Source organism: Mchenga conophoros, linkage group LG7, assembly GCF_057382185.1.
Source record: "Mchenga conophoros isolate Kocher_MC1m ecotype Shallow Benthic linkage group LG7, M_conophoros_male_GT1.1, whole genome shotgun sequence".
Taxonomy (NCBI): Eukaryota; Metazoa; Chordata; class Actinopteri; order Cichliformes; family Cichlidae; genus Mchenga; species Mchenga conophoros.
This window is the reverse complement of record NC_140532.1, coordinates 45,421,759-45,683,453: the sequence shown is the minus strand read 5'-3', so window position 1 is coordinate 45,683,453 and position 261,695 is coordinate 45,421,759. Positions and strand designations below refer to the sequence as shown.

General features: G+C 40.3%; 10 protein-coding genes, 1 long non-coding RNA gene and 1 other non-coding gene across 20 annotated transcripts in view; 6 read left to right on the top strand and 6 right to left on the bottom strand.

Moving 5' to 3' along the window:
• Positions 1 to 23,703, top strand: part of tbx5a (T-box transcription factor 5a) — a 25,405-nt gene extending 1,702 nt beyond the window's left edge. Inside the window, exons 1-9 of one of the 3 annotated variants that reach the window (XM_085279660.1) lie at positions 3,464 to 3,910; positions 4,606 to 4,776; positions 5,568 to 5,662; positions 7,024 to 7,143; positions 8,068 to 8,215; positions 13,801 to 13,953; positions 16,748 to 16,839; positions 18,262 to 18,494; positions 20,099 to 23,703. In XM_085279660.1, coding sequence (XP_085135786.1) covers positions 4,633 to 4,776; positions 5,568 to 5,662; positions 7,024 to 7,143; positions 8,068 to 8,215; positions 13,801 to 13,953; positions 16,748 to 16,839; positions 18,262 to 18,494; positions 20,099 to 20,691 — 1,578 coding nt within the window. In that variant the 5' untranslated portion in view covers positions 3,464 to 3,910; positions 4,606 to 4,632 and the 3' untranslated portion in view covers positions 20,692 to 23,703. Of the gene's footprint in view, positions 1 to 3,463; positions 3,911 to 4,602; positions 4,777 to 5,567; positions 5,663 to 7,023; positions 7,144 to 8,067; positions 8,216 to 13,800; positions 13,954 to 16,747; positions 16,840 to 18,261; positions 18,495 to 20,098 lie in introns of those variants that run through there. The other 2 variants (XM_085279659.1, XM_085279661.1) reach the window with 2 other exon arrangements.
• Positions 23,704 to 63,857: 40,154 nt separating this feature from the next.
• LOC146570882 (uncharacterized) lies at positions 63,858 to 68,053 on the top strand. Of its 2 annotated transcripts, none has more exons than XR_014893037.1 (5): positions 63,858 to 64,210; positions 64,910 to 64,975; positions 65,326 to 65,481; positions 65,934 to 66,026; positions 66,325 to 68,053. It is a non-coding gene; the product is annotated as an uncharacterized LOC146570882 (long non-coding RNA). The 2 variants fall into 2 exon arrangements; XR_014893038.1 differs by lacking the exon at positions 63,858 to 64,210 and adding an exon at positions 64,217 to 64,366.
• Positions 68,054 to 79,705: 11,652 nt separating this feature from the next.
• On the bottom strand, positions 79,706 to 84,885 carry LOC146570881 (ATP-dependent RNA helicase DDX54-like; the record flags this gene model as incomplete). The annotated part of the gene is made up of 6 exons (XM_085279505.1): positions 79,706 to 80,236; positions 80,392 to 80,483; positions 80,599 to 80,709; positions 80,799 to 80,912; positions 81,003 to 81,151; positions 84,730 to 84,885. Coding segments are annotated over 6 exons (864 nt in total), but the record flags the coding sequence as incomplete, so codon positions are not given.
• Positions 84,886 to 96,973: 12,088 nt separating this feature from the next.
• Positions 96,974 to 109,502, bottom strand: ddx54 (DEAD (Asp-Glu-Ala-Asp) box polypeptide 54). Its single transcript, XM_085279658.1, has 20 exons — positions 109,235 to 109,502; positions 108,205 to 108,331; positions 108,050 to 108,120; positions 107,773 to 107,961; positions 107,598 to 107,647; positions 107,466 to 107,507; positions 107,094 to 107,189; positions 106,882 to 107,003; positions 105,805 to 105,866; positions 105,346 to 105,477; positions 105,040 to 105,250; positions 104,808 to 104,939; positions 104,435 to 104,656; positions 104,250 to 104,323; positions 102,317 to 102,517; positions 98,409 to 98,557; positions 98,205 to 98,318; positions 98,005 to 98,115; positions 97,798 to 97,889; positions 96,974 to 97,642 (listed from the first exon to the last, which is right to left on the bottom strand). The coding sequence occupies exons 1-20, from the start codon at positions 109,349 to 109,351 to the stop codon at positions 97,401 to 97,403; spliced, it is 2,556 nt and encodes an 851-aa protein (XP_085135784.1). The 5' UTR covers positions 109,352 to 109,502; the 3' UTR covers positions 96,974 to 97,400.
• On the bottom strand, positions 109,007 to 109,078 carry trnac-gca (transfer RNA cysteine (anticodon GCA)). Its single transcript has one exon. It is a non-coding gene; the product is annotated as a tRNA-Cys (tRNA).
• An 8,043-nt stretch (positions 109,503 to 117,545) lies between the features above and the next one.
• LOC146570878 (uncharacterized) lies at positions 117,546 to 127,389 on the top strand. The gene is made up of 3 exons (XM_085281240.1): positions 117,546 to 118,280; positions 123,965 to 124,105; positions 126,629 to 127,389. Exons 1-3 carry the CDS (start codon positions 118,211 to 118,213, stop codon positions 126,814 to 126,816), a joined length of 399 nt encoding a protein of 132 aa, XP_085137366.1. The 5' UTR covers positions 117,546 to 118,210; the 3' UTR covers positions 126,817 to 127,389.
• A 1,448-nt stretch (positions 127,390 to 128,837) lies between these two features.
• rab14l (RAB14, member RAS oncogene family, like) lies at positions 128,838 to 145,598 on the top strand. Its single transcript, XM_085279655.1, has 8 exons — positions 128,838 to 128,986; positions 135,004 to 135,062; positions 136,177 to 136,230; positions 136,895 to 137,072; positions 139,545 to 139,611; positions 142,555 to 142,642; positions 143,064 to 143,094; positions 143,195 to 145,598. Exons 2-8 carry the CDS (start codon positions 135,011 to 135,013, stop codon positions 143,370 to 143,372), a joined length of 648 nt encoding a protein of 215 aa, XP_085135781.1. The 5' UTR covers positions 128,838 to 128,986; positions 135,004 to 135,010; the 3' UTR covers positions 143,373 to 145,598.
• A 284-nt stretch (positions 145,599 to 145,882) lies between these two features.
• abl1 (abl oncogene 1, non-receptor tyrosine kinase) lies at positions 145,883 to 179,286 on the bottom strand. Of its 4 annotated transcripts, none has more exons than XM_085279651.1 (12): positions 178,741 to 179,286; positions 177,661 to 178,015; positions 155,808 to 155,972; positions 154,196 to 154,491; positions 152,002 to 152,274; positions 151,716 to 151,800; positions 151,274 to 151,451; positions 150,509 to 150,693; positions 150,203 to 150,355; positions 150,024 to 150,113; positions 149,735 to 149,860; positions 145,883 to 149,215 (listed from the first exon to the last, which is right to left on the bottom strand). In XM_085279651.1, the coding sequence occupies exons 2-12, from the start codon at positions 177,785 to 177,787 to the stop codon at positions 147,579 to 147,581; spliced, it is 3,315 nt and encodes a 1,104-aa protein (XP_085135777.1). In that variant the 5' UTR covers positions 177,788 to 178,015; positions 178,741 to 179,286; the 3' UTR covers positions 145,883 to 147,578. The 4 variants fall into 4 exon arrangements, with proteins under 4 accessions (XP_085135777.1, XP_085135778.1, XP_085135779.1 ...); XM_085279652.1 differs by having other exon boundaries at positions 178,781 to 179,286; XM_085279653.1 differs by having other exon boundaries at positions 178,817 to 179,286.
• Positions 179,287 to 181,560: 2,274 nt separating this feature from the next.
• exosc2 (exosome component 2) lies at positions 181,561 to 185,879 on the bottom strand. Its single transcript, XM_085279650.1, has 9 exons — positions 185,716 to 185,879; positions 185,272 to 185,373; positions 185,134 to 185,179; positions 184,907 to 184,996; positions 184,683 to 184,748; positions 184,519 to 184,587; positions 183,795 to 183,971; positions 182,515 to 182,643; positions 181,561 to 181,953 (listed from the first exon to the last, which is right to left on the bottom strand). Exons 1-9 carry the CDS (start codon positions 185,835 to 185,837, stop codon positions 181,873 to 181,875), a joined length of 882 nt encoding a protein of 293 aa, XP_085135776.1. The 5' UTR covers positions 185,838 to 185,879; the 3' UTR covers positions 181,561 to 181,872.
• A 1,206-nt stretch (positions 185,880 to 187,085) lies between these two features.
• On the top strand, positions 187,086 to 232,399 carry ric1 (RIC1 homolog, RAB6A GEF complex partner 1). Of its 2 annotated transcripts, none has more exons than XM_085279648.1 (27): positions 187,086 to 187,704; positions 191,993 to 192,100; positions 210,417 to 210,496; positions 213,991 to 214,098; positions 217,481 to 217,626; positions 217,753 to 217,889; positions 219,985 to 220,073; positions 220,734 to 220,822; positions 221,588 to 221,732; positions 221,816 to 221,864; positions 221,975 to 222,151; positions 222,246 to 222,458; positions 222,678 to 222,716; positions 223,084 to 223,194; positions 223,972 to 224,061; positions 224,175 to 224,335; positions 224,942 to 225,080; positions 225,208 to 225,324; positions 225,472 to 225,879; positions 226,422 to 226,733; positions 226,925 to 227,083; positions 227,332 to 227,468; positions 227,582 to 227,862; positions 228,043 to 228,255; positions 228,340 to 228,517; positions 228,603 to 228,791; positions 229,882 to 232,399. In XM_085279648.1, exons 1-27 carry the CDS (start codon positions 187,564 to 187,566, stop codon positions 230,195 to 230,197), a joined length of 4,332 nt encoding a protein of 1,443 aa, XP_085135774.1. In that variant the 5' UTR covers positions 187,086 to 187,563; the 3' UTR covers positions 230,198 to 232,399. The 2 variants fall into 2 exon arrangements, with proteins under 2 accessions (XP_085135774.1, XP_085135773.1); XM_085279647.1 differs by having other exon boundaries at positions 219,982 to 220,073.
• A 685-nt stretch (positions 232,400 to 233,084) lies between these two features.
• ermp1 (endoplasmic reticulum metallopeptidase 1) lies at positions 233,085 to 251,215 on the bottom strand. Of its 2 annotated transcripts, XR_014893036.1 has the most exons (16): positions 250,831 to 251,215; positions 248,885 to 249,189; positions 247,163 to 247,290; positions 246,932 to 247,037; positions 246,438 to 246,584; positions 245,882 to 245,974; positions 243,312 to 243,524; positions 242,760 to 242,980; positions 240,452 to 240,626; positions 239,415 to 239,605; positions 238,943 to 239,095; positions 237,861 to 238,063; positions 237,653 to 237,768; positions 237,254 to 237,417; positions 235,871 to 236,309; positions 233,085 to 234,874 (listed from the first exon to the last, which is right to left on the bottom strand). XR_014893036.1 is itself a non-coding variant. In XM_085279649.1 (15 exons), exons 1-15 carry the CDS (start codon positions 251,103 to 251,105, stop codon positions 236,133 to 236,135), a joined length of 2,667 nt encoding a protein of 888 aa, XP_085135775.1. In that variant the 5' UTR covers positions 251,106 to 251,215; the 3' UTR covers positions 233,085 to 236,132. The 2 variants fall into 2 exon arrangements, 1 of the variants encoding a protein (XP_085135775.1); XM_085279649.1 differs by having other exon boundaries at positions 233,085 to 236,309.
• Positions 251,216 to 253,556: 2,341 nt separating this feature from the next.
• On the top strand, positions 253,557 to 258,205 carry oaz1b (ornithine decarboxylase antizyme 1b). Its single transcript, XM_085279644.1, is given in 6 exon segments — positions 253,557 to 253,762; positions 256,129 to 256,180; positions 256,182 to 256,268; positions 256,372 to 256,544; positions 256,914 to 256,999; positions 257,124 to 258,205. Coding segments are annotated over 6 exon segments (654 nt in total). The 5' UTR covers positions 253,557 to 253,637; the 3' UTR covers positions 257,255 to 258,205.
• The last annotated feature ends 3,490 nt before the right edge of the window (positions 258,206 to 261,695 follow it).

The following is a 261,695-nucleotide window of genomic DNA, read 5'->3' as shown; positions in this document are numbered from 1 at the left end:
GACCGAGCTTCGAAGTGTTTTTACGTTTCATAAATAGCCTAAAACATAAGAACGTAAGATTATAGCTTTTTTTCTCTTTCACACAGGCTTTAAAATTTGGGTTTCATCTACCTGCAGCTCCTGTATCAGTACCTATCGTTTCAAGTGCTCATTAAAAAGTAAATAAACAACCAAAAAACGTTTCACTTTGCAGAATGATATGCACAACCTCACACTGCTGGGTTGTATTCCCATTGCTGACATTTTAATTCTAAGACTGTTTTAATGGATTTTTGTTAGACTGCATTTCAGTTACTTGTATTTGTCAGCATCAGCGCGCAGACTTCTCTGTGGACGAGGCCAATAAAATATATATATATATATATATATTTTTTTTTTTCACTCTCACACGTGGCTTGTAAACTCGTGGAGTATCCCTGAATAAATTTCCGTCTTTATCATTTATCAGTTATGCAGTAACGCTGCCTGATAGTCATGTCTGCACTGACAACAGCGTCCGTGTCATTTAAAAGTGCTGTCCGGTCTTCTGCAAACTCTTCGTTTCGCCTGCTCGCTGTTTGTGTGCACACCTGCTGTGTTAAAAGTTACCTGCACCCACTCGACCAAGCAAAAAATTCAACTTCGAGGCGAAAAAATGTGTGGCAGCTTCCCAAAATGTTTTGTTTATTTTACATTTCTTTGCCGGGTTGTTTTGTCTTTAAAATGTAAACAAATAAACAGCTTCACGAAATCTGCAAAAACTTCACAGAAATACATTTGAAAACTGGAAAATTATGATTACAAAGTTTAGACGATTCGTTTTTTCTCCGCGGGAAAATGTTGTTACACAAAGGCTATGGCATAAGACTACATCCCAAAAATATGTGTATATTATTTTATCATATGGCAAAGACGAACCAAATTTAGCACTTTTTTCAGTCAAAAAAATGGGGGTAAGTGAGCACATAGGCCCACCTTCGCTTTTATCAGGAACAAATTCAAATTAATTATGTTTATGGCTTTTTCAAAGGCCTCTGTGAGCACTGCTAAAGTAGTGCAAATATCGCCGAGTCGCTACGGAACAAACACATAGCTCGAGTGGTGTCCGTGTGCAACACTGACTGGTGAGGAAAGTCACCCTGGGGGTGACTACGTAATGAGATAACAGCCTAAAATGCAAATGAGACATTTAAGTGGGCACACTGCAAAAAATGATGCGTTTGGAAAGTTGCAGATTACTGCTCCCGTGTTTCTTCAGAACTAAATTTTGTCCTTAATGGTCGAGTTAAATCGTTATTCTTTTCTTCTTCTTCTTCTTCTTCTTCTTCTTTGGTCTTATTTCAGGAGGAACATGAGAATAGAGGGATTTCATCTGCAAAATTCACGCTTAAAAGTTACTAGTTTGGCACTGTAAGTTTGTTGTGTACTTGCAAAGCCATTATAAAGTCAGATAGATACGCATTAGGGTGATGTACAGTATTATGTATACATGGTGCAATACAATTTGATGTAATATAGGGGGAAAATGCTGTTTTTTTTACCATCTAATCCCTCTGTGGTGTGCGGGGTAAACCTGTGTGAAGCCAAAGGCCTAGACTTCCTCATGTTCGCCCCCCAACATGCACACACACACACACACACAGAGGGAGAGAGAGAAAGAGAGATAACTATATCCCAAATGTATTTATTTTTTTCCTCGGTTCTATGAACCCAGCTTGGTTCCTTGTTCTTCTTGAATAATTAACTGAATAGTAAAATAATGGTTTAAAGTAGGGGAGACCGGGGATAGTTGTAACATTTTTGACATTTCTGTCTGTAAATTGGAGCTCTTTTAAGGTAGTGGATTCAAAATGTAATGCAAAGTATTTACATGTCTCGGCTATTAAATAGTGCAGCTATTTTCTCTGCAGCACAATTACCCATTGCATGGTATGGTCTCAAACACGAAGAGTGAAATGTTACAATTAACCCCATAGTCTGGGTTAGTTGTAACATATCCTGGGGTAAAATGTAACACAATGAAATAAGGGTACTAACAAAACATTAACATGTAATCTTTGTTTATTCAACACATGAATGCACTTACATCCATTTATGTAGCTCTGTGTATGTGTGACAGAATGCAGAAATCTAGCTTTTGAACATATTCCAACCCCCCAAAAAAGACAAATTATGGAATTTTCTGCAACTGAATATTTCATTAATTTTGATTGGTCTTCCTTGAGTTTGGCCTCATTGGCTCAGTGGGCATTATAACCTACAACTCTTGCACCAATTTTGAACATAACAATGAAGCTGAAAAAATGTAGTTGTTCACCAGCATCGCAATTCCATTACTTTTTATCATGGCTTACCTTGGTGTGGTTTGCAAAGTGCTTCAGAAAGATGAGGAAATCTGTTTCTTGCATCCATCCTGACTTATTTCCACTACCAGTACTTCCTACTGGTCCATCTCTGACACAGAGGTCTGCATAATGTATGTGTGGGAACACAAACAGTGGAGGAATTGTGTTGCCAATGGCATTAACCACATATACAAAAGCGACCAGTGAACCTCTCTCTGCTGATGTCGTTGCCCCAACTTGTTTAATATAAGTTAAAGTAATAGTGTGGTAAGTTGTAACATCTGCATTATTGTTACAACTAACCCAGACTGTTGCTGTTACAACTGACCCAGACTCCTATAGCCATGAACTAGCTAACATTACAGCCAACGGCTAAAACATTAGCACTAAAGACCTACACAGAATATATCCCCATAGACATACAAATAACACAATTTAATTTTGATGAGTTTAACTGAAAAGCAAATAATGCTATTAGAAACTGAAATAAAGTAGAAAAACTTACTTTTTGGCATACAAATTACTTTTTTTCGTGTCAAATTGTCTGTGTTTGACAAAATGTGCTGATTTTTCACATGTGATAGCAGAACTGAATTGGGCATGCACAGGATGAGTCACATCATTTGAAACTTAGCCCTGATTGGAGAAATTGGAAGTGTTACAACTGACCCACGTTACAACTATCCCCGGTCTCCCCTACCCAGAGACAAAATTCGGTCGGTAAATTGATATTGTTAATTGCCCAGACATCAGTGCAAGCACAGACAAAACATAGCTTATGGTCCTTTTATTAGTCAGTTGTAATAATAAAGAAGGGCAACCTGTTGGCCTATGCCTACTAATGCATGCATGACTGAGCGTCACGCTTGATGAACTTGATTCTATTGTGTGTAGATCTACGGAGAAGAGACTGGTGCTTAACGGCGCACGAATATGTCAATATCAAATGAATTAGAGGCTGGAGACTGGGATCAAGAAGAGGTTTGGAGTGGATAAATAAGAAGAACTGGGGTGTGTACCAGTAAGGAATTATTGCCGCGGACATAAACCAATGCTCTTCCTGCAAAGGCAACACCTCCCCACCTCCCCATCCTCCTCCCTCATAGCCCCACACCGGCACTTCTACGTAGCGGACTCAGTTTCCGCTTCGCACGGTTGGTCAGCGACTCGCAGCGGAGAGTTGGAGAGGGAGCTCCTGAAAAACCAGAGGCTGGGAGAGAGAGGAGGGACGGAGGAGGTGACAGACCTGCTCCGCTGGGAATAGGCTACAGCTTACTGCTAAGTGCCATCGGCAGAGTAGGCTCACAAAACGCACCTCCGCTGTAAAATGCAACAATAAGGCACAGAGCAGCGCCGTGTAGCTGTCAGCGAGCTCCGCGAGGATCTGCGTGGTTTTGACTCCGCTGTGTAGGAACTAACTGAGGGGAGAAACAGTGGGGATTCATGGGGAGTTTGTGCAGCTTCTTCGAGAAAAACGCCTGGATTATCTGATTTTTGATTGATTTCTTATTTTTTGGACGTTTCAAGGCGACACTGCGTTTCTCTGCTGGGCCAGCTGCAGCCTGCGACCTGTTTTTGGTTTTTAGGTAAGCTGATGCTGATCTGAACCGACTGCGTGTACCCACCGTGACTGCATTTCATAACTCGCCCACATCGTAGTAAATGCTACTCCACGTTGCAGGAATCGCAGCTGTCTGCTGAAGTGACACCGTCTGAGTGTAAATGATTTTTTTTTCTTTAGGAGGCACCTCTGCGATTTATTTTTGCTTCGATCGCCGCCTCGCAGGGCAATACAGCTCATGTGTTTAGTTCTGGGAGCATGCAGGGGAAAAAAGGCGAGGGCCTGCTTCAGTGTGTCACAATAAAAGTCCTAATAGTTTAGTAATGTTGTGAATATTGAAGTTATTCTCCTAAGAATAACATATGCAGAATAAAATGACCTGTATTTGTGAAAAACACATTGCACTAAGCAATTATTAAGAGTATTAAAATGCTTTGGGTTTAAACGTTTAGCTCATGCCATTAACATGAAGGCTTTCTATCATGTGTGTTATATTTACATATGTTATGCTTTCATTTCTGAGCTATCAAAAAAGTATTTTCACTTGACAAAATAGTAACAGCAAGAACAATAAATGTGATTACACAGTGCAAATGAAGCTTATTTGTGTGTCTCTAAATTCATATTAACACAATGTCCTGAAAGTCTGTCTTCAGTTATCCGGTTAGTTAAGAAGGTCGGGCTGCACACACTGACATCTCTGTTTCCGTCTCCCAGCAGCGACGTGTAGTTTTCGGAGCTCCGGTCATGGCGGACCAAGAGGAGACTTTTGTCCTCCAAAACTCTCCAGGTGGCTCGGATTCGAGAGAATTACAGAGCGATAATAAATCAGAGAAACAGAACGGGACCTCAAGCAAATCCCCGTCATCACAGACAACTTACATCCAGCAGGTCAGTGCCGGCTTGCAGGCCTCACACTCACTGCTTCAGGCTGGAAGCTGCGGATTTAGGGGTCACTTTCACTCATTTGCAGGAAAAAAATAGCCTAGGCGTTTTTGTCAGAAGCAGGCAGATACCCTGTTGTTCTTGGCGTTAAAAATATAAAATATAAATCATGACTTAAAAACAAATATCCGCACAGTGAATGGAGTATTTCTGCTAATTTTAGTTCTTTCGGCGTATATATTTACGCTGTTTGGAGATAGAAATGTGATTGGATCTGATATTTAGTCCACTAGTGATTTTTTTTTTAATTTGTGAAATGAAACAACTTCAGCAAAGTCTCAGCAAATTTTTAGTTTCTGTTAAGCTTCATAGCGTAACTGTGTGTGTTATAGTTTATAGTCATATAGGGGATACAGATCAATTCTGTGTGGGTTTATGTTCATTGCACATTAGCTTTGACTATTATAAAATCGTGTTTGCTGCTTCAGTTCTCACGGCAAAGGCTGAACAAGTTAAAGGCTACGGTATTATGGCTGGTTTAAACTGTTAATTCATAAGCTTATTATCCTCTGCATTATTTACAGCTTAGCCCTCAGCGTACAACTCGGTTGTCCAAAGTATTTGCATTTTATTTTTTAAAGTGTTTTAATCAAACACTAAATATTAGACCTACAGTTTTGATTTTTTACAACCTCTGAACTCAGAAGGCCTTAAATGCATGCAGACTAGTGCATGACACCTCTATCTATAATGCAACTTTAGAAAAACCATACACACTAGAATGTTTTACTTTGAAGGGAATGGAGGGAATAAAGGTCTACCTGCACGAAAGGGAACTATGGACGAAGTTTCACGAGGTGGGGACGGAGATGATCATCACCAAAGCGGGACGGTAGGAGCATCTAAAACATTTTCATTATTATTATTATCGCGATTAGAAAGATTTCAGTAGAACTAATGGGTTCATTGACTGCGTGTCTGCTTGTTGATGAGGCTTTTAGTTATCTTGGCCGATTTTCGAGCTTAAATATAAACTATAAACCAGACTGGAATTTTCTTGCGTGGGGATCTGGAACCGTACAGAACCACAGAGAAAACACAAGAGCATCTGGCGGACGCTTTAGTGTTCTGCAGCACTACCGATCCATATTTTAGTCTGGGTGGCCTTGTTGGGAAATGCGATACAGCGAGAGAGCCAACGTGCAAAACGTGCCCCCTTGTGTAAAATGTTACCGATTGTTTCTTTGCGTTGAAATAAAGACATTAAAGAGCATAAGGGCTGCCTTTTGCGCCGTTTTCTCTGTATCCGCTGCAGGTGTGTGTGTGTGTGTGTGTGTGTGTGTGTGTGTGTGTGTGTGTGTGTGTGTGTGTGTGTAACTGCGTGCAGACACTTCTTGTGATCCAACACGTGTGCAACAGCATGTTGTGCAGGGACCGCGTGAGTGAATGTGTCCTGCTGTCAGCTCCACGGTCGCCCTCAGACTGTATCCAGTCAAAACAGCTCATGTCGCCTGCGTGTGAACTTTTATATGCGCCCATGACTTTTTATGTCAAATAGCTTCGGAGCACCGCTTGCACAGGCTCCTACAAATGAGGAATATTTACAGTTGAATATTGCTGCATTTCGATGTGCTCTCCAGCGCGGGCAGAAGGCAGTTGTTTTCTTACAGCTGCAAAAAGTCTCCATTATATTCCCGTCAATCATTTCACTCCTGTTTTTGGCAAGAGATGATATTACACAGCATCCATCCTCGTCCGTTAGCCCTTCCCTTTCACTCGTGGGAGAGCTTAGTGTTTCTCTCCGTGTATGTGTGTGTTTTCTGCAATATGACAGCTACCAAATATCCAAAAGATTTACTAGAGGGATGTTGGTCTGGAACATATTGAAAAAAAATTTTTATAATGGCTCTTCTCAGATCCAACGCCCTGCCTTGAAAGTAAGATTTTCCTCTCCAAACACCAAAGACGGATATTTATATGTTTTAAATCCTCCCACTTAACCTTTCTCTATGCTTCAAAATATTATTTACTTTTGGTTTGCTTATTAAAGAGTGAATGGCACAGGCTTTATTACGAAAGCATTTGATTTCATATATACATACATATATATATATATGTGTGTGTGTGTGTGTGTGTGTGTGTGTGTGTGTGTGTGTGTGTGTGTGTGTGTGTGTGTGTGTGTGTTAATAGGTGTGAGTAGTCATGTACTTGTTTTTTTCTCGCGTGTCCACAACACTTTATTTTCCTGTACAGGAGAATGTTTCCCAGCTTCAAAGTGAAGGTCACAGGATTAAACCCTAAAACGAAATACATTCTACTTATGGACGTTGTTCCAGCTGACGACCATCGATACAAATTCGCCGATAATAAATGGTACGTAAAAACATAACACAGCAACGCTTCTCTAAAAGGATTTGCCTTGCCAACATATACTTTTACGCACCGATGAAAATCCGGGTCATTGTTTTTTTTGTGTGTTTTTTTAGTTTTTGATTTAGTTTTTTTTTTTTGGGGGGGGGGGGGGGGGGGATCTCAGCTAGTCTCTCGCTTTCTCGCTCTCTCTGGAGTTATTTGCAGCGGGGAGCGTTATATTGTCGTGATGGACGGGAATCGGAAGTGAATATATTATTTCCGGGAGAATTATTAACTGTGTTTTTTCTAATATTTGCCAAGAAATGAAGTCAGCAGGCAGAAATGTTTCTGTCAGTGCTGAGTTTTCTGCGCTGAAAGCAACGAGATAAACTTTTCCTTGCACTGCATCAAAGATTTTTTTCACACGGCTGTTTGTCTAGAGTCGTTCTCCAAGCGGGTCTTTCTTCTTTGTGTCAGAGCCTTTAATATTGCTAGCTACATGCCAATGATGCCACTGAAGACGCATTAAGCACGGCCTAAAACTAATTCTCCCCTCGTTCCACATATGTTGCAAAACAGTGCCTTTAACGTCTAACGTGACTAGAAGCAATCAATATCCGACAATGGCACGATACAGAAGGCTTCCTTATGTACTGAAGTTTAAAGTTAATAAAGCAAAGTTTTGAAAAAGACGTAATCACCCATAGTTTAGAACTTTAAGTGCAGAAAGTCCCATATTGCGCCATTTTGTGCGTAATAATTAGAAACAGTGCCCCACTAATTTAAGTTTTCCGTTTATAATAAAAATTTAATTTATTATTACATTTTATCCACAGTCATTATCTTCTGCTTCTTTCGACTTGTTAGGACCGACTCAGTTGCGGCTAGCATGTGAGTGTTAGTCCAGCAAGTTTCAAAGCGTGTGACTGTGTTGCTGTGTATCAGGTCTGTGACTGGGAAGGCAGAGCCTGCCATGCCCGGGAGACTCTACGTTCACCCGGACTCTCCCGCCACGGGGGCTCATTGGATGAGGCAGCTCGTCTCCTTCCAGAAGCTGAAATTGACCAACAACCACCTGGACCCGTTCGGACACGTAGGTGCCTGCCTGTCATCAATACTATTTAACCACATGATTGCTAACCTGGTGTTGCACTGACCCAAATCCCGAGAATCCGTTAAGGCCCGACGTGTTACATGATGGCACTAAATGCGTATCTGCAGGTCTCTGCATCGCCATTTATATAAAAATCCCTAACATATTATTATTATTATTATTATTATTATTATTATTGTTGTTGTTGTTGTTGTTGTTGTTGTTGTTGTTGTTGTTGTTGTTGCTACTCGCAGCTAATTAAAAGTACGTTTTATTGTTTTCTTGAGGTTAAATATTTTACACACATTTTAAATTGATTAAAGATAATGCTCCTGCCTGGTCATATTTTTTAAAGAGAGGCAACCAGTTTATTGATTTATTTATTTGCTTAAAACTTTGCATTTGATCTGTTAAATGTGCATTAAAACTTAAACATAATCTTTCAGTCATTCTTTCACTGCACCTGTGGAGCCCAAACTTTATTAAGTTGCTTCTGTAAAGATGTGTTTTAGTGAAAGTAAATCGTTTGATAAATTCCATCTAACCATCCATCCATCGCTTTGGTGGAGGGTATACGTTTTATTATATAGATACGTTTATATTTTTTATGTTTTGTCCTTTTTTTCCATTTTTTGTTAAATGTAACTTGCAGTGTTAAAATGAATACGAAAATAGTAAGTAATGAAATGCATTCTGATGTTGAAAACGTCACAAAATTAATTTTAAATAGTGAAATAGTTGTGGTGTTCAATTAGATGCAAATACTTCTACCACTACTATACTACTGCTATAATAATAACAACAACAACAAAAACAATAATAATAATAATAATAATAATAATAATAATAATAATAATAATAATAATAGCAATAATAATAATAGTAAGCCTGATATACTTTAAACACAAAAAAAGAAATATAGAGGAAATTTTGTGCCATATGAAGGTTTTTTCTACTTTACTTTTCCAAAGTGGAATCTCCTGAGATTACAAAAAAGTTTGGTGATATTCTGTTTTTACTATTGAACATAATGATGTAAAGGTAATGTTTTGAAGAGTCTCTGTGATCTTTAGATAAATATTCCAGATTGAGACAAATATTTCTTTCTTATCGTGCCATCATCTTATTCTTTAATATGTAATATGTTTGCTATGAAGGTGTTAGTAACATACCTTTTGTAGCACAGTGTTATTATAGCACCCCCTAGGTGCATTAGCCATGGACCTCCTGGAATTCAGCTTGCATGAGTAGAAGAGATCAACTGGGAACTTTTTTAGGAAAAAGGAAAAGGGCAATTGCACCACCACCCACCATCTCCTTCACCCTTCTCAGCAGTAAGAGGCTGTATGGTACCTATTTCCTAGCTTTAACTCCTCATTATTCTAAACTCCCTATCTGGCCTCAGGCTTTTGTGATTCCTGTCTTACCCAAAGCAGAAAGTACAAACATCACTTACTTCATCAACAAATGGGCCCTTTGGCAGCAGGTTTTCATGAAGAAAGGTATCTCGATGGGTACATTTAGGCCTAATTAGATGTCTTTTTGTAGAAACTTTCTTACTAACAGGCTTAGCCATTAAAGGAAAATACAATTATAAATTTGGCAAAGGTTACCTCAACAGCTGGTTTGCTTTCATGAGAAAACATTCCTTAACGCAAGCTGTGTTTGTTTGGTTTTGCTTTTAGAGACGTATTACTCCACAATGCTCGATAGTCCACAAAAAACACGATCTCATTGCATATGACCAATTATTATTATGACCACACACCAATTATTATACTATATATTATTGTTGCCATTATACTATATTCTTATGTATACTTCTGCATCCACCTAAGGTGTTGGTTTCAGTGTGGTAATGAATCAAAGTGAAGCTGGTTTCAGCTTTCAAAGTTACCCACGGAAAAATTAATATGAATTCTAGCACACACAAGCTACTATCTGTCCACATGGCACCTAAAGGAACTGCTCCCTTGCCAAAGCACAGCCGGTGAGATGAAACTGAGTCTCAGTCGGAATGTGAGCAGCACTGTGAATTTTGGGTTAAAGTAAAGTTTGATTGGTTGCAGTGGTTCCTGGCTCGGCCTCTTTCGTGCTGGGAGAGAGCTCCATGGGATTCATAAATGAAGCACTGGTGGCTGTCCAGAAATATACTCCATCAGCTTGTTGGTCCAGCTGGTTGAAATAACTTGTAGATGATTTATAATTACTAGCAGTGAGACATGAGACTAAAACATATTGCTGATGCCGATTAAACCAATACAGGACTGGCCTGAGGTTTTCTTCTAGAAATGTCTGTAAAACATACACGTCAGGGGGCCGGGCAGGACTGAGCTCAGCTTAGGAATTAATCTCAGAGGATGTGGTGCCTTTGTCTTAATGCAAGGTTAATTGTTCTGTTTTTGGTTTGTGACAGTTTTATAACCCATTGAACTGTATTGCATAACCGTGGAGTGTAACCCTCACTCTTAAAACAAATTTGTTATAACAAACATTTTAGTGCGAATCATGAAAGAAGGTAGTTTAAGGAGCTTTGGAAATGTTATGAGAAAATCTTGTAGATATGCTATTTTATTAAGTTTTGTGTAGAAATATAGTGAAGAATAGTGGTTTGGAGTGGGCAGAAGGATATTTGCAAGGAACAGGATTTTTAAATTATACACAGTATGTATAGGTTACACACACATAAGTCATTTTTCTGATATTTTACATATTCGTCGTATGAAAGTGTTGAGGCTGAGGTCTGTTTCACTAAGCAGTTTATTTCAATGGTAATGTGTTTTAGTTGTACCGAAGCTAGGTAATGCATTTTAAAGAAGTGTGTATCTTAAAAGAGATCTATTTAAAGATACAATTATTAATCATAATGTTCTAATTTTGTGAAGTAACTAAGTATATATACTCACTGACTTTAGTTATATTACAGGGTAACAGTTTTGGCTAGCTATTTGGTTTTTAGTTTCCATGAGATTCTACTTACATAAATATCTTCTTTAAAAAAAAAGTTATACATTAAACTGCCCCAAAATGTAAAAATTCTGTATTCTTATTAGTTAAAGGTTAAACTTTGCCATCTGCAACATTATAATTTTTGTATATAGCATATTTAGTAACAAGTGCTATTTTGTTGTAAGTAATTTTATTTGTGATTCAAGTATCTTAAATTTAATCCCTCTGTACTTTGGCTTTAACAAAGTGTATTTGCTTTGTTGCTTGTTATTCATATCTGTCGATACATATCAAAACCTCCACAACAGCACTAGTTTGGTCACAAAATTACAGAATTAAGTGGTGTTTTTTCTGTATCTGAATTCCTGAATAGTTTGTTTTTGTTTCTGTTTCTGTTTCATACCAATCTGTAGTTTTTGCTCTGATGTCTGTCTCAACTCCCAGAATATTTCTCAGTGTTATTTGTCTTACCCATCAGTTTGCTGCTGCACTCGTCTCCCAGTCTTCCCACACATGTTTTGTGCATGAGGGTGGAGTGTGAGGATCACACTGTTTATATTTGAATGGCAGTGTGTGATGAGCAATAGATGGTGGTGTACAAAGACTGCTAATCCTGAAGCTTGGGGAAACTCTCTGATGTGGAGGAACTTGAAAGTAAAAGGGCAGCAGCCCGGGACCCAAAGTGATCCTTCACTATCATTACATGCGATCATCCAGAAGCTAGGGGGGGTTGAGGCAGAGATACAGGGAACCAGGCAGGGCAGTGACTGGGCCACGGAGTTGAGGTGTATGCTGAGTCCCCAGTGGGTGGTCTACAGCTACCCCCTCCTCATTACCACATCCCATCCTAATAGCACAAATACTGGACTTTAGGAACCCACGGTTAGTGGGCCATGCTATTTTCCATGGTGAAATGTGCATTTAGACATCTATGCAACTTCTAATATGTCTTCATGACAGACATTTTTAGCCTCTTAAACCATACAGGGTGCTGTATGACATGTTTGCATCAGTGGACTAGTTGTTGTGGTTTGTTCCAATCTTGGACATATATGCAAACTAAGAAATAAGCAGGCAATGAATGCATGAGAAAATCTGCCATTTACCCTGCTTTTTCTTTGCACAGTTTACATAGTTTCGAGTCGTGTTTTGAAGCCTCATTAATGATTCTAAATATTAAGACATAGGGACTGCTGCTTAACAGACACGTGAAAGAAGTTTTTTTGTTTGCTTATTTTTTGTTTTTCAAATACACCATGACAAAACTGCAATACTGCAAAAATCCACAAAAACAAAAAGCTGCGCCTGCTTATGTAACTGAAGTGATCCACTAAACAAATCCTGACTGATGTTTTCTGTCACTTACTTCCATTAAATAGTTTGCATCTACAAGGTGCATGGCAGGCAGCTGAAAAACACTTTCTCCTGCCCATTACAAAAACCTATTCCAGCATGAAATGAGATCAAGTTCAACTGGGAATTAATAATGGATGACTATTGTATTATCTATGTAGGTCTCTATGGTTCATTCGCCTCTGAGAAAAGACTCTGGGTTATGTCTGTGTAATACTGCAGGATGCCCCCATAGGTACTGGAGGTCAGGGCAATCCCCCGGCTCTTCTCATGCTAGCACTGAGACGCAGGTTCAAAAACACTCTTTCAGATAAAGTATAGAGGGAATGGGTATGGCACCGAATGCAGGGATAAGTCAATTAAAAAGCAATTGCCGTCGTTTTTATTAGAAGAATTTAATGGGAATTAAAATAAAATAAATAAATAATATTTCTTCAAGATTGATGGCATTGACTAACAAAAGACAGGTTCATTCTATTCACTGTAGTTCTCATAGGCTGGTTTAGTAAGGTAACAGAATATAAAGGAAGAGGGCATGCATATGTCTATCTCCTGCATTTATCTGTGTGACTGTCATGAGAAGTGCTGTATAAATAACACGGTAAATCACTGTCACTGCACTAATAATTACAGTGAGAGACAATTTATATTTTAAAGGGTTTAATTAGAACATTTTAAATCTTTATTCTATTTAAAACACGAGGAATGTTTAAATGACTGTGCTGTAAAAAAAAAAAACAAGAAGAAGAAGAATGCAAATTGGTCGACTTTATTTTAAATATCTATAAAAAGGTAAAAATAAAACTTTCATTACAATTTGTTGTTCAATGAAAGTGTTTTAGCCAAACAAGTGTTTTTCAGAAACTATAGCTCAGCTTAGACGTTTTGAGAGGAAAAGTGGATTCCATTACAAAGTAGACAGAATTCGTAAAATTACAGGGACAAAAATTTTTTATTGAGAAGTATAAGCAGACCAGTGCGTTGGTGAAAGTACTGAAATAGACCTTTTGCAAAATAGACTGTAATCTTATCATGTCAGCATGTTGCTCATGCGTAAAAATGGCTAATGTCTTACTAACATTTATTATTTTTATTATTTTTATTATAACAAATATATGGTAAAGTGTTTTCTTACAAAAGGAGATTTTTAATCTTTAAAAAAAAGCGCACTCAAAAAAAACCCCACATTTGAGGACTGGTAGAATGTATCTCATTTTGTTTAATTTTATTTTTAGAAATGACGCCAAATATATGTGTGTAACGCCACTTTCTCTTTATTGCAGATCATCCTCAATTCGATGCACAAGTATCAACCAAGGATTCACATCGTGAAAGCGGATGAAAATAATGGCTTTGGTTCCAAAAACACGGCCTTCTGCACTCACGTCTTTCCGGAAACATCTTTCATTGCGGTGACATCCTATCAGAACCATAAGGTAAAACCTTGGGGTATTTTTGGATATTTTTATTCATTTATTGTCGCGAAAGGGGCAGCTTTAGGTTTACGTATTTTATGGGGTGGTTAAAATTACACAGTGTTTCAAACGGAGGTAAATATAAAGAGGGAAAAAATCAGTTGTGCAAACAGAACCATGCAGTCTGTTGCACTCTCAAAAATGCCCCCGGTGCAAATGCAGGATTGCGCAAAGGTCGATTTCACATTGAAGTTATTTTTTAAAATGTGTTTATAATTTTTGCACAAATTATTTTTTAATAATAATTTTTTTGTCAATTTTTTATGCAGCTCTTGGTCTTCTGTTGGATTAAAGGAGAGGGGAAATAATAGCTCTTTGAGAGTTTAAAGTTTTTCACTAAAAATCGTTGATATTAAACTCAGCTGCTCGCAGGAAAACTTCAGATTCCTGACTAGAACACGTTTCACAGACCCAAGTCCGTGGCATGATTTTATTATTAAGGCTTTTGTTGGAGATAAATAACTACCTACTTTGAAACAGTTCTAGTAATTATTTTTTAAATTCATTTGTTGGTGTTTGATTTTCAGTCTATTTCAGTGTAGATGAGACTATCACTGCATGCTTTATTTCGAAGCTCTCCTTACGCATTGCTCGTATATAGACGCGCAAAAAACAGATCTCAGTCTAAAAACTTTGAAGATTTAATTACATATACCCGCACAAGGGAAACCAGATTTTACATATGCTATTCAAATGTTTGCCTTTTTCCATTTATTTTCTAAGCTTCTCTTTCTCGGTTAACGACGGAGCTTTAATTAACATTATTGAGTTATAAATTAAGTTTCTTACCGTGTTTAATTGGAAACAGAAAACCTTGGAATCACCCTTGTTTTTCACGTATCTGGAATCTGGAAACTTATAACATCAGATTAGAGTTAAAGATGTGATTTCTTGAGCCGCACAGCCTCGTATTTTCTTTTTGTTTTTTTGTTTTTTTAAGTCGCCATTGCGTGTTCAGACTTGTGAAAGTAGCAGGAATAAAATTCAATATTTACACTGTCCACATTTCTGGGCGAGGGGAAAAAAATCTTGGGAATACAAATATCTGCAAACAGCATCTGTTTAACATCCTTTAACCATGCAGGCCTATATGTTTTTAGTTTGGGGAATATGGGAGAAAGGGGCGAAAGCTCATAATGTCCCCGCAGCCAATCCAGGTCTCCGGGCTTCTGGGAACAGGAAGCACAAATGACCAACATTCTGTAGAAACCATTCATTATTTTTGAGCCTGTTACTAGGGGCTGAGATCGTAACTGCGGGCTAATTATTAGGGCTTTCCAGACCTGCAGGAAAGAAAGGGGCATTTCGGGTTTCGAGGCTCTTTTTTTTCTTGCCACATTTGTCTAATCAAACAGTTTTAAGCCTGCCAAAAGGAGTGGGCTACGAGCTGCAGGCATCTGTCCAATTCACCTGTTAGACTCTCAGCTAATGAAATGGTCAAAGTCTTTGGTTTCAGCTCTTTCCTGTCGTAGCTGTAATTAAAGCATTTTCTCCAGAAACTGAGGTTTCTGGAGTGGTATGTTTTCTTAAGATTTTTGTGAAACTGGGAAGATGAATTAAGACCAGCTCATATTTTTGTTCTTTTCTTTTAAAAAAAAAAAAAATCTTACTTGAACTACTTCACTTCATTTTGCATCTGGAAATGTGTTTATGTCAGCCTCAGTTATTTTAATGAGAACTGTTTGGACACAGCCTAGTCAAACTACAGCCTTTGAATTTCGACTCTCAAATTATTTTTTCCTTTTTTCCTCCTATCTGCTAATTCTAGTCAGAACAAAATCTTTTGTAAAATATTTAATTTTCTCTCTGTAAACTCAGCTGAGAATAAGATTGTTGGACTGGATAATTATTGGTCTAGGTGTATTTTTGGAAGACATGCAGGGGGATAAAAAGGGCGAAATAGACTCTGAATTTTTAATGCCAAACTTTTAAAATGATGAGACAGTGTATAAATGATCTGACAGACAGCTCGTATTAACAAGAAGCTAGCGAAGTGTCACATGAGAGATTTTACAAAGTTTGCTGAAAGTGTCAGCCAGCGTGCACACAAACTTCCAGTCTTGTCAAAAAGCTGGAAGCACACGAGAGCTGCCAGCTAATTACCTGCCAGAAACCACTGCTCACGAGAGGGATATCCCGGGACTGGGTTAAACCACTCTGGGATTAACTTATTGTTTATGGGTGGCTCTGAAAGTAATTTCTGCTTCTATTTGTTTGGTATTGATAGAGACGTTTTTTACCAAAACATTAAGTCATAGAATAAGTCTTATGATTTGTATCTGTCATGCACGAGCCAGCTATCTCCTAAGCTAGACATCATCTAATGTAACATCATAAATTAAGCAATGAAAGATGATTTATATAGACATGTTTTTATTGAACTATTGCACTCAGGAACTCAGCTCAGAAAGTATCTCAGGTTTCTGGAAATATGATCTGTTATTTCACTCTTGGGTAACTTGTGAACACTTACATGCATCCAAAAAAAACCCTGTAAAGCCCCGGTTTTCTCCAAAAATACATGTTTAATATTGTCATCATAAAGCCCCTGAGTTGAAGAGGACTTGTCTTGTCTGACAGTCTGGCACACGGCGAAATGCTGCTTTTAAATAGCTGCTATTTCAATGCATGTGTGGGTTGGCTGTAATTGGGTGCTTTTAAACGCAGCTGACAATGAAATGACATAAGCAGCACAACAATTGACTCTTACTGCAACAGTGTATGTTACTGACACTTCGTGTGTTTGCTCTTACAGATAACCCAGCTGAAGATCGAGAACAACCCATTTGCAAAAGGATTCCGTGGTAGCGATGACATGGAATTACACCGGATGTCCAGAATGCAAAGGTAAATGTGGGAAAAAAAACAATCAAAATACACGTTATTCTTGCTTGCTTTTCTTTTTCTTTTCTTTTTTTTTTTTTCATAGATCCTGCTTCTGATATATGGAAATACTGACCCATACTAAATGTTGTGAAATGAGTAGATAAATGTTACCTCAATTAGGCAGGGATTACTGACATCCTGGTCACACTGTCACTTAACGAGCCCCACTTTAATCCCTCAATCACCCAAATGCAAACCAGTCGTATGTGTTATTTTCAGTGAGTGTTATTTTCAATGATGTAAGTGTAGTTCTTGATAGTCAGCCAGTTTTCATGCTGAAGACTTTTATGGCTGATCTGGCAGAACCTCTGAAACACAAATGTAACATCTCTCTTCCATAGAGCTCTTTCTACCAGGATGTTCCAACTCCTTATGTGGACTGTGCTGTGTGTGTGTGTGTGCAGTGTATATATGTGTGTGTTGGTGGTGTGTGTGTGGGGGGGGGGCACGCATTTGTGCTGAACTGGTGGTGTCTCTTGGTCAGGCAGCCAAGGCACTACACGACCACATTGATCTCTCCCCTCCCTCGCTCTATTATTCAGTCCAGATGAGGAATGGAGTATGAGTCCGTACTGCGTGGAAAACACTTTTTCAAAGGAGAAAATCTGGTTTTGAAAAAAAACAACCCCCTTTGGGCAACCAGTTCAGACTCTATGTGAATTCAAATGAGGAGGGAAAAAAAATCCCAAATCAGACCAAACAGGAAAGGTTGTTTGGCATTTCCATAAGGTGTTAGAAGAATGCATCCACTCTAAAACCTTTACTCTGATGCACAGAATAATGATCAAGTACCTCACAATCCGTGTTGCAGTAAAAAAAGAAGTAGCTTTATAAAAAACCGCATGCCTGATTGTACTAGACGCACGTTAAATTTCTTTAAGTAGGTGCGTTCCACGAGCTAATGAAACGTTTCAAGTGAAATGCATTTCAGCTATCAAAACTTGTAAATCTATAGAAGCTGGTGAGAGTCCAAACCACACTATCAATCTTTCATGCCTTTGTCCAATCCTGCAGAGGACAGTAAGCAATGCACGTCTGCTCTTGGTTACAATATCAAGGGGAGAGCTTATTGCAAAACCAGGTCAGGTTTTCAACTGAATCCACCCCTGATATCAAAGAACTAGAAGTAGCAAAATGATCTATTGATGGATCCTGAGGATTTATAGGGGCAAAATATTTTGGACTGAATATCCCCCCCACCCCCCAGACGTTTTTCTCTGTGTCCTAAGTGGAAGTAAATCACTGATGGTGATCCTCGTTGGTTGTCTTTGACAAATGATCTTATGATGAAATGCGGAAGATTAAAATAGTTCTGCTTTGTTGACAGCAAATTATAGTTGAAGATAATAACTAACAACTGTGATCGTTTGTGTGTGCACGTAGTACCAAGGAGTATCCAGTAGTGCCTCGCAGTACAGTGCGGCAGAGAGTGGGCTCCAGCCAGAGTCCATTTAGCGGGGAGGTCCAAGGCCTGGCCACACCAAACAGCCTGAGCTCCCAGTACTCCCAGTGTGAAAATGGTGTCACAAGCAGTTCACAGGACATGCTGCCCCAGTCGGGTTCCTACCCCCTGCCTCATGAGCATGGCCAAGAGTACCACTGTATCAAGAGGAAAGGTAGGTGAATCTTTTATTTATAATATTTTTTTTAAATAAATGTTTATTCTTGAACACATCATGTGTGTACATGAAGATTTGTAAACTAAAACAAATGACGTGAGATGTGTTACGTTAAACAAAGAGTAATTTAAAATATAGTGTCTGCTATTTAATATTGCTATATGTCATGTACAACCCCAGTTCTAGAAAATCTGGAATGCCATGCAAATAAACACAAAATGCTTTTATTGGAAAGTCTAATAAAGCTACATTTTCTTCACAGTAGAACATAGGAAACATGTCAGATGTTTAAACTGAGACATTTCAACATTTCATGGAAAAATACAAGCTCATTATGAATTTGATGGCAGAAACATCTCTCTAAAAAGTTGGGATGGGACAACAAAAGGCTGGAAATGGAAGTGTTACAAAAAAGAAACAGCTGGAAAGGAAAATGAGGAAAATTTTACATAAGATCCTAATTAGGCTAATTGCCAGAGGTCAGTAACATGAGTGGAGATTAAAAAAATAAAAGAGCATCCAAGAGAGGCAGAGAAGCCACATCAGCAACAAAATGCATGTACAAATTAGGAGCAATTTCAGAATAGTGTTCCTGAATGTAAGGCTACAAAGACTTTAAAAGTCTCATCATCTACAGCCCTACTGAATCAAAAGATCCGTAGAATCTGAAGAAATCTCTGTGTGCAAGCAACAAGGCAGAAGATCAATTGGATGCCTGTGATCTCCGGGCCATCAGGCAGCACTGCATTAAAACAGGCGTGATTCAGTCATGGAAAAAATTGCACTTCTAGAAATCATTTTCTGTGAAAAGAGTTCATTGCACCATCCAGAGTTAAAGGTCTATCATGGAAAGAAGTACCCATATGTGAACATGATCCAGAAGCATTGCTGTCTTCTCTGAGCCAAGGTTCATTTAAAATGGACCCAGGCAAAATGGAAAAGTGTTCTGTGGGCAGCTGAATCCAAATTTGAAATTCTTTTTGGAAAACATGGACGTCAAATACTGTGAATGAAGGTGGAGAGTGGCTGTAGAGGCAAAGCCTAGGTGTTAAGCACGGTACAAATCTCAGAAGCCTTCATCTATCATCGTATGGACATGCATCACTGCCTATAATTGGCAGCTTGCACATCTGGAATGGCACCATCAGTACTGAAAGGTAGATACAGGTTTTACAGCAATTATGCTCCAATATATTTAGCACAACAATGCTAAACCCGAACTGCATCTATTGCAACAGTATGGCTTCATAGAACAAGAGTCCGGCTGCTCAACCGGGCTTGTTCAGCAGCTGATCTCCTGAATTCCCTCATATGTACAGACTGTCGTTAAAGAAGAGGGGATGCTACACAGTGGTAAACATAGCCCTGTCCCAACTTTTGTGAAACATGTTGCTGCCATCAAATTCAAAATGAGCTTTTCTTAATAGTTTTCTTAATGTGGCACATGTTCTCAATTAATCATTTGATATGTTTTCTGTGTTCTACTGTAAATTAAATACCAGTTTATGAGATCTGCAAATCATTGCATTCTGTTTGATAACAGTTTGTATTTTCCATCTCCTGAATAACACAATTGCTCACCTTTCTAATTCCACCTGCAGTGGATGATGACTGTCACTCAGGAGATCACAGCTACAAGAAAGCATATCTGGAGAGCTCATCGAGTGAGGAGGACCATTACTACCGCCCTGTTGGCTACGCTCAGAGCCTCAGTCTCTCCGGTGGGCCTTACCGCAGCGAGTCTAGCCAGCGGCAGGCCTGTATGTATGCCAGTGCCTCGCAAAGCGCTGAGCCTGTTCCCAGTTTGGAAGACATCAGCTGCAACACTTGGGCCAGTGTATCACCCTATGGTAGCTGTTCTGTCACCACCATGCAGCCCATGGATCGACTGCCCTACCAACACTTCTCCGCTCACTTCACCTCAGGGTCTCTGGTGTCCAGACTAGGTGGGGTGGGAGGCCACGCCTCTCCACAGCTGGGTGATGGCCACCACGCTGCAATGTACCAGAGCTCTATGACCCATCAGACTCTGGGCCGCCAATGCAGTCCCGGGGCTGGGATCCAATCACCAGCAGCCAGTCTGCAGGGAAATGAGTACCTGTATACACATGGCATACCACGTACACTATCACCACACCAGTACCACTCTGTACATAGTGTAAGCATCATGCCAGAGTGGAGTGAGAACAGCTAAAGAAGTTGTTTCTCTCCCCCCCCCCCCCACTCTATAAATACGGTACAAAAAAAAAACACAACAAAGGACCAAAACAAGGCAGTGTGTAGATGAATTTATATTTATATTTTTTTAAAAGGTCTTGCTGTTCATCCTAAAGAGACCAGTGTTGGTTCACAGTGGATGTGCATAGTAGGATGGTGCTGACTAGAAGAGAAGGCATCTTATCACTTACCTTGTTGTGACAGCATGTGCACTTATAAACAAACAAACAAACAAAGAGGAGCTGGACAAAAGCAGAAGCAAAGACTGCTCAAGAGCAGAGCACGCAGACACAAAAGCGAAGGTCAGAAATGCTTCAGAAGCATGTGGTCCGCAGGTCGACTGCGAACTCGTGTGGCGGTGCTTTTTCTTGGATGTCCGGATTTTTAGTCAGACCATTAAATGTGTTTGCAACCACAAGTACAAAGCTCTTTTTGGACTATATAACAAATTTGTGTAAAAAAACAAAACAAAAAAAGGACACTTGTCTTCTGTTATATTAGCCCAAGTTCTCATTTTTAAAATAGTTTTTGTAGTTAACAAGTTACATTGTAAAATTGTTATAACTTAAACCATGAATAAGCAAGTGTGAGCCTTTGTTGTAGCTCTTGCTTACTCTTAAATCTGTCAAAAGGGTTGTTTTTTTGTTTTTTTGTTTTTGTGTTTTTTGCTTTGTTTTGCTTTGTTTTTTCGTTTTCGCATATTTACATGCACTTCAAAAACCTTATATTAATTTAATGATGTGAAACGTGACAGAATAATTGTTCATTCGTGCCCAGACGTTTCAGGCAGAAACTGCCCTCACCACATGCAACGGTGTTACAACCAAGCAGCAGTACTGGAAAAACTGATACTGACCATGTTGAGAAGCAGAACCGCAGAACTTACTCTGGTAATGATTGTGATTGACCTTGGTAGCTAATTAAATCAAGATTTAATCAGGAACTTGTATAATTTCATTGCAATGTGCACAGCACTCCAGTGTTGAGAATTCAGGAAAAGCCCTAAAAAATCTTTACACCCACATTGCCCACAGGCGTGTACTCACTACTATAAACTCCACTCGCAAAAGACAATGAAAATGTATCAACATATCATCCTCTTTTTCCCACGTGGCATGATCGAAAAACTAGCAAAAACAGAACAATGATAAGAAATCCAAAATTCTGTGTCAGCATCCACTAATAAATATACATTTTTGTTAATGATAAATGTAGGTTACATAATATAATTAAAAGAATTTGACCCCGAGTAATCACATGGCCAAAACACAACCCTACAGTATCATTTTTCATTCATGCTGTGTGTTTGTGGCCTTTTTTGTGGAGTTCTTCTTGCCTCAGCCTCATTAATGCATCGTTGAATGTGTTAAATGTTTGATTACAGCTATTTAACAGTTGGAGATCGAGATGTAGTTAGCTCTACAATACGCAAACTCACAACTTCAGACAAAAACAGCATTCTTTCTCCACCAAATGTATTATTACAACAGCAATATTATGACTGATGCAATTAAAGTGTTCTTCTGGACCTACACACTATTATAACTACATTATTACAACTTTCAGGAAAATCATTATGAGTTATAATCCCTGTTGCAGAGGGCTAACATTCTGCCATCAGTAAAGAATGTCCAAAATGTCTTTCCAGTGCTCCGGACACACAATATTATAGTGGAACTCACTCCACTGAATGTGTTTGTATGTTCTCTATATGTTAAATCATACTATTTTTTATTTACATTGTCAAGAAATCAAAAAATGTAAACATTTTCTCCACTCAAGTGTTTGATATTTTACCCATTTGTTACCTGACAGTCAAGAATGGCTCATTCCACAGCACTTTGTTATGCTGCCAAACCCATGCCACAGTCTACGTACTCATGGAGGAAGAGCTCATTATTTATTTGGACTGTGGAGCCTATACTTGGCGTAAGCTACACTACAAAAAATAAGGTTCTTGGTTGATGGTGAACTGTTGTGCCTCACTCACATCCATCACAATCATCTGAATATGTTGAAACTTACTGTAGTAAGCACTACAACATCAGATAATTTGACAAAGCTTTTTGTAACTGCAACACCATCAAATCTTTTTTTTTTTTTTTTGGGGGGGGGTCAAATTTTGATTGTGTGTTTTAATGCACAGTCAACACCATTATCTGGTAAGCGCTTAACGTGTGACAAGGAGACAGGTAAAGTAGCAGTTAGACATCAAATGGAATGTAAATCTGAGAATGCAGATAAAATATACTTGATTTCATTATGAAGCAAATGTCAGTTCCATCATAAAAATGACCGTGGGTTAGCGGCCTGTTTCACATGTGGACAAAGGCTAATTTTTAAGTGCTTGTAGTCGATAGAATGTTATTTGTCAATAGTATTTATTTAACAACTATGGAAATCAGCTTGCTCCTGCATGTATCAAAGATAGATGGTTCAATTTCTTTTTATAGCCGGCTTTTTATGATTGTATAGGATTTTCTAATCATGCTTCTATAGAAAACAGGAGATTACTATACAGCTGTCAAAAAGTATCAAAACAAGAATGGAAAACATGAAAATGTGGATATCTTTGTAAATAAACATGTACATAACAGAATACCTGCAATAAATTAAAAAAAAAAAAAAAAAGAAACTTGCTGGATTGTTTTTAAATTTTTTGGTTGCATTTTGTTTCAGGTGTGGATTTAGGGGCCACCGTATGGATTCACTGGCCACTTTATTCGGTACAGTTTGCTAGTATTGGGTTATACAGCTTTTCTGCCTTCATGGCACAGATTAAACAAGGTGCCAGAAACATTCCTCTGGGATTTTGGTCCAGATTGACTTGATAGCATCACACAGTTGCTGTGGATAGATGCCTGTTCCACCACATCCTAAAGGTGCTCTATTGGATAGAGATCTGATGAGTGTGGAGGTCATTTGAGTACAGTCAACTCACTGCCATGTTCAAGAACCCAGTTTGAGAGGATTTGAGCTTTGTGACATGGCACCATATCCTACGGGAAGCAGTTATGTGGGTAGATTAGATGTTTAAATGATGCTCTGTTCGTATTAAGGGGATGGCCTTTTTGTGTAAGATTTTGCATGGTCTTTCCTGTGCCTCCTGACTGAGTATGTAATGTAGTTTAAGCATTTAAGATTCATAGAATCAAATGCTGTACGAGTGTTTGGTTAAACGTGACTTGAGCACTTTGCTTGGTAAGTATGACTAGGAAAGCACTTTATAAATGTCAGTCCATTTTCATAAATTTTGGTATATAAACTATCCAATCAAATGGTATTTTGTTGTTAGTTTTTTAGGGATTTGCTCTTTCACTTACCGGTTATGTTTAATGTAAGTCAAAGTGTAGGTTTCCTCTATGTACATTTTCTGCAGTTTCCATGTATAGTGATTTTATTGTGGTTGACTTCTGGCTGGTGACAAAAATGTGCAAAGAGTCACATACCTATCCATGTAAATGTCCAAAGAGAAGGGTATATTAACATATGCTTTATTGGTCTAAGAAGTACATACATGGCTTACCTATTCTGTCTGCCTTTAAAATAAATGAAACAGAAATCCCAAACAAAGAATGGGGGAAGAAACTGCATGTCCTGGTGAGATTACTATCAAACAAGCAGATTGGTTGATTTACCTGACAAAGACAGAACAGTTCTTTTATTTCAAATTTGCAAAGCATTTCCAAAATTATATCATTAGCAGGAAACACTTGTTATCACTGAGTCCTCAAGAAAGGTAATTTCTTTTGCAAATTTCATCATAAAGTATTGAACTTTTATTAACCTGACAGAGAAAAGTCAAAGGGTCATCCCAGCTGATTGCATCACATCCTGAGGGGAACATGAATGCCTGAAGCAAATGGCATGGCAAATAATTCTGATAAAACAGAAATGTGAACTTCTTAGTGATAGTAAAGATAAAGTCACCCATCAACATAAAACATTGCTTGTCTTTACCAAATAATGGAAGAATTTCTGAGACCTTCTGATAACGCTACAGAAAAACTGTCAGAAGATGATTGATGTAATTAGAATTCATTATATGGAATATACTGTACCAGTCTTTACTGGTGAAACGTCTTCAAGCAACTTAAAGAAGTCCAGATGCTTTTCTTTGCAAGCTCCTTTGACTACGATGACCTGGATGACTGAGAACTAGAGATGGCACGATACCACTTTTTTATGTCCGATACCGATACCGATATCATAAATTTGGATATCTGCCGATACCGATATGAATCCGATATAGTGTTTTTTAATCAACAAAACTGTTTTTTAAAATATCTTGCTGCATTTTGCAAGTCTGCAAGTTCATACTCAAGTTTAAAACAACAACTACACTAAAGCTATTCTGTTATACCTGTATACAAAAAAAATATTTCATAGTTCAGCAATACTGATCAATCTAATAAACTTAGACCTACACCATCCTCCCTATTCTGGTATTTTAAAGAGTACTTAGCGTAAATATTAAGCAACCTAACTAATAGGGTTCCAACTCCCAGCAACAACAAAAATAAATAAATAAAAAATAGGGAACCACCCCTCACGCGCCACCTCATGATGCTTAATCGACGTAATCAACCTTAATTTGATGCAGTGTGAAAAAAAATGCACAGAAATCAATTATTTTTCAAGAAATATTAAATAGATTCAACATCTTTCTTCAACAAAATTGCAGACTGCACAGATGGTACCTTCCCAAAGGAAAAAGTACTATAGCTTACTAGGGTATATATATTAGACTTAATAGTCACTATATACAGTAATTGACTTCTATTCATTTTAGATCAAATTAAAACTTTGTGTGTCAGATAATTATTTATTAAAAGCTAGACATTTTAAATGAGAATAAGAAAGAAAAGTATGTCTTTGTGCCCCCTTTTCCCAGTTAATGCCCTATCGGCCCCCCTGGCTAAACTTTGCTAGATCCGCCCCTGCACAGTTACCAGCGTCAGCTACGTAGAAAAAGATCCTCGAGTAGAAAGTAATATTAAATAAATTCTAACAACAGCTTATCAAGCTTAAACGTGCTGCTGTTGTTCAGCCGCTGGTTTCCTCTTTCTGGTGCAAAGTGGGCCAAAAACAAAGACGGACTCGCGACAGAAAAGCCGATCAGCTGATCATTTAAGCAGTTTCACGATTGAAGTAGCAGCCGGAGAGCGAGAGGCAGTCGCTCGTTAAGCTTAACGCAGGAATGCTTTACAAACATTCAGAGATGGACTTACACACTTGCTTTACTTCTCTCGGGGATAACTTTGTCGGAGATGAAATGCCAGGTTGCTAGCGAAGCTCCAAATGCTATCCAGACCACCGACAGGTCCCGCATGCCACAGCCGCTCTATCACGTGATGCATACTGCTCCGACATGCTAACGTTCTGAGGTGAGTTACGGCGTGTTGCAAGTTTTGTGAGGTGCTTTCGTGATATTTAATGGATCGGATTACATTTTTTATTTTTCTCCGATATCCGATCCAGTCATTTAGGTCAGTATCGGACCGATACCGATACGTAATATCGGATCGGTCCATCTCTACTGAGAACCTTCACAGACATACCAGTCTTTACATTATAAATCCATCCAATAGTTGTAAAGACTTTTCATAAATATCTGATTAAAGTCAGGGACTCACTTAAGTCAAAAGGCACTTTCAGACTGCAACATTGTTTTTGTGCCCCATGTCACAATCTTCCCATGAGTGGACCTCCCAGAAAATTCACCACAAGATCAGACCATGCAAAATCTTTCTACAGACCTCGGTTAGCAAATTAAAGATTAAAGTAGAAAAAGAGCGAACAAGTTTGGCTTGTTTTGAAGGGTTGGCAGAGAAAAAAGGACAGTCACAGGACCTGGGTACCTTGCACTGAGCCAACAATGAATTCCTCTGTATACCATAGTATTCCCAAGTCCCTCTTGTAACAAGACAATGATCCCAAGCAGCACAGTAAATTTACAGCACAATGAATCAAGGTGTTGCAATGAGCCATTTTGAGTCCAAACCTCAAACTGACTGAATTCATTTTAGCTGGCTAGACTGAGCTTAGTCTGAAATTGATCGCTGTTTGATTGCGTTTATTTGCATCTTCTTCACAGCTTCTTCTAACGGGCCATTGCTCCACCCCCGCCTACAAATCTAAGCTATGGTCTGAGTAACTCTCATCCCTCAGGCTACTCACACAAAGACTCTATATTCAGACCAAGTCCTTTGCACCAAATTCAAGCATTTTGCAACTTGTCCTTTTAATGTGTCCCTCTCTCTTGTTTTGTATACATTCTCTTGTTTTTTATTTTTCCCTATTATCCTACTATTTATTTTTCCTGCACAGCTGGTGTGGAGCACTCACATTTTTATTGTACATGTACAGTGACAATAAAGGGTTTTTCTACTCCGACACAGACACATTTGTACATTTCTGCTTTCAAGTAAAGCAGGGGATTTTCAGACACTTAAGTTGTAGAAATAGAAAGTAATTTTTATTTCAGCGATGCGTGGCCAGTTAGGATGTACAGGACTACCCAAAAGTTGAGCCACTCTTTTTTTCCTTATATTTTCCTTCCAAGCAGCCAGTCATGAGAAATAGTTTGCCAGGGTTTCTGAAGGTCTTTAAAGGTTTTTCTTTTGGACATTAACTGCTTTTTCACTCATTTTCAGTCCGGTTCTTTTACCTGACCATTTTCAGAGAAATGTTTTTTTCTCTGTTGAACTACTTAACATTGGCCTGTGAGTTATTCAAACATAAATAGCATCTAACTATCCGATTGTTCAGTCTGACGTCACTAGCCGTGTCTGGGCCTAAACTCTGCTGCTGGTCCATAAATCAAATGATCACTGTGGCATTACTGAGAGTTAAAACACTGTCTTAAGTCTTTCATCTTTAATAAAATGATCAGCGTTCTGCTCTACCAGGTGTAACAACTGAGTTTAACATCCAGGCATCCATGAAAACGGAATTTATGACATTTAACGGAGTTAGAAGTTAGCAGGAAGTTAGCTCGCTAGCTTCCATCTAAATACAATATAGCATGTCCTGACTGCGGGGTTTTGGAAACAAATTAAAACATACAGCTTTCTTATCACTTCCAACATAAATGAAGACAGAAAACTAAACAGCAGTGATGTTTGTAGGGTTACTGAAGTTTGGCGAGCTTGTATATAATGATGTGCTACGTGACCACTAGCGACACAGCTATGTTAGCATAATATAAACAAGCTAACTTTTTTTTCACTCGATAAAAGTTAACGTGAGTGTTCTCAGTGGTCAGGAACAAATGTAATCGCATGGCAGGATGCTGTAAAAGGACCAAACTTCAGCCAGGAGAACAACTGAGATAATCCATCCACAATACGAGGTTAGTCATTCATATACTGCTGCATGGGCTGGGCTGTAGTTACATCCTAAGGTTTTAAAAACTGAGCTTAAATAAATGATTAGTGGTAATAAAAGCCGAGGGAGGTCAACGGTGATCACTGACTTTTTTTAGGAGCTTTTTGAGATAAAATAGAAGAAAATACAAAGCATTAAACATGTTAACAACACAAAAGCCATATTAAATGCAGACTACTTTAGGCCCCGAAGTAGGATTCGTCACGTCATCACTTAATAATCGAATAGGGATGAACAGTGTAGTGTCTGTGCTTAATAAATATTGCCAAAGTTTTTGCTTGTCTGCCTTCACGGACATGAACTTTAGTGAGATCCCATTTTTAATCCATAGGGGTTTATTATAACATTAGCCCACAGTTTGTAGCTATAAAAACTGGGAAGGTTTTCCATGAGGTTTAGGAGTTTGTTTATGGGAATTTCTGACCATCCATCCATAATATTGATATTGATGATTTATCCCAAAGGTGTTCTGTTGGGTTGAGTCAATCAAGTTCTCTCACACCAAACCCACTTATGCCTTTATGGACCTTGCTTCCAACATGACTGTGCACTGTTACCAAAGAGTAGGAAGCATGAAAATGTCCAAATGTTTCAGTATGCATCAACGGTTCCTTTCCTCCTGAAAAAATATCCCACACCACACTCCCCCATCCACCAAACTTTACATTTGGCACAGTGCAGTCAGACAAGTACCATTCTCCTGGCAACCACCAAACCCAGACTCATCCATTGGATTACTATAGAAGCGTATTTTGTCGCTCCAAAAAACACGTCTCCACTGCTCTAGAGTCCAGTGGCTCTGTGTTTTACACCACTACATCCAACACAGTTGATGGACTGTTTCTGAAAATCATGTCCTCAAAGAAATAAGATAAAAATCTAGCAAAGACCTCACACAAGACTTGAGCCTCATCAGAAAAGGAATAATATTGGTCAAGAAGCCATTTTGAAGAAAGGGAAACGGGGAAAAAGACTGGTGCATGCAAAATTACACTGGACTGAAAATCAGTGGAATGATGAATCCAAATTTATAATTTTTTGGTTAAAATCATCAACAATATGCATGGAGGAGGTCAGGAGAGACGTGCAATAGCGAGTTTCTGCAGCCATCTGCAAAACATGGCTCTGTCATGGTTTGGGGCTGCATTTCAGCCGTGGTGTTAGATCTTGTCAAAAATGATGGAATTATGAAAGCAGAAAAGTACCATCAGATTTTGGTCCACCATGCAGTACCATCTGGAAAGCATCTGAGTGGCTTCATTTTTCCCTGTGACAAAGATACCAAACACACTGCCAATATAGTAAAGGCAAATCTGGATAGAAAAACATACAATGGAACCCTATCAGTCATGGATTGGCCCCTAAGAGGCTAGATCTCAATAGACTTACTTCTAATCCTGTCCCTCTTTGTTACTCCCAACAAAAATTTTAATATCTTCATGTCTGCCACCTCCAGCTCCATCCACTGTCCTTTTGTTGTGCCACAATCTCCATCCATAGCAAGAAGCTATCCTTGTCTCACAACTCTGTCACACAGTAATGCAGTTCTGCACCATTTCTGCCTTCATTGTTCCTTATTCTTATTCTTCTTTTACCCTCGAATGGTAAACATTTTTACCATTTCATCAAATTTTGCCCTTGAATGGTAGTTCTTTATTAGGATTTGTGTCACATTATTTTTGTTCATTTTGCTTTTTTGACATTCAGACCATTTTAGTAGCTGAACAGAACAGGATCTTATCATAAGTCTTAGAGATGTACTAACTGGAGACTAGCAGGCCACAGCTAACGGGAATCACAGGAGAATGGATCTCACTCATAATTAATTACTGATGTGACACAACCCAACAATGTTTCCAAATCTTTCATACTCAGTAGATACATAGTTTGTTAACAAAAGTGCGCAAGTAAGCCATGACAGTGGGCCAGGATGCAGAATCCCTGGACTGCGAAAGGGGCTCACCTAGATGGAATGCAGTCATTTTTAATGTTAACAATTACATATGTGTCAAAACATTTGCTGTGAGAAGGGTCTATTTGGAAACGTTGCTATTTTAGACCTAAAAGAAAAGCTGAGGTGCTTACATTAAGAGAAAGTGAACATGGATGTGGAAGTGAACATGAACAAATGAGACAGCTCACTTATGAAAATGACATGTTTACAGGAAACTAGAAAATACCAAACCTTGTTCCATCACTTTACCCTCCTTATCCTGTTCTATCGCTGCTCTATTTGTCTTTGTTTCTGTCTCTGCCCATCCTTGTGCTTCTTCATCTCCATTAACTCCCTCTGATCCTGCTCCCAATCCCTCTAACTACGCCACCACTCTCTCCACAACCCCATGGCCAAACACACTGACCTAGACTCCCAGCCTCCTTTGATGTGAGTGATGTGACCCCTGCACTCCAGTTGCCCCTACACCGCCAGTCTTATCCTCTCAGAGAGCCGGCACAGCCCACGGAGAGGGCCAGTCATTAACCCCATACAACCCAGGCCTCTCCTCCACCGCTTAAACACATGATGTATCGCAACACCCGCCCCCACACATCCCCCCAAGATTCACCCAAACATGCATGTGTGGGCGAGGGCCGATGATGCAATAGGCTCTTTAAACATTTAAAGAACGGGTCAGCTTTTCAAAGGGAGGACTTGAAACCTTTGGCCACTGCTTCAGTTATCATGGTCAGCAGTTGAAAGTCTGGAGATATGTCAGGAGGAAAACAAATGAATGTCTAATGAATGGAAAGCCTGGATAATAAATGAAACTTCATGCTGGAAAATCACTGGTTTATTTCGATTATGAGTGTATATCTTTGCCATGCTGGGATCGACGGGGTTGGTAGGATGAAAAGAAACAACACTTTTATGCTGATTGAATATGATGAAATGAAGATGATGCATGCATGATGAGATGTATTTATTATAATACCGTCAAGCTTAGATGAGTGCAAGTACATTAAAACATCACTGAATTCCTATTTAAGTATCTTTCAGTTGACCCTAATTCATTTTGTTGCTTCTGGAGAGAGAAAATTAAAACAAGTCATCTCAGAGTAATGATGAGTCATGGCCTCAGTCAACCTTAAAACTTAAACCTAAACAAATCACAGTCTGGGTGCCACGCATGACAAAGGAGAAGAGTGCAAGAACAAGAGCATTCCTAGGAGCAGAAAAACGAGGGATGGAAGGGGGGGGATTACTTTATTAAGATGTACTGAAACACAGATAACCACAGATGGATGAGCACCTCGCACAAAGAGGGGTTTCAGAGAATCAAATCCATCTCTTGCAGGAGTTGCAAACATCTGTTTGAAAAGTCATACTGATGCAACTCTTTGTCTTTTTCTTAAAACAGTGTAGCTCCACTTTTGAAATCTGTAGAAGTCAACATTTAAATGAAGTCTAAATGAACAAAAAGAGGAGGGGGCAAGGAAATTAGCTTGAACTTTGTGCCTCTCTGTGCAGTTCTAATAAAGATGAACCCATGTGGGCTTCAATCGACAGAGCATCTGGACCATCCACTTAAGGAGTAAATGCTAATATTGTTCTTTCTGGCAAATCAAGCAAAGTCTAGCACAAATATCCTGGCACATATCCAGAGCTGATATTTATGCCTAGCTTGAAGTTTGTGGTGGGGTAGCAGTTGTGGTCAGTCTGGATGGAGTAGAGTCCTCCATCAGATAACACATTTTCTGGTTCATGTAAAGATGTTCAGTGTATCAACAAAGATATGCATCAACGAGATGTGCAGTGTGCATCTGTGCACAACAGCCGTTTTTGCTTTAACGGTTAGCTAAGACAAGTCCTGGCAACCAAGTGCTGACATGGGAGAACAGACCCTTCCACCTCCCACCATTCAGTCTTTCAGCACCACTCCTGGCCAGAATCCTGGGGAGAGCCAACAGGCAAATGGGGAGGGCTGGGAGCGTCCTCCAAGAGAGGCAGACAGGGATGTTGCAGTGTTGAAAGGGTGAGAACCAGAGAGTGACTTGGAGCCAGAGAGCAGTGCAAAAGCTGTTAAGCTATGTCCATGCACTAGAGTGGAACTTCCTACGTGCTATTTTGCACATCAGAAAACAATCTAAAACTATCTAAGCTGTCCTAGAATCATCCGTCAAGTCATAACTCTTTGTAAAGCGTAGAAATGTTAGTTTTATGCGTCATAAAATACCACATTGTGGAAGATTTGTTTCAGGGTTTACTGCTGTGCTTAGTTTGGTACATAAATTTGATTCTGATTATTCTCATTTCAGAACCGCTGGTTCTGACCTATGTTGTAGATGCCACGGCCTCGGAGTCTAGTTGGTATCAATAAAAAGCCCTCAGCTTCTTATTTAATGCAGTGGTGACACAATAATCAAATGATTTAATGAAAATATGTAGATAGGCAAACTTGTTGGCGCAGGCAGGATAAACCATCACTTTTTTTCATTTCCTTTTCATGGGTTTTTGTGTCCAATCACAAAATAAATAAACAGTAATTTTAACAAACTCCAGATAGCCTAAAAACATCTATGGTTTCAATATATGCTCTATAAATCTTTTTTCAGATGCTTTCAAATAGTTATTTCTAAACATTGCAGGACTGTTATTAATTTGTTTACACATGCAACATTGTTCTACTATTTACAATTTATTTACAATGGAGCTGTCTCATGCTTATGTAGAGGCCAATAAATTTAAACCAGAAGCTGCTTATTATACTCAAGCCAGCTCATTCTTAAAGTAATTTACCGCTATGAGTTAAAAAGATTTGAAAAAGACTGAATGGTCATCTCTGTCTCTGATATCTATCAGCATTCATGTGTTCTGTCAATATTTTCAACATATTTCATGGCTTTTCGACGTTAACATGACACCAGATGACAGGATTAGTTAGATTTAAAAAAACAAGTCAGACATGGGAAGAACTAGTTTCCAATAGTTTGGAGACCAATATATTAAAAACAACATGTAGAAAGTCAGAAAGGCAAGAGGAGGGAATAATCTTGATGACTTTGATCTTTCAAGAAGGAGATTGCAATACTTTTTTGAGAAAAATTGTTTTGTGTAAAAGAATATTGAGAAACCCCTACTGAATCTAGGGCCAAATCAATTTATAGTAGCTGATGAGAGATCTTTTCATGCCAGGTAAAATATGACTTTGCAACAAGTCCAATCCCAAAAGCCTGTGGACATTAGTGAATTATTGCTGTACCAGTCATGCTATCCAGTTTAGCACAAAGAACACACATCTGTTCATAAACTACACAGTGACATCTTGGCAACTCTTTTTAATCATTGCCTGCATCAATCAGGATTTGCTTTTACCATTATGTTTCATCAAACAAGAACTATTTACTCCCCTCCAATGACAGCAGTTTTTTGTTTTTTTGTTTTTATTCAACCAACCATATCCCTCCTTGGTTGCAAGCAACAACTGAGTGAAACATCGTCATATCATTTGATAACACTGCAGAAGTCCCATCCATCCCCATCACAGAGAGACCAGACCAGGTAGATCATAAGTGTTTCAATGTCAAAACTGAGTCCAACTGAAAAATGGCCTCCAGCTGTCTCATCATTAGAGCTGATAAGGCACCAGGGCCAGGATCCCTGCATGCCTCTTTCAGTCTATGGGAATTACAGGTAGAGGCTTTAAGTACTGGAAAAAAACAACCCATTTTCTCACACACCTGGGTCATAGTTTCTCCATATGGAACACATTTAGACTAGGATTCCCAAGCTCTCTCAGTCTCTGAGAGCTTGGGAATCATGCTTTGTTTCTTTCAAACATTTTTATTCTTACTGTAGCCTTCTGAGAAACAGTCTTCTGGACTGTACATTTTTTAAGGTTATTTAATAGACAAAAAGCATATTGTACTTGCAAATTTAGACAGTTTGTGTTTAATTATGTCTTCCAACCAATTTTTACATTCTCATAAACTTAGAATTAATCTATTAAAAATACATCAGAGCAGGTTTGAGGTTTGTGGAACTTACATCATTATTACTGTCATCAGTCAGAAGTGGGCGTCTTTGAGTCACTGACCTATATTTAACTCCATTCACAAAGTTTTACAGCCTCTTCCAGAGTAAATAAAGGTGGATGCTTCTCACCCGGCATTGACAGCTGAGGTAAACAGGACTGACTGAATGTCACTTTTATATGTACTGCAACCTTTCTTCTTGCACAGGCATGGTATACTTGGTACTTGGTCAGTAATAAGAAAGTAATGTCATCCTAAGGATTGCTTACACCCTCAACACATTCCTTTTTTCTTCTCATCTATTTTATGACTTCATGGTGTAGATGTAAATAAAGTTGTGGTTGTGGTACTCAGCGTCTAGCAAGCAAAGGAGCAAGCTTAAATGAAGAGTAACTTTAAAAAAAAATCAGGTATTTTCAGATTGAATTTTTTAAACATTTCAATATATCAGCAAACAGGCAAACTTTCTGTGCAGTTTGTGATTGTATTTTCCAGGGAAGGAAGAACAGTGAGAGATAGAGAAGGATTTAAGAAAGACAGGAAACGAGAGGAAGATCAGAGAATATGCAAGGACAAATGTAAATGTAAGGACTTCTCTCAAGTGCAGTTTTATGAACTTGTACATTTAAATTTATAATTTATTTTAGAGTTTTGGTTGCATGAAAATACTATGCAGGTTTCCAAAAGTTGATTCTGTTCATCTGGACGTAGCGTTTTGTGGGAGAAACATTTAGTCACTCCCCAATCTTATAAACAGTTTGTAAGTCTGTTTGTAAGTCTGTTTATAAGATTGGGGAAACCTGCAGTCAGCTGAGACTGAAGAAGTCACTTGGATGAGCGACGAAACGTTTCTCCCACAAAACAAAACGACCAGATGAACAGAATCAACTTTTGGAGATTTACTTACCTGGACGATTGAGCATGCATCAAGACCATGCAGACTGGTACAGTTAACAGAACAGGCTAAGCTGCCTGTAAATGCCCCACTGCTGTACTGTGAGGCATTTACAGTGATACACTATGTTGGACAGGTAGTGATTAGATCCACTTACCAAAAACAATATATTGCTCAAAAAAATTAAATGAAGACTTTTTATAGTACAGAATTAGTAACAAGTCAATTAAGCTTCTGGATTTGGATCTGGTCAGTTGACTAGTATCAGCTGCGTTGGTATTAATGAAATTAACAACTAGTGTACCAGAGGGACCGCAATGAGGCAACAGGAATGGTTTTACAGGTAGAGGCTACTGGCATTTGTTCCCTCCTCATCTTTTCTGACTCTTTTATCAATCATTTTGCATTTGACTAGTGTCACTACTGCTGGCATAAGGCGATACCTAGACCCTATAGAGGTTGCACAGCTAGTCGAATTCCTCCAAGGTGGCGCATTAATGCGTGCAAAGGCAAAAAGGTTTTCCAACACAGTCTCAAGAGTATGGAGGAGATTTCAGGAGACAGCAAATTACTCTAGGAGAGCTGGACAGGGTCGTAGAATGTCCTTAATCTATCAACCGGACTAGTATCTTTTACTTTGTTCAAGAAGGAAGAGGATTAGCACTGCCAGAGCCAAATCCCTACAAAATACCTCCAACAGGCCAATGGTGTGAATCTTTCTGACCATAAAATTAGAAACAGACCTGATGAGGGTAGCAATGGCGGGCCCTGTGCTCACTCCCAGCACTGTGGAGCCCGACTTGCATTTTTGCCATAGAATACTAGAACTGGCAGTTCCACCACTGGCACTCTGTGCTCTGTGCTTTTCACAAATGACAGCAGGGTCACCCTGAGCACATGTGATGACTGTGAGAAAATTTTGCTCCCTGTACGGTAATATCATTCAGCATGACTGGTTGGTGGTGGGACAGTGAGGGTCTGTGAAGACATATCCCTGGAGGGAAGCAAAAACCTCCACAGGCTAGGCACTGCCACCCTGACTGCCATTAGTCAGGGTGGCATGCTGGAATGAAATTCTTGGACCCATCGTCAGACTCTGCACTGGTAAAATAGGCCTTGGGTTCCTCCTGGTGCATGACAGTGCGTGGCCTCATGTGGTAAAAGTATGAAAGCAGTTCCTAGAGAATGAAGGATATTATATCATTGACCTTCTTCCAAAATATCATTGGCCAATATGCTCACTTGTCCTGAATCTGAATCTCTGGGACATTATGTTTCGGTCCACCCAGACTCTCCAGGAGCGCAGTGATGCCTTGGTCCAGATCTGGAAGGAGATTCACCATCTTATTAGGAGCGCGCCCCGACATTGTTAGGCATCCATACAAGCATGTTTTTTCTGTTGTTTGCTGTTGTGGTTTTCTTTTTAAAACCAGAAAGTGTTGCATTTACCACAGAACTATCAAATGAGAATAAAAATGAAAAATAAACAGGAAGGAACCAAAGGTTCCCGCACACTGTGTCGCTTTGAGTTATCCAATAGAATCAAGTGAAGAAAACAGCCACACTGTAAATGTTTAACCCTTTAAAACCGGTCAGAGCAGCACGCTCCGTTTTGCGCAACTACTTTTAAATCCTTGTAGAACTGCAACCACATAAGCTAGCGCAAGAATTTTTTTTGCATATGAAACCGGAAGAGTTGTACTTACATCTTGTGCCATCAGCTTGTCCTAGGTCACAGTTTCCTTCCACATATAGCTTTGCAAAAACTGCATAAAAAGCGCTTGCAGAAACAAAAACATAATATTCCAGAAACAGGCTTTGCCGATCCGATCAGCTGATCATAACACGTTAGAATAGACGTCAGCGTGAACTATCGCATGTCCGCCATTACCTGCCCAAAACCGGAAGTGACGTCGTTTTCGCGGAAATGTAGTTTTTTACCATCAGGGCCTCATGAGCCTATACTGGTGTTTTTAAAAGTTATGTTTGAGTTTATGACTTTCTGTGTCATTTCTGGGATGCTTAGAATTAAAATTGCACTGCTGGAAACAGTTTATTTTGATGCATATGCTGCTTTTTTTTTTCATCTTTGATGATACCAGCCCAAACCAGTACTCCACCTCCACCTTGCTGGCGTCTGAGTCGGACTGGAGCTCTCTGCCCTTTACCAATCCAGCCACGGGCCCATCCATCTGGCCCATCAAGACTCACTCTCATTTCATCAGTCCATAAAACCTTAGAAAAACCAGTCTTGAGATATTTCTTGGCCCAGTCTTGACGTTTCAGCTTGTGTGTCTTGTTCAGTGGTGGTCGTCTTTCAGCCTTTCTTACCTTGGCCATGTCTCTGAGTATTGCACACCTTGTGCTCTTGGGCACTCCAGTGATGTTGCAGCTCTGAAATATGGCCAAACTGGTGGCAAGTGGCATCTTGGCAGCTGCACGCTTGACTTTTCTCAGTTCATGGGCAGTTATTTTGCGCCTTGGTTTTTCCACACGCTTCTTGCGACCCTGTTGACTATTTTGAATGAAACGCTTGATTGTTCGATGATCACGCTTCAGAAGCTTTGCAATTTTGAGACTGCTGCATCCCTCTGCAAGATATCTCACTATTTTTGACTTTTCTGAGCCTGTCAAGTCCTTCTTTTGACCCATTTTGCCAAAGGAAAGGAAGTTGCCTAATAATTATGCACACCTGATATACGGTGTTGATGTCATTAGACCACACCCCTTCTCATTACAGAGATGCACATCACCTAATATGCTTAATTGGTAGTAGGCTTTCGAGGCTATACAGCTTGGAGTAAGACAACATGCATGAAGAGGATGATGTGGACAAAATATTCATTTGCCTAATAATTCTGCACTCCCTGTATTTATTTTCGTTTTTCCTGCAGTATATAAAAATTGGTGTATTTCAAAAATAAAACTATGAAGACACTCAAAATAAATTTCCTGTGATGGGAAACTATTTTGTGCAACTTTTTTGTATTTACAGTTTTGAGGGATAAGCCTCTTAAATTTCTCTAACTAGAAATATATGTTAAAAAAAACAAAAATGATTTAAAAAAATTTTTGTAGTTTATTGCACTTTCTTGCAATTTATGTAATTTCTATGCACTTAATGCATGCATATTATTAAAATTTGGGCTATAATGGTTGTATTGATGTATAGCAACTTGAAATGCTCCCAAAAATGACACTACAGCATGTAAAAATATAATATAAGCTCTGGCGGACTTGGTTCTATGGTAGGTCTTAAAGGGTTAAATTGACTGGTGGTCTATGTTAAAGCAAGGATTGTGAACATGTCACACCTAATGCAGAGGCAGCAGGACACACTGAGTATAAATAATTTGATCATACAAATCTGTCGATTAATCATTACAGCGACAACAATGTACCACACCCTGGCACGAAAACCCTGCCGCACTCTGTGCTAACTATGGGACACTACAAGATTGCTGCCATTCATCTATAGAAATACTCAACAGGGAGCTCCGTAACTGCTGGGGGATCAATACTGTGCCCACAGAGTAACTGAACCTAAGGGTACTCAGGCAACAACACTGTCTGACCCATCTATGTCTTGAGAGACAGTGTGCCAGCAAAGCAGGTCAATAAGTCTAGAGGAAGCAGTATGGGGCCATCACAGTTTGGGACGGTAAGCTGGTTTATCAAGTGTGCCACATCCTTGTGAAAGTAGTTCATTTAAATTAAGTTAAATCTGTAAACAAATGTAAATATTGTGGCTTTTCATGTTTATAGTTTGCTGAAGTCTGGGTTTTATTTTATATTTAGATTCACTGTTTTATTTAATTTATGATGAGTTTTTTTCTAAAATGGTTACAAACAACTACTATAAAGTCTTTCGAGATAATTGTATTATCTTTTACGTTTTTAATATTGTAACTACATTACAAGGTGGCAAGAATGGACCAGTCTCTTATGGGACTGGGTCAATTTTGCTTTAAAAACCAAAAAGATAACAGAGAATACCAAATACATCGCCCCTCTCTATTAACACCAGCTGCAAATCGATGCATTTTATCCTCCAGAGGCACTCTTAGCTTCTTGTGGCAAGGTATTGATCTCCCTAAATGCAAGTGTCTGCATGTTGCGCTTGGAGAGACAATATGGCCCGTCTGTGTGCCATGCACCGCCAAGCACACCCTTCCCCTTTTGCCTCTGTGTCTCCCTCTCCCACCAGCCAGGCAAAGCAGCCAGCGTAGCACCTCCACAGAGGCCGACGTGTGACTTGATGCCATCAATAAAACCATCATCTGAGATGGACTTTCATCGCACCCCTCACAGTTAGTCAGGTCCTCTGCGATGAATCACCTTGATAGAGGCGGGCCCTTGAGGAGACAAACACTCAATATCTCACCAGTAGGTTCCCTTGGATCCATACCAGTTTGTGTTTCTGTTTTTGTCTGTTTTTCTGCTTTGTACGCCAAGTCTTGAGGGTTCTCAGTTAGTCAGCAGCAACATTCACCAGATAAAAGAGTGCTGGGTTAAAAAGTAGTGTGGGTTCAAAGTGAGCAGTAGAGGAATGGCACAAAAAGTTAAGAAGAGAGATTGCTCGATCTGAAAGCTTCTGAAAAAGAAAGCTGAGCTCCTCAGGGCTGCTGATTTGGTTCGCGGTGTAATTTAACACCACTGTAAAACTGAAGGCTAGGTTACAGCGCTAATGATTGCCAAGCCTTTTGTGTGTCTGTGAATCAGCTGTTCTGTTTTTATCTTATCACTGACAGGTTGTTTGGTTTTTGTAACAGCTTATTATCTATGCAAGTGGAAAAGGTCACACATTTGTTAACGTATGAGTGTGTATGTGTGTGTGGCGAGCTAGAGAGAGAGAGAGAGAAAGAGAGAGAGTCTTCTTTGATATCATGTTGGTGGTCTTTTTTATTCCCGTTCTTTGCTAACAAGCTGGCCTGTTGGCTAAATGCTTGGTAAATACTCATTTCTTTAGTAACTCCTCAGATCAAGCATGAAGTTATTACTTAAATAACTTTGCACCCACTACTAGAATTTCATTTGCATATTGAAAGCATTGGTTGATGGTTAGGTACTTGACAGCTGACAGTAACAGTATGGAAGACACCCCACGGTTCCATATCTTAAAGAAGCAGCCTATCAAGACAGATGGCTCTGAAAGGACAATAAATGGCTAAACTCACTGATAGGACAACCGACAGACACTACTTATGATAAATAGGCCTTTAAATGCTGCACGCAAACACACGCTAATCTCTACGTGCCATTTAGATTATACTTGTTTGGTCTTGGTGATGCATGTGCTATAAGTGACCAGAGTAGCTAATGAAAGCTTTTTTGGAAGAAATCTGAAAAATGATGGGCTTCTGATTATTTTTTTTTTATTTTTTTTTTAGAAAATCTGGTGATTTATGAGGTCTGCTACCATCATTAAAGTCTAAGTAGAAAGTCGAAATTCCCTGTTATGTCTATGAATACTCTTACTAGTGTAGTTTATACAATCTTTTTTTTTTACCCTCTATTATCCAGACTGTAGGTAACCTACTTCTGCTCTGTTTGGGCTCTCAGAGAGCGAACTTCTAAACCCGGCATTGGCCCAGTATATAGCTGAGATGGATGAGTGTGTGACAGCACTCTCCCTTTAGTCACTCTATGGGAGGCTCACGATGAACTACAAAATGTGTATGTGTGTGTGTGTGTGTGTGCGTGCTCGTCTGTGTGTGCACGTGTGTGTACTTGCTGTATAAACTCACCCAGAGCGACCCCAGGCTTGGGGGAGATAAAGACCTCTCCAAAAATGTAAACACTCTCTGAAGTGGCAAGCGGAGCAGCTGTAGTTGCACACACACATTTAGAGAAATGCAATCCCAATGTCAAGGTTAAGCGATGCACTCTTTCAAGACTCACTTTCCCTCTTGACCCTCCTTCTTGTTGTTGGATCTGCTCTGGAGATTGGGTGCTGAAACATGGGCCACCTTGACAAAAGAAAAACAGTGACAATGTGTAGAGTGCTGGTGTGAGAGAATAGTGATATTGCTGGCTCTCACGTTTTGAGGAAAAAAAAACTCTGACAAGGGTTAGGGGGTTTATCATTTAAAACATGGAACAAAAATGGAAGAATATGGACCTTTAAAACAAATGCATGTGTATTTAGGTTTTAGGTAGATTAAGATAAGAAATGTATGAAGTAAATTAATCAAACGTTTTTGGAGCTGTTTTAGAGTTTTGGGGGTTTTTTAGTAGTAAAATATATTTATCAAAAGCAATTTCCACTGTTAAAGTGCAGCCTTCACTTGAAGATTTTACAAACCTGATAGCTAAGAGGAAGTTGGTTAGTTGGAGTGCAGATCTTGCTAACAACTGCAAAGAACAGCAAGCACAAATATGAACTTAGAGCATAAATGGCTACTTGAGCACCCACAATATGGCAACAGTTTAATGCTCAAAGGTGTATGGTATTAGATCAGGGGTGGGCAATTCCAGGCCTCGAGGGCCGGTGTCCCTGCAGGTTTTAGATCTCACCTTGGGTCAACAAACCTGAATCACATGATCAGTTCATTACCAGGCCTCTGGAGAACTTCAAGACATGTTGAGAAGGTAATTTATCCATTTAAATCAGCTGTGTTGGTTCAAGGACACATCTAAAACCTGCAGGGACACCGGCCCTCGAGGCCTGGAATTGCCCACCCCTGTATTAGATCATTTCAGGTGATGTAGGTAAATGACTGTGAATTTTTTTTTTTAATAGAAAAGAAACAGACAAGCTTCACTGTAACCCAATATATTATAATACTCTTAGTTTATTTGAGATCTAACTTAACTATACATTGTTTTAAATCCAGGGAACCAAAATTCAAATGATTTTATGTCCTTCAATTAGATCGCCAACAGCGATGAACAAACTAAGTTCAATGCATGAAAAAGGTGCAACATAGAGCAAATTAACATGGCAACAAAACCTTCGAGTGCTGTGTGATTACCGAGGTGATATATATGTGTTTAAAGAATAGCACTTTACAAGTAGCTAACAAAGTGCCTTCAAGTTAATGAGGATGCTATGAAAACTAAGAGTGAACTGGGAGAGCTCGCTCGTAATCTTTGCTTGAGTCCATCTTTATTATCTTGGTCAGCAGACAGAAGTGGATCCTGAGGTAAAAATACCCCAGCCTGCTTTCCATCAATGTGATGCACTTATCTGACATGTGAAATACATTCAGCAGGAGAAGTGTGTATACATACAGTACTGTGCAAAAGTCTTGAGTCACCAAGCATTTCTTTATATATTCTAAAAGGAGCCAGACTGGTGTCATTTTTTTAAGTAGTCTTGAGCAATGGTTCTTCAGACTTCCTGAATGTCTTTCAAAGTCTTTCTTTGGATATTGGCTGCTTTTTTTTTTACTCATCCTGATTTCAGTCCTTGTACCAGTCTTTAAAATATACATAAAAATCCAGCAAAGACCAGACCTGAGAAATGAATTGCAACAGGTTTTATGAAGTGATTAAACTGAAATAAAATGTTTTGGTTTAAAATGTCATTAATTAATATGGAGGAGGTCAGGAGAGAAATACAGCTACTGGTGTCTACAGCCATCTGTGAAACACGGTGGATCCTCTGCCATAGTCAAAACTGATGAAATTACAAACAGAGAAAAATACCACCAGATTTTGATCCACCATGCAATATCATCTGGAAAGTGTTTGATTGGCTTCGTTTTTCAGAATAATGGCAATTTTAAACTTATTGTCAACCCCATAAAAGCATACCTGAATAGACCATGGATTGGCCTCCCCAGCGCCTGGACCTCAACATTATTAAAGCAGTGAGGATCATCTTCACAGAGAATGAATAAAAAGGAGGCCAACATCAAAAGAAGAGTTTTGAATGTCTGTAAAAGAAGCCTGGAGAACTATTCCTGAAGACTACTCAAAGAAATTACAAACACGTTTGTCTAAGAGAGTTCATTATGCACAGCTTCATATGCTTAATTAATTGCCATGTTTGCACATTTCAAAAAATCATTGTACCTATCTGCCATTTTCCTAGCTAAATTTCATGAAATCAGGTGTGGCTCAAGACTTTTGCATAATACTGTACTCACAGGCAGAGCGTGGGATCCATAGAAAAATTTAACTAAGGATGAAATGAGAATGGCCACATTAGGCTGAAGCAAGTCACTCTCCATAAATTGTGAAACACCCAGTCTAAATGCACATTTATGGCCTACAAGGTTTAACATAGCTCTTTTGCCTCTTTGCTTTTGTAATACTTGTTACAACCACAATAGCAATCTGTAATAAGTACAATAAATGCAGTTACACAATATGGATACTTTTCTTTGGCCTTTCAATAAATTTATAACTTTTTGCTGGTGTTTTTCAGTTTTGCATGATGGGCAAGCCGGGACAGAAACTTTAAAGTCAAGACACTCCTTAATTTAGGTTTGCAATCGAAAAACAACATCTACATCTACAAGCGCAACAGATATCAATCCAGCACATGGTGGAGATGGGGGCAAGGTTAGCTGGGTTTCAGAACAAGGTGAGAAATTTCAGCTTACAGTCTACAATACTTCCACTCTAGTAAGCAATTGATTTTGTCCCTAGTTTTCCTAAGCTCTGGACACTCTGCTGCCTTTGGTGGCACTCTTTCATTCTCCTGTGGGAATTGTGATAAAAGGACACCGCCACTGAACAAGTTACTCAAATGTGTACCAGGTCATTCAGGAAAACACCTCCAGAGATGAGTGTCCTTGTTTTTAAACTGAGACAATTGTCCTTGCTGACTGCAGCATCCCTAAGCTGCTTAAGGATGCAAACTTGCTTTAAGTGCAAAAAGAAAGAGGAAAAGTCCTGGAAGTAAATAAGATCAGAGGGGAGAAAATAAAAATGCATGTGCAAGTAGACCTTGTTTGTCTTTGCTAACGCATCAGGAAAAATCGGTGACATTCAAGGAAGAGTAAAGACACGAGGAACTGGGACTGGCCACCTCAAACAGAAAAACAAGGACCACACAGACAACTTCCAGCAATAAAAGATATTTCAGCTGCAGGAGTGTCACAGTTTTAAAAACTTTTAACGATTCATATAAATTCGTGGCTTGAACAGATAATTTATAAAACAGGTGAAAGTTTAAATCCATCATTAATAATATGCCCTTAATATATGCAGAGTTTATTCAAATAGTGAATATTAAAATAATAATAATAAAAATTCTTTCATAGTTTTGTAAGGGGTTTGACTTTTTTCCAAAACAAAAAATAGACATTTGGATAGGCTTTTAAACTTACAGACAAAAATGTAAAAATATGATGTTGTTAATGAATTACCACACTCAGTTTTAGTTTATATTTGAATTTGAATCATTAAAAACAAAATCCTGAGTCATACAGCATTGTTGTGGGTATTGAGGTTGTTCAAGTACTCCATTATAGAAACAATAAAAAATGCATTTTGGATTATCTCAGATTTCTAGATGAAAACAAGATTACAAACCCTCATATTATTTTCAATGAGCTTTATTGTGTTATACAGTTTTGTGTTTTTCATCACAGTATAGTATATTGTGGCAACTGGATGGCTGACAAGCATATGATCATGATGAAGTTACTTAATGAAGGGGAATACTAAAGGAACATAATCATTTCAACCGCTGCCTCCGCGGTTTGCCTGACTGGATGCCAACAAGTTATTGCATTTGTCAGTTTCTAACATTCCGAGGCCAATCTCTTTGACATTATCCATGATTTAGACAATCTCTGCTACCTGTGTTACTCTATGTTTGTGATATACAGTGTTAGTCTGAAACATGAACATGTTTCAGATCATCAAACAAATATTGTTTGTATATACTAGACAAAGATAACCTGAGTGAATATAAAAGTGCAGTTTTTAAGTGATGACTTCATGTATTAAAGGAACTGCAGCATATGAAAAGGTTTTATGTGACCTGTCCTGGGACTATAGATGTAAATTAGTAGTTTTGCTATAATCTGGCATGTTTACACTTTATACGCTTGGTATGTTGATGCTCATTAACATGTGTTGTCCCTGCTAAATATAAGAAAGAAAGAAAAAATGTATTGCCCCTAAACCTAATAACTGGTTGTGTTACCCTTGGCAGCAAGAACTGCAATCAAGCGTTTGCAATAACTGGTAATGAGTCTTTAACATTGATGTGGAGGAATTTTGGCTCACTCTTCCTTGCAGAATTGTTTTAATGCAGCCACATTGTTGGGTTGTCAAGCATGAAGGGCCTGTTTAAGATCTGCATCTTAATCAAACAGGATTTTGACTAGTCCACTCCAAAACCTTTATTTTGTTTCTGAGCCATTCAGAGCTGGACTTGCTGGTGCATTTCAGATCATTGTCCTGCTGCATAACCAAAGGGAGCTTGAGTTTCAGGGCGTGAACTGGGCAGAATTCATAGTTCCAACAATTACAGCAAATCATGCAGGTCCTGAAGCAGCAAACGAGCCCCAGACCATCACACTACCACCACCATGTTTGAGCAATGGTGTGATGTTCTTTTTATAAAATGCTGTGTTAGTTTTACACCGGATGTAACGGGGCTCAAACCTTCCAAGATGTTCAGCTTTTGACTCATTTTGCGGTCTTGTGGATCATCAAGATGTGTTTTCTGGCAAAAAATAAGGCATTGCCTTTTTTGTGGTCAGGACTGTTTTCACCTTGGATCTCTCCAATGGATGCCATTTTTCCCAGTGTCTTTCTTATTGTTGAATCATGAACCTTAACTGAGAATAGTGAGACCTGGAGTTCTTCAGGTCTGATGTTCTTTAGATATTGTTGTGGGTTATTTTGTGACCCTCTGGATGAATCGTTGATGTGCTCTTGGAGAAATTTTTGTGGGTGGTTAGTCCGGGGAAGGATCGCCACTATTCCATTTGTGTTTTGTCCAATTGTGGACAATAGCAAAAGATTAGAAATGGCTTTGTAACCTTTTTCAGACTAATATATGTCAATGACTTTGGCTTGTGACATCATGTCTATCATTTTAAAATCTTTTAGCCTACTCCACTTTGTCAGACAGGTTCAATTTTAGTGATTTCTTGAATCAACAAGTGTGACAAGTGAAAAAAGGGGGTTTCCCAAAAATGTTAAGCCTAATAAATGAAATAATTTTAAAACTCTACTGTATTTACTTGGTTTACTGGTGTCTAATATTAAACTTTGTCTGATGCTCTAAAACATGTAAGTCTGACAAACATGCAAAAAGAAAAAAAAGATAAATCGGGAAGGGGCAAATGCTTTTTTGTGGCACTGTACATAGAGCTGCTGAGCATTGTTTTAAAGAAAAGCAGGAATAATCAATCACAATGAACAGATCTTATTGACATTTTTCCAATTGTGCACAGAGGCAATCAGTAGAATGGCAGCAGGAGTGTTGAGGGCATTAAGAGAGCAGGGAGGCATTCAGACGGGCAGGCGGCAGATAAAGAGGACTCTATTAGTCTCGGCTCATTGTGCCACTCTGATTTCTTTCCACTTTCTAATTGGCCGGCTTCTGCAGGCTTGGCAGCCATATTTCAGTTTAAAGGGGAAAGCTTCGCAGGTCACGGGAATAAAGGGGCCTGCTTGACAGGTCACCAGTCTGATGTCTGCAGCATAGTCTTAGGTCAACGGTCAAACTAACATCAAGATAGGCAGCAGCAGAGTCGCTTTGCTCCTGCACTGAAGACTCAGTAAGGAAGTCAGCAGACTCACTGGAATGTTGTTTCTCAGCATTCCACCCAGAATATGTCTGCAGAAGAAATACCATATTTCAAAAAAATTATACTGAGCTTTTGCTCCTGTGACTTTGGTTGCTCCAAGGAAAATTCATACAGCATGTAATCTAAGAAGTAAAACAACTGCCAAATTAAGCAACAGCAATTGCCAATAACTGACTTTGTATCCAGTTCTTGAATTAATGAAGTCGTCCTTCAATCATCACTCTCCTTAAGTTTAAAACTGTGGATTTTTAACTGCAACTTTCAACATAGTATTACGTCCACCATAGCTCACAATAAGTCTAAAAGTATGACGCTCAGTGAATAAGTGTTCTTTCATTTTTATTGCCCCAGCTTAAGTGTTTTCAGCTATTACTATCAAAAAGCCCTTTGCAACTTCAACATTTAGCAGCATGGACGCTGAAGTTAGAGAAAATTTATATGGATATATAATAATTTGTTTTGCATATTACCGGAGCAAACAAAGGCAATAAAATAACAAAAGTAATCCAATTATGAGTAATCCATGAATTGCAGTAGTCGGAAGGATTAAGTAACTGACAACAGTATTTAGGAGGGATTTGCTGTGTGCAGCAGATCACATTGGAAACATACCCTACTAGCTCAAATAGCATTAAAGTTCACCTCAATGAATGAGTAGTCTAAAAACATGAAATTCACAGCGTACATTTGGACACACAAATACACACATATATACAAATTTGTGCACACACGTACACAATGCAGGGCAGCCTGCCTGGCACCAGACAGCAGTACGTGGCCAAATGAGATGTATGAGAGCCCCCTGCTGCCAAGAGACGGACAGGAAGAAGAAACAAACCCTCTCTAATAGAGACATGACATGCTCGCCGGGGCGGAAACTCAAACAAACGATTAATGGGCCATGGAGCCTTTAGTACGGCAGCAAAATATCCTCCACTGCTCCCCCTCTCTGTAGTCACTTGTTCTTGTTCTGTCCCATGTTGACCAAGGGGGGATTGACATTTAAAAACCCAGGCCTCTACCCAGAAGCGACGTATTTTCTGCCACCCCTTTACTCCAGTTCTGCTGAGACACTTCAAGCGATGTAAGCGGACAACACAACTTAATATTGTGACCATCCCAGAGGGATCTCGTGCACTAAAGGAGAGTGTAAGACAGAAATATTGCCTAACTTTTTCTGTACTGTCTTTAATCAGATGTTGGTTCTATGATTTGAAACAAAGGCATTCTTTGGCTGCAAAGCTATCTAAAGAAGCAAAAAGGTCTGTTCCTATCGGGACAAGTGCTGCAATCAAGTCTTACGGCAAAGAGCAGCTCACTGAACGCAGTCTGTAATGATAGTGATGAAGCAAGTACAGAGACAAAAGGTTTAAAAATAGCCACACAGATGCAAACAGACGCACACATCCCAATATATCCCACGTGAGTCCGTCTCAAGTATGATGGAAGCTACTGATGATGCATCTCATTCATAAAGAACTCAGTGAATTTTGTTTAAGCTTTAATAGCAATGAAATGTAACCTAATCTGATTTTGTGGCAATGTTTCTTTAAACCATTAGTTTAAAGCTGGTCAGCCAAGGCACCTGAATGAGTCCAGGAAGTAATAGGCTCAGTGCAGTGTCCATTTTCATGGGGCCATGGAGCTCCATCCAGTCTAGTAGCTGCTCCTGTCTCCTCCTTCGTTTACCAGCACATCTCCTCCAAAGAAAGGCTGGAAGAAGGGAAGCCCCTTATGTTCATGTGTTTTGATTAGCAGGTAATGATCTTTGATCTAATGCGCTGACTGGGAAAGTGCGGCTCCCATTGAAATCCGGTAGATGCTTGGCCGACCTGGAGCCAGTGTCACTTCTCGTTAGGGCCTGCAGCTCCATGACCTCCCCGTTGCCAGTCCCAGGCCCCTCCTCGCAGCATGAGCACCCTGCGTAATGATATCAATAGCAGCAGGGGTGCAATGAATACAAATCCGCGTGCAGAATGTTTGGACAAGAATTCGCTCCCAGCCCTCCGCTCTTCCTGCCACCCCCCACCCACCGTTCAACCTCAATCCCCAACACAAAGGGCGGCAATCTGGACGGTTGATTTCACAGAAAATACTGACAACAAACACCAGTGTTGACTGGCTATAGCTGATTTATAAAGTACTATAAAAACTTTTTTTTAATTCCACCCCCACAGCCAACACAAACAACATGAATAATGGTGGGTGTAAGAAATACTACTTGAAAATGTGTGTGATTGCAGTGAATTGTTTTAATGTATTCATGCATACAGCCAAACCCATTCAGCTGGAAACTATATGATAATGGTTGTTACATGCTTAACTGAAAGAATACAAAACTCAGTTGTTCATTTGCATGAAATGGGACAATTCACAGAAACCTTCAGTTATGTAATGTTTGTTTTTTTGGACTGCAAATCTATTATCTATCCTAGCCGGCTCACAAACTCATCTTACTTTGTCATTAGAGTAAAATTCTATTTTATTTCTGTATATTTTGTAAAATAAACAACAGCTGGCGGAAAAGAAAAACTCCTGCACAGTTCTCATTTAAGGCGCACTATTCCCTATTGAACACTCTGTGCAGTGTTGGACCTGACATGGCAGCCACCAGATTTCCGCCTCTGTTATTGACAGAGCCAGTTAAAGCAGCCTGACCACCGGTGCCCATAATAAAGGTACGTTCATGGAGCTGGCCAACAAGAACCTCAGTTAAAAAGAGGGAGGAAAGAACCAAACATTTCTTTTCTGAATTAACAAGACTGGAAAAGTAATAAAAATCCCCTCTATGAGACCTGTTTATTATCAATTACTGCAGCACAATACAGCCACCTTGTGAGCACACGTACATGTGCTTTAGCCATGCGCCTTTCTGCACAGACTTGTGCACACAGGAGTCCTCTCTTCTTCACTCACCCAGGTCATTACCGCTGTCTGAACACACCACAAACCTTTTCAGCTGCGTTCTTCAATGTTTAATGTGCTGTGAGACGCAACCGTGTGAAGAACAATATCCAAGACCTCATGGTTTTAATTACTAGTGTATGAAGAAGAGGAAACATCCACAAAAGTGATGAACAACATAATTTCATAAAGGTGCTGAAACTCCAAAGTCATGTTTTTACATTTTAGCCTCTAAGTTAAAGGAGAGAGAGATGAAATCAAACGGAGTAGATATAACATGCAGCAACATAACAAAAACATAACAAAAGCCTGTGTCATTAGTTCATTTCCATGTTTTTATCGTTTTTCTTTAATGGGCCCATTCTCTCCCTTCCAAGCGGTTAGGGAAGGGAGAGAAGAGCCTGCTCTGAGAGATGACTCACGGACACGTGAGCGTCTTTGACACTCCCTCACCAATTTTTTAAATAAAATGTGGTTTTGATCATCTTTTTGCAACACTCACACGTCCTGAACGATCCACATATATGAGCCATGCTCCTTGTCAGAGAGCTTTCATAGCCTGTGGTCTGTCATCACTGAGGATGACACCATGTAAACTCTGTTAATTGCACACAACAAGAGTGCATGCTGTCAATATGTGGTGCTAGAGACAAATTAATAACGTCTTGGAGGAACTGAAGTTTGCTGTGTTTTTACTGCGTTCTACTTCCTAAAATTGCCCAGTACCAACACTGTTCATTAGTATTACCATTATTATTTTTAATAGTAGTATTGGTATTATTGTAAGTATTATTATAGATCTGTATTTAAAAACTCACATAAGACTAGGGCAGACAATGAATTAGTCAAATGTGGTGCGTGTTGAATGATTTATGATGTATTATACAGTCGTCTATTTACAATGGTGTGAGGAGCCCCATCTCCTCTGACTCAACACTCAGGCTGTCTTTGTCTCGAAAGGTTTTTCTCAAGTACATCTTAAATGCATTAGCTTGAATATTACTACAGTAAATTAAATCTTTATGTGTACATGAAGCAGCTTCCTGGGGTCACACATCTTTTGTCATACAGCGTCCAGATTATTTAAGTCTACCGCAATTTTTTTTTTTTTGCGGGCATTTGTCTTTTGCTTTGGCATTTTAAACATATGGTGAAAATGTACTCAGAACGTCCCGATTTTTTTTTTCACCTAATAACAACTTGTCCTAATGCTTGATAATTTAATGAAAAGAGAAATGGCATCAAACTTCATCTGAATGAGAGGTAAGATTAAGATAAATAGCTACATCTGGCTCTCACTTGAAACTCTGAAAGGAAGTGAAGATAACTAAAGAGGGTCTGGTTATTCATCAACATCCAGACATGTGCCCATACCCGACTGTAACAGCTTAGAAAAACAGACACAGGCAGACAGAAACTCAGCAGCCGTGCATGCTCGAATGCAGCACCTGACTTTGGCCCATGTTTTTTTTTTTTTTAAACATTCTTAAAGTTTTATTGTTGAGGAGAAGAAGGGAAAGTGATGAATTGACAGCTGGGCCAGGAGGGCACCTGGTTAATGTCACCTGTCATCTAGACTCTTAGTGCCCCACACATCCGCTTGCATCCCTCTCTCTCTTTTTCTTTCCATTCTTTTTCTCAAGGGAGCAACTTTTCCTCCAGATCCTGACTGACATAAACCCCAGAGCCTCAGACCCCAAACAGAATCTGCCTGCAGACTGGGCTGCTTGTCTTCTGTCTACTTCATCTATCTCTTTCTTCCACGATTTCCATCCCGTTAAACCCCCCCCCCCTCCCTTTGTTCTTGCAGTCGATCGATGCGCCATAACTCAACTGGCCTCTGGTGTTTGATGTCTGAGCTCTGGATATCATTTCAACCATTTTTGTTTAACCACTGAGCTACACTGATAAAACCATGTCTCACGAACAAAGGCGCACAAATGATGTGTGCACGCAAACACACACAGGCACAATATACCCACACCTAATCCTAAAAATATATGGAAGCGATGAGATAAGTTGAGAGAAAAGAAAAAAAGACTGCAGTAAGTCTTCAAGCATACAGCAAGCGTGAAAACAGCAGGCGTCCTGTAAAAAGATTTGCCATTCTGGACAGTTCTTGGTTCATGGAAGAGCCAATAAAGTGGACGTGCTGTGTGCTGGTTGTCAGTTGTAAGTCAGTCATTGAGGGGGGAAAAAATGTAAATTAATCTTTATGCAATGAATTTGCTTCTGACAGCATAAAGAGGAACAAAAGCAATAACTTGCCAATCAGAGAAGTAAGGTGTGCTTTGTTATGCGTGTGCACTTTCCAGAATACTAACTTGAACTGATGATTTATGTGTCTCATCTTCTGATCACTTTAATTGGTTCATCTAGACCAGACTTTTGAATAAATCCAAGAATTGCAGTTTATCCAAAAAGACCAGTTTATAAAGTCAGAGATCACGTTTAAAAGCAGAATCTCAAAGTGAAGGCACAACAAAGCCTGTAAATGCTGAAAAGTTGCAGAAATATAATCACTCGTGACAACATAAAAGGTGCAAGAAGAGGGCAGAGCTTTTTTTAACATAGTTTTTTTTTTGGCCTTTTTGACTTTATTAAATAGCGTAGTGAAAAGTAGCCAGGGAAATGGATTAACACATGCAGCAAAGGAGTCAGAGTCAAACCTGGCCTGCGGCATTCAGCCTTGGGGCAAATGGCTGCCTGCTCCCCCTGTAAGCTAAACAGGCACCCACGGGGAGTGCTTCTGAGAGTGAGGGTGACACATTAACATAAGACTTCTTTATTTTTACTTTAATCATTTTATGTATGCAGCAGTGAACAGCAGGAACATAGCAAATGCTGTTTGTTCATTTCTCTAACCCCTCTAACTTATCGGTTCAATCATATTTCATATTCATATATATATATATATATATATATATATATATATATATATATATATATATATATATATATATATATATATATATATATATATACTTGAGAATGTATTTTTGAATGTGACAATTTCTTAGTTAATAATAATAATAATAAATCTCCAGTAACATTTTGCCACCTATAACTGGTTTATAGTTTTATTAGATTAGAGTAGATTACTGTTACATTAAATGCAAAGACAGAGGTGCTGCTTATGGTAAAATTAAATGAAGCATTGTGTAGTTGCTTCTATTAAAATCCCTTAATGCACATTTAAAGTCAACTCATTCAAAATGTTTAAAGATGCATATTGAATCCCACATTGTGTCAAGCTAATTTTTCACAATGAAGTTAAGTATGAGTATGCATTAATGAGCCAGATTTATATGTGTGTTCAATATGGTGCAACCATGTTAGCCATTTTTAGCCATTGGTGTTGAACTTTAAACAACCAACACTGTAGAATTTGCTGCCTGTTAATGTAATGGGCTAAATGCTTTACACCAGAAATTAGATTGTGAGCAGTCTGCTGCTCCAGCACTACTTTGTGTAAGGCCTTTAAGTTCCAGTCACTTATATTTACAGCGATCTCTCTAAATCTGAAAGTAGTGACATTCATTCTGTACATTTTATTGCCTTCTGATATAAATAAGAGGAGTAGGTGACAAAGAAAAAACAAAACTTTAAGGATTATTTTTCCTTTTTTTTCTACAGTACATTTTAATTACAGTACGGTTCAGCTTCACCAAACAGAATCGTGTTTTTTGTAAAGATCCTAATCTATACCACTCCTTTCTCAGCTCCCTTGAAGCGGACTCCAGCAAAAAGAGCTCTGACTTGACCTATCATGTCATGAGATACAGGAGTGTGTTCAGGTGCATTGAACTGGGAGGGAGTGCAGTTGTCATGTTTCCTAACGTGTAGCAGGATGTATTGCTGGCAGAAGCAGCAGGGGAGATCCAGAGTCTCTCCTGAACACTCAGAGCCTCATGAAAGAATGATGGTTGATTACCTGCAAGGAGATGAGCTACACAGACCCTCCAGAGTCACAGGATAGCACGCTGTCACAGCCGAGCTCCATCGCTGAAGACATCAAGGAAACATAAAGGGGGAAAATCAAACCATTTGGGGGGGGTTTGCTGTTTTTGTTGCTATTTTTGAATATCAGCAAGAATATAAGGTCTCACACATTTCATATGCTGTAACGGTTGTGTTTCTTGCTTTGTGTTTTGGCAGAAATGTGTTGTAAGCAAATGAAATTGACAAAAATCTCAAGTTTATATTGTACAAACCTTATTACTTGTTTATCTACAGCACCTGTCAACACTGCTACCTTACACTGACTTTCTACCTTAGAAAACACAGTGAAGTCCCATTAGCCTTTATATCCATCTTTAGATTTCATTGCTAATACACAATTTTGTGCCACAGCCTGGCGTTTTTGGGAGAACAAGATCCAGATGGTTTGAGGGCCCCGTCAGTTTTCCTCCACAAGCCACTCTGGTTATCGGCAAGTTCACTTCACTTCAAGGAACCACTGACAGCCCTGTTAATTAGCACCTTTAGCCCTTTCCCTCCAGACACAGACAACAGTAAGACATCCATATGTCTGCTAACTCTGGTCCTCGTTCTGCATCTTTAGCCTGTTTCTTTGTTTTAGGTTGTATATGTGGAGCAAAGCAACATCATCCTACAGGCAACAAAAGTGTTGCACAAACAAGTAAATCTGAGTTTGAAGATAACAAATGCACAGCAACACTTACAAATGATTAAAATCCAGATGACTGCTGTAATTACCTGAATGAAGGAATAGTGCTAAACCTGTGGGCCACATCTTGCAGCAAAGTTTTTATTTTAACTTTTATGTCAAAATTAACATCAATTAATATAAAATATAAAGTATTGGGTAAAAACTGTGGCATAAGGAAAATAATAAAAAGCTGACTTTTTACCAAGCTGTCATAGCAGTGCAGCCACCGCAGAACAAAAACGTAACCCAGAGTAACCCAAACTGCTTTGTTTGAAAATGAAAGCCATAAGAAGCAGTTCATAGCACAGTGGCATCAGTCCAGGGTCAGTACAGGCCCGTGGCCTCTACCCTCAGCGGAACTGAGTTTCTGACCTGGTGGTCATTTGTCCGAAGCGTAGGCTCAACCCTGGACAGCCTGCAGAGGAGGAGAATCTTTGATCTGCAGTTGCTGTGAATTGGGAGTAATGAAAGTTCCCCTGCTAAATTACAGTGGAGTTCAAAATAATAATAAATAATCGTGTCCAACAGTTACAGGTGACTGATACAGACGTATGTCATACTCTGCTTTTACATAGAAAGCTTGAATTCTGGTGAATCAACACATAACTGCCTGTAATCTGCCCATTTTTAAATATTTAGAGCTCTACTAGCGCCCAATTTGACGAAGTGATCTAAACAAAATGAGGTCATTTATACAAGAGATTAAAAAAAGCTGACCACGGGTGTGATCCTGCCGTGCGTTTGAAGTGGTCAGCTGGGGGCGGGACAAATTGGGTTGATTGATAGTTATTTGGCCTATAGGGTCGGCTGAGCTTCCTCCAGGAGGTCGTGTCCTGTCTGGCCCCTGTCCACTGGACACTTCCACAACATATCCGGGGTCTCGGCCCTCAAAACTGACTCATGCATACAACGCATGCGCGCAAGCACACACACATACACACCCACATACACACATACACTGTACCCTCTTGGCGCCAAGCTGCAGCGGTGGTCAGGGCCTTGCATGCCATCCAGGGTCTGGTGTGACGGCGAGGGGAGGAAGCAAGGGGGAGTGAGAGATGTGAAAATAGTCTTTAACCAATCACAATCCTTAGTTCAACTTATGGAAAAGGTTACAGCACTCCTCATCCCCTCTCCAGGCACCATAACTGTAATTTTAAGTCATTCTGTCTTTTACATCTATATTACTCAACACACCAGATGTAAAGAATATAACCTTTTAACTCTGCACCTGGCTGTACAAATATTAGGCTTCAGGAGACTCCTGCAAACACCCCAAAGTGCATACTGCAAATGAACAGTTGGGGGCCACTTTTCAAAATATTGTTAGCTCTCAGGGATCCCTGATGAATGGCCTCACACACAAACCTTTCCACACTGGACAGTGCCTGAACGTGTGCTCATTTTAAAATCACTCACAAACAACCAGAACTTGTGCCACGGTGGGGGTTCACAGAAATGACTTTCAGTCATCTGAGTCTGACCTGCCATCAATGGTAATACCGCCATCTTTTGGTGACTAAGGTAATAGCAGGAGTGTATGTGCATGTGTGGATATCCTTTCCTGTAAAACATTAACCACAAAAAAGTAATGTAAAGTAAAAACATATACTAGAGCTTGAGTGTATTAGTTTAGTCTTACATCATATTATTATAAGGTGGGGTTAAAAATATCTCAAGATATATATATAATATATAAAGAAACTTCTTGAAAATCTTTTTTTTATAGTTCATAATATGCAATATTAGAGAGACAAATATAGAAAAAGTTCAATTTTTTAAAAAGTTAAATGTGTATCAAATTCATGTTCATCACTTAATAAAATGTGCAAAAACTCTAAACACAATTACACAAGTCAAATGTTTTGAAGCTCTACAACATGAACCACAAGATATTCATGATGTGAATATAAGAGAATGTGCTCAGCGTTTACAAAGAAACCGAGAACTTGATAAATATGGATAACAGATACAACAACTGTCTGGACTGTCCAGATTCTCGAGAGCCTCTGTCTTAACAAACTTTGTCATCTTGTTATCCATGGTTTGCTTTAAGCATCCTACTGCTTCAATGTCCAGTGATTATTTTGATTTTCACTGTTTCTCTGATCCTGTGGAAGACAAATGAAGTGTGGAACCACAGAGAGACAGACAGCTCACAGAGGGTGAAAAGAGAGTCTAGGAAAACATTCCTTAGACAAGGAAAGGAGAGGAGGGTAGAGGGGGGAGGAAAGGATGGAAAGATGTGGTTATGCTATTCTTCAACATGTTAAGTCAAATGCAAAAGGCTTTATGACCTGGATCAGGATGCATAGACGTGAAGTTAACTGTTGAAAGGGATACAAATGCACAAACTGACAGTCTGCAGTTAAAGAAATCAAATCCACAATGGCTCTTCTGAACTAATGTAGGTAAGCAGTTTTTTTAATGCTTACCCACAGATGAATGATGGTATGGGGAGGGATATTGTATGCAAGGAAAAAGGTGCAGGGCCATTGGTCACTTTAGGGAGCCGGGTTCTGTGCCAGAGAGGGGTGGAAGGTGTTGACTAGATGCAAACGAGTCGGCCCCATCTAGAAGCGACAGTGGAGTTGATAACTCACTTTCCACCCACCCAGAGAGGACCTCTTTATAAGGGCTTTCTGACGGGGACCCAGGCACCTGAACATCCCCAAAAATAACCCTCTCTGAGTCCTAATCCAATGGGATGATGAGCTGTGGCTCCGTGCCAGCATGTTTCCCCTCTCCAAAGCACAGTGGTCTAAAAATCAAAATGCAGATGCTCTTAATTGTGCACAAACTAAACGTATGTGTTCGCAGCAGACGTGTGTTGTTAATTTCCAAAGGCCTACAACTGTATATTTAACTAACTATTCAACGTTGGAACACGCACAACCAACCCAACAACCTCTATATTCAGCGTTTGTGGTCAAAGTGACACAAAATAAAGAGAATGTTGGAAGATGCTGAGGGTAATAAAAAAAAAAAAGAAATCCAAATCAGGGAAAAGGCTTTGCATACTGGCTGCATTTTACTATAATAGCACACAGGCGAGCAGTGGAAACACCATCTAGCAGCTTGCTGTAGATGTAATTGTCCTAGCTGGAAAGCCTCTTTCCTTTTTGCAGAGGGTGCACCCAGATTTACAGCTTGTCAGCAGTAACAGATCATAGCAGAGACACAGCTCTGTGGCAGTGACAGATTTTCTGTACATAACAATTGGAAGATCGTGAATTTTAGACGGCATGTCTTTCCAGAGAGCATATACTGAGGCAATTTGAGAAGGGGTTCAGCTTAGACAGCTTATGTCATACATCAGTTAATGTTTAATGTTTCAAATCCACAAAGTCACTGACATATTAAAGTAATCATTGCTGCGGTGATGACAAATTGTTTTCCTGACATTTCATTCAAATATTTCCAAATAACGATTAATAATCTGAAGATAAGCAGAGGACATGTCAGACAGTGCACGTGCAGTTTGTAGCCGGGCTACGAGTGTGATTGGGCTCAGACGTTTTCCATTATCAGGACTGAAGGATTCTAAGCTGTTTAACTCATTTATTTGTTGTTACACAATTTGATATGATGCAAGTGTAAACAGATTTTAGAAGCATCTGAAGAAGTGTATTTCCTTTCACAATATGCTTGCAATAGGTACTGCTGCAGCGCATTTCTGAACTTCAGCTTGTAACACTTCATCACAGTCCTTTCAGATTTTTGACATTCAGATTGGTTTGATGCCAATCTGGTTCCTATTTGTCTTAGTAAAAGGCTTACAGGCACACAATCCCAACAGACCTTTCTATTTTAATTAGGACATTTCTGGCTCGAGACAGCCTGCAGTCCTTCCCTTGTGATCAAGCTAATTTTAGGTTCCCTTTAAGCATCTGCATAGCAGGTTGTTCCAAACATCTTCATAGGCTGCCTGTTTCCAAAACAAAGCCACAGCACTGTAATTATAATTTGACAATAAACCAAGCTAACCAGCATTTGACCCAACAACATCTCAGCTCCACCCAGTCTGCCAGGCCAGACCCTGAAAGCTGTATAAAACAAGAACACAACAACAACAGTCACACACACTCACAGAAAATTCCCCATTGAAGGTATTCATGTTGTTATACTTTTAACGAGTTGTTGGCATTTTTCCCCCCATAGAAAAATAAAATTACTGAGAGCGGTTAATGTCAGTCCTGTTGGCCCTGTCATTCCACAAGTGGCCTTTTGCCTTGTAAGCGATAGCCTGAGAAAGGGCAGCAATCTTATCACTGGAGAGAGCACATAGAGAAGAGAGCCAGACTGCATGCAAAGAAGGCTGCTTGGGAAGGAATGAAACACACACACATCTGCAAAGAGATAATTACACTGATAAAAGATTAAGATTAATGAGATAACTATGGGGGAAAGAAAATCTAAATATATTGTTCTGATATCAAATATGGAGGACCAAAACTGCCAAGATCACAAATAAGTAAAGAACTAACCAAATTAGTCAATGTGTAAAATATTATGCCATTAAATACAACAAATAATATAATCAAAATAAAGGTAGGTATTACTTTACAAAATGTTATATATATTTTTTTTCTATTTATTTAGCCTATTTTGTTTCCCTAACCTCATTTATTTCTGTATATGTTATTTATTTTACTTTTGCACATCATCTATGCATTTAAAGTATTACTAAAGTAACATAAAAATAATTGTATATAATAATTAAGATATTAATTAAAAATAGATTAAATTAAATAGACTGCATTTATTAACATTAATATTTATTTATTTATGTATTTGTTTATTTATTTGTTTATTTATTATTAGGGTATTTTTAGAACAGTTTACAATACAATACAATACAATACAATACAATAGTCAGACTATCCTTTACAGTATCAAGAAGGACAGAACGCAACAGATTGAGTGCCAAAATAATAAGCAGCACTGCTTCAAAGTTTGCAGAGCTAACTACAAATGTAAAAAAAGAAATTGCAGCTTTAAATCAACTACGCTTAATAAAGCAGCATGTCAAATTCTATAATTAAACACATATATGTATAACTGTGTAACATATGCATCCTAGTGTTATATGACTTGCAGCACTCTGATGCTCAAGCTCTTGTCATATCTCAAGTGGATGCTGTGTTAGTCCTGGGAACTCTAAACAAAGATAAAGCTGCCGTTCCTGATGACTGGAGAGCCGCTGTAGCACTAGAGAGTGCCAGGACGGGGAGTGGGGACTTGAGATAGACAAGGTGGGTGAGGGATGGTTTCACAGAGGATGCGGATATGAAGAAAAGGTAGGCTGTGGTTCAGTATCTGTGCATGGGGATTAACTGATATCATAGGCAACATTCTCTCCTCCAGTCCAGATACTTTGGAGACAGACAGTTCAAATTCCTTGTCTGGATGTTATTCTCCATGCAGTAAGACATATTCCTGGTTATGAGCAAGTGGAGATTAGTTAGCTTGACTTTTTTTTTCTAAATTGCTTCATTGTTTAGTTTGTCTGCCTGTACATTTTATTCGGTACTTAATATTGGTCTGTAAACAGTGGACTGCAAAATTTTAATAACACATTGATTAAGTTTGCCCAGTGACACACTTTTGTAAGCCTCATTTTAATCGTTCTTTTAATACAAATATAAAGATCTTATTTAATTCTAAAAGTCCCCTTTTTGTATGTAAGTGCATGAATGGCTTTTATGCCCCGTTATATCTATGATGTGCTGATTGTGAGTTGAATAGACAAGATAAATTCCACACAGTGTACATGGTTATTGTGCATATACATGTAAGTATACACATACAATGAATAATAATATCTGCAAATACATCTACATTTTCTAGAATATGATCATGTTGCAAAGCCCAAAATAAATATTTGTAGATGTGTGTGCATGTAAAAATAAGGTTAATGGACAATTGCTTATATTTTCTTCATATTGCATAATCACGTTTGTACATGCTACATTCAATGTAGACATATAATGCATTTTATTTGAGTTAATTGTTTAGCTAGATTTTATATTGTATACACTGCTTTAGTTGGTAAATTATATGCAGCCTTATTTTCTCTCTCTCTCAAGTAACTGAGCCTAAAAGTTTTACTAACAAATTAAATGCATTCAGGATTTAAATCACAACACGAGTGCCAAGTTCAGTTTTGGCTTCTGTTATAAAAAGTGCATTAAACACAAAGATCTATAAACGGGTGTGATATAAAGAGCCCACTACTGGGAACTATGACAGTGCTCCATCTCCATGGTTACTCTGTTGTGTTTGTTCTTCATCTTCAGCTGCTTTCACACAGACAACTGAAAGCCTCAAGTCTTCATGAGTCAGGAGCCAGCAGCAATGAATAAATGGGTAACTTATTATGGTATGTATCCATATCATCCCGAAACAACAGGAGCATTATAATCACATCCAGATGGACTCCTGCTCTTCGACTGTGTTGTGTTGCTCTTTCTTGTGCTGCGCATGTGGTCATATTTTGCACCTGCCAAGCAGCTGAAGGAATGACAGAAGTCTCTTTGGTCGGATGATTGACTGTTGGATCTTCTGCAGGAAATAAATTACATGATGTATTGAAATACAGTAAAAAAAAAAACACTCACATGTGACAGAAAGAGCGCATCACTGATGAGTGAAAAAAGTCTGCTACATACTATTAGTTATGAATATAACCCCCGAAGATTAGTGCTTTTTAAAAACAAATAAATAAACCTTTTTTTAATCAATTGACTTAATGTAAAAAAAAAATACAATAAATATTAGAGAAAAAGCAGATACTAAAATCCACACTAAGTTAAAATTTCTTTTGTAAATTTATCTAGTAATATCTTACATTTCCAATTTTATTAATAAAAATAAATGTGGATATTGTAGGCATATAAAGTAACTGATGGCTTGGTCATCGTTTCTTTTTATAAAACATTAATTCTCTTTCTTATTTTGTTGGTTTGTTATTTTTGTTGGTTAAGTGAACATGCCCAATACAGTTATAATAAAGGTCGTCAATGTCACCGTTATCTTAGAACATACACGTCAAATTTCCTTTCTTCAAACTTTCCTTCCCTAAATGTAAGTGAATTACAAAAAAAAGAAAACTTTACCAGACAAGATTAAAAATATTTGAAAACTGGACATGTAAATGATGTTTACTATTAGGTCTACACTTCACATAAGCGGAGATGTTAGAATTACTAAATTACTTAAAGAAAAAAAACTTCTATACCAGAGCAATAACTGAAAAAAACAATATACAATAACACAATACAGACCCACTATCCACTAACCTATTCAGCTGCTTCTGAATGCAAATATCTAAACAGCCAATCACATGCCAGAAAAAAAAAGTTGATTTAAGTGACTTTGAAGGCAGCATTGCTGTTGGTGACAGATGGACTGTTTTACGTTTTTCAGACACTCCTGATCTTCTCAAATTTTCTCAGGAATTTACAGAGAACAGTCCAAACTGAAAAGCGAAATGAACATTTCCCTGAGTAAAAACGCCTTGTTGATTGCAGAAGTCAGAGGGGCGTGGCCATGCTGAAGGCAAGAGGAATTCTAAGCCAGTTTCTCAACCCAGCCCATCTGATATCAGTAACCACAACACATTCAAAGTCAATTAAAAGTCGCCTTTCTTGCCCGTTCCGATGCTCGCTTTCAACTTTGAAATGAGACCACTTGGACAACAGTAATGATAAATAATTGCAAATAGAGCATGTTTACAGAATTTAATGTCATTTTTATAGAGCACCTCTTATTTTAAGAAAAGATGGGCGAGACGATTTTTGAAACTAACTGCAAATTAAGCACACAATATTTAATATCTGTATTTTACCATTTTGATAAGACATATTTCAGTACTCCAAAACACTTTTATTAGACTGCCAACATGCTTACAAGTAATAAATCCAGGTTAGTGGATCATAATTAAACATCACTCTGTGGCAAACGCAGAGTTCAGCAGGCCATCAAGGAAGAAGTGACGTGCATTTCTGCAGTGTAAAGATTCACAAATGATTTTCTCCTTAATCTACAGTCACACAAAGCACCAGGAAAATCTTTGGTGATGTTCTCAGATGATTCTGACGCTTATCACCCAGTTCCTCGTGATGTCCTCCACACCATCAACCCTCTGTCCTCCTCACAGTTTCTTCCTCAGCTTGCCTTTCTTATGGCCACCCCTTCCAAAACCTGACTTTTTAACTTCTCCGAGCCACTTTTTGTTCTTGGAGCGGAGCTTCCTCATCCCCCCGCCCTGCAGGAACTGGTGCTTCTGCTTTTTCTTGCGCTGCTTCATGATCTGATCCTTTGTTTTCAGCTCCGAGCGTGCTTTGTGGTCACCGGAGCTCTGTACGTTTGGACCTCGTCGGCCACGACCTGGGAGAGGCACGACACAACAAAGAGGTTGGAGGTTATAGCTCGCAAGGCTGGAAGAGGGACTTGAAGTATTTACCTTTAGAGTTGAGTTAAAACATGGTGGCTGATGGTCTATATTTAACATGTTTGTGCTATTCATTTTGATGCCTTCCTACCTCTTGCTGGCTTCCTGCCTCCTCCGCCTGTTTCTCCATCTGATCCAGATCCTGTATCATCAATCTTGTATTTTTTCCTTCACTCCTCATAACTGACATGTTGTCAAGTGATACAACATCTTCACAGTACAGCTTAATATTGTCATAGGAGTAGAGAAGAGGGTCATTGAGAGCAGCACACAGAGAAGCTTTTTGTTGGAAGGATACAAGTTCTTCCTGTTCTTCTTGTTACTGATAACCTGACCGCTGTCTGTTTTGATCTTCTTCTTCTGGTCTTCTTTTCCCGTTTCTCTCACAAAACGCTTCCTCTTACGGTCCCTAAAAAAAGAAGGGGGAAAAAAGACTTTAAATTATAGTTTGAAATGACCATTTGGTGGATACTGAGTCAAACATAGGGAAATTTGTACCATTTCATCATTTTCTTCTGCTGGTTAAGGCGATCGCCTTCATCTCCCATGAGATCAAGGACAGCTGAAGAGGCCTGCTGTTCAAAAGCACTGCCCTCTCCACCGAGACTCAACCTGTCGACGCATAACACAGGACAAAACAGCATAAAACACAAAGCCATTCACATTTTTTAAAGAAACAGATGCAACAGTTTAATGCCTCACCCTCTCTCAGAGTCAAAGTCTTTAGGTCTGTAAGGGATATAATACTCTTCATCTTTGCCTGACTGCCTCTTTTTCTTGGTCTTTGGTCGCTCTTCGCCATCTTCCTGCTGACCTCTTCTTTTACCACCTACCACCTCTGAAAACACCCCCTGGTGGAAATAGAAAGAATTACATGGCACAAAGTGACAAAGCATGATACAGAGATCCTGCTATCTTCCTCTTCTAGTTTGTATACAACATCATCTACATCAAAACTGCACTTTATTTTGCTTCTTCTTCATCAGACAGCACAAACAACTTTCTCATTTTGACTCAAATATTGGTTTTGAATGAAAATGATGAAACAATCCTGGGTGTTTATTCAACTTGTGAGCAGGTTTTCTAATCCACCGTACGATTATTATTGACACTAGTACATGTTCGTGCTGCTGCACTCAAAAAAATGAATGAGGTGGATTGTTCAGTGTATATTAATTATTTATTTTCATTTTACTTAAAATATATGTTTTTGTTAAGTTAACATATGTTTTTCTAATCAAGTCTACGTAATTGTGTCTATTATTCAACGTACATAATACTAATGTGTTACTTGATCGCATAACATTTAAGTTAAGTCAATTAGGATCGATATACCTTGTATATCCACAAGGTGGCAGTAATGCAAAAACAGTTGTAATGAAACCGCGCAGAACAAGAAGGTTTCACGGCTTGTGCCTGCTCATGCGCAAGACTTCAAATTTAACTGAAAAAGGCTGTTTTGGCGCCAAGCTGCTGTTTCTTTGAGAGGTAAGACCACTTTTTTCTTTGACTATGTTGTGTAGTATCTATATGTCCAGCATGGTTATATTTTGCGTTTGTCTTACAAGACATGTTATATCGTTTGCGTGCGCTTGTTTTACATTAGTTTTACTGGGTCCTGGACATGCTTATTTTGTGGACTGTGTAAGAAACATTTTTATTGTTTTTTGTTTTATTAAGGGATTAGCTACAGGGGTTCATGGGGTTATTCTTTCAAGGGGTTATTTTTCCATTTGCTTTCTTGGGATTCCTTTTCTGTAATCCGAGAGTCGGAAATATCGAATAGGATAGCAAGGATAGCATAAAGTGACATTTAAAATCCAAAAAGTCAAGGGCGAAAGCCACTGTGACACCATTGTTCTGCTCTATCAGTAATCTGTATTATGTAAAAATGGTCTGTAAATACAGCATGTTTCCTAGCGGAGTTATACATATCAATGTAGTTGTAAATTACAGTTTGTGAAAGTACACACTTAATTTTTTTTTAATAAAATTATTCAAGACATATGAGTGGACAGACAATGGAGGTCGACAGACCTGGTGATAATTGCTTCTATAGAAAGTTAGCACATGGCAGTGTCAATCTCTTGCTTTTCTTCTGAGTAGTATTTTATTTAGTTGTAATTCAAACAATAATTTGCTTCTTGAAATTAAGGAATTAATTTTTTTTTTCTTTATAAATCTCAGATCCTGCCTTTACCTGCTCCCTCCTATACTGATGTGGTGTATGTGGTATTGCTGAGCTTGTATGTGGTATGTGACCTGTTATACTTTTAAAAACAAAACTGTTTTATAAGTTAAGTTTTCTTTTGTGACCCATCCCATGCCCCTGTTATTTCTTCTCCACATCTGAACCATGGTAAAGGTTGCAGTTCAAGGGCCTGAGGCATGAAATTCTTTTCAGATCAGCTGTGATCAATATTTTTTGGAACTTGATAAATAACAATAAAAGCTGTAATGGCTCCATTAGCATTTTGTGTAAATGTTTGTGTTAAAATTATAGCTTTAATGAGGTCTTACTACATTAGTTTTAGTTTGTATATGTGTACATATAGTATGTATATTTACAGTACAGTATGTTGTGTTTGTTGACATATTTTCAGGTGGAAGCAGAATATGTGAGGATTACTACTGCTGCACATGTTCCAAGGCTTTTTACACAACTTGACCAATACACTGACCAGCTCATAAAAGTCTTCAAGAAAAAAGGAGGCGTTGCAGGGAAGAAAATTAGACAAACTTTGGCCCCAGCCACACAGGTGCGTTATTCTGTTGGTAGCAAAATATTATGGCTAATAAGATCATTTTCAAATTTAAACAGCTAGTGTATGGTAGCTGCACAGTGCACTTACATTTATATTAAGCAAGACAAAGTTTGGTACTCAAAACGTTGGAAAATTTAAATTACCTAAACATATGTAAAATCTGATCCCTTGATTTAGGTTAAACCAGAAGTGAATGTTTTTATGTTATGTTTTGAATGCAAAAAAGATGATGTATTAGTTTGTCTTTACCTCCATTATGGACATATATAATGTGGTGGAAACCCTGCCCAACAGGTTAACTATTCATGTCCATGTGATGATTAGTTGGTCTTGTGTACATGTCTATCTGTGCAGTGGATATGTCATTCATTTTGCGTATAATGTGAGTTTCTGTCATCCTAAAGTATATCTGTTTTCTCTTCTTGTATCTCTGCCACTCTCTACAGAAGGAAACCATTGAAAAGGGGAGGGAGTGTGTCCTCAGGGCACTACCTTTTTACCTGAATGAAGACCCAAGCATCCTCTTCAAAGAATAATTGGTTGGTAATTTTAGTTTAGTTTTTTATCTGTATTAAACCAAATTTTGAATAACTAATGTTGTTGCATGTTGTAATGTTGTTGTTGTTGTAATTTGCATGGAACCTGTTTAAATGTTTTGGGAAATCTTCTTGTATACCCAAACTATTTATATTTATCGTTGAATCTGTAGTCTGAAATAGTGGCGCACTGGGGTGCATGTTCCTAATATTGTGTTTACGTCATTAAAGGGTAGCTTTGGCCCTTTTTCTTTCTTTTTTTTAAAACTGGATGCCATTTTTCTATGTTTTTGTGTCTAAGCTACAGCTGTTCAGAGGGAGCTGGAACAAATTACCCTTGCTATCTTTACCATCGAAAGAGCTGATGCCAGCACTTCTCCAGCCGATGTGGGTATAACCATCTAGTGTGTCCTGCATGACCTGGAAGACCTGGCCTCTGCATGTGCACTCTTAATGGGTGGGATATATGCACTGAATCTCAGTTAACCTCAAGACTGAAAGCTAAGAGACAATCAAAAGCATTGAGATTTAAAGGATTTAATTGAGAGATGATACTGCACCAGAAATGTTGAAGGGTGGTGTGTATATTAGCGTTCAAGGCATATTGTTATGAGGTGGAAATATGTTCATATTCAGTTTGTGTTACATTGTGTGCATTGTAAAGGTAATTGCAATACATACTAAAAATAAGGGTAAGTTAGGAGGTTGATCTGATATCCTCGTGTTGGTGTTGTTCCCAGATCATCATACTAAATGTTCCAGGATCAACATTGCAAGTGACCAATCAGAATGTTGTGACGTCATACTTTTGCGACTTCGGGAAAAACCGGCGTAAAACAAAAAACTGTACTTAAGCTGCGTGAAACCGCCTCTGTCCGCCGATCAACGGACCCTGACCCTAACCGTAACCCTTTAATAAACAGTAAGCAGAATTGATATTGTCCTTGCAACATTGGAATTTCATAAATGCACGAATGGCTTGGAATAGAATAACGTCACAACAATGTGATTGGTCACTTGCAATGTTGAACCTGGAACAACATTTTCATGATGGTCTGGGAACAACACCAACACGAGGATATCAGATCATCCAAGTTGGGAATGCAGGATGAATGTATATTTTGTGGACTTTTAAAGACGAACAATTGTTTCCATGTTAAAATGTTTACATCTGAAGTTTTTTGCCCAAACACTGGTAAAATAAATGTTGACAGTGGCGAGTGTTAAATGGTTACTGCTGTGCTGTTGCAAAAAAACTGAACGCTGACAAGCTGTTTTATTGTTAGACCATAATGTTGGCATGTTTTGTTAAAGTTTTATTTGGGATGGTGATGTAATTTTCTTTGATTGCTAATATCAGTGGACTATTTATTATTATTATTATTATTATTGTTGTTGTTGTTGTTGTTGTTACATTTTTTTTTTTTTTTTTTTTTAAATTGTGGCTGTTGAGGTGGACACTTCACTTTGCATTGTTAAAGGAAAGCACTTCATTGGCATTGTGTTACTGGACTGACCCTAAGCAATCATTGCAAATAGCAACTTTGCTATCCATTTTAGACACTAAAAGAAAAAAACACTCTCAGACCTTACTAGCATCACATGTGCATAACTCAAGTGTCATCTTATCAATGTGTTATGTGATCTTCAATGCGTTTTTTTTTTTTTTTTTTTCTCTCTTCTATTTCTGGTAGATACAGACATTTAATTTAAAGTCTTGATGTTGCATCTGTCTACATACTGTTAATTACTAACCCTAATGAGCTGTTGTGTTTTATTTTGGACTGGGTTTACACAAATGCTCACTGAATGTGTTGGCAATAAAATAAATTTTAAAAAATAAGTTGGATGTACTTAATTCATTTGTGTGGAACCTGTTGACAAAATAGATTTATGTAAAACTAATTAATAAAGCACAAGGTGGCTGAAAATATAATATTTGAATTAATCTAACTTAAATTTAACATTTTACTGCCACAAATAAGAAATGTGTTGAAGTAACTAATCTAAACTATCTAACCTGAAAATATATCATCTATGTTCAAACAACATAACTTGATTTAGTTAGTCTTAAATATGTCTTGTTAATCTTAAGTAGTTTTTTTAAATTAGATGAACTAAAGATTTTTGCTTTAAACTAACATAATTCAATTTCGTGGAACCTGTTGACAAAATAATTTTAATTAAAGTCAACGTTTCATTTTTTTGAGTGTGGCAAACTAATACACTCAAGAACATATAGCAAAGCAAAAAAGTGAAAAGTAGGTCTTGCCTACATAAATAAACATAAGACAGTTGTGAGACTTTGACATAGTAACATCTGCAGTAATATTTACACCTGTGATGAGATCTCACAAGCATTAGCCTTATTTTGAAACCAAGATTGTTTACACAGAGTTTGTAATTGCAGAGAAATGCTCCATTTATTTTGGTCATTTCATTTTTGAGCAGGAAGTTCACCTTTCTTGTTATAGCCTTTAGATGAATAGAGAGTTTTCCAATTAAATACATATTCTTTAAATAATGTTCCCTCTTATAAAAAGTAGGATAATTTTTTTTTTAAATTTAAAAAAATGTATTATACCTCTATTACTTAGAAAAAAAAACCCTGTTTTTTTCTGTTGTCTGTTATATAACGTTAGTGATGCTCGTTTCAATTCATTTCTTAATCAGCTAAACAGGTCAGTTAAGAAACAGTCAAATATTAAGTTAAATTTGAAAACGGTTTAAAAAAAAATATCTCCATTCCAAAATGTCACATGACAATCTCATTGGCTCACGGAGTTATGATGTCACTACACGATCCTTTGAAGTTTGTCCTTAAACAGGGGTGACACACAGCAGTTTTTTAGTTCGTGTCCTTGCAGCATTTGTGTTTGCAGCCTTCACGCATTCACCACAGAAACTTTTGGAAACCTTTTCGTTGTTGTCGTGTACAACCTTCAACATGTATCCAACAAGACACCAACCAAGGCAAAAAGATTACGCCGCTTCTCCTTCCTGTCGTGGCCAGCCAAGTGACCTCTTAGCCGTCCAAAGGGCATTACATGACAGTAGGAAGGAAAACTACCATCTCCAGAATAAAATTCAACAGATTGAAGAAGAGAAACTTCAACTGGAGGAGAAGTGTAGACAGATGGAAGCGCAAAATAAGAACCTGGAAGAAAGACAAAAACGCCAGCCCGACATAAATATTATTAATGAGGGTTGGGGAATCAAGTTTGGACAAGCCCGAGAGCAGATTGTCTTCCTAATTAAGGAAAACAAGCAAAAGAGCGTGGAACTAAAGGAGATGTCCAACCAGCTTAAAGACAGCAAAGCTACTGTTGAGAAGACAGAATGGGATCTCCAATATATGGACCAAAGGAATCGGCTGCTCCAAACAAACTTCGATGAAGCTGTGAAAAAAAATAAAGAAATCCTCCAACAGAAGGAAGAACAGGAGAAAAAGCAAAGAGACATGGAGCACAAACTCAAAGTCACGGAGGAAAAATACAGAATGCTGAAAGAGAAGGTGGATGATACTCTGCGCCAAAACAAAGACATTCTTCAAGAGAAAAAGCAACTAGAAGGGGAAAAAGAAAAACTGGACAAACAATGCTCGCACATGCAGAAAAGGATGGAGCAAATGGCGAGAAACAACTCCGAGCTCACTAAGGGGATATTGTTGGAATACAACAACTTGAAGCGCAAACACACTGAAATGCAGGCGCAAAAGCAAGAACAAGACAACATACATGACGACCTGCAGCGTACGCTCCAAGATATCCACAAAAGAAATGAGGAGCTACAAGACATGTACAAAGAAGTACAACAAAGAAACGCAGACATGCACAAGGACAAGATAATGCAGGAGGAAACATCCAAAGAGCTCAGGGAAAAGCTTGAAGAAAAACAAGCAACGTTGGAAGAGGTGGAGAAAACATGCAAGAAGCTTGAGAAACAAAACAAAGAAACCATCGATGAGTTGAGAACCCTCATCCTGGAAAAAAAAGCTCTTGTAGAAAACTGCATGAAAAAGAAGAACAAACGCTTCCGCTGGCCCTGGAGGAGGAACTCTACTGCTTCCTCACCTGGTGTAGCCTCGTCTTGCTCCACCTCTGTTCACCACCCCAACCAGTCCCGGCAGTTGACTGTCCCCTCCTGAGCCTGGTTCTGCCGGAGGTTTCTGCCCGTTTAAAGGCAGTTTTTCCTCCCCACTGTCGCCTAGTGCATGCTCAGAGGGGATTGTTGGGGTTTTCTCTCCTCTACCTTGTTTCATTATTTACTTAACTTTTTGTGCTTACTTCATTTTACCTTGTTTCATTATTTACTTAACTTTTTGTTCTTACTTCATTTTACCTTGTTTCATTATTTACTTAACTTTTTGTTCTTACTTCATTTTACCTTGTTTCTTTATTTACTTCTTAACGTTTTGTTCTTACTTCATTTTACCTTGTTTCATTATTTACTTGTTAACGTTTCGTTCTTACTTCATTTTACCTTGTTTCATTATTTACTTCTTAACGTTTTGTTCTTACTTCATTTTACCTTGTTTCTTTATTTACTTCTTAACGTTTTGTTCTTACTTCATTTTACCTTGTTTCTTTATTTACTTGTTTAACTTTTTCTTTTTCAACTTATTCATAAAACAATAAACAATTGAATTTATCCTTTGAGTATTTTTCATCGAATCTTTTCATCTATAACTTTTTCAAACATTCATATCTGTCGTTTATCTTCTTCTTGAAACCTCATAAATGGTGAAGGAAAAATCCTGGAACATGGTTTGAAACACTGAAATTGTTTCAGCTGAAACCGGCAAAGTCATACATTTGTGTGTGTGTGTGTGTGTGTGTGTGCGTGTGTGTGTGTGTGTGTGTGTGTGTGTGTGTGTGTGTGTGTGTGTGTGTGTGTGTGTGTGTGTCACCGGTGACACGTGTCACTGGTTAGGTCATCATGTTTAGGCTCATTCACTCGAAAAATTATTTAGGCCAAATCTTTAAAACTGTATCATTGCATACACATTTTCAATTCATTTCAATCGCACAAATCCAGAAATAATTATTTGCAGTATCTTATCTGATTTATTTTGAGAATGTCATGCCTGATCATTTGCACCCACACCACCAAAAATGGGGGCAAAAGGGAGGAGATCGCATTTAATCGGTTATAACAAGAGGTCAGAAATATAAGAGCTGCAGAAACCTCTGAATCTCAGCTATAAGCTCATGTAAACCATTTCTACAATCGCCAAACAAAGCAAAGTCACCAAACAGTTAAAAGAGCAGTTACGTCACCATGAATCTGTGGACAGGTAATATCCACACTTTCATTTATGATTTCCTGGAGTTCAATGTGTGCTTAATCCTTAATGAAACTGATGTAAACCTGCAACTACAGCAATCCAGGGAAGAAAGAAAGAAGCAATACTTCACCCATGCTTACTTTTAAATCACTCTCAACCTTTTCTGTAATGTCGCAGTCAGCAGTAGTGGTGGGGTTGGTTGGCTGCTGCAGCCTGCTTTCTGCAGCTCGGTCTTCTCTCTGCTTGCTGAATTTGTCCACTAGCCGAGTGTCACTAGCCGAGATGGACCGATCCGATATTACGTATCGGTATCAGTCCGATACTGACCCAAATTACTGGATCAGATATCGGTGAGAAATAAAAAATGTAATCGATCCATTAAATATCAAAAAAGCACCCCACAAAACTTGCCACACGGCGTAACTCGGCTCATAACCGTAGAAGTATGCATCACGTGATGGTGTATTTGTAGCCTTGCTACCAAACCAGCATTTCATCTCCGAGGAAGTTATCCCAGAGAGAAGTAAAGCAAGTGTGCAAGTTCATCTCTGAATGTCTATAAAGTGTTCCCATGTTAAGCTTAACAACAGATATATGGAGCGACTGCCTCTCTCTCGCTCTCCTGCTGCTACTTCAATCGTGAAACTGCTTAATGATCAGCTGATCGGCTTTTCTGTTGTGAGTCTGTCTCTCTTCTTTGTTTTTGGCCAACTTCTCACCAGAAAGAGGAAACCAGCAGCTGAACAACAGCAGCACTATTAAGCTTGATAAGCTGTTGTTAGAATTTATTTAATATTACTTTCTACACCAGGATCCTTTTCTACGTAGCTGACGGCTGGTAACTGTGCAGGGGCGGATCTAGCAAAGTTTAGCCAGGGGGGCCGATAGGGCATGAACAGGGAAAAGGGGGGCACAAAGACATACTTTTTCTTTCTTATTCTCATTTAAAATGTCTAGCTTTTAATAAATAATTATCTGACTCTTACACCCAAAGTTTTAATCTGATGTAAAATATAGAGAAGTCCATTACTGTATATAGTAACTGTTAAGTCTAATATACCTTTTCCTTTGGGAAGATACCATCTGTGCAGTCTGCAATTCTGTTGAAGAAAGATGTTGAATCTATTAAATTATTCTTGAAAAATAATTTATTTCTGTGCATTTTCCCCCCTGCATCAAATTAAATTTGATTACATCGATTAAGCATCATGAGGTGGAGGATGGTTCCCTATTTTTATTTTATTTTTTGCTCGGAGTTTGCAACCCTATTAGTTAGGTTGCTTAATATTTCTGCTAAGTACTCTTTAAAATACCAGAATAGGGAGGATGGAGTAGGTTTAAGTTTATTAGATTGATCAGTGTTGCTGAACTATGAAATATTTTGGGCGCAGTGTATTTTTTACCTACAGGTATAACAGAATAGCTTTAGTGTTGTTATTTATTTAAACTTGAGTATAAACTTATACAAAATGCAGCAAGATATTAAAAAAACGTTTTATTGATTAAAAAACACACTATATCGGATTCATATCGGTATCGGCAGATATCCAAATTTATGATATCGGTATCGGTATCAGACATAAAAAAGTGGTATCGTGCCATCTCTAATTTGTACCAATCTATTGTTCTTCATCTTCAGCTGCTTTCACACAGACAACTGAAAGCCTCAAGTCTTCATGAGTCAGGAGCCAGCAGCAATGAATAAATGGGTAACTTTTTATGGTATGTATGCATATCATCCCGAAACAACAGGAGCATTGTAATCACATCCAGATGGACTCCTGCTCTTCGACTGTGTTGTGTTGCTCTTTCTTGTGCTGCGCATGTGGTCATATTTTGCACCTGCCAAGCAGCTGAAGGAATGACAGAAGTCTCTTTGGTCAGATGATTGACTGTTGGATCTTCTGCAGGAAATAAATTACATGATGTATTGAAATACGGTAAAAAAAAAAAAAAAAAAAAAAAAAAAACACTCACATGTGACAGAGCCAGCGCATCACTGATGAGTGAAAAAAGTCTGCTACATACTATTATGTAGCAGACTTTTTTCACTCATGAGGCTCTGATGGGCTGCTCTTGTGGCGACCTGCAGCAGGTGTTTACTGGCTTTTTCTTTTTGTTTTTAACTTTGTTTTAACTCTGTTCTTAACCGTGGTTTTAACTTTTTATGAGGTTTTTTTTTTTTTTTTTTGCCGAGATGGAGAACTTCTACACCTTAGTTTTATTGTTGTTGGCGATATTCACCTGGAGTCATTCTCTCACTGACAATCACTTATACACGCGAGGAACTACTTGGATTATAGTGGTCCTGTTTGTCTATGTACGACTCTTCTAATGCTCGGACAGATGTGATTCTTGGTGAGGATTTATTTGCCCGGTCAAAGACAAATTTTGGAAAGCCCCGCCGCTTGAGAAAATGTGGAAAGAAAGGTGGCGTGCATCAGCGTGTAAGAAAACTTCGGAGGAAGAATCGTGTTCCTCTGCCTTCTATGATTCTGGCCAATGTCCAATCTCTTAGGAACAAAACGGATGAATTACAAGGAAATGTGCTTCATCTATGGGAATACAGGGAGGCTTGTCTGATGGCACTTACCGAGATGTGGCTGACCGATATGGACAGTGATACTTCACTGCAAATCAGCGGCTTTAGGACCCCTGTCAGATTGGATCGGAACTGTGGAGTAACATGCAAATCTCACGGAGGAAGGGTATGTTTGTATATCAACCAGGGCTGGTGTAATAACTTTACTGTGCGGGAGCGGTTGTGTCTTCCTGACATCGAGCTCCTGTCAGTATCTGTCAGGCCTTTTTACTTACCGAGGGAATTCCCTCAAATTTTTGTCACTGTTGTTTACATTCATCCTAAAGCTGACGTTAAAGTTGCTGCCGATGCCATTTTTAAAGTGGTACACGATCTGCAGACTCTCTCACTGGATGCTCCTAATTTTATTCTTGGTGATTTTAACATTTGTAATCTTAAGAAATTACTGAACAATTTCTTTCAATATGTCACTTGTCCTACAAGGCATAACAAAACGCTGGATTTGTGTTATGGACCAATTAAGGGGGCATATAAGTCTGTGGCCGGACCTGCGCTAGGTTCTTCGGATCACAATGTTATTCTTCTCCTCCCTGCTTACAGATCTGTGATTAGGAGGGAGAAGGCCTGTGTGAAGCGGACTAATGTCTGGACAAAAGACAGTTGTGTTGCCCTTCAGGGGTGTTTTGATTGCACTGATTGGTCCTTGTTTCAAGATAAGATAAGATAAGATAAGATAACCTTTATTAGTCCCACACGTGGGAAATTTGTTTTGTCACAGCAGGAAGTGGACAGTGCAAAAGTTATGAGGCAAAAATTAGAATACAATAAGATTAAATACAGTACACAACTGTACAGAATAGAATAAAATAAAATACTATATACAGTAGAATAAAATAAAATAAATATACAATAAGTCAAGTCAGTCAAGTCAAGTTTATTTATAGAGCACATTTAAAAACAACCAAGGCTGACCAAAGTGCTGTACAGTAAATACAGATAAAAATACAATAGAACACAATTTCGTAATAACACCTCGCTGATAAAAATAAAATAAAAATATATAAAACAAATAAATTAAACCTTTCTAAAAGCCAATGAAAAGAGGTGAGTTTTAAGAGCGGTTTTAAAAGTTTCTAGGCTTTTGGAGAGTCTGACGTGAGGAGGTAAACTGTTCCACAGTCTGGGTGCAGCCACAGCAAACGCCCTCTCTCCCTTTGTCTTTAATTTATACCTGGGAACATCTAAAAGCATCAGGTCGGCTGACCTCAAAGATCTCCTGGGGCGATAAGTACTAAGGAGTTCTGACAGGTAAGAAGGTGCAGTGCCATTTAAAACCTTAAAAGCCAGCAATAAGATTTTAAAATCAATCCTAAAGGCAACTGGGAGCCAGTGGAGAGAGCAGAGAACCGGAGTGATGTGTTCTCTTTTTTTTGAACCGGTCAACAGGCGAGCGGCAGCGTTCTGCACCAGTTGAAGGCGATGTAGACAGGAACGATCTAGGCCAGCATAGAGGGAATTGCAGTAGTCTAGCCGTGAAGTAATAAAAGCATGGACCACTCTTTCTAGATCGTTCCTGCAAAGGTAAGACTTGACTTTAAGATAAAATAGAATACAATAAGATAAAAATAGAATACAAATACAAATACTATATACAACTGAGTAAAAATACAACGATGACAGAAAGGATTATTGCACTTAGTATTATTGCATATGTATGGATGTGTGTGCTTGATCAGTTAAAGTCTTTATTATGGAGTCTGACAGCAGTGGGGAGGAAAGACCTGCGAAATCTCTCCGTCCCACACCGTGGGTGCCGCAGTCTCCCACTGAAGGAGCTGCTCAGTGCTGTCACAGTCTGCTGCATGGGGTGGGAGATGTTGTCCATCAGGGATGACAGCTTAGCCGCCGTTCTCCTGTCACTCACCACCTCCACTGGGTCCAAGAGAGCACTTCTGATTTGGATGAACTCACTGATGTGGTGTGTAGCAAAGACTCTGTGATTCCAGTCAGAGAATTTAAGACTTTCTCTAATAACAAACCGTGGCTCTCTAAAGATATTAAGGATCTGATTCTTAAAAGGAAAATTGCTTTTAACGAGGGAGACGTTCCCACTATGAGAATATTGAGGAAGGAGGTGAGGGCTGCAATAAAGATTGCCAAGATGAGGTATAGAAATAAGATTGAGACAGAACTCAGCAGTAACAACCTCAAAGGAGCTTGGCTTGGTATGAAAACAATGGCAGGGCTACAGACGAAAAGTAAAAGTAATATTACCTTAGAGGGGTTTACCGCTGACAAACATCTGGCAGACAGTCTTAACAGTTTTTACCTTCGTTTTGAGAACTTTGACTGTTCTAGGCAGACCAGCACACTGAGGGAAAAGACTATCACTCCCCCATCAATTTGTATTGATGAGAGGGGGGTAGCTAATCTTTTTAGACACACTAAAAGCATTACTGATTTTAGGAAGTCCTTTTATAGCTCATCACCCACTATCATTAAAACTGCTGATATTGGGATCATTGAGAGTTATAAATTTCTAGGTGTGGTACTTGACCATAAACTGTGTTTTGAATCTCATGCTGAAGCCACTACTAAAAAAGTTCAACAAAGACTGTTCTTTTTAAGGAAAATGAGATCTTTTAATGTCTCATCTGAGATGTTGTCTTTGTTTTATAGATGTTTTATCGAATCTGTAACCTGACGGTGAAGAATAAGAATCGGTTGGGACTTCTGGTAAAAACTGTTAGCAAAATTTCAGGGCGCTGGCAAGATGGACTTTTGGCCATTTACAATAGAAATGTGCTTAGAAAGGCTCATTCTATTATTAATTGTTTGAACCATCCACTTCACAGTGAGTTTGAGTTGTTGCCTTCCGGCCGCCGTTTTAGCGTACCTGTGAGGAAGACTAAAAGACTCCAGGTCTCTTTTATCCCCACTGCATCTTGTCTCCTCAATGGCAAATAACTGTCCTTGGACTTTCTATCACTATTATTGTCATTATTATTTTATAGTATTGTTCTGTTTATTTATATCCTGCTGCTAAACTAATTTCCCCTTGTGGGACAATAGAGAAATTGAAAAAATAAACCTTTTTTTAATCAATTGACTTAATGTAAAAAAATATATATACAATAAATAATAGAGAAAAAGCAGATACTAAAATCCACACTGTTAAAATTTCTTTTGTAAATTTATCTAGTAATATCTTACATTTCCAATTTTATTAATAAAAATAAATCCGTTTTAGTTCAGTTTTCAGTTTTATTTGTCATATGCAAGTTAGCACAGGGTCAACATTGCAATGAAATGTGTTTGACGAGCAGCAGTCACTCAGCAGCATGGTACAGTATAAGAAAATATAATAAAATAATAAAAAAAAATAGAAAAATAGTAAGGAGCAAAATATTAGAGAGACGTGGTAAAAGAGAAAAGATGACTAAATATATATGTATCTATAAATATAAATATATGTACACTAGTGATTAAATAAGAAAATCTTGAAAAGAAATATGACGGGAGGGCAGATGGGATATTGCACAGGAATGAGCAGCAGAAAATCACAGTATTGCACTTTTAAATATAAATATCAATAACAATAAAGTGGAGTGACCAGTGCAGATTAAACAGAGTACTTGTGAAGCTGTAGGGTAGCTTCTGAGTGCGTCCTGTGGACTGTGTTGTGTGGGTTTAAGTGTTGTGGTTGAGGTGTCGTATGGCTTGGTGGTAAAAACTGTTTTGTAGTCTTGTAGTCCGAGCAGACAGACTCCTGTAACGTCTGTAACGCCAGCTGATGTGCTGGGTGGCTGTGGTCCTTGATGATGCTGTGTGCTTTACGGAGGCATCGCTGAAGATAAATGTCCTGAATGGCAGGAAGCCTCGTGCCAGTGATGTGCTCTGCTGTCTTCACCACCCTCTGTAGTGATTTACGGCTGCTGGCAGAGCAGCTTTTGTACCAAACTGTGATGCAGCTGGTCAGCAAGCTCTCAATTGCACACCTGTAAAAATTTGAGGTGATGTTGGCGTTCATGCCAAACTTCCTCAGCCTCCTCAGGAAATAAAGCCGCTGGCGAGCTTTCCTGATAGCAGTGTCTGTGTGAAGGGTCCAGGAGAAGTCCTCTGTGATGTTGACTCCAAGGAACTTGAAGCTGCTGACCCTTTCGACCTTGACACCGTTGATGTGGCTGGGCTGGTGTTCTCTGACTGGTCGTTTCCGGTAGTCCACTATCATTTCTCTAGTTTTGCTGATGTTGAGAGTCAGGTTATTTTCCAGACACCACTCGTACAGTGCCATCACCTCCTCTCTATAGGCCGTCTCATCATTGCCTGTGATGAGGCTTATGATGGTTGTGTCATCCGCAAACTTGATGATGATGTTGGACTCGTGTTTAGCAACACAGTCAGGGAATATAGGAGGGGGCTAAGCACACAACCCTGTGGCGTACCTGTGTTTAGGATGAGTGGTGAGGAGGTGTGCTTACCAACTTTCACCACCTGGGGCCTGTTTGTGAGGAAGTTTAGAATCCATCTGCAGATAGGTGTTTCCAGCCCAAGGTCGACGAGCTCCGTGGCAAGTTTTGAGGGGATGATGGTGTTAAATGCCGAGCTGTAGTCGATGAAGAGCATCCTTGCATATGTATTCCCTTTCTCCAGGTGAGTGAGGGTGGTGTGCGTTGCCAGGGCGATGGCATCCTCTGTGGCTCTGTTTGTCCGATAGGCAAACTGAAGAGGGTCCAGTGTGTCAGGGAGGGAGGAGCAGATGTGACCTTTGACCAGCTGCTCCAGGCACTTCATGATGACGGATGTCAGTGCAACAGGACGGTAGTCATTCAGACAGGAGACCACTGACTTTTTGGGAACGGGATGTGGATATTGTAGGCATATAAAGTAACTGATGGCTTGGTCATTGTTTCTTTTTATAAAACATTAATTCTCTTTCTTATTTTGTTGGTTTGTTATTTTTGTTGGTTAAGTGAACATGCCCAATACAGTTATAATAAAGGTCGTCAATGTCACCGTTATCTTAGAACATACACGTCAAATTTCCTTTCTTCAAACTTTCCTTCCCTAAATGTAAGTGAATTACAAAAAAAAGAAAACTTTACCAGACAAGATTAAAAATATTTGAAAACTGGACATGTAAATGATGTTTACTATTAGGTCTACACTTCACATAAGCGGAGATGTTAGAATTACTAAATTACTTAAAGAAAAAAAACTTCTATACCAGAGCAATAACTGGAAAAAACAATATACAATAACACAATACAGACCCACTATCCACTAACCTATTCAGCTGCTTCTGAATGCAAATATCTAAACAGCCAATCACATGCCAGAAAAAAAAAGTTGATTTAAGTGACTTTGAAGGCAGCATTGCTGTTGGTGACAGATGGACTGTTTTACGTTTTTCAGACACTCCTGATCTTCTCAAATTTTCTCAGGAATTTACAGAGAACAGTCCAAACTGAAAAGCGAAATAAACATTTCCCTGAGTAAAAATGCCTTGTTGATTGCAGAAGTCAGAGGGGCGTGGCCATGCTGAAGGCAAGAGGAATTCTAAGCCAGTTTCTCAACCCAGCCCATCTGATATCAGTAACCACAACACATTCAAAGTCAATTAAAAGTCGCCTTTCTTGCCCGTTCCGATGCTCGCTTTCAACTTTGAAATGAGACCACTTGGACAACAGTAATGATAAATAATTGCAAATAGAGCACGTTTACAGAATTTAATGTCATTTTTATAGAGCACCTCTTATTTTAAGAAAAGATAGGTGAGACGATTTTTGAAACTAACTGCAAATTAAGCACACAATATTTAATATCTGTATTTTACCATTTTGATAAGACATATTTCAGTACTCCAAAACACTTTTATTAGACAGCCAACATGCTTACAAGTAGTAAATCCAGGTTAGTGGATCATAATTAAACATCACTCTGTGGCAAACGCAGAGTTCAGCAGGCCATCAAGGAAGAAGTGATGTGCATTTCTGCAGTGTAAAGATTCACAAATCATTTTCTCCTTAATCTACAGTCACACAAAGCGCCAGGAAAATCTTTGGTGATGATCTCAGATGATTCTGACGCTTATCACCCAGTTCCTCGTGATGTCCTCCACACCATCAACCCTCTGTCCTCCTCACAGTTTCTTCCTCAGCTTGCCTTTCTTATGGCCACCCCTTCCAAAACCTGACTTTTTAACTTCTCCGAGCCACTTTTTGTTCTTGGAGCGGAGCTTCCTCATCCCCCCGCCCTGCAGGAACTGGTGCTTCTGCTTTTTCTTGCGCTGCTTCATGATCTGATCCTTTGTTTTCAGCTCCGAGCGTGCTTTGTGGTCACCGGAGCTCTGTACGTTTGGACCTCGTCGGCCACGGCCACGACCTGGGAGAGGCACGACACAACAAAGAGGTTGGAGGTTATAGCTCGCAAGGCTGGAAGAGGGACTTGAAGTATTTACCTTTAGAGTTGAGTTAAAACATGGTGGCTGATGGTCTATATTTAACATGTTTGTGCTATTCATTTTGATGCCTTCCTACCTCTTGCTGGCTTCCTGCCTCCTCCGCCTGTTTCTCCATCTGATCCAGATCCTGTATCATCAATCTTGTATTTTTTCTTCCACTCCTCATAACTGACATGTTGTCAAGTGATACAACATCTTCACAGTACAGCTTAATATTGTCATAGGAGTAGAGAAGAGGGTCATTGAGAGCAGCACACAGAGAAGCTTTTTGTTGGAAGGATACAAGTTCTTCCTGTTCTTCTTGTTACTGATAACCTGACCGCTGTCTGTTTTGATCTTCTTCTTCTGGTCTTCTTTTCCCGTTTCTCTCACAAAATGCTTCCTCTTACGGTCCCTAAAAAAAGAAGGGGGAAAAAAGACTTTAAATTATAGTTTGAAATGACCATTTGGTGGATATTGAGTCAAACATAGGGAAATTTGTACCATTTCATCATTTTCTTCTGCTGGTTAAGGCGATCACCTTCATCTCCCATGAGATCAAGGACAGCTGAAGAGGCCTGCTGTTCAAAAGCACTGCCCTCTCCACCGAGACTCAACCTGTCGACGCATAACACAGGACAAAACAGCATAAAACACAAAGCCATTCACATTTTTTAAAGAAACAGATGCAACAGTTTAATGCCTCACCCTCTCTCAGAGTCAAAGTCTTTAGGTCTGTAAGGGATATAATACTCTTCATCTTTGCCTGACTGCCTCTTTTTCTTGGTCTTTGGTCGCTCTTCGCCATCTTCCTGCTGACCTCTTCTTTTACCACCTACCACCTCTGAAAACACCCCCTGGTGGAAATAGAAAGAATTACATGGTACAAAGTGACAAAGCATGATACAGAGATCCTACTATCTTCCTCTTCTAGTTTGTATACAACATCATCTACATCAAAACTGCACTTTATTTTGCTTCTTCTTCATCAGACAGCACAAACAACTTTCTCATTTTGACTCAAATATTGGTTTTGAATGAAAATTCTGCAACAATCCTGGGTGTTTATTCAACTTGTGAGCAGGTTTTCTAATCCACCGTACGATTATTATTGACACTAGTACATGTTCGTGCTGCTGGCAAACTAATACACTCAAGAACATATAGCAAAGCAAAGAAGTGAAAAGTAGGTCTTGCCTACATAAATAAACATAAGACAGTTGTGAAACTTTGACATAGTAACATCTGCAGTAATATTTACACCTGTGATGACATCTCACAAGCATTAGCCTTATTTTGAAACCAAGATTGTTTACACAGACTTTGTAATTGCAGAGAAATGCTCCATTTATTTTGGTCATTTCATTTTTGAGCAGGAAGTTCACCTTTCTTGTTATAGCCTTTAGACGAATAGAGAGTTTTCCAATTAAATACATATTCTTTAAATAATGTTCCCTCTTATAAAAAGTAGGATAATTTAAAAAAAAATTTAAAAAAATGTATTATACCTCTATTACTTAGAAAAAAAACTGTTTTTTTCTGTTGTCTGTTATATAACGTTAGTGATGCTCGTTTCAATTCATTTCTTAATCAGCTAAACAGGTCAGTTAAGAAACAGTCAAATATTAAGTTAAATTTGAAAACGGTTTAAAAAAAAATATCTCCATTCCAAAATGTCACATGACAATCTCATTGGCTCACGGAGTTATGATGTCACTACACGATCCTTTGAAGTTTGTCCTTAAACAGGGGTGACACACAGCAGTTTTTTAGTTCGTGTCTTCGCAGCATTTGTGTTTGCAGCCTTCACACGTTCACCACAGAAACTTTTGGAAACCTTTTCGTTGTTGTCGTGTACAACCTTCAACATGTATCCAACAAGACACCAACCAAGGCAAAAAGATTACGCCGCTTCTCCTTCCTGTCGTGGCCAGCCAAGTGACCTCTTAGCCGTCCAAAGGGCATTACATGACAGTAGGAAGGAAAACTACCATCTCCAGAATAAAATTCAACAGATTGAAGAAGAGAAACTTCAACTGGAGGAGAAGTGTAGACAGATGGAAGCGCAAAATAAGAACCTGGAAGAAAGACAAAAACGCCAGCCCGACATAAATATTATTAATGAGGGTTGGGGAATCAAGTTTGGACAAGCCCGAGAGCAGATTGTCTTCCTAATTAAGGAAAACAAGCAAAAGAGCGTGGAACTAAAGGAGATGTCCAACCAGCTTAAAGATAGCAAAGCTACTGTTGAGAAGACAGAATGGGATCTCCAATATATGGACCAAATGAATCGGCTGCTCCAAACAAACTTCGATGAAGCTGTGAAAAAAAATAAAGAAATCCTCCAACAGAAGGAAGAACAGGAGAAAAGGCAAAGAGACATGGAGCACAAACTCAAAGTCACGGAGGAAAAATACAGAATGCTGAAAGAGAAGGTGGATGATACTCTGCGCCAAAATAAAGACCTTCTTCACGAGAAAAAGCAACTAGAAGGGGAAAAAGAAAAACTGGACAAACAATGCTCGCACATGCAGAAAAGGATGGAGCAAATGGCGAGAAACAACTCCGAGCTCACTAAGGGGATATTGTTGGAATACAACAACTTGAAGCGCAAACACACTGAAATGCAGGCGCAAAAGCAAGAACAAGACAACATACATGACGACCTGCAGCGTACGCTCCAAGATATCCACAAAAGAAATGAGGAGCTACAAGACATGTACAAAGAAGTACAACAAAGAAACGCAGACATGCACAAGGACAAGATAATGCAGGAGGAAACATCCAAAGAGCTCAGGGAAAAGCTTGAAGAAAAACAAGCAACCTTGGAAGAGGTGGAGAAAACGTGCAAGAAGCTTGAGAAACAAAACAAAGAAACCATCGATGAGTTGAGAACCCTCATCCTGGAAAAAAAAGCTCTTGTAGAAAACTGCATGAAAAAGAAGAACAAACGCTTCCGCTGGCCCTGGAGGAGGAACTCTACTGCTTCCTCAGCAGGTGTAGCCTCGTCTTGCTCCACCTCTGTTCACCACCCCAACCAGTCCCGGCAGTTGACTGTCCCCTCCTGAGCCTGGTTCTGCCGGAGGTTTCTGCCCGTTTAAAGGCAGTTTTTCCTCCCCACTGTCGCCTAGTGCATGCTCAGAGGGGATTGTTGGGGTTTTCTCTCCTCTACCTTGTTTCAATATTTACTTAACTTTTTGTGCTTACTTCATTTTACCTTGTTTCATTATTTACTTAACGTTTTGTTCTTACTTCATTTTACCTTGTTTCATTATTTACTTGTTAACGTTTTGTTCTTACTTCATTTTACCTTGTTTCATTATTTACTTAACGTTTTGTTCTTACTTCATTTTACCTTGTTTCTTTATTTACTTGTTAACGTTTTGTTCTTACTTCATTTTACCTTGTTTCTTTATTTACTTGTTAACGTTTTGTTCTTACTTCATTTTACCTTGTTTCATTATTTACTTGTTAACGTTTTGTTCTTACTTCATTTTACCTTGTTTCATTATTTACTTCTTAACGTTTTGTTCTTACTTCATTTTACCTTGTTTCATTATTTACTTCTTAACGTTTTGTTCTTACTTCATTTTACCTTGTTTCTTTATTTACTTGTTTAACTTTTTCTTTTTCAACTTATTCATAAAACAATAAACAATTGAATTTATCCTTTGAGTATTTTTCATCGAATCTTTTCATCTATAACTTTTTCAAACATTCATATCTGTCGTTTATCTTCTTCTTGAAACCTCATAAATGGTGAAGGAAAAATCCTGGAACATGGTTTGAAACACTGAAATTGTTTCAGCTGAAACCGGCAAAGTCATACATTTGTGTGTGTGTGTGTGTGTGTGTGTGTGTGTGTGTGTGTGTGTGTGTGTGTGTGTGTGTGTGTGTGTGTGTGTGTGTGTGTCACCGGTGACACGGTGTCACTGGTTAGGTCATCATGTTTAGGCTCATTCACTCGAAAAATTATTTAGGCCAAATCTTTAAAACTGTATCATTGCATACACATTTTCAATTCATTTCAATCGCACAAATCCAGAAATAATTATTTGCAGTATCTTATCTGATTTATTTTGAGAATGTCATGCCTGATCATTTGCACCCACACCACCAAAAATGGGGGCAAAAGGGAGGAGATCGCATTTAATCGGTTATAACAAGAGGTCAGAAATATAAGTGCTGCAGAAACCTCTGAATCTCAGCTATAAGCTCATGTAAACCATTTCTACAATCGCCAAACAAAGCAAAGTCACCAAACAGTTAAAAGAGCAGTTACGTCACCATGAATCTGTGGACAGGTAATATCCACACTTTCATTTATGATTTCCTGGAGTTCAATGTGTGCTTAATCCTTAATGAAACTGATGTAAACCTGCAACTACAGCAATCCAGGGAAGAAAGAAAGAAGCAATACTTCACCCATGCTTACTTTTAAATCACTCTCAACCTTTTCTGTAATGTCGCAGTCAGCAGTAGTGGTGGGGTTGGTTGGCTGCTGCAGCCTGCTTTCTGCAGCTCGGTCTTCTCTCTGCTTGCTGAATTTGTCCACTAGCCGAGTGTCACTAGCCGAGATGGACCGATCCGATATTACGTATCGGTATCAGTCCGATACTGACCCAAATTACTGGATCAGATATCGGTGAGAAATAAAAAATGTAATCGATCCATTAAATATCAAAAAAGCACCCCACAAAACTTGCCACACGGCGTAACTCGGCTCATAACCGTAGAAGTATGCATCACGTGATGGTGTATTTCTAGCCTTGCTACCAAACCAGCATTTCATCTCCGAGGAAGTTATCCCAGAGAGAAGTAAAGCAAGTGTGCAAGTTCATCTCTGAATGTCTATAAAGTGTTCCCATGTTAAGCTTAACAACAGATATATGGAGCGACTGCCTCTCTCTCGCTCTCCTGCTGCTACTTCAATCGTGAAACTGCTTAATGATCAGCTGATCGGCTTTTCTGTTGTTATGTTGTGGCAAGGATTTGTCCACCAGGGGGCAACAGTGGTTGGGGAGCTTTCAGTCTGTGGGGGCGCATGCCCCGGTTCTCTTAATAAAGAAGCAACTGTGAGCTAAACATGGTCTCCGTGGTTCCTTGGTCTTAGGATATCACATATGGCGACGAGGGTAAAAGCCAGGTTTTGCTGTGAAGTTACACCGTGCTAAGTGACTTATGAACTGAGGTTGGCAAGTGGTGCAGCGCTAGCATCTGTGGGAAGTGGAGCGTAACCCTCAGTGTGGAATAATGGCTACCACTTTGGGCTCGGTGGCACCGTTCGACAGCGAGCTGCAATCCTGGGAGGAATATTGTGAGATTTTGGATTACTTCTTTGTGGCGAATGATATTAAGGAGGAGGAGAAGAAGCGAGCGGTACTGTTAAGTTGCGTGGGCGCACAGACCTATGCCCTGATTAGGAACCTACTCAGTCCGGTCAAGCCAGGGGATCGTTCTTATGCTGAGTTGGTGGGATTGTTGAACAATCATTTTCACCCTAAGCCGAGTGAAATTGTGCAGCGGTGGAAGTTTAACACACGGAATAGAAGGCCGGAGGAAAGTGTGGGCGATTATGTAGCGGAGCTGAGGAAGCTCGCACAGGACTGTAACTTTGGTGACTCCCTGACGGTGATGCTGCGGGATCGTTTAGTATGTGGAATAAGCGACGACAGAATACAGCGCAGATTGTTAGCAGAGGATTCGCTAACATTTGAAAAGGCGCTGAAGTTTGCTCAAGCAATGGAGGCTGCTAACAGAGACATTGTGGATTTGAAGAGCATGACAGAACAGTCGCGATTCACTAAAGGATTAGGAGCCGTGAACAAGATGGAGGACGGCGGCTCGACGTCACAACAGGTTGTCAGGAAGTGCTACAGATGTGGAGGACTAAATCATGTGGCCAAGGACTGCAGGTTTGTTTCAGAAAAATGCCACAACTGTGGAAAGGTGGGACACATAAAAAGGGTTTGCCGAATGAAAATGGAACAAAAAGGAGGGCGTGGCAGACAAGGTAAACAAGCCCATTTCTTGGAAGAGGAGAATGTGGAGAGTGAGGAAGAAGGAGCTGAAATGCACCACATAAAGGCAAGTGTGACTATGTATAATGTGCATGAGGAGATTAGCATCCCAAGGGAAGAACCCATCAGACAGAAGCTAAAAGTAAATGGACAGAATGTGACATTTGAAGTAGACACAGGCTGTGGTTACACTATCATGTCGAAGGAGTCATTTAAAAAACTTTTTGAAGGCAGTAAGGCGCCCAAAGTAAGCAAGTGTGGAATCAAACTGAGAACGTATGGAGGCCACAAGGTACCCGTGTGGGGAGCAGCCCAAGTGCAGGTGGAATTCAGAGACAGTAAGAAAACACTGGATGTGGTGGTGGTTGAAGGGGCTGGAACTAGTTTGATGGGTCGGGGATGGATTAAGGCCCTCCAATTAGACTGGCAACCTGTACATAAGATCGAAGGCGGAGAGGATGCCTTACAGCGGATACTGGCCAGACATGAAACAGTGTTTAAGGATGAGTTGGGAACGCTGAAGGGGTTTGCGGCAAAGATACATGTAGCTAAGGATGCTAAACCGTGCTTCTATAAGCCCCGATCAGTTCCGTTTGCTATGAAAAAGAAAGTGGAGCAGGAACTGGAGAGACTGTTGGAGGAGAAAATCATCCAACCAGTGAAATTCTCAGAGTGGGCCGCACCCATTGTACCCATACTAAAGCCAGACTCCAGCGCCAGAATTTGTGGTGACTACAAACTGACTGTTAACAAGGTGTCGCCTGTAGAACAATACCCCATTCCACGAATGGAGGACATGATAGCGGGGCTGGCGGGAGGAGAAAAATACACCAAGTTAGATATGAGTCACGCATATCAACAGGTTGTACTTGATGAGGAATCTAGAAAGTATGTCACAGTGAACACACACAAGGGTTTGTTTACATACACCAGGTTGCCATTTGGTGTGAGTTCAAGTCCTGCCATTTTTCAGCGCACCATGGAGAGTGTGTTGCAAGGTCTGACCAATGTCGCAGTGTATCTGGATGACATCATCCTGACGGGAAAGAATGACAAAGAACATCTTCAAACACTGGAGGGAGTGCTGCAGCGCTTGGAGGAGGCGGGCCTGCGCTTAAAAAGGAGCAAATGTCAATTCATGGAGAAGGAAGTGACATTTTTAGGACATCGGGTGGATAAGACCGGTTTACATCCAGTGCCGGCAAAAGTGAAAGCAGTGCAGGAGGCGCCACCCCCAAAATCAGTGACAGAGCTCAAAGCTTATTTGGGGTTGTTGAACTTCTATAATAAGTTCTTGCCAAACTTGTCCACACTGTTGGCCCCACTGCACAAGCTTCTGAGAAAGGGGGAACCATGGTGTTGGGGACCAGCACAGGAGAAGGTCTTCGGCAAATCAAAGGAACTGTTGCAGTCAAGCAGTGTATTGGTACACTATGATGAGCAAAAGGATTTAATTCTTTCTTGCGATGCGTCCCCCTATGGAGTGGGAGCAGTACTAGCTCACCGCATGCCAGATGGTCAGGAAAAACCCATTGGGTTTGCATCGCGTACCCTGAATGCAGCAGAAAAGAACTACTCACAGCTGGATAAAGAAGGATTGGCTGTGATATTTGGTGTACAGTATTTTCATAAGTACCTGTACGGCAGGAAGTTCATGATTATCACGGATCATAAGCCATTGATAAGTTTGTTCCATGAGTTGAAGGCCGTCCCTCAGATGGCGTCACAGAGGATCATGCGATGGGCAGTGTTATTAAGAGCCTATGAGTATGTCATTAAATACAGAGAAGGCAAAAATAACAGTAATGCTGATGGTCTGAGTCGTCTCCCTCTTCCAGAGAACCTCCCTAAAGAGGTGGCAGCTGAGGACCAAGTGTTGATGGTAGATCAGGACCAGGAGGGCGTGATGACATCTGAGCAGCTGCAAAGATGGACAACCAAAGATCCCATACTCTCCAGAGTGCGTGAGTATGCTATGAGAGGATGGCCCACTACGCAGCATCCTAATTTTCAGCCCTACAGACAGAGACAACAGGAGCTGAGTGTGCAGGATGGGTGTGTGCTGTGGGGGGCGAGGGTGGTGATACCAGAACGAGGTCGACGCCCCCTTTTGGAACAGCTACATCAGTCACACCCAGGAATGAGCCGCATGAAGGGCCTGGCCAGAAGCTACATGTGGTGGCCGCATATGGAGAATGACATTGAAGACAAGGTGAGGTCCTGCAGTACATGTCAAGAACATAGACACAGGCCACAAGAGGCACCGCTACACCCCTGGGAGTGGCCAGAAAAGCCCTGGAGAAGGATACATATCGATTATGCGGGCCCGTTTTTGGGTAAAATGTTCTTAGTAATAGTGGACGCCCACTCCAAATGGTTAGATGTGTATACAGTTCCATCCGCTACAGCAGCTGCAACCATAGACTGCCTGAGAAATTGTTTCAGCACGCACGGCCTTCCTGAGATGGTGGTCTCAGATAATGCCCAGTGTTTTGTAAGTGCACAAACTAAAGAGTTCATGGCAAAGAACGGAATCACTCACGTCACCTCCGCTCCATATCACCCCGCCTCCAATGGGTTAGCAGAAAGAGCAGTGCAAACGTTCAAAGAACTCATGAAAAAGAGTACTGGAGACACACTGGCAACCAAGTTAAACAGGGCTCTGTTTAGTTACAGAATCACACCACAGTCCACAACAGGGAAGTCTCCCGCTGAGTTGATGATGGGCCGGAAGTTGAGGTGTACTCTTGATCTCATACACCCTGACTTGAAACAAAAAGTGACAGCAAAACAAGATAGCCAAAGACGGTATCATGATAGACATGCCAAGGAACGCATGTTTGTTATTGGAGACACAGTATATACCAGAAACTATGGCAGAGGACCCAAATGGATACCAGGACTTATACAGGAGATGACGGGGCCTGTTTCCTACTTGGTGATGCTGGGCAATGGGACAGTGGTGAGGCGTCACGTCGATCAGCTGTTTGCCCGCCTGGAGCCGTACCTGGCAGCAGGAATGCCTGAAGGCCACCCAGGCGAGCCCCCAAAGGCAGCCCCAAACATCAGCGCTGAGACAGGAGACGAGGATGAGAGACACATAGAGGTGCAAGTTACACCAGTGGTGAAGCCACATATGGAGAGTAGTGATTCGCTGGAATCACCTGCCACTGGGTTACGGCGATCGCAAAGGACCAAGAGAAAGCCGGAGCACCTGAGAGACTTTGTGCCGTGATTACGGTGAACTGTTATAGGTTAACCTAAGACTGTTGGACTAAAGGTTCACTATTCCGGAGTGAAATTTCAATAAAGGCTGGGGACGGGGTTGTTGCATTTTTTTTATAAAGGTGAAGTTTTTGGTTATGGGTATTTTCTGTAGTGATTAAAACTACAGAGTAGTTCCAGTTTAAGGGGGGAGGAATGTTATGTTGTGGCAAGGATTTGTCCACCAGGGGGCAACAGTGGTTGGGGAGCTTTCAGTCTGTGGGGGCGCATGCCCCGGTTCTCTTAATAAAGAAGCAACTGTGAGCTAAACATGGTCTCCGTGGTTCCTTGGTCTTAGGATATCACACTGTTGTGAGTCTGTCTCTCTTCTTTGTTTTTGGCCAACTTCTCACCAGAAAGAGGAAACCAGCAGCTGAACAACAGCAGCACTATTAAGCTTGATAAGCTGTTGTTAGAATTTATTTAATATTACTTTCTACACCAGGATCCTTTTCTACGTAGCTGACGGCTGGTAACTGTGCAGGGGCGGATCTAGCAAAGTTTAGCCAGGGGGGCCGATAGGGCATGAACAGGGAAAAGGGGGGCACAAAGACATACTTTTTCTTTCTTATTCTCATTTAAAATGTCTAGCTTTTAATAAATAATTATCTGACTCTTACACCCAAAGTTTTAATCTGATGTAAAATATAGGGAAGATACCATCTGTGCAGTCTGCAATTCTGTTGAAGAAAGATGTTGAATCTATTAAATTATTCTTGAAAAATAATTTATTTCTGTGCATTTTCCCCCCTGCATCAAATTAAATTTGATTACATCGATTAAGCATCATGAGGTGGAGGGTGGTTCCCTATTTTTATTTTATTTTTTGCTCGGAGTTTGCAACCCTATTAGTTAGGTTGCTTAATATTTCTGCTAAGTACTCTTTAAAATACCAGAATAGGGAGGATGGAGTAGGTTTAAGTTTATTAGATTGATCAGTGTTGCTGAACTATGAAATATTTTGGGCGCAGTGTATTTTTTACCTACAGGTATAACAGAATAGCTTTAGTGTTGTTATTTATTTAAACTTGAGTATAAACTTATACAAAATGCAGCAAGATATTAAAAAAACGTTTTATTGATTAAAAAACACACTATATCGGATTCATATCGGTATCGGCAGATATCCAAATTTATGATATCGGTATCAGACATAAAAAAGTGGTATCGTGCCATCTCTAATTTGTACCAATCTATTGTTCTTCATCTTCAGCTGCTTTCACACAGACAACTGAAAGCCTCAAGTCTTCATGAGTCAGGAGCCAGCAGCAATGAATAAATGGGTAACTTTTTATGGTATGTATGCATATCATCCCGAAACAACAGGAGCATTGTAATCACATCCAGATGGACTCCTGCTCTTCGACTGTGTTGTGTTGCTCTTTCTTGTGCTGCGCATGTGGTCATATTTTGCACCTGCCAAGCAGCTGAAGGAATGACAGAAGTCTCTTTGGTCAGATGATTGACTGTTGGATCTTCTGCAGGAAATAAATTACATGATGTATTGAAATACGGTAAAAAAAAAAAAAAAAAAAAAAAAAAAACACTCACATGTGACAGAGCCAGCGCATCACTGATGAGTGAAAAAAGTCTGCTACATACTATTATGTAGCAGACTTTTTTCACTCATGAGGCTCTGATGGGCTGCTCTTGTGGCGACCTGCAGCAGGTGTTTACTGGCTTTTTCTTTTTGTTTTTAACTTTGTTTTAACTCTGTTCTTAACCGTGGTTTTAACTTTTTATGAGTTTTTTTTTGTTTTGTTTTTTGCCGAGATGGAGAACTTCTACACCTTAGTTTTATTGTTGTTGGCGATATTCACCTGGAGTCATTCTCTCACTGACAATCACTTATACACGCGAGGAACTACTTGGATTATAGTGGTCCTGTTTGTCTATGTACGACTCTTCTAATGCTCGGACAGATGTGATTCTTGGTGAGGATTTATTTGCCCGGTCAAAGACAAATTTTGGAAAGCCCCGCCGCTTGAGAAAACGTGGAAAGAAAGGTGGCGTGCATCAGCGTGTAAGAAAACTTCGGAGGAAGAATCGTGTTCCTCTGCCTTCTATGATTCTGGCCAATGTCCAATCTCTTAGGAACAAAACGGATGAATTACAAGGAAATGTGCTTCATCTATGGGAATACAGGGAGGCTTGTCTGATGGCACTTACCGAGACATGGCTGACCGATATGGACAGTGATACTTCACTGCAAATCAGCGGCTTTAGGACCCCTGTCAGATTGGATCGGAACTGTGGAGTAACATGCAAATCTCACGGAGGAAGGGTATGTTTGTATATCAACCAGGGCTGGTGTAATAACTTTACTGTGCGGGAGCGGTTGTGTCTTCCTGACATCGAGCTCCTGTCAGTATCTGTCAGGCCTTTTTACTTACCGAGGGAATTCCCTCAAATTTTTGTCACTGTTGTTTACATTCATCCTAAAGCTGACGTTAAAGTTGCTGCCGATGCCATTTTTAAAGTGGTACACGATCTGCAGACTCTCTCACCGGATGCTCCTAATTTTATTCTTGGTGATTTTAACATTTGTAATCTTAAGAAATTACTGAACAATTTCTTTCAATATGTCACTTGTCCTACAAGGCATAACAAAACGCTGGATTTGTGTTATGGACCAATTAAGGGGGCATATAAGTCTGTGGCCGGACCTGCGCTAGGTTCTTCGGATCACAATGTTATTCTTCTCCTCCCTGCTTACAGATCTGTGATTAGGAGGGAGAAGGCCTGTGTGAAGCGGACTAATGTCTGGACAAAAGACAGTTGTGTTGCCCTTCAGGGGTGTTTTGATTGCACTGATTGGTCCTTGTTTCAAGAGAGCACTTCTGATTTGGATGAACTCACTGATGTGGTGTGTAGCAAAGACTCTGTGATTCCAGTCAGAGAATTTAAGACTTTCTCTAATAACAAACCGTGGCTCTCTAAAGATATTAAGGATCTGATTCTTAAAAGGAAAATTACTTTTAACAAGGGAGACGTTCCCACTATGAGAATATTGAGGAAGGAGGTGAGGGCTGCAATAAAGATTGCCAAGATGAGGTATAGAAGTAAGATTGAGACAGAACTCAGCAGTAACAACCTCAAAAGAGCTTGGCTTGGTATGAAAACAATGGCAGGGCTACAGACGAAAGGTAAAAGTAATATTACCTTAGAGGGGTTTACCGCTGACAAACATCTGGCAGACAGTCTTAACAGTTTTTACCTTCGTTTTGAGAACTTTGACTGTTCTAGGCAGACCAGCACACTGAGGGAAAAGACTGTCACTCCCCCATCAATTTGTATTGATGAGAGGGGGGTAGCTAATCTTTTTAGACACACTAAAAGCAAGAGTCTGGACCTGACAACATCTGTGGACAGGTACTGATCAGCTGAGTGGGATTTTTCACCATATCTTCTCACTTTCTTTAGAGCTACAGACAGTACCTAAGATTTGGAAACATGCTGTCATTGTTCCTGTTGCTAAGGGCAGTTCTCCTAAGGTGCTGAATGATTATAGGCCTGTGGCTCTGACTTCTTTAGTGATGAAGTCATTTGAGAAGATAATTAAGAAGATTTTAATGCATGTTGAACACCATCTTGACCCTTTCCAGTTCACCTATAGAGCAGGGAGAGGTGTGGAGGACGCTGTTGTCACACTCCTGCATCTCTTGTATAAGCATCTTGAGGCCCCCCACACCCATGCAAGATTATTATTTGCTGACTTTCATTCAATACAATTCAACCCTTCTTACTTGCTGACAGGCTTTACAATCATTTCAAGCTTGACACTAGTCTGGTCGGCTGGGTGACAGACTTTCTGACTCATAGGTCACAATGCGTGAGGGTGAATCATGTATTTTCTGATGTGCTCACCTCCTCTACTGGATCACCCCAGGGTTGCTGCCTCTCTCCCCTTCTGTCCATTCTGTATACGAATGAGTGTCGCAGCAATTTCACGAACAGACACATCCTGAAGTTTGCTGACGACACAGTGATCGTCAGTCTTCTAGTGGGGGACGAGTCAGGCCATGGACAGGTTGTAGATGATTTTGTGAATTGGTGTGATGAGTCCTTCCTTTCACTTAATGTGTCAAAAACTAAAGACATGATTACTGATTTTAGGAAGTCCTTTTATAGCTCATCACCCACTATCATTAAAACTGCTGATATTGGGATCGTTGAGAGTTATAAATATCTAGGTGTGGTACTTGACCATAAACTGTGTTTTGAATCTCATGCTGAAGCCACTACTAAAAAAGTTCAACAAAGACTGTTCTTTTTAAGGAAAATGAGATCTTTTAATGTCTCATCTGAGATGTTGTCTTTGTTTTATAGACGTTTTATCGAATCTGTGATGTCTTTTTGTATCGCTGCCTGGTTTGGTAACCTGACGGTGAAGAATAAGAATCGGTTGGGACTTCTGGTAAAAACTGTTAGCAAAATTTCAGGGCGCTGGCAAGATGGACTTTTGGCCATTTACAATAGAAATGTGCTTAGAAAGGCTCATTCTATTATTAATTGTTTGAACCATCCACTTCACAGTGAGTTTGAGTTGTTGCCTTCCGGCCGCCGTTTTAGCGTACCTGTGAGGAAGACTAAAAGACTCCAGGTCTCTTTTATCCCCACTGCATCTTGTCTCCTCAATGGCAAATAACTGTCCTTGGACTTTCTATCACTATTATTGTCATTATTATTTTATAGTATTGTTCTGTTTATTTATATCCTGCTGCTAAACTAATTTCCCCTTGTGGGACAATAGAGAAATTGAAAAAATAAACCTTTTTTTAATCAATTGACTTAATGTAAAAAAATATATATACAATAAATAATAGAGAAAAAGCAGATACTAAAATCCACACTGTTAAAATTTCTTTTGTAAATTTATCTAGTAATATCTTACATTTCCAATTTTATTAATAAAAATAAATCCGTTTTAGTTCAGTTTTCAGTTTTATTTGTCATATGCAAGTTAGCACAGGGTCAACATTGCAATGAAATGTGTTTGACGAGCAGCAGTCACTCAGCAGCATGGTACAGTATAAGAAAATATAATAAAATAATAAAAAAAATAGAAAAATAGTAAGGAGCAAAATATTAGAGAGACGTGGTAAAAGAGAAAAGATGACTAAATATATATGTATCTATAAATATAAATATATGTACACTAGTGATTAAATAAGAAAATCTTGAAAAGAAATATGACGGGAGGGCAGATGGGATATTGCACAGGAATGAGCAGCAGAAAATCACAGTATTGCACTTTTAAATATAAATATCAATAACAATAAAGTGGAGTGACCAGTGCAGATTAAACAGAGTACTTGTGAAGCTGTAGGGTAGCTTCTGAGTGCGTCCTGTGGACTGTGTTGTGTGGGTTTAAGTGTTGTGGTTGAGGTGTCGTATGGCTTGGTGGTAAAAACTGTTTTGTAGTCTTGTAGTCCGAGCAGACAGACTCCTGTAACGTCTGTAACGCCAGCTGATGTGCTAGGTGGCTGTGGTCCTTGATGATGCTGTGTGCTTTACGGAGACATCGCTGAAGATAAATGTCCTGAATGGCAGGAAGCCTCGTGCCAGTGATGTGCTCTGCTGTCTTCACCACCCTCTGTAGTGATTTACGGCTGCTGGCAGAGCAGCTTTTGTACCAAACTGTGATGCAGCTGGTCAGCAAGCTCTCAATTGCACACCTGTAAAAATTTGAGGTGATGTTGGCGTTCATGCCAAACTTCCTCAGCCTCCTCAGGAAATAAAGCCGCTGGCGAGCTTTCCTGATAGCAGTGTCTGTGTGAAGGGTCCAGGAAAAGTCCTCTGTGATGTTGACTCCAAGGAACTTGAAGCTGCTGACCCTTTCGACCTTGACACCGTTGATGTGGCTGGGCTGGTGTTCTCTGACTGGTCGTTTCCGGTAGTCCACTATCATTTCTCTAGTTTTGCTGATGTTGAGAGTCAGGTTATTTTCCAGACACCACTCGTACAGTGCCATCGCCTCCTCTCTATAGGCCGTCTCATCATTGCCTGTGATGAGGCTTATGATGGTTGTGTCATCCGCAAACTTGATGATGATGTTGGACTCGTGTTTAGCAACACAGTCAGGGAATATAGGAGGGGGCTAAGCACACAACCCTGTGGCGTACCTGTGTTTAGGATGAGTGGTGAGGAGGTGTGCTTACCAACTTTCACCACCTGGGGCCTGTTTGTGAGGAAGTTTAGAATCCATCTGCAGATAGGTGTTTCCAGCCCAAGGTCGACGAGCTCCGCGGCAAGTTTTGAGGGGATGATGGTGTTAAATGCCGAGCTGTAGTCGATGAAGAGCATCCTTGCATATGTATTCCCTTTCTCCAGGTGAGTGAGGGTGGTGTGCGTTGCCAGGGCGATGGCATCCTCTGTGGCTCTGTTTGTCCGATAGGCAAACTGAAGAGGGTCCAGTGTGTCAGGGAGGGAGGAGCAGATGTGACCTTTGACCAGCCGCTCCAGGCACTTCATGATGACGGATGTCAGTGCAACAGGACGGTAGTCATTCAGACAGGAGACCACTGACTTTTTGGGAACGGGATGTGGATATTGTAGGCATATAAAGTAACTGATGGCTTGGTCATTGTTTCTTTTTATAAAACATTAATTCTCTTTCTTATTTTGTTGGTTTGTTATTTTTGTTGGTTAAGTGAACATGCCCAATACAGTTATAATAAAGGTCGTCAATGTCACCGTTATCTTAGAACATACACGTCAAATTTCCTTTCTTCAAACTTTCCTTCCCTAAATGTAAGTGAATTACAAAAAAAAGAAAACTTTACCAGACAAGATTAAAAATATTTGAAAACTGGACATGTAAATGATGTTTACTATTAGGTCTACACTTCACATAAGCGGAGATGTTAGAATTACTAAATTACTTAAAGAAAAAAAACTTCTATACCAGAGCAATAACTGGAAAAAACAATATACAATAACACAATACAGACCCACTATCCACGAACCTATTCAGCTGCTTCTGAATGCAAATATCTAATCAGCCAATCACATGCCAGAAAAAAAAAGGTGATTTAAGTGACTTTGAAGGCAGCATTGCTGTTGGTGACAGATGGACTGTTTTACGTTTTTCAGACACTCCTGATCTTCTCAAATTTTCTCAGGAATTTACAGAGAACAGTCCAAACTGAAAAGCGAAATAAACATTTCCCTGAGTAAAAATGCCTTGTTGATTGCAGAAGTCAGAGGGGCGTGGCCATGCTGAAGGCAAGAGGAATTCTAAGCCAGTTTCTCAACCCAGCCCATCTGATATCAGTAACCACAACACATTCAAAGTCAATTAAAAGTCGCCTTTCTTGCCCGTTCCGATGCTCGCTTTCAACTTTGAAATGAGACCACTTGGACAACAGTAATGATAAATAATTGCAAATAGAGCATGTTTACAGAATTTAATGTCATTTTTATAGAGCACCTCTTATTTTAAGAAAAGATGGGTGAGACGATTTTTGAAACTAACTGCAAATTAAGCACACAATATTTAATATCTGTATTTTACCATTTTGATAAGACATATTTCAGTACTCCAAAACACTTTTATTAGACAGCCAACATGCTTACAAGTAGTAAATCCAGGTTAGTGGATCATAATTAAACATCACTCTGTGGCAAACGCAGAGTTCAGCAGGCCATCAAGGAAGAAGTGACGTGCATTTCTGCAGTGTAAAGATGCACAAATCATTTTCTCCTTAATCTACAGTCACACAAAGCGCCAGGAAAATCTTTGGTGATGATCTCAGATGATTCTGATGCTTATCACCCAGTTCCTCGTGATGTCCTCCACACCATCAACCCTCTGTCCTCCTCACAGTTTCTTCCTCAGCTTGCCTTTCTTATGGGCACCCCTTCCAAAACCTGACTTTTTAACTTCTCCGAGCCACTTTTTGTTCTTGGAGCGGAGCTTCCTCATCCCTCCGCCCTGCAGGAACTGGTGCTTCTGCTTTTTCTTGCGCTGCTTCATGATCTGATCCTTTGTTTTCAGCTCCGAGCGTGCTTTGTGGTCACCGGAGCTCTGTACGTTTGGACCTCGTCGGCCACGGCCACGACCTGGGAGAGGCACGACACAACAAAGAGGTTGGAGGTTATAGCTCGCAAGGCTGGAAGAGGGACTTGAAGTATTTACCTTTAGAGTTGAGTTAAAACATGGTGGCTGATGGTCTATATTTAACATGTTTGTGCTATTCATTTTGATGCCTTCCTACCTCTTGCTGGCTTCCTGCCTCCTCCGCCTGTTTCTCCATCTGATCCAGATCCTGTATCATCAATCTTGTATTTTTTCTTCCACTCCTCATAACTGACATGTTGTCAAGTGATACAACATCTTCACAGTACAGCTTAATATTGTCATAGGAGTAGAGAAGAGGGTCATTGAGAGCAGCACACAGAGAAGCTTTTTGTTGGAAGGATACAAGTTCTTCCTGTTCTTCTTGTTACTGATAACCTGACCGCTGTCTGTTTTGATCTTCTTCTTCTGGTCTTCTTTTCCCGTTTCTCTCACAAAACGCTTCCTCTTACGGTCCCTAAAAAAAGAAGGGGGAAAAAAGACTTTAAATTATAGTTTGAAATGACCATTTGGTGGATACTGAGTCAAACATAGGGAAATTTGTACCATTTCATCATTTTCTTCTGCTGGTTAAGGCGATCGCCTTCATCTCCCATGAGATCAAGGACAGCTGAAGAGGCCTGCTGTTCAAAAGCACTGCCCTCTCCACCGAGACTCAACCTGTCGACGCATAACACAGGACAAAACAGCATAAAACACAAAGCCATTCACATTTTTTAAAGAAACAGATGCAACAGTTTAATGCCTCACCCTCTCTCAGAGTCAAAGTCTTTAGGTCTGTAAGGGATATAATACTCTTCATCTTTGCCTGACTGCCTCTTTTTCTTGGTCTTTGGTCGCTCTTCGCCATCTTCCTGCTGACCTCTTCTTTTACCACCTACCACTTCTGAAAACACCCCCTGGTGGAAATAGAAAGAATTACATGGTACAAAGTGACAAAGCATGATACAGAGATCCTACTATCTTCCTCTTCTAGTTTGTATACAACATCATCTACATCAAAACTGCACTTTATTTTGCTTCTTCTTCATCAGACAGCACAAACAACTTTCTCATTTTGACTCAAATATTGGTTTTGAATGAAAATTCTGCAACAATCCTGGGTGTTTATTCAACTTGTGAGCAGGTTTTCTAATCCACCGTACGATTATTATTGACACTAGTACATGTTCGTGCTGCTGGCAAACTAATACACTCAAGAACATATAGCAAAGCAAAGAAGTGAAAAGTAGGTCTTGCCTACATAAATAAACATAAGACAGTTGTGAGACTTTGACATAGTAACATCTGCAGTAATATTTACACCTGTGATGACATCTCACCAGCATTAGCCTTATTTTGAAACCAAGATTGTTTACACAGAGTTTGTAATTGCAGAGAAATGCTCCATTTATTTTGGTCATTTCATTTTTGAGCAGGAAGCTCACCTTTTTTGTTATAGCCTTTAGATGAATAGAGTTTTCCAATTAAATACATATTCTTTAAATAATGTTCCCTCTTATAAAAAGTAGGATAATTTTTTTTAAAAATTTAAAAAAATGTATTATACCTCTATTACTTAGAAAAAAACCCTGTTTTTTTTCCTGTTGTCTGTTATATAACGTTAGTGATGCTCGTTTCAATTCATTTCTTAATCAGCTAAACAGGTCAGTTAAGAAACAGTCAAATATTAAGTTACATTTGAAAACGGTTTAAAAAAAAATATCTCCATTCCAAAATGTCACATGACAATCTCATTGGCTCACGGAGTTATGATGTCACTACACGATCCTTTGAAGTTTTTCCTTAAACAGGGGTGACACACAGCAGTTTTTTAGTTCGTGTCTTCGCAGCATTTGTGTTTGCAGCCTTCACGCGTTCACCACAGAAACTTTTGGAAACCTTTTCAGAGTTGTCGTGTACAACCTTCAACATGTATCCAACAAGACACCAACCAAGGCAAAAAGATTACGCCGCTTCTCCTTCCTGTCGTGGCCAGCCAAGTGACCTCTTAGCCGTCCAAAGGGCATTACATGACAGTAGGAAGGAAAACTGCCATCTCCAGAATAAAATTCAACAGATTGAAGAAGAGAAACTTCAACTGGAGGAGAAGTGTAGACAGATGGAAGCGCAAAATAAGAACCTGGAAGAAAGACAAAAACGCCAGCCCGACATAAATATTATTAATGAGGGTTGGGGAATCAAGTTTGGACAAGCCCGAGAGCAGATTGTCTTCCTAATTAAGGAAAACAAGCAAAAGAGCGTGGAACTAAAGGAGATGTCCAACCAGCTTAAAGACAGCAAAGCTACTGTTGAGAAGACAGAATGGGATCTCCAATATATGGACCAAATGAATCGGCTGCTCCAAACAAACTTCGATGAAGCTGTGAAAAAAAATAAAGAAATCCTCCAACAGAAGGAAGAACAGGAGAAAAAGCAAAGAGACATGGAGGAAAAATACAGAATGCTGAAAGAGAAGGTGGATGATACTCTGCGCCAAAATAAAGACCTTCTTCACGAGAAAAAGCAACTAGAAGGGGAAAAAGAAAAACTGGACAAACAATGCTCGCACATGCAGAAAAGGATGGAGCAAATGGCGAGAAACAACTCCGAGCTCACTAAGGGGATATTGTTGGAATACAACAACTTGAAGCGCAAACACACTGAAATGCAGGCGCAAAAGCAAGAACAAGACAACATACATGACGACCTGCAGCGTACGCTCCAAGATATCCACAGAAGAAATGAGGAGCTACAAGACATGTACAAAGAAGTACAACAAAGAAACGCAGACATGGACAAGGACAAGATAATGCAGGAGGAAACATCCAAAGAGCTCAGGGAAAAGCTTGAAGAAAAACAAGCAACGTTGGAAGAGGTGGAGAAAACGTGCAAGAAGCTTGAGAAACAAAACAAAGAAACCATCGATGAGTTGAGAACCCTCATCCTGGAAAAAAAAGCTCTTGTAGAAAACTGCATGAAAAAGAAGAACAAACGCTTCCGCTGGCCCTGGAGGAGGAACTCTACTGCTTCCTCAGCAGGTGTAGCCTCGTCTTGCTCCACCTCTGTTCACCTCCCCAACCAGTCCCGGCAGTTGACTGTCCCCTCCTGAGCCTGGTTCTGCCGGAGGTTTCTGCCCGTTTAAAGGCAGTTTTTCCTCCCCACTGTCGCCTAGTGCGTGCTCAGAGGGGATTGTTGGGGTTTTCTCTCCTCTACCTTGTTTCATTATTTACTTAACTTTTTGTGCTTACTTCATTTTACCTTGTTTCATTATTTACTTAACATTTTGTTCTTACTTCATTTTACCTTGTTTCATTATTTACTTAACTTTTTGTGCTTACTTCATTTTACCTTGTTTCATTATTTACTTGTTAACGTTTTGTTCTTACTTCATTTTACCTTGTTTCATTATTTACTTGTTAACGTTTTGTTCTTACTTCATTTTACCTTGTTTCATTATTTACTTAACATTTTGTTCTTACTTCATTTTACCTTGTTTCATTATTTACTTGTTAACGTTTTGTTCTTACTTCATTTTACCTTGTTTCATTATTTACTTGTTAACGTTTTGTTCTTACTTCATTTTACCTTGTTTCATTATTTACTTAACTTTTTGTTCTTACTTCATTTTACCTTGTTTCATTATTTACTTGTTAACGTTTTGTTCTTACTTCATTTTACCTTGTTTCATTATTTACTTGTTAACGTTTTGTTCTTACTTCATTTTACCTTGTTTCATTATTTACTTGTTAACGTTTTGTTCTTACTTCATTTTACCTTGTTTCATTATTTACTTGTTAACGTTTTGTTCTTACTTCATTTTACCTTGTTTCATTATTTACTTGTTAACGTTTTGTTCTTACTTCATTTTACCTTGTTTCTTTATTTACTTGTTTAACTTTTTATTTTTCAACTTATTCATAAAACAATAAACAATTGAATTTATCCTTTGAGTATTTTTCATCGAATCTTTTCATCTATAACTTTTTCAAACATTCATATCATCTTCTTCTTGAAACCTCATAAATGGTGAAGGAAAAATCCTGGAACATGGTTTGAAACACTGAAATTGTTTTAGCTGAGACCGGCAAAGTCATACATTTGTGTGTGTGTGTGTGTGTGTGTGTGTGTGTGTGTGTGTGTGTGTGTGTGTGTCTCACAGGTGACACGGTGTCACTGGTTAGGTCATCATGTTTAGGCTCAGTCACTCGAAAAATTATTTAGGCCAAATCTTTAAAACTGTATCATTGCATACACATTTTCAGTTCATTTCAATCGCACAAATGCAGAAATAATTATTTGCAGTATCTTATCTGATTTATTTTGAGAATGTCATGCCTGATCATTTGCACCCACACCACCAAAAATGGGGGCAAAAGGGAGGAGATCGCATTTAATCGGTTATAACAAGAGGTCAGAAATATAAGAGCTGCAGAAACCTCTGAATCTCAGCTATAAGCTCATGTAAACCATTTCTACAATCGCCAAACAAAGCAAAGTCACCAAACAGTTAAAAGAGCAGTTACGTCACCATGAATCTGTGGACAGGTAATATCCACACTTTCATTTATGATTTCCTGGAGTTCAATGTGTGCTTAATCCTCAATGAAACTGATGTAAACCTGCAACTACAGAGATCCAGGGAAGAAAGAAAGAAGCAATACTTCACCCATGCTTACTTTTAAATCACTCTCATCCTTTTCGGTGATGTCACAGTCAGCAGTAGTGGTGGGGTTGGTTGGCTGCTGCAGCCTGCTTTCTGCAGCTCGGTCTTCTCTCTGCTTGCTGAATTTGTCCACTAGCCGAGTGTCTTTAGAGCGTTTGGCCCGCATCACCTCACTGGCTGGTGTCTTACTACTGGAGTTGATTTCGAAGATGGTCTATTTCAGGAGACAATTATATGTTTTTTTGCTTACTAGAACACTTTTTACCAGAAAATGCAGCGCTGCGATGTGTCTGCATTAGAGCTGGGCGATAGAACGATAACGATATGTATCGCGATGTAACTTTTTCTCGATAGAAAAATTTAACTATTGCGATAGACCTCGTCGCTCTTGTCCTCTTAAAAAAAAAAAAAAAGAAAGAAAAAAAAAGGAACAGCCAATCCAAATTAAGTAGCGCAGAGCCGAACCAATCACAGCCGCAGCGTCACGTCACGTGACTTGTTACGTACAGCACAAGTGCCAAGCCGCACATGTGTATTTGTTTGGGAAGCAGCCAGCCACCGTACCGCCCGGGTAATGGAGGAAATGAGTGTGCCGACTAGAAAAATCAACAGAGTGTGACCGAAGGTTACCGAAGAGAAAACAGATGATGGTTCCAACGCCGGAGAGATTGTCGAACGGAAGAGCCAGAGAAGTTCCGTAGTGTGAAGGTATTTCGGCTATTTCAAGTCTGACAAAAAACAGAGTAGCGTGCACTGTAAATTGTGCCGAAAGCAAGTCTGGAAATACAATAAACTGGTGCATGCGCTACGTCCACACGTACCTGGGCATTCTTGAAAACGCAGATTTTTATATGCGTTTGCACCTTTCGTCCACACGTAAACGGCGTTTTTGGTCACTGAAAACGAAGATTTTTAAAAACTCCGGCCAGGGTGGATATTTTTGAAAACTCAGTTTTTGCATTTACGTGTGGGCGAGAAAAACGGAGAAAACGCAGCGTCAAAGATGTGCGCATTTTTTGACGTCACACTGTGCACCACGTTATTGTTTCAGTGAAATGAATTTCTACAATACTGTTACTGTTAATTCTACTCTCTGCAGTGTTTAAATGCTTACACATACACACAGTTACTGTCCGTCCACACATACGACTCGGTTCTGCTTCTATGCCCCAGCTTTGTTTACTTTTTCCCACCGAGGCTTCTAGACTTCTGATTGGCCAACATTTCTGCACGGTTAGGAATCTAGCGCCACCTGCTGCTTTGGCATGTTCATAGCAGCGTTTTCCTTCATTTCTGCCTTTATGTGTGGACGGGATTATTTTTTAAAACGAAAACGGAAAATCTCCGTTTTCAAAAACACCCGTGTACGTGTGGACGTAGCCTCAGTCTCTGACTGGAAGCGCTAATTCGTCATTCGGCTTTTGTCAGACTAAAGTAACTGTTAAAACTGTTTGAAAAGCTCAGCTATACAACAAGGAGAGATTGAGAATTTCCTTTTAGTTCTCAGTTTATTTGATATTGACAAAAGTTAGTCAATTTTGTCTGTTCTTCTGTAAAACAAACTAAGATTTATTTTTAGAATTAATATTTTGTTTCTAAGTGGAATTGACAATTTAGTCTGTTTCGTTTGTTCTATTTTGAAACTTAAACGCTTTAGCGGCTGCCTTTTGTGTAGTTTGCAATATTTGCCTTTATTTACCTGAAAAAGTCTCATGTTCCTTAAGTACATCTACCCTGTTGAACTTATTATGGGAAATAAATATTTAAATAAAAACAAGCTGCTGATTATTTCACATTTTACTTGTGAGCAACGGCACATTTAAATCTTACAAATATAGTTATTTGGCTTATATTGTGATAGATATCGTTATCGCCTGAAATGAAAAAAACATATCGTGATATGAAAACATTTCATATCGCCCAGCTCTAGTCTGCATCAAACTCACCGCTTTGGATTTGTAGCTCTTGATGGCATCGACTATTTGAAGGCACTCCAGTTCCATTTTTTCCAGACCACACCCTGAAACAAATCAAACTGTCTTACTTAACTGCCATCAGTTCCTCACTACTCCTTTTGATTATTTTCATAACTTCTCTCTTCTTTTTATACTTTATCCTCCTTTGAACTTACCAAGTACTGGATGGACACCCATGCTGGACACATCTGTGTTTTTAACCCGTCTGATGGACTCCGGCGAGGGGTTTGGCCGCGACTTGAGGTACTGCTTGTAGGCGTTCTCTGAGACACGGAGCAGATTTTGCAGGTCCAGGGAGTTTTCGTGAGACGTGATCAGATGAGCACTTTCATCATCCAAGATGCTTTGAGGGACTCGACCAAACACACCTTCTGAATCTGGAGTACGAAAAGAAATGCAGACATTTCAATACAGTGACAGATAAAAAGAGCACTAAATAAAGTTTATTAGCAACCTCAAATGTGTAGCACATCAGTTAAACAGTTCATCTATCACTTTAAGACCTGACAGGCATGCAGTGGAGTCTACCTTGTGTGTGTTCAGGTGAAGCAAACTGAACTGGTCGCCCTAGGAAGAGGTGGAGGTCGTAGACATAAGGCATTTCATCAGGACAAATCAGACTATAGGCTGTGCCACTTCGGCCCGCTCGTCCCACACGCCCTGATGGGAAAAGACAGGGGAAAATACACGTAATGCTGGCCTAATCATTTCAAATTAAAGAGGCTCAATCACTTTGTTCCTTCTGCATACAGCTGCTCACCAACTCTGTGCAAGAAAAGTTTGGCCTTGGAGGGGAAGTTGTAATTGATGACATTATCCAGCAGGGGGATGTCTATACCACGAGCAGCAACATCAGTCACCAGAAGCACCATGGCTTTCCGATGCACAAATTTCCCAATGTTGATCTTCCTGGCAGTCTGATCAAGGGCACTGTAGATGTAGGCACACTCTAAACCTTCTGACGACAGCAGCTGGACATCAGGGGAAAAAAAGAAGTCAACTAAAGCTCTAGTTTTTAAAACAATATTTAACATTCTCACAAATTTAGGCTACACTGTTATCTTACCTCCTTTAGGTACTCCACATGGTGTTTGGTGGCAGCAAAGACCACTGTCTGTTCCTGAGGCTTCACTACGTTCCTCAGGAGGTGGAGCAGCAGAGCCGGCTTGTCATCCACACGCAGGTGGAAGAATGACAGCTGATGAAAGTTAGAAGAAATTAAAACATGCTCAAAGCCATGGAAACATCAGGTGACTGTAAGGACTTTTGCTTTGGGCTTTACATTTAAATCTTTCAACATTTCTGGGAGAAGAATACAAAATGTTTGAATAGCAAGTGTCTGAAGACAGAGCAACAAGTAGAAAGACCAAGACACTGACACAGTAGCTGATTTAACATAAGTTAGCATGTAGAGTAGATGCAATAATCCTGTACTCAGGTTGTAATAAATAATGTAAAACCTTCCATCTAATTTCTCAGATTAACCAAAAGGTAAATAAAACAAAAGCAAATTCTGCCTTTTTACCTTGATCTGATCACTGAGCTTGGAATCCACATCCAAACGAATCAGTACAGGTTCTGTCAGGCCTGAGAAAAAAGTTTGTATACACCGGTGTGAATATAATTAGGTTCATTTGCCTTTAGATGCGAAAAAATATGGAAGCTAAGTTGAATGAATATGCTTTATGATGAGAAAATAAGCCAGAAAAACTTGATCTTCAGTTCAGGTTACGCCCACTTCTCGTTGTCAGCAGTTATTTCCCATAATCCCCTGAAGTCAAAGAATATCATTCACTCTCTATGGTCTCTGGTCACATGTCCCTCTCCAGTGAGGATCCAGGTAACAACTGTAGAGGTTTGTATAGAAAATGCCAACTTGTCTCCAAGCACTCACTAACTTACCAGCTGATCAGCAGTAAAACTTGAAGAACGATACAAACTGGAAGTGGAAACCATTCACCTTCAAAGTTAAAGTTATGCCTCACCAACGTGGCTAACACATTTGAAAAAGGCACAGTTAGTGTTGCCATTTCACAGTTTCACCGCTGCTTGTGGAGTAATTGGCAAGTGTTTGCAACCTACATGTAACCAATTTAACCCTGCAAACACCAGCAACCTCTAGCACCCACCAACTGGTCAGGGAATACACATTTTGTGCTACCAACCAGTGGTTGGCAGGTGTTTACCAACTGTTCTCTAGATCTGTGTGACTGGGACTCAAATGGATATGACTTTGAATGTGATTTTTGTAGTGAAAAGGTAACAAGTGTATATCAATAGATTCTGCTAACTTTCATTTCCCAAGAAAAAAAAGATGCTAACTTTCTTTTTTTTCATGATTAACAAAAACTGAGGGAAGTGGGGCATGAAGGTGAGAAAGGCCAGACGACAGTTAAAAACAGCAGCTATGGGAAAACATTAGAAGACAGTTTATGCATTTTCTCTAATATGCAGAAGATGTCAACTACATTCAGATGAAACAAATCAACTCGGTCTCTATCTATAATTTAGGCTGTTTACTTACATCACAGAGTTTCAATATTGTGACTTGGACTCAACTGAATTAAACCTAACAGAGTAGAAATGAAACGGTTAATCTTACCAGCTCGGGCAAACTCCACCAACAGTTTAGGCAGGGTGGCAGAAAACAGCAGAGTCTGTCTAGTGTCTGGAAGTCTGCGGATGATCTCCTGAAGCTGCTCAGCAAAGCCCATTTCGAACAACCTGATTCAGGAAAACATTTCAGAATTCAATTTGGAAAATTAGAGCAATAAATAAAAAACAAAAAAAAACATGAAAAATGCAATTTCTCACCTGTCAGCCTCGTCAAACACCACATACTCCACACTGTGCAACTTCAGGTTCATCTCCATGACAACGTGCATAAGACGACCAGGGGTACCGATGATACTGAAGGGGGAGAACTGAGCTTAGCATTTCAGCATAAAAATCCATAAAATCCTATGTACCCTTTTTCTTAAGTTATCATGTGACTTTCAAAAAACTTGACCTCTGAATTCTAACCTTAAGGTCAAGATCGGTGGGATTTGATACCTATTTGCAGTAGACACAACTATGGTATCAATTTGAAACTTCTACATGTCTTTGTTATCATATTCATTAACTTAGGTCTCCACGTTGGGGGTTGGTGGGAGGTTAAATAAATAAATATATAAAAGCACTCACATGTCAGGGTTTTCATGGAGAGCAGCAAACTGATCTTCCATCCTGAAAAACAGCAGAGGCATTCACATTAACAGACGACATCAAAGAGCAACAAGAAGAACAAAGTAACAAGACAGCTAAGTAGTCACGCACCTGTCTCCACCAAGGATCAAAGCAGTCTTGAGACCGGTGAATTTTCCCAGCTGCGAGACCCCGATAGAGAAAGGAAAACAGGTAGTACATTAATGACACACCTAAAGATGTAGTTAACGGCTTTATTTCACACTTTTCACCTGCAAGACCTACATGAACGGTAATTTCCACTCACCTCTTTCGTGAACTTCATGGTCTGTAGGGCCAACTCTCTGGTGGGGGTCAGAATGAGGGCCCTGGCTCCTGTTTGGGCCTGAGGGGCCTTTAGCTTCTCAAACATGGGAATCAGGAAGGCAGCAGTCTTACCGCTGCCAGTCCGAGCCATGGCTACAACATCTTTTCCATCCAAAATTACAGGTACAGTCTGAAGTGGTGAAAAGAAGAGGGTAATAAGTCACATATTTACATCACAGTGTAACATGACACATAACCTCGAAGCAGCACCAACAAACCTTTCTTTGGATGGGAGTAGGAATTTTGTAACCCTTCTTCATGACGCCTTTAAAAACAGGGTAACTGAGACCTGAAATCAGACATCAGACAGGTCATCTAGCTTTGTTTCAGCTCAAATGGACACATCCAAGTAGGCAGATAGTGGAAAACCTACCCATGGACTGAAACCCTCCAGATTTCTTTTTCTTCTTGTTTTGAGCTCTGACCAGCTCCCTGGTGTCTGGCTCCACATCTGACAAGCACTCTGATGCTGCAGGGAAGCGCGGCAGTTTCCGCCCTGGCTGTGAGACAAATAAAGAAACACGAGCACTACTTCTTAGCAAGATGAAACCTTCAAGACGTCTAAAAAACTGATCAAAACGTTATACAGTGAAAGATTTCAATATTCCTTATACTGAGAATGAATTAATAAAAATCTTATGGTCAAGGGTTGTTGCTGTGATGTAAGAGTGGGAGACCTACATCTCTGGTGCAGCAAAACGCTAAATATCCACAGATGCCACTTTGTTATTTACAAATTTTTACCATTTCAAAACCTGCTGATCTACTATACAACCATCTCTAGGGTTTACGGAGAATGATGCAAAAAAACGAGGAAATATCCAGTGAGTGGCAGTTCTCTTGGTAAAAATGCCTTGTTAATGCCAGAGGAGAATGGCCAGACGACTTGGATCTGAAGGTAACATCAAAATTGTACCTAAATAACCACTGGGTACAGTTAATGTATGCACAAGAGCATCTCTGACAAATATTATGGACAAAAATATCTGGAGAAATTAGGGCAGTTCTAAAGGCAACAATTTCAATTAGTTTAACCTTTTTCTTATTCTAGAGACTAGTTTTTCATTCTACTTTCAGGGTTTAGTTTAGTTTAAAACTAGAGCGGAAGGAAACAAACTGTTTTTGCAATGGTACTAACAAATAATTCAGAGTATATGAGAAGAAACTGTTTTTTCAGGGGGCATCCGGATTTGAACCGGAGACCTCTTGATCTGCAGTCAAATGCTCTACCACTGAGCTATACCCCCTCTGCCTTCTACTGGCTCAGCAAAACCATGAGTAGCTGACAGAGCTGCGGGCTCAAAACAGCGACATTAGACATCGATGAATCGCGCAGATCGACGATCAGATGATTAAGAGACTCGAGAGGACGTGTAAGAAGGTTTTAATCATTTAAAACTTACCGAATCATCGTCTTTAATTTCAACAGCCAGCTCGAAGTCTCCGTCAGAGTCGGTCTCCGGCTCTCTGTTGGCTGTGTGTCTCTTCTTCTTCGTCAGCTTCTTCTTTCGCTGAGCCATCCTGTCACTTTAGTGTCCTTTCAGCCCGCGGCAGGAAATTTGTTTTTCTCTGCAGATTTCTGAATTATCGAAATGGCATCAAGTTTTCAAAACACCCCATCAAAAGACACAGCACGCAGACATGTTGAAAACACGTGTGAGCTTCATTTTCTTCTTCTACCTCCAAGTGCAGTCGCGTGGCTTGAAACTCAACGCTGCCCCCTACTGCCAGGGAGTGTGAAACGCGTTACAAGCTACAACAATATTTCATTTACATGCAGGATTTAAAGACTGTTTCTTTTAATAAGTCTGTGACTACGTTTCTTAAATTTCTAGAATTAATTTGTTCACTCACCCTAAAAGTAAAATTGGATTTTTTTTAAAAGAAAGCACTGATATATAGTTTAAAATCTGAAAGCTTTTAAAGATTAATCTGAATGCTGGTGTGCAGATTTTGAGCTCTTTGGGTTAATCTTTATATGCCTGCACCCAAGATGTCACATTATGTTTTTTTATATATCTTGCCGGACTATTTAAATTCTGTTAAAAGCAGCACAACATTTGCCACTTGGCCTCTCACAGTGGTGGGGTAACATTCATTTCTTAATGTATTCATCTATTTTAATCAGTGTATTGTACAAATGGAATCAAACAGGAACGCTGCTTTTCATTTCTTTTTGATACGAAGCATCCTCACCCATTTGCCCTATTGTTTTAGTGTTTCTATATACATATAAAAGCTGGCACAGATGTCTCATTGCTGAGTCATAGTTTGAATCTCTACGATGTATTATTCACAGTCACAGACAGTTCCCGTATCTTGCAGCTCCAGTGTATCCAGACAAATTCACATTAAGATCACTAAGGTTGCACATTTTTGCAAATATAATCTCTCTTATCTGACTGATAAAAAAATCAAAGTAACAAAGCTGTGTTCTTTTTTTCTTTTTTCTTTTCCTTGGTGCTGGGTATAGCTTAGCCCCAGGAAACAACTAAAGAGATAAAAAATATTCTTCAAGCATGCAAAAGAGCGTTACCCAAATATGCTTTCATTCTGATGACTGTGTTTTTATATGACTCAAAAACTCGTGGAAGACAAATTCTTTCAGTTGCATAACTTTTTGTGAGTGCACAGCACATTTTGGCAGGGAAAGTCTACCCATCCACGCCACAACTGTCCTATATACAACCCTGAAATATGCTCCAAAAAAACAGTTTTAGTTGCTGGCACAAACACAGGCTTGGGGGACAGAATCTCAAAGTTTCCTTGTTAATTACTTGCAGTGCTAAATTTAGGATTATTCCTTTTAAATGCCACCTTATGAGCACATTAAGCAGAAAAAAAGTATTTTATCATTCGTTATCACACTATCATTGATGGTATTACTAAACAGAGTGCTCCCTCTACTCTTTAAATGCGCAGTGTCAAAGATATACAGAACAAATCTTTGAAATTCAAATTCAAATCTTACACAACCGGATAAATGAAGGGATCAAATATTAGGATCAAATCTGAGCTTTTTTTATTTTTTGTCTTGTGGTCTTATTTCATTTTATGCTAAAATGGTTTCACATAAGACATTTTGGCAATATTTGCCTCTGGTAGTCTCTTGTAATCCACTCATCCATGTATTGATTTTTGCACAAAATAAAATGTCCTTTGTGGTTTCATTAAAATGCAAGTTGTCGTGTTGCTCAAGAAAACAGCTGCCCAAGATATCACCTCCCCACCCCCCAACTGTCATGGTGTAGCCGTGCTGTCCGTTCACAATCACTCCCTTGTGCTTTTTCACACCTTTTTGATGAACTACTTTTTTGTTTCCCTCTCAAGGGAACTCTTTTTATTATAAGTATATCATGAATTAAAACTAACAACGCGTTTTCTGTTGGGTAGGTGTATCTCCAGCTCAGAGCACATTGTGCCCCTGCTCATAAACTTCACTTGTTCACAGCCAGCCACAGTTGAATTTTTTAAATCACCCAGTGGAAATGTGTCCTTTGGATGATAACACTGACACTGACAGCCAAAAAAAAATATGTACTGTGCTGCTTGAAGTCAGTGGGCTGACGTACAGTAAATAAGTCAACACCATGGCAACAGCCTGGAGCTAATGCCATTCATATTCCCCCTCCACACACACAGACATAGCCTGACTTTGGTGGCCTGCACCCAAATCTGTTCAGGGAGCTGAGAGGGCTTACACACAGGCAATAGGTGCAGCGAGTCGCCAGGATAGGATTCCGCTTTTGTCCTTATGGGTGATTTAAGTGATAAAGCCTGGGGGGATTAAGATATGAAGCTGGCAGCAGCGGGAAAGTTGTGGTGGTTTCAACTAAGCATTCAAATAAAACCGGGATTTTGGCATCAGCATGCCTTCGGGTCAGCCTCCAAAGCTCTTGGCAGTATCTTAACTCTCAGTTTTCCTACTTTGCAGAGCCCTCCTGAATAACTCCTTCATCTCCACATCATGTGACTCTGGCAGTTTCTTTTCTGGGGTTATTTATTATTCATCAGGCAGGGCTTTTAATGTTTTTGTTGATGTGCATCTTGGGCTACAGAGGGGAAAAAAACAAAGCTACAGTAGCATGTTTTAATTTTCCAATTTGGGACGTGGCTGCAGAACAACCCATCTTTCTCTAAGTGTGATCATAAGATCTTTAAAATGCAAATGTATTTTTGGTTGTAGGAGACTTGCATAGAAGCTAAAACCTCTAAAAACTCTGCAGTGTGTGTTTTAGTGAGTGCACAAATACACTAGTCTGCCATTCAGTCTGTGAGCGAGTGAACGCTGAATGAAAGTCATTAGGGAAACAGATGTCAACATGTGTCAGGTTGGATTTTTCTAAAGATGTTTCTGTATGTGGCAGATGCTGCCTCTAAGCCCTGGAGATTGAGGGGAATGTTTAAATTAAGAGATTATTGAGCTTATGGTTCGTAAAGCTTAGCTTTTAAATGGGGGTAGAAGTGAAATATTCTTCCATATCTGTGTCGACTCAATAATTTATCACAGCACTCTTCAAAAAGCTGGCCGTGGGTTCAGTGGACCTTTTAAAAATAGTCCAAACATCCAATTAGTGTTGCAACTGATGCACTGTAGCATATCAGGCGTTCAAATCCCTGCAGCAAGCCTTCAAACACTGGTTTGATTTTTCATGCCAGACGCTGTACATCCAAGGGGCACATTAATCTCGGAAATCTGATAACAGCTCCTCAGATAGTTTTAAATGGCCGTATGGGAGGAAATATCTGCTTTGGATTTTTGTTTCATGAAAGAAAATTCTATCCAAGTTGTCAAATGCAAGAATTACACTGAGTGATGACCTAAAAAGATGCATTTTTTATATTATTATTATTATTATTACAGCAAACTCTTTCAGCCCTTAAAGAAAACTTACAATTCCATAATTTTAAAATCAGTCAAGTACAGCAGTTTGGAAAATATGAAGAACGCCTGAAACATTTGGACGTCTATTTAAGTTGTATATTTATTTAACTCTGTAGTCCTTATTTATACGTTCTGCTCAATATGCCAACAGGCAGAGTGAATCATGCTGATGTGAATAACCTGGTGAGGTAGATAAAAGTCTCAGAGCCCGAGCAGAGAGGATGTTCTGCACAGTGAGTGTAATTGTCCCACCCCTAGTGAGAGCAGCAGATGGTGAGAGGCCCCTGGGCTTTAACTGCCACCCCCACCCCCCCAAGCTCCTGGGCAAGAAGACAGAGCAGCCATGCACAAAATATCTGGCCACTGACTGGACCCTGCCACGCTTAGTGCCACAGGCTGATAAGACGCTCAGAGGAGCAGCACTCACATGCTCAAGTAGACTTACAAGTATGTTAACCTGGTGATTTCTCTGGACCCCGACTTAACCCATCATGATCGACGTTGTAACCTCTGAGGCCAACTCTCAATAGGTGATTTTGACTGTTGAAAAGTTTTGTGGTATTTGATCAAATTCAACTGAAAATAAAACACAGACACATTGAAATGTTGAAATGGAACTTTTATATTTGTCCTGTTTTTTAATAATATGTCTTAACTTTGAATTTGTCACTAGCAGCATGTTTTCAGAAGTATGGAATGCTGTGTATTCACGTAATAAAAAGCTCTTTAGGTTAGGTTAGGTGTTTTTTAAAAAGCGTGTCGGAGAAACTGATCCTATCAGATGTAAAAATGGGCATGGGCTCGCCACTTTGTAAAAGACAGAGAAGATAAAAGGTTCACCAATTTAAGAATGACTTTTCTGAACGTAGGATTGCAAAGAATTTAGTCATGTCATCATCTACTGTAATATTATTAAAAGATTCAGGGAATCCAGAGAGAAAGCTCTTTATGCAAGGATCAAGGCCCAAAACTAAGCTTGTGTTTGCATTACAGTTCTTGGAAGCGCTCACTCTTTTCTCAGAACTCTCACTAAACTTCGTTCTCTTGTGGCAGTATCTCACAATCGGATCAAAACAGTTTTATTTATGCTTGAAACCATACAGCGCCATCATGCACAAGACACAAAGTAATGACTCTACTGAGGCTTCATTACATGCTACATCAGAAAATTGTATGGGAGGGTTTTTCCAGCCTCCTGAGGCTGTCTTGCAATTCTACACAAGTTGCCAAATATGTAGCACACAGGGATTGAACGCAACCCCCCCGTCTTCCTGGATCTCCTGCAACATGACTATACAGTAAATAGCCAAGATTATGGCAGCAACAGAGGATCTCTACTGAGGTAGGTTATTCAATGTGTCCTACTTGTTTTATTCACAAAAGAAACTAAAACAAAGAACAAACGATATGATAAGCGTTTATGCTTTACGTGTACGATATAGCTCATAGGACTAACTATACGTCTCATGCTGTGTTTACAGTTTTCCTCATTATTTAACCCAAAAAAATAGAAATTTGCAGACATTTCTAATATCATGAAGCTTGTGTGTCAACAACGTGACTCCAAACTGCTAAACTCTGAGCACAGTTCCATCTGGCTCATTTAAATGTAATTTGAAATCACAGTTTTGGAAATCTCTCAACACAAATTGCATCATTTAAGCATTTAGCACACTTTGTATTGATAACTCAACTGGAATAACAATTTAATCCTGCATCAGAGTATGAAACAGCCCTCAAGTAACTTCAACTGACTTGTACAGGCGTTAGGCAAGACGATGGTGCAGCAAGAACACAGGGGAAGGTTAAGAGGAGGCCCCCCAGAGAGCAGAAGGCAAATTTACTTTTTTTTGTAGTGCCTTTGTTACCTTTTGCATCTGCACACTGGTTTTTCTTTATAGTATTTCTCATATTGCCAATGCATTATGTAAGAGAAATGATTAGTTTTGCTATTTACTACTTAAAATAGGTGATGTAGTACTGTGTGTACATAGAATGTTTTAGTGGAAGGAGTTGTTTTTCAGATGAGAGAGCGTGGTTTTAAGTGCTGTGTTTCATTTTGCAAGAGAAGTGTGGAGTTTTGACAAAGTGGTGAACTCTTTTCCGATTGTGTTGAGAGTTTTGATGATTTCATTTTCTGGAAACGTGTTTTAACATCTGCCTCCGGTGGTGAATCACTGTGAAGAATGTGTTCTGGTGACTGTTAATGTCTTTAGAGTTTAGTAAAAATTCTCAGTGGGGCCTGGGAAATGTGTCTAGGTTGGAAACTGATGCCAAATCAGTGACAATTAAGAAAAAAAAAGTTTAGGATGTTGAGAATTTGGGATTTGGCGTTTTGGGGATTTAGAAAAGCAGACTGACTCTGTGGTGTAATTCACTGCTCAGAAGCACTTCTGAAAACCATTAGGTTACCATGCGACAAAGAATACAAAAAATAAATACAAGCAAGATCCGGAAATGCTGCTCATTTAAGGACTGAGGGAAAATGGAAAAGGGTTCGGTGGTCTAACAGATCAAGAAATTTAAAAAGAAATTAGAAATGGGGATGTGGCATCCACTGAGCCAAATGGGAGAAGGATTGTCTGGCTTATTACCAGAGCACAGTGTAAACCAGTGTCTGGAATGCTATGAAGGTGCCTTAGAGAACATGAAGTCATTGCTTATTCCAAAATGTCTTTAAGGATTCTAGCTGCTAAACTGAGCTGCCTGCTGACCATTCAGAACATCTGATTTATTCTGACACAGCGAAGTTGACACAGGAAGCCCTGAACTCTTAGCAGCTGAAATCTTACCTCATGAATAAATGTGGGGAAAAACATTTTAGAAAATACAGTAATTGGCCTCCTCACTTCTCAAACGCTTAGTGTTGGTAAAAGAAGAAGTGATGCAACGTGGTGGTAAACATGCCCCTGTGTCAACTTTCAAATCCAAACCTCTGATATTTTGTCTCTGCAAACTTTTTTATTTAGATATACCTTTTAATTCTGCAACTTTTGGAAGCATGCTTTTTATACATTACAGCACATGCATGAAGTACTATTTCATGAGAAACAGGGAAAATGTTTCATTGTAACTGCAAGGACTCAAGAGGAAATGCACATAAATCCATAAGAACGATGTGAGCTGTTTCAGAGCAATAAATCAAAACGCAGAAGCGCTTACGTACCTCGAGCTGATTCTAAGCCTTTTTCTTAGAGATCTCCTTTGCTGTATAAGGAGAATCCGGCTTTTCACTGCCTTCAGTGTAAAACTGCAGAGGTATGTACATTTGGTCAAACTTTCAATTACATATGTATTGTGGGTACTAAAAGGCAGCTTCCCCTTCTGGGCTCCCATGGTTAATCTTACAGCTTGTGCCAGCATTAAACCAATAATCTTAAGACATGTGACAAATGTGCAAAAACGCTCCCTAAAGGGGAGTAAAAGAGACCTGCGAGTATTTCTACAACCAGGCAAACTGGTGGTTCCTGAGACGACCTCAGACCTCACTGCTTCTCATGCAGCTTCTAAAGTTTTTGTTTTGATTTTGCTCTGCATAAGCTCCCCCAGAGTGTCCTTACATGTTGTGAAGCAATGTGATCAAACACTGGATTACTGCTCATTAACACAGCAGAGAACCCACAAGGCTGTGGTTAGGACTTAATGGGCATTTTCAGTTTCATCTCCTCCACAATGTGTGTTTAAGTTGCTGCTTGCACAGCCTCGGGCTCAGTTCTTCCTCTGGTGTCTTAATTGCAATTTCATCAAGAATTTAAAGCCATGTAGCCTTCCCTATTCTTGTCACTGTCACTCTAAACTAGCCACCGGCAGGGACTTCAAGGGTATTTTAAGCGGCTATTGTGTATCAGAAGCGGCTTGGGAAAGACTTACTTTCATCATTGTACTGCTGGACCTCCTCTTCCCCCCTTGGAGTCGATCCTTCTCTCACTCTCTTTTTCATGGCTTTATCACTCAAAGACTCAAGCAGCTCAGCAGAATGTAAATGAATAAGAGCTGTGAGATGGTGAGAGAAGAAAAAGGTTGTGACTAAAACGGCATGTGCACATCAGCATGGGGACTTTCACAAGCACTGCTCTTTTATTTGCTTTGGTAAGACGTGGAAGAAAATTTCACATTACAGATTCATCAGCCCTGACCATGACGAATCAGAACTGTGGCACGCTGAGCTGTGTTTCCATGTGTGCAAGCATGGGCAGTATTACTTCCACAGTTAGCTGAATAATGTGTATTCTCTCCCCACATGGATATATTCTCCTTAGGCCCACAACAACTGTCCACATAAACCTTTCTACCTCACTAAGACACTGCTTTCACTTCTTTTGTCCTTGCTCTGTTTGTCGTTCTCTCACACTCTCACAAACAATGACTCATGGATAAAAACACAAAAAAGTGAGACAACTGACACGCTGCTGCACTAATAACAACAGGCACGTGCGCGCAAGTGTAACACAAAACAAAAGAGAAGAACTGCAGGATATGATTATCTATTTAATTTCTAAATATGCTCTCTAATGAAATTATTCCGTATCTGCATTCATCTGTGTTGAAAACATACAAACATATGTGGCAAAATCTGGTTTTGACCCTGTCAATATGTCTTAATATGAATGATAGCAATCATTGGCAGCCATCTATCAGGCCAGACCATATGTAGCTTTGGGTGGGGAGGGAATGAGGGCTTACCACAAAGCCTGCCTTATCCGCTGGTATTACAGTCTCTAAGAAAGGATTTAGTCTTTAATTCTTGATTAGATAGAAATTTCTCCACAGTGTGCAAGTGCAGTGATACACCAAGCTCAGATAACCTGCCCAATTGGGAAAGTGTGTTTGCAAGTCCTCTGGCATTGTTCCCTCTCTGAGAGACACACACATGCACACTTAGACACACATCAACCCAGGACCCCTGCGTGCCATCCCATTTAGCTGCTGGGCTTTTAACACATTGTGATAGAGCTATTATTAGGAGCAATGGATTATCAATCAGGAATTAATTCTGACTGATGTGCTTGACCCAACTGGAAAAGGACCACACTCGTTGCTTCACTGTTCATCTGTGTTCTCATTTGTTTTCTTCAGGAGCTGACAAGAGAGATGAGATGTTTTTTTCTGTTTTGTGCTCAAACTTTTGCCAGCTCCTGCTTCTCAGGACACGAGGCGCTCGCTGAGGGAGGCACTGGTCTGTCTAGCTAATTCATTCAATCATCTTCCTCTCCTTCGTCTCTTTGCCTGACTGGCTGCTGAGCTGACTTGACTCCCTGGATGGTTGGCTCCCTTTCTCACTGGACTCTCACTGGCAGTTCGCTCACACGCTGCGCGAGCTTCGCTGAGGCAGGGGTGGAGAGAGACAGCTGGGCTGCTCCGTGTTTGGAAAGTGGGATCTTTGCTAGATTTCTCTTTGTGCCTGGTTTGGTGGAGTATTAGATGAGAGCAGGGAAAATCTGTGCCTACCTGTCCTTCAGCGCAGACCACTGACTGTCACTACTGTGCTGCATCCATGACTTTACATACCTGGCTGGTGTATGGGTTTGGATTTATATTGGTTTGGACACTCTGCTTTGCACGAGGTAGGTAGGATGTATTCTTTGGTATGAAAATATGTGTTGTGGGTCTTTTAGAGAAAAGGACCAAATGAGCAATGTGTGTTTGTGTCTGTGGGTTGAGATAGAGGTGGGGGTGGAGGTGTGTGTTTGTGTGTGTGTGTGTGTGTGGTTGGGGGGGGGGGGGGGCATGCCCTAAGTCCTAGTAATAGCCCAGATACAATAATCTTCACTTAAAACAGTCTTTTCCATTCAAAGTAATCAAAGACATGATTGCCAGTGATAGAAAAAATCCTCTATATATACTGCAGGATTTAATAAATACAGCAAAAGTATTGTTAATATTAATTTTATGCATCTGCACAACATTAAAATAACACAAACAGCAATAATAATAAAACAAACAGCTCGATCAAAATTTAGACCGAAAGCAGAGCACATCACATTAATATGGTGAACAAGTGTGTTTCGAGCTGATTCCAGTTAATATAAATTTGTTCTGCTCGTAATTGACCTGGGAGTTAAAATCTATGCCTCCAAACAATAGGTAACATCCATAAAAGGCTAAATGAATTTCCCTGTAGAGCAATAGCAATTGACCTGACTCAGTTTGGCAAGAACCTTTGTGTCAGTGACTGCCAGGCAAACAGAAAGTGTAGCGCTCTGAGACATCGTTTTGCTTTGTTTTATCCAAGTAAGACATATGCCGCTATCAACTTCAGACGCAGGGTTGAATTCACCTCCTGTGCAGATTATTGAGTTGTTGTTTATCAATATTGGCATCCGTGAAATGCACAGATATGTCAAAACAACTGCATATGCACACTTCCACTTATAAATGATAGCATTTCTGGAATATAAAACCACAAAAGCACACCATTTATCACCTATTGTGTATTATAATGCTTGACTATAGCCATCATCCTTCACTTAGTTCTTTTTAATGTGTTTACAGTGCATTAAAAGATCATTTTGAGCACTCCTTTATCTCAGAGCTGCTGAGAAAGGGAAAAAAAACAACTCCACATAATGAGACAGAGAGGCAATAGTCTCTGCTGCTTTTAATCCCTGTGTCTCTTTCTTATTAAACTAATTCTTATATAAAATCCATGAAGCTCATAGTAATACTATGGCAACAACATGGCTGAGTTTTTACATGATGACAGATAACAAATGTGGTGCTTGCATGTGCTTGAAACTAATGAATGAATAAAATTGGATTCGGGTCACAAAAGATTCAGAGTTAATCAGCATTTGCAATGCATACTGGGAGAGGAGCGTGTGTATACTCGTATAATAAACTGCACCGTATCGTGGGAGCTGAATGTCGTTCTAATATGGCCTCATTATGCTGACAAATGCTCATATAGGGCAGCTTTTTAATGTTTCATGAGAGCTGTGTGTAACATCTCAGCACATTGGACAGTTAAATCAGGTTATTTGCCAGATGTAAATGACTATTTCATTGCTTTCATTTCCACAGCCATTACTTCACTCTAATGAAATACTGCAGTATTTATGTGAGCTTTCACTACCACCAACAGGGGAATATGACACATCCCCTACAGACTGGCACATGCTCTGTGTCCCTGCGAGGCTTTACATTGATTCCAGCAGATTTCTAAAGTGATTTTTGTAAGAGCATTTGCCTGGGATTAGTTTACTCCTGAAAGCTCCATGAGAGCTTTTGGAGGGCTATTTAACGGCACAGGGCAGCAAGAGGCTGGCGTCCGCTCTCTGCCCACTCTGAGTCCACAGGGCTGCACAGATAAAGAGAGAGGATTGGTTTCAGCCAAAGCTGATCTTCCATCTTGTGTGTACAGGATTTGGGAGGTCAGGCGCAGGTATGTGAGGGGTCTGAATTCATGGGCAATCCCTTTAAGCTCTGGTGGATTTGTTCTGGTTAGGCTTAGCCTCACTTTCTTAGAAGAGTTAGGCATTTCTGATGAGAGACAATTACACGGGAAAGGGAGGACGTTAAAGATGAAAGAATTGGTTGAGGAGCTTTATTTATTCAAAGAAATACTTCTATAAATTCCACTCTATTGCAATCAGTTCAACTGAAATGTATTTGTATGGCCCAATATTACACATGGAAATCCAAAGGGCTTCACAGGCATAAAAAACATGCAAGAAAAATAGGTGGCTCTGTCTAAATATTAAAAAAGACATTTTAACAAATAAACAACCCGTCATAAATATAAACATGCCCCCAACCCACAGACACACACACACACACACTATTATTTAAACAGTCCATATATAAAAAATAAATAATACATGAAATCCCATAAAACAGAGAAATGTGAAAAAGATTCAAACTTGGAAGTAAAGGGCCAATAAGATATGAAAACTGTGGAGAGGAAAAAAAACTCTGTATCTGCCAGATTACTGAAGGCATGGCTGTGGAGTGGTATTATTATTAAGAGGAAGCTGTTGTTAAATGCCAGATTTAAAAAGGTGTGTTTAGAAGATTTTCTTGAAAATATCCAGAGTTTGTCTCCCTAATACAGGGAGTGCAGAATTATTAGGCAAATGAGTATTTTGTCCACATCATCCTCTTCATGCATGTTGTCTTACTCCAAGCTGTATAGTCTTGAAAGCCTACTACCAATTAAACATATTAGGTGATGTGCATCTCTGTAATGAGAAGGGGTGTGGTCTAATGACATCAACACCGTATATCAGGTGTGCATAATTATTAGGCAACGTCCTTTCCTTTGGCAAAATGGGTCAAAAGAAGGACTAGACAGGCTCAGAAAAGTAAAAAATAGTGAGATATCTTGCAGAGGGATGCAGCAGTCTCAAAATTGCAAAGCTTCTGAAGCGTGATCATCGAACAATCAAGCGTTTCATTCAAAATAGTCAACAGGGTCGCAAGAAGCGTGTGGAAAAACCAAGGCGCAAAATAACTGCCCATGAACTGAGAAAAGTCAAGCGTGCAGCTTCCAAGATGCCACTTGCCACCAGTTTGGCCATATTTCAGAGCTGCAACATCACTGGAGTGCCCAAAAGCACAAGGTGTGCAATACTCAGAGACATGGCCAAGGTAAGAAAGGCTGACAGACGACCACCACTGAACAAGACACACAAGCTGAAACGTCAAGACTGGGCCAAGAAATATCTCAAGACTGGTTTTTCTAAGGTTTTATGGACTGATGAAATGAGAGTGAGTCTTGATGGGCCAGATGGATGGGCCCGTGGCTGGATTGGTAAAGGGCAGAGAGCTCCAGTCCGACTCAGACGCCAGCAAGGTGGAGGTGGAGTACTGGTTTGGGCTGGTATCATCAAAGATGAGCTTGTGGGGCCTTTTCGGGTTGAGGATGGAGTCAAGCTCAACTCCCAGTCCTACTGCCAGTTTCTGGAAGACACCTTCTTCAAGCAGTGGTACAGGAAGAAGTCTGCATCCTTCAAGAAAAACATGATTTCCATGCAGGACAATGCTCCATCACACGCGTCCAAGTACTCCACAGCGTGGCTGGCAAGAAAGGGTATAAAAGAAGAAAAACTAATGACATGGCCACCTTGTTCACCTGATCTGAACCCCATTGAGAACCTGTGGTCCATCATCAAATGTGAGATTTGCAAGGAGGGAAAACAGTACACCTCTCTGAACAGTGTCTGGGAGGCTGTGGTTGCTGCTGCACGCAATGTTGATGGTGAACAGATCAAAACACTGACAGAATCCATGGATGGCAGGCTTTTGAGTGTCCTTGCAAAGAAAGGTGGCTATATTGGTCGCTGATTTGTTTTTGTTTTGTTTTTGAATGTCAGAAATGTATATTTGTGAATGTGGAGATGTTATATTGGTTTCACTGGTAAAAATAAATAATTGAAATGGGTATATATTTGTTTTTTGTTAAGTTGCCTAATAATTATGCACAGTAATAGTCACCTGCACACACAGATATCCCCCTAAAATAGCTAAAACTAAACACAAACTAAAAACTACTTCCAAAAACATTCAGCTTTGATATTAATGAGTTTTTTGGGTTCATTGAGAACATGGTTGTTGTTCAATAATAAAATTATTCCTCAAAAATACAACTTGCCTAATAATTCTGCACTCCCTGTATTTTGAGGTAGGCTGATCAAGAGTTTAGGGCTTAAACTTTTCTCTTTGAAGAGTTGGATACCTAACAATTTAACAGAGGAGGATCTAGGAGGGCAAGTTGGGACATAAAGTGTCAGACATGTAAGATGATCCAAGACCATTAAAGATTTTACATACAAGTACGAGTATTCTAAAATCAGCTCCATAGGATACTGGGAGTCAGTGTGGCTTTGCTATGACTGGACTGATGTGCTCCCTGTTATTGATTTTCATTAATATCCTTGCAGCAGAATCCTGGACAAGCTCGATAAAATCAGTGGCAGCTTCTCTTTTAGTAACATAAGTGGTGGTGGGGCCAGAGCATTTTTTATATAACCCTCAGTTGATTAAAAAAAAAACTGCAATAGCTGTAAAAAATAATTTCTTATTAATCATGGATAAAGTACAATTAATTATTAAAATGTCTCAGTGTGGGAGCAACAACTGTGGAGAAATGTTCCCACAAAAGGTTACTGGATGTAACTTCTGTGTGTGTCAAACTAAAGGGCCTTGCTATTTGTTACACTTCAGTGAGCCCCACCCACCAGCTCCACCCTTTAGTATGTGAACTCATTCTGAAAGCTGATTATGTTTACTGATAAATCTCTCATTCTTATGTGTCAGTTAAAAATGCAAAATAAATAGCACAACCTAATGTTGTTTTACCCCATGCCATGTTTTTACCCCATGCCTTCTTTGTTATAACTTCCACTACTTTTAGTCAGTTGAATGGTAAACTTGACTAAGAGATCACAAGCGTTACGTAGGAATCTTGGTCGCATGCATCTCATGAAATAACACGTTAGCTAGTGCTTGAAGTGAAGAATTGGTTTAAATTTTGCTCATTTTCAGTTTAAATGAATGCAAATGCATCATTACAACTCCCATAAAGATAGAACATACAAATCAGAGTCAGTGAAGATGTCACTTGTGTAGATTTGGATGCTAGTTAAAGTAAAAATATCACCACTGCTAACACTGAAGGTGGTTTATGCATTCAGGATCGAACAGCCTTTAAAATAAAAAGGCCTGGCAGTTATGTTTAGCTAATATTCAAACCAACTCAGCGGACTTAGTTTATAATAGATTAGTAAACAACAGGAAGCCAAGAAATCCAATGACGTCATGCACCAAGAGCAAAGTTAAATGTGTCAGACATTCATAAATCTGAATTCTCTCAGGGATGAAACTGTGTTATGATAATCAAAGGGTTGACAAATGCATGTAACTACCATGAAAAGTAATACTGTCCACCTTTCTTCCACTTCTGTACTGTTTTCCACACAGTACAGTACAGGAGTATAATTTAGACAGATAAGCATATTATTTTCAAATCTATTCACATCTTCCTTTTTATATATAAGTGACATTTTGAAACCACAAAAATAACAATAAGAGCATATGGTGATGGTGCTAAGTAGGTCTACCAGTAAAAACACTGGGTTCTCTGGATGCCACACACACAATATGTGTGAGCTGATAAGACTAATACGCTCTTCCATCATCTAAGCAATTTAATTCCATAATAATAGCTCTTCTATCAGTACATTTTCCCCATGATCTCAGTACTAGTAAAGCACTCAAACACTGTATTTATTGTTCTATGCTTTCCTTGCAGTCCATAGTCTGCAGTGCTATGGCTGTAACATCATCCAGGGCCAGAGGTATGTTGACGTGGGCTGCTCCAACCCAGAGGTCATCACCTGCCCCCACTCTCACAAAGGCTTCAAACATCGTTTCTGCATCAAGACAGAGAGCAGTGAGTGCTTAATGATTATCTTCCTTTTCTCTTTATCCTTTAACACAGTGAGTTAATGCGCTTGTGCGTGATATTTCTTTGGAGAATATTTATGGGGTAGCAGATTATAAAATCATGACGAATTGACTCTGGCGTACCGCTGGACATTGGCGTAATCGTTTTTAATCATACTTTCATGTAAATGTTCTTTGTTCGCTGATGTGAATATTTGACTTGTCCCAGCGCAGAGGATAGTTACATAACTCTGCTGTAGTGTGCTTTGCTGACCAAATTGTAACTCATTCATTGTTTCATGTTAAGGCAAACTGGGTGTTGATGGTAAAATGGATACATTCGTAGAAGTGTGGGCAATTCAGACCTTTTTTGTTTTGTTCCGTTTTTGATTTTTTGTTTTTTGCTTGACATCTGAAGAAACCTCTCCTACCCAAAAGCCTGATGAGGCACCTTTTTCCATTGGCTCAGAGAAACAGCAAGCTCAGACAAGCTCTGATAACAGCCTGACAGACACAGTATGACAGGCATTTTGTCAGAATCTTGTAGCTGTGTCTTGGTAGTAAACTGGGGCTGGACAGGCTGCTAATCTTCCTGTGACCCCGTCCAAAGCAAATCAAACAGATGCTCCTGAAGTTCTGTAAGAGGCTTAGATTTTTTGGTGCCCTTTATCCTCATATCCCCAAGACATCTGCCCTTAACCCCCAACAAGTTCGGTGTTCCTTCCTCTGAGTTATAACAGAAATAAAGAAGAGGAAAATATCCAATATTGTTATTGTGTGATATTAAAATGAGTGCTGAGGTAATTTAACTGTTAAAAAACATCATCGTTGCCAAAATTTGATAGTGCTCACTTACTGTAAGCCACAACTTTCAGGAGACACCGTAATGCTTGTTATTAATTAGCATTCAACATATGCAAAGACAGTTAACCCCTAGTTGAAGCATGTTTTAGTATTTAAAGTATTTCATATAAACAGCAGATTGACTATTAGCCAGGTTAATCTTTTCATGCTGCCCCGACTGATCTCCGACGTGATCACTCTGTTTGCGTTTAGATAAATAACAACTGCTTCGCCATCTGGGGAAGTTAGTTTGCTGTTTGTCTTTTAAGAGATGTTGACTGGTGCTAATCAAGAAGGTGATGAGTGAGGAAATGAAAGAAATGCTGAAAATGCATTGCTGATCAGAAGAACTAGCAAACTAAAAATATGCATCAATACATTTTGAATTAAAAACATATATAAAATGCCTAAAAAAAAAAACCTTTGGGACCCTCAAGGCAAAGTGGTTGAGGTGCATACCAAATGAAGTCCCTGAGCAGATTACAAGTAACAAAAATCCTGACAGCTTACAATTTTTTGTTTGACGCTTTCAAGAAGGAATTTTTTTCACCTTCAAAATAGATAAAGCAAACACTTTGAGTAAAATGAAACTGAAATATATAAAATTTCAGTTACATTTAGGTTACATTTCACTGCATGTTATACTTGTATAACTATGCATGTGACGAATAAAGAACCTTGAATCTTGAATCTTGAATCAAAGGCTTATTCGTTCAAATATTTAATCTTTAAGGAAAATGTGCTTGGTATAAACTGAATATATGCCAAAGGGTAGCTGTGCGGTAGGCTGGGAACAGACCAAAATGCAGAGGACTGACAACAACAAGATAGGGAAATGATGAAAACGGAGCACTTAAGTACACACAGGCAGTAATAAGGCAAAGTGGAGACACCAGGTGACACAGCTGAACTGAATCTGAGATAGGAGGAAGCAAAATGAGGGACTGTCAAAATAAAACAGGAAACATAACAATGAGACAGAGACAAAGACATACAAACTTGACACAGGTAAACAAACACAGAGACGTGACTAACTGGGATGAAAGACTAACTTGACACAAGTAAAGAGGGAGACCAGACAGAGACACACAGAGGTAGGCTACTAACATCAACCAAGGAACAGAACTAGAAACATAACAAAACTCAAAAGTGCTGGGAAACAAAACAAAGGAAGAAATAATATAGACCTCTAACTTAAATCACTTCTTAAATCCTCAAAATAAATCTTGACTCCACAAATCTCAAAGCACTGGATCGTCGACCCAGGAACCATGACAATGTAATACGAGTCAAGTAAATTTCACTTGACCAGATTCCATCAAATGTAACATTTTACATTTTAATTGTGTAACGCTATTAAATTAGTTATAGTCAGAATTTTGGGGCAAACATCTTGGAGTATTTGTGCATATTTAAGAACATAAGTCTTTTCTTAGTTATTATCAAATAATACACCACATATATGCCAGATTCCAAACTGTGATGATGTTTTTATTCACGACTACAAAATGTACTCTTTCTCAGCTGTGTAGGCATATCCCGTGGAGATCTCTAAATGTCTTCCTCATTATACACTTGCAGTATTTAATGCTTACTTTTGCTTTTTTTCCTGCTGAGCCAAACACCAGCTAATCACTCTTATCTGACTGACTGACTGACTGACTGTCTCTCCCTTCTGTCCCTGCAGCGGCCCTGGGTATCGTCCTGACAAGTGGTTGCGCTACATCCAGACACTGCCAGCAACAAGAACTGCCAGGGGTGCGAATCCACTGTTGTGGCTCAGACCTATGTAACAGCACCCCCTTCTGGCATCCCAGCACACTCCACTATATCTGTGCACTGCTCACCCTCTTACTGCTAAGGATGTGGTTGTGATGTGAAATAACTCTCAAGAGAAACATAAAATCAGTGGCCTCTTTTCATAGCTGCTCATGTGTATGACTGAATTGGGGGATTTTTGCTCAGTATGGCTTTATTGGTATGCACCTTTAAATTGTGGTGTTCACATTGCTTGGACTTACAGTCAGAGGGGTGGCAAAAATAACCTTGTAAATAAAAAATAATGGTGAAGCAGCTTGCAGCCATCAGTGAATTTATGTCCACATCCACTTACTGAACCTTAAAGTATGGAATATTATGGAAGTGAGTAATGACACTTTGTATGAGCAAAGCAGTAACACACTGACTTCAGTTGAATTCACTTGTACAGGAAGACAGTCATTTCCTTCCTTGGTTAAAGTGTTCACTATCATTTTTAAGATAACATTTTTGTGTGGTGTCCTCTGTGAACTCACAGGCTATTCATATTGAATTGTTTTATAATGTTATTATTAGTTGGGAACGCACACTGCATGTGGTTCTTCTGTCTATGTTTGTAAAAAAAAAATATTGTTCAGTGACAGCATGTAATATTGTGGAAAACATATTAAAATGTTTGATATTTTTCAAAAGAAAATGGGTTTGAACTTTGGTAGTTTATTTTTGTGTATATAGTCTGAACTTGCGTCAAATCATTTTCTTCTACTTGTTACATTCACCCTGTCTTTGGACTGTGGGAGGAAGTCGACGTACCCAAAGAGAACCCACGGAAGCAAGGTGAGAACATGCAAACTCCTCACTGAAAGGCCCAAGTCGGCTGCTGGATTCAAACGCAGGACCTTCTTGCTGTGATGCCACAGTGCCATCCACTGCACCATTGTGCTGATCAGAATAATCAGAGCAAAAATTAAAAGAGCAAAAAAGGAGGTAGAGCAGGTCATTTACTAATGGGAAGTTTGGTGGTTTGATCCCTCCAGTCTGCATGCCAAATATCCTTGGGCAAGAGACGAACCACAACTTGCTCTCTGATGCATCCATCAGAGTGTGAATGTGTCAGAATGTTAGACAGAAGCACTTACGCATAGCAAAAAAAGTGCTTGAATGAATGAGTGAATTAGGCATGTTGTATGACGTGCTTAAGAACCTGTCCATTTACCATACCCAGCGCAAACAACAAAACAGTTCACCTAGTATATTGACAACTGTCTTAAAAAAACTGAAGGATGCTCAGGTAGGAGAGTTATATGTTTACATATATTGTGATAATATATAATTATAGCACATGTTTTATTTGACACAAACTGTCATCTACAAAACAAAAAAAATCAGAGCAAAGATCACATGAAAGAAGAAAAACATGCATCTTGCTGAATTATTTTCTTATCCAATTTTTAATTTATTTTACTCTTCTATTTTTTGTGCATCTATCAAAATTATGTATTTTTAGAGCCCCTACTTATGGTACATTTTTGAGGCCAGTGTTATATGTCTAAATAGATAGATTTGGATAGGCTTGCAAACTCTGCTGTGAAAGGATGTGAAGGCCTGTGTTGTGCAGTTTTAGGGTTTTGGAGGCCATTCGCTGGTAACATTGCCAATTGTTATAAGGGTGAAGCACAGTGTCTGACATTTTATATTAACTTTACTATAAAATATATAGTAATCATATTGTAAGAATATATTTAAGCCACTGTTTCCAGTGAAAATCAAATGATTTCATGGTTGGGCTAAGTCCACAGTGTTTCAAGATCTTAGCGATGCCCCTCGATGGAGTTCTAGTATTGTTTTGTGTTGCTGTGTGCTGATGGTGCTGTTGTAACTCTTTTAACATCTGCTGACCAGATGCATTTGAGCGTACTCCACAAGCCTAAACCTCTCAGGTGGCAGATGAAGCTTGCTAAAATTTTGAACTTTCCCTCTTATAGTGGCTCATGATTTCACCAAAGTGATTATTTCATAGTGTGACATGACGATTGCTCCCTGTTAAGCAGTTTACGAGAGTAGTAACCTTTGCAAGAATACACCTGTGAAGGTGATTACCTTCGAGGAGGCAGTGCATAAGTTGCAAATCGCCGCATACGAGGCTCTTTGTCCCAGAAGCCCATTGTATAGAGCAGAGGAAACCCTGTGCCGTGAGCAGCCATCTTGGATAGACAGATCATACTTGAGCCAGGATAACCTGCATACCTCCTGTGAACAGCTCAAAGCGCAAAAGACTTAATATCTGGTAAGGACAGAAGAAGGGGGTATTTGATTGCACTCATAGACGCCCGTGTAATGTGTAATAAATGTAGAGAAACTGATATTTAAACGAAGAAACCCTTGGAAGTGTTAAGCTTTCTTGTGTTTTCCAGGAGTCAGCTAGGTGGAAAGCTAACGATGGTAGCTAACAGATGACTAATGCAAGGTTGGGTTCTAAGTCCAATATTGTGAGGCATCACATATTAAACGGTTATGGAAAAAATGCTACTGTTTACGACAAAGGGCTTGGTTTTCTTGAAATAACAAGATAACGCGTTACGTGTTTGCCATTAGCTGACAAACTAGCCTGCTAAAACTGTCGCTAGCTTTCGTTAGTTTAGTGTATTGAGGCATTTTTCATGAAATTGGGCTCAGGCCAGGTTGCGTTTCTGAACCTGTTTTTACTCAATAATGCATTTAAATCAGCTGTTTGTGTGGCAATGAGGGCAGGTGGCTTATGTGCTTTGATTTATGGGATTTGTTGTTATCCGTCTCTGTCAGCTAGCAAGTGACTAGCTAACGCAAACTTGTTTGTCAAAACATCCAATTTAAGGCCGTATATTTATCTGAATTTGCCATCTAAATGTCTGTTCAAGTCAGTATCAGGTTTTATATCCATTTCCGCTTCGTAGCAGCACTCTTTTTTTCACGCATGGAATCTAATCTCAGAGATTTAGTCATAGCGACGCTGTCATTTTTGCCGGTTGTCAAGCTAACGTTAAGCTAGTCGCCGTCGGTAAGAAACAGGCATTTCGTTAGGGTTCCATATTGAAGGGTCAACCTCCGATATCCAAGTCGGGTTTGACGATGGATTTGACTGGCCCGTCTAATTCCTTGTTTTTGTGTAGGAATAACTGTAACAAAGCGATTTTTTTTCCTGTACTGCAATGCTAATCCCTTAGCCGGTAGTGTATTAGCTTCTTATTTGGGTGTCCTTTTTCCAAAGAGCAGGCATACACGATTTAAAATAAATAAATAAATAAATAAATAAAATTGGTCATTGAGTTAACGATGGTAACTTTTGTATGGTCGAAATTTGGATAGCTTTGCCTTCGTCGACATTTAAAGTGCTGCATCATTTCTGTTTCTGGTGTTAGTGCACTGTGTGTTAGTGGACATTATCTTAAATTATTACCGCGTTACTTAATATTTAGTTTTTTGTTTTACTGTAAGCATGTAAACACGTCACTCATTTTTGTATCGCGGTAGCGTCCTTCAAGAGTGTATATAATAGCTATGGGGTATCACGTTCTTTTTAGTCACGTGATTTGAGTGGTGGGTCTGAACATCACGGAGACAGTGTGACTATATGTGTCATGATTTCCTGAAATCACATCATCTCTTTGCCTCTATGAGGAATGTCTGTTGAGAGGAAGAAAGGCAGTGTCCCTGTTTCTCTAGAGAAAGCTTCAGGAAAGGAGAAGTGCTGAGGCTGCAGTCTGGTCACATGGTCTTGACTCGCCTTCTCCTTGACTGATACTCATGGGGTTTATTTCTATGCCATGTGTAGCGGTGGGAGGAAAAAAGGGTGTAAAATGAAGTCGAATGTCACAGCCAAGTCACATTTTACTTTTGCTCTTTCTGGGGATTGTGCAAAATCAACAGGCCATCACTTTGGAGCTAGAGAGACCACATGAGGGTCATGTGACAGCAGAGAGCCTAGAAAAAGAGTGTGTGAAACAATATGTTGGGAGTTAAAAGGATGGTAGTGAGGTGTGACAGCTTTAAGGTCCTATACTAAATCATGGTGTGGAGCATAAGTGCAATGTTATGTTTTGTCTTTACCCACATGAATCACACTGTAGGGATTAATGAAATGTAAACATACATTGTGTCTACTGTGTTTGTGATTTTTCACGATGATTTCAGACTTGATAATGCACCACAATGTAGAAATAATGTAGGTATCCACCAGTGATTACAGATTACGTTTTTGGTAATGTAGTAACATAATGTGTTATTGTACTAAATTCAGTAATCACTTTACAGTTACAGTTATATTGTTAATTTCATTACAAAGGTTCTTCACTTATGTGAATAGTGAGCGAATGAAAAGGTACTGTGTAATTTATTACTTCTATGGAGCAACCCCAAGTCTGGTACCTGGATAGAATACGGGCATTTATAAATAGGAAGTTTATGCATACATTTTTTTTATATATATTATTTTTTTTGCTGTAGTTAGCTGCTTGTTGGTGGTGTGATTAAACACTAAAGCACAGGTCAAGTTGCAGAAGACTGTGCCAAATCTTTTCTTGGACCACCCACAGAAACACAGTCACAAAGGCACTGCTAGCGCTAAGAGTTGTTTACATCTCTTGAAAATATAACACTCAGGAACTTTTGCTCTTATTAATTAAGAAAAATACAACTACTACATTGTTAGCTGTCTAGTTTTAATTTGTCTTTGTACACCTATATTTCTGTCTTGTTTTCAGTTGTCACATTTCTAGTTTTTTTCCTCAGTCAAAGCTCGAGTCAATATGAGTATGTGTAAACATGAGGGTTTGTGACCCAACATTGTTTTTACTGTTATAAAAGCTAAAGTTTAATTGATATCTTTATCTGATTCAACCTCAGTTAAGTAGCCTGCAGCGTCTTATGTCTTTATTTCAACCATGTACTCAATTTTTTTTTATTCTGTTTCTTGCACTTTTTTCTTCTTTTGCTGTCTGTATTTTTCCATTTATTTGCTTTTTCTATTTCCACTTTTTCTCTTGCTACATGCATTTCTAACGATTGAGTTTAAATTAAGCTGACCAATCAAATTTGGTCACCAATCTGCAGATGTAGAAGTACATGCGTAAAACCAGCATTGTGTTGTGCTCGGGCACTGTGATTTCGGTTTCTAGGAACTGCTCTGACTGCAGTATAGTTTCCTTTGAACTTCATGTGAGAATGACACTGGTTTAAGGCAGATTATCTTTGCAAGTTACAGAGAAATCATTTGTCTGCTGAATGATTATTCTTTTGATTAAGTCTGAATTATTTACTACTCCTACAGCAGTCAATCGTGTACAGCAGCATCTCGATTTAATACTGTGCAGCAGTAATTAAGGTAACTATCACAAAATAATTTTCCTTCATAGAAATACGAGATCAGTATAGAATTCATTCCATCCATGTTTTGACAGATAACACGAAAGGTGAGAATGAGAATATCACTGCGCTGAGCCAGTTGTGTGGTTGGAACAGCCGCATCACGTTAGGTTCATGCAAATAGCATATGAGAAGTACACAACAGTACATTAGGTTTGTAAATGAGATGAGACAAAATGACAACACAAAATGTTCAAACTTGAGTAATAGCATTATAGAACATAACAACCTGACAGACTTGGCCCAAGGCCCAAAAGATGAGGATATGATATAGGATAGGATGTATATTTGAGGGTCCAAAGAGTTCAGTGGTGTGGAGGTTGGCTATTTATTTTTGGCTTTTTAAAGTTTGACAAGAAAGAAAAGTAGCATACACTGGAAAATGTGTCAAAAACATGTTTTTACAAAGGCAAGTATCGTTTTGCCACGTGCACAGTTGACCATTTACCTGCACAGCACAAGACGACAGTCCCAGAACTTTCTCCTATACCACGCCTTACGACAAAATACAGAGTAACGCAGACATCACTGATGCAACAACCAACCTGTGTTGTAAAAGTCATGATGCCAGTAAGCACAGTTGAAATTTTCAGATGTAACCAACTGATTCAAGTAATTGACCCTTGTCACCAACTCCCTGGGCATAAACAGTTCTCGCTTTGCCAACCACACACAGAGCGTAGAGACACAGCTTGGTGACCACATCACATTTGTGGTCAAGTCGCACATCTGATCCATGTACGAGTCTTGCTGCCCCTCAGAGGCAGTACTATACTCTCGTGCCTTTTTTGTTTGTTTTAATATTATTCATAAACACAGACACCCGTATAACATTCTACAGTGAATTTGTTGAAGTTTTGACAAAAAAAGTGTTTACATCTAAATTAATTAAAATTAAGCTTGAAAAACAGTGATTTCATTTATATTGTGGTTGATATCAATAATCATGAATATAATCTGGTGAAAAGAAAAAAAAAAATAGCGTGGCAAGGTTGTTGGTTTTTTCTCTTTTCTTGCCTAGCCTTAGTGTTAAAGGAATTTTATACCAAAATTGATTGTTTAAAAAAAATAATAATTACAGACTGACACCCTCATACCTTCTTACTACTTTACTTACTAGTAATTAAGATTTTAAAAATCACTGGTAAGCCAGCTGCTGCTATTTCTTTATTTTACCACAATATGGTGAGTAGTGTTGATAAGCGGTAATTACTGTTATCAGTATTTGGTATTTATAGATCCTAACAATGCCTATTAATGGACCTAGTTGTAATATAATTGTTGTAATTCTGGTTTGATTGTGAACACTGAAGCATCCGCAGTTGCTTCAGTGCTATGCCTCCCATGCAGCAGGTCTTTTGCGCTGTTGGAAATGAGCACTGTCAGCAGCAACTGTGGAATCAAACGACCACACCTTTAGTTCTCTGCATCATTTCTGCTAAGAGGTGTGTGCGTGTGTGATGTTGTCAGATTAATGGAAAGGAGTGAAAGTCTGAAAGAGCCTTCTCAGAAGTGAAATTGAGACAGGAAGGTAATGGGATTCCTTCTTGAAAGTCTTTCTAATAACTGAAAAGCTCTAACACTGTTAAAAAAGATCCATCACCTCTCTGGTCTCACCCTTCAAAGGTTGTCGTAGATATGAGTACTCTGAAGTATATTTGTGATTTTCTGTAGTAAGGGTGTTGTAGACTGGCGCAGACCGTATTATTTATTTATTTATTTATTTATTTATTTATTTATTTATTTATTTATTTATTTATTTATTTATTAAATGTGACAGTACTTTTCTGCATTCATAATTCTGTCAATTTGGGCAAGATCACCAGCACCACTGGCTATAATGAAGCCTCAAACATGACCAGGCCTCGGCAGCAAGTGTCCAAAGAAAAACTTTAAAAGACCTTCAGAAAGCCTGCAGAACTACTGCTTAACACTACTTAAAAAAAATAAAAAAAATAACACTGGAAACTTCCTTGAAAAGTTAATATAAAGGAAATGAGCAGTGGTACAAGACTTTTGCAAAGTATTTGAATCATATCACCTGCTAGTTTAATATCCCTCCATCTAGTAAAAAGTATTGTTGGATAGTTCATGCATGGAAATGTACCCTCTGGTTGCTTTATGTACAATTAGAGTATAGGGATTTTCATGTTATGTTTGTCCATTTGATAAACACAATTTATTCAAAGCATTATTTATAGCATTTATTATTTAAAGTATTTTGAATGAACCTAAACCAATTTAATGTAGATCACAGTTCTGGTAAATTTACTTTTATGCTTGGCGCCAAAATTGTGTTTGGCAGGTTTTTCCCTTCATATTAGAAACAAAAAACAACATTGAAAAAAAATCCATGTTCAATTGCTGATGAGTTAAATTTATTTGTGTTCTTGAAGCTTTTGTGTAGTTAGTCCTTTTGGTCATGAATGTAATCAGCCTTCTCAGCTGTCTGAACCTTCACTTCAGGACTATGCTAATCCTGTAACTACTCGCTGGAATTTGTACAGCTTTTACTGGAGATCAGTAATCACACCTGTAACACAGTCATTAAACAGTAAGCGGCTCCATTACTGTTACTACAGGACTTGTTTTATTTATATCCACACATCGTGTTGTTTTTGCATAAAGTGCAGAAGGTGTGAGAAAGAGCTGTCCATGCTTAATTGTCTTTGTCTTTTCTTATTCATTGCATCATGTGCAGTTTATTTATATGGAGTCAAAACCTTACCAGATTAGTAAACCTCTTGCTGATCTGAGTGGAAGATTAGTGGAAGTGTTCAGGGAAACTGACTGTAAAAGTCAAATGATTATAATCTACATGTATTGACCCCTCTTAAGGAAAAGTTGCTTTTCTCTGTTAAAGGTTTAAGTGGCTAAACTGTTCTTCTGTTTTTCCTCTTTCAGAGCCACAATGGCCACCGCACCGTACAACTACTCCTACATTTTCAAATACATCATTATCGGTAAGTGATCAGTACCAATTGCCAGCAGTTTGGAGGCTCTCTAGTGACTAATATTGATGGCACTTCTCACAAACTGCACATTTATTGTACTTCCATTACATGGTGGCTTTGAGTGGGTCCAGCGTATGTCATATTAGTCCATTTTTGAAGGTAACATAACTGAGTACTTCTAACAAGGGGGTGTTCTGGCATAGGGCTGTTCGATATAACGATATATATCGGATGACGATATAAAAACATCTATCGTTTCATTTTACGCTATCGTTTGTTTTGTGGTGTCGCAAAATAAACTGTTTACGTCAATATTTTTCATCGTTTTGATGGTCACTGTAGTGGCTATATTAATTTCTTAAAGTTCTCTCTTTCTCTTGTATTTTATATAACCACACTACGGATGGACAAGCGCCTGTTTTTATGCGTTGTGGTTAGCAATAACGACGGTAACAGCATTGCATGTCCGCTTGTTTATGTTCCACATACACCTTTCACAATAAAGCTCAAGATCCTGTTGAGACTTTTCAAAATAAACTGAATCACGTGAAAGAGCAGATTATTTACGGATGAGAAGTAAAAAAAGAGCCGTCAGGTGCTAAAAAATAAACCTTAGACGCAAACGTTAGAACAGGCTTACACGCTGTGTAATAAATACTCACAAAGAAAACGGCGGCTGTTACAACTTATGTCTAAAAATGTATAGTTTCATGCATCGGTTAAAACACTCAACTCCAGCTACATGACGCGCAGCTGGAAATTAAGAAGTATTTTTAGTAAGTTTTATATGACTTAGGTGTATGATATTGTTCACAGCAAATTTATTGGGGGTATTTTGAAGTGCAAAAGTACTTCAGACTTAATCAAAGCATAATATAGATGTACCATTAGTGAGAAAATGTTTTTCGACAATAAAAAACATTTATTGTCAAAATCTGCAGGACCACATACACTCATCTATCCCCGCCTGTCTCTCTCATTAAGTCCACATGAAATTTTAAGTGTAGTTGCTGACTTTCACTGAGGGTCTGCTGCATCATGCATGGGGGCAACACTTCAGGCTTGAATAGAGAACTGTTGTTCTTCTGTTATTTCCTTGGTTGACCTGAGTTTCTCTCCACAGGGGACATGGGGGTAGGGAAGTCATGTTTGCTTCACCAGTTCACAGAAAAGAAATGTAAGTGCTGCCCTGCTTTTTTTTTTTTTTTTTTCTTCTTCTTTTGACTCCTTTTCATCTCTGCGTGTGCCCCAGTGCATGTGAGATTTGCCAGGTTTAACTGGAGTGGCTAAATCTCTTTGGATTTCTTTTATACACCAGCGGAAGTCAGCAGCATAGATGTGGAGTGTGAGCTCAACAGTGAGAGTCTCTTCTTCTGTGTATGAGCCAGCTGCAGCCTCCCATTACCATTCAGCTCAGTTGTTTAGTGCTACTATTAACAAGCCAGATGCTGTGTTACTCATTCACTTGTCCACAATCGCATCCTGCCTGCACCCATACACCAGTGCACACATGCATACACACACTGGAGTGATGTAGAAGAGAGTTTCAGTGGCAGTTTCAAACAAATTGATACATCAAGAGTGTTTGCAGTTTAGACAAAGTGATGACTTTAAAGACTGCGATTAATTATTGATGCAACTGCTGCTGCCGTACAGTAGGAACAAGTTGGCTATGTGTGACCTATACATATTGAATAATGTTTGTTACTACGTAATTTTAAGTTCAAACTAGGCACGTGTTTTGTTAAAGTTCACAAAACGGATGACAGAAGAAAGACTTGAAATACAAAAACATTAGTAAGGGCAACAGTAGAATTCATTGACATACTTATTCTCCCCAGTCATGGCTGACTGCCCTCATACTATTGGCGTGGAGTTTGGTACGAGGATAATCGAAGTAAGTGGGCAGAAGATCAAGCTCCAGATCTGGGACACAGCAGGACAAGAGCGCTTCAGGGCCGTCACCCGCTCCTACTACCGCGGGGCCGCAGGGGCGCTTATGGTCTACGACATCACCAGGTAGAGCGTGCTTGTTATGTATTGATGCAGTCATGGTCACCGCTTAACACAGAAGCTTCGACAGTGTACACTAGAGCTGCACGATTAATCATTAGAAAATCGCGATCTCAATTCATACTTATGTGCGATCTCATTTCCAAATGACAACGATTTAAAAAAAAAAAAAAAACAAAAAAAAAAACGAGAGACGACGACGATTGTACCGCATTTTGATCCAGGACGTAATCTGCATGAAAACAAGCGCTCACTCTTCCTGCTCAACAAATGACAAGAGCGGAGCCTTATACCACGTAATACAGGAGCTGGCTGCTAAAATTGGCAGGGAAAAAACAACGGAGAGCACGTCAGGGATGACAAGAAAGTGACAGGAGAAAATCCGTCCCGGTCAACCACCCAAACATCAACAACGGGATCCTTATACAGCGCTTCCCTATACACGTCGAACTCCCGCAGGCACAAAGAAATTACGGAGGCTATCACTTATCACCTGACCAAAGATATGGCTCCCATCAACACTGTGCAAAACGAGGGATTTAGGAAAATCATCAACACCCTAAACAAACGCTACACAGTGCCATCCCGCAACTATTTTTCTATTGTTGCACTACCTGCTCTATACACGCAGCGTCGAGCAACGGTGGAGACGGAATTTCAAGCAGTACATTTTGCGGCAACAACAAAATGTGAGACATTTGTTGTTTTTATGTTTATTGTTTTTATGTTCAGTCTCAACTGTTACGAAGTTGATGTGCAGTTAATAAGCGCAATAAATATTTATACTGGAAAAGAAAAGCGTGAGAGAATCGTGATCTCAATTCTAAGCAAAAAAATCGTGATTCTCATTTTATGCAAAATCGTGCAGCCCTAGTGTACACAATAGCCATATAGTGCATTGTGCAGAAAGAGGAAGTTAAAGGAAAGCATGAACATTTGATAACCGCACCGTTCAGCCCAGCACACCTACTCCTGAACAAATACAAATAGTTTGTGTTACTGCATGCGACTGACCTTCTTACCCAAACTGTTAGATGGTATCAGTGGTATGCCAAGCAAACACAGCTGAACATGTGGAATGTCTGTCCAAACTGCAACCACCTCCAGTATGGCCTCTAGGGCTAAATGAGTGCCAACGCAGTGTTTTCTTTGTCATCTATGGTTGCTGTGACTATACACCTAACTATAACCATATCCTTTAATGAAAAGATGTGGCTTTCATTTGCATTCTTCTGTTTTTATGTATACATTTGTTATTAACATGGGCCACACCAGTGTAGACAGTAGGTTGTGTTGGATAAGTAACATTCAAATTATTTCTTTTAACCTCCAGAGACCCTGTGTGTTCATAGGGACTCATTATATTTGAGCTTTCCTGCACTTTCCCCTTTTTTCTGCTCAGTACTTTAAGCACTGTTCAGTTCACTGTGTTATGCTGTTGAATAAACTCATTGTCCCTACATGGGGTGGCTCTAGCTCAGGAGGTAGAGCAGGTCATCTGCTAATCTGAAGGTTGGTGGTTCGATCACTGCTGCAAGGCAAATATCCTTTGGTGTGCAATATCCAGGTTAGATGGATGCATTCATTATTACATGAATAGGTGTAAATGGGTGAATTAGGAGCGTTGTATAATGTGCTCTGAGTGCTCAGTCAAAAACTGCTATATCAGAACCAGTCCATTTACCATATGAAGACATGTTTTTCTTTGTAATTACTCTGTAACAAAGTGATCACTTCCCTTTTGAAGGCAAAGTTTAGTTTATATACTTATCAGTCCAACTAATCACAGCCAAAAAGAGTTACTTTGACTGAGTTACCCTGAGCTGCTCACTTATTTCCCAAAGGCTCACCACTAGTGGATGGATTCACATATTTGATTTGGCACAGATATCTAAATTTACGCCGGATGCCCTTTCTGATGCAACCCACCTATTTATCCACATGGAGTAGCTTGTCACCGCTGGGCTACATTTGTGCCCAAATCTTTTGCATGCAAGACAAATGTGTTAACCACTATCTAGGAGAAATTAAAAATGTACCAGGAACAAGAGCTCGGGTCTCTGGAGGTCAAGAAACCAATGCAGAATTGTCTGTCTCGTAACCTGCCTGAAATCTTGTGAGCAGACTTCAGAGCGTCTGAATTTGTTAACTTGATGGCTCAAAATAAAATTTTGAGGACTGGTTCATTTATTGGAAAATGGAAATGAGGCTGTAACTTGGATAATGTGGCATTGGAGTTGGTAGCTGCATCGTCAGGCACAGGAAGCTGTTGATATAAATAAAGTTTATACTTATGATCTGGAGAAAGCAGTATCACTTCCAGATGTATCCATAACTCCCAGATGATTTCCTCCATGGTTATTGTTGCCTGTATTATATGGCAGCTGCTGCCTCTTTTCAAATCCATCCTCAGAGATGGCAGGATGTTATGTCTTTGCTTGTCGTCATAGTAACCTCTGTCCCTCTGATGTCAAACAGGAGAAGCACGTACAACCATCTCAGCAGCTGGCTGACTGATGCCAGAAACCTCACCAACCCCAATACTGTGAGTACACGCACTGAAATTAATGATTGTCTTAAGCTGCACACGTGTCTCCACAGCCTCGTCTCTCCACTCTCTTTCTGCATTGATTTCTCTTCTTTTAATTGCTTTAAGTTGTCGCTATGCTGTTTATCCCTTTGTCACCCCCCTGTTAGTCTTTTTGGAGCCACTCAGCCCTGTCCATTTCTTAAATAGGTTTTTCTTGGTAAATATGATTAGCTCTAAACCTTCCTGCTCTCACTCTCAGAGGTCTGTGTTCCATCAGGGAAGTGTGTTTGTGCAACATGACACTTCCTGTTCACATTTTAGATGGCAGAAAGCAAAAAGGGATGTTTCTGTATATCCAGTCACAACTATACACAGGCTTTGTATGGAGCTGTGTTATCCACTGCTCATTTTAATGACGAGTACAAGTAAACTTTACTAAGCTAATATGAACAGTATTAAGTTTTTGGTTTCTTTCTGGCACAGTCCACTTTAACAGAATCTGAACACTTTGAAGTTGTTAAATCTGGGACTTTTACTATGAAGTGAATCCATCAAGCTACACCAATATTATTAATCCTGCTAAACATTTACACAAAGGTGGTTATCAACTTAAAGTCAACATAGACTTTTACCTAGTTTAGTTGTGAACACAAACATAGAGGCAGTATTGGCAGCATGTGATCAGTCACAAACACAGAGGTTTACTGGTATCATAGCTGAATTATTTTACTAACAGAGAGCAAACTGTAATGTTAGATAAATCTGAAGAAGTTAAACACATGATGCTCAATGTTCTGAGCAGAGCTTCTGCAGCCAGTGTGTGAAAGAATACAGTATGAATAGGAGTATTAAAGTGCCATACAGCACTGCAGTTAGTGACAGTGTGCTACATAACTTAAAGCCAGCATGGAAATTGCCCCCCAAAATGTTTTAGTTACATACGTTTGAGTAATCCCCCATCTTTAACTCATCGGAACATCTGACAGTATTTATAATTAAATTCAGTGTGACTAGGCTCTTTTAGAGCCAGTGTGAAAGAAGATGGCAAGTAAAGAAGAAATAAAATCCTATAAATCAATAATAATTATTATTCATAATTAATTTTATATGCAATCAACAAGTTGAAGGGTTAGGGGTGATATTGCTATACTAATACATGTTTAAAAAAAAAAAAAAAATTAAGAGTTTCTTGCATGTGTAACATTGCTTGCAGCCATCCATTTTTTATTATTTTTTTATTTATTTTGATGCTTGTCACAAAGAGACAAAATCTTTAGACGGTCCCTAAGAAAAAAACAACCCAAAAACTCACTTTCTTACAAAGATCCACCAGATCTTCTAGGAATTATAATGTATTTTTTTTTTCAGAGGACTGATTGGTGAGCAGGTGCTGATTTCTGTACAAGTTGATCTCTTATCTAATATAAACTTCAGCATAAGTTACCATGGTGATGTATCCTGGGAAGTGACCCCACTTCTAAACACTAAAAAGACTGGAGATAAACCTGAGGCCTTTACTATGAAACAGAATGTGCCTCAGGTTGAGGGAAAGAAATCAAATAATTTGTTTTCATGTCCCTAAACAGTATATACAGCTATCCTTAATATATTTATAACAGATTAGAATAATTTTGATCAGTCTAATAGGTTAAATGTGTTTCATCTGAGCTGTAAAGATGAGGATTCTTCTAAACTTGTGTTAATGTTGTGAAACGGGCAGATCTGACTCCACTGACAGGTGGTTTCTGATCTTGTTTGCATGCATACCAGAGAGGAGAGCGTCAAATCACAAATGAGTGTTCAGTGCACATAGCACTGTGGGCAGTGATGACTGTACATCTTCCAAAAGCAAAAGCCAAAACTACGCTGAGCTGTGAAATAGAACTGCTGTTTGCCAATTTTAAATACTTTAGCACAAAGTGGTGGCACTGTTGGTGTTGTCACAGCATCTGCCCCAACTCCCAACATCTGCCTGCCTTGGTTTTAGACGATATAATTGACGCGAGACAAAATACTTTACAACTCCACAACTTTATTAGTGCAAAAAACCCCCCATCAATGTATTTTCACTTAAAGTTATACACACACAGTACGGTAATATTATGTTGAAGCACCGTACGTATCACTCGGCGAGGCTCCTGCCTACGATAGCCTTAATGCTCCGACAATCCATCAAGCGGTGCGGCTTAGTAGCTTACGAAAGTCGTACTAAAACATTTTTTGACAGATTGTTGAGCGCCGTGTACCACATAAAATTGGTTCGAGGTCAGTAAGCACAACCAGAATTCATACATAAGGTGCACCGGATTATAAGGGGCACTGCCGATTTTTCAGAAAATCAAAGGATTGGTTTTAAGTGTGCCTTGTTTTCCGAAAAACACGGTAATAACGACGGCCCGCTAGCATGCTCCACCAAAAATTGTGCTTTGGTGTGTATCTGACGGACGAAACCCAAACTAGTTCATAACCACTGAAGTTGCAGCATTTTTAAAAACCAATTGTGGTTCAGCTGTTTCATTCAACGATCCGCTTTTCCCTCCCACGTGTGTATGAAAACAAAGGCACTGCGCATGCGCATTTTAGCCATATTCTATCGCGATATTTCATTTTCTTATCATTGCCTAATATTGCCGGTATTAGCCCTAGTGCTGAACAATTCTGCAGTAAAAGCAAAAGAAATTGGCATGTAAAAGGTGGTGTACAGCAGTTTTGGTTTAGTCATTTTGTCACTCTTTTAGAAAGAAGTTCAGTAAATCTCTAATTACATCGCAGTTGCTAAGGATCCTGTTGAGCACACGTTCTCTCAATCAATATCTTAAAATTAGCTCAGCAACGTAGTGGAGTCTTCCTGGATTGCCCTTGGCTTTATTATCTCTCAAAGGATTAGACAGCAAATTTCTCCCAGACAAAGTGTCCAGGGGATCGTCTCATACTCTCTTCCCTTGTGTTTATCATTAGGTGATCATTCTCATAGGAAATAAAGCCGACTTGGAGGCCCAGAGGGATGTTACGTATGAGGAAGCGAAGCAGTTTGCCGAGGAGAACGGTGAGCGAGACGTCAACCGGTGCATGCTGGGAGGTTAAGGTGGAAAAAGGTTTCAGTGGGAGGCAATTTTAGCCATTTACATCTGTCTAAGAATAACTTTCAACAGGATAATATTCACGGGATTCTTAACAAAATGCCCACAAATATTGACACTAAAATGAGTTTTCTGTGATCTGTCTCTAAGATGGTTTTGATTTGAACTTTATTTAAAAAAAAAAAAAAAAAAAAAAAAAAAAAGGGGGGGGGGCAGCAAAGCCAAGATTAACATCTTTCAGTTTACTTTGGTGGGACAGTAAATTCTAGGAGAAATGGAGCAATATTAATTAAAAGAGGGGGTGAATGATGACTTGGTATTTGAGGTATGCACACTTGGCGCTGTGTTTTAGTGACTCAGTCATTGTGTCTGTTTTATGTTGAACAGGTTTGTTGTTCTTGGAAGCCAGCGCAAAAACGTAAGTCTGCACAACTTCAGCTTTCCAGTTCCTGCAGAACAAGATTCGATCAGCCGTCTTCTGTGTAGCTCACATTTGTGTGTATGCCCTGTCTGTTCAGAGGTGAAAACGTTGAGGACGCCTTCCTGGAAGCTGCTAAGAAGATCTACCAGAATATCCAAGATGGCAGCCTGGACCTGAATGCTGCCGAGTCGGGGGTTCAGCATAAGCCCTCGGCCCCTCAGGGTGGCCGGATAACAAACGAACCACAGCCCCAGAGGGAAGGCTGCGGCTGCTAATGACCAAGCAAAAAGCCCCTTTGCCCCATTTCTCCCACTGTCTGTCTGTCCCACCCCCCACCCCCTTTCCTGTCCTGCCAATCCCCTCCATTCCATCCACCACCTCCGTGCATTCACACCCCATCCCACTGCACCAGGTGCTGCGTGAGAGCAGGGCTGCGGAGGGAAGGAACAGAGGGGGGTGAATATCGACTTGGGCCAGGCTGAGCTGGGCTTTGTGGACTACATCTCCCCCTTCTCCTCCTCCTCTTCCTCCTCCTCTTTAATCTCGATCAGTGTATTGTCATCCGATAACTCTTCTTCTTCCACCCCCCCACAAACCTCTCACACCATTCAGCCTAGTTCCCTCCATCATAGTATCATAGAATCCACCACACATTACACAGGTCACTGACACTTTAGATAGATGTAATGTTCATACGATAATGATAAAGCAAGACTGTTTTTTTTATGTTGGATTTTATAGCTATATGCGAAATGTAAACACTGCGTTAAGTTTCATCCACCACCAATCAGTTGGAACTAAATTATATTCCCAGAGTCCGCCTCCCCTGCATGGGTTACATTTCCTGTATTTTATCAGCACACGCAAATGTGATATCTCACTCGTGCTTATTTGCTTGGGAGCAGAACGCAATGGTGATGAAGTCATGTATCAAGCAGCCACACGGGTAGACGCTCTTAAGCACGTGTCCAGGAATGTGTAGTTGAGGGAGCTTTTTCCAGCGGTCTCGATTCAAACCTGCCTGTGTCTTTTAAATTCTGCTTTCTCTGCTTTGGCACAGTCCTTTGCCAGATGTGGCAATGCTGATATTCTCAGAAAGAAGAAGGAGGGGGGGGGGTCTAGAAAACTAGGAATTACCCAGAAATTCTTTGTGGATTATTCCCCGGGCCTCTCCACTGAGTTATTACATGGAATATTGGGTGTTTTCCAGCTTGTCTGTGTTTGTATAGACTGAGCTAAAATGACACTTTAACAACAACAGCCACCCTGTGACTTTTTTGTTTGTTTTTGTCACACAAAGATTTTTTTTATTTTGCACCAGCTCTTCTTCTTTATCTCCCATTTCACACCCAAACTCTCCCTCACGTCACGTATAACAAGATTGTCTTTACCAGCATTTTCTTTGTCATTGTTTGTTGCCTTATTATTAATGTTATTACTCTGGAATCTTTGTTTTGCTGCACTTGCTCTTCACACTGCTCTCTGAATTCAATTCGATTCAATAAATCAGCTCTTTTAGATTCATTGTCACATTTTACTGAAACAAATAACTGAAGTACTTGAGGTAGTCTGCACGGTCACAGTATCTTAAATGGCCAAGTATTAGGAGCAAAGTCCCGACTGTTTAAGTGGAAAAATATACTCGTCCCTCCTGTATAATCAACAAAGCCGCACTAAAGAGCCCATTTCTTCTGCCTCCTATAAAGCGACACCAAGCAGTGTGCCCCCCGAAACATGACAAAAGAAAAAAAATCTGTCTCCTTTTTCAAGTACGAATATTTGTACCATAGTGTTTCCCCGATTGGACAGCTGTATATATTGCTTCTTAACTACTGGTGATGACCTCGCTACTGTACTTTGAATTTAGAAATTTATTTGGTCGCTCTGCCAATTTCTGTACAGTTGGTGTGCTAGTGGGTTGCCTGTAATTCATGCTTGGGAAAAATTCTGTAACATAGTTTCTATTAATAAATGTATGTAAAGGACAGATAACTAGACACCCTCCCCCATCACCCCGTCTGCACACTACTGAACCTGCCGAGTGGTTGAGGGGTGAGGAAGCGGATTGAGATGATGCGCAAACTATTTATGTCTGCCTTGATTCTTATATCTGTAACGGAGCGGAGAGTGGGGCACTCTGTTTATATTCTGTTTTCTTTTTCCACCCCTTCGTCGCTCCTCTGTATGGGAGGGGCTGCATCGCTGTCTTAACTCTTTTGGGGAGTGGGGGATTGCTTTGTTATCGTGGGAAGTGGGCCGGCCGGGTCTTCCTTTTATTTTATTTTTTTTTTCCTGTGTCCCCCACCTGTTCTGCAGTTTGAGTGACCACTTCCTGCTTTTGTCTAAGTACAAAAAGAAACGTACATATGTATAAATTTTTAAGGAGCTGTGCTAACATTTAAATGCGTTCTCTTGCGTGTATATGATTTTAAAATGTTGACATTTTGATTTTAATGAAAAAAATACTCTAGACAGAAAAAAATAAATTATACATAACCTGTTGCTGTGTCCTTTTTTTTTTTTTTAAAATCTGTGGCGGCAAATGAGAAGAGCACTTTTAATATCCTGTCTACTACAAGCGAAGAGCATCACACCGTTCCAGTTTGTGCTGGAGGTATCGTGTTAGCACAAGACACTGTCTGAAATTTTGCAGTGAGAAGAAAAAGCTCTACCTAGATGTTATCATACTCTAACCATTTTAGGTGGGAGAGAAAAGTCGAATGGTTTCTGAAAGATCATTTCTTTCACTTCACAGCCAAAATGACCAAATAAGCCGTACACAAAATGTATTTCAAGTAGCACAACTGCTTTGTTTTTTATTGCAACGAAAATTGCACCAAGGGTAGAGGGGAGAAAGGGGGGGGCGACATTTACAAGTGAAAGTTTGTGTACAAAATTGGCGAGGAGGCTTGGACACAAAATTCGAGTAGTGGTATGGTTGGTACAGGAAGTTTTTCGTCTTTTTTTTTTTTTTAAAGAAGCCAACACTGACAGTACCATGTTGAAGTCAAGGCAACTAGCAGTTGATTTTTGTCCTCAGGCATCGCAGTCAGACGGGGCACACGGGGATGACACGACAACACAAATACTGACACTGTGCGAGAGATGCAAGTGAGGAAAGAACGTGGTGAAAGTGAAATCTGACGAGTTCTTTCAGTCCGTATTGGTCACCTCCTCACATCATTTTGTAGCACAGCAAGTGATAGCTCCATAAACATTTTAGTCCAGTGTTTCCCCCAGGATTTTTTTTCCTCTGGGGTGAAAAGCCCTCAAAACAGCATTCAGACCATTCGAACATGCGAGGAAGGCCCGTCAGAGTCGGAAACGCTGTTTCAGTCTGTTACCCCCTCCTAACAGATCAGACGGCGTGCTGCTGCGGGGCCAGTCTGCTACTGATGGCTTTTATGACATGTAGTGAAAGTTGAATCAAACTTGTTTAGTAAAAAGAAGTCCAGTCTAAGGACAATGCAAATCAACAGATCCACTGAGAACCCTGGTCCCTCTCCCAGTATAGACTGGAAACAAAGGTTGTTTTTTTTTTTTTGGTATGGCAGACATGGAAATCCAAGAAACACGCCTAAAAACAGCCATTCTCAACCACTTGATAAAAGCATGTTTCTGCACTTGTAAAGTGTCAAGAGTAAGAACAGCTCTGCCGGTAAGTGTTTAAGGCACTAATTGTTACCCAAGTGTGCAGAAAAGCAGAACTGTGAAGGCTAGAGGCTCATCCTGCCTCATTTGCTCGCTCCCATTATAACATTATGGCACGTGGTTGCAAATACTGCAGAAGAGCATTCATACAAAAACACTGACACAATTCCATCACTCAGCACACAACCAGACATTGATGGCATTAAAAAAAACAAGAAAATGTAGGGGCATGTGGGACAAAACACAGAGTCTTACAAACACTGTGAGAAAAGTTCCTTAACGCTTACATTTAAAAATGGCATTTGTGTTACAAAGGCAAACTACAAGATGAGGTTAAGCATTTTTGTTTTTGTTCACTGTTGTCAGCATTAATGATTTAAAAAAATGAAACACTAACAGTGATGGAAACAATTATCACAGGTCTTTTCTTTTAATACTCGAGTCAGTGATAAAGGGAAGAAACCAAAAACATAAGACATGATCATTTCAAAAAGAAAAATCAACCATGAAAGGTTACGTTGATGAAAGATTTGGCCCCTCGCCTCATGTGAAGGCCAAATGACAGTGTTTATTCATAGTTAAGGCTTTTCAATGTTACAGACTGTCTGATGGCATCTACATAAAGCTTTCTTTGATTCAGTCCGGAGTAACCACATGCTTAAGTGTTTCAGAACATACTAGAGTATGTGTGAACCTCCACCTCTGCTGCTCTCCAGCATGAGCTGGGCCTGGGTAACAGTTGGCCCACATGCATGGAGAGGGGGGGGGGGAAGGGTAGTGTAACATAAAATGTTATCATTTTTATGTCTGATAGTGTCATATTCTAGGCGCTACCTCTGAACAATGTCACTGATCTCTTTGACGGAGGACAGCAGCTTGCTGAAGTCCTGCTGTGCACTCGAGCCCCCCGTGGCATTGGGGCAGATCTGAAGCTCTCGCAAGCTGCTCTCAAGCTTGTTGATGGCCTCGCGAAAGGCAAACTTGTTCCTCATCTGCTGAATGGAGTCAACATAGCTCACGCAGTACTTTGACAGGTTCTTGCCGGCCTCCAGCACGGCGCTGTGGCTACCCGTTTGCTCGGAGTTGCGGGAAATGGCGGCGCGGAGCAGCTCGGTGCCCTCCAGCACCATTTCGCGTGTCACGGCTGAGTTTGGAGTGCGCTCGGAGGCCTGGCGGGGTGCAGTCTTGCGGAGGGAGGATCGGGTTTTCGCTAGAGGGGTGAATGCAGTAGGTGAATTTGGATCGTTGGGGGAGGTGAGGGGAGAAGACAAACCTCCAAGGCTCTGGCTGGAGGGGGAGCTGGTTACTGAAGTGGAAGAGGCGGAGGTCTTTAACGGTTGAGGTTTAGAGGTGGAGCCCAAGGGCAGCTTCTTGGAGGCCTCACTCAGGGGTAAGCGGGCTTGGTCACTGGGAGTGGCTGTGTGGTGGGGATCTGAGATGGAAGGGAGGCACTTAGCTTTGATTTCTGAAGCAGTCGGGGAGGGGAGCTCTTGAGTGGGGCTGCGGGAGACCTTGCCCGTTTTTGCATTAGTGGGTGGTGGAGGTGGGGCTGGCTTGGGTTTCTGTATTTTTACTCGATCCCTGCTGGAGGAGAACTCCGTGTGCTTGTTTCTGCGAGCCCTGCATTCTTCTCCAGCTGCTCCCATAGGAGGGAACACATTGGGCTTCAGAAGCTCGGCATGCAGAGCGCTGGTCTTGGAGCTTTCTGGCCCTGACACACTGGGTCTCTTCACCACCTTAGGTGTCAAAGCCTTGGGACTGGAACCAGGACTGAGATCATTATCTCTGCCTAAGAAGGTGGATGAAATATCTGGAGATGTATTCAGGCGTGGTGGGGGAGTCAGGGTGCCCATCCGTGGCGCATTCTCTCCTTTCTGCTGCTTTCGTGGCAGAGCTGGCTTGCCCCCGACGGTGCCTGTGTCGAAGCGGCGATGGCTCAGATCTCGCGGCAGTGTGACAGACTTACATTCTGTGCCATCTGAGCCAGTGGGCATGGACCAGAAAAACCTAGAGTTAGAAAAGGGTTCCTCCTCACTAGGTGGAGTTGTTGCTCCCTTTCCACCTGGGCTAGTCACTACAAGAGGTAACTTCTTTCTAGGGCAAGAAGGTACTGGGTAGGTAGGAGCCCCATTAGTTATACCTGCTGCTCCATTATTATTCGTACTGTGGAGGCCATGTATGGCGTCATTAATGCCCAATGATGCCCCGTTGTTAAAGATGTCACTGTCTCGAGGATCTTGAGTAACGCACCTCCTGTCAGAGAGGCAGTCTCCTTTAAAAGAGGAGCTGCGTGTGGGAGGAGTTGGCGCACTCTTTTTCTTTTTCTTGATGAGGCTGAGAAAGCCACGCGTCTTGTCCTTGTCCTTGGGCAGCAAGCGATCGTCCTCATTCAGGTTGCTGTCCAGGGGGGGGCGCTCTTTCCTGGGGAGCATGGGTGACGACACAGCCCCCTCCGTTTCCAACAGATCTGTGGAAGAGCATAAAAGAACCAGGGGACTATCAGCAAAGGCAATCAAACAACTATAGATTTTTATTTGTATTTTTTTCTAAAAAAAAAAATTTTCAAGAAAGCGTAAAAGCAAGCTCCACCAGTGTGTCTGCCAAACATATTTAGAGCAATGTCAGGGCAAAGAGAAGGGCAGGACAGCAGATCATGTATAATTAAGTCCTCACAGCTGGAGAAAAAATGCTTTGGTGGGAACAATCCTTATTATGTGGTTACAGCCAAACAATTCAGTAAGAACTTGATCTTGCAGGTTGTCAAAAGCTCAGACCGTCTTTACTTCAAAGGGAAATTGGTGGTGAGACATTGTTTCATTTTACCCACAGAACGTTTTGTGGTCTTTAATTCTTACCGATTATTAAGATTATGAATGTGAGCATCAAATACTGCACTACTTATTTCAGGGTAATGTAAATAAAGTGTGAAGGTATATTTAACAACTAGCAATAAAGGCACCAGGCATACTCTTTAAGTTCATGTCACCTGGGCTCTCTGTATCTCGGCTGTCTATGTTGCTCTTGCGAGGTCTGGTCTTGGTGGGCAGCTCCGGAGCCTGCTGGATGGAGCCTAATGTCTTCTTTCCTTTCTTTCCCAACTCCTTTTCCACCTCTAAAATCACAAATACAAGAAGGTTTGGACATATTAGCAACAAACAACAGGCTTGAGTGTGTTTACATCAGGATATCTATGTAACACACTCAAGCCTGAGGAGTATCAGAACAGTTTGCCCCAAACTGAAGAGGTTTTAGACAGAAAAGAAATGGACACTGACCATCAGAGATGCTGGATTCCTGGAACATGGTCTCAAAGGCTTGGTGGGTTTCAGCAAAAGTTGGACGTTCTGAAGGGTTCCACTTCCAACCTGACAAAAAGAAAAGGAAAGCAAAAAGTTATTCCAAAACAGAAGCGTGCCTTTAATCATGTTTTTACAAGATGGGTTGTGGTACTCACAGGCCATCATGAGCTCATAGACCTTCTCGGGGCAGCCCTCTGGTCGATCCATACGATAGTCTTTTTCTAACAGTTCATAGACCTGGGACAGGTCGATGCCAGGGTAAGGAGACATGCCATATGTGGCAATCTCCCACAGCAGCACACCAAATGCTGCAGGAACAAGTTGAACAAGACAATAAATCAAAAAAGAACAAAGTCAAAGACTACGAATTGAGATCATGTGAGGAATATGTGCAAATTAGAATGAGGGAAATTAAATTTGTTTCACATTGTTTAACAGCAGAGTAAAAGACAGGAGCTCACCCCAGACATCAGACTTAATCGAGAACTTGTTGTAAGCCAGACTCTCTGGAGCTGTCCACTTGATCGGGAACTTGGCCCCGGCATGAGCCGTGTAGGTATCTCCAATCATCAGCCTGCTCAGGCCAAAATCTGCAACCTTCACCAGGTGGTTCTCCCCAACGAGACAGTTACGGGCTGCCAAGTCCCTACAGAAGAAAAAGCAGTTATGAGAGGAAGTGATGAATGGGAAGCTGTATAGAAATGCTGACTTTGAAAATGAGAAATGAGAATTTATTAAGCTGATATGAACCCAAAAGAAAAGAAACAACAGAACAGCGGTGTGTTTTGTTAGAGAATCCTCTCAGGTGCCATATTTCTACAGATGAGTTGTGGGGTAAAAAAAAAAAGAAAAAAAAAAAAAGAATAAATTTACAATTGCAAGCTGAGTCGTGTCAGGCTTAAAAATTAAAATCCAGTTTCACAAATATGTAAGTCATAAGTCATATAATCGCTTCCAAAAGATACGGCTGGACGTGCCAGAACAAACAAGCTTTGCTACAAGATCGACTTGTCTGTGATACAATGAGAGTGTGAGAGGAGCACTGCTCAGGAAGGAGAGGGGAGAAAAAAAAGAAAAATAAGAGAAAATGAGATATGAGGTCAAAGGTGTTTTTTGTCCCTTCCAGCTTAAAACTGAAGATGGGTAAAAAAAAACCAATAAAAAAACATCTGTCTTATAAACCCAAGACAGGTTAGCAAGTTTGCTTTTTAGGCCTTCAAACCCACCTGTGTATAAAGTTTTTTTTCTCCAGGTATTCCATGGCAGAGGAGATCTGTGTGGCCATGTGTAGCAGCACCACAGCATTGACCTCCTCTCTGTTGCACTCCCTCAGGTAGTCCAGCAGGTTACCGTGGGTCATGAACTCTGTGATGATGTAGAACGGGGGCTCCCGTGTGCACACGCCTGCCAAAAACACGAGTCCCGCAACACAAATCATCATCTCACAGCTTTTCTTGGGTGCAGTTTTTATTCCAGATGCAACCCCAAAGTGAACCATTTCTCCTCCTGGCTTGTTAGGCAAACACGTGTACACATCTACACTATGGAGCCACTAAAAACAAAATACATCATTTCTAGCAGAAGATTTTGCGTACATGTGTTACATTTAAACAGTGTTTATGTAAAACCCCCACATTAAAGCAATGATTGTTGTTTTTAGTCACATACCTAACAGCTGCACCAGGTTAGGGTGTTTGATCTCTTTCATAACCGCAGCCTCCTTCAGAAACTCCTCCACCTCCATCGTATCCTCCTACACAGTTTATGGAAAGAAAGAAAAAAGAAAGTGAGGACAGCAAAGGATGGCTGGGTGCAGTTGCATCTGTGCTACACCAGATGGTAGCATTATTCAGCCAAATTAAAACCATAGCTTGGAATGTTAATATGTAACACCAGTAGTTGTCAAAATGTTTCCACATGAGTAGGTCGATGCTAATCTTCTCTGTCTCCGTACCTTTAACGTCTTGACTGCCACGGTGAGGTTGTACTTCTTCCAAACGCCTTCGTACACTTCCCCATACTGGCCCCCTCCTAGTTTGTGCTTCATGGTAATGTCAGTGCGCTCCATCTCCCACTTATCGTAGTTGGGAGAAACTCCATAGATGGTGGGCTTGTTACGCTTCGGCGCTGGGTAGTGCAGTGTCGTGATGAGGCCGTCGGCCACGGTGGAATGGTGGTGCACCAGCTCGGCCAGTGTGTTGAAACGGCTGTCAGATGAGACGTAAAGCTGTAGAGAGGGGGGGGGGGGAGATTCTATATTTGAGTGGATGCAAGAGATTAGAGATCAGATTTTCTTAGCCTATCAGAGGCTCGTACAGTATTTGGCAGGTGGAAGGATACTGGACAGAACAAAGTGGACAGATTTTCTAGCCTTTTCGGAACAAAAACTGATTTTTGTTCCAGAATGTGACTTCTGCCTTCTTTTATTCTTGTGAATACGCTCTTTGCCTAAGGCCTGTGGAGGGAGGAAAAAAGGAAAGAAAGAGAACAACCTTGACTGCGGTGAAGAGTCCGCAGAAACCTCAAGACGATTTAATGGTTTAAACCATGACCATTTACTAAATCTAGGAGGGGGAAGAAAAAAAAGAGCTTACCAACATGAAAATCTTTTTTCTTTTTTTTTCTCTATTCAGAGCAGTGTTAATAACAGAGCCAATGTGCAACAAAACCTGCAGCTCCAGGGAGTGCTGAGGTAATTTCAAATTATTGGCGAACTCTATCATACCAGACGCTTGACTTGTAGCTCAGTGGGAGGATGGAAAACAATATGCGATGGGGAACCAAGTGTATGTATGTGTGTGTGTGTGAGAGAGAGCGTCTGTGTTTGTCCATTCGCTTCTTTGTATGTGTGTGCATACTTGGCTGCATCTGTGCTAATGCATGTCTTTGCATGGGCGTCAGTGTCTGGCCAGGCCTTGCGTCTGCTGGTCATTATGAGAAGCACAGTGGCAGTTAGAGGCATTCTTCTCATAGCTGGCGTTCCTAAACCTAGTTCACCTCGCTCCATCACAAACAGCAGGGTGACACGGCCAAAAGTGGCTTCTCGACCGATATAGCCTTTAAGGGGAGGAGGGGGGAATCCCACTCAAGAAATTCAGCCACCTACGTGGATCTGCCATGAACATTAAATACTGGTAGTCTGCATTTTTAAAGTTCTTAAAATAAACCTCTTTTAAGTTGTTGGCCAGCCTCAACTCCAAAGGATTTAAGCAAAATGTTACAATTAGAAGTACAGAAACATGTAAAACTTGTAGGTCTTTAGTCTTGAATAAAATTTAATCAAGCACGAATTAAAACAAATCTCTTTCATCTTTTTTTCCCCTCTAGAGACACTCCACATTTAAAACTTAAGAGTAAGACTAGTGTGACAGTGGATTGTGCAAGCAGGAGGTTGTTTAATCCTTTCTTTGTGCTGGTGCAATTATACCTGCAGCACTGTTGCCACTGCTAGCCAATATAAATAATAGGCCTTCTTGTCCCCACTAGTTTTCCATCATTCTTCGGCCGGAATGACGGTGGAAATGGTATTAAATTATACAATTGTATTTTGTGTGGTTTTAAATATGCCATTAAAAATATTTGATTTAATTTGACTTGTACAGTGCCCGTAAGGCAAGACAGGAAGGCAGCATTTAGTGCGTATTAGAGTGAGTGTATGTGAGTTGGTAATGCTGTGATACTCAAGGAGACAACAATATGAACAATATGTGCAAGTAAGTTAAACGATTACTTCCTATAGATATTTTTGGCAAGAACGCAGCACACTATAAAAATACACTTGGCCTATTGTGGCTTGCTGGTGTGTGTGTGTGTGTGTGTGTGTGTGTGTGTGTGTGTGTGTGTCGTTAATTAATTAAATTACTTAAAAACACTGAGCTAGAGTTTTGAATGTGTTGCAAGAACACACATTTAAAAACTATCATGAACACACTGTTAGCACTACCTGATTACCAAGACGTGCTGGCCAGTCAGATACAGATGAACCATCCAAGTACCAACTATTGTGAAAGCATGTGAGAAAACAACCACTTAGAGACGTGGAGTAAGTTGGAAAAGTGCTTGTAAAGAACCCATTTAAAAAAAACAAAAAAAGACAAAAACATAAATACTTTCTTATCGTGTGACTCTTTCTCACCGCTGATACCCACCTTGCCATCAGACGCAGTGTTAATCCTGTAATGGTACACTCTCCCCTCATACCGCAGAGAAATGGACCTCTGACCGGGGCTGCTTTCGCTTTCACGGACCAGAAAGCTCCCGTTGATGCCCGAGCTGAGCAGGTACTCTGCCGCGTTCCGTGACACGGGTCCATGGTACCAGCTGTGCTTCTCCAGGCTGTTGACTGGGGTGATGTAGTTGGACGGCACCCAACCTTGGCCATTCTTGGTCTGTGCTTCACACCACTCGCCGTTATGATTGTAACCCAGCACACGCAGCTTCTCCCCTAGTCAACATAGAAAGTCAACATTATTATATCATGTCTGGAATATTGTAATTAATTATTCAGTAGTTGCAAAAACTCCTCGGAATGTCTCAAAGTTGTTTGGAACACCCCTACAAGACTTCTGGTTGAGTCTTCTAAGTACTCCGATCACACTGTTGCCAATTCACTCACACTGACTCTCTATTAACCTCAGAGTCCATTTTAAGATTCTGATTTTGACTTTTAGAGCTTTATTTGACTTTTACATTCATAGACAGAGCTTTTGCAAAAGTGGCCACCCAGACTCTCCCTGCGACCCTGAGATCTGTGGATTTGCTAATCTCATTCAAAAACCAGCTAAAAACTCATCTTTTAAGACTTGGGTTTGGTTAACTTTTGTTCTCATGACCTGGCATTTAGTTGTGAAGCACTTTGTGATGTTTATCTTGAAAGGTGCTATCCAAATAAAATGCAACTTATCCTGAAGACACCATAATATGAAAACATTTTGAGAATAAACTATTCATATACACAACATAAAAGACATAAAAAAAAACATACACAATTAAATAATGATGGTGGCCTATTTTTGCTTTTAAATTAAATAATTGTGTAATCTTTGTTATTTGGCAATAAACAGCCAAAGTAAACAGACCTAATCTTTGCACCATTATAACAAGCTGGAAGGCAGCACTGTAGAGGACATTTTCTTGTTTATTCCTGTGCTTAAGATCCATTCTTCCTTCCTCTGTTTGTCTGTCTGCAGCATTGTTTTACAATCGCTTCAGTGGAAAACGACCCACGTGTGAGGCCATTGTCAGGAAGTGAGAGTCAGATGGGAGCGAAGGCAGAACGGGAAGGAGACGGGACACTAATAAGTGGATTCCCAGCAATGGTAAGAATCGTATAAAGACTTCAGCAATCTCCAGTAGAGATCATTTTGTAAGTTACATCCCACTCAAATTTAATAGATGTGTGTTGGTTTAGATTACAAACTCAACCAAGCCTTTTTCAGAAACTGATCTGACTCATTCTAAACTAGAGTTACTCTTACAAAAATTGGGTAATGGTCAGGATTATTTCCTTCCTTGTAGTGCCCTTGTGACCTGGAGTTTAATAAGGTGCTTAGCTTGCCTGGTTCATTTCCACTAGCATACTTTTGTATGAAATCCTTTTCTTTCTACCTTCACAAATACTGCTTTGTAATTATTACTATTTGCTAAATGGACCCCCCCCCCCCCCCCAAAAAAAAAAACAAAACAAAACAAAAAACAAACAAAAAAACTTATATATAAATATTTTTATAAATCCTTCATTTATTGCCCCCACCCTCTTACCTTTAGTAATGCTTAAAGTGTTGTCACCACTGGCCACAAAATCATAGAGGGCAACAAACAGGTTGGGGTCATTCTCACTGGGTCCAGCCAAAAGGTTCTCTTTGGAGTTCCAGCGGGCTGCTTCTGTCAGACCCTGACCCTCAATTTCTGGCTTCTGGAGAGCTTCTGGAAGAACAACAACAACAAGCCTGTCAGAATACAAGTATGAAACTTCAATATGAGCAAAAATATTAATTATGAAGTCCGGAAGAGACACCACAACACTGACCCTGTGAAGCATTTTCACACACAAGTTGGATGATTCAGAACACTAACCTCTCCATCTGTCATTTTATACTTTTTTATATCACTTTCAGCCCATGTTTTGCTTCAGCAGTTGTGATCCCACCATGAAATCAAGAGTAAAGAGGCCAATCATGTGATCTAAATTGTACCTCAAGCTTCTACAACTTTTCATTTCCTGGATTATCCCTGTTTAGATTTAATTTTCCTAAATACCTAGACAATCACCCTCCCCCCAAGTTAGGCCATGAGAATATGTTTCACCACTGATCTTGTCTGTAAATATAAAATAGATAAGTTCAAAGTAGTTTAATTTAAAATTTTGTTATATATGTCTTAAATTATAACAAAGCATAAGAAGTAAACCTGATTGATAACATTCAAAATGTGACAAAATAAAATACACAGAAAAAAAAAGAAGGATTTTGTTTACAGTGAAGAGCAAGAAAAAAAAAAGAGGAGAAACTATTTAAACGCAGTTTGGCCTATAAAATGAGCTCGACTGTGCGGTTTTCTCAGCTGTTGTCACACATGTTTTGGACCCATCTTGCATTTCATTCTTCCAAGCATTCCCAAAAAACAAATGGCTAGCTACTAGCATGTGACAAATTAAGTTTTACCGGCAAAGCACAGCAGTGCAGATTTTATCATTTAACGGCTTTAGGCCATTTTACATCCATTTTATCTGCGAGCTCAGCAGGAAACTTCTTGACTCAGGAACGCTGTCAGCTGATCTGGGTCACCTGGGCATCACAGGCTATAAAACTTACCCATGTGCTCACTTTTCTCTCTCCCTTACAACAGCTGACATTCATCTTGCATCACTTTCCTTTGGTTATCACCACATTCCTTGCTGTGCTCTTAGTGCTCACTGCTCCTTTTGTTTTATGTAAAAGTCTTGCATGGATTACAACACATACCACCACACATATCTTAGTTGCTGTGCAACTGCAGCATTTGTGTGTTCTAGTCGTTCTCAGAAACAAAGCCAAATGGTTTGACTGAAAGGGTGAATGATTAAGAAAACATCTGATTTGGTAACAGCAGATAAAATATTCTGACTTGTAACTGTGTTTATTTAGTAATTTAGCAATTATGCTCAACAGTTGTGCCTCTGACCCAACTGAAAAACTACAGACAAATCAAGACTCAGCTAAACACATGTGATTAATTGACCCAATGAAAAAGAAACTAGACAATTTTCCATTAGTGCATCTATGAAAATCCTGTAACAGAAATAAATAACCTATTCCAAGACTAACAATGGACTAAGGACAACTTACAGCTTCAGAGGAGGAAGTTGGGCTCGTTCATAGAACAAGATAGCTCTACCTCAAGCCAATAATGTAACCTAAAGGCAAAAGTCAATAAAATATAGCTAATTATGCATTTGCATATGCATTTATCATTACAATGCCTATTTGCAATTAAAGAAGAGCATGTTCTTATCCACTCTAAATTCACCAACCAAAACAAGCATGTACCCCAAGGGGTGTGCCATTAATGGTTCGTCCAGTCACGCTGTCACTAGTACAAACCTCCAATCACAGGTTTTTGCTTGTTTTGTACAAAGAAAACAGTTTCTACTCCATTTTTTGTAACTGCCTCGTGATGAGTATAAAAAGATATTACCCTAGTTTCCCTATACTGAATACATTTTTAAAGTGGATATCTCCAAAACTGGCAACTCACGCCAACGTTTTGAAGATTGATAACACAATTTGATTTAATGCATTAATACTTGGATGGGTGAATAACCATATTGCAAAGATAACAGTTTGTGGAAAAAGCAGTGGCTGTTATTCAATAACAGCAGCAACAAATGGGTTCATTTCAACATGAGCTTAAAGGGCCATTGTGTAATGGACTTTCTAGTCACAGTGGGAGATGATATGACTTCCAAATTCCTCACAACCTAAAGTATTTCAAAGATTTAACATACAGCAGTAAACTAATATAACCCTATACAAAGTAAACAGGCCCACAACTTGTCACATGACATTGTTGACACGTTCCAGGCATCAATGTATTTGGAGGCTAATGAAATCCTTTCACACCAACTCTTCTGGCAAGCTAGGCTCACCAGCCTACTCACAGTGAGACTATCATAACTAAATGTGCTGCTTTTTTTTTTTTTGTAGCTAAAGGACCTGATGGCTGAGCTGCTGATGACACACAGGATAGATCTGGCTCATACCTACATTTCTATATTTCTCCTGTCCTTTTGTCCAAGGTGTAAACCTTCAAAAGCACAGCCAGCCATTCATTCATAAGTACCAAGCTTAATTTTAGCAACAAAAACAACCCAAATTCAAACAGATAAGACCAGAGATCGACCAAGATAGGAAACCGGCTCAAATGGGGCGGGGGGCTGCATACAGTTTGGGCTGGTCATACAGTGTGTGGGCAGCGATTTTAACAGCCCGTGCCACACATGCCCACTTAACAGGCCAGAAATACTGCAGCTATTTGTGAGATGATGACAGCATGCTGACACATGTGTCAACAGAGAGAGAGAAAGAGGGGGGAAATGAAAAGTCATATGAAAACAGAAAAAAGGAGGTAAATGAAAGAAAGAAGCAAAGAATGGGAGCAGCCCTCGTATCAGACCGCAGCTCTCCCCAGTCATGGAGTGGGAGAAATTACAGCATGTCCTGGCTGCATTAGTGAGATGACAGTCAAAATGATTAAATATGTGAGGAACTCCTAAAGAATTTACAGCCATGACTGCACTTCTATCAGCATTAGGAATGCACTGGAAGTCAAACACTGATGCAAGAAAGAAAATTTCTGCAAAAAACTAGGAGCTGTGTCATCCTGGTGATTCTACTTATCTCTAATGAACCAGTTTACAAATGCAACTAACCAGCTGGTACAGCTGTTAGTTCCCATCAATTAGTTCCCATCAACTGGTAAAGAGAAAAAAAGGCTGATTTATTGCAGATGGAACACACTTAGTACAAAATTACATATTTATGAGTAATGAAAAGGGGAAAACTTCTACCCTAATATATTCCTTTTGCTTAAGATGCTATGACTGAAGTAGGAAGTGGTGATGTACTTCTACTGACTGTAGATATGTTTGCAAGATGTTCGTGGGAGATAGCAAGGAACCAGGTGAAAAAGTAGGCAACTATGCATGAAAGAAACACCATTTAAACCCCAAGCTCTCTGAAAATATCCACAATCTTCCTGCTATTATGCCCATGGAATATAATTATTCCAACAATGTCAAAAAGCTTGCTTTGTTCATGGATCAAAGACAAACACAGCCTCCCTGAGGCATAATCAGGAGATTTGTTGTGCCTTCTACAATAAGATCTAAGAGTTAGAGGCTCTTTATCACTGTCACTTACTTCAATGGGGCCGTACAAGTACTATTAACTCTATTAAATCATTTGGTTGTGCAATCTACAGAACACACAAGACTTCACTCAGTCTCCCAGTACTAATCTTTTACTATGTACAGACCCAATATGTCCTGGACTTCGTTGAATTCCCCTTGTGTTGCATAGATAATCCGGAAATCAACTGTGCGTGACGCTAGGAAAAAAGTTCACAACCCCCTCTCCCTCTTTCATTATCTACTAACTTCATTATGGGAGCACTAAACAAGATTGAAGTAGTGTAATACAGCAGAGAAGAAAAAGGGAGCGCAGACTGAGATTAGATCCCCTCTCCACATAAACAAGAGTTAAGTGGGACATGGGCAGGAGTCAGATTTCCTTGTATTCTCTTCTCCGTCTCATTTTCCACTTTTTTCCTCTCCAGCTAGCCAGTGTGTCTGGGCTCCCCAACCCTCCCCTGAGCTTGATCTCCGCTTTCCCCTCCCCATTCTTCACTTTCCAGAACCCAGAAATGATTGTTGAGATTTTACACGGTGGATACTTCAACCTTTTCTTTCTTTCCTCTGTGCTCATAAGCCTTTACTTTTTCTCCATTTCTCACATCTCTCCTGTGACTGTTCCTCTTATGGCAAACTGTAAAAATCAAAAGAAACAGAAAACTAGATTTCTTTACCTGGCAAATAACAGCTGGAGGACGACGTGAGGCCTTTCTTAGATTTACACCCCACCAATTTTAGGCATATCTCCAACATTTTCATTTGCTTTCTTTCCCTTCACGCTGAAAATATTGTTGCTTGTTCAAACCAGATGTCCCTTGAACGTTTCTCGTCTACATGTGTCCAACAAAAGAATAATAAAAAAATCCAAAAGAAGCTGACAAAAGTGGAAAGAACACCAAGTAAAGAAGAAATAGATATTGGTTTGTTTTTCCTGGAGTCCTTCCAACTGAAATGTATCCTTTTATTATTGTTCTCACTCCTTTCCGAAACAGAAAGAGTCCGCTGTCCGGCAAAGTCTACCAACTTTTCCTTATGAGCGTCTCCATGTTTTTTTCCCCCCTCTTTGGCTTTAGGTTGCCTCCACAGTTAAACAATCACCAAAAAAACCCCAACAAAATAGCGCAGATTTTGTCCAAACGTTTATCGCCTTGTAGATTTATCAGTTGAGTACACACTAGGGCCGTCTGTGCGGTGCCATTCCTCTCTCCGTCCCCCTGTGTGAGTGAGTATCCGAGGCACAGGGACTACTCGTGCTGCAGCTGCCAACAAAGAGCCTCTTTCAGGCTCAGTTTGCTGCACTCAATGACATCAGCTCAGCCCTCCCACCTCAAAAGTAGGAGGGAGAGACCACTACCACACACACTCTCCGAGAAGAATACAAACAACACCCCACCAGTATCCCAAAACCCATGCCAACATGTGAGTCAAACGCTCTAATTTCAAACTATGAAAAGAGCTCAGATGGTGTATACTTCTAAAAAATTCCTCCTTTCTTTCTGCTGAAGTCATAGGATAATTACAAGACACTCCTCCTCCTAAAATGCTTAAATCCCCTCCCCCCTTCATCTTTCTGCCACTATACCCTCTCTCTCGGTTTTTCCTCTCTCTCCCTGCCGTCTGAAATGTTTACAGGTTGAGGAATCTGTTCTGGAAACAGGTTGTTAGAGGCATAGCTAAAGTGCTCAATCAACAGGGGAAAAGTATAACTTCTGCCATTGTGTGCTCTGGACTTCACACTCATTTACCACAGGTCATTTGAAATGGGAATTAAGTGAGCAACATATTGAAATTAATCAAAATGAGGGCCTGTCACCGTCTCTTGTATTTGTTTTACTTTACAAGAAACATACGTGGCTCTGTGGTTTTGAGGCAGGGTCTCTGCCTTGACCATAACTAGAAAAAGAAATAACCCTTGGCAGAAGTTGCTGGACAACTTCACAACTCTCTCTTTCCCCCAGCTATCTCTGTATTAATCACTAAAGCGGAGGTTGCAACACACTAGCGTACTAAATCTACTGAATTAAATCACATGAAAAAAGTCAAAATTATTATTAAAAGCAACAAAGTCTGGAATGTTACTAAAGCTGCCAATGGCATTTGTCAAAAAACTTCAAAAACTCTAAACTATTTGACGAAAGCTTCTTAGCAAAATTTAAAAATCCATTCCTAAAAACATATGCAAGATGCACCCTCCTGTGCCCCAACTGACCATTATATTATATGTGTGAGTGTGTGTGTGTTTTATTTAAAGACACAAATATTAAGACACAAAGGTATAATGCAAAATAACTGGAAGATGAGACCAGACTTCAACCAGCCTATCTTTTCATACATACAGTGCTTGACTTATCAAGTAGTCCAACAGGACAAAGAAAAACAATTACTACACAACCTGCATAGCTACAAAAACCTACATCAAAGCAAATTACCATATATTCTAGAAGACAGAGAGGAAAAAAAGAAAAGAAAGGAAAAGAAAAGAAAAGAAGAAGTTCTCCCCATTCATCATAACAGGAATACACAAGTGAGAAAGTACGGAGTCTTCAATCATCTTATTTTGTCCCACCATGCTATATGAAAGACCTTTGGTCATCAATACACTGAATCCTGAAACTGCTTTGAAAACCACAGCATTTAACATGCTTCTGACTACCCCTGGCAAATATTTTCCACATAAATGACTTACATTTCACTGTGTGTATGCGGTTGAATACAGAGATCAGAAGTCCAGTCATGTAGGTGTTGTTGGGAAGCTGACTGGGTGGACACCATAATGCATAGAAGGAGTGTCAGGCTAGTTTGCTGGTTGACCTTTTCATTGGAATTTCATTTCAAAAGCAAGGACTAAACATACACCCTACACAGGAAAGCATACTGATGACAGTGACTTATCTTTGAAACACAATGAGAATGCAGTGACATTGTTGACTGATGTAAACTTTATCAACTACTGGTTAAAATAATATTTTCACATGGGATTCTACAGACTCATGTAGAAACTGTAGAAACTGCTTCAACAGCAATAACATGAAATCATTTTTTGTATGACTCTTGCACATTTTTGGAGGAATGGAGGAATTTTGGCCCACTCTTCTTTAGGTTGCTTCAGTTCACTGAGGTTTACAGGCAATTTCTCATGCAAAGCTCTCTTAAGATACCATCAGAGCATTTCAATCAGATTGAGGTCTGGACTTTGACTAGGTAACACCTCCTGTTTCATGACCCAATTTCAGCCAAGCTGTTGGACGAATGGCCTCAAATGGCCTCACATCTGACTCTAGAATTCTTTGGTTTATAGAGTGATAGCATGTTTGTGGTGAGTGTGTGTTTGGCTTTCACCAAACATGGTACTGTGGTACATGGTCCAAAGGACATTATTCCAGAAATCTTTTGTTCAGATGCAATTCTACCAACCTAAACCACTGTTTTAGAGAGAAGAGGCTTTCTCCTGGCAACACTTCCAAACAAGCCATACTTGTTCCATTTTTATCTAATTGAGATGTCATTTAAATTTAACATGATACCTCAGGCTTGTATAGTCTGAGATGTTTTGCAGTTTCTCTGAGCATTGCATGGTCTGCCCTTGGGGTGAACTTGCAGGGATTCCTGAGAAGACTGTGGCAAACGTGTGAATGTTAATCAAGTGGACTAGCAGCACCTGGCTGCTACTTACCCTCTTAATTCCTATGGATGCCAGTAAGGGTGTACTTAGTTTTTAACAAAATACATTGAGTCCTGTGAAAACATTCTTCTTCGCATGACTGTATATACATCTTAGTAAAAGATTACTGATTACTGAGCATTAGAATGATTGTCCAACCTATAATTGGCTTCGTGTGTGGCTCATTTAATGTGTAGATTGATGCAGTCAAGGACAAAGAGAGGAGAAAGCATGAAGGTTATTTAAAAAAAACTCACTCAGATTTATATTTTTTTTAAAAATCAAGTTCTTGTTAACATCTCCAAAGCCCTTTCCAATGCATGTGAGTCTACACTGCACCTAGTTCATTACTATTAGCTCTTTCATATCACAGTCGAGTAGCAGGCTCTGTCATGTACCTCCATTTGTGTTGTTTTAGCTCAGTGTGAGTCTACATTGCAAAGAGCAGAGGAAGTAAGAATAACATTGCTCAGGTTGATGACAACTTATGTTCCTATGTGTGCAATAAAGGTTGTCCATAAAATATTACTCTGTTTAAATCATAGGCAGTATAACAGTTGGACATAGCCACTGTGAATTCACCTATACATCACTGAAGCCCCGTTACAAAGGCTCGAGGTGAACGTTTCCACTTTCCAAATCAGAGGGTCCACAAACTTAATGGCCAATGACTAATCAATCTGCTCACTTGTGATAATGAGCCCCATGTTTTATTCAACTTGAGATTAAACTAACCACTAAGCCTGTAAAATCAGTGGGGAAAGTGTTTACTTAGGTAACAGAGAAAGGGCCATTTTCCCATAGACCTCTATGACCTCGTTTCTATTTTTGGTCTCTTTTTTTTTTTTTTTTTTACAAGTGTAGCTTAAGGTATTTCGGTGTTGGTATCCACTTTTGGTACTCTATAGTCTAAGGGTGCTTTCACCCCTGCGCTGTTTAGTCTGCTTAAATAAAACTCTGGTTGGTGTTTTTTTCCCTTTGGTGCAGTTTGCTTGTGCAGATGTGAACAGAGTAAAAACCAAATCAGCTACAAAGAGACCCTTTGAAGTAGGTGGTCTCGCTACAGTTCCAAATGATCTAAATTTAACCTTGATCCAACCCAACTTCCATGTCTACGCTCCAAGTTTGAGCTGAACACCTTCCTGTAGCCAGGTATATTTTGATTTCAGGGATGTGGCAGACTAACGCAGACATCCTGAATATACAAACTGCACCAACTAGTCGTAAAGTGAAGTGATAATTAGAGAAATTCTCCATGTTATCCACTAGTCCAAAAGGGACGCACTGTGGTTTGCTTGGAATTTTCTTTGTGTGAGACAAATCAAACAATGGGGAAAAGGTACAAGTTCAATTCATCAACTGATTCTGACCAGAGAAAATTAACTGTAAGAGTAAAAATACCCCAAATTCTTTGTCTTGACAGTTTTGATTAGTGTTATTTAGTTTTACCAGTTAGCACCTGGCCGCTGTACATTTTGCTCCAGGCATTGCAGATTTGTTTGATGTGTTTCATAACTTTTTCTCTTCCTTGCCCAGGCAGAAAAGCACCCTTTCTTTGTTCCAACTCACCTCCAGATTTACAAATTAAAAACGGGATTTTCCTCCTGCTTAAGAAAAATAAAAAAATATGGATTCCAAATCCGACGAGTGATGTCACATTGGGTATGTCTGTTTTATTTTGTCTACGAGATGAAGCTTAAGGGAAAAGTTTTATTCAATGCTGGGGAAAGGGTGAAAATGAATACATAGAACGATGCAGCTTAAACTGTAGTGATGGGGTTTTTCTTCCTTTATTTTTTTATTTGACGGGTATTCTGGAGGCTGCAAGTGTCGGCCAAACTCAGATTGGCTTTTTAAAATCTCAAACTAAGAGGAATCCCGCCAAGAGGATGAGGTGACTCTATACAAATAACAGCACTGGCATGGGTGGGCCTAAAACAACATATCCATGATACTCTCAGTACTTTAGCACACTATTGTATGCTTGTCTGTTAGTCTCATTAGTAATTATGGGAATTGTTCAATATGGCAAAGTCTCACTGGCTTTGAGCAACAAACTCAATACCCTGAACATTCAGTCACATGCCACTAGGCCCTACATCATTGCTTCAGTGCTGGTATGGCAAACATTTGTGTTCCTCTCATGCACCACCCCAAACACCAATTAAGAAGAAATGCAGGCTCCCTCCGACTCCGAGAAGGGCCCATTAACTTACCGCAGTCACAAAGTGTTGGGGAGATGAGGATGAGGGGAAGAGGAGAGGGGCTATAAAAATGGAGGAAAAAGGAAAAAAGGTTGCAGATGGAGAAACATGAAGCACATTGTTTGGAAGTGAGATCATAGGAGAATCATTCGCTCGCGTTTTATAATCTGAACCTAGTGTGTTAACAGTTAGCTGACATACATCCACCCACGAGGTGGCTTTTAGCCCTCTCTCTCCCTCTCTCTCTCTCCATTTCCTATGCCCCCCCCCCTCTTGCCTTCCTGATTTCTTTGTCCAAAACTTGAAGTATGGGATGAGCGCTCATAATAAGACTCAAACTATTTGTGCAAAGATGTTCAGGTAACACTGACATGACCCAGACTCAGATTTCTCTTCCCAAAACACGAACAAAATTAAAAAGACCCGCTAGGAACATATTCATATGATGACGTGTTAAGGCAACGAAGGCAGAGGTATACAATTGACTTGCATGATAAATCAAAACAGGAACAAAGAAGAAAATTAGAAGTTGATGAAAAACTACAGTTGTCATCAGCCTGATTTCTGTCCCGCACATAAAAGAGCACAGAGTCCAGCATATCCACAGTGCATAAAAATGCTATAAATTCCATAGATCTACATTATGGAAAAATAATGAATATACATTTAAACTGAATAAACTTTCAGAGTACAACAAGATGGGGTGTAGCGATTGGCACAAAGCTATGTGGGCTCTGCTTAGCAATTTCACATTAATTTTTATTGTACACAATTTAGCACCAAAGGTAATCCGCATCTGTCAGTTGTCCTTAATCTGTTGATTGAACAGACACTCAAGAATCAGGTTTCATGTATACATGTGGGTACACATATGGCTGTTTATCCAGGACCCTCTAGAGAATGCAGCCAGAGTGTCGGAGGCATGCAGACCTGCACTTGAGGTTAGGGGGTTTAGATTTCCACGTAATTCTCCACAGGGAGACACTTAAGAAGAAAACAGTTGCTGGTCTAGTTCAAGGTTAATGTTGTAGAAGTGTAGCTGCAGGTGGTAATAAGTTACTAATGTTGATGGAAGGGAAGCTAACCATACAAGTACATTCATGTGTATAGTTTAATCCTCGCCATGTGATTGGACAAGAGTATACTAACAGCTCAGCTTTGCAGCAATCTTTAGTACAGACGGTCTGGCAGCAAAACCCCGCCGACCTATTGGAAAAGGAATGAGGGAACCATTTTATCATGATGACAGATGAAAAATAGGGCAACTCGTATCAAGTGACTAAGCACAACATAATTTTTCCACATGATGGAGTGTTGTGGCCTGTCCAGCATGTGCCAGAAAGATGCAAACCTTGCATAAAAGTCATAATTATGCAAACCTGCAGAGTACTGGAACATATGGGTGATAGCCTAGGGTTAAAATTTCATATACCGAGCAAACAAGACAGACGGTGTCGAATATACACAACAATCCGTCACTTGTCATGTTTAAAATGACAACATAATCATCTGTGTTGCGAACGCCTGAAAGTTAGCAGGATAGAAGAAAGGCCAAGCAAATGGGCTCAGAAATAGGTGCTAATCCAGTATTGTTTCAGATTTTAACAAAACTCTGAAAGTTTACCCAGAGTGCTGGCATTAAACAGCTTATTTCAAACATATATCACATTATTTTATGAGTATGCAGATTCAGAATAGGAAAGGCAAACTTTCGGGAGGGAAAAAGAAAGCTGCACAGAAAAGGTTGCATGTGAGTAGATGGATTGCAGTGCTACAGAAATTAAGAAAAGAGTGTTAGCACAAAAACTTCTATTACTACTTTTGGATGTAAATCAGTGGGTAACACAATGACCACACAGTGACAAGACAGCACAAACAAACAAAATAAAAGTAAAGAAAGAAACAGTCTTTGTGCACAGTTTTCCTGCTATCAACATTACATGTCTTAGAGACATCTAAATGCCTGGGGAAAGACCCATTTGTCTGAATGCCCACTGGAGTAAAAACAGCAACAGATACACAAGCAAGCCACTCAGGCTATGAGACTCTCAGGCTGCAGCAGTGGAAGTGCTTATGCTCTTCTTAGAGTCTAAGTGGATCCAGATGGAGCGAGCATTGCAGGCCCCCTCTTAAAGCTCTATGAAGAGGAGCTTACTACAGCATTAAGGGACAGGACGGCATGACAGTACTTCATAATAAACTGGACAGGAAGGGGAAAAAGAAAACAAATCAAAGAATGGTTGCTTATTCCCGCTTAACTGAAATGACACTGGAACTTTTTGAAGACAAACAGAGGCGCACCGACCACATATAAATGCCCTAACGTCAGCTTGTGCTGCCCTCATGTCTGCCTTTGATCATATCATCTGTAAGAGGGGGAATTTCTGAACTGTAAAGCTGAACTGTTTACCAAAAGAAAGAGCTGGCACGCTAGGTAGCAGGTTGTCTGCAAAGAAAACAACAGCTGGGACTGCCTGCTTGGGTACGGAGTGGAGAACAGGGTGAGCGTGTGACAGAGTGTGGGCTTGTGTTATGGAACCAGGTGGTGACAAGCTCCCATGCTGCATTCCTAACTCAACTTGGAAGTTCTCTGTAAGCACACAAGTCTGTATGTGCGATGGGGAGATAAGTTGGAAGATCCCACATGTTGCACTGAGACAACGAAAACTGTAGTGATGCCAACATAAAAGAAGCCGATTCAAGTTTGAGCAATCTATCAACAAAGACAGTCTAACTTGGCTACAAAAGCTTTAAACAAACACAGATGGTTCAGTAAATACTTATTTTCTAGTCAGAAACGGCGCAATCACAAGCCGAGATTTCATAACACAGTGTTTCTGATGCTGAAGTGATTTCAAATAACAAAAACCAGGGTGAGAGTCAGTGACTCAACAGGACTGTTTGTCCTAAATCCACATGCATACACTTTCAATTGTTTTGTTTAAAACATTGTGTGCCCTACGTATATCGAAAAGGCTTTGGTTTACGCTTTGGTTTAGCCCTAGTGTCACTTTTTTCCTTTCTTTGCTGCCATTTGGGATCTCTTTACTTCAGGTTAACGTAATTACATGTAGGCATGCGTGCAGCTCAATTTACAGCTCTTTAAAAGGGAACCTATTACTTTCTTTCATGTACGTACTGCTGCACTGTTTAATCGGCTCATATGAAACATGGCCATTGTTTAAAATAATGTCTGCAAAAAATACCTGTGAGCCAAAAATTTGGGCTTTGGACTGCTCTGCACACTCCATTTGAGAGTTGTTGTTTTTTTTCTTACTGTCGGCTATGCGTGATGTCAAACAGAGCAAATATCCATAATATAATCATCTCAGGAAAGCCAGGTAGAAGGAAAGTGGGTTAAAAGACAAAGTGATAGAGCTAAAAACAGCTTCGTTCAAAGTTACTCAAGTAGTGTCCAACAATAAAATAATGAAGTCAGAAAAGAACATAATAATATGTCTCCTTTAAGAATGTGATATACGGCATGATCTGAATGGAAAACAACTTGCAAAACAGAAAGGGGGATTGCACCAGTTATTTGAGAGAGGAATGCATAAGAGGTTGCATTCTTCTCTCCACTGCTGTAGTGGTGTGTGTGTGCATCTCTCTCTCTCTTTCTCTCTCTTTTGTTTTTTTCTATTTTGTTTGTTTGTTTTGTTTTTTTAACTGTGAATAATAGACAATATCACTCAACGGAGCCTGGAGCAACAGATCACATATAAACATATGTTATTCCCCAGGAAACAGAGTGGAGGATGAAGAGGCCTTGGCCGGAACCCATTGACGATATCATCATACTGGTCAGATAACAGTTACACAATAGGCCTTTCTGAAGGAAAACATTTGGACATGTCACGGTAAAGAAAGACTACGGGTAAAAACAACAGCATTAATGACAGCTGAATTATTTATTTAGGTGCTTTGTTCCGCTGTTGTGCATACTGATTAATCGCAGCTTAGCGTGACAATATCATTAAGAGTTGAATCTGTGCTCTTTTCTACAGGCATGTTAAAATGGGGAAAAGCCCATTTACAGCAGGTTTTAATAACTGCTCAATACTGTCTACTGTCTAAATCCCTCGACAATGTAAGCCTGCTCATTAAAGAAGGTTTAAAACCAAAATAGTGTCTCTTCAGTGCAACAGACGAAAACTAGTAAGGCATAGACTACCTTGATTTATACAGACAGCCGTTTTGGCTACTGTGGCTGCAAGCAGACTCTTTTCCAGGTGGTCAAGACCTAATGAGAGAGGAAATGCTTACTAATCAGCAATGTGTCATCCAGACAGGGGCAAATTTATTTTACTCACATTTCCCAACACAGTATGACAACATGACAGCATCACCAAAGACTAACCAACCACTGTCGAGATTAGGAACTAAACATTAGATAAAAGAAAAGTCCCCTTGGTTGGGAGTTGCAGAAGACCTTTGTGTCCATTAGTGTAGAGACAGGGTCTGCCACGGTAAGGGAAAAGCCACCAGTGGCCTAACAGCTGGCCTGAATGAGTATTACTATGAGGCGCCTGCTCTGTGGGCATGTATGTGGGTGCGTATGTACACACAGACGTACACACGGACACACACAGACCCCCCTCCTTCCATCTTCAGGACCCACGGGGATCATGGGAGGAGATTTGGTGTCTAGACTGTATAGATTCCTCAAGTTCCAGCCAAAAAAGAGTCAGTTACTAACTACAAGAGAAACGGATTCCCTCACTGGATACATGCTAAATGCAGCTGCTGCAGGAAAATACACAGATATCAAATGATGTCACTGTCTGCTCTCTAGGACAACTTTATAAAGGCAATGTTAACTTGCTTAAATCACTCCAAAGCTCAAAGAATCCTCATTTGCACAGTTACAATTTTTTTCTCTAATTAATAAAATCTGAAGTAGATCCAGCAAAAACTAAATGTTTTACAAATACCCAAGTTTGCCATCTGGAGCATGGCATCTCCAGTAGTTATGACCATCTATCACCACTATAAATGACCATATTTTCGAAATCAGGTATACTTCCTGCACGTGACCAGTTTTACTGCTGCTTCATTTAGCGCTACAACTTTAGGCTCTCTATAGCATAACATTTTGCAAGGGACAAAAGTTTATCTTGTTACATGAACTATAAATACTAATTGAACTTTTTAGAGCTCTAATAGTAAAAATCAATTGCTTTTCAGTCCATCGGGTAGTGTTGTTGAGGGGTTTTTTATTTTTATTTTTTAAGGGGTCAAAGAGGTGATGGTCAGCGTGCAGGAAGAAAGAGAGTGGCATCAGAGAAAAAAATAAATAAAGAGAACACTGTTTGCTGCTGGGATATGCAAGAGTGTCACACGAAAGTAAAACACTCCAGGAATACTACGACATGAGGGCTCATCTAACACGCCACCATCCTCACATAACATTATCCAAGGACTACAAAGCTAACCTTACATCAGCTCACTCTTAAGTTGACAAAGCCAAAAGGACAAAAATCAATCAATCACCTACTTTAAGTGCAAAGACCCGTGTCCATGCAACATTGTGGAAAACGACAGCTTTTGTTTACATGCTCAAAACAGCCAGATATTCCCACATGCAGCTTCAACAGACGCAGCTGCACCGAGACAGAAGCGAAGCGTGAAGTTGACGAAAGGTAGGCTACAGCAGAAAGGGTTGCATTAACTTGCGACGCGTGATCGTCACGGCCTGCATATTCCTGTGTCTGTAACAGCTGACTATCTCACTGAGGACTGGCAGCTGCTGGCTCACATTCAAAATACCTGTAAGCGCACAGCAGCCCACATGTTTGCATTCAGTTAAGTTGGACTGTAATACAAACAGTTCAGTTTGTCAGGTGCATGTAGCATTTATGACAGTGTTGAGCCATTTTCCAGCAATCAAAATGACTGAAATGAGGGGAACATAGGGCAATATAGACAGATTAGAATTTAAAGTTTAAAGGTCATAAATTGTAATATATCATGATATACCTTACTGCACTACCAAGCATTTTACAGAATGTTTAAAAACGCAAAGATATCATAGTGGGATTTAAGTATCATGATAACAATTATATCACGGGGTCTCCGGTGATTCCCACCATCAAGATTTACCAGTCCCTCATAAACATGCAAGTCAGTTGGCTTATTAATTTAACCACTGATATACGTGACAACTTTTCTATGTTAACCAGAATATTGTGTTGCTCTAATATCCAAAAACCCAAAATAGAAATTAGCAAATAGAAACAGGAATCATCTCCCTCTCTGTGCCCTGAACATACTTTCAAGCCCTGCCAGGCTTTCTTCAGGGCATCAAATAATGAAAAAGTGCAGGGTGAAGAAAAGTCCTGTTGTGCTCATGCTGACAAATATCCAAGCAAGTATCTACATGCAAGAGGTTTTCTGCAACCCACCTCACATGGCTGATGACCGCAGGTTAGCAATGGTCGCTTTTTGTTGCCTACAAACTAAAATTATCTGCAATTACAATCAATCTGTGTTTTCTGTTTCCAAAGAAGCATTGTACAACCACAAACCTGCAATATTTAAATGTATCATTTTACACTAAAATCTTTACATTTGCTTTGAAACTGCACTTTTGTATTTGTGATTAAGTGCATTCTCTTGTATGTTTTCGTACAGTGGTGGTTACAAACACTCCCATCCTTACATTATGGTTGTTTGTTTTACATAATTTCACAATAAACGCACCAAATTATTGCTAATAGGAACTGCTTGCACTTGGGCCACAATATCCACGTAATAACATTGTGATGGCATTGGTTTACAGTTTGTCCTGTGGTTTGCAGGTCTTGCTTTAACTGCTGATGTGAAAAAACCCCACAGAAACCTAAATCCTAGGTTATTAAGTGGGGTTATTAAGCACACTTTTTATATGAAATGGTATCTGGGTCACCACTTCACTGTACTAAAACACAACCCCATAAATAAATGTGACCACCAGGGGGCGAATTTCCCTTTTTATACCACCAACATTTGGGTACTTCAAATATTAAAGCACAGTCAGATAATATTGTTGCAAGCCTTAAAAAAAGATAGAAAGTCTTTTCTTTTCTCCAAAACGTTCACAGCTGTCCTGTTTCCAGCGTCAGCCCATTTCAGGGAATGAAAACAAAGGAAAAGAATTATTTTAAGTCTTTCTATGCAGCCATTTAATTTCTTACAGCTTGCAAGTGGTGCACTTTAAAGCGGTTGCTGGAACATCTAAAGAGAAGATATCTAACTAAAGAAAATTTTATGCTGACACCAACCACGGACACATAGAGCTGGGCGATATGAGATTTTTTCATATCACGATATGTTTTTTTCATTTCAGGTGATAACGATATCTATCACGATATAAGCCAAATAACTATATTTGTAAGATTTAAATGTGCCGTTGCTCACAAGTAAAATGTGAAATAATCAGCAGCTTGTTTTTATTTAAATATTTATTTCCCATAATAAGTTCAACAGGGTAGATGTACTTAAGGAACATGAGACTTTTTCAGATAAATAAAGGCAAATATTGCAAACTACACAAAAGGCAGCCGCTAAAGCGTTTAAGTTTCAAAACAGAACAAACAAAAACAGACTAAATTGTCAATTCCACTTAGAAACAAAATATTAATTCTAAAAATAAATCTTAGTTTGTTTTACAGAAGAACAGACAAAACTAACTTTTGTCAGTATCAAATAAACTGAGAACTAAAAGGAAATTCTCAATCTCTCCTTGTTGTATAGCTGAGCTTTTCAAACAGTTTTAACAGTTACTTTAGTCTGACAAAAGCCGAATGACGAATTAGCGCTTCCAGTCAGAGACTGAGGCTACGTCCACACGTACACGGGTGTTTTTGAAAACGGAGATTTTCCGTTTTCGTTTTAAAAAATAATCCCGTCCACACATAAAGGCAGAAATGAAGGAAAATGCTGCTATGAACATGCCAAAGCAGCAGGTGGCACTAGATTCCTAACCGTGCAGAAATGTTGGCCAATCAGAAGTCTAGAAGCCTCGGTGGGAAAAAGTAAACAAAGCTGCGGCATAGAAGCAGACCCGAGTCGTATGTGTGGACGGACAGTAACTGTGTGTATATGTAAGCATTTAAACACTGCAGAGAGTAGAATTAACAGTAACAGTATTGTAGAAATTCATTTCACCGAAACAATAACGTGGCGCACAGTGTGACGCATGCACCAGTTTATTGTATTTCCAGACTTGCTTTCGGCACAATTTACAGTGCACGCTACTCTGTTTTTTGTCAGACTTGAAATAGCCGAAATACCTTCACACTACGGAACTTCTATGGCTCTTCCGTTCGACAATCTCTCCGGCATTGGAACCGTCATCTGTTTTCTCTTCGGTCACGCTCGGTAGATTTTTCTAGTCGGCACACTCATTTCCTCCATTACGCGCTGGCTCCATTACCCAGGGCAGCTGTGGCTACAACCGTAGCTTGCTTCCACCAGTGTATGAATGTGAGAGTGAATGAATAGTGGCATTGTAAAGCGCTTTGGGTGCCTTGAAAAGCGCTATATAAATCCAATCCATTATTATCATTATTACCACCCACTGCCTGCTTCCCAAACAAACACACGTGCGGCTTGGCACTTGTGCTGTATGTAACAAGTCACGCGACGTGACGCTGCGGCTGTGATTGGTTCGGCTCTGCGCTACTTAGTTTGGATTGGCTGACCTTTTTTTATTTTATTTTTTTATTTTAAGAGGACAAGAGCGGCGAAGTCTATCGCGATAGCTTAATTTCTCTATCGAGTAAAAGTTATATCGCGATACATATCGTTATCGTTCTATCGCCCAGCTCTACGGACACATTGACTGAAAATCTGGTGAATTCTTCCAGATTCATTTTAGTTTCACTTTCCAGGGTTTGTCTGCTCAATTCTAGTTTGCTGTGATTTTTACTTTTTAATAGTTTTACTTCCTTTTATGTGTTTCATTTGTCAGAGGATAATTTAAGTCCACAATGGGTTTTACAATACAAATACATGACTCGCAGTCACATACACATCCCAGTTTCCATAAACAGATATTTTTTCTCTGGCTAGTTGTGCTGAAGTATAAAACAAAACAAAAAAATCATCCATCATTTTTATAAGCACTTATTCAGAATTTCGGGCCCACTGGAGCCTATCGGTGCGGTCACAGGCACTAACTTTTTAAAAATCTCTTTGTGTATAACCTCTGAATCTCTGTAGTGGCTTTAACTCTGTGACATCAGCTGCGGCACCCACACAAGGTTACAAAAGTCAAGAGGTGCACCACTGGCCAAAATGAAACCAAAGCGTGGCTTGACCCAGCAAATGCATGTCACTTTTGGAGTGTTGCACCCTTCGCAAGGCCAAGAACAGTGGGTGTAATGGCACCATAACACTACATTAAAAGACAAATGGTTGTTTGTCTCTATGTGTTAGTCCTGCGACAGACTGGCGACCTGTCCAGGATGCACCCTGTGGTAGCTGGGATTTGCCTCCCGCAACCCTGAAAAGGATCACCAGGAGAAAATGGATAGATGGATAGAAATACAACACAAACTGCAGTACAGTGGTCCCTCGCTATAATGCAGTTCACCTTTCGTGGCCTCGCTGTTTCGCTAATTTCTTTGCTTTTTTTTTTTTCCCATAATGTATTGTGATCTGCGTCCTGATTGACTGACAATGGTCTACAGCTGATCTCATGCCGTATCTCCTGTGCATTACAGAATGCGTTCAGCTTGTCAAATTTACATAAATCTTTGATCGCTAGCAGTGTGACTCTGAAGTCCTGTACTGTATGTCTGTAAGTTTTCTCCCCAACAAACGCAACAATGTCAATGAAACATTTTGCATTTTTTCAGTTAATTCCCCCATATTCTGGTTTTTAAGATTCATTTCAGTTAACTAACTATGTACTTTAATTATTGAACTACACAGTTGTATGATTAACTTAAGCACGCACACACTGCAATTTGAAACACACATGGTGAAAGCTAAAAATGGAATAGTTCTGTACAAGCTAACCATGCCTAAACACAGTACATACCTACACACACAGCATGCAGAAGTGCCAAGAACAGAAACAGGTCTTTGCTTGCCCCTCACTACCTCTGTCTCTTTCCCAAGCAGCTGCATGCAGAGGTCTGAACCTGCCTGCTGAGAAGCAGCATGGTTCTAAAGATCCTAGTTTTAACTAGTTTGCTTCACCGGGAAGAAAAAAACAAAACATAAAATCATGTGTTGATCTTGCCCTCCTCTTGCACTGTGACTCACATCCCCTCTTACGGTCTAACCTGCACATCACAAGAGGAAAGGGATAGAAAGGAAAAGCAAATGCATCCCATGTCAGTAACCCTTTACAAAATTCGATCCATTTACCAGCACACAATTTCATTCTGTTTGCATGACCTTCGATGTCCTGTTCCCCACTGTGTTAAGCAAGCTTTAGAGTCAGTGGAAAGCAATCCTGCCAAGGCAATCACAACGCTAAAGACACATTCGGTTAACCTATCAGTTAGCTAGATGCATGATTCACATCCACTAATTAAAAATCATATTAAAAATTAAATTAAAAAAAGATGCATCTCTGATAATAATGAGTATCTTTTTTCTGCAGCCCTTCCATTACTTTGAAAAATTGTCTTCTACATTGATAATATCTGTTTACCTCGCTTTCCACTGATGCCTCACATAGGGGTGCACCCAGGAATCAGCCAGTATCAATACTGCAAAAGTTCACCACTAAAATGACATTTACAGATGCCAGTGATTAATAACTTTGCACTGGTGTATAAATGTTAAAAGAACGTGTGCAGAGCTGAAAGGTTTCAAAAACATTTATACCTCTGTAGATTTTGTAAACACAGGAAACATAACACAAAAAAACCCATCAGAATCGACACTCAGCCATATTCTAAACACTGATATTACCCATGAATTTCACAATCGGTGCATGTCTGGTCTTTAGACAGAAATGCTTAATGCAGTAATAATCTACTTCCTGTTTGATCTGAACCCCTCACTGCAGAAAATTTAAGACCAATTAAAAAAGTTTACAGGGGCAAATTAAAAATCCTACTATCATACATTTCTTTTTTGATCTAGAACAGAGTGCAAGCCTTCCTGCACCTTTTTATTTTTTAGGTTTAACTATTCTGGGCAACACATTTAGACAAAGACAGTTTTACTAGTCAAACTGGAAAATAATAAGCTAGCAATGACAGAAACATGAGGCAAAGTAATACATGACATGACAGTGTTTCATAAGCAATGTTTAAAACTATGGAAGTCTGCTCTGATCGAATATGTGGACAAAAAACAAGAGACTCAAACCAGCAGAAAAACAGAAACAAAATCAGACGGCTTTAAATGGACATAAACGATGCACTTCCCGCCAACCACAAAGACGACACACACCCAGGTAAGACTTCTCTCTCACACGTGGTGAAGCTCTGCACCAACAGTATGCCAGTCTTACCCAGAGGCAAACATGGCTCCCAAAGGTGTGGAGAAACAATGCAACTATTCTGATATTCCATTAATCATTGAAGTATATTTTTAAACCAAACTACCAAACATTCCTGGACTGATCACTCATGTTAAGATTTGACATGTTGACAATGAGCAGTCACTCAAAGTTTATCTCGTGTGTCTGACAGTGTAAAGTCAGAAAAACCCTCAGCATACTGCACACATTTGCTAAAAATATTTTAAAGACTGTGTTGAAGGTTTAAAGGCATTTCTGTGCCCAAGAAGCTCAAAAAACTTTTATGACATTACATTAGAACATTGCTTCCATCTGTGGAGGTCATTATTATAATAAACACACATTTAATAAACTAAGTTACATCTTGTAAAGGGTCAAGTGTAAACTCATCTCCTCAATCTATTAGTAAACAGTTAATTTGGTAATGTTTACTAATAGATTTCCATCAAATACAAGCTACATGTCATCGTTTTTCTTAAAAATGAGCTTTAAAAATATACTGTTTTTTATGCACAAAGTGTGTAAAATTTAAAAAGAACATAAATATAGCAGCTGGACAGCAATTTATTTTATCTTCATTGATTAATTAGTCAGATCATAATCGATGTTTAGCTTTGGCTAATATGTACAGTGGTTGCTCCAGTAAGTGCATTTTCACTGTGGGATTTATTCTGCTGAAAAAATGTTTGTCACAGGGAGAGTCAAAAATGACAATGAATTTTTTTGTGCTTGATTTCAGGCCAATGCCCACACAAGATATTCAAAAAAACAAACAAAAAAAAGCTTCAAAATGCACACTTCAACAATCAAGAATTTCCCCTACTGAGCAAATTTATTATACTTTAGGAAATCCATTTGCTGTCAACGTAATAAGTGACAAAAACATTTGATCTTACCGTGCACAGCAAAAACATTACAGGGCTGGTTCCCATGGCGTGATGATTCCTTCTTCGAGCCCTTGATGAAGGCCGGCAAACTGGGTCTCCTCTGGTCCCCTACAAGCTTCCCCGGCTGCTGCCCCATAAGGGCAGGGTGCCAGGCCGCAGCCGGGACTCTCCAAGCTGGACTCAGTTGCCCACCAGGAAAAGAGGAGATTGGGAAAAGAAAAGAATCCGTTCCCCTGGCTCGGGCACTCCCCTCCCAGAATTTAGGTGATGGAGGTCACCAGCACAAATCAGTGATGCTCCAGTATGTCTCTGTTTATCATGCATTAATGGAGTGTGAGTGCTTTACAGGACATTTCACAGCGATCTAGAGACAAATAAAACAAGATTCAGTGATGATTTCATTTAACACAAAGATATATGACCCTAAAGTCAAAATAAAGTTTGTGCCAAATAACAAACCACAAGCTAATCTTAACTGCTCATTTAGTTTTATTGTGTTCCACTTTAATTGTGATGTCAGGTGTTTCCTTTTCTATACAAATTAGTTTTCCCTTGTTCCCTATAACCTAAACGTCAGCTAAATTTTCTAATTTTAATGCCCGTCTATTCAATTCAGTTTTATCTATATAGCGCCAAACACAATATCAGTTGCCTCAAGGCTCTTTAAATAAAAAAGATAGCTATTAAAACCCCTAATCTAGGTTAAGATACACTCATATTTATTCCTGCTATCTACCATTTACATTTTATTCCGCACAGTTGGTGTGGAGCACCCACAATTTAGTTGTACAATGACAATAAAGGGCTATTCTATTTTATTCTATTATAGATATGCAAAAAAAACTGCCAAGTGTTAGATTTAAAAACTAGTCACGGAGAGAAAAAGCAAGAAAAGTAGCAAGTATTGATAGCCATAACAATACTGCCCTTATTTTATTGGAATACCAAAGTTAAAAAAAAATAATAATGAAAAAAAAGATCATTTAATCATCAGTAACAGGCACTGAAGTAAATGTGCCAGATAAAGCAAACTTTTGCTCTAGTTACGAACGCCGTGGGGAGTAAAAACAAGTGTTTACAGAAACTTACACGGTCACAGAAACATATATATGATTTGTTAGCTGGCGACCTTAAGCTAATGTTGGAGATAGCCATGAAAGCTAACCAACTGCTGGTGGTATGCAGCGCCAGACCCTTAAATGCACACCAAGCAGGCAACAGTTGGCTGTCGCTGGCTCGCTGGTAGGGAAACCGCCGACAAGTGCACTTAAACGTCTCACAAAAACATGATTTGACCGCCACCCTTTCAACACTTTGCAGCTGGTCTTTCCAAAGCCACAGTTGGTTTCAAACTTCCGTGTCCACTTTTTCGTCTTGCGAAGTTTCTTCCCCTGCGGTACCCGGACTAAAAGGCACTTCAATCAAGGCAAATCGAGGCAACTCAGCCGGGCAGAGAGCGACGACTCTTTTTACAAGTCCTTTCCTCTGTTCACAGTCGCCGAGCTCTTCGTTACCGAACCCCTGGCTCTCGTACTTATTCATAGCTTTCACGTGAAAATCGCAGCAGTAAACTTTGGCCGAGTAGTAGTTCTGTAGCTGGGGCCGCCATACTTCCATACGCAAGGTGGTTTACTGGGTGGGTGGGGCGACGTACGACGTCACGTGCGTGCGTGGACTAGCACAGGAGGACTAGAGCAAAGGTTTGTTGTGCTGGGAGAGCAGCAACACTGCAGCCACGCTGAGGCAGAGAGAGTACGCTCACACAGGGGAGAAAAGCTGAAGGTACACAGGTTAAAGGTTCATCCACCCACACATATAATGGTGGATTTGATCAAAGCCATAAAGAACTCACTGCTCAAGAATATGATCTAGCCCAGGCCTAATTGTTTTCAGGATATATGTATGGATATATGGTTTTTGGCATATCAAACTTGGGCAGCACGGTGGCATGGTGGTTAGCACTGTTGCCGCACAGCAAGAAGGTCCTGAGTTCAATTCCACCATCAGGCCGGGGTCTTTCTGTGTGGAGTTTGCATGTTCTCCCCGTGTTTGCGTGGGTTCTCTCCGGGTACTCCGGCTTCCTCCCACCGTCCAAAGACATGCAGCTTGTGGGGATAGGTTAATTGATTAATCCAAATTGTCACTAGGAGTGAATGTGAATGGTTGTCTGTCCCTGTGTGTTGGCCCTGCGACAGACTGGCGACCTGTCCAGGGTGTACCCCGCCTTTCGCCCTATGACAGCTGGGATAGGCTCCAGCGCCCCCCGCGGGGGGGAAGCGAATGGATGGATGGCATATCAAACTATGAAAACACTCGATTCTGTGCTTACAGATAAATTACACAAATTTGGTTACTTTACTCAGTTTTAAAGCATCTAACTCAACATTTATCCCACTTTGAGATACTTATTAGAATCAGGGGTGGCATGTTATCAGGATATCTGTAGGGAGTGAACCTATGATTGTATATAAATATATATTTTACACGATCTAAAGGAATTTACCTAATTTAAATCTCTAACATATATATTGTGTTCTGGTGTGTTGTAATTATCCACTTTAAGGGAACTTAAAGACACTAAAAGCAGAGAAAAGAAAACTTTCTTCACAGGGTTAGCAAGGGATTCTTGCAACCGCAAGAAAGATATTATACAAATCTAACCTACATGAGAGGTGTCAAGGGAAAGCATTTATTGTCCAGGAGGAAAATTAGAATAAAACTACAGTGGGAGTGAACATATCTGATGAGGAATGGTCACAAACCTGGAAAATACAGCAGTCAACAACATCATCACGTGCCTGGAGACTGCACTGCTGGAAAATGTAATTAGATTTTTTATAACACCCAAAATTAAGAACAAACATACCTCATTACCACAAACTAGAAACAAAGAGATCCAACATTTTTTTTTTGTTTGTTATCCTACTTGTTGTATTTATCTTTTTGTTGTTGTTGTTTTGTTGTATAGTGTTTAAAGAAAAACAATAAAAACAAAGTTAAAAAAAAAACAAAAAAACCTACAGTTTACAGTACCAGTGAAGTGGCAAGTACCAAAGCCATACTCATACTGTGAATCATGGTGGTGGAAACATTATGGTTTGGGTTTGCTTTAGCTTTTCCACTGTCTCAGTGACTGGGCACTTTGGGCAGTTACTGAGTCAACTATGACTTCTGAATTTTATCATAGAGTTCCAGCTGCTCAAACATTTTTACAAGCTAGTGACCCCTAGCACATTAGCAAATCCACCAAAGGATGTGTAAAACAGAAGGAGGTTATGGAGCAATCTATTCAAGAAAAGTCCCATTTCACCATTATTGAGCCGTTTAAAGTGGATGGATTATGCAAGAATACCCTCAAACCTAAAATAATAACTAAAAACTACCAATTTCCAGACACCATTAAAACCACTAAAATGGTGATTATACGTAACCTTTACTGCTGACGTGAGAAGTTTGTTCTTATCAGCTTAACCAATATATCAGATTAATGTCTAATAAATTAACCTTAACATGACTGAAAGAGCTCCACAACTCTGAAACTTTCCTATTGCCAACATGTGTTTGGCACACCACAAACAGAACCAGCTGATCCAACAAAACTTTTAAAGAGTGTAAATAAATAATGTGTAACTTGTTGCAACGATACAAAAATATCATTTTAAACAGCACCGTCACATAATCTTAGTAAAGGGTCATTAGTAACTACACGGAAAATTTCAAGAAATCTTTTTCATCTATCTGAAAGAAGACAAAAAAATATTGGCTACTATGTCAGATTTTTAAAATTGCCCAATATTGATATTTAAATAAAAAATAAATAAATAAATCCTGTAAGAACTAGAGCCCAAACAATAAAGATTCCCAGATACGTTTTTTCCTTGTTCACAGACAGACCACACTGAGATGCAGTGAAAATTTATAGAAATCACAAAATTTATTGTATACAGTATATATCTCACATGAAAAAAAAAAAGATTGACTATTATTTTGTAAAACTTTAGAATAGCTGGAATGCTGCACACATTGAATGAGTTACACTTCACTTGCGTTTGCTATTAAAAACAACCCAACAATAATACTGGTTTCCTTTAATAAAACACGTTGGACTTTGACAATTTAATTATATCTCTAAGAAAATAAAGCTAATTCAGCTTTCAGATCAGTGGTCGGGTCCACAGCTGGCCTGATGTGATTTTGACTTGTGACAAGGCTTTGGGCTCTTTAACCCTCCTGTTCCAAGAGCTTCTGTTGTGTCAACATTACAATCTCCTCCATCACCTCTGGTTTTAAGATGTCCTTCACCTACAGAGACAACATAAATCAAAAGCATAACCACATACACCCATGGATGTACATGTTTTCAGTCTGTGTTTATGGTAACAGAAAGTGTTTTTATCGAGTTGCAGCTTGAGCGCGAGTGCACAGTAACACTTTATATGGGTTGGCTCGATTGTAAATATAATACAGAAGAAAAATGTGCCACATAGTGGATATGCTGATATCATTGCAAGAGTAGTGTTTGCGAGACGCATGGGCGATTAAGTCATTTGTTCCCCACCCCAAAGGGCAATGAAATCAACCGTGACTGTTCCACACTGCAAAAACAGCCGAGTCAAAGTTGAGAACTGCACAGTATTTTTTCCACTAGTGGTGCCCAGGAGCTGGAGAATTACAGTATGACCACTAGATGGCACAATATGACACAGAAAAGAATTGGGGGTTTTCTGGTGTTGCAATAGTTTTGTAATCATATTGTTTACAAACATGAAACAACAGGTGTCATTATAACAAAAAATGACTGTAAATTGTAGTAATGTCAATAATTTAGTTTCAAAGGCTGGTTTTTACTGGAGTGATTCTTACCTGGTGCTGAAGTGATGATTCGTAGCAGTAGAGAACACTGGTGTCATACAGGAGGACTTTGTGCGCAGCCAAAGCCAGCAGGCAGTTTCTCAACCGTGAAATGACCTCTCGATCCGACAGGCTGACAGGCTGAGGAACCAGAGATGAGAGATGCACAAACGAATAAGCTCTGTGTGTACGGTGTAAACCACAAGCATCCGGAGCATCATTACATACTCTTGCAAGTCTTCAACTTGCAAACATTTTTTTTTAAACGTCTTTCTAATGCTCCTTCAGACTGAAGCTGCCTTCAGCCCGTGTTGCTGAAGGTGCTTTTTTACCAAGCCGAGTGTGGCACACGAAGGTGATTGACTCAAACAGTCAAGGATGCCCCAACTTGATGGAATAGTTGGTTGCTCTGGCCTTGCCTTTAGGTTGAATGATGAAAGTTTGTGCATTTGGTTGAAGCTAAGCACACAAAACACTACTTGTGTGAGCAGTAAAAATCATTAATGGATGGCAGCGTTCCCGTTCCATTGACAGCCATGCATGCCCGAGCCTCTTTCCAAGTTTTAGTTCATCAGTCCATAAAAATTTGTTCCAGAACTCTTACTGATTTTGCAAACTACAACCAGGCCTTTCCATTTAGAAAAAAATAAAAAATGTTCCTTGTGCTGAATGCTTAGGTTCTCTACATGTTTTCTCTACTTAGTTTTTCAGTGCACACCTTTATTTTAAATTACATTTTTAAATTTACTACCTTTTGATATATAACATACAATATATTAACTATATTTTGATACATTTTTGCTTTTCTGTCTCTTGTTACTTTCTTTATAAGCATGGCTGTGTGTTGAATCCTCCTACTGATAGACAAGAACAGCTCAATACTCTCAGTGAACTTTTAGCAGCCAAGCTGAAAACTACTATTGCGATTTGTGTGCAGAGAAAACTGACACATAGTTCTTTCAATCTTGATGTAAATGTACTTAAATCAATACTCAAACATTAAATTAGTATCCATTACTTTTCCAAACTTGGGAAAGCAGAAGGAAAAATGTGGGCAACCACCAGTGCTACCCCTCAGCTTCTGAGTAGACAAACCTTTCAGAGAACTTGACCTTTGACCTTGAGGTCAATTCCACTGAGATTTGAAGTCAACCAACATTTTTAGTGAATGCACCGATTGTATCAATTTGAAATTCCTACATTTCCTAAAACAACAACAAATTGTTTTCCAAATTCATATGCCCATTGATCAGTAATAAAAATATGGAATACAGTTTTTTGTGGTGTCCTACCTCAAGGCTGGTGTAGAAACCCCCAGCTTCCTCCTCTTGTTGGCCCGGTGTGGGATACAACCACACAAAGCCATTATTCCCCAGGATAATGGATGCGCCACACGGCAGGTTGTGGAAATGCGTTTTCTGCCTCTTGATCAGAGAAGGGGAAAGCTGGACCAGTACTCCTTGACCCAACTGATAGTCAGAGGAAGCAGAGACAGGGTGTTAGTTTAAATGAAAATAAAAATAACGATCGTTACTCTTATTATTGAACTAACACAGTTACTCCAGTTTTAGCTTGACTTCACTGGCATCCTGTCAGTTTTAGGGTTAATTTGAATATTTTATTGATTGTTTTTAGGATACTAAATAGGTTGGCCTGCCCCCCCCCCCCGTATTTGTCTGCTCTTATTAATGTCCACACTCCTTTCGGAGCTCTGAGGTCTGCTAATCAAAAAAAATAAATAAATAAATAAATAAATAAATAAAAAATAAATAGGGGTCATAGAGCTTTTCAGTTGTTGCTCTGAGTCTCTTGAATGTGTTTCTATTTCATAATAGATCTGCCATAATAGAGCTTTTTACTTTTCTTTGCTCAGTTTCTACTTTCCGGCCTTTAAAAAAAACCCTGACATCTTACTTGTGAAGTACTTTGATCAACTCTGGTCATTTGTAATGTGCTATATAAATAAACTTGCCCTTTACCTTTTCACATATCTTTGTGTACACTGGAATAACTTACTTTTCCATACTTTAAACTACGGGTGTGAAGTGAAAGAGCTCCATCCGAGAAGACAGACTGCACCTCTGCCTGAAACCACAAGAAAGGTTCAACACAGATTATGTAACCGGGAATAAAATCACTGGAAAGCCAGTGAGAAATTATAATAGAGAAGTCTGACTTACACTGATGAGATCTCCCTCCTGAAGATATTCTCTCATGGTCAGCTCATCTTCTGCTGATCTTCTCCTCTAAGTAAGTAAGACAGAAAGAAAGAAAGACAGAAAGAAAGAAAGACAGAAAGAAAGAAAGACAGAAAGACAGAAAGAAAGGAGATGATCAAATATTAATTTTAATACGTCAGCCAAAGCTGTCTTCTCCCAGTGAATCACACTTTCTACCATCTCACCAACTCTCCTCCTGGCAGGTTTACAGAAGACAACAAGAGGACAGAGTCCAGTCGGGAGTTTGTCTGCACCTTCCATCTTTTCTGCTGCACCTATACATTTTAAAGAAGAAGAAGAAGAAAATTTAAAAAAAAAAACAAAATGAACCAAAATGAAAACAAGTTTCTGCAATCACTGTCTTTTCTTATAACTAAAGTGGTTGTATATGAGAACAAATACTAGGAATTACCTCTGTAATTCTGCCAACCACAACATCTCCAACCTCACCATTAAACCTGCAATCAAAGCACACTTTACAATGTAAGAATGAGTATATAGATGACAGGCCTATCTAAGTCTTTGACCGTTTAAGAGTTCAATCACTCACCTGGTCTTAAGTGGCCTGACACAGATGAGTTTGTCCACCCTCTGCACCTCTCCTGCGACTGAAGCTGTCAACTTGTCGTCATCAACGTAGGTGCCATGACCCCTGCGGACAGACGGTATCAAACATTAGTTCTGAAGAGAACAGCCAAAAAAAAGAAAGAAAAAGAAACAAGGGTAAAGTGCAGCATTCAGAGGTCACACAACACAATGCGGCAGTTTATCCGATTAGAGTCCTTATCCTTACTTACTGTGTATCAGTGTAGAAGGTTGCAAATGAGACCGGCTGACTTTATGCTCACCTGCTAATTCAGTATGGCACTGGCTGTCATCTGGAGCTTTTATTTATTTACCTTTACAAGCCAGATACCTGAAACAGACCCGAACAGCAGCACACTCCTGTGTTTGGTTGATTTCCCATAATAACTCAAATAAAACCAACACCTACCTCATGAACCCAGTGTCTGAAGTAATAACATCCCCCGGTACGACCAGATCTTTTCGGTCAAAAGCAGACGCTGATAGCGACACGGTTTTTCTAATGGTCGGTAATCTCATATCTGCAGCCATGCTTCTTCCTTTGCTTCTTCTTCTCTTCACTTTTTTGGCGGTTTGCGGAACTTATAAGAGTTTTACCGCCACCTACTGACGCGTTAGTTGTATTTATTTACTTTTAAAAAGCACCTAGTCTAATAAAATGTAAATAAATAAATAAATAAAGTAAAAAAAAAATTAAATACATGTCTTATATCTGTGGCGTTAGTGATATATATATATAAACAGTAAATGTTTATGGGGAGGAAAACTCACAAACACTGCTTCTTTTCCTTCTTTAGCCGCTGACAACATCTAGCTGCTTCCCTGCATCTGTCTAGCATCCTCCTCTGTCACAACAACTGCACATCCTCCTTTACTACATGAATGAATCTTCTCTGTGGTCTTCCTGTTTTCCTCCTGCCTGGCAGCTCCATCCTTTGTCCCGTATATCTGCTATCCTTCGCTCCAAACCATCTCAGCCTTGCCTCTCTTGACTTATTTTTCAAACCACTCAGCCTGAGCTATTTCTCTGATATACTCATTTCTAATCTTGGTGGACTCCCAGTGGTAATCTCATTATCTTCAGCTCTGCCACCTCCAGATCAGTCTCCCGTCTTTATGTTGACACTGTGATCTCCAAACCATACAACACAGCAGGTCATATATCCATCTTGTAAACCTACCCTTTCTCTGGCTCCACAAAGACCCAGTGCAACTCCTCCTGACCTTCTCTCTACTTGTCCATCAACACTCACTGAGTGCTTCAGCATAGTCCTGTTCCACAAACTTTATTTTATTTTATTATTATGGGAAGAATGATACACTAACATGATTAAAATTCCATGTTATTTCAATAATACTTTTATTCTGCTAAATAGCGCGCCATTTCATGGATGGATTTATGAGCTGGATATAAAAGATAAAACTGATGCACAGGCTCTAAATAATTAGGTTAAAAGCTTGTGTTGATATATGTTGATTTAAAAAGAACATAGCAAATCTAATGTGGATTATGGTTGCAGGATTCAGTGAAATGGTTGCAAATAATAATAATGAAAAGAAGAATTAAAAGTAGAAGAAAAAGAAAAAGAATGTATTACAATTAAAAGATGTCAGATAGACTGCAGTTAAGTCACACCCCTATGAAATTGTTTTTCCCAGGCATTTCCATTTTCACCACCAGGTGGCAGCATCGAGCCAAGCTGCCGACACCGCCACCTGGATTCGCACAACGGAGCGGTGACGTCAGATGTCAACAGGACGCAAACTTCCACTATTGCAGCCAATCAGCTTTTGGTCAGACAGACTCTTGGAAAGATGGCGACGGTGAGGCACAGAGGAGTGAAAACTGGACGCTTTGCTGTTACTAAACACCGCAGATCCACACTTCGCTAGAACCCACACGGCACCGGGTGTGGAAGTTAATCGGTCCGCTCTTGAGTCTGAACCCGCCGTTTGGGGCCGTATGGTGACGCTGCGGGTTTGCGCGCTGTTGTTTTCGGTTACACTTGGACTTCTCATTAGCTTTAAGTTGAAAAGCCAGCGCTAGCCCGGGCTAGCTGTGTAGCCTCACTCGGCTGTTTGGAAGCTGTATGGTACCCTTAACCGGTGTCAACACTGGCTTGTATATACCTTATAATTTTTTTTGTATTTCCGGAGCCGCTCATGAGTCACCTGGATTAAATATTGCACTTAAGGAGGAACAGGGGGCCACAAACTATTTGGCACTGCTGCGCCGAGGCGGAGTGAGTTTGCCGTCATGTATTTTCTAACCGGCTGGCCACGGAGGCTGCTTTGTCCGCTGAGGAGCGAAGAAGAGCCCTTCTACATCCAGCCCAGCTCCCAGCGCTTTTACTTCGCTCTGCTGTCAGAGACGCAGCTCAGCGTTTGGTTTAGTCGGGTGAGTTGAAACTCTGATCGGTCTTGAAATCAGCTGACAAAACAAAAACAAAAAAACGCTAGCTAAGATGTGATCTGGTGCCGTTTTCATTTCAAACGCATTGCAGCAGAGGGTGATAACCTGGCCGGCTGCCCTTCATGTTTTATTAAGTGCCGTAAATAAACACGGGGAGAAACTGTGGTGTCCCCATATGAGTAACTCAAACTACTACGTCTTCTTTCTTTTTTTTAACCTTCATGTGTTGGCAGAGGGTTCCACGTACACAGATATCAGACGGCAGGTGAACTCGTTACACATCATTACACGTGGATGTGTCATTCATTACTTAAGTTAAAACAATAATTTGACAGCAAAACTCAACCACAGTGGATTGGTGTTCACCTGATAGACGCTTTATAGCAGTTCAGTTTAAAGTTGCCCAAATGTTAGTAAATTGTATATTTTGGTAGGTGGACTGGTACTTATATAGTGCCTTTCTGCTCAGTTGAGCATTCAAAACACTTTCTTACTATAAGTGTTACACACATTCATACAGATGCCTACATAGCGGGGGTCAGTACCTTTGGAGGAGTCAGGGAGCAGTCCACTACCTTTAGATTGGTAGACCACCTACGCTACCACCTAAGCCATGTACAGCTACCTCCGCTCTACTCATCAGTTTTACCCAGCAACATACAGGTCAAAGGTTAAGTTACTGTCAACAAAACATTTGTAATAGTGTTCAAAACATGCCATGACATGTTTTGCTTACCAGTAGTTTTCAGGAATTTAGGCAGCGCAGTTACAAAATAAATGTCAACACTTATCTCAGCACAATAATCGCGGTGTTTATTTTGTATGTCATGGCCACAAATGCGTCACATGACAGGAACATTTCACAGTGACTTAAACCAATCAGTCAATGTTAATTCTGTCTATTTATAAACTTATTGGTGCGGTCCAATAAGTTTATAAAAGTGCCAACATGCTGTGCTGCAGCTGGTTTCTTAACAAAACACCAAACTCTGAGCACTGCAACATCTAAAACATCTGGCTTAATTGACTCCTGAACCTGCTGGTATAGAGCCAAGGGAGCAGTGACTTTGAGGTGCGTGGTAACAACATAAACAGGGCTGAACAGATAGTGATGCCAGTGATGTGACATTCAAAATGGAACTTGGAAGGACAGACTGTAGAAATTAGTGGTAGGTCAGTAGCTTGTCAAACACATGAATGCTTTATTGGCAATCTCTTCTTCCCAAGAAATGCAAATAAAAACATCAAGGACTTTCTTGATAAGTTGTTGAAACAAGGGTTAATTGAAGAAGTCTAACAGCATAAGAAAAAATACGTATATTTCAATATATATTTTGAGTCACTGCATGTGGGATTCAGGTGATGTTGGACATGGTGGCAGCTTCATCATATTAATTCCTGTTTTTCACACTTTTTTTTTTTTAAATCTAAAATTAAAAAAAATGCAGAGAGTAGATGTGGTTTCTCTTTCACTGTTTCCAGGGAACTTCTCTACCCACTAAGCTCAGCTTTCAATACCATAGAAATGCGGAATGGGTCATGAATTGTTTGGTGTGCCTCCATTTTAGTACTTCTTCAGTATCTTTATCAACATCATACAGAGTATTTTGAATTCTTCTCTGTTGGCCTTGTTTATTTGAACGTTTTTGCCATGGTGACATCGAAAGGGAGCATATAATTGATTTTTATAACCTGCTATTGTGTACATTGTTTATAACGGTCTGTGATACATGCACACAGTCTGAATATTATTGAGTTGTGGCAACAATGGATCAGGGTTACAGTTCATTTCCAGAGACCTGCACAGGATGCGACCTTGTTTTGTTTCCCCTCCTTTCTTAAGAGTTCTGAGTGCCTGCAAGTATCCGTGGGGCATCCAGGAAAAGGAATGTCGATTGGAGGAACTTCTTCCTCTTGACATGTGCTGGTCACCCCTACTAAGTCCATTGTGTCCTTCAACTTTTCTGTATAGCTTAGGGGTTATCAGATGGCTAACATTAGGCTACTGCAGGGCTACCAGAGGAAGAAATAATTTTGATTTTTAAACAAAATAAGGAAACAAAAGTTCACAAACTTTTATTTCCATACAATTTAACTTGGATCCTTTTTTGGTATTGTTAATGTTGTCAATATTGTGATTAGCAATGAGCAAATTAGGGGTTTTTCCCAAGGAGAAGTCAGCATTTTCATAGAATCATTATTCTACCAAATAAATGGCACCAAAAATTTGGCTTAGTAGTTTTCAGTCTTGCCAGGTGACTGACAGAAAGTACCAAAAGTAAAGACTAACCTCACTGTGATGGTTTCCTTTCAAATCCAGTGTGTTGATGTAGAAAGACAAAAGTAAGCTATTGAGCTTCCAACATGTCAGTGTGCTACTTCTATTTAAGTAAGTTTTGCTTTTCCTAATGAGGAGATAGGTTTCTGTTTCCATCAGGTTCAGGTATCATTGGCATTATTAAATTTTAATTCTACGAAAGCGACACAATAGGTTAGGAATGGTTAAGCCCGTTGTCTCATTACAGTGAGTAGATACCAGCATTAAAGTTGCACAGCTGGAATTACATTACTGCTTTACCTCACCATAGCCAGTGTCCTGTTTTTACTGTAATAATGATCCTTGTTATATCTCACTGAAAACTGATTCAACAGCCTTACTTTAACACTCTGGGATGCCATACATACTTTTAAAATGTTTTCAATGATTCTGGTGCTAATTGTGTAAGTGGAAGGACAGGATTAACTGAATGAAGAGAGGTCACCAGAGTGAAGCCCACACATGAAAAAGCTTGATTACCACTTCAATTGGCAGTAAAATCAATTGGCAGTCATACTTTTGTAGCAAGTCTCAAGCTTCCATTATTGTTGATGCTCTGTACTGTTATTGTTGAATGTTGAATTATACTGTGCCAGATGCTTGATCTTAAGAAACCAAATCTTTTCACATTTTTTTTCCTCTTCAGCAGCTGTTTTAAAACTTGAAAATTTATTGGTTGGACATACAGGTTTTCTTTTTGAAGCTGTAGGCTAGTTCTTATTTTGCTGTAGAGAGAATAAGGTGAGGTAAACTAAGGGTGGTAGCCTCAAGCATACAGTTGTGGTTATAAGTATACATGCAGATATCAGGCATGAATGTCATGTTAACTTTGGGCTTGCAGTGATTTCTCTGAACTGTTTTTTTTGTTTGTTTTTCCTGCTTCACTATGGACAGTGATGCTGGTGTTCCAGCATTTTTCAGGTCATTGGGGTTAAACTGTCCCTTTGGAAAAGTGGTGACACATTCAAGTAACTTGGATTTGTGTACATTTTTTTTGAAAGATGTATTTGTTTAGCAATGGCTCCTTGTGTCAACTTGTGTAAATGTTAGGTCATCACTGAGTTCCTTGGAATTCCCCATTGTTCTGAGCATTGGTCAGTCCAATGAGTGCTATCAAACAAATCATTTTTATGCTGCCAAAGAAAAACCACCAGTTGTAGTCATGATCACTAAAAGAATTTAATAGGCCTTGGTCTTGCCAATTTAAAAGATATTGTAGAACCTTGTGCACCCAGTTCTTGTTTTTTTTTAAAGTCATTATAGATGTATGCTGTACAGTCATTCAGCCCTGGAAAAAGAACAGTTCATGAAAGTCATGAAAACCCACATACCGGTAATTGCCATGACATCTATGCCCATGATGGCTGTATGAGAACTTCGCAACACACCTGTAGTTTATCCATTTTGCGTGATAGAAAGAGAAGCCTCAACATGCTTTTGTTTTCTCAGTAAAAATAGATTTTTCACAGTCCATGGGCCTCACTAGGTAGGAGATTTTTGGCATCACTGAGGTATTATAGTCATCCCATTTTTGGAAAAGAATTTGAAATCAAATCTGTATTTCTTCTTTGCCAAATACCCACCATTTGAGGCAATAAATCATTCCCGACAAATCCCCTTCCAGCACATTGGCTGACAAATATCTTTATAGATTATCTCTGTCAATCACAACCAACACTAGAAATAAAGCTGCTGTCATAATATCACACTGACATTGTTTACTGGGCTGCTGCCTGGGATTTATTTCATTTTAATTTTTTCGTAGATAGATGAGTTACTAGCTGTCACACAGCATGTTTTTTTAAGCATTTTTTAAATATTTCTATATTAATTACTTGATACAAGAGGTATGCTGTTTTCTTTTGTAGCTCCAGTGTTATTTGTTTAATATCAAATCAGATGATTTTGACCTCCAGAGCTCACTTTCTTTCCCATATTTCTGTTTCCCACCCACAGCCCAGTGTTTTGATAGTCAGCTATATCGAGTCTGCAAAGGCAGCGGCTCAGTTTGGCTTCTACCAGAAAGCAGAATGGAAACCAGACGACTCAATGATAGCTGTGGCGGTAAGTACACCCTTTGGCAATGTCATATCATATTTGCAGTTTGACTGATCAGCTTACGTTCTCCCCCAAGCTCTGTTACTGCAAAACACTAAAGTTGATACCAACTGCAGAAATGTAGTTTTGACTGAGTTTCCCTGGGACAAATTGTGTCGCATATTAGAGTAAACATCAACACATATTTTTGAGATTTTTTTTTTCTTTTCAAGTGCTATCAAACAATCATATATCACAATTATGTCCTGGTTAAGCAGCCTTTTCTGGCATACACAAACATATGTCTTTGAGGGCTGACTGCTCACATAAGCACGATTGGTTCGCATGCAGTTAAGGCAAAGAGTCTGTGCTGCCTTCTTACAAGAACTCTGCCTGTTTCTTCTTCTCCTTTTTTTTTTTTTTTTTTTTTTTTTTTTAATAGGCCATTTGATTTTAGGTGTGAGTAAATTAAACCCAACCTTAAGAAACAAGTTAAAAGTCAGAATTGGTTGCAAGATCAAAACTTCTTCAGTGTGCAGAAAAAAACCCCAGTTAAAAAAGGTCAAAAGCAAATTCATGTTGTGTAAGACAGCGGTCCCCAACCCTCTGGGCCACAGCCCGTGAGTCATTTGCTACCGGGCCGTGAGAGTTGAGCCTTGGGTGTGGAATTTAAGGTTTTTATCGTTATTATTTTTTTTTTTTGTCGTTTTTATTGTTAACTCTGTTTCCCTGGGTCTTTTCCCGTGTGTTATGAATAAACCTTCTTTTTTTTCTTTTTTTTGGTACCAGTCTTGGTTTTATTTTGTTGTATTTGTCCATGACACCTTAAAGGCCGGTCTGTGAAAACATTGTCAGACAAAACTAGTGCATGGCGCAAAAAAGGTTGGGGACCGCTGGTGTTAGATATAACATGTTGCACCCAGGAGTGGGTGATACAGCTTCAGAAGTATATCACAATATTTAAAGGAAATGTGCAATACATTTTTTTGACTACATAGAAAAAAACTTTGTGAACAGTGTTTTTTTTTTTTGTTTGTTTTTGTTTTGGATGCCCACAAGTAGCAGCATTTATGAGTGTAAATAAATGGGTGTTTTCCATCCTCCTTTTGCACTGAGCCACTTCCTACTTTGAAGAGCGAGTCGATTGAAAAAGGTGCCACCAGCAGCAGCAGGAGCGTTATGGTGCTCTAGTTGTGACACAACGTAAGTCAAAAGTTGACACAAACGTAGCCTCGTTATCTTTCCTTGAAATTTAAGGAAAAGTATAACATGACTGCGTAACATCTTAGTTTAAAAATAACTAATGCTGAAATGTATCTTCCTTCCTCTATTGGTTTGTCTTCGATCGAGTTTTATAACTAGCTCCTTAAAGCCCTGCTTTTCCACTACGTAACCAAATCAATAATTTCCATCCACTGTTTGCTCTTCGTGTCATGGTGGGGGGATCATTTGTTTACTTTTTGGTTGCACGTCACCAGCTGCTAGCATCTCGTCATTTACAGCCTGATTGTGCTCAACTGTATGTTTTTTGCCTCAAGTGATGAAACACGTTAGTTGTTTCCATCTTTAGTGGGAGCAGTGCTTTGTTGGAGGTTATTGAAGTAGCTCCCTTTTTAGTTTACTAAAGTGTCATCAGAGGCTGACACACGGCTCTTGCTGTCAGACTTGCCTGGTTGGACACACTAGGGAACATACAGTGAGGCAAAAAAGTATTTAGTCAGCCACCGATTGTGCAAGTTCCCCCCCTTAAAATGATGACAGAGGTCAGTAATTTGCACCAGAGGTACACTTCAACTGTGAGAGACAGAATGTGAAAAAAAAATCCATGAATTCACATAGTAGGATTTGTAAAGAATTTATTCGTAAATTAGGGTGGAAAATAAGTATTTGGTCACCTCAAACAAGGAAAATCTCTGGCTCTCACAGACCTGTAACGTCTTCTGTAAGAAGCTTTTCTGTCCCCCACTCGTTACCTGTATGAATGGCACCTGTTTGAACTCATCATCTGTATAAAAGACACCTGTCCACAGCCTCAAACAGTCAGACTCCAAACTCTGCCATGGCCAAGACCAAAGAGCTTTCGAAGGACACCAGGAAAAGTATTGTAGACCTGCACCAGACTGGGAAGAGTGAATCTACAATAGGCAAGCAGCTTGGTGTGAAAAAATCAACTGTAGGAGCAATCATCAGAAAATGGAAGACATACAAGACCACTGATAATCTCCCTCGATCTGGGGCTCCACGCAAGATCTCATCCCGTGGGGTCAAAATGATCATGAGAACGGTGAGCAAAGATCCCAGAACCACACGGGGGGACCTGGTGAATGACCTGCAGAGAGCTGGGACCAAAGTAACAAAGGTCACCATCAGTAACACACTACAACGGCAGGGAATCAAATCCCGCAGTGCCAGACGTGTTCCGCTGCTGAAGCCAGTGCATGTCCAGGCCCGTCTGAAGTTTGCCAGAGAGCACATGGATGATACAGCAGAGGATTGGGAGAATGTCATGTGGTCAGATGAAACCAAAGTAGAACTTTTTGGTATAAACTCAACTCGTCGTGTTTGGAGGAAGAAGAATACTGAGTTGCATCCCAAGAACACCATACCTACTGTGAAGCATGAGGGTGGAAACATCATGCTATGGGGCTGTTTTTCTGCCAAGGGGACAGGACGACTGATCCGTGTTAAGGACAGAATGAATGGGGCCATGTATCGTGAGATTTTGAGCCAAAACCTCCTTCCATCAGTGAGAACTTTGAAGATGAAACGAGGCTGGGTCTTCCAACATGACAATGATCCAAAACACACCGCCCGGGCAACAAAGGAGTGGCTCCGTAAGAAGCATTTGAAAGTCCTGGAGTGGCCTAGCCAGTCTCCAGACCTCAACCCCATAGAAAATCTGTGGCGGGAGTTGAAAGTCCGTGTTGCTCGGCGACAGCCCCAAAACATCACTGCTCTCGAGAAGATCTGCATGGAGGAATGGGCCAAAATACCAGCTACTGTGTGTGCAAACCTGGTAAAGACCTATAGTAAACGTTTGACCTCTGTTATTGCCAACAAAGGTTATGTTACAAAGTATTGAGTTGTATTTTTGTTATTGACCAAATACTTATTTTCCACCCTGATTTACGAATAAATTCTTTACAAATCCTACCATGTGGATTCATGGATTTGTTTTTCACATTCTGTCTCTCACAGTTGAAGTGTACCTCTGGTGCAAATTACTGACCTCTGTCATCATTTTAGGTGGGGGAACTTGCACAATCGGTGGCTGACTAAATACTTTTTTGCCCCACTGTACATGCGCGGTTGAAGTAAAAGTTTATGCTGGGATCGGTGTTTTACATGACTGTCTGAAATCGCTAATAACATCTTTATGTGTATTATGGTTAGTTTGTGCAACATTAATCACTTTTCTTACCAGTGAATCTCAATATTTGATAGACACAGATGATGACTGTTGGGATTTGTTACATATGGAGATTTAATTAGTGGTTCTAAGATGCTTGTGGATGTAGCACTTTTACAATAATATTAGTATGACTAATAATGTGTTTGATCAGTTGAAGTCTTTGTTGTGGAGTCTGACAGCAGTGGGGAGGAAAGACCTGCGAAATCTCTCCAACAGGGATGAAAGCTTAGCCACCATTCTCCTGTCACTCACCACCTTCACTGGGTCCAGAGGGCATCCTAGAACAGAGATGGCCCTGCGGATCAGCCTGTTCAGTCTCTTCCTATCCCCAGCAGAGATGTTGCCACCCCAGCAGACCACACCATAAAAGATGGCTGAGGCCACCACAGAGTCATAGAAGGTCTTCAGGAGTGGGCCCTCCACTCCAAAAGACCTCCGCAGCAGGTACAGCCTGCTCTGACCTTTCCTGTAGAGGGCGTCTGAATTATGAGTCCAGTCCAGTTTGTTGTTCAGATGAACACCAAGGTACCTGTAGCTGTCCACAGCTTGTCCATACCTTGGATGTTCAGTGGTTGCAGTGGAGGATGTTTGTGCCTGCGGAAGTCTACCACCAGCTCCTTGGTTTTACTGGTGTTGATCTGTAGGTAGTTCAGCTGGCACCAGTCCACAAAGTCTTGAGTCAGTCCTCTGTACTCCTTGTCGTCCCCATCAGTGATGAGGCCGACTATTGCAGAGTCATCAGAGAACTTCTGCAGAAAACACTGGGTGGAGTTGTGGGAGAAGTCTGCAGTGTAGATGGTGAAGAGGAACAGAGCCAGAACCGTTCCCTGTGGGGCCCCCGTACTGCAGACGACTCTGTCCGACACACAGCCCTGAGTCCTCACATACTGTGGTCAGTCGGTGAGGTAGTCCAAAATTCAGGTAGTGAGGTGATGGTCCACTCCAGAGTTCTCCAACTTGTCCTTCAGGACCGTGGGAAGAATAGTGTTGAAGGCACTGGAGAAATCAAAGAACATGATTCTCACAGTGCTCCCAGCGGTCTCCAGGTGAGCGAGGGAACGATGTAGGAGGTGAATGACGGCAATAGCACTGAAACACAGTTGCTGAGCAGTCCACGTCATCAGACATCACTTTCAGTCACACATACTGCAGCGTTAACTATGGTGTGATATTACTGTGAAGTTTGCATGTTTAAGGTCTATAATATAACAGTAAATATAACATTAAGTCAAGAAAAATAACACTTTGTGGATAAAAATAAGGCAGAATCGCACAAGCGACATAAACCATATGGACCTGTTGTGAGTATTTGTACATCAGTGTTCACAATTCTGGCGTTTTTGATTGAAAAACATGAACTCTTGACATACTGTCATGTCCACGTGTTTCAAAAAAGCAAGTTTGAAGCTAAACACGCTTTGACTTGTGTCAGGTCTACAACTTTCAAAAGGCCACAAGCAGCTCCGGGTTTAATGCTGCACGAACGGAATAGCCTGCAGCATTCAAAAAGTCTACTGCAGCTGTTTAAGTAAATAACGGCAAAACATCAACAACGACGCGAAGAATTGTAAAAGTGTCGACAGTTAGAGATAATTTAGACAAGATTAACTTGAGAGGGGCTCAGCGTTCTGAAAAGCACAGGGAATGTCGAAGGGGGACTAGTTGCAGAAGAACAGAAAGGATTTTACAGTGACGCAACAATGTCTGTGCTGTGGTTACACTTTGCTCCTAATATATAGTGTCATACGGTACTTTATCCTTTGCTGAACACTGATTAAGTATGCAGTTGGCTTGAAGTGAAGCAAATTGTTCTCTGCCAAAGTGGAACTGTAATGCCCTGCCAAACCAGCCTGGCCTCATTGCAAAAAAATAAAAATAAAAATTAAATGGTCACAAAAAATATCGATTTATTTGACTCTTTTTATGGACATCAGGGACGACTTTATAACTAACGTATATCAAGAGGAAGTATATTTTGTGTCTGTAGCACGTTGTCTAGATTCTTCAGTGGCCATGCTTTATTATGGTAACAGAGACGATAAAGCTTTAAAGAAATGGCAACTCAAACCATATTTTTGTGTGAGTTTTTGTTGCTTAAATGTAACCATTTTAATGATAATTTGGGAATGGTGGAGTGATTCACTCCCCCACCCCACCACTCAAGCCTTCAAATTTGGATTTGTTTGGGAGTGGGGTTTCACTATTAGGACAAAAATCATTTTGGTGACCAAAAAAAAAAAAAGAAATTTTATGTTAAAGAGCACTAATAAGTAGATTAGAAGTTGTACAAAATGATATCACGTTTGTAGAGATGTTATAATTGTCCAGAGGATCTTACCATGTTACTCCCCTGTCAGATAGGACGTAGAAAACATGGTAATGTCTGCGGAGATGAAATGTTCTTCCACCATCTGTTAGCATTTAAGCACACATGCTTATTGATATTAGTTTAGACAGATATTTCCTTTACTGTCACATCTCCACATCTTAAAAGTGTGTGTGTGTGTGCGTGTACATCTGCACGCTGTAAAGTATACATTTTCAATTGTAATCACTGGTACATGTTGCCTGTGACCCCTCTCTGTGTTGAACTAATGTCTTCTTCAGCAACGTAACAGACGGACGTTGCATCTGTTCTATCAAACATACTGATGCACATAAAGAAGGATGAGCAGTGTTAGTGGAATCGGGCTGTTTCTCTTTTTGCATGCAAGATAAGATAGAGCTTGTGGGGATAAATGTTTGATAGGAGCTCATCTCATATATTATCATCTAGTTCCATTCAAAATTTCCTACCTTGATACCTGAGCAGGAATGCCTACTGTACATACAGGAAGTCATTGGTTACAGTTGGTCATGATTGTTAGCTGAGCTACTGGGATAACTGTCTGATGGAAGTGTCAGGTTGAGTAACCTCACAAAACAAGTGTCTAAGTCAGAAGATGAGTCAAGCGGGTTCTAAAGGCCATGTGATCAGCAACACATAGCACGACTGCCAAGACAGAAAACAAAAGGATAGGCATCAAAACAACCGGCACACAGAGCATTGATTCATTAGGATCATTAGTGTCTGCTCCAAAAAATCCACTGCTTTGTGTTTGGGTGTGCTAGTATCCATGCTTGCAGAGGCATGCAGCCAGAGGATGAGGAGTTTTAATTGTGTAATTTTTATATGTACTTTGAGTTTTTTCTTAATATATACACTAACTGGCCACTTTATTAGTTACACCTTGCTAGTTCTGGGTTGGACCCACTTTTGCCTTCAGAACTGCCTTTATTCTTCACAGCATATATTCAAGAAGGTGCTGGAAAAATTCCTATGAGATTTTGGTCCACATTGAAATGAAGGCATCACGCAGCATCACGGGCTTGATGCAGATTTGTTAGGTGATACATGATGCAATTCTCTAATTTCACAACATGCCAAAGGTGCTCTTTTGTATTGACATGTGGAGACTGTGGAGGTCATTTGAGTGCAGAAAACTCGTTTTGATGTCAAGAAAACAATTTGAGATGATCTGAACATCATGACATGGTTTGTTAATCTGCTGGAAGGCACCATCATTGTGGTCACGTAGGGATGGATGTTGAAGTAGTTTGGCTATTCTCCTTCGACCTGTGGTGTTAACAAGACATTTTTCACCCAGAGAGCTGCTGCTAACTGGACATTTTCTCTTGTTCCAACCATTCTCTGTAAGCTCTAGAGATGGTTGTGCAGGAAAGTCCCAGCAGTTTCTGAAATACTCAGTCCACCAGCAACCACATTCAAAGTTTTCTTTCTTCTCCATTCTGATGCTCACGTCTGTAAAATTTCTGTAAAATCTGTCTCAAATAATGCTATGTATGGTCACTTTGCCACTTGGCTATAAATGGCAGAATATCCCCTGTTTGTGTTTTGTGGAGTTTGGTATACCTTAGTTAGATTCCCTTGCATTTCCATGTAAAAAAACTGTCAAGGGCACAATACATTGTTCAGAGGTGTGGCAGTGTGCTCGTTTGTCCCAAAACACTACCTCTTGTTCTTGAATCCGTTCTGTAGAATCAGGTGTTAAAGAAGCTGCTCCAGTGTACAAATACTGCAGTGTGCAAAGCAGATACGCTTATTCAGCAGATGCTATTTTCTGATTGGCTTTTACATCTTCCGAGCTAGAAAATATGGGGAATATGCTGGTAATCCCCCCCCCCCCCCCCACCCCCACCCAAAAGACAGTGGAACAAATATTAGTGCAATAATCTCACCTCTCTTTCTCACTCACCTTTTTTCCTTGCTGCAAGAGTGCCAAAGTATACATGAATGAATGTTATGAACGTGTCTGAGAAAGCAGTAAGTCCCAGGCTCGGTCTGTCGGCACAACAGGGAGCAGGTGCAGAAGTTAAAAATACTAGGGCCCACACACCACTCACTTCCTGGGTTTACTTACTGCTGAAAGGAGTTATGTTCATGCACTTCATTTGTTTGGTAAAGATGATGCAACCATAAGAAGTCATCGAGGCTTACAGGTCTCAAGTTTGCTTGAAGCATTCACAGGATTTGTGGTGTCTTGACAAGCTGCTTATTCACAATGCCATAAATCCTCACACCTTCATTAGCACTGCAGTTTAATTATAGAGGGAACAGATTTGGACTGCAGAACAATAAAAGCCACCATTGCCCAGGCAGTAGTCCTTAATTCAGCTACCAGCTGTTTTCCAGATGTTTGACTGCAGGCCTTGAGGCTAACTAAACCATAGCTATGACTATCTTTAGCTCAGTGTGTGTCTGTGAGTATGAGAATGACAGAGAAATAAGTAAAGCAACTGACAGAGCAGGGAGAGGGATGGACTTCTGCGTGTGGTTGGCGTCAAGAAAGGATGACGTTCTTCAGACACGGGAAATACTTCTTACCATTTAGCTTTTCTCGTGTGTGTGTGTTTTGGGATCTTTCCGAGGCCAACGTGTTCCCTCTCTGTTTTTAGTCTCTCACACTGCAGCACTCAGGAAAGTGTTTTCACCAAAGACTGACCAAGAATACGGTGCAATTTTCTATCACACAGATGCACAACATACATAGTTATATTACTAGCATACATTTATAAACACATTCTAAAATGAAAAAGGATTAGGGTCAAAAGGGTTTCGTTTTATTTTGGTTTTTAAAGAAGGAACTGAAAGCTAAAAGTAAAGAGTCAGCAGTTTCAGCACTGTATCATATTTTGTAAACACAGGCAGCGCTCATTCCTGTTTTATCTTTAACATTCTGTGTGTTTATATAATGCGTGTGCGATTGTGCATGTTCGTGTCTATGGGATAATGTGGCTTGTTACAAAAAGTGCTTTAGATGCTCAGTTAATGCGGAAAAGCGCTATATAAAAGTAACCGTAAACTATGTCCTATAACTAAAATATAGCTGTAATATAGCTATATATAAATGTGATTATGTCCTATATAATTAATATAATAATAATAATAATAATGGATTCGATTTATATAGCGCTTTTCTAGGCACCCAAAGTGCTTTACAATACCACTATTCATTCACTCTCACATTCATACACTGGTGGAGGCAAGCTACAGTTGTAGCCACAGCTGCCCTGGGGCAGACTGACAGAAGCGAGGCTGCCATATCGCGCCATCGGCCCCTCTGGCCAACACCAGTAGGCAAGTAGGGTAAAGTGTCTTGCCCAAGGACACAACGACCAGGACAGAGAGCCCAGGGATCGAACTGGCGACCTTCCGGTTACAGATGCGATTCCCAACCCCCTGAGCCACCGTCGCCCCGTTATGTAGTTATTACATAACTACATAATTATAACTATAAAACTATATCATATATGATAACATCCTATAACTATATATTGTTGGTGCATTTAGTTTACAACTTATATTGAGTTACTGTTACTTTTTGTCAAGTGTAGTTTGGTACACTTGTTGCAGTTAATAATTTGAGCTTTATTTTTGAAGTAATGAACTCCTCTGCACAAAGAGTCCTGTGACTGGTGCTGTGATCTTGATTTCAGTTATGTGTTGTTTAGGTGTTTATACTAGTGGATGTAAGTAGTGGTTTCCGGTGTTGGGCTGTTACAGGCCCTAAGAGTGAGACTCTCATAGCGATGACTGTTTCCCAGTCGGGTCAGTGTGTAAGTGTACTGGGCACAGGAATGCAACAAAAAACAAACCAAACAATCAGAAACAGACTTGATGAGGGTGGCCTGAGGGCCTGACGTCCTCTAGTGGCTTCTGTGCTCCCTGTGCGGCACTGTGGAGCCAGCTTGCCATAAAATACCAGGATTGGCAGGTCCACCACTCACGCTCTGCGCTTTTCACAGACGAGAGCAGGTTAACCTTGAGTCTGGAGAAGCCGTGGAGAATGTTGTGCTGCCTGGAACATTGGTCAGCATGACCGGTTTAGTTGGGCTCGCATGGGACTGTGTATTGTTATGTTTTGACCCCCCTGATGCTGCCAGGTTCAGTGTGAGACTGTCCAGGAGCTTAATTATGCTCTAGTCCCGATCTGGGAGGAGATGCCCCAGGATGCCATCCATCGTCTCATTAGGCGCATGCCCCGATGCTGTAAAGCAAGCACTCAAGCATATAAGCCCCATACAAATGAATAGTTATGTCTATAACTTCTGTTCCCTGAAGGAGAGGAAAGAGGTACAACACATAAGTATGGGATATCACGCCCTCGCGTGTCTTGGCTGAAGAAACCTTTATTCACGCCTTTAAGGCAGATGACGTGTGATGACACGCGCACGGCCCCGCCTGCATATATAGCCGCTGTCATCACAGTCATCCCTCAGTTTGATAGCCGCTCTTCACCGAGCCAAACTGCTCAGTGGGGCCACCTTGTGTTGTACCTCATTTCTCTCCTTCAGGGAACAGAAGTTATAGACATAACTATTCGTTCCCTTTCAGTCGATTCACTCGGTACAACACATAAGTATGGGACATATATACATGCCCTGCAGAGCAGCCACCGAACCGGAATCGGACCACCACATCTTTAGTGAGTGGTAGACCCAGCGGAAAGGACAGCATGAGCCACCGAAGGGGCTGTAACGTCCAACCGATAAAACCGCACAAAAGTGTGCGGTGATGCCCAACTAGCTGCCGCACAAATATCAGCTACAGGCACCCCTTTAAAAAGAGCTCATGAGGTCGCCATCCCCCTGGTGGAATGAGCTCTCACCCCGTGGGGCAAAGCAAGACCTCTGGTGCCGTATGCCAGTGAGATAGCTTCTATAATCCAGTGGGACAGCCTCGGTTTCGACAGAGCTCTACCTCTATTTGGATTAGCGAAGCAGACAAACAGCTGGTCACATAAACGCACATTCTGAGTGCGCTCAATGTAGGTACGTAGCACATGCACTGGACAAAGAGAATGCATCCTCCTCTGCTCCTCAGATGCAAAAGGAGGGGAGCAAAAGCTCAGCAACTCAAACTCCATTGAGCTATAAAATGCAGGCATGATCTTGGGAAAATAGGCAGCATTTGGACGCAATACGACCTCGTGGCCATCAGGAGAGAACTGTGTGCAGGAGGGATGCACAGACAGCGCATGAAGGTCACCCACTCGCTTTGCCAAAGCCAAAGCGAGAAGTAATGCAGTCTTATATGAAAGAAATTTCATATCCACAGACTCAATGGGTTCAAACGGGGGCTACAAAGGGCCTCCAGCACCAAAGACAAGTCCCAAGCAGGGACACTGGACTTAAGCACGGGCCTCAGCCGGTGAACTCCTTTCAGAAAACGTATGGCGAGGGGATGTGCACCTAGTGTCACCCCGTCAAAGCCAATATGACAAGCAGATATAGCTGCTAAATAAACCTTAATTGTCGAAAATGAAAGGCCCTTATCCAGCAGCTCCTGCAGGAATGTCAAAACATCCACAATAGAGCACTGAAATGGGAGTGTGGCGGTCCTGGCACCATTGCTCGAAGGCTCGCCATTTGTAAGCGTACAAGCCTCTAGTAGATGAGGCCCTAGCGCTCTGAATTGTCGCTATCACACTAGGTGGCAAACCCTTAGCAATCAAGTTTAACCTCTCAGCAGGTAAGCATGAAGGCGCCACAGGTCTGGGCGCGGATGAAACACTTCTGCACAAGCCTGAGAGGGGAGATCCCTGTGGAGAGGAAGCTGCCAAGGACTCGCTGCTAGCAGGCTGATTATCTCTGCATACCACGACCTTGTGGGCCACCAAGGGGCCACTAGAATCAGAGAGAGGGAATGCCGACGCGCTCTCTCTAGAACTGGAGATATAATTTCTACTGGGGGAAATGCATACAGGAGCACGTCTGGCCATTGGTGCGCTAGCGCATCCAAGCCCAAGGGTGCATCATGGTCAATTATGGAGAAGAACAGGGGGCAGTGAGTATTTACCCTGGAAGCAAAAATATCTATTTGCTTCCAGGGTATCTAGGTCCCAAATCTGAGCCACTATTAAAGGGTGTAACCTCCGTTCTCTCACCAGAGGACCCCCCCTGGAGAGAAGGTCCGGCCCCCGGTTTGGGTGGGTGGGTGATTAAACTGAGCGAGGCAGCGATGAAACGCGGCCACTCTGTGCTCCGACAAACGTGCGTGGCTGGAAAGCGCGGATTCAGCGAGGTGAAGAGCGTAAGAACTGAGGGATGACTGTGATGCTATATGTGCAGGCGGGGCCGTGCGCGTGTCATCACACGTCATCTGCCTTAAAGGCGTGAATAAAGGTTTCTTCAGCCAGGACACGCGAGGGCATGATATCCCATTCTTACGTGTTGTACCGAGTGAATCGACTAAAGGGGAACTACTGAATTCCATTTTGAGTTTTTGCAATCAGAGTTTGCGTTTTTTTTTATTTTTTATTATTATTATTATTATTTTTTTCCTAATTTATGTCACTTTGATTTTTAGAGTTGCTTTAAACTCAGCCCTCTATAAGATGATCATTTTTATTACCATCAAACGATGGCGCATCCTCTTATTTCTGACATCTTTACCAGTCCATATCAGTGTAAATATCCCAGCACAGGTTTTTTCCTCCTGAGGTCTGATGTGTTTTCAAAGTTTCTTTAATTTTTTTAGCAGTGTGAATTAAGATTATGTGATTTTAGCTTCTTTAGACATCCATAATAAGTTGATGTAACTCACTACTGTTTTTTTGAAAATATTTTTATTGAAAAAAGAAAACAACAGTACTTGCGGTTACCGAAATACAATCAACCCTTCTTCATTTTCCTAAGTAAATAAACTTATATAAAACAACGCATTCTAAAACACAGCCATCAAACATGTGAGAGGAATATAACAGTAACAGAAGTGCATTTAAACAGGCAATTCCTCTAGACTAGCAAAATAAGAGATAAAGGGTTGCCACTTGTGAAAAAATTTGGCTGTGCAACCTCTCAACGTATATTTAATTTTTCAAGTTTTAAAAAAAAAAACATGACATCTTTAAGCCACCGGGAAATAGTAGGATACTGAACAGACTTCCAATGCAACAATATTAGACGTCTCGCTAATAGGGATGTGAAAGCTATAATATCCTTTTGTGTGGAATCAAGTGTAAGTGAGCGAACAGGAATCCCAAATACAGCAATCAGAGGACAAGGATGAAGAGCTACCCCAAGAACAGTTGACATAATAGCAAAATACCCTGTCCAGAAACCTTGTAGCTCAGGACACAGAAAAAACATGTGGCTAAGGTGACAAGGAGAACGATGGCATTTATCGCATTTATTTTCCACTTCTGGATACAATTCAGAAAGTCTAGACTTAGAGAAATGCACCCTGTGTATGACCTTAGTAACTCACTACTGTTAAACATATCTTAATTTTCTGAGACAATAAATCTTCATATTTCTTTAAGTAAAAACCAGATTATAAAATGTAGTATCATACCAGTACCAGAGAGCTCTCTTTGCTGTAACAACCCAGTCTCACGACAGTTTATGAAATTGCCACAACATTTAATCTAGTGATTCATGTTCCGCATAACAAATTTCCAGTCTTATATTTGTGTCCTTGAACATGACTTTTCATCTGTCTCTTTTTATATGTACAAATTCATGTCCATAGACATGAAATGCTTTCCACTTTTAAAAGGCATTTGGAGGGTGGAGGTGGAGCAAATCATTTTGCCACCACTCACGAAGACCCAGGTTTGAGTGATGCACGTCACAGACGTTCGTTCGTATCACTCTAAAACACGCCAGTATTTAGCTTAGAAAAAAAAGATCAGGTTCCACTTCTTTTAAAGCTTTATTTTCTGGGTTGCCATGGTGACACCTACCCGCTTTCTCTGGACAAAATACCTGCTCCTGACATGAAATCTACTTCCTATTGAAATGCATTCCTTTCAAGCTGTCAGTGTTCACTGACACAAAAAACTCTCAAAACAAAACGTGACAGAAAGAAATGGACAGGTTTTTTTTTTTTGGTTTTTGGTTTTTCCAGCCACTTCATGTTTTGTTCTGAGACTGCAGGTTGTATCAGATTTTGCTTTTTGTTGTGGCCACTCCTTGATCACAAAGAAATGTTGCATTTTGATTTATTTCCAATGGTTTATTAAAAAAGAAATGTGCTTACTGTTTACGATGCTAATGATTAAATCAATATGAATTTCCACATTTAAACAGCGCCCATTTTGCCTCCGTTCACCTGGCACTTCTACTCTTCTGAGTGTTAAACTCAGAGATACACAAGATTTACCTACCGCACATATTTCCTTATCTGCCACGAAAATAATGGCGATTTAGGTCTGTTATCGTCACCAGTCTTGTAGTTGTTCATCAAGAGCAGCACACTGATTGCCGTTCAGATAGCTAGACTTGCCATGGTTCATTTAGGACTGTTAACATCTGTGTGTACCTTGAAACCACACTCGGTAAGACTTAACACGCAAGAGCTGTAGATCAACTTTACACATCTGTGCTCTGCTATTGCATTATTTATACTTGTTTGTAATCCAAACTGAAAGGTATCTAATATTTGCAGATCGTAATAGTTTGCATCCATTTTTTTTTCTTCTCTTTTTTTGTTATAATGCACTTAACACTGCGGTGTTCCCTCGAGTTTATGTTCCTGTGTACTTGTGGAGCCTGTTCAGACATGCAGAAGAGCAGCTCATCGTGCTTTCTGTGTACACTCTTTCTGCTGACTTGTTACTTTTGCAGCAACAACTTTCAAAGTCTTTCGTTCCGCTTGCAACACTGAACTGGAGCACTTAGCAGTCAGCTATTTCCCACTTTTCATTTCAGTGTTTGAGTGGGCTTCTTCCTCTCTTTATTTGACTTTTTTGTCCTTTAGTCTGTCCTTTCTGATCTTCCTCTTTTTCTTGTCTTTTTTAAATACAATGCTAAGTCACAGCTTGTGCTATCAAGCTGAAGAAGAGGACGATTTAAGTGACAAAAGTGAAAGCAACACACCAGTGCACTGAAGTCATTTGATAATAAATGATAGATTTCTCTCATGTGATTCACTTTTTCATAAGACTCTACTGATCACAACATGAGCACAATAGGATACCAAACCTGTTACTCTGAGGTTTCTTTAGATGCATCCTGTTTTACAGGCCTGTTTAAAAACATTTCAGGGCCTCACTGTTGTCCATAAATGCTGCAGCTTGAGTTTGTGACTGCTATTAGTGAGACGGCATAGATGGAAAAAACAAAAGTGACTAGCAACTTCCCCTGCCCTGGGTCACTGACTGCCTTTGAATTGCAGTGCCTGCTTGTTTATTGGGTTTCAGCTGAGAATGACTGGCATCCTGCCTCTTCCTGTACTGTTATATGTGCATGTGTGAACCCACCAAGAGTCCTAGAAACACGGGATGCATCCCAATTGAGGCCTTCGTCTGCAATTGCTTTCATCACGAGCGCTCACTTATCAGATAGGACAGGTTGAAATAAAGCTAATCAAAGGCCCATGAATGGATGAATGGATGTCTGAGCGCTTTTATGTGTTAGTGTGATCAAAACTACAGGTTAAAGGGAGGAGATGATAAGAGTGGGGGACACTACTGAAGTTCATCATGAGTTGCCAAGTTTTTCTGCTTCTGCAGCTTCCCTCCCATCTTTGATATTTCAGCGAGATTCCCTGCAGTTCACATGCTAGTGTCCCTCGCATTTCCATTTTTATAAATTTCCTCGGGGGGAGAAAGCCTTGTTTGTTTACTCCATGTTATAACTGGCTGTGTGCCATATTTCTCATTGCCCTCCACACTGTCCGTTTCTATTCCTGCTTGATTTGCGCCTTCCCCAATGCTGCAGAAGGTTTTTGTAACTGAGCCACATAACTATATTTAAATTTATGGCTCTCGATGATAAAATTATAGTCTTTAACAGAAGGCTTTGCCACAAGTCTGAAAACTCAAGCGGTTTAACAAATTCCAAACATTTTCTGCTGTTACAATAGTAGATGTGAAGAATTGTGCATCCTTTGCTGGAGGGTGAACTCTGTAAATGCTTGTATTTGTATGTGGATCACACAAGCATGTGAGGCTATTATAACTAACTAGGTCATTGTGATGAGACTACTGTTCATCTAAACTATATATAGTGCTAAAATGAAAATGATGAAGAGGCTGTTTTGTCTCTGTAGCCTGAATGCACAATGATTTTCCTCAGCAGACTAACAGAGAATTCTCCAAGCCCACTCATCCCTCTTTAATTCACTTACACAGTAAATTAGACTCTTGATACACTCTTAAAGGGAAGATCATGATGATAGAGGGGAAATGAAGTGCAGGTGATTCAGCAATTCATTACATTTTTGTAGAGTATTTTGTGATTCAAGTAAACATCTTTGTGTGGTGATTTCATGTGCACATGTGCAGCCTTTTTACTTTTATTAGTGATGATTATCTCATACTGTTTAGACATGAAAATGTAATCTATGAAGGTTATGTTTAATGCAGCATCACTTCATTCCTTAATCAGTCTTCAAGGGTAAATGTGGTGCCGTGAGAAACATCTGTTTTACGGGTAACTACCACAGTGGTGGTTTTGAGTACGTTGGCAGGTGTTTTGTGTGTCTGGATTCTCCGTGTGGTAGCATCCCCACTGTGCAAGATGAATCTTTACAGCTGTGTAGTTGAGATCAAAATGAAGGACTTGTTGGAAGACTTGCAGATTATCAGCTCAAGAAGTAGTGAATATAGTACTGCAGAAGTAGGAAGGTCAAGAAAATACCTGTGATGAGGCTGCTGTGATCCCATCGCCAGGGGATCTGTTTTTAACTCATCCAGGCACAGGACTGGCGAGCTTATGCCACAGTAAGTTCACAGGAATAGCTGGTAATCCTCTAGAATTAATCAAACTTGCATACCGTGATTACCTAATCAGGTCTGCACACAAACTGTGCTTGATGTCAAAGTCAGATTTGTTGTTTTATGGGTTATAAGCTATGAAACATTCTGGTTTTAATGTTATCCATTAATTAATGAACCCTGTAAATGATACTTTAAATCTCTAGTTTTAACATTCAGGTCTCTGTGAGCGAGTCTTGAGAAGTGAGCGTATGAAGCAGACCTTTTTTGTTACTGTATTCTGATCTTTTTTTAGAGTTAATGCATTTTGCAGTGCTGTTGGTTTGCAGTTTTTCTTATTTTTACCCATCACTAAGATTTTCAAGATCCAAGGCTGCTGATGGCTTTAACAGGCCTCAGTCTGGCTCTCTTTGTCGGTTTCTGGAAATTACCTTTTCTTCTTCCTCTTGGCTTTTCTTAAAGCTGTAGTAACAGCACTGTCACCACACTAGTAAAACCGTAAAGGGTTACTGCCATAGTCAGAGCAAAATACTGCCCTACACTGGAGCTCAGCTCAGGAGACCATAAGCAGAAGAATTTGAGTTTAGTTTGGTCATATTCGAGCACCGCAGCAGTCTTTATATGCAAACCTTGGATCGTTAACGCAGACACTGGAGTCAAGATCAGGTTTCGTGTCATGTTTCATTCCACAAGCTCTCAGTTTCAGCCGTTTCCTACAGAGCTCTTTGCGTGTGTGTTGTGGAAAAAGTACAAGAAAATGCTGTACAGAGCTTTCGGTGTAAATGGGCTGTTTTGAAATGCTAACAAAATTGTGATTGTCAGTTTTTTCTTAGCCTATATAACTTTGAACTGTCTCAACAGTTGAGACGGTTCAAGCTTGTGCCATGAAGGGTCGCGGCACAGATGTGTGCAGTTGGATGTTTATTGTTCTATTGTGTCTGTGATGGTGTTACAAATATAGATATGGAAAACAACTTGGGCATTAATTAAATACCCGAAAAACCTGATCAAAAATTTTTTTTTCTAGCATGTTTGTGTAGGTAATACTTGTAGCCGAACACCACATCAGATGGTCTAGTTGCGTCATTTTTCTTAAGATAACCACTATGATTATAAAAACATAATAACGTTAATTATAAAAGGCCTTTAAACTTATCACAATTATCCACTTCTGCAGTGATTGTCATTGCAGACCTGTTGTTCCAGACCTGCAGCTTCAGTGTTTTCCGTTCTGTGATTTTAAGCTTCCTCCCTTCCTTGCTTCCTCCTCCACCCTCCTGCTGTGATGTGGGCTTTTCTTTCTCTGTTCCTTCCATTATCTAGTCTTCATAAAGTGTTCTTTATTAATTGACATGATCTGATGGCACATGAAAAGGAGCGCCCAGCTATGGAAACAGTTTCACTGTAACAACAACAACAACAGTGCTCGATTCTTACTGTAGCCAAATTATGGTGAGACATTACGAGCAGAAACTGTGTAAAGTCCATATATACTCACAGAAATGTGCAAAAAGCCTACTTAGTCAGACTTTATCTGTGCTAAATTAGAAACCCGTCACTGACAAGGGCTTCAGACTTAATCTGTTATAGTTTCTGTTGTTGTCTGAAAAGGCACTCATCTTATTGTCTCGCACCTTTTCCTCATTTTTCCTGTCAACAGTTACGTTTATGATGTTTTAATGACTTTTCCCCCCCTCTCTGTTTTCAGACTGCCAAAGGCTACATCCTTTTGTTTGATGTGCTTGGTGGAGGGGATGACAAGTACCTCTATGAGCCTGTCTATCCAAAGTGAGTGCGCCACACATTCAGACTACTTTTAAAGAGCTATCGAACCATTGTTTGATAAATGTGTTTAAGATCCCCATTAGTATCAAAGAGGGTTATAAACAGTGCGTGCTTGAAGACGAGCCTACCTTGTGATTGACATTTTGCTGCGGTTTAAGCAGCATCACTCCATTTGTGTCTTTGGGTACACAGAAAGAGGAACGGTGGGAATTTTGTGGGCTTGTCTACAGTCTGTTGACACAGAAAAGAAAAGGGAACAACAGCAACGCTCACAACAAATAGAAGCCGGGGAAAAAATTGAGATCAAAAGACACTCATGAGAAACACAAATGACCATCTGCACAACTGTGCTAGGTGTTTTAGGCAGATCCACCCCTCACTCTTCATAACAGGTTTGCAGTAACAGAAGTATGAGCCACACAGGCCTTAGAGACTGGTCACTAACCAAATCTGTATTCCCTGATTCGCTTTGGCAAGTGGTTGCTGCCTGCTGCTGAGTGAAATCTGTAACAAAGATCACAAAAAATCTCCTTGTAATTGCTTTTGCGACTCATTTTTGTGGGGTTTCAATTAGGTGGTAGTACCTTGTACCAGGTAAAAACTACAATCGGAGAGCCTCTGCTTCAATGAAAAAGCTGTACCTTGCTGCTTCAAGCATCATGTTATAAAGGCCACAGCTGTGAGTTTAAAGGCAAACAGTTTGTGTTTCAGGTTTCTTCACAGTTTCACTTTTGTTTAGCAAGTCGTTGGAGTGGGTTTTTTTGTTTGTTTTTTTAAGGCATGTCAGTGTCTTCCATGCAAACTAGGCGCTACCAAATCAGTCACAAGGACATTATCAGTACATCATCATGTACAGTGGGGCAAAAAAGTATTTAGTCAGCCACCGATTGTGCAAGTTCCCCCACCTAAAATGATGACAGAGGTCAGTAATTTGCACCACAGGTACACTTCAACTGTGAGAGACAGAATGTGAAAAAAAAAATCCATGAATCCACATGGTAGGATTTGTAAAGAATTTATTCGTAAATCAGGGTGGAAAATAAGTATTTGGTCAATAACAAAAATACAACTCAATACTTTGTAACATGACCTTTGTTGTTGGCAATAACAGAGGTCAAACGTTTACTATAGGTCTTTACCAGGTTTGCACACACAGTAGCTGGTATTTTGGCCCATTCCTCCATGCAGATCTTCTCGAGAGCAGTGATGTTTTGGGGCTGTCGCCGAGCAACACGGACTTTCAACTCCCGCCACAGATTTTCTATGGGGTTGAGGTCTGGAGACTGGCTAGGCCACTCCAGGACTTTCAAATGCTTCTTACGGAGCCACTCCTTTGTTGCCCGGGCGGTGTGTTTTGGATCATTGTCATGTTGGAAGACCCAGCCTCGTTTCATCTTCAAAGTTCTCGCTGATGGAAGGAGGTTTTGGCTCAAAATCTCACGATACATGGCCCCATTCATTCTGTCCTTAACACGGATCAGTCGTCCTGTCCCCTTGGCAGAAAAACAGCCCCATAGCATGATGTTTCCACCCCCATGCTTCACAGTAGGTATGGTGTTCTTGGGATGCAACTCAGTATTCTTCTTCCTCCAAACACGACGAGTTGAGTTTATACCAAAAAGTTCTACTTTGGTTTCATCTGACCACATGACATTCTCCCAATCCTCTGCTGTATCATCCATGTGCTCTCTGGCAAACTTCAGACGGGCCTGGACATGCACTGGCTTCAGCAGCGGAACACGTCTGGCACTGCGGGATTTGATTCCCTGCCGTTGTAGTGTGTTACTGATGGTGACCTTTGTTACTTTGGTCCCAGCTCTCTGCAGGTCATTCACCAGGTCCCCCCGTGTGGTTCTGGGATCTTTGCTCACCGTTCTCATGATCATTTTGACCCCACGGGATGAGGTCTTGCGTGGAGCCCCAGATCGAGGGAGATTATCAGTGGTCTTGTATGTCTTCCATTTTCTGATGATTGCTCCCACAGTTGATTTTTTCACACCAAGCTGCTTGCCTATTGTAGATTCACTCTTCCCAGTCTGGTGCAGGTCTACAATACTTTTCCTGGTGTCCTTCGAAAGCTCTTTGGTCTTGGCCATGGCGGAGTTTGGAGTCTGACTGTTTGAGGCTGTGGACAGGTGTCTTTTATACAGATGATGAGTTCAAACAGGTGCCATTCATACAGGTAACGAGTGGGGGACAGAAAAGCTTCTTACAGAAGACGTTACAGGTCTGTGAGAGCCAGAGATTTTCCATGTTTGAGGTGACCAAATACTTATTTTCCACCCTAATTTACGAATAAATTCTTTACAAATCCTACCATGTGAATTCATGGATTTTTTTTTCACATTCTGTCTCTCACAGTTGAAGTGTACCTGTGGTGCAAATTACTGACCTCTGTCATCATTTTAAGTGGGGGAACTTGCACAATCGGTGGCTGACTAAATACTTTTTTGCCCCACTGTACCTCTGTGTGACCAGCAAGTACCCTCCTGCAACCACTCTGCAACTGGTTGAGAAATACACTGTGTAAGCTGGTGTTTACCAGGAGGACACTAACCTTTCTCTTGATTTTACAGTCGGTACTTTCATCCTTTATATACATATGCAGTGATTAGTTGAACAGGGCCCAGATTGCACTGGTTACCTCTTCTGTCAGTGATGTTTGCCTCGCTAAACTGCTGTGTCTCCATCACCTGTGTCTACATATACAGTCAACCATAAGAGAGAGAACAGGAAACGCTGCCTTGAAGTAAAACTCTTAACTTATTCACTCTGGCAACTGCAGTTGCCAGTTTAATCTTTTACTGTGTCTGTGATGCAGACTTTGACAGTGAAAGGTGGTTATGTAATGTTATGGGTGTGGTATCATTATGACTATCAACATGTGTGGGGGGAGGAAAGCAGTAGCAGGTATACAGGTGCAGTTTACTAGTAAACACTCTGTTTGCTCATGATTGCATTTGCGTCATTAGAGCAGGCGGTGAAATTATAGCTGCAGTTTCTCCATTACCTCCATAGCTGATCCTCGGAGGATTAGAAATATTCAGAGCACATTCAGATTTTTCATTTATTTCTTTTTTGCAGCATTTAGCTTTTTATAACTGAAAAAAACACGTTTTCCTTTTTCTTTCTCTTTTTGCCATGAAGTGTTGATTAATAGGACCGTAAGATAATTTAAACATTCAAAATCTAAAACACAATAAAATATCCATGAAGTTTAGCAAAGTGAATACTTTTCCGTCTGCTTAGGGATGTTTGCTCTCTTCTCTTGCTAATTCTCCCATGTTTGTTCACCATATAAAGCATTTGTTTGATTGAAATGCGTCTCAAAGCGTGTACTTCACATTCCTTTAGAGCACACCAGCAGCGTTTGAGCAAGTTAGGACATATTCAGTGTTCATTGTCAGCTCTGTGACTTTGCAATTTTAGCATTTCACTGGGTTTACTTTCACGTAACTCGGAGTAAAATGTGTGTTTGGAATGATGTGGTTGCACAGAGGAAGCCCTCGTGTGAAGGTGACCCCTGGTTTTAAGGAGGAGCAATGTGCACCCGCTCTCTCTCTGGAGATGAAGAAGCCTGTGGATCTGGAGGCCCCCATCACCAGGTAGGTGCTCTCTCATACATACTTTCTTTCTGTTGTGTCTACCTGTCTGCCTCAGCCTCACACAGGCATCAGCTCACTCCCTCTCGGTCTTTGATGTGTCATCAAGCTCACATTTACACAGGCAAATTCTCCTGCACAAACACACACACTCAAGGTTTACTCACACTCTGTCTCCATTCAAGCACTCACTGTAAACTCTCAACAATGTTTATGGCCACCCCTTGAGCTTAGCTTCATCATTATCTGTTTATGTTTCCATGTAAATAACTCTTTCTTGAACCTACAAATATTTACCTGGGTATAAATGTTCTTGTTACTTTCAAAACAGTGATTTAAAACGTCGTAAATTAAACACAGGCAGGATAGCTTCCATAAAACCTGCACAACAGAATCAGAATCACTGTTGTTCTGTGTGAGCGCTAACTATAGTGTTGGATTTGAAACATTTTAAAGATTTAAGCTGTGCACAAATGCTTCTCAGGTAGTTTATCAGCAGCTATTTAAAGATTAAAACATTTTTTTAACAAATGTAGCTCTTTGTCAGCCATTTGGCTCACGGTAATGGCTCGAAAACATCTCTTCCTCTGATGGAAAGACAGTGTTGGCAGTGAGAGACAGCTCAGGTGCAAAGAGAAGCTAAAGTCCTCTGATGTGGATTTTTAACGGCAGAGGCCCACAGAGAGGAAATGCATGAATTGGCAAAAATGAATGAGAGGGAGGAGTGAGTGACAGATGAGCTAACTGATTAAAGCAAAGAAGACAGAATTAATTCAAATCAGACTCTTGTTTTCTGGATAGTTTGTATTCAGATCATCACAGGGTGTTTTAAAGATGCAAATTGTCTGATGAGAATCCATCATTAGCTTTTTTGGTTTGTTTTTTCCATTATAGGTTTGTTGACTGTGCTTTCTCTCCAGATGTAACGTTTCTGTTTTGCCTGTTGCATTTTAACGAGTGTGAACTGTTTTTATTCCATTAATTAGGTCTTTAATTATGTCAGACAACCTGAAGTTCATTTAAATGGCTCAAACTCATTTGTAAAAATGAGGCAAATAGGGCTTGTAAATTTTTTTTTATTTTTTACATGTTTATATCAGTGTGAAGACGGATCCATTTCCAGTCATTGTACTCTGTGTTAGCCTCGAATAACAGGGACAATTACCTAATGACCTCACTATATTTGTAGAAAAACAAATGTAAATCTTTCACGTTTAAAATGTTAAAGTCTAATCAATAAATCATCAGGACTTTGTGATGCAATGAATAAATTAAGAAAACAATCAACAAATTAATTGATTAAAAAGTGTGACTGAATTTACACTATACAGTGAAAGTTCAGTGACCAAAGCACATGATTTCATCAATGTTACTGTAAAAGCTTTTAGTATATATTAATGAAATGGCCAGCACGTTTAGAGTACTGGGCAAAACTCTTGGGGGAAATGGGTGCTGTGATTGTTTAAAACAAGTACAAAAATGTGGTTTGTAGAGTTCTCCTCAGACTGTATGTCAGTATTTGGTGTGACCTCCTTTATTCTTCAACGTAGTCTGAACTCTCTTAGTCAAGCTTTCTTGTAATTTCTTTAAGTTGTCTTCAGGAATAGTTCTCCAGGCTTCTTGAAGGACATTCAAATCTCTTCGTTGGATGTTGGCTGCCTTTTTGTTCTGTTCTCTGTCAAGATGACCTGACACTACTTCAGTAATCTTAAGGTCTGGGCTCTGGGGAGGCCGACCTATGACTTAGAATAATCCACAGTGTGTTTTTTTTTTTGTTTGTTTTTTCCATTTAAGTATGTTTTTACATATGAACAGTTGCTAATCAGAAGCATTCCAGATGGCAATTGCATGGTGGATCAATATCTGATGGTATTTTTATTCTTCTATCAATTTAGACTAAATCTCCAACAGCACTGACTGAAATGCAGCCCCAAACCATGACTGTAGATGCACTCTCTCCTGACCTCATCTGTAAATATTGGTGATGATCTGAACCAAAAAATTTCAAATTAGGATTAATCACCCAAAAAAGACCTGGTGCCATTCATTTTCAGTTCATGTCCAGTTCTTGTGTAACTTGGCATACTTCAGCCTTTCTTCCTGTTTCTCTTCCTTAAGAATGTTTTCCTGGTAACCACCCATTTCCAATGAGGCTTCAGTGAACAGTAGATGGACCAACCAAAGGGCACGTTCTGCAAACCACTTCAAGATATGCCAACTTTGCGGTTAATGGCGCTTGCAAATTCTCTTGTTGGTGGAAAAATGAGATTTTATGCGTGTCAACGTGTTAAAATCGAAAATGAGTTCTTTGCTCAGTTGTTTGTGGAGAAACAACACTGGTTTATCCTTTCAGTTAGAGGCCATTTATGCTTAAATGATAGATAGGTCAGTGTTGAGCGGCTTAATGAACAACAACAAATAAAGAAACATTCCTGTAAAACTGATCAGGTAAGGAGTGGACTGAAAATGAGTGAAAAAGCAGCCAATGTAAAAAGAAGAACTTTGATCTTCAGAAATCGCAGAGAAATATTGCTCAAGACTATTTTCCAAAATGTATAGTTAGTGTAGCTCCCTGGACACGCAAAGTGAGGGGAGGCACTAGAACGATGGAGCCAGTCTAATACAATTGCTTTCTGCTCTATGGTGGTTTGAGTTTTGTGTTGTTTTAGTTTCTGTCTTTGTTCCAGCTATAACCCACATGTCCTGGAGCTTGACGTGTTTGACGTTTAATGAGTGACAAGAACTTTTACTGTTTCGTTTTGTCCGCCTTTTTGTTTTTGTTTGTATTGTTCCGTGTTCATCTGCCATTTCTCCTCCGCTGTCTGTGCTCGACAGAGATTACGGGGTAGTCATCTGAATTAGAGCGCTCTGTTGGCATTTCACAGGCACAGCTTGATTGTGCAGGAGATGAGTGGGTGTCTCCTGCTGCGTGAAGCTGCAGTAAAAGACGTTGCCTCCTCCACAGTGTCAGTCCACTGTGCTTAAAGCCTTTGCTTCCCTTCATTTTTCCACTTGCTCACTCTCGGCTGTTGTCGTCGTGCCTTCCTCTGTGTTAAACCTCTTACCCCTTTTTTATTTTTTTTTATTTTTAGGATACAATGAAGTACTTTACCCACACAAACACACTGTTGTTTGTTCTCTTGTGTGTTAAAAGATAGGGAGACTTGGCACTAGCAGCTACATGGCCTCATCACAGCTGCCCAGTAAAACTTTCAGTCTTCACACGGGGCACAGCTGGATGATGAATAGCCCACTGTTTTCTGTCTTGTTATGTTGTTTCTACCCTGCCTACCTAGCTCCCCCCGCTTTCTTTTACTAACTTCTTTTTTTTTTCCCCTGTTCCTTTGATTAATATTTACTTTTTTAAAAAACTTCTTCCCACTAGCCTGCAGTCCCTCCAGGAGGATTTGCTGGTGTGTACCGCAGACGGTTATCTCCATGTGCTGCATTGGGATGGGCTCGGCAGCAATGGACGCAAGGCCATCTGCCTTACTACAATCCCCTTCTCATTGGACCTGCAGTCTGCTCGAGGTTAAAAGATCAATGCACTCTGCTCAAATACAACAGAGTAACATTAAAACAAAATCAGCCTACAGTAGCTTTTCAGCCGGGAAAATGTTATCTTATAAAAGAAGTTCTCCCTCCCTGTGTATTTAGGTGGCCCTTCTCTGGACCTGGAGGGGGTTCATATCCGCTGTATGGAGTACTGTGTGACCCTGGATGGCTTTGCTGTCGTACTGAGTGACGGACGCCTGGGCTTTATCACCCCACTGAGCAACACCATCACTGCAGACGTAAGGATGCTCACAGACACGCACTGCTCACGTTAAAGCACACAGACGGTCAAAACAGTTGAATTAGTCATTTTCCACAACGGCGTAATAATCGTAGTCGAGACATTGTGCGCAGTTGGCCCTTTGTTTATGTGCAGTACACAGCAGGAGGCGGTTTGTGTCAGATCTGTTCTCACTGCTCAAACTATGTTTGGTTTAAGCGAGGGTGCTGCAGGCCGGCCACATGCCATCCAGCCGTCCGCAGTGAATTCTTGAATAATTACCTGCTCTATTTTCACATGGGCAAAATCACATTACACAGACCTTATAGTAGGGAGCTGGCAGCGTAAGGGCCATTAAATGTCCAAGACGACAGAGTCAGACCTTTGCTTTCTCACATAGCGTTCCACTCAGAAATGCTCAAGGCTGCAGTGCATGTGTGAAAACTGCTGTTGTTATGGCATTAAATGGCCAATTTATTATTACAGGACACCTGACACCACGATGATAGGAACACTATAAGCCCTATTTCATGCAGCCAAATCACTAACAGCATAATGATTTCTCTGTTTCGTGAAGATAACCATGCTTTTTATTCTGCAAATCAATTGAGTGCTCTGGTTGGCTTTTAGTAGACTAGAACAGCTTGTTTCAGGGTATAAAGTTCAGAATTTCTTCTTCTTCTTTTTTTTTTTTTTTTTGTAGTTTTGCTTCTGTAGCTTTTCAATCAGACAGTCACTATGTGATTGAAGTGCACACTTTCAGCTTCAATTCAAAGGGTTTTACGAAACCTTTATATTGACTATTTAGCAATTATGGCCATTTTTTATACACATTTACACATTCGAGTTTATTGGACAAACTAGTGTAATTTTAAATAGAGGTTGTGTTATTACTTGGATGAAAATCATTTTCAGTCAATGACTGCCTAAAGTCTCGAAAACATGGACATAGAAAGTGTTGTTTGCTCCCTGGAGATGCTCTGCTTGGCCTTTTCTGCAGTCACCTTCAGGTGTTTGTGAAGCTCCCTGCGTTCAGTTTTATCTTCAGTAACTGAAAAGCTGCTATACTCGAGTGAGATCAGGTGACAGACTTGGCCATTGAAGAATATCCCATTTCTTTGCCTTAACTTTTACAATATTCTTTGGGTCATTATCCATGTGCACTGTGAAGCTTTGTCTGTTTTGCAGCATTTGGCTGAATCTGAGCAGAGAGTATAGCCATGTACACTTCAGAGTTCTTCCTGCTACTTCTATAAACCGTTACATCATCAATAAATAGTGAGCCCGCTCCACTGGCTCCCATACATGCTGTAACACTGTAGCCACCACATTTAAAATGATGTGAGCTGATGGATCACCATCTCACACTCTTCTCTCCTTTGTCTGCTTTGTTTTGAATAAGAACCTGGTTTAAAAACTGCTTTTCACTAATTTTGAACAAATGCAAAATTTCTGTGAAACTCTTTGAATTAAAGCTTAAAATCTGCACTTTAATCACATATTGATTGTGGTGGTGATGTACAGAGGCAAAGCCACAAAAAGTGTCTGATTATGGACCTAATTTGTTTGTGTGGAAAGTTTTGAATACCATTTATTTTTATCATTTTAGTTATTTATTTATTTATTTTCCAAGCTATACATTTTTAATAGTGGCAGGAATTGGTCCCTTCCTGATTTACTGTCAGAAACTCCGATATACTTGCTTTTTCACCATGCAGGAGATGCACAGCAGTACTTCCAGAGAGCAATTATGCACACTAATAATGCAACATGTTCAAGTACACACAAAGCCAGAACAAAATGTTATTAATAATATTGCGGTAATGACTCAGTTACAGAGCTTGCGGCTTTTAGTGTTCTTGGCACGGTGAAGACCGAAATGACCATCAGGAAAAACATTTTCTTGCATCTCAGTTTACAGTTAATATTTTGGCTGGAAAATAGACAGTGGGTGTTGATTTTTAACATCAAGACATAAATGTCAGATACAAATTGTGACCAATCGAGTGATGATGTGCTTTACTCTCAGATTTGTTATCTTTTCTTTTTTTGACAGTCTGCATCATTTTACTGTTACCTGTTATTCAAGAAGGCTTCTTGTGTTTGTCCAGCAGTTGCAGGGTGTCTGGGCAGCGGATGTGACTGATGGCACCTGTGTGGCTGTCAACAACAAGTACAGGCTGATGGCCTTTGGCTGCGCCAGGTACATGTCTCTGCAAACGTCTCCCTCTCTCGCCGTCTCCCTACATCGTTTACAGGGCAGTGCTGGAAAGCGATCTTGGGTGTGTTTGTTGAATGTGTGTGTGTGTGGTACAGAGAGGTTGTTGTCAGTGTGGTGTGTGTGTGTGTCCAGTGTGAGAATCTGTCAGTTTGTGTTTGCTGAGGCTAAGTAGTGTGTACTCGTCAGGAACTCCTCACGCAGAGCAATAACGCCAGGTTGGCAGGAATTTCTCTCCATGCTGCTTCCTTTTCCCCTTCACCATGTTTCGGACACTATTTTCTACACTGTTTTGTACTATATTTTTCAAAACATTGGAAATGTATAAAGTACAAATGTTTTACTAAAGTCTTCACATATTTGAAAACAAGCTTAAGCAAAATATCGGCAGGGAGCAACTGCAGACATCCGATTTTTAAGCATCTGTGTTTAATGGCATTCACATACAGTACAGATGCTGAGCTTGTGTTGCTGTTTTAATTGTTTTCATGTATGTTTGTCTCATGTTAACGTGCAAAGAGATGCACAAACATGCTGGGGGAAGCTCACAGCACAGAATTGTAGCTAGGCCGTGACGTTTCATGCAGTTCCTCTCATCTTACACAGCATGTTACGCTGGTTGAAATGCGTGTGTTGTCATTGCAGCGGCTCGGTGCTGGTGTACATGATCGACACCACAACAGGGTCGATGCAGCTCTCCCACAAACTGGAGCTCACTCCAAAACACTACCCAGGTATCCTCATTTTACCCTCAATTCTTGTGTCTTGCTTTTTTTTACTCCTTTTTCATCTTAGCTTAGCTCCACTTAGCATCCTTTTACAGGTTGTAATGTACATTCCTTCAGCTTTTTGTCTTTCTCTTTGTGTATCTGATATCCTGCATCACTTTTGTTGGATTTGTGGTCCAAAGCCATAGCTCACCCTAGTGGCTGAACTGGCTTATAGACCCATGGCTGTTTAAACAATGAAAATGGCTGGTGTCTTCCTCTTGCTTTGTAGTTAAGAGCTTAGCGTAAAGACACCTTACTTTAAACTCCCGCAGAGTTTGAGGCAAGGTGTGTCATGCAATTCTCCTCCTCTTTAATTAAATAGCAGCTCCTGTAATATTATCCCAGTTGCATCACATTCTACAAACTAAGCCCTCATTAGGTTACCATTAGGTAATATCATTCTGATTTTGTATAAATGTTTTTATCTACAAGAGCCAAATGTGGCACAGTTTTACCTGCAGTGGCCTTTCTGCACATTCAGTCGACTGTCATTACATGTTTGTTAAAATCCCAGTGAATCTAGAAAAGCACAAAGTGTTTGTGCAGAATCAACAGTATTGCTCTTTTGATGTCACCCAACGTGATGCCATTCACAGATTTTGCTCGTCATTATGTATAAAAATGAAAACACAACAGAACTTGGTGCATAAATAAAATAGAAAAAGAAAAAGTCCAATACAACAGTAAAACAGAAGTGTTGTAATTTCTGTGCACTCTTTGCCTTTTCAGACATCTACAACAAGACGGGCCCTGTCAAACTAATCTGCTGGTCACCTGACTGCAGCGTTGTCATGGTTACGTGGGAGTGCGGCGGCCTGTCGCTGTGGAGCGTCTTCGGAGCTCACCTCATCTGCACTCTGGGAGAGGACTTCATGTGAGTGAAGGCACAGATGCGGCCCTGCTACATTCATACAGCGTGTTCGTTTGTAATGATTTTTGTGTGTTTGCTCCCTTTAGACATCGATCTGATGGTACCAAGAAAGACCCCCTTAAAATCAGCTCTATGGTATGTAGACATTTGTTTTAAGAGTGAAAAAATCCAAATAAAAGTCTTTATTTGTGATAGAGGTGAAAACTTTTTTTGTATGCTGAATCTTGCACTTTGCCCCTTTCTAGAGCTGGGGTGCAGAAGGCTACCACCTATGGGTGCTCCCTCACAAACAGGAGAGGAGAAGACAAGAGGAGCAGGAGCAGGATGTGGAGATGGTTGCACCTCCTAACTCCAGCGCTTTGCAGGCTGGCATACTGCAGTTCCACTTCATTAAGAGCGCCCTCACAGTCAACCCCTGCACGGTGAGAAGATGCACGGTGCTGATGGAAGCATCACCGCACACACGCGCCATGCCCTGCATTTATGCTCGGTTTGCTCCTTTCTTGGCTGTTGCAGAGTAACCAGGAGCAGGTGTTACTCCACGGTGAAGACCGCCTCTACCTGACCTGCGGTGACCCCACACAGATCCATAGCAACTCTGACACACACCCACACACACACTTACACCCGCGCGACGGCAGCCCGCTGCACCCGCCCCCCAACCCCGACTCCTCTCTCTCTCAGGGACTCAGCACTTTACTGGGACACAAGCACTGGCACGTGGTCCAGGTAAGGATGTGCTTCCTCCTGCTGCTCTGCAAACTTCCTGTATGTCATTATCAAGAATAAGTTAGTGCACAGAAACTGCAGTCATTTCTGGATTATGGATTATGAAAGACAGACGCAAATAAACTGAGTAGCTTGAAGTGGCCTGTGTGTGTCAGTAAATCTAAAATTTAGCTCATTGTCATTTCATTTTTTTAAAATTGAATTTTATTTGTCCTCTAGATTCACAGCACATACCTAGAGAGCAACTGGCCTATACGGGTAAGTGTGTGTGTGTGTGTGTGTGTGTTTGACTTTAATGTTGATCTCAGTGATGTTTGATAAATAAATGCATGCATTCAGTTTTTATTAAGTAAGCTTGTTTTACATGCAGAAGAAGATAAATGTGAAGTATAGTCCTCTTTTTATGTGGAAAGTTTTGGCTTGGTTGCCTCTGGCCTCCAAAGCTCATTTTTATATGATGTAAAGCTCTATAAACAAGCTCAACTTAACTTTAAAAAAATGTCATCACACTGGTAGCAAAACCAGTGAGAGCTGTTTTTAGTTTTATGGAGTTGCTCGTTTTCTGTGTCAACACTTGAAATTGGTGTTTGGTGTATCTTACCGACGTCTGTGTATGTTTGTAAAGTTTGCAGCCATAGACACAGCAGGCCAGTGCATGGCTGTAGCAGGGAGGCGAGGCTTTGCACACTACTCCTTGTTTACAAGGAAATGGAAGTTGTTTGGGAATATCACTCAGGTATGTTGACACCTTAATAGATGACTTTGGTGCAGCGATCAATAGGTGGTCAATGACGGAAAAACCTCATCTGAGCTCTAAGATACTTTTATTTTGTCCACACGTTGAAAATACTGCCACTGTAACAAAGACAAATGTGCCAGGAATAACTTGTAACTTCATTTTTTTTTGTGAATATGAATACACACCTAGCCATGCAGTCTGCCTTCACAAGCATTTGTGAGAGAATGGGTCGTCCTAAATAGTTCACTGAATTTCAGTGTGGGGCTGTAATAGGATGCCACTGATGTAATAAGCCAGTTTGTGACATTTCCTCCAACGCGCATATCCACAGTAAGTGGTGTTACTGAAAGGCGGAAGCATTTAGGAACCACAGCAACTCAACCACAAAGTGACAGACCACATGAAGTCATAGAGCAGGGTCGCTAAGTGCTGCCTAGACGCATAGTGTGTAAAAGCCACTCTGCTCACTCAATAACTGCAGAGCTGCAAACCTCCTCTGACATTAACATCAGCACAAAAACTGTGTGTCAGGAGCTTCACAGTGTGGGTTTCCAGATCCAGACAGCTTCTATAAGTGTGTTTATTGGTGCTTCAGTACTTTTGTCCATATATTGTTTGTGCGTATGTGCGTGGAGAAAGCTATTCCATGCAAAAGCTCTAAAAATGCAGTTGAAAATACAATTAGAATAACAGTCTGTTTAAAAAATGAATTTGTGCACAAAAGTGTTTTTGTTGGACAGTACCTGATAAATGTGTTGTTGCTTTTTTCTGCAGGAGCAGAACATGACAGTCACAGGAGGTCTGGCTTGGTGGAATGACTTTGTGGTGGTGGCCTGTTACAATTTTATAGACCAGCAGGAGCAGGTGAGACTGAAGCACCACCTATAATACCACCGTGTCAAAAATCCCTTTGGTTTTTTTGTCTGATCTAATGCCTGTCTTTAATTTTGATGTCTCCGTCTGTGGTCTCTCTGTAGTTGAGACTCTATCAACGCTCATCCAACCTGGACAATGCCTTTGCTTCAGTTACTAAGCTACATTCTGACACTCTGCTGCTCAATGTCTTCAGAGACATGGTCATACTCTTCAGAGCCGACTGCTCCATCTGTCTTTATAGTATAGAGAGGAAGAACGACAGGTGGGCTTCTATACACACACGAATCCAGTCTTTACATCACAAATTAACCGTTTCCGGAGAAGAACGTCATCTGTTGGTGTTACGGTGGGCAGGTTTTATCAGTTTTTGTGCCAGTGACCGTTATGGATGGAGGGCCTTATGTTGTTGGGTCCTGCTTTCAGCTGTTCATTCATCACTTTTCATGAAGGTTATATATCTGGAACGCCTTGAGAATTCCCACAGATTTGATACGTCGGTTTATTTGGATTTCAGAATTTGTTTGGAATACAGTGGTCAGAGTCAAGGTTGCTCGGCTCTTATTCAGGAAATTATATGCGAGTCTTAACAAAATTTTATAAAAATGTCAAATATGATGAAAATTATTCTTACAAATGAAACAAAAAACTATAATGAATGATTCTTGAGATGTTGCTTTCCTGTGACCACTTCATGACTGCCGGCCTTGAACTGGTTAAACAGAAAAATCCTTTTAACGTGAAGCTGTCACAGTAGAAAATGTAGAATCGTTGTATGGTTTTCAGCTCTTTTCTTTGCATTCTTGGATTATTTTCTTTCCCGTGCATTAGTCTTCTTTCATTAAGCTCCTGATTATTATTATCATTCCAGTCCAAACCCGACAGCCAGTGTGGAGCTGCTGCAGGAGGTGTCGATGTCCCGTTACATCCCTCATCCAGCCCTTGTGGTGTCTGTCACTCTCACGTCTGTGCGCACCGAGACTGGCATCACATTAAAAGCCCCGCAGCAGGTAGTGCAGGAACACAGTAGCATACAGCAACCGCCGATCTGTAACTACAGGTGTTTTAATAATGCCTCGTGTGTGTGTGTGTGTGTGTGTGTGTGTGTGTGTGTGTGTGTGTGTGTGTGTGTGTCAGGCCTGCATGGCAGAGAGCATTATGTTAAATCTGGCTGGCCAGTTGATCATGCTACAGCGGGACCGTTCAGGACCGCAAGTGCGAGAGAAAGACACGGCTGCTGTCAACAAGAAGCTGGTGAGTTCACACTGATATCTTTGCATGCAAAACGTTCTAATAATACTGATGTCCGTGCAAACAGAAATCAGACCTCACACCACTAAAACTGAATTTTAAATTTTAGGCATCCGCTCATAACAGCTTTGCTTTTTTTTCCCCCACTAGCTCCCATTTTGTCCCCCTGTCGTGTTGGCCCAGTGTGTGGAGAATGTTTGGACCACCTGTCGATCCAACAAGAAAAAGCGCCATCTGCTGGAGGCTCTTTGGTTGTCCTGTGGAGAAGCGGGCATGAAAGTGTGGCTGCCACTTTTCCCCCGAGACCATCGCAAACCCCACTCCTTCCTCTCCAGACGCATAATGCTGCCCTTCCACATCAACATCTACCCTTTGGCCGTGCTGTTCGAGGATGCCCTCGTACTGGGGGCAACCAATGAGACTGTGCTCTACGACGGGATGCAGGGATCCTCAGAGCCACTGGAGGCATTGTTTCCCTACTGCACAGTAGAGAGGACCTCACAGATCTACCTCCACCACATACTGAGACAGCTGCTGGTTCGCAACCTGGGTGAACAGGTACTTGGAGCAGCCTGGCTCAACATATCTGCTTATTTTTATAAGGGTTTTGCTTTGCTTGGAGTAGTTTTGACTACATTCTTTGTAAGCGATAACACAGGTCCATACTGTAATCACATTAGCCTCGTAATGTTCTTACCCTGAGCAAAAAGAACCTCGAAATCCAAGTCCGAAGAAACTGAGATACTTGTCGCCAAAGAGGAAGCCAGAAAAGAAATGAGGCTTCCAGCACTGCATTTTTAAGAGCACATAAGGCAATTTAAGATGAGATATTTGATACTGGAATACTTTTAAATGAAAAGGTTAAACCCTACTTTTTTTCCGTTTGCAATTTTGTTTAGGAAAACTTTAAATAAAGACCAAAAGGCACTGATCACGATGATGATCAGGGCATGATGATGACAAAGCTCTGAGAAACTTTCTTTTCAAATTTGTATGAATTTGTTTGAATTACCAAGAAATTCAGGTATGAAAATATTGATAGTGTGTGCGATGTTAGTATATGAGAGAATTTATTCCTTTCTTTACTGTTTCCTTTCAAGGCTTTGATGCTGGCTCAGTCATGTGCCTCCCTCCCCTACTTCCCCCATGTCATGGAGCTGATGGTTCATGTAGTGCTGGAAGAAGAGGCAACGTCGCGGGAGCCCATACCCGACCCGCTGCTTCCCACCGTTGCAAAGTTCATCACAGAGTTCCCCCTGTTCCTCCAGACCATCGTCCACTGCGCCAGGAAGACAGAGTACGCCCTGTGGAACTACCTGTTTGCAGCCGTGGGAAACCCCAAAGATCTGTTTGAGGAGTGTCTCATGGCTCAGGATCTGGACACAGCGGCCTCCTATTTGATTATACTGCAGGTAACGAGCGGAGTCAACAGCTCATATTACCATATTCTACATTCCCCACTTCAGTTAACTTTATAATGGCAGAGATTATTTGCATTTTCACCCTTGAAAATCTTTGGAAAAGAGTCTAATTTATTTTTCCAAGATCCTTAAAAAGATCCTCAAAGTCTCAGGCGTTCCTCTTTTTCTCCTCCTCCATAAAGAATATGGAGGTTCCAGCAGTGAGCAGACAGCACGCCACTCTTCTCTTCAACACGGCTCTCGAGCAGGGCAAGTGGGACCTTTGCCGGCACATGATCAGATTCCTCAAAGCCATTGGTTCAGGGGAGATGGAGACTCCGCCCCCAACACCCACTACTCAGGTGAGGAGCTGAAAATGTTACAGTGACTGTCAGTCTGGCTTCAAGCAAGGGCACCAACCTCGTACGGTTTTATCTTTATTCTGTCTTAAATTCACTGACTGTCCTTTAATGATCTTTTATTGTCTCTTCCTGTTTTATTTATTTGTTTTATTCTGTGTTATTGCACAGCTCTTTCTGACTACATGCCCATGAAAAGCACTTTTTATAAACTTTAAACTGGTAACCTTCAAACGTGTTTCTGTGTTCAGGAACCCAGCTCAACTGGAGGTTTCGAGTTCTTTAGAAATCGCAGCATCAGCTTGTCTCAGTCGGCCGACTCGGTCACCGCAGGAAAGTTCAACCTGCAGAAGACCTTCAGTATGCCTTCTGGATCTTCTGCTAAAGGGTACCTGCACATTATTTTGCATAAAAGTGGACACTAGTACTGCAGTTTGTTCAGAATGTGCTCTGCTCATCTAACTATTCCTGTCTTTTCCCTCTGTTGCATCCTCCCGCCAGTCGGGATGTGGAGTGTGCAGAGAACATGTATATCGACATGATGCTGTGGCGCCATGCCCGTCACCTCCTGGAGCAGGTGCGCCTTCGTGATCTGGGATGCTTTTCCGCTCAGCTGGGCTTCGAACTCATCGGCTGGTTATGTCGCGAGCGAAACCGCGTGGCCCGAGTTGATGATTTTGTATTGGCGCTGAAGAAGCTCCATAAGGACTTCCTCTGGCCGTTCCCTGTCATTCCTGTGGGAAACCTCAGCTCACCACTGAAGAATGGACGGTGCCGTACAGGTGAGTGAAGAACAGGAAGGTTTACAGAGAAATCAATTATTACTTTAAATATTTAAAGGTGATGGTTGAATAGCCATCCAGTATGGTGCCCCAGTTTGCATACTACTGACAATTTAATCCTTACATGCCATCACTGGCTTCATCGCTGTAATTCTTGCTGTTTTTCGTTGTTGTTTTCAGTGCTGAGCCCACGGTTGTTGAAGTCACAGTCAGCAGACAGCCTGCTGAACAACGACATGGACACGGCACCGCCTCCAACAGCTCCTGACAACCACACCTGGATGGACGGGCTTGAGCAGAGACCCAAAGACATGGACACAGCCTCTTCTGCTCACTCGAACCAGCACTCACCACAGACTCATGAGGCCTTCCTGTCACTGCTCACCAACAAAGGTAATACAACTTTAACAGTTATTCCCTTCTTTTGTTTTCATCCGCTTAAGCTGAACTTCATCTTTCACTCACTGCGCTTTCTAGTCGAGGAGTACAGCATCGGCTCGGCCACAGACCTCACAGAGACCAGCTCAGTGGTGGATGGCGACTGGACAATGGTGGACGAGAACTCGTCCACTTTGAGCCTGAGTCAGGCCGAGCTGGAGCACATCTCCATGGAGCTGGCCAACAAAGGCCCGCACAAGTCCCAGGTGCAGCTCAGGTGGGACCCCATTCAAACTATGGTCGTTTAATTCAATGCAAAATCAACACGTATATTTAAGCTGCGCCTTCTGTGTGTCTATCAGATATCTTCTCCATGTGTTCATGGAGGCGGGCTGCCTGGAGTGGTGTGTGGTGATTGGTTTGATCCTGCGGGATGCAAATGTCATCAAGCAGGTGATCAGTTTCCTGGACAACCCAGAGGTTCCTGCGGAAAATGTGCAGAGTGTCCGAAACGGATTATTAGCAGTCGATGCGTGGGCCTCCACAGACTGGTGGGTAGTTCTGTGCTGGTACCGATATTTTTAATCTATAAAAACACGTTATGTAGGGGAGAGCAGTGTGTTCTGATTTATGAGATGTCATCTTTAGTTTGGAAATTGTGACACATTTTTAATGACCACTAAATCACTGTGATTTTTTTTATTTTTTTTTATATTACACAATAGGGCAGCACAGTGGTTAGCACTGTTGCCTCACAGCAAGAAGGTCCTGAGTTCAATTCCACCATCAGGAATTGGAGTGTGGAGTTTGCATGTTTGTGTGGGTTCTCCTCGGATAATAATAATAATAATAATAATGGATTCGATTTATATAGCGCTTTTCAAGGCACCCAAAGTGCTTTACAATGCCACTATTCATTCACTCTCACATTCACACACTGGTGGAAGCAGCTACGGTTGTAGCCACAGCTGCCCTGGGGCAGACTGACAGAAGCGAGGCTGCCATTTCGCGCCATCGGCCCCTCTAGCCAACACCAGTAGGCAGTAGGGTAAAGTGTCTTGCCCAAGGACACAACGACCAGGACAGAGAGCCCGGGGATCGAACCGGCGACCTTCCGGTTACAGATACGCTTCCCAACCCCCTGAGCCACGGTACTCCAGCTTCCTCCCACAGTCCAAAGACATGCACTTTGTGGGGATAGGTTAATTGAAAAATCTAAATTGCCCATAGGTGTGAATGCGGGAGTGAGTGCGACTGGTTGTTTTTCCCTGTGTGTTAGCCCTGCGACAGACTGGCGACCTGTCCAGGGCGTACCCCGCCTCTCGCCCTATGACAGCTGGGATAAGGATAAGCGGATGCGAATGCGTGGATGGATATTACGCAATAAATACAAACCACACCTTCCAGCAGTACCATCAGTCCTAATACACTAGTATAGAGCCGATACCAGTGCCGGCGTTGTTATCGATCCTATTATCAAAAGTCACGATCAGTAACAATCAGATACCGATACCAGTATTGATAACTATGCTATCAGTATTTGGATTGACCTATCCAACTCTACTGATGGATATAACAACTCGTATAGAGAGATTTCTTTACCTTTTTTATTACAATAAATGTTTTGTCTTCTTCCCGTAGCCTGGGTTACAAACCATTCCTCAGCCTGATCCAGCCGCAGCTGCAGCGGCTGATGGAGTCGACGTCGGAGCAGGTGCAGCCTGAAGCCTTCCAGCCTGCCACCCAATGCTCCAAGCTCAGTGGCTCTGAAGGTCTGGGAGGAGCCGCGGTACCTCGGGCAGAAGACAGCAGAGGAGTGGTGACCCCGCTGGGCCTGGCCCTGCCCTCTCTCGAACCCGCAGGAGTTTTCCCCCGTCCCCCCTCTGAGGACTGTCCTCCCGAACAAACGGAGGAGCAGGGGGAGGAGGAGGGAACCTACGACTGCACCTTGTCCTGAAGCCTCTTCTGGACTTTTTAACCTGTGAACCCTTCAAGGGCCGGAGTGGAGAAAGCTGCAGCATTGGCTGACTGGAAAAAGACTTCATTTGTGTGAGCGAGCGTGTGCGTGCCTGCGTTTGTGCGCCTCTTTGTCGGTTCCTACTTCAGTCAGTATTACCCACTCTTTAGATCGCTATCAGCCCGACAGGCACAAAGACATCACAGCACAAACGGTTCCTTTTTAACAGAGCTCATTTCAGCAGATTGTGCTGGTAGATTAGAGAGGAGGGTTACTCATGTCAGTTGTTTTCCACTTGTGTTGTTTTGGAAGCTGTAGAGCAGCACGCAAAAGCTTGGGTAGAGCGATAGAATCAGTTCGAAGGGTCTGTCCGGATCTTTGCGCTAACCGCGGAGCATAACGTAGAACAAAGAAAAAGCTCGAGAACCTTTTACGGGACTCGCTGAAGTGCGTCTGAGCCTACAGTACGTGAAGCGTGCCGTTCTGTCTGTGTGCACAAGAGGTGTTTCATACTTTCATACCTCAGTATAATTTTAAAATATTTTGTGATACCTTTTTTCTATAATGTAACAGTGTACAGGATGACATTATTTTTCTATCCCTCTGCAGTCACCCTGTGACCAAAAAAAAAGAAAAAACACCCTCAGCAGATGATTCTGTGCGATTCTTTAAAACAGTTGAATTTAAGGTTTCTAAGAAAATGATCTGTGAGTAGAATCCCACTGTTCTGAGTGCAGACTAGTTTCTTACCACTGATCAGCACCTCGCCCGCCCGCTGCCCACCCCCTCCCTAGTGATGCTAAAGTACAGAATCAGCTGCCTCGCCCTTCCCCGTGTGGGTTTTCACACAAAGCAAAGCAGATCTGTGTTGATCCTTCTCAACACTTCCTGCGCTGAACAAAAAAAAAAAAAATCACATGCTTTTTTTTTTTTTTTTTTAATATAAATTCAAAAAAGGCTTTGTTTCCCATCACGCCAAAGGCACATCATTAGTGAGTTTTTAAAAGCCATCAGGTGGATCGTTGGCTTGTCAGCAGTGTTAGGAGCGACGCGTTAGTATTGTTTTAGTTTGAGGGATTGATTGTTGTGCAATAGATAAGTCGCCGTGTGGTTTTTGACCCTCACCCTCTCGCAGTTCGTCCGGACCACCCGCGAGACGAGCGGGAGGCCGATCGCCGTGTTCTCGTGCTTCCGAGTGGAAATCTGAACGCGTGTGCAGGGCCGTGTTCACACCATGTTGACATGATTGGTGACTCTGATCACGTGGAATTGATTTTTATCGTATTAGTCCTCGTCATTACTATTATTTATTGGGATTATTAGCTGAGAGATCATTCCTGCTTTGTTTTTAATGACTGATAACAAAACTCCTTCTCCCTCCTCTTTAGTTATCAAAGTCATGCATTGGCTCAACTACAAGCACTAAAAGAAAAACAATGCGTCAGTATTATATTGTGCAATGTATTGAAATGTTACTCAGCTTTATTTTTTTATGCTTACTACTGCTTTTGGGTTTGTTTTTTCTTTCATTCCCCCCAGCTGTGCGCTTCTCATCCTAGACCAAAATGATAAGTTATAGTTGGGTGTGTTTATCTGTTTAGATTCTTGAATGGTTTCTCTTCTACGAGCTGCCCGTCACTATACACAAAAAGGTTGAGACGGCCCGAGCGGCTCTGTATCGTCTACTTCGACCCTCCTTCCGCTCTGAACAAGCCTACAGCTCCACTACAAGCTTTACTTGAACACGGACACTTGATGAACCAAAGACTTTACGTCCAGAGGCCTTCTGTTTTAACCCCGATTTGAACGTTCAAGTCCTCATGCAGAGGGAGGAGAATCTCACTCGCGCACATCCCAGCCCTCTCATCAGAAACATCATCGCTCAAAACTAATGCTGACGGTATGCGAGACAATTTCCTACGGAAATGAATATTTCAGCTCTTTTATGGTTTCCTTCTCTGTGAGGGAGGAGTGTCGTTCGCTCGCTCAGTAAAACGTGGACAGCAGCTCCCTCCCACCTGTGTACAGTTTAAAAGTATTGCTCGTTTCCTCAGAGTCGAGATTTATTTCTGGGGCAGCAGACATCCTCAATGCAGTGTAAAGATACTCTCTTGTACATTCGCCTTTTCTACTTATATTTGGTTTTCTACTTCATTTTCCCCCCCTTGTACATATAGACCAATAAATTATTTTTAAAAGGTTTGTCTGCCTCTTTGACCTCCTTATTTTTAAAGCAACGCAGCAGCTGCAGACAAAGCAGCAACGTGTGTGTGTTTGGCTTTACATACTCTAGAAAAGAGCTCTTATATTAATGTTTGACACCAGAAAAAACAGAGTTAACTGACATATTAACATTACAACTCCATGAATATCACACGGGGGAATCTGCTGGCTTTAAATTGACTGTTTTGTTAAATTCACGTTTAAAAGACTGTTCTGGGTTTTATTCTTCGAGCTGTGGTGCCCTTGCAGTGTTTATATTAAAACATAATTGATATCTGTACATGCAGTTTTGAAGTAAGATCAGCAAGCAGGAGTGGTTGCATTTCCTCTGCCTGTAGAAAGAGAGCAGAGTTATTTTACTTATGCAAAAATGTAATTTTTAGTTAAACAAGTGTCAAATGGTTGCCATGTCAGGGTCAGCTGTAACAGAACGGCAGGGATTTTGTTTGTATTGGTGATATACTTTACAGGCAGAAAATGGACATATTCACTCGACATAAAGTGACACTGATTGGTCAGTAGCCAGTTACCATGCCAATGTATCAAAGAAAAACCAGGCTTAACCCTGAAGTTACCTGGGTGAACATGAAACCCCGCCTCACCATGTAGCTGATATAGCTGATGATGTTAGTGTCCACGTCTGAAGAAGTGACACTTGCCAAGATTAAACGTAAGAAGCTTTTTAATTGCTGTACAAGTGTTAAATTAATTCAAACTTTTTGCATAATGTGAAATCATCCCGTAAATTGAATACATGGATACCCTGTTAACCAGACCCAATAATCCAAAGCTCAACAGTTCCAACTAAGAAAACAAAACTTCAAGGAAGAAGGTTAACGGTTATTTGACGGTCGTTAGAAATCAACTCTAAGAACAAAACTAGCAGTTACAGATGTGGATGAAAGGTCAATTTAAAGAAAGAAAAACCCCAAAACTTCAAATGTAATATTTTTAGATATCACATTAAGATATTTAAAAGTATCCCACAGTTAAAGAACGTATTTCTTGACTTGATATGGACTTCTAGACTGTTATGTGTGAAGAAGATAAAAGTCCAAAATCTGAACTCACGCTCAACAAAAACGTTCAGTGAAGTGCCCGTCAGCCTCTCAGCCTACACTAGCTCACACTAACACATTAGTAATGCAAATCACTCACATCTGAAAAGGAGTGTGTATGAAGCTCTCGAACACTGGGAGTAACAGCAGTGTAGGGTGAGCCATTTCTCAGCCTTTCCCCGCTCTGCCCCTCTATTACAGCAGTACCTGCTCGGGACAAAATGAGACTTTTTACTGGTCTTAGTAAAGAAAAAAAATCCATCTTTCAGTCTGGAGCAGCAGGATCAAGTACAGAGTCGGCCGTCAGTGGACAGATCAGAAAAGACTGGACTTTTTTTTTCCTCCCAGGTTTTAGTGCCGCACTCAAACTGCAGACACCCGAAACGTGAACACGGGTGAGGTGATGAACGTTATCATGAGGTAAATGGCAAAAAAAACTAAATGTATATAGGCATGGTACTTTAGTGAGAGCAAAAACTACATCACCACCAAGCAAAAATCTAATTTGTTTAAATCTTTGTCCTTTGAAGGAGCACCGAGGTCTCGCTGATCTTTGCAGGAATCAGCTGATGAGGTGAAAAAGTCCAAGCAGGCGCTTTCGCCTGCATCACACGGGCTTCCTCAGCAGGTGGAGTCGAAGCGCTTCAAGTGCCTGTCGTCAAAGTTAAGACTGAAATTTTTTTTCATTGCTATGAAACCAGTAAAAAGAAGTATCCTTTATCATTTGATCTGACCCGTGAGGCGACACGAACACAAACTCCACTCACGTGCTGAGATACAACTCCAGAATAGCTACAGAGTGGCTCAATGTGAATTTTATGACTTTAAAATAGTTTGACTTTCAAAAAAAAAAAAAGAGCACAGTGGGACAATCTGCTGAAGGCTGTGATGGATGTTAGCAATCCACGGGCATGAAAACGCTTTGCAGTGTGGCACTTGATAGCTTTTAAGACCACTGAGATGTTTGTGTCCACAACAGTAAACGTTTTGTGCGTCTTTGGAAGCAAAACTTTAAGGCCTCCTTTCATTGTGATTTCTCGTTTTGTGGCAAACAGACAACATGGTTCACGGTGACACCTCGCTAGGTAGACTCGAGGCAGACGAAAGACTTGTTTCATTAGTCAACAACCCGATTCCACCTGGGGATGCAGGGAAGTCAGACTTTCTGAAAACACAGATATGGACATCTATAAATGGATGTAGCCCACAGATAAGAATGGTGACACTTTATAAACCATTTAAATAATCTCTCTTTTCAACATTAGTTAACTTTTGTTAGCTAAACCTCCTCTAAAGCTTTCCCACAGTAACATTCAATCTGAAACTTATCTCGGTGTTGAGTTTGATCAGTCCGGAGGTAGTGGTAGTACCATGTGAAGCAGACTGTAGATGTGAGCTACAGAAAAAACAACAGCACAAATAAAACTGAGCCCTCTCCAGCAGCTGATTTTACATTCAAGAAAGGGAAAATCAAAAAGTGGGAATAAAAGCCAATCCCAGATTCCCGAGGTTTTCAGACGCCTTATATTGTCTGACCCACGACCCGGGAAGGCATTTCTTTTGCTTACAGATGCAATAAACAAAAGCAGAGGATCACATTTGAAAATCAATGAAGCAAAAGATTTGTTAAAGTCACTGCTGGAGACGGCTGGAAGCATAGTCAAGTTTTCCTTTTTTTCCCCCCTTGCTCTTAAAAAAGAAGAAGAAAAAAAAAAGTGCAGTTATTACTACAGTAGGAACAAATGTGAAACGGATGCAAAGGTACACCCCCCTGTGGACTGGGGGGGTAATCCTGAACAATTTTAAACCCTAAAACAAAATTAAACTGCATAAACACGTGAAGTGAAATTACACTGCCCTCCGGATTTAACCACCACTTCCAGAACAGCTTGAATTCAGACATCTGTTTTCATTTAACAGTTTTCTGTCTGCACGCCATGTCCTCCGATAGTTTAAGCAGGCGTTACATTCCTCGTTAAAACGCGTGGCTCCAAAAATTAAAAAAAATAAAAATGAGTGGTCTTAGTAAAGAAGGGCAAGTCAGTAAATCAAACTATTAAAACAAGTGCAGGTTAATGACAAGTGACTTTCAAAGTATCCGGTTAAATTCAGAGGAGGAGAGAACAGGTTGAACTCATCCATCATGTGTTATTGCACCCTGCGATGCACAGCGCGGTTGGTAGACACATTTAATATGACAACGTTCAGAGTGGTTTTGCTGATAAAGAGCAGTGGAGGTAGCCGTGCGGTGTTAGTTGTTCGGGAGGAACACTGGCGTTAGTGAGGAAGAGCGAGGGTGGATGTGAGCGAAAGGAAAAGCGAGTTACAGCAAGTAAAGCAAAAGGCACGATCGAACAAGTAGAGAACAGAAGAAAAAAAAAAAAAAACTAACCCCTTCCTTTCACTAAGCCAGGAGTGAGCACAGCACCAAGCATCTCTCCTTGGTTAACTACAGTGCCTATTGACACAGTGGTGGGGGTCTCTCAGGCTGGCTGGGGTGGAGCTCGCATGTGTTGTGTGTGTTACAGTTTGAGTGAAAAGGCAGTGGGGTCACTCCTCTGTATTCTTCCTTGTAATCTCTTCTACATCTGTCTTGTGGAGCCCTGTAGGCCAAAGCTCTCCTCTGCAGCAGCCTCGTGGGATGTGTGACATCCTCAGTATCGGTACATGTCATAGGTACTGACCCAGGAAGAGGGAAAAGCCCACGTGGGGAACCTGTGAAGCATTTCCTCCAACCGAGCAGTCCTCTGGTCTTTCCCAAAGAAATAGTGGGAGGAGATGGCGACTGAGACGATCCCCTCGGGGCCAGATGGGTCAGGGTCTGCGGGAGGCTGACAAACAGAGGGACAGAAATAAAACAGCAGAAGAACCAAATAAGATTAGCAATGTATTAAGTCTGATTATGCTGCATGAGGAGTTTGTCTGAGCCACGAGGGGTTACGTGCAGCATTCATTGCAAATCGTGGCTCAGTCCCACTCATTTTAAAACATGGGCCACATGCAGCCGACTTTGATCTTAAGCAAGCGGAATCAGTGAAGCTGATCAGTAAAGCAGGGGAGCTCGTTATAGCTGCAAAAGTAAAACTGATGAAAACATAGTTCAAAGTCCAAAATTCTACATTTTTCTGATTCTGGCCCCCAGGCCTTATGTTTGGCCGTAATAATAGGACAAAAACCTCGTGACTAGGAAAAATCTGTGGTTTCCCAGCAGTGTTTTTCACTTTCAGCAAACAACTGCAAGTAGTGGGGTGACCAGCTTCAGATGGCAACTGCACAGGTTGTCTCCAAATAATCATGGGTCTCACTGCTGGACTGACTGCAGTCACTCAGGTTTACAAATAATTACCATCGAATTTATAAATGAAGACAAATTGACAACATGTTGCAATTAAACAGTTAGTCATCTGTGACAAATTTATTTGCAATCCTGGGATTGGCTCAACTGGTTATATTGTGCTTGTATTAAACTTTACTAAAAATAAAGTTTCCAGTCATGTGTTATTTTGCACTCAAATTGCCATCCTGCAGCAACTATTCGTGGAGACATTTCTGTGTCAAATCCATGTGGCTGTGGCTGGACTCTGAATCTAACAAGTTAATGTGAATTCCTGTGTGTGTAGATGGCAACAGGTACATGATATTTGCCTGTTTATCACAGTTAATTACTGTAATTTGCAAAACTATTGCAGGTAATTTTCGGTACAGACTGCTTGATGCGCCAAAGTCACTATGAAGATGGAAATAGGAAATGTAAATAAGAAGAAAAGGTCAGTACCTGTATTTCAAACCAGAAGGTCCATGTGGGGGCGTCAAGGCCATGTGAATAGAAGATAAAATATTCTCCGCTCAGGTCAAATCGAGGCGTCCCGTCACCGAAGGACCAGGTAGAGAGGCTGGCTCCTCGATGAGGCATTAGATACAAAGACATGTGGCTCGGGCCTGCATGAGACAGGAAGGTCAAGGGTGAAACACAAAGTGATACCTACAGCTACAAATCAACGCACAACACTCTCACATTCTTCACACATCCTGCACATGTGATCACATGCTCTTTAAAAATGGTCATCAATTTTCTGATTTACACCTGGTCCATGTTTTGGGTTTGCTCCTTCTGCTATCACTTGGTACTTCTTTAGATCCCCAAAATCTTAACCCTCTATTAGCTGCTCCTGACCTTTCACACTGAATGTCATCTTGATCGTTCCCCAGCTCGTCTCTTCTTTGGACAGCAGGCTGAACTCCACCGGAGAGCTCGGAGACACTTCCGGAGCGGGGAGGTACCAGTTCTTCCTGCAAACACACGGGAGCACTTGTGAAGTTCAAAGCATGACTGAAACAAGCATTTATTATGACACCAGAGGCATCAAAGCTACAAGGCTGACCTGCTGAGGAACTTGACAGGCAGGAACCAGGGATAACCACAGAAAGGTCGGTCCTCTCTGCAGCGGGTCCGAACCGTTTCGTTGATCTCGGGGATGTGGGGTGTGATGTGCTGCATGCCCGTGTAGTCAAAGCTGTTTATCCACAGACCTGAGTCTCGGCTCTCCACTTCTCCCTGGAGATTGTGGAAGGTCCGTGTTGTATGCTGCAGGGAGAGTAACAGGAAAAGAAAAACAACGAAGTTCTTTGATGTTAACATGTTCTCTTTTCTTTCACGTGCTTTGTGCTACATCTGTTTAGCTGGAATGACTCAATGTAAATTACATACGTGAGCACATCAAGGAGGGAAATATAATAATAAAAGATGACAGAATTATTTTCATGTTTAAGAAACACAATTTAACACGTCAAGAACACTCGAGGAGTTAGGCTCCTCGAGACTGTTTACAACTCGAAGGATTTACACCGAGGTGCAAACGGGCAGGTTGCACTCAAGAACAGGAAGGCCAGATTAGACTGTCATACAAGATCTAAAAGAGGCTGCACAGTTCTGGAAAAATTATTAGGACAGATGAAACCAAAATGGACATGTGCTGGAATGAATAGCGGAGAATATTATGGAGAAGAGAAACAGCTCATGATCTGAATCATACCACGTTATCATTTAACTGTGGTGGAGGTAACACTATGGCATAAGCAGGTATTGCAGCCAGTGGACATTGGTTTCTTGAGGGTGTGACTGCTGATAGAAGCAGCAGAATGAATTGTGCAGTGTACGGGACTATGAGCTCAGCTCAGATTCAGCCAAATGCTGCAAAACTGATCAGACCGTACTTTAATTCAAGGGTTTCAAGCTCCTGCCACTCATTTAGAAATGTCTTCTCGCATCATTTTCATTTCAAACCGAGTCACTCAGACCTCAAACGTCATGCAATGGACAGGCCAGAGCTTTAGGTTTTGGCCGTTATGAATACATTTACTGGTTTTGACTTCTTGCAGATCCAGTTTCTCTTTTTCTTACATACTGTATCTGTATCATTTTTGTGTATATTTGTGTTTTTGTGTGCATGTTATGAATTTCAACCTGCAGGAAAACTCTCTTTGGTCGCGGACTGTCTAGATCGCCCGAGTAAGGAAAGAAGAGGCCACAGGACACCAACAGGAACATGATGGTGAAGACGAACCCAAGACCTGCCATGATCCGCTTAGTGCTACGCACCAAGTAGATAAAATGCAGCTGACAAAGACATGAGCATGTGTTACTAAACAGCAGAAGGAACGGGCATTTGAAAATACAACTAAGGTGGCACAAAATACCTGATTCTCCAACACATTTTCTAAATTAAATTCACTTCTGCCAATTATACTCCATACTATACGTATATTTCCTTCTGTATCTGGTTTGAAAATAAACTCACTACTACTACCAGATTAATCAAAACAATTCTTTAGTCAAGTATATTCTGTCTAATTCAAAATGGGATTTCTCTGTTTCTTCTGCTTAATAAAAATCCTGATTTTCTTCTCACTCCTATATACAATGTAGAAATACTCACAAAAAAGGAGGAGAGGAAGATGGTTGCCAGAGTGACTAAGGAGGCCAGCACCACCTCGGGGGGTATCTCTGTGCCACTCCGCCCCATGATGGGAGTGAAAATCTCAAACACCACCCAGATGAGAAACATGAAGTGCACATATGGCAACGCCAGGCCCAGCAGGTACAGCACGCAGTACTTCGCTGATGCTCCTGGAGAAAAAAGAAATCTTTGTCAGGTATAACTGAGCCAGAGACACACACACACACTGGATTCTCGTAGCTGCCCCCAAATCCATCTTAAAGAGAAAAGCGTTTATACAGTCTTCAAAGTTTAACATCTAAACACTACAACTCAAATGTGATTCCAGTCCTGTTTTCTGCTGTGCAAGCAGAAGAAAACAACATGCTTTGCAGTGAGTTTTGCAGATTCAGTGAATGTGTGCCTTATTTCCTGCCTACAATATATTTAGAAAAACATTTCGCTGAACTCTGCTGCTGCTACTTAAGATTTGTCTGTTGCTGCATGATCCATCCATCATATTGTTACTATTTATCCAGCGACTTAATCATTTAGGATCCAATCCGGAACCCTTTTGATCACTTGGGGGCAAAAAAACAACAACAACAACAACAACAACAAAAAACACCTCTTTGATACATATCTATCTTTTGTGTGTATTTTTCAAAAGACATAAGATAGTCTGATAAGAACTTTAAGCATACACAGGCCTTTGGTCAAGAGCACAATAGGAGCTAGAAAGGAAGAGGGTTCACCTTTATTTCATGCAGTTACTTGGAGTTACTTTGACTATTTCTGTGATAACACAATCGTCTAAAATAGCCTGATAAGATTAGAGTACAATGAGAGGATGCTAGCTTCATCTTACTGCTAAGAGAGCTTATAAAGAGCAGGTATGAGCATATACATAATTTACTCTTGTGACTCTAGAAAAAGTATTAATAATTAACCAACCGTCCTTACTTTCAACAGTTTTTAGTACCCTGTGCTTCATTCAATCATGGTAAACAAGGTCGACTTTGAGATCAAGTCTTTACCTCTGTGTTTGAATTCTTTTGCCAGCAGCAGTCTGGTGGCCAGGGGGAAAGCCACCATTAGCATGGGCGCGTAGGCCGAACACAGGCCATGTTGGGTCAACCACACCAGGCTGCAACACCACAGCAGCAAGCTCACGTCAAAGTAAAGGTCACCCAGCTCTACCAGGCGGACGCCCTGTGAGGAAAACATACATACTCAACATACAGGAAATGTGCAGGGGAAGGTGTGTGATGCTTTGACAGATGAGGATTTAACCTGTAAGTATGAAAATCTAATTGTTGTTTTGCAAAACAACCACAACAACAGCAAAACAAATACAGAGAAGTTCATCATACTAATCAGAACTTTTGGGGGGATATCAGTAACAAATTAATGTCACTAATATACTCACCTGCCCCATAGATTAGGCATAACAATCAATGGATTCATTTAAAAGTGTCAAACTTTCAAACTGCAAACAACTGACTGCCGAGGCTTTTGGTCTGCTGTCAAGTTTCAGTTCACACGATTTAATGGTGAAATAGTACATAGGGGTTCTTATTTGGGTGAAATGTGAGTGCTGGGCTCTTCTTACATAAACTGCAAATAAGATCATCAACTCATCTATGTGGATAAAAAACAAGAAATAACTTCCACGGCTTTATCCCGAAATCACAACTGTAAACTAAAAGGAGGATAAAACAACTTAAGAAAATGACAATCACTACAACTATAACTTGTATAAGTTTAATTTGAGGACTAATAATTTCTTTACTCTCTGTCCTTGGAGCAAGACATTTTTCTTGCAGAATATACCATTCAGGATTAGAGTAAGGAAACATGCCGTTCTCTCAATAGTCATGTTGTTTCACTGAAGCGTTATGTAATCTGGGACAAAGGTTAGTCTGTGTCCTTACTGGAAAATGGCCATGATAAGATGCAGTTCACATTGTGGTAAGCTGAGGCTCCAGATCTAAATCAATTCAGTGCAGCTCTTTCAGCTTTAAATTAGTGCTCGTATTTTATAAATATCACACATACAATACGCCCATTCAATTTCAACCATCTGTTTCTACAAAGTATTCAACGACTTACCAAAGAAACCTATAACACTCTCTTTTAAAGCATGTGAGAAATGGATTTTGCTTTTATGACAGAGGTGCTAACATCTAAGAGCTGAATGAAAGCCTATTGAAAACCACAGTGAGAGAGATCAAATCTGGTAAATGTACATGTGAGGCACAAAGGACAGTCTGTCTCACATTTCTACAGTTTTATAACCACACACAGGAGTTTACCGAGTCATCATGACGCATCAGTCACAGTGAAATACTGTAATATCCACTTTACTACAATCAGAAAACAATCAATAAGAATAATTTAAGACCAATTTGAACTCTACAATCACCGTCCAATTTTTAGGTAGACTTTGCTAGGACTGGGTTAGACCCTTTTCTCTTAATTCTTTGTAGAACAAATTGAACAATGTGCTGGAAACACAGATTTTGGTCCATACTGACATGACAGCATCACACAGTTGCTGCAGATTAGTCAGCCTTTCATCCATAATGTCAATCTCCCATTCCACCATACCCCGCATGTGCTCAGTTGGTACTAAGGAGCACATAGTGTGCCAATAAAATATACTCCAGACAATTTCACTGCCACCTGCCTGAAATGTTCATCCAAGACTAGATGGATGCTTTCATACCAAATTCAAACTCTACTATCTGAAAGTTACATGGGAAATTTAGGCTAATCAGCCTATTCAACATTTTTTCCAACCTTCTGCTGTCCAGTTTTGAACTGTAGCCTCAGTTTTCTGTTCTAAACTGAGAGGAGTGACTTCTGACCATTCTCTCTAAACTCTGGAGATCCCAGTAGATCAGACTGCCGGCAACTGTGCCACATCCAAGGTCACATAAATCACCCTTCTTCCCCATTCTGAGGCTCACTTTGAACATTAGCATGTTGTCTGCAATATGGTTGGCTGATTAGACATTTGCCTTAATAAGCAGTTGAACAGGTGCAACTAACAAATTTAAAGAATAAAGATACTTTTTCCAACTTTAACACAACAAATAGTCCAAAATTTGTCTGTGACAATTCATTTTTCCTATTCATCAAATATAAGTGGGTTTTAGAAAGAAGCCACATCTTTGACAGTGATGCATAAAGTCACTTTTACCATACAATCAGACAATGCTCCTAAAAGGTTTAACAGTACATTTCACATTCAGTGTTACTGCTACTGTTAATCATGTCCGGCCACTCGGTCTCTGCTTGAAATTTACTGGAAGCTCTATATTTAAAACTCCACTCACTCACCCCGTAGTACAGGTTCTTGGCCAGTGTGTGTATAAGTATCATCTTGCCAGTGGCTGCAGCTCCATACAGGCAGACTGAGGCATAGAAGTGGTCGTACCAAAACATGGAGCGGCCCAACAGAGTGACAAGCAGGGCCACAATCAGCACCGACAACAGGGTGACAAACCAGCTGAGCAATGCTACACCTGTGGCGCAGGCCAGGTCTCGAACATAGCGCCCACCTTGGAGACACAGAGACAAGTGACCAATTAAGCCAATAAATTAGGATTTTACCAATTTATTCTGCAGATCCACAAGAGCTCATCAAAGCTATTTGTTCTAAATATTAAAACTGCAACATATCATTAAAATATACGCAGCTTGGGGCCATTAATGCAAATGAATGAAAGCATTTCATGTTCATTACTTTTCTGGTAAGTGATGTAACCCCAAACCTTAATGATCAATTTCTTAGAAAATGACCTCTTCAAGGACTACCTTGCCCCCTAGTCAGAATCCTTGATTTAAAGACCAATCAGTAACAAGGATTAAGTGCAGGAAATGGTGACCTACCTCCATGGCCAGGCATTGAGGCTTTCTTGGCCAGGTAGAGGAACGTAGCTGTGGCCACCATGTAGTTGAGGATAGTGCCAACACGAGCTGGGTAAGCTACCACAATTACACCTAGCAGGTCAAAAAACACCATATTGCCATGGCGGTACTCTGAGGAATCAGCCAACTTTTCTGACATTGCCAGATACTTCAGAACGGCCAGGATGTTGTCACCTGAAAACAGGACGTAAATAAGGAGTTAAAGACAGTCAAAGCTTCAGTGCATTTACTCCATAAAGAACAGTGTGCATCATCTGGGCAGCCTGCCATATACAATCAAGTTATCCAGACAGTAAATGACAACAGAATAAGAGGAACTGGGAGGTTTAGTCAATAGAGGTTTAGAGTTTCCACCACTTGTGATTTTATCCTACATACGGGGAAGTAAACAGATTATATGACTGAATATGAAAGTGATAACCTCATATGACTAAAAGGATCATCCTTTACAGAGCTGACATGTCACATGCATTACACCTGTTACTGTTGACTGAGCAGAAAAGGCTACAAAGAGGGTGGCCTGTTAAATGGCACTATATTGGTAAATTACAGCCCCCAACACATGCAGATGACTACTGCGACCTCTTACACAAACAATAATATTGTAAAAACCTATTAAACACACATATACTGTTTTCCCCCCATGACAGGACATGTAAGAGAGGATGATAGGATCTGACAGATAAGGACAGTACTCAGTGGTGTGTGTGTGTGTGTGTGTACAAATCTTATTTACAGCTGTACACAAGTTTACGGGGCACCAAGGGCTTTCTGTTTAAATTGACTCCAAATATGAAGTTCAGCTCAGATCAGAAATCTGATTACAGGAAGGAACAGCAAGAGCGAGCTATAGAGTGGATATAAAAAAATACTGCCAGCGCTACCCATCAGCCTCGTAGTAGATACACCTATGGTATCAATTTAAAAATCCTGTTGCCTTATGAGCACAGCCTTAAACTAAGACTTTATTGAAGCACCTTTTGATTTTATCACAGCATACCATTCGTCAACATGGCATGTCTTGACTTGGGAACAGTTGCCTATGCTTCCTTGCAAACACACTCCAAATGTGTCAGATCTGAGTTGTTCTACACAGCCCTCTTCAGGTCACCCCACAAATATTCTACTGAAAACCTAAAAAACCCCAAACTTTAATTTGCTTCTGTTGAATCCATTATTTTGTTGATTTGGATGTATGCTTGTCCCTCCACCTTTACGAAAGCCCCAGTTCAATCTGGAATGGCCCAACAAGAGTCCAGATGTAAATCCTTAAAAATGTGTGGGATGACCTGAAGGGAGCTGTGCACAAGCGCTATCTGATAGATTTGCAGCACTTGTCTGAGGAAGAGTGGGCAAATCAAGTCAAGATGTGCCATGCTACCCAAATCTCCCCTTGTGGACAATTAAAGGATTATTCTATTCTGCTAGTAGAGTCCTACTCAAGAATACTGAATGCACTCATTTTCACAGGTTGTAGGTCACATAAAAAGCGGGAAACATTTTGAAATGACTCACTGTCGTCCCGTATTTTAACATCACAAAAACTTGGCATTTTTACAGGGGTGTGTAAACTTGTTTTCAATCCACTGCAGCAAAACAAAAAAACAAAAACAGTTTTGTTTTTTTTCCTCTGTACTACTGTACTATACTACCTCCATATCTGCACAGTTAATGGCACAAAAACACAAGGCAAGACAAAGCTCCATTGTTCTTCCGCCTGGTAGCTTTGCTGTGGCCAAAACAACACTGCACAATCAAGATTTTGTACAAAGTTCACTGCTTGCAATTTGCTCACATCTTTCTATTTTCTGTTTCTATCACAAAGCCAACACTGATGGTAATGATAAGATCCATTTTATAAACATGGCAACATGCTCTTTTTAGAAAAACATTTCACATATAATCTCTACAAGAGATCCACGCTGCGTTTGCTTTTAACAAAAGTGAATCGCTTGCTCCGCTTAGACCAAACCGAGAGACAGATTTTTACGCAGAGGCCAAAGGGTGTATTCATCACAAGCTTCAAAAGAGCAGAACTGCTGATAGATCCTCGCCTTCCGTGCTGTGTCCTACTCTCCACCTTACAGCACTTTTCTGCCCTCTTCTTTACAGGCTAAAAATACCCTCTGCCTCCGTCTGAAATCTCACTTTCTCTCTCTAATAATTCATGCCTTTAATGGGGAGTTGCTGCACACAGAAGAACAGAAGGGTGATGTCCAGTAGTTCCTGAGGGAGAGAGGAAAGATGCCAACTGATGCCAAGGTTTTTAGTGCTGTCTGACTGGATTCTCTGCTAAGCTAAGCAAAATTATTCAGCAACGCAGAAGCACAAGGGGCAACAGTCTGTGACTGCCGCTGTATGTGTGCATATTTAAGTCCTCAGACAGACTGGTGGACAAAGGACAAATGCACAGCAGGTGTCTGTAACAGAAAAATGGTGCTGGAGTGACAGCTCTCACATATTTGCAATGAGTCTTGAATAAAAGCGTAATAAATATTTGAGCATGGAAGCATATGAGGTCCGCTGCTTACCCGCTCTCTGTATCGAGTCTGTTAGGATCCTGTTAGCTGTATCGTACTTGGTGTGGTAGATGAAGCCGTTTTCAATGAAAGCCAGATCAATGCCTGCAAAAAAATATATTAAACCAGAACGCCAGTAATGGAAAAGCTCATCCAATTCACAGGTTACTGTAACGTGTGAAGCACAGAAAAAAAAGTGATACATTTCATTGTCAGTGGTTCTACTACGCAAACTAGCAAGTATTAAAATTCTCAGAGAAGTCAAGGAGGCTCGAAAACTCACATCCCAAAAATCTGATTTCAAGAAGAATAGGGATTATTTTGAAAACTCATAACACAGGAAATATGACCTTAAGCATAATTTAGGTGAAGACCAATTGAGTGGATCATTGTGTGCAAGCTACACTAAATTCTGACCAGAGCAGCGGGTCAGGAAGCACATCCTTCCTAACATTCTTTTAAAAAAGCATAATAAAGTAATGTTTAGCTATAAACATATTCTGCAAAGAAAACTTGCATATTTTCCTTATTGGCTTCTGTTATGTAGTGTAAGAATCGGTGGACTTACCTGGGATGTTACCAAAGTCCCTAAATATGCGGAAGTCCGTATCTGAGGGAATGACACCACTCTGAAAGACCTCCTGGCCGACCACAGAGGCGAAGGGGTGTTTGGCTGCATGCACGTAGGCTTGGACCAGCCACGGGTTCTCTGGACCTTTAAGGGAGAAGAGGCTGCTGAAATATTTTAGATACCTGACAATTAGCCTTGATTCCTAAATTTTGTCATACAGATTCATCCTTTTGTAGACAAAGATATATCATCAAAGTTATTTATCCCCTCGCCTCCACCATTTTTAAACCTGCCTGCTTGTATTTTGGTATTGTAAACATTTAAGTCTCTTTAAAGTACTAAACAAAGGAACAGTAGTTGACTGCTTTAACTGGAGAACCTGCAATGCTTTTTTGCATGCTATAGATGGTAGGCTGCACACACAAACACCAAAAAAAAGGCATCATAACAAACAAACAAGGCTAATTCCTCAAAGTAGTACGTTACAGTACCTGTCTGGAAAACAACCTCCTTGCCACCAACACCTGCAGCCTCCAAATTAATGAAGGCTCGCACCTGCTTGGCCCATGGGTGCTGGGTAATGAAACCATGACTGGCCTAAAGGAGAGCGTGGGGATCCAGAGAGACAAAGAGAGAAACAACAAAAAGAGATACAAATTAAACAAAATGACACCAATTCTCCTTACAGGCTAGTTTAACATCCCACCAAATGTTCTTTTTACCTGCAGTACATTTTCCTCTGCCCCGTTAAACAGGAAGATGACGCCGTGGTTAAGAGGAGTTGACTGGTTGGCCAGAGAATGGAGGACTTCCAGCATCACTGCACAGCTCACTGCATCATCACTGGCACCTAAGACAGAGAAACTGTCTTAGACAGAGAGCAGTGTGTCACGAATACCAATCGTGGGCTTCTAGTTTACTAAAACATTAGTGAGAGCAACAGAAATCAGTCTTAACCTGCTATTTACATTCAGAGAAATGCAATTAACATCCATCTGTCCTTACCTAGCAAAATAATGCGAGATAACAAAACACAGATGGTAGAAATAAAGCTCTAAATTATGAAGTGTAGAGAATAGGCCCTGTGTGAAGGAACATGTGACTACTTGATTACCCAAAAAAAAAAAAAAAAAACTTCCACCACTCCTGGTGAGAGAATAAAGAAAAAGGGGCACCAATGAGACGAAAAGAAAGGAGCATGTGATACAGAAAGATTACACAGCTCAGCAGTGAAAATATACCAAAGTAAGGAAAATATGACCTGCAGATCAGAGGGGCAAACTCAGACATCATGTGCTCTGGCTTTCTACACTCAGTGAGTTCATGAGGTAGGGGTGGGGGCTTGTTCACCCTGTGTCTGCATACCATCCACATATGACAGTAGCATATTAATAGTTTTCTCTCACCATAAGACTTCAGAATGCATGCATCTGTGCAGGTTAGCTTTAAACAGGAAAAAAGTATTTTGAATTAACTTATGAGTTTCTTACCAAGTCCTGCCTGCTTTTATTCTTTGTTTTTCCATAAACAAACGTTAAGAATTCCAAGAAATCAAAGGCTTGGCAAGCACCGGGGGATGTGAAAATATATGTGTATCTTCCTGGTCCACACCTTTTGGATCAATTTCCTTTTACCAGTGTAGCTGTGTGTAACGCATATGTGTGTGTGAGAATGAGAGCTGGGAAAACATGCCTACCCACAAGGCTCGAGGGTGTAGAGTTAAAAAAAAAACAACAACAAAAAAAACTGCTGAATTAAAACCAGACTAAAGCACAATGGCTGCACACTGCAATGTGCTACATATTTAAACCAAGCAGGGAAAAGAAAAGTTTACAATTCATCCTGTAGGGACTATAAATAATGATGATTGTTGTTAAGAGTTTATGTACATCAGCGACATTATTTAATGTGTTTATAGATCAGATTCTTTATAGATATATCTGTGCCACTTTTACAATTGGGGCGGGGAGGGGGAGGGGGTGTTTAACTAAATTTTAAGTATCAAAGAAACTATTTTATGACACAGTTTTAAAACGGAGTAGAAATAAAGCTCTCATGCACATGTTCTTGCATGCAACTCAGGCGTGCAAAAGCTCCACTGCAATGACTGGTTTTTTTAACCAAATGTCACTCAAAAAAATTAAAAACACCAAGTGGTTTTCTAAATGTGTCACTCTAACTACAAATGACAGCAAATCAAGGTGATCAAAGTCAGTCTGATGAGCTCCATCCTCTGGAGACCATAAATAGTACAAAAGAGCACTTGCAGTACAACAACAGATTTAAGAAGATGTTTTTATAAAATGCACAGAATTTGCTGTTGACATGGTCTCCAGGTGTTAATTTGCAAGGTGTGGACTATAAATAAAACAAACACCACCACACTCAGGGTTTCACCCTCACGGAGGCATGTCTGTTCAAATGAGTAATTAATTTGTTTTTACCTGGACTGTTGGCCACTGTGTCAAAGTGGCAGTTGGCGAGCATGAGGTGCTGCGCGCCACCCTTGGGCTCCAGCCTAACGGCAATGTTGGTGATGTGATCATAGAAGCTAGTGAAGCCTCCGAGGAAATCAATGGAGAAGGTCCCAGTGGGACGCTGAATATCAATCGAGAGTTGATGAGGGCCTGCGGCGGTCTCGACCTGGATGTCCTCGATTTGCTTCAACAGGTATCCCACTGTCAGGACCTCATTCTCCTGGCTGCCCACAGGCCGAGGGCCAGCACTAGTAATCTGCTCCAAGTGCTGCCTAGATTGAGAGGTGAGAGAAAAGGACAAAGAGAGAAAGAAAAATAACCTGCCATGTTTACTGTGAAACATCAGTAAATCAAGGTGACTTGTCCCAACAGATCTGAGCATAGCTCATCAATTTAACAGTTCAGTCATGTAATTACAGAGTCTGATTGAATGCCACTGTGCATGTGTAGACAAAGCATCAACAAAGTTTCAAAAAACTTAAAATATATTAAATGCATGTCCTGAAGACAAGACAAGTTTCACCCTTCTTGTCTTGCTTTCTACTGAAAAGTGATTGAATACATGCAGAACAAGACTTGGAAACTGAACTGAGCAATCTTCAGTATTTCCTGAAGCATTGTACACAAGACATTTTTAAGGAAGCAAAACAATTGATCAAAGCTTAAGAGTGAGGTCTGGGGATTGGAGAACAGTGATATTGCCTTAGGAGGTGCTTACTCCCTTTCTTTCTCTTTAGAAGAAAACTGCTGTTTGCTTTTAGAGATACTAAAATACAGCAGTGGTTACTGATACTTAAAACAAATGAACTGTGCCTGATATTAAACCACGACCTCTAAAGTCATGTGTTGTAGTCCAGCTGTTATCCGTATAGATTAAAAACCAATCTCCTGCTCAATTTGGTTTTCTTGTAGCCAGTGTGGCACCACATGATATTTCAGAAATCTAAAGTGCTGCTTTCACTCAATTTTTCAATGACCTACTGCAAAGTCTGGATTTGTGGGCGACAGACACAGAGCTCAGAGCTCTAATCAGTTCAAATGCAGCTTGTCTCACTCATTTATAGAGCAATGAGCCAAAAGATGGCAAATCCAGCTGCTCTGCACTTTCAGCAGCTCAGCAGACCTCAGATTCAATGCTATAATCCCTGCAGCCCTCTGTTACGCCATGAAACTGAATGAACTTTTAATCTGAAATTTCTACAGTCTTTTACAGGGACAAGATGTGTGATGTTTATTATGATCCCTCTTACTGTATTTGAACATTTATTCGATTTTTTTCTGTGTTTTATAAAATGTCAGGGTTGATAAGTAGGATAGCTCCTGATGCTTACTGTCACTGATCAATATGGTGATTTCTTCTTCTTCTCCTCCTCCTGTTTGTTAATAATGTAATCTAACAAAAGCCCTGCTCCCAAAGGTGTCTTTTCTGTCTCCCACTACAATAAGAGAACTAACTACATGTACATGCTACCGCTATGCTCACGTGCTTTAAATCCGCATTTCCTGTTTCTCAACCGGTCCTTTAAAACCCTTTGTCGTGTATTTGCATTGGAAATGCACCAAATAAAAAACTTACTGTGTGCTACCGTATATAAATAAACACCTACTTTTTTAACATCTGACGGCTTTCAGAATTAGGACTTAGACAGTAAATTTGTTATTCATCTACCCAGGGATGGTTTTAAAAGGCTTAGGGGAGGAATAATGGTTAACTACATCAGATTAGTCCTAATAGTCGCTGCACCTATCCTCTCCTGAGACCGGCACCTGTCCACTTCGCGGCTTAGGTTGAAGGTAAAGGTGGAGATGGAGCGGAACAGGCAGTGGTTTCTGGGCAGGTCTCTTTCTCAACAAAAGAAAGATTAACCGGGCCAACACCTAGAGAATAAAACTGGTCTTATCGTAAAACTCACCTGGCTCTCACTGCGTTGAACTCGCCCGTCGGTTTTCCAATGACAAGCTGCTGCAAAGACAAGTGAACGAGTGCCCACAACACCAAAATAAACACAGAGACCAGGGAAGCTGCGAGCCCTTCTCGCAGCAGGTAAAGGTTCACTTCGGGCTTCCTCTTCGGCTCACCGTTGTAGCCGTTGTTCTCGCAGCGGTCCTGGGCTCCGTTATTATCCTGAGCGACGTATTGTTGAGTCCCGAAGGGTTTTATTCTCCGGACAGTGGTGTCGCCCTCCATTTCTAAGCCAGCGGTACATCAGCTGCAAGCGTCGCTCTCGGTCTTCGCCTTTTTCTTTTTCTTTTTTTCCTCCTCTCTTCGGACGACAAACGGATCGCGCAGAGGGACAAACTTGAATGAGAGGGCGGGAGGAGGAGGGAAATCAGAAGAGATTTGTCGAAACGTTATGCAAATTAAGTTACATTTCTGTGCTTACTAGGACTTAAAAACCACATACATATATATTTATTTATATTTGATTTAAAAACGTTTTCTTTTTTTACTGACTTCGTCCGAAAATAAGGTTTCATAAAGCTTTTATTCCCCCCTTTGAAGTTATGCTTCTACCACCTCCATCTCGGTTGTTTAAATTTCCCAGGATTCGATTAAAGATTCTCAGAGTACCATATCTTTTTCTTAAAATTACTAATATAAAAGAGATATCGGGGAAAGACAAAAAAACGTGAATTATTCCTTTAAAATGAACTCAATGAACCCCCTGTGCAAGGTAAAGCTTTATATACACTTCAGTTCAGTTAACATTTATGAGACTAAAATATTTAAGTATAATTTCCTGAAGAAAAAAAATAGATAGACAGATAGATAGATACGTAGACGTAGACCTCTGACGTAGACCAGATTTATTTTCAGTTCATTTTTCTGTTTAATTGTTGTTGTTTTCTGTTTTTTAATCTAAAATATTATTCCATAAAATACTGAAAATAAAAAAGTGTCAATTAAATACATTGTCTCTCTTACCATTGTAGTTTATTGTAAGGGGATTACCCTTACAATAAACTACAGTGGTTAACAGATTTATTAGACTATACCACCCAGAGTAAAGTTTACGTGAGAGTTGCCCTAATATTAACAGTATTGCTAATCACTAAAATCATATTTTATGTTTCTGTAATGGTTAATACACAAGTATGCACTAGATCTCTATTTAAATATTAATATTTCTATTTTATTGCTAAAATATTTTGATTGTCACCCGTGAATTTTCTAATTTTAAGATTATAAATTGAAGTTGTATACTTCATGAACAGAAAACTTTGTTTTTAGTGGTTGAAAGTTCACAACATTATGATAAAAATTCATGTTTTTAACAGGTGTTCTAATAAATTTCCTAAGTGCTGCAAATATGTTTTATAACTAAGTTCAGTGTGTGAAAATTAGGTGTGGTCATTCTTGTGTTTTGGGAGTATAGCTTCACTGTGTTTTTGAGGCTGTTATGAGGCGTGTTGTAGTGCAGATGGAACTGAAAGAAGATTCACAAACACAATTTATTTTTTTCATCTGAAAAGATACACTTGATTATGCTGTCTCACCTACTACTACTACTACTACCACTACAACATCAGTGGGGTCTTCTCCATGCAGCTTACAATGAACTTTTTTTTTATTTCAACCTATAACAATTATCATTGAACTAAAACGAAATTTTAGAATGTTGTCGCCACCTGGTGGACAGAGGGAGCGTCGCACGAAGTCACTGAATGCCATTCTTGCCATCATGTTGATTGCTATAGCACAGAATGTGTTCATTTTCCAATGAAAATTGACTCTTTTTGTTATATTAACTTAGATGTAATTTTCATAGATCTGATTAAACTTAGATAAAAAATGCTGTAAACCAAACCACCTAACATCTATCTAAATCTAGCAAGAAACGTATAAGCACAAGTTTAAAGGTGGTATTTTTCATGTACGAGTTCAGATACCATATAGGCCTCATATACAGTCCTTTGTTCTAAGTTTTTCTCTCTAGGTGCCTCCGGGCCCAGTAAACACAGCCCCCCCCCCCCCCCTCTACTGGTGTGTGCTAGCATAAAACAAGCTAAAGAATATAAACAGAAGAAATCGCAGTTTTAAATAAATGTTTCTATGCTTTGAGGAGACATTGTCATAGATCACATTTACTATTTTCCAGTCACATATCAGGGAGAGTCAGTTTTCTCAGATATTGGTAAATGTGAGATTTTACATTAGCACCCTAAAATATCTTTTCCGTTAGCATTTTTAACACGGTTAGCATTAGCTTAGTAATGTAAAGTTAGCTCTAAATAGGCATAGCTGTTTTAATGCGTTTTCCTCTTTCACAGTAATAGTCCCCGTTAATATTTTTAATTTGAAATTAATAAAATATACAGAGAATAAGGTAAATTTATGACATATAGTTATTAAGACAAATCATTGATGTATTGCTAGAATACTAAATTCTTGTTATATTAAAAATAATCTGTTTCGACTTTCTCATTGTTGCGGGCAGCAATGTAATCTTAGTCCAGATCAGTTTAGTTTATTTTGTAAATAAGAAGAACATGTAATAAAGTGTTTTTCCAAATGCTAAAAGAAAAATATCGTGTAAATAATGTGTTGCATAAGACGCAACGTCCTCACAACTCTTTTGAAAATAGGAAGTGGTGTTTTGTGTCGTTTTGTGTCGCTTGATTTTCTTTTTTTTAACCAGCTCTCAGCTCCGTGAACGTTCACTACCGAGTGGAGCGCAGCAGAGAGCAGTCAGCCCGTCGTGTCTCTACCCGAGGCCGGATGGTAAAATCCAACCTCCAGCGGATCCTAAACAGTCATTGCTTTGCTCGCGAGAAAGAAGGAAAAACGCAGCCTCTTACTATCATGGCGAATTTGAGTAGCGGTATTTGTGACATGATTGGGAAGTAAGTACCATCACCTCGCCTAAGCTAACGGCTAATCGCGATGTGGGGGGAGGGGTGGCTAAGCTAGCGGCCCACCAGAAAAGCGGAAGTAAATAGCATTTAAGTAGAACGCAGTATCATCAAATACCCTTTAGGTCACACTTTTTTGTCTGTTGTGTTTTTAATATTCTTTTAAAAACTCTTATATTGAAAGTACGTAGGCTTGTTGTGTGACCCCGAGAAGCAGTTTAACCAGCATTAGTTAACGTTAGCCGCAGACGTCGTTGAACTTGAGTTGCGTCACTGCAGTTAGCAAGTAGGCAGCATTTAACAGTTAATCGCTTTGTCAAAGAAAGTAAAAAGAAAACACGCAATTTAATACATCATGTTGTGAAATACGTGCCGACAACGTAAACTGATATCCTTCTTGAATGAAGCAGATCTTTATACGGCAGCTGTCGTGTGACATTGTTAATGCTTAAAACTCGCCTCATCGGGCTGTGCGCATTGAAACAGGGAAACAACGCTAGTCCCGCTGTTCCCGTAAACATTTGGTGGCCCCAGATAAATAAAGGACGGAAGCGAGAGGTATGATACCACTAGACTGATTTTAAAAAGGTGAACACGTTTTGCTGACTTTGCCATCGTGAGCTGACTCGGTAAATTATTACGCAACTGCCATTTTACTGAAGGTGACGTGAGAAGATTACTGTACACAATGATGGACGTACCATTATAAATGCGCACACGTATAACACTGTAACCGAAGAGGACGCTCAATACTAAAGACTTTTTGGGGTGGTTTTTATCATTTGGTGTCAAATTTCTAAATGACAGACAAAATATAGGATAGAAGTTCTATTAAGTAGTCATTAGAGTATTAATTTATGTCACAGCTACTGTACGTACTACTGAAATATCTCTGAAATATTTAAAATTCTTATTAAATCGTTCCTTTTTGTCTAATCACTCTCAATTTGAGATTGTTCTTTTACTTTTTTTTTTTTTTTAAGTAAAATAAAGAGTCAGAATTTCCTTAGTTTTTCTTCAGTTCCTGCTCCTTAATTGTGTGGATGTGATGCTACTTTTGTATTCACACTAAGCAGAGTAGAGTGTGAATAAAGCAGTGCTTTATCTAACATCAGATTTAAGTTTAGCCACAAGGTCAGGAGGTCAGCCCTCTGCTCCTCTAGTCTTACATGTTGAAGTGTCCTTGGGCAAGATCCCGAACACCAGTTTCCCATGGTGCCTGTATTGTAGTGTGAGCTAGACAAAGATGCTTGTTATAGGAAAGCCCTTACTGTGTTCAAAGTTGGTAGAAAAGTGCTATTTAATTGGGGGGAACAAATAATAAGGAGCAGATGATTTAATCAATATTGTGAAAAGTAATCAGGCTCAGCTTACTAGTGATCACTAAGTTATTGTATTGATAGGCAGTCATGTTACACAATCATCTATAACAAAAGGCCTACTTTGATCAATGCTTTGTTCTCAAAGAAGTTTGACCTGTCAGTGTAACACACCACAAGATGGTGTTAATCTATGAGTTTGCATCACAGCACGTAAAGGTTTAGTTTGTGGATTTGGCTGTTTGACTGTATTAAGCTGTTAATTTAAACTAGGTGAATTAACCACACTCAAACTGGAGCTTGAGAGTACAAATCCACGTTTGCACTTTTAAAAGCAAACGCTTGTGGCTGTTTGCCTCCCACTTCATCCTTCTGCTTTGGTGTGCTGGCTCCTTTAGATGCTTTGTAAACATAGTGCCATTGTTGTGGGAACTGAAACTGTAAATTATTTAAAAGACCAGACCTGCTGGTGTTTGTTTGTAGCCTTTGCTAGTTTAGTTTGTCAAAACCTTTTTGGTAAGCATAATTTCTAATCTTGTGTTTGTTTTTAAGATAATTAAACTTCACAATATTAAAAAAAAAAAATCAGCATATCAGTGTGATCAAACACTGTAAGAACAAGAACTTCCTTTGAGATGAGTGTGCCCAGTGCAACAGTGGTTTGGGTTATCTGTATCCTAGGGTGTTAAGTTGTAGACACAGCAGCTGCTTCACAGTTCAAACAAAACAGTTGCACGTGACCCATCGGGGTTTTGTTGGCTCCGCTGTGTGCCATAAACATCCTCTATAATTCATTGGTAGGAATAAGAGCCTGCAGGTAGTTTTCAGTAGCGCACAATGTGAAATGCTTCACAAAATCCTCAAAAAGAAAAAATTCCAGGAAATGAATTTCTGCTCCTCTTCTTTGAACACACAGGCCGAGTATGTGTTTTTCTGCAGTCCTGTGACATGTATGTGCCTGTACTTGCACGAAAGATCCCTCACAAAGTAAGGGTGCAGTTTGTGTGACTACATTTTCTTTGTCTGCTCTGCCTGCAGCCTTTCCCTGCACTGTAGTAGTACCCGCGGCCCGGGGCCTCTGTGGTGCTCCTGATGCCCCTCTCCCACCCCTGAAGATCCCAGGTGGGCGAGGGAATGGCACACGGGATCACACTCCTTCAGCTCGACTGCTCTACTCAGTAAGTTGGAAGAAATGCCACTTTGTGCAGTGTTTTCAGGGGTTAATATAATAATGTGATGTCACAGACTGCTGTTTTCACGTGTGGTGTTTCTAAATTCCAGGATCGAAAGTTGACTGTAACGGAGGAACCGCCAGGGAACGGTCGCCCTGGGATACTCCACTTCCAAAGTCGTCCTACCGTTACCAAGACAATACAGTGGGATGCTGTCCTAAGCAGCAGTGCACTCTACGTGGAGATACCTCTGGACCCTCTTCCTGATGGCAGCAAGGAGAGGTGAGGCCTGATTAGCAGCAATATGCAGAAAATACCTGCAGATCTCCAGGTTGGCAGATGTGAGGTGCCTCATGAGCAGTCACAAGCAATTAAAGTTAGAATAATTGGTGTGTGCATTTTATGATTATGATTGGACCCTGGCGCCTTTGCACGCTTTAAACTTTGATCTGTTGTAAAATCACATTTTTGCTGACCATGAAACATAGCAGGCGAAACCAAAAGCACAGCGTATACAGAAATCAGGAAAACTCATCTAATCCTCTGAGGATAAGCTCCAGATTCAGTGAGAAAGTCAATTGTGGTTGAGCGTGCTTCTTGCAGGCTTGTTTTCCATTTTCTAAGCTAAGCTGCCCTATTTTCTCCCTGCAGTTTCGCAGCTCTCTTGGAGTATGCTGAAGAACATCTGAAAGTCGTTAGCGTGTTTGTCTGCTTTTACAAGAACAGAGATGATCGTGGTATGTGCCAACAGCGTTTTTTCTTTTTCTTCACCTATTTGACTCTGTGTCCACCCTGTAAGACAATGTTAATTTGGACTTATGTATTTTCAATCATTTTAATGTGTCCACCTTCTCATTCCAGCTAAACTGGTGCGTACCTTCAGTTTCCTGGGCTTTGAGATTGTGAAACCAGGCCATGCCCTCGTCCCACCTCGACCCGACGTTTTCTTCATGGCCTACAACTTTGACAGGGACTCCTCAGACGAGGAGTAGCCCGCCGGACAACCTCCCCTGCTTACGTCTTTTGTTTTCCTTACTATTGTATGGTTTCCCCCATTCAGTCGCAGCTTACTCACATACTGTCTGTGTTAAACCCTGGGCTGTAGCTCTGTATGCAAGTACTCACCTCCCCATGCTTTTTGTGTTTAAGGGAATAAATTGTAAGCTGTGTGTCTTCTGTTTTCAGCATCTATCCTTTGAGGGTTTTTTTTGTTTTATGTTTTTTCATAGTGTTTTCCATTTAGTCGTTTTAAAAGGAGGGATTTTCTTTTTTGACTTAATGCAGTTGTCATGGCTTTTAGGTTAAAGTCTTTATTTCCTTTCACAATTGAGTTGGAGCAGTCTTTTGTTGAATGTACAACAAAAAAAGTCATCAGGTTTACACTCGGGTACTCCAGCTTTCTTTTGATTGGCTAAAAAAAAAATACATTAAACTTCTCCCCATATCTCTATGTCCACCCCCCCTCTCTGAATTGATTTGAAAAAAAAAAAACACCTTTCAGCAGGACCAGTTTCATTTTGCAGCACCAATATCCTTCTGGTAATATTGTGGATTTGGAAACTTTTAAGCCACACTCCTGATAATTGGTACTTTAGAGCTGGATAATGAATCCATTTCAAGTAGAAGTGGAGCGAAAAAAGATGAAAGCTACTGCATGTGTCTGATGTAAGTGCTTCAGTTTCAAGTTAAACATCTTGTGGAGCATATTGGTACAAAACGCAAAAAGGAAAGTGAATAATCCAAAGTGCTTTTGCTTCTTTCTGCCATGTAGATCTGACAATATTGTGAAAGTTTGTTTTTGAAGGATGTAATGTTTGGATTTTTCTTTTTCTCAGATAAGCATTCCTTTTTAACTACTTTATTTTCATGATAGTATTGAATTTGTTGTTCACCTGCATAGTGGTACCTGTTGTGCTTCTGTGATAATAAAACAACAAAACTGATCATTGGCCTTTGTATTTGTTTATCCAATGCTTTTAAATTCAGCTGTGGTGTCTTGAGTTTTTAGCAGCTGTATTTTGTAGCTAATTTTTATGCCAAATATGATTGTGGGAGATGCTTTAATGTTTCTGTACATTTTAAATATCATATACCTTTGTTTGACCTAGTCATGTTAAAACTAGGCTACATCATAATGCAATTTGTGCTGCTCGCACAAATATATATGCAGCGATGAAGACATTGAGACTGTGAAATACACTTGTACCACCAGGAGGCTCCACGGCACTCGATGTGATTTTTAGCCCGTTAGATGGCTCCACAGATCAGCCAGGTTTTCCTTACAATTTTGTAGAACGGCCTTCAAGTAGTTTGCGTTTCATAAGTTGGGTTTCTATTATGTATCCGATTTTAATGTGCGTAAGTTTCCTATGACAATTATTATACTGAATTGTGTATTTCTTCTGTAACCCTGTAATGATGCACTTTCCGTCTGAGTTTTAATCTTAGTCAACAGTAATTTTAAAGTTTAGCAATTGCACGTGTGAGACGTGCAGTTGCTAAACCCTTCTGAAGGTTACGTCCTTATCGCCTTTATTTCCGTCACACCTTCATTTCAGTAAGATGGTGTGATGAACTTGGGTTGACTCACACGTGTGTACTCTGTACTGTTACCTTGCAGAGGAACCATTTGCATGTTAAGTGTTCACAGTGTGTGGTTTACTAAAATTAGCTTCAAGGCCATGGACTCCCATGGTACACCCACAGGTGATTGCACTGCTCTTGATTAACATTATCATACCTGTAATCTCAGGTTTGTGGTCTGTAATGTATTTTATTGTTGGATATTTCACTTGAATTCTCTTTTATTTGTGTGACTCTACTTGGAGTGCAAAAACAGGACCCTGCAGGCCTACCATTGTTTTTCTGAATGCATGTATAAAAGGTATGGATAAAAAAAAAACGTATCATTTATGACCCTTAGTCGTGAACGAGACAAACTAATGGAATTTGTAAATGTTTGCATTTACAAATCCTTTCAGTACTATAGAATAAAATTTCTACAAAGGTGTAATCTGTTTTTAAATGGCAAATTGTAAAATATATACTGCTAAAAAATTAAAAACGTTTTAGTCAGAGTACAGCATCAAGTCAATTAAACTTGTAGGATATTGATCTGGTCTGCTGGTTCTTAATCAGATTCAGCCGCTTTAGGGTTAATGAAGTTAACAACAGGTGCACTAAAGGGCTAACAATGAGACAACCTCCAAAACAGGAATCATTTTAAAGGTGGAAGCTACTCACACTCTTCACCTTTTGTTTTTTTCCCCACATATTTTGCATTTGACTAGGGTCAGTATCACTACTGGTGGCATGAGGTGATACCAGGACCCTACAGATGTTGCACATAGTCGCACTCCTCCAGGATGGCACAATAACATGTGCAGATTGGCAGAAGGTTTGCTGTCTCCCAGCACAGTCTCAAGATCATGGAGCAGATTCCAGGAATCAGCCAGTTACTCTAAAAGAGCTAGATGGGGCTGTAGAAGGCCCTGAACCCATCAGCAGTACTGCTATCTGCCCCTTTATCCAAGGAACAACAGGACAAGCAAAGCCAGAGCCCCATAAAATGACCTCCAGCACACAACTGGTGTGAAACAGACTTCACGATGTCCTCTAGTGGGCCCTGTGCTCACTGCCCGGCACCGCGGAGTCTGATTGGGATTTGCTATAGAATACCAGAATTGGCAGTTCCATCACTGGTGCCATGTGCTTTTCACTGATGAGTGCAGGTTCACCCTGAGCACGTGTGATAAGTGTGAACTTGTCTGCAGAAGTTGTGGAAAACGTTAACGTTACCCACTGCCAGTCCCTGCCAGTGCATTGTGTCCTGGGTTCCTCCTGATGCACGACAATGACCGCTCTCATGTGGTGAGATTATGCAGGCAGTTCCCAGAGGATAAAAGAACAGATACCATTGACTGGCCCCCCACACTCACCTGACCTAAACCCAACAGAACACATCTGGGAGGTTATATTTTGGTCCACCTGACGCACCAGGCTGCACCTCTAGACTGTCCAGGAGCTCAGTGATGCCCTGGCTCAGATCTGGACCAAACCATCACTTAAAGGCAAACTTAAAGATTTAGTGCTAAAAATTTGTAGACACAAAGCTTAAATCATCTCTTTTTCCTGTTTCTTGTTAACAGTAGAAAATGGTGATAAAGTGTTGATTTAAGTTACATAATTCCTTTTCAATATGGCAAAGAGAAGACTGCCTTTTCAGATTTTATTCTGGAAGAAAGAAAGAAAGAAAAATAACCAGGTGACATAGTACCTCATCCAGCTGACAATCAATCACAATTTACAGATTATTGCCCATAAACTGACAAGCACAATTTTGATGAAGACTCATTAAGTGATCACAGCAAACATTTCTAAAATCAGAAATGACTAAACTACATTTTAACCCCTGAAATGTGGCAAAAATGGCTCAAATGGGAGTAGGTGCTAATATTCAGATGGCCAGTCTTCCTAAGGGTAGCTTGCATTAATTGGAATTGTATCAAGTATGAAATGCTGTAGTGAAATTTCAAGTCTTATCTGTATTAGAGCTTTTGAACTCTAGTATAATCTTCAATTTGACAGGAAACCAGTAATTTCCTCTATTGGTGCCCTACATTGTTAAATAATTAAATACATTCGGTTGTCAAGACATCTATAGAGTGTCATAGGATTTACACTCACTTGCCACTTTATTATGTACTAAAATGGACTCCCTTTGACTTCAGAACTGCTTTAATTCTCTGTGGCAAAGATCTCCCATTCCTCCACATCCCAAAGGTGCTCATATGCATTGAGATCTTATGACTGTAGAGGAAATTTCACTGTAATGTTTAAGAAACTATGATCCTGCTGAGAGCAGCCATCAGACAGTGGGTACACTGTGGTCATAAAGGGATGGGCACGGCCAGTAAGAGTACTCAGAAATGCTGTGGTTTAAACGAGGCTCAGCTTTTCTGTTTACACACCACTCTGCATTTAATCATTAGTTATTAATCTCTGGCTCTCTTCCACAGTGTGTCTGTTGTCCAGTCCTCCTCTCCTCAGCCCCAACAGGCACGCCAGACAGCTGCCTCTCCCTGAGCCTGGTTCTGCTGGAGCTTTCTTCCTGTTAAAAGGGAGTTTTTCTTTCCCGCTGTCACCAAGTGCTTGTTCAAAGGAGTTCATCTGATTCTTGGAGTTTTCTCTGTATTATTATAGAGATTCTGCTTTATAATATAGAAAGCACCTTGAGACGACTGTTGTTGTGATTTGGTGTTATAAAAACAAAACTGAACTGAATCGAGCTGATACTAAGGGGCCCAAAGCTGAGAAAATATCCCCCAATTCATTACATCATCACCACCAGCCTGAACTGTTTACACAAAAGCAGAACAGATCCATACTTTTATTTAGTTACTGAAAATTTCTGACCCTACTGTCTGTGGCAGC

Bases quoted from the DNA above. Each gene is read 5' to 3' on its own strand.
- rab14l (XM_085279655.1), top strand. From the start codon at position 135,011: ATGGCCACCGCACCGTACAACTACTCCTACATTTTCAAATACATCATT. The intron at 135,063-136,176 runs GTAAGTGATCAG...TTCTCTCCACAG, and splicing joins TTTCAAATACATCATTATCG to GGGACATGGGGGTAGGGAAG. The intron at 142,643-143,063 runs GTGAGCGAGACG...TATGTTGAACAG, and splicing joins GCAGTTTGCCGAGGAGAACG to GTTTGTTGTTCTTGGAAGCC.
- exosc2 (XM_085279650.1), bottom strand. From the start codon at position 185,837: ATGGCTGCAGATATGAGATTACCGACCATTAGAAAAACCGTGTCGCTA. The intron at 184,749-184,906 runs GTGAGATGGTAG...TTACTTACTTAG, and splicing joins ACCTGCCAGGAGGAGAGTTG to AGGAGAAGATCAGCAGAAGA. The intron at 182,644-183,794 runs GTAGGACACCAC...CTGGTTCCTCAG, and splicing joins GTTTCTACACCAGCCTTGAG to CCTGTCAGCCTGTCGGATCG.
- LOC146570878 (XM_085281240.1), top strand. From the start codon at position 118,211: ATGACTTTACATACCTGGCTGGTGTATGGGTTTGGATTTATATTGGTT. The intron at 118,281-123,964 runs GTAGGTAGGATG...CTTTCCTTGCAG, and splicing joins GACACTCTGCTTTGCACGAG to TCCATAGTCTGCAGTGCTAT. The intron at 124,106-126,628 runs GTGAGTGCTTAA...CTGTCCCTGCAG, and splicing joins CTGCATCAAGACAGAGAGCA to CGGCCCTGGGTATCGTCCTG.
- ric1 (XM_085279647.1), top strand. From the start codon at position 187,564: ATGTATTTTCTAACCGGCTGGCCACGGAGGCTGCTTTGTCCGCTGAGG. The intron at 224,062-224,174 runs GTGAGACTGAAG...GTCTCTCTGTAG, and splicing joins TTATAGACCAGCAGGAGCAG to TTGAGACTCTATCAACGCTC. The intron at 227,863-228,042 runs GTGAGTGAAGAA...TGTTGTTTTCAG, and splicing joins GAATGGACGGTGCCGTACAG to TGCTGAGCCCACGGTTGTTG.
- ddx54 (XM_085279658.1), bottom strand. From the start codon at position 109,351: ATGGCTCAGCGAAAGAAGAAGCTGACGAAGAAGAAGAGACACACAGCC. The intron at 107,962-108,049 runs GTTTGTTGGTGC...TCACCACTTCAG, and splicing joins CTACTCCCATCCAAAGAAAG to ACTGTACCTGTAATTTTGGA. The intron at 98,319-98,408 runs GTGAGGCATTAA...ATGCGTCGACAG, and splicing joins GACTTTGACTCTGAGAGAGG to GTTGAGTCTCGGTGGAGAGG.
- abl1 (XM_085279651.1), bottom strand. From the start codon at position 177,787: ATGGGGCAGCAGCCGGGGAAGCTTGTAGGGGACCAGAGGAGACCCAGT. The intron at 155,973-177,660 runs GTAAGATCAAAT...TTGTTCTTCCAG, and splicing joins TAATGTTTTTGCTGTGCACG to AAGCTCTCCAGAAGCCAGAA. The intron at 150,114-150,202 runs GTGAGTACCACA...TCTTTTTGTCAG, and splicing joins CTATGAGCTCATGATGGCCT to GTTGGAAGTGGAACCCTTCA.
- ermp1 (XM_085279649.1), bottom strand. From the start codon at position 251,105: ATGGAGGGCGACACCACTGTCCGGAGAATAAAACCCTTCGGGACTCAA. The intron at 239,606-240,451 runs GTAAAGACTTGA...TTTTTTCTCCAG, and splicing joins AAAAGAATTCAAACACAGAG to GAGCATCAGCGAAGTACTGC. The intron at 239,096-239,414 runs GTGAGTATTTCT...TGTCTTTGTCAG, and splicing joins TCTTCCTCTCCTCCTTTTTT to CTGCATTTTATCTACTTGGT.